Raw genomic sequence first — 288,358 nt, 5'->3', positions numbered from 1 at the left:
TTTAAAAATGAAAAAATAAAAATAAATACTCAGGGCTTGGTTTGTGGTTCAGCAGTAGAGCGCTCGTCTAGCACATGCAAGGCACCGGGTTCAATCCTCAGCACCACATAAAAAATAAATAAATAAAATAAAGGTATTGTGTCCAACTGCAACTAAAAATTTAAAAAAAAAAACACTAATACTCAATTCTACCTTAAATCTTGTCAGTTCTCAATTCTCTTATTTCCAATATCCCATATATAAATAAGTTCATACTTTGTTGCACTTTATACAGAGCTCTGATACCACATTTATCATGCTTTATCATAATTACTTAAATGCAATTCCCACCAGATTCTCATGAGACAAAGCTGTCATTAATTCTTCAATTCATCTTTACAATTAATTGTATCTTGAGTGCTATCACAATACACATAACAGGTATTCAATGTTTTGGGAAAGGAGAAAAGGAGGTGGGGAGAAGGAAAGGAAGAGAAAGAGTAATCTAATGATACAAATAAGCCAAAAATTAGCAGGTAACTAGTAGAAAACATCCATGGATATAAGGAAAAGAAGTTAAATCACTGAAAATCAACATTCAGATAATTCAGAATTTTTACATTAATATGAATTTAATAATAGAGATAATGACCACTAGCACTCTACAAATAAGCTTATAAAGCAAGAAGCTTCATAAGTGTTTTCATACACTGTGTGTAGAAGCACAGAAGTGATTAAAAAAAGGGAGGGGCCAAGAATGTGAAGAGAAAAAGAAGAGAACTGCTCCATAACCCAGCTAGGTATCTTCTGAGAAGTGACAAATACTTCAAAATTACTTCCTCTGTGGTCAATGTTGTTAATACAGGCAGATGTTTATCAATAAGGGGAAAAAAGAAAAATATTGAATATTCTCAACAGAAAGTCTTTGTCATATTTCCACTCTGTTGATGTGATTCTAAAATGTTCCAACATACAGTGATAAATTCATTTGTTCAGTATTTGCATCACATATCCAAATATTTGATAAACATTATTTTAACATTAAAAATCACTATTTATATTGCACACTATTCAGGCTGGAGTTAGAAGAAAAGATTATTCCATGGAAGCTGAGGAAGATTTTTTTTTAGCAGAAACAGAGAATCTGTTTGTTCTCCACAATCACCAAGGACTTTTCTCACTCTCAATGAACTTAAAGATATTCCTCATATTCTCTAATGCCAACTCCTAGGCTGCATAGAAGTTTGAGAAATAAAAATTTAACCCATCATAAAAATAAATGATTTGGGCTCTTTAAATGAAAAGTATATTAAAGAATTCTAAAGGTTCTATAAAATTTGTATCTATCACACCAAGGAAATGCTCCCAGCATGATGACTTTCTCTTTCATAATACCAAATCAAAGTTTTAAGAGCACCCACATTGAGCTCAGTTTCATCCCAGAAAATAGATTTCTCCATTGACTTAAGAAAAGAGACTAAACACTTAGCATCTGAAAAACTTCAGAAGGAAAACCATCCTGAAAGAGAACTCTGACCCTAAAGCATAGGTCCATGTCAAACAGAAGATAGGAAAATTCTCCTATTTTATTAATATATTGGCTTGACAACTCACATCAACTCAAAGGCATTTCATCTACAGGAGCAACTGTTTGAAAGTAAAATGCATTAAATCTTGGTTCATGAGACCTATAAGAATTTTTTGAACTCTTAGTGGTTTGCACTTAATGCTTTATTTTAAAATCAGATTTAATCATTTCATATAACCAGTAGTTCTTCAGGAAGATGGATTTCATTTTACCTGTACATCTATTATCCCTGGTCAGAAATGCAATGAATTGTGATGCCATTTGAAGCACTAATACAGCACTCTACAATCCAATTAGTAAGTGACTCTGAAAACACAATTTTCCAAAATGACTATAGTGCTCCCACTTCCTACTCTTAAATATCTAAGACACTAATTGAATGTCCATACTATTTTATTTATAGATCTTTCTCAAATAATCTCATAATAAAACTACCAGTTTTCAATTCCTACTTCCACAAAAGCTCTTTGTTGGCTCTTTTTTAAAGACTTTAACAGAGCTGTAGTCTTTAAAAAAATCAATTTGATCAATAAAATAAAAAGCATTTTCTATGATACTCAGAAATCTCTATAGTATAAATGTATTAATAATAGTAGCAGAGACAAAACTTAAAAATAACTGTAACTCAAAGTAAATGTTTGTGTATAAGAATTATGTGCTCAAGGTATAGATTTACCTTGTGAATTATCTGGAAAAAATGTATGTGTAGGTTGTGTATATATGTACACCCACACAGTCAGACAGTTTTCATCAACAGTTTTCATAGCCTTCTGGGAAGTATGTTTGGGAATATAAAGCCAATCATATAAATCACTACAGCGAAACCTAGAGTAGAGAAGAAGTTCATCATAGCATCAGTATTGGAAAGGTGGCTCGCAAATCTAGGAATTCAGGAACTGGAAAGAGTTTTTGAGGACATGAGGTACAGCATGGAACTTCTTTCACAGAAGATCTGACAGATGGTGACATGGACACTGTTTAAAGTTTTCCAATGATAGGAAACCCATTCCTTACTTTCTCCAAGAAGCTCATTTCATTGGACACTAGTGACAGAATGTTTCTCCTCAAATTGAATGAAAATTATCTCCTTTATAAATCTTCCTGCAGATTCTGTCTAGTTGTGTTCTTCTTACAGAAATGTCTAGTCCTTCTTTAGCAGAGCTTAGTCTTCCAGTAATTTTTTTTAAAAATGAATATGTCTCCTTGGTCATATTTGCTAAAAGATACTCATCTTTTCTACATCCTCAATACCATCAGCTTTCCTTCTATCATTTAAAGTTTCACTAACCCTTCACCAATCTGGTACTCAGGTGAAATTTAGTTTGTCAATATATCTACTGAAAAAGAGAAACTCATATTCTAAAATTATTATCAATATTTACTAACTAGGAAGCAGATTGTGATAAAGGATCAAACTCAATAACCTTTTGCTTCTTAGAGAGCATGTCTTGATGTGCACTATGGAAATGGACAGAAGAATAAAAAATATAGATCCATGCTATCCAAAGACAATGATAAGAAAAATGGGGGGAAGGCTGTAAAACAGTCTCATCAGTCCATTCATTCTGAAAGAAGTTAATGGCTCTATATGCTAACCCATAAACTAAATTATCTGAAATAATAATAATGCTAATGTAATATGACCCAAATTTTCTAAATTTGCAAAAAGTCTAGTTATATAAAGAGTATTCCACATCGATGTTCATAGCAGCACAATTCACAATACCTAGACTATGGAACCAACCCAGATGCCCTTCAATAGATGAATGGATAAAAAAAAATGTGGCATTTATACACAATGGAGTATTACGCAGCACTAAAAAGGACAAAATCATGGAATTTGCAGGGAAATGGATGGCACCAGAGCAGATTATGCTAAGTGAAGCTAGCCAATCCCTAAAACACAAATGCCAAATGTCTTCTTTGATATAATGAGAGCAACTAAGAACAGAGCAGGGAGGAAGAGCAGGAGGAAAAGATTAACATTAAACAGAGACATGAGGTGGGAGGGAAAGGTAGAGAAAAGGGAAATTGCATGGAAATGGAAGGAGACCCTCATTGTTATACATACATATAAGAGGTTATGAGGGGAATGGGGAAAAAAACAAGGAGGGAAATGAATTACAGTAGATGGGGTAGAGAGAGAAGATGGGAGGGGAGGGGAGGGGGGATAGTAGAGGATAGGAAAGGTAGTAGAATACAACAGTTACTAATATGGCATTATGTAAAAATGTGGATGTGTAACCGATGTGATTCTGCAATCTGTATTTGGGGTAAAAATGGGAGTTCATAACCCACTTGAATCTAATGTATGAAATATGGTATGTCAAGAGTTTTGTAATGTTTTGAACAACCAATAAAAAAAATAATCAAATTGCAAAATAAATAAATAAAATAAGTTATTTTTAATCTCATATAAAGAATCAAATGAAATAAAAAATATACTACAATTAAGACTTTAGTTTCCCTGGAGATTATAGCAATGAGACATTTTAAGCATTCTGGGAATGAAACATTTGATACAATTAAGGAAATCATATTGAAAAAATTAGTCAGTAAAACAGAGATAATATGGGACTAAGGAATGGCTTATTAATAACTCATTCAATTCTGAGTATAATAAATATAGCTAATACAACTTCAATTCACTGGTGACTGAGCTCAAAAAGCTAAAATGCTGCCACTCAATCTGCTTCAAGAATCCAGATCTAATCAGTACAATCACTAGCCTGTTATGTTTTCTGAATCACAGAATTATTTTAAGCTGAAAGAAATATAGATTGGGGTAGGGGAGAGCTAGTAAGTGGTAGATCCAGAACTCAAGATCAAAATCCAGAAATTTGTCTATTATACTTGAACAACTCAACAAATATTTAAAAACAGCTCTCAAACCCACCTTCCCACTTCTAACCAATCTTCTTTTCAAATGACTTATCAACAATTCTTAAAGTAGGGAGGATTCCAGAAAAAATTCCAACATAAGTGACCTTTGAAACTGCAAACATGATCTTTTGTGTCTGAAGGGCCAGCTTAGGCTGCCTTAAGGATGCAGGAAGGTTGGCTGCCCCAACAAGACTAAAATTCCTGAACTGCTGGACCACTCCTCAATCCTGAGTTATTCTAAATAAGGTAAAGCAAGAGGGACCTGAAACACAGACTTTGAGAAAAGCCAAACATTGAGTGACTGTAGGAGAAGATCAGAAGGAAGACTATGACTATGCCTATGTCCACATCAGAAGTACCAAGGACAAACCTCTGGCTTAGGGTCCTTCTCCAAGAGCTCTCTCCACTCTGCCTCAGCCAACCAGATGGGTCTTTTCTGTGACGAACTAATCTCTGAGCAATAAGAGATAGATCCTCTCAGACAAACTACACCACAGAGAGCTCTCCCTGAGTTAATAGTTACTAGACCAAAGTAAATAGGTAAATAGCCTTGGTAAATATTAATGTAGCAAGAAGCTATATGAAGAGAATCAAAAGGGCAACTGCTAGAAGAAAACAGTCCCAACACTCTAACATGTTGGTCCAAGAACTGACTTCCTTAACAAGACTCCTAAAGCATAAGAAATAAAATCAAAAATCACTAAGTGAGATGACATCAAATTAAAAAGCTTCTTCACAGTAAAGGAAACAATTAAGATCATAAAGAGAGAGCCTACAGAATGGGAGAAAATCTTTGCCACCTGCTTCTCAGATAGGGCATTAATACCCAGATATACAAAGAACTCAAAAAACTTAACACCAAAAAAGAAAGAAAGAAAGAAAAATCCAATTAATAAATGGCCAAAGGAACTAAACAGACACTTCTCAAAAGAAGAAATTCAAATGGTCAACAAATACATGAAAAATGTTAAACATCTCTAGCAAGTAGAGAAGTGCACATTAAAACTACATTGAGAACTGGGACTGGGGCTCAGTGGTAGAGCACTTGCCTGGCACATATGACACAGGGTTCAATCCTCAGCACCACATAAAATAAATAAATAAAATAAAGGTACTGTGTCCATCTATAACTAAAAATATATTTTTTAAAAAAAACTACATTGAGGGTGGCTGGGATTGTGGCTCAGCGGTAGAATGCTCGCCTAGCAAATGCAAGGCCCTGGGTTTGATCCTCAGCACCACATATAAATAAATAAAACAAAGATATTGTGTCCAACTACAACTAAAAAAAAACTACATTGAGATTTCATCACACTCCAGTCAGAATGGCAATTATCAAGAATACAAATAACAATAAATATTAGCAACAATGTAGGGAAAATAGTATACTCATACAGTGCTGGTGGGATCCCAAATTGGTAACTACTATGGAAAGCGGTATGGAGATTCCTCAGAAAATTGGAATGGAGCCACCATTTGACTCAGCTATCCCACTCCTTGGTTTATACCCAAAGGATTTAAAATCAGCTTACTGATGTGTCCAATGCATTCTACTGTCATATGTAACTAAATAGAACAAATAATAATAATAATAAAGTTGAACCCACACACAAAAAAAGAATACAAGTAATATCAAATGTAGGGAAGGATGTGAGGGAAAAGGATCTATCTCCTGTTGCTCAGAGATTAGGTAGTCACAGAAAAGACCTGTCTGGTTGGCTGAGGCAGAGTGGAGAGAGCTGTCGGAGAAGGACCCTGAGCCAGAGGTTTGTCCTTGGTACTTCTGATGTGGACATAGTCATAATCTCCCTTCTGATACAAATTACTGGAACCACTCTGGAAAGAAGTATGAAAATTCCTCAAAAAACTAAGAAAAAAAAAGCTAGGAAAGGAACCACCATATGACCTAGCTATCCTCCTCTCCTCAATACATATCCAAAGGATGTACAATCAACATACTATAGTGATGCAGCCACATCAATGTTCATAACAGTACAATTCACAACAGTCAAGTTATGGAGCCAACCTAGGTGTCCTTCCCAAGGATGAAGGGAAAATGTGAGATACACACACACACACACACACACACACCCAGTGGAATATTACTCAGCCATAAATAAAAATGATTTTATGGTATTTGCCAGTAAATGGATGGAACTGGAAAGTATCATGCTAAGTGAAATAAGCCAGTCCCCAAAAGCCAAAGGTTAAAAGTTTTCTATGGAAGCTAATCCAATATAAGGGGATGTGGGATTAAAATATGATAATAGAGGAAATATCAGTGGAGTAGACAAAAGGGAATAAAGGGAGGGATGGAAGGATGGAAGGACACGATAGGGAAAGACAGTAGAATGAATCTGACCTAACTTTCCTAGGTACATACATGAATATACCACAGTGAATCTCACCATCATGTATATCCATAAGACACTAATTTATTTTTTAAAAAGCTATAATTAATTGCAGGCTGGAGCTGTAGCTCAGGTAGAGCACCCATCTCGCACATATAAGGCACTGGGTTCTATCCTCAGCACCACATAAAAATAAATAAAGATATTGTGCCCATCTACAACTAAAAAATATTTTTTAAAAAAAGCTATAATAGCAGAAATATCAGTAGAGGGAAAGGAATTGGGAGGTAAGAGGGGAGGGAAAGGGAAGTATTGGGGACTGAATTAGAACAAATTATATTCCATGCTTTTATAATTGTGTCAAAATAAATACTATTGTCATAAATATCTAAAAAGAACCAATGAAATAAAAACAACCAAAAAAAAAGGAAGGAAGGAAGAAAGAAAGATATACATACAAAAAGAAAAAGAAAAACATTTTCCAAAAATCTCAGCCTGTTAAGAGATGAACTCCCTAGAGCAGATGGAAGAACCTCTATGTTAGATTTGTTAACAGCAAACAAACTTGAGAGAATGCAAGTAATATAAGAACCCAAGCCTCAGACACGCAGCCTTTGGTAAATGGTAAATGGATTCTCTCCCAGTAAGCTGTCACTGCACATGAGCATTCTACCATAATAATGACAAAGTAACAGAGTAGAACTTTCAATTACCAGCATCTCAACCTTGCACACTGAGCCATTTTCTATAAGGCTTTTTTCTATGATCCTTGAATTAATATGTGAGTCCAAATGACCAGTTTTTTCAAATAACTATCAGATTATGTTAAAAATGCTGGATCACAAGCAAATATTTTATATATACAATGTAAAAGGGAAGATACAATATTATTGAACTTTGCTGGCACATCATAGGCACCCAATTAATATTTGTTGAATAATTGCTTATAAAAGTTAACATTATTAAATTCAGATTTAAAAGTAAGACAAATGGTAACAATATTTTCAAATGAATTTCATCAATAGAAAAATTGTTTTTCTTACTTAATTCCTTATATACTACCACATTTGGACTGATATTCAGACTGACAAGGTCAATGGTTATTAAGAAAGATAATTATATGTAGTCCATAATATGTAAAAAGGATATTTTAATTATTAAAGTCACTGCCTTTCACCTTATAAACCTTTCTTAAATAAAACAAATTCAGGTCAATAAAACTACAGAATGTTATGATTAGTTTCTTATGAACTCTACAATTCACTTTAGTTAATAAACTAAGAATAGATATATTAATGTAGTTTAACAATAAGTTGCCCATTCTTCACATTCTAGAGCCCTAAAACAAGTCTAAGCACAACACAATCTGCCCCACTGGAGTTCAGAAGGAAGAAAAACACATTCTAAAGCATATCAATTTATCAATGCCAAAAAGGCAGAGATTAATTTTACATCCTGTAAAATTTTAAGCCTCTACTAAAAAACAGAGAAATTATTTCTCAGTATCTAGCAACTATGAGTGTTTGAAATACTACATAGGATCACTGGATGGATAAGAATAGTTAGAAAATGTCTCCAGAGATCACAGTTTCTCTCTCAGAAGTCACATCTCAAAGTCTTTTAAGGATGAGATTCTACAAGTTCACACTGCATGGCAGACACTGTCAGAAAAAAACCTTCCTCAATCTCCCTTAAAGCAGCATAAGCTCTTTTCTTCTAGCTTCAAGGAGACACAAAGATGACTTGAGTATGACCCTTTGTATCATAACTTTTTAAGTTTTTTTTTTAATCAGAAGTCACACTACTGAATTATCTTCTACCTACTATCATTACTTCTTGATTTGCTGATGTCACAAAACAATTTTAAAGAAAATATAGGTAGTTATCTGGTCTTTGCATGGAAAAGACATCTAAGTATAAAAACAGTAAATCACAAAGAAAAATATTATGTAGACAATATTAAATTGTTTTAATTTCTATAAATCAAAACTATATTAGGAGCTAGGGGTATGGCTCAATATCAGAGTGTGGTATAAGACCAGATTCAATGAATTAAATGAAAGGACAATTGTGGGGGAAATATCCCATCTGATAAGGGTTAATATATTTACTATATCAAACCACAAACCAGTATGTGTCTAAGACAGTGCTCCCAGCATTCCCCTCTTCCTCCATATAAGAATGTGCAGTGAATGGGTTGGAGCAAATGATATCATATGCATATATGAATATGTCACAAGGAATCCCAGTATTATGTATAATTATAATGCATTAATAAAAATGTTTTTAAAAGAATATGAAATGTCCCTATAGAAAAGAGGTTATAGCTTCTCATTCCCAGCTTTGAGCCTCTCGTCATTGGCCTTAGCCCTTTTCCTCCTACCTGGATGTCCTCTTTCTTCCAAGCCCTGTTTGACTAAAGGTTCAGATAAACAGGAAGTCAGCCTAGTCTAGATTTCAGGTTTTCCCCAAGACCCAGCCTCTGAAACACTGTTTTGTACCTCACTCAGTAGCCTGCAGGCAAGTAACAACTTGCCCCTAGCTCCAGGGATACCTTATCCAACTAATTATAGCCAAAGCCCAGCATACTGATTTCTTGCCTGGACTGGAGAAGACAAAAAGCAAATGAATAACTAATAAGAAAAAAACAGAAAGGATGGTGAATAGGTACTAGGTACAGTTGAATAGGAGGAATAACTTCTAATGTTCTATAGCACAGTAGGATAATTATTTTGACAAGTTAATTTAGACGTTTCAAAATTATTAGTAGAAAGGATTTTGAATGTCCCTGACACAAAGAAATGGTATATGTCTGAGTGATAGATATATCAGTTACCTGAACTGATTACTACACATTGTATACATGTATTGAAATGTCAAAATGTACCACATAAATATGTACATTACTATGAGTCAATAAAAATATTTTTGAAAAACTGAGACTCCAATAGAGAGAGTCTGTACATGCACAGAAAAGCTAATAATAAGGGTTATTCGATGTAAAAATATAATAATAACAGCAGATATGAGTTAAAAGAAGGAGGTGTCATGTTTACTTGTAAAAGTAACAAAAATGTTTTAAAAAATGTTAATTAGGCACGGTTTAACTGATGGTAGGATATAAACTGTATCTCTTTGAAGAGCAGTATAGCAATATTTTAAGAGCATTAACATTCCTGTCCCTTGGTTCTGTGCTTTCATTTTGAGAAACTAATCTTAAGTAATCAAGAGTGTAATGAAAACATTTAAGTATAAAAATATTCATCACTACATTTGGTCTTCAAGTATAAATATTCAACAATAAGTAAATAGCATATAAATTATGTTTCATCCATAGTGTGAATTATTATGGAACTAATAAAAATGACACAAGAGCTGGCCCTTACATAGTACTGACCAGGGACCATTCATTGTCCTAAAGAGTTCACATGTATTAACTCATTTGCTCCTTAAAACAAGATAACATGGTGGCACATGCCTGTTACCCCAGCTAATTGGGAGGTTGAGGCAGGAAGATCATAAGTTCAAGGTCAGTTTGGGCAACTTAGCAAGACCCTGTCTCAAATTAAAATACAAAAGAGTTGGGGATGTACCTTAGTGGTAAAGTGCCCTCCGGTTTCCCCAGTGGGGGAGGAGGGTATCTAAAGGTGATTGGCTCAAAGTTACAATGAGACAGACTTTCACATCCTTAGCTGAACATCCAAAAAGCTATGAAAACAGTGTTTTCATAAATTTGTGGCAAGTTAAATTGCTGGCAAATCTTGATCTGAATTGTTGTGAAACTATCATCTTTATTGCATTTAGAGTGAATTCAATTTACTTAAGAAAAGTTAATGTGTTTCATGACATGCAGGGTGTTATATAACAGACCCCATTAGAAGTGATACAGTTATCTTATACCATGTTATCTTTCTGTAAACTGAAAAATTATCTAGGCCCCCAAATTTCAGATAAGGAATTCTGTTGAAGCTGGAATTCAGGTCTAAGTGATCTGTCTGCCTCTGGAGGCTGTGCTCCTAATCACTGTGTGATATTTTCAGAGGCTGTTCAATGACATGGGAAAATGCTTTTAATTCAAACACTTAACTACATACAATGTGTCAGACACATGGACAAATTTTAAATTGCAATTGTGATGAATGGTACAAAGGAGAGATAAGTGGTGTCAGAAGAGCCTATATTAAGATCCTATATTAAGGAAGCTAGACAAAATAGTCAGAGGCAATTTCCTGAGCAAACATTTGACTTGATCAATGAAGGATGCACAAGAGTTAACTAAAGAGAAGAGGGCAGAACAAATCCAGGAGGGAGAAGACCATATGCAAAAACTCTGTAATAGGAGGGAAAATAGTGACAAATGACTGAAAAAGAGCCAATGTAGAATAATCGCTTGTCACAGTTTGCTTGAGGGATAGTCCCAGGTTAAGCCTTTTGTTCCAGTATAAATAATAGCACTCTTTTTCTCTTAAAAATATCTTGTTCTGGATCATAAAATATAGAGTCACCCAACTTTTAGGTGACTAATTAAGAGTTGTGCCTTTATCCTAAGGATAATGAGAAGCCATGATGGATTTTAAGCTGGGGGGTGGGGGAGCAAAGTTGTATAGCATAATAGAAGTTTAATTTTTAAAACATTACTCCTGCTACACTGTAAAGAAGAGATGGGAATATTTAAAAGACAGGTGAATGCCTTCAGGAAAGTTGGGCTGCTACTATAGGAAACAGAGCAAGAGATAATGGTGGCTTGGTCTAAGGTGATAAAGGAAGAGACAGAAATGAGCAGTTGGATTTGATATTGTGTGCAGACAAAATATCACAAACTGATTATTATTTGGATACAGAAGGAGGAGTGGTTGGTACTAAGGATGAGGCCATGATTTCTGGCTTACAAACTAGTAAACCAGATTCATTGAGATAAGAACACGGACACTTACATGGGCTAAAATGTGTGTGTGTGTGTGTGAGAGAGAGAGAGAGAGAGAGAGAGAGAGAGAGAGAGAGAGAGAGAGAGAGGTCCCAATTTGAAGGCACGGACCTGGAGAACAAGAAAGGAAAGCTTAGATTCAAAACCTGTTGATGTTTCCTTTCATTCACAGAAACTTTGCCCTATGCATGGCCTTCCAGGATTCTGGTTGGATACTGAAATCGTTAAGTGGTCAGAAAGAATAGGAGGTAGGTCCTGCTTAGCTGGTGATGGGGGACCAGGAGCATCTGACCACCATAAACATGCAAATATCCCCTACGATTAACTGTGCTTTACATTTACCATAGTTCACAAAATAGTTTCTCATATAATGTCATTTAAGCCTAACTTTTGTGAGAAATTATAATCTGCATTTAGGAAACTGAGGCAAATGCCTGAATTACCTCTCCACCGAACCATCTTATCTCCTATGCGCATCCACTGTGTGCAGGAACTATATAAAGTGCTATAAGAAATAGCTACCATATAATGTGGTCCTACTAGGTGCCAGGCTCTAGGAGATTAAAGAGAAAAAGGGAAAGAAAAGCCACTTCAGAACTTCTAAGGATGTGTTACTTTTCCCACACACTTACCCTATATTAAGTTCGCTTTTAAACTTTCAAAGAGGTTCACGTCCCAAGGTGGGGTGGAGGTGAAAAGGTGTAGATGAACCGGGGCAGTCAGGGACCACCCCAAACACAGGACCCGAGTAAAATGGGGTTCCAACCGCTAGGCCCCAGGAGACACTAAGGGGTCCGTGGGCCCGGGTCCGGTTCCTCCGCAGCTGGGACCGCCAGTGGATCGGCAGCCGGAGGCCCAGAGGCCCGTTTGCCCCGCGCGTTGCCATAGCAACGGCCGGGCCGGCCACCGCCCGGGACGCACGCTCCCTCCCTTGGGGCCGGCCCTGAGTGGCGACCCAAGTGGCCACTCACCCTGGCCGCTGGCGGGCTGGGACCCGACAGGCGCGCACCCTTCGCGCCGGTTGTCGCCGAGCCCGGAGTTCCGCACCTGCAGAAACTTAACTTTTCTGCCAGCGGAGAAGCCGCAGTGAGGTGGACGCGGGCCGCGCGGGGAGAAAGCGCGGCGGCCGCAGCGAAACCCCTCTCCCCGCTGCCGGGCTGGCGAAGAGGCCCCGTCCGCACACCGGCGACCACGTGCTCGGGTGCAGTCAGAGGCATCCCGCAGGCAGATCCCCTTAGGGGGCCGATGTAAGAAAAAGCAGCCACAAGTTACATAAAACGAAAGCTTTATAACAGTGATATCACAGTGGTGAGGTGGTGTCCTGGCTAATATTCTCATTCAGGGCAGAGGCCTGGGTGTCCAGGCCATTGGAGCTGGGGCTGTAAGCCATGCACTGCGGCGGGTGCGGAGCTGACCTAAAAAAGAAAACGTTCTCACTGCCGGGTGGTGGGGGTTGGGGTTTTTGTTCCCACAAAAGGGCTGAAAGGCTCCTCACAGATCAAATGCCAAATCCCAGGAACAGGTTTTAGCCACAAACGTCTGTGGGACCGTCTAAATGCATGACATCTACAATAGAGACTAGAAATATGGGCTCCAGCTGTATGCTAATATATCCATGGACCTGAACTGGGAATGGCTTCTGTGGATCTGGGTTTTGCCCTCTAGCAGCTGCGGGGAAGAAATTCGGCTCTCTTTATACTAACCTAATTATTTGAAGCAATTGTTCTCTAAAATTAATTTGATAACCAATAACTGGGTACATCAGATTCATTTTATTGCTTAGAGGTAGGTATACATTTGTCAACTAATTCATCTGTCCTTGTTGAGAGCCACAGCCGAAGGGGCCCCAGCAAACTTCCAACAGCCGGCTGATGTTTGGCTCACAGGGGCCCCAGCAACATCTAGCTGATTGGCTCCTTTGCGGTGATGCTCATTGGGCTGTTTCCCTGCCCTTTCAGACCACGAGCTGCTCATTGGGGGACTTTTTTGGCTCCGCCCACATGACCCAGCCAATCGGCCTCAAGAGCAGGAGGATTGTGGGAGGTGGAAAAAAGCTTGTGTGGGAGAGAGAGGCTTGTGGAAAGCCGGTGGTGGCAGTTGAGGCTCTGAGGGTTTTTCCTGAGAGGCTGTTTTGTTTGGCGTGTGGTTCTAAAAATAAAGTTAGTTTCTTTTGACAAGTGGCTCCTGATTGTGTCCTCTTCACCACAAGTTCAAAATGGACATGATTAGTAATTGATAACTTCAGCTTTGAAATTTTTTTGAGAAATAAATAATGTCCACCAGGTCCTATACTGTAGAACGTTGGAATCTTGGCCAGACATTGTTCAGAAAAAGTAAAGAACTATTGTCTAACAGGGGTCTGGAAAAGTCTGCAAGAATTTTCTCCCTGTCCCCCAAGGATTGAATGGCAGTATCCAAGCAGGAGTGTTCCGTACCACGATGTCAAAAGGACGATAAACATTGCCCCCAGCTCACTGACCTGTGAAGTGTATGGGTCTGCCTTTAATAAGCTATGAGGCCCTTTACATTTTCCAAGAAATAACTTTGAAGTGTTTATTTACTAATTCCTGTTTTTTCCTAACAAAAATCTGATTGAAAGAGTCTAGAGTTCTGGAGAATTGTTTGAAAGACAGCTCCATCCTCTATATAATCTATGAGTCATTAATTCCCAAACTTCATTACATATCAGAGATATCCAAGGAGTTCCTTTTATTTTATTTTATTTTGTGTTTAAATACAAATTCACATGTTACACTTCCAGAAATTCCGATTAAATAGATCACATTAAATTACTTTATAAGGGAATTCAGGTGAATTTAAAACAAAGCTAGACTGGGAACCACTGTACTAGGTTTTATCCTCGTTTAAGCTAGACTATCCAAAAGCCGTGTGTTTGTATCACTTTGTCTTCACCCTTGCAATATTGCCTCTGCCTTATTCCATTTGTTCATATTAAGAAATGCTTTGGAAAACAAAAACAAAAGCAAAACTACTCATGATACCTCTGCATTTACTAGAGGGATTATTTCAATAGTGATATTTATTTATTATAACACTAGCAGAATCCTGCCAGATTGTCTACCCCTTGTTTTTCAAACTTTTGGGACTATTATCCACCAAGAGAAATATATTTTACATTATTATCCACAATATACAAACCTATGACTTAATTACTGAAATAGGTTTATAAAACTTTACCCAAACCACATGTACTCTGATATTTTTAATCTCTTTTTATTGCTGGTTTCTATCCATTGAATGGCTTCTTGACTACCAGATGAGTTGCAAGGTGTATCTTAAAAGCAGTGATATAGAGAGATCTATTCTAGAAAGTAGCCCTGTACTCTCAGACAAGGTAATCAGTCCAACTAACTACAGATGATTACTCCAATAGTAGATACCTGACTCAGGCAAGCCAATAACATCTCTCTCTCCAGTATTTGAATTAGAGTAGATTTCAGTCCTTTCTCTACATAGCTAACATAAAACCAGGAGCTATCCACAAACATACTTTCCTCACATATGGCCTGGAGAAATGCAGAAAACCAGGCTGCAGGGAAAATGGGAGAACAGGAATTTCATTCATATATATATACACACACACACACACACACACACATACACACACACACACACGAGAGAGAGAGAGAGAGAGAGAGAGAAGAGAAGAGTTCTGACAGTTTTCCATCTTTGTCATAGTATTTTCTGAAATAAGCTGCATTCCTTCCTTTGAATTCCATGGAATATTTCCAGATCTTTATGACAAAGTGCACTCTTTTGCTTACCTTAAAATAGGTGAATTTCTGTTATTGCAACCAAAATGATTCTAATGGTATTAGTTTTATATGGCTATCATAACAAAATTCCCAAAATTTAGTACCTTAACACAGATTTAGTATCTTGCAATTCCACCAAGTTTATTGTGATAATCAGGAGCAGAAAGCAAAGCTGAAAGATTTGAAAAATTTGCAGTTTGGAGAGAAAAGTGTGAGTAAAATTAGGCATAAGGAAGTTGTGGTAGTTAAAGAGATTATAGCACTAAGAAATCACTAAGTACTTTACCTGAAAACAATAGAAAGGATGGCTTCAGGATGTCTCAGGAATTGGCAAGAATACACCTATCTCATGCTCAAGGGTGTAAAAGAAAAAAATCCTTTCAGAAGAGACTGTGGGAGCACTCTACAGGGGCGCCTAGGAAGTTGTTTCACTATGCTTAGTCACCCAGACATTGAGAGGCTGCTATAACCATGGTCCCTACAGGTTTGGCTACTGCTTGAGATAGTGGCAGATGTTGGCATCAACCACATGATATTGTTTCTGCAAGAAGGCAGGATGCTGGAATTAGGGCGTCATGAGGCTTCCACTGAGATTTCAAAGGAAACCCTGGGAGGTCAGGGAAGGTGTAATAGGATTGGAGTCCCTGTGGGCAACCTCTGAGAGGGCAATGTGTGGAGATGTGAGAAGATAGCTGAAGCTGCTGTGGAGACCCCAGAGACTAAGAGATGCCAGTAACATGGAACATCTGCAAAGGAAAGTTGCAAGAATTAATCAGAAACTAGCCAAGAGACAGGCCACTGAGCTGCAACCAGCAAGGCCACAGTGGTGAAGTTACAAAAGCCATTGGAGAAAACATCATAATGCCATGTGCCATAGATGCTGACCTATTTGCTCAGCTGGATTTTGGTCTTTCTTTGGTCCCATTCCTTCTTCCTGTGCCCCTATTTCTTCCCTGTGGAATGAAAATGTTCACTCTGTTCCATTACATATAAGATTATATGTATGTATGTATGTATGTATGTATGTTTGTGTGCATTGCATACAAACACACACATATATATAATATATATATATACACATTATATATATATATATATATATATATATATATATATATATGTGTGTGTGTGTGTGTGTGTGTGTGTGTGTGTGTATAAAAACTTGCTCCTGATTTTTACAGGGCTTATGCTAAGAGTTTGCCTTGAGTATCAGAGGAGACTTTGGACTTGTGCTTCTGGGAAATCTTGGAACTATTAAAACTATGGGGACTCTTGGAAATTGACTAAATGTATTTTGCACTGTGAAATGTACATGAGCTTTTGGGGGTCAAGGCAAAATGTTATGGTTTAGATATTAGGTGTCTCCCAAAAGCTCATGTGTGCAACAATGCAAGTAAGTTTAGAAGTGAAATAATTAGATTAAGAGTCTTTTTTTCAATTATTTATCACGCATTTATTTATTTTGAAATTACTGAAATCATCCCTTTAGTTCTAGTTCTGTATACAGATATTTGCCAATTTGCCATCACCAGGTAGTTACCAAATAAACACCAAGAATTCCCTATCTTCTCAGGTCATATATTTCTTTTTAATATCTTGTAATTTAAAAGTTTTGGTTCTAAAACTTATATTTCTACAAATGCTTTCATTAATTAAATACCTGACTGTTACTTTGAAAAAATGAGTGAAATGATTTTATAGATCATATTTATTAACAAATCAGAGTAAACTGAATTCTTATATTTCTAAATCAATTAATGCATCTTCTGAATGAGACTGTCCTGATAGGAACTAATTAGGTGATAACTATAGGCAAGTAGGGTGTGGCTGAAGGAGGTGGGTCACAGGGAGTGTGCCATTGGGGTATTCTCTTTCTTTCTCTTTCTCTCCCCCTTCCCATCTCCCACCTCCTCCTATCTCTATCTCTATCTCTATCTCTCTCCTTCTTGGTGGCTATGTCCTGAACCACTTTCCTCCACCACACTCTTCTGCCATGATTTGAGCACACAGCTATGAAGTCAGCTATCTATGGACTGAGACCTCTGACACGATGAAACCCATATAAAATTTTACTCTTCTTTAAAAAAAAAATCAAACACTGGCCTCACTAAGCTAAATCAGTGTGAACAAGGATACATTCCTCTTTTGATGTTCTCAAAGATAATCAGTTTCTTTGCCTTTTGCAGTTTCCAGAGGCTACTGGCACTCTTTGGTTTATGGCCCTCTTCCTCTATCTTCAAAGCTAGCAACATTATGATAAATGGAAACAAAAATGTGGTATATATATACACAATGGAATACTATTCAGCATAAAAAGAGAATAAAATCATGTCATTTGCAGGTAAATGGATGGTGTTGGAGAATATAATGCTAAGTGAACGTAGCCAATCCCCCCAAAAAAAAAACAAATGCCAAATGTTTCATAATGGGGTTGGGGGGTGGGGAGCATAGGTGTATTAGAGGAACTCTAGATAGCACAAAGGGGAGGAAGAAGAAGGGAGGGGACATCAGAGTAGGAAAGACGGTGGAATAAGATGGATATCATTACCCTAAGTACATGTATGAAAACACAAATGGTGTGACTCTACTTTGTATACAACCAGAGATATGGAAAATTGTGTTCTATATATGTAATATGAATTGTGATGCATTCTGCTGTCATACATAATAAATTAGAATTTTTAAAAAGATGCAAAAAAAAAGCTGCAATATTACATCTCTCTGACCATGCTTCTGAAGTCACGTCTCCCTTTAATTCTAGCTGGTAAAAGGTTCTAGGCTTTAAAGGACCCACCCAAAAAATGCAAGATAACCTCCCCATCTCAAGGTTCTTAACTGAATCATATCTGTAAAGTGCTTTTTGCATATAAAGTAACATATTCACAGATTTCAGGAATTGGAATTAGAATGTCTGAAAGGAGAGAGGTCTACATCACTAATACATCATTCTGTACCCTTATAAGAAGGTCTATACTAGAGACTTATTTTAACTCTAAGTGTCAGGAAAAAAAACAATCCTCTATTCCTTTGAGAAATTGACATGCCTTTTCCCTGTGAAGAAAGAAAACCATAAGATTGATCACATTTCCCTTTTCATATTGGCTTCCTGGATGACAAGACTCAAATTTACAGCTCAACTTTAATAATCTGTGGCTTGTACATCTACATTACAATATTTTCCTGTTCTCTCTCCCCATTTCCCCCCTATTTCTAATTTTATCTTTTTGTATTTTTTATTGTTTTGACAATTATCTTAAGTTGCTTCAAATATTTTATACTTACTGATTCCTCTGCCTATGAGGCTTTGCCCTCAGAGCTCCACAAGGCTGTACTTTCTTGTCATTCAGACTCATCTCACCAGCCACTTCTTCAGAGAAGCCTTCCCAGATCTCCTCTAAAATATTGCCTAGTCTATTGCCCTCATCTATCATATTACCCTGTTTTGTTGTCTTAGACATTTAACACTAAAACAATCTTGTTTATTTTCTTTCTTTCCTCACCAGAAGTTAACCAGCAAGATATTAGGAACCTGGCCTCTTTGTTTATTATTTGTTTTCAGTGCTAGGAAAGTGCCTGGAAGCTATTAGATATTTATCTAAAAAATGTGGCATTAGTAAATGAAAGTATTAATGGAAGAGGAAAGAGAGGGAAGGAGGGAGATTTTGTAGAATATGGTAAGATATAGATGAACAGATAAATAGGTATATTGATAGACTGACAAATAGACAAATATTCATTTTCAGTGTGTAAATGTCACTAACATTTATAGAGAAGAACCAGAAAAACTCACAAGGAAGTAAAACATACTCAACTCCCTAAAATATATATGTAGAGATCCTGAGTTTTCTTTGGGAACCCTTTATGTAATTCTTTAGAAAAAAAATTCCAAGAATTCAAGTGGCTCAAAGCAGCTACATTAAATATTATGGCTAGTTACCATAGTTCAAGTCATCAATTCTCAGTGACATAATGGATTGCAACACCAAGACCATTAACAGGAAAAACTCTAGACACTGCCAAGGAACTCAGTCTATTCCAAGGGCCATTACCACATTACAATCTGCTCTCATTCTATTCCTGTAATTATTAATGTTACCACTGGCAACAAGTTTTATACGCTATTTACTTAAACACTCTATAGTAACGTAATTTGTATAAATAAAATATCAAATTACTTGACATTTAGGAAGAGAAGTCAGAATTGAAGTTTGTCAATATAGCAAAACATTGAAGCAGTTCATTCCCAGGGTTTGTTGACCCTGTTGATTTAAATACCAGAATTTGAGAGGGGAGGAGGAATTCATTTTTCTCGAGTCAAGAAGCAGTTGCACAAAATGAAATTAAACCCCTATCTCTCACCATGCACAAAACTCAACTCAAAGTGGATAAGGACCTAGGAATCAAACTAGAAACCCTGCATCTAATAGAACAAAAAGTAGGCCCTAATCTCCATCATGTCAGATTAGGCTCCAACTTCCTTAATAAGACTCCTATAGTGTAAGAATTAAAATCAAGAATCAATAAATGGGATGGATTCAAAATAAAAAGTTTCTTCTCAGCAAAAGAAACAATTGGTGAGGTGAACATAGAGCCTATGTTTTGGAAGCAAATTTTTACCCCTCACACATCAGATAGAGCACTAATCTCTAGGGTATAACAAGAACTCAAAAAGCAAAACACCAAAAAAACAAATAACCCAATCAATAAGTGGGCCAAGGATCTGAACAGATACTTCTCAGGAGATAATACAATCAATCAACAAATATATGAAAAAATGTTCATCATCTCTAGCAATTAGAGAAATACAAATCAAAACTACTCTAAGATTTCATCGCACTCAAGTCAGAATGGCAGCTATTAAGAATACAAACAACAATAAATGTTGGCAAGGATGTGGGGAAAAGGGCGCACTCCTACATTGCTGGTGGGACTGCAAAATGGTGCAGCCAATATGGAAAACAGTATGGAGATTGCTTGGAAAACTGGGAATGGAACCACGTTTTGACCCAGCTATACCACTCCTGGGTCTATACCTGAAGGACTTAAAAACAGCATACTACAGGGACACAGCCACATCAATGTCTATAGCAGCACAATTCACAATAGCTAAACTGTGGAACCAACCTAGATGCCCTTCAATAGATGAATGGATAAAAAAAATATGGCATGTATATACAATGGAATATTATTCAGCAACAAAAGAGAATAAAATTATGACATTTGCAGGTAAATGGATGGAGTTAGAGAAGATAATGCTAAGTGAAGTTAGCCAATCCCAAAAAGCCAAATGCCAAATGTTTTCTTTGATATAGGGAGGCTGATTCATTGTGGGATATGGAGAGGGAGCATGGAAGGAATAGACGAACTCTACATAGGGCAGAGGGAAATGGGAAGGGGCATGGGGTTATTAATGATGGTAGAATGTGATGATCATTATTATTCAAAGTACATATATGAAGACACGTATTGGTGTGAATATACTTTGTATACAACCAGAGATATGAAAAATTGTGCTCTATATGTGTAATAAGAATTGTAATGCATTCCGCTGTCATATATAAATAAAAAAACAAAACAAAAGATGGGATGATCTCTCTGTTTCACTTACAAGGTGACTGAAGGGACCTAGAGTCTGAGTTTAGACCCTCATCATTTCCCCTCCTCCCTCCAGGACTGCTGAAACTGGTTTCTTTCCCTGTGAAGAGGGTGGGTGAGCTCTGGCCCAGCCAGGTTGGAGGATTAAAGGAATGAAGTCCTTTTTACTCCCGTGCAAAGAATGTAAGCAGGGGGAAGCCACCAGAAGCCATCCCAGGAAGAAATGCAGGGTCACACCTGGGACAATGTTACTACTCCTTGCCACCTGACATAAATTTTGTTCATTTAATGCAAAGTAAAACATTGGAAAATTAGGACTCCTGAGGATTCAGAGGTATTCAGCATCCCAGATAGAGAAGATGGGTTGTGTCACTTCAGGAAACTGTAGATAAAGAGAAAGGATAACAAAGCCTTCCCTATTCCCATACTGCTGAGGATTTTGCCACACTCAGCCCTGCTAAATCCTCTCAGATTCCAGGTGTCTGTTCCAGAATGGCTGGGGAAACCCAGCTTGAGCCTGACTGCTTCCAATCAGAAGCCCCACTGCCTCTCTATATTCCCCTATGTAGGCTTCAGGAGCATGTTTCAGCTGCCAACAACAGCAGCCCCACCCACCCCAGTCTAGGCTTCATCCCCAAAAGCCTGAAGCCAAATACAGTCCTTTTTAACCAGAAATTACTAAACCAAAAAGGACAACAGAAGACACACATAGTAAGGCAATATACTGGCTCTGAATTGTTATGCAACAGAAAGAAGAGTGGACCGAGGAAATACCTAGAACTAACGTACTTTAAATCTTTTTTTTTCTTTTTCAAATTTTATTTGGACATAATTTTAAACTTACAGAAAGGTTGCAAAAAAATAGTAAAAAGAATACCTATACATTCTTTATCCTGAGTCACCTACTAACATTTTATAGTATTTGTTTTATTTATAGCTATGCATATATATATATATATATATATGTGTGTGTGTGTGTGTGTGTGTGTGTGTGTGTGTATACTTTTAAATAAGAAATACTTATCTCTAGAGTTCTTTTTCTTCACCTGTATCATTTGAGGGTGAGCACATACTATGGACTTTTACTACTAAATACTACAGTATATAGTCCCTAAAATTAAGGATATTATATTACATAATCAAAGTACAGTTAACATTGACAATGTAATCTACCTTCTATATCCCAGTTCTGCTATTATCCCAATAATGTTCTTTATAGCATTTTCCTCCCTCCATGATAGGACCCAGTCTAGTGTCAAGTAATACACTTAGTTGTCATTCTCTTCAGCTTCCTTTCAACTCATAACATTTTCACAGCTTCTGTCTTTAAAAACAGGGATATTTTTAAAGAATACAGTCCCCTATTCCTTGCCTTTATTTAATATAACATTTTCTCATTTTGTGTTTGTCTGATGTTTCTCTGTGGTTAGAATCAGGTTATTCACTCTTGTCTGCAAGTGCTGTATAGGTGACATCATACCTTCTCAGGGACATACATAGTATATCTATCTGTTGATTACTAGGGATGTTATTTTGGTCACATAAAGTTTTATTTGATTTTTCCACTGAATAGTCTTTCCTCTCTCATAACTAATGAGCAGTCAATGGAGAGCCAATTTAAGACAATGCTAATACCCTGCTGTTCATCAAAATTTTCCACTAGAGTTAGATCTTGCCAAGCTTTCCAGATTTGCCCTTGGAGCTAAAGGAGTGTCACTGGTACTATATGGGGCTGGCAGCACACTGCAACAGAGGGAACAAAGGGACCTTTTCATTCCTGCCACTTTGTGGTGCCCCAGAGCTATTTTAGCTTCACACATTTTGAAAAAAAAAATGAGCCTATAGAGATCTGAGTCTCAAGGCCTGAGTTCTAGTTCTGACACTACCACCAACTCATGAGGAACCTTTCTCAAGACTTTAGAGTATTGATCCCCAGCACAGAAAAGAAAAAAAAAGACTAGAATACCCAATAAAATAGGTGGACTGGATAACAAAGACCTGAATTACACATTCATTCAACAAATATTTTATTCCAGGCATGGTGCTGCTCACATGTAATCCCAGAAACTCAAGAGGCTAAGCCAGGGGGACTGCAAGTTTGAAGCCAGCCTCAGCAACTTAGCAAGACCCTGTCTCAAAAAAAAAAAAAATTAAAGGGGAAGCTGGTGATGTAGCTCAGTGGTAGAACACCCCTAGATTCAATCCCTTGTACCACAAAATAAAAAGAAAGAAATGAGAAACTATAGGCCCTGTTCTAGAATCCAGGCAAGATTACATCCTGTTAGGGTTGACCCAAACAATGAATAATAAAACAAGTAAAAGAAAAGGATAAATCCATATAGCAGTAACTACTATGATGTCAACAACACAAGGTTGTGAGAAAGTATATTTGGAATCCACTTGAGATTGTAGAAAAGCTCTCTAAGGAGACAGTTTGAGCAAAAAAAAAAAAAAAGTGGGGGGGAGGAGGGTATTAAGGAACCAACCTCAACCTTGAAAAGTTTTGGGGGCAGAGCCTTCTGAGCAGAGCAAAGGGACTCAAGGATGATTAGGTGTTTGGTATTTTCTACTTTCATATCTGAGGTTCTTTCAGGGAGTTAGGACAGGCACAAGAGATTTCCAGCTATCCCAAAAGCAAAGCAAGAAAAAAAAGGGGGTTCGGAGGAGATGTTTGTTCTCTGGCATAACAAGGAGGGATTCTAGAGGGAATAACAAATGAACCGACTTTTAAAAGGTGAACTAAAATTTTGAAAGTTAGATGACAGAACAGAGAAAGACATTCCATACAAGAAAGGGGAGGCCCTGAACATTGGCACATGCCTGTAATCCCAGTAACTCAGGAGGGTAACACAGGAGTATTAGAAGTTTGAGGCCAACTTCAGTAACTTAGTAACCTTGCCTCAAATTAAAAATTAAAAAAAGACTGGGGATGTATCTCAGTAGTAAAAAGTACCTCTGGGTTCAATCCCCAGTACCAAAAAAAAAAAAAAAAGTGGAATGAGAAAAATGGGAGAAATAGGAGTAGACAGGCATGGCAATTCTGAAATCCCACTGGGAAAATATTTTGAGGGCTTCCTGATCTGGAATAGGAATTATTCATTATTCTCTGATTCTGGACCCTGTGAGTAGCTCTGCTTAGCTCTTGGTTTAGCATCCCAGCTAATATGGAGACTGAGGAACAAGTCTCTTTGGGGAATGAGCTTCTCCCTCAACCCAATCTATCAAAGATGATTGGAAGTACCCAAGCCATTGAAGTCTTAAACTGTTACTGTTCCTGTTAGTCTAGGCTCATAGTTCCTCTGGAAACAAAATACTCTTTGAAAAACTCACTGTGTTTCTCTTTGAATGCAGGCAGCAATATTTGCCAAAAGCTATACCACATTCATTTTGGAAAACTAGTTCTCATGACCATGCCTCTTTCCTCTTTCTCCTTTCCTATCAGCTTTGATGGGAAGACCACCTCCTTAGAATCCTTTCCCTAAATCTTATCCAGCTAAAAGGTTTTACTAGGCACTATACTTTTTTTTCCTAAACATTTTTTTAGTTATAGAGGGACACAATATATTTATTTATTTATTCGTTTTTTTTTTTTAATTTTTTATTGTTGGCTGTTCAAAACATTACATAGTTCTTGATATATCATATTTCACACTTTGATTCAAGTGGGTTATGAGCTCCCATTTTTACCCCATATACAGATTGCAGAATTACATCAGTTACACATCCATTGATTTACATACTGCCATACTAGTGTCTGTTGTGTTCTGCTGCCTTTCCTATCCTCTACTACCCCCCCTCCCCTCCCCTCCCCTCCCCTCCCCTCTTCTCTCTCTGCCCCCTCTACTGACATTCATTTGTCCCCCTTGTATTATTTTTCCCTTTCCCCTCACTTCCTCTTGTATGTACTTTTGTATAACTCTGAGGGTCTCCTTCCATTTCCATGCAATTTCCCTTCTCTCTCCCTTTCCCTCCCACCTCTCATCCCTGTTTAATATTAATCTTCTTCTCATGCTCTTCGACCCTACTCTGTTCTTAGTTACTCTCCTTATATCAAAGAAGACATTTGGCATTTGTTTTTTAGGGATTGGCTAGCTTCACTTAGCATAATCTGCTCTAATGCCATCCATTTCCCTGTAAATTCTATGATTTTGTCATTTTTTAATGCAGAGTAATACTCCATTGTGTATAAATGCCACATTTTTTTATCCATTCATCTATTGAAGGGCATCTAGGTTGGTTCCACAGTCTTGCTATTGTGAATTGTGCTGCTATGAACATCGATGTAGCAGTGTCCCTGTAGCATGCTCTTTTTAGGTCTTTAGGGAATAGACCGAGAAGGGGAATAGCTGGGTCAAATGGTGGCTCCATTCCCAGCTTTCCAAGAAATCTCCATACTGCTTTCCAAATTGGCTGCACCAATTTGCAGTCCCACCAGCAATGTACAAGTGTACCCTTTTCCCCACATCCTCGCCAGCACTTGTTGTTGTTTGACTTCATAATGGCTGCCAATCTAACTGGAGTGAGATGGTATCTTAGGGTGGTTTTGATTTGCATTTCTCTGACTGCTAGAGATGGTGAGCATTTTTTCATGTACTTGTTGATTGATTGTATGTCCTCCTCTGAGAAGTGTCTGTTCAGGTCCTTGGCCCATTTGTTGATTGGGTTGTTTGTTCTCTTATTGTCTAATTTTTTGAGTTCTTTGTATACTCTGGATATTAGGGCTCTATCTGAAGTGTGAGGAGTAAAGATTTGTTCCCAGGATGTAGGCTCTCTATTTACCTCTCTTATTGTTTCTTTTGCTGAGAAAAAACTTTTTAGTTTGAGTAAGTCCCATTTGTTGATTCTAGTTATTAACTTTTGTGCTATGGGTGTCCTATTGAGGAATTTGGAGCCCGACCCCACAGTATGTAGATCATAGCCAACTTTTTCTTCTATCAGACGGCGTGTCTCTGATTTGATATCAAGCTCCTTGATCCATTTTGAATTAACTTTTGTGCATGGCGAGAGAAAGGGATTCAGTTTCATTTTGTTGCATATGGATTTCCAGTTTTCCCAGCACCATTTGTTGAAGATGCTATCCTTCCTCCATTGCATGCTTTTAGCCCCTTTATCAAATATAAGGTAGTTGTAGTTTTGTGGATTGGTTTCTGTGTCCTCTATTCTCTACCATTGGTCCACCCGCCTGTTTTGGTACCAGTACCATGCTGTTTTTGTTACTATTGCTCTGTAGTATAGTTTGAAGTCTGGTATCGCTATACCGCCTGATTCACACTTCCTGCTTAGAGTTGTTTTTGCTATTCTGGGTCGTTTATCTTTTCCATATGAATTTCATGATTGCTTTCTCTATTTCTACAAGAAATGCCGTTGGGATTTTGATTGGCATTGCATTAAACCTATAGAGAACTTTTGGTAATATCGCCATTTTGATGATGTTAGTTCTGCCTATCCATGAACAGGGTATATTTTTCCATCTTCTAAGATCTTCTTCTATTTCTCTCTTTAGGGTTCTATAGTTTTCATTGTATAAGTCTTTCACCTCTTTTGTTAGGTTGATTCCCAAGTATTTTATTTTTTTTTGAAGATATTGTGAATGGAGTGGTTGTCCTCATTTCCATTTCAGAGGATTTGTCGCTGATATACAGGAATGCCTTTGATTTATGCGTGTTGATTTTATATCCTGCCACTTTGCTGAATTCATTTATTAGCTCTAATAGTTTCTTTGTAGACCCTTTTGGGTCTGCTAGGTATAGAATCATGTCATCTGCAAATAGTGATAATTTAAGTTCATCTTTTCCTATTTTGATGCCTTTAATTTCTTTCATCTGTCTAATTGCTCTGGCCAGTGTTTCGAGAACTATGTTGAACAGAAGTGGTGAGAGAGGGCATCCCTGTCTTGTTCCAGATTTTAGAGGGAATGCCTTCAATTTTTCTCCATTCAGAATGATGCTAGCCTGAGGCTTCGCATAGATTGCTTTTGCAATATTGAGGTATGCTCCTGTTATCCCTAGTTTTTCTAGAGTTTTGAACATAAAGGGATGCTGTACTTTGTCGAATGCTTTTCCCGCATCTATCGAGATGATCATATGGTTCTTATTTTTAAGTCTATTGATGTGGTGAATAACATTTATTGATTTCCGTATATTGAACCAGCCTTGCATCCCAGGGATGAATCCTACTTGATCATGGTGCACAATTTTTTTGATATGTTTTTGTATCTGATTCGCCAGAATTTTATTGAGGATTTTTGCATCTAGGTTCATTAGAGATATTGGTCTGTAGTTTTCTTTCTTTGAAGTGTCTTTGTCTGGTTTAGGTATCAGAGTGATGTTGGCCTCGTAGAATGAATTTGGAAGTTCTCCCTCTTTTTCTATTTCCCGAAGTAGCTTGAAAAGTATTGGTATTAGTTCCTCTTTAAAGGTTTTGTAAAACTCTGCTGTATACCCATCTGGTCCTGGGCTTTTCTTAGTTGGTAGTCTTTTGATGGTTTCTTCTATTTCCTCAATTGATATTGGTCTGTTTAGGTTGTCTATATCCTCCTGACTCAATCTGGGCAGATCATATGACTTAAGAAATTTATCGATGCCTTCACTATCTTCTAATTTATTGGAGTATAAGGATTCAAAATAATTTTTGATTATCTTCTGTATATCTGAAGTGTCTGTTGTGATATTGCCTTTTTCATCCCGTATGCTAGTAATTTGAGTTCTGTCTCTTCTTCTCTTTGCTAGCATGGCTAAGGGTCTGTCAATTTTGTTTATTTTTTCAAAGAACCAACTTTTAGTTTTGTCAATTTTTTCAATTGTTTCTTTTGTTTCGATTTCATTAATTTCAGCTCTGATTTTAATTATTTCTTGCCTTCTACTTCTTTTGCTGTTGTTTTGCTCTTCTTTTTCTAGGATTTTGAGATGAAGTATGAGATCATTTATTTGTTGGTTTTTTCTTTTTTTAAGGAATGAACTCCAAGCAATGAATTTTCCTCTTAGAACTGCTTTCAATGTGTCCCATAGATTCTGATATGTTGTGTCAGTGTTTTCATTAATGTCTAAGAATTTTTTAATTTCCTCCTTGATGTCTTCTATAACCCATTGATCATTCAGTAACCTATTGTTCATTCTCCAAGTGATGTATTCTTTTTCCTTCCTTCTTTTATCGTTGATTTTCAGTTCCATTCCATTATGATCAGATAGGATGCATGGTATTATCTCTACTCCTTTGTATTGTCTAAGAGTTTCCCTGTGACATAATATATGATCTATTTTTGAGAAGGATCCATGTGCTGCTGAGAAAAAAGTGTAACTGCTTGATGTTGGGTGGTATATTCTATATATGTCAATTAAGTCTAGGTTATTAATTGTGTTATTGAGTTCTATAGTTTCCTTATTCAACTTTTGTTTGGAAGATCTGTCCAGTGGCGAGAGAGGTGTGTTGAAGTCTCCCATGATTATTGTATGGTGGTCTATTAGACTCTTGAACTTGAGAAGAGCTTGTTTGATGAACATAGCTGCACCATTGTTTGGGGCATATATATTTATGATTGTTATGTCTTGTTGGTGTATGGTTCCCTTAAGCAGTATGTAGTGTCCCTCTTTATCCCTTTTGATTAACTTTGGCTTGAAATCTATTTTATTTGATATGAGTATGGACACTCCTGCTTGTTTCCGAAGTCCATATGAGTGATATGATTTTTCCCAACCTTTCACCTTCAGCCTATGTATGTCTTTTCCTATCAAATGCGTCTCCTGTAGGCAGCATATTGTTGGGTCTTGTTTTGTGATCCATTCTACTAGCCTGTGTCTCTTGATTGGTGAGTTTAAGCCATTAACATTTAGGGTTATTATTGAGATATGGGTTGTTCTTCCAACCATATTAGTTTATTTATGTTACTAAACATGGTTTGTTTTCCTCTTTGATTATTTTTCCCCCCTTTACTGTCCTACCTCTCACTGTTGGTTTTCATTGTTATTTTCCATTTCCTCTTCCTGTAATGTTTTGCCAAGGATGTTTAGAAGAGATGGTTTTCTAGCTGTAAATTCTTTTAACTTTTGTTTATCGTGGAAGGTTTTAATTTCATCCTCCATCTTGAAGCTTAATTTCGCTGGAAACACAATTCTTGGTTGGAACCCATTTTCTTTCAGTGTTTGAAATATGTTATTCCAGGATCTTCTAGCTTTCAGAGTCTGTGTTGAAAGATCAGCTGTTATCCTGATTGGCTTACCCCTAAATGTGATCTGCTTCCTTTCCCTTGTAGCTTTTAAAATTCTCTCCTTATTCTGTATGTTGGGCATCTTCATTATAATGTGTCTAGGTGTGGGTCTCTTATGATTTTGCACATTCGGCGCCCTGTAGGCTTCTAGGATTTGGGATTCTGTCTCATTCTTCAAGTCTAGGAAGTTTTCTCGTATTATTTCATTGAATAGATTGCTCATTCCTTTGGTTTGAAACTCTGTCCCTTCCTGTATCCCAATGACTCTTAAATTTGGTCTCTTGATGTTATCCCATATTTCTTGGATATTCTGCTCATGGTTTCTTAACATTCTTGCTGAGCTGTCTATGTTCTTTTCAAGTTGAAATACTTTATCTTCATTGTCTGATGTTCTATCTTCTAAGTGTTCTACTCTGCTGGTAGTATTCTCAATTGAGTTTTTAAGTTGGTTTATTGCTTCCTGCATTTCTAGGATTTCTGTTTGTTTGTTTTTTATAACCTCTATCTCCCTGTATAGTTGATCTTTTGCTTCTTGGATTTGTTTATGTAATTCATTGTTGAAGTGATCTTTCATTGTCTGATTTTGCTGTCTGATGTCTTCCTTGAGACTCCAGATCATCTGAAGCATGTATATCCTGAATTCTTTATCTGACATTCCATCTGCTGCAGCTATTACCTCTTCTAATGTTGAGTTGACCTGCATTGCTTGTGGTCCTTTCTTTCCTTGTCTCTTCATACTGTTCGCGTTCCTTTCTACTTGGTGAAACTGTTGTGCTATTGAATTTTCCCCCTATATATTTATATTGGTCTTGTATAGTTGCAAAGTCTCCCTCGCAGGCGCGGGCGGCGGCTCTGCCCCTCCTCCAATTGGGGCAATGTGCCTACCACGCCGACAGGCCACTGGGCCTGCTCTGCCGGTCGGTAGCAGGTCCACCTACCTTGCAGGCGCGGGCGGCGGCTCTGTCCCTCTGTGGGCCGCTAGGCTTGTTCTGTCGGTGGTCGCAGTTCTGCCTACTTTGCAGGTGCAGGCAGCGGCACTGCCCCTCTGCAGGCCTCTGGGACTGTTCTGCCAGTGGGTCGCAGGTCTGCCTACCTTGCAGGTGCGGGGGGCGGGGCGGCTCTACCCTTCCTCAGGCCACTGGGCCTGTTCTGTCTGTCGGTTGCAGGACTGGCCTGTTCTGTTCAGGCACGGGGGGAGGGGGCGGCTCTGCCTCTCAGCAGGCCGCTGCTCCTCTTCTGCCGGTGGGTCGCAGGCCCACCTACCTTGCAGGAGTGATTGGAAGCTCTGTCCCGCCGTGGGCCACTGGGCCTTTTCTGTTGGTGGTCACAGTTCCGCCTACCTGGCAGGCGCGGGGGGTGGGGGGCGGCTCTGCCCCTCAGCAGGCCACTGGGCCTGCTCTGTGGGTGGTCACAGTTCTGTCTACCTTGCCGGTGCAGGGGGAGGGGGCGGCTCTGCCTCTCAGCAGGCCGCTGCTCCTCTTCTGCTGGTGGGTCGCAGGCCCGCCTACCTTGCAGGAGTGATTGGAAGCTCTGTCCCGCCGCGGGCCACTGGGCCTTTTCTGTTGGTGGTCACAGTTCCGCCTACCTGGCAGGCGCGGGGGGTGGGGGGCGGCTCTGCCTCTCAGCAGGCCGGTGCTCCTCTTCTTCCGGTGGGTTGCAGGCCCACCTACCTTGCAGGAGTGATTGGAAACTCTGTCCCGCCGCGGGCCACTGGGCCTTTTCTGTCAGTGGTCACAGTTCCGCCTACCTGGCAGGCGTGGGGGGTGGGGGGCGGCTCTGCCCCTCAGCAGGCCGCTGGGCCTGCTCTGTGGGTGGTCACAGTTCCCTCTACCTTGCCGGCGCAGGGGGAGGGGGCGGCTCTGCCTCTCAGCAGGCCGCTGCTCCTCTTCTGCCCTATTTATTCGTTTTTATGTGGTGTTGAGGATCAAACCCAAGTGCTCTACCACTGAGCCACAACTCCAGCCCAGCACTATATTCTGAATTTTACATTTTCCCTGATGTACTTTAATCCATTCAAGGTAAACAATGAATATTATGCCCATACTTTTAATTCAATCCTAGTCTCAAGGCTGAATTTTATAGGACCCTCAATATTCAAAGGCTTTCTCAGTTTTCTCTCTTGTGTCTTCTCTGAGTCAAAAACCGTTACCTCTTCAAAATCCTAAGTGCTGGGTGTGGTGGTGCATGCCTGTAATCCCAGCAGCTCGGGAGGCTGAGGCAGGAAGATTGCATTCAAAGCCAGCCTCAGCAATTTAGCAAGGTGTTAAACAACTCAGTGAGACCCTGTCTCTAATAAAATACAAAATAGGGCTGGGGATGTGGCTCAGTGGTAGAGTGGCCCTGAGTTCAATCCCCGGTACACAAAAGAAAAAAAATCCCTAAATCCTTTAATTTTGGGTTATTCTGTTTTCTTTCACTCCTGCTTAAAAGCAGGGCAATTGTTTCTGAACTAATGTCTTGAAATACCTTAATAAATATCAACCAAAATATGTTATTAGTGTTCTGTTTTCTTTCTTCTTCTTCCCCAGCATTGAAATTCATTGTTTATGATCCACTTCCCAAGTTATCACAGAACATAGTTTCACCAAATATTTTTCTACTGCATAACATGAACCACTATCTTTCTAGTCACCAATACCAATCTTTTTACTACAAACACACCTAAGCCAATACCTTGGATATTAGATTTTGTTGTTTGCTTTTTTCCCAGAGTAAACCAAAGTTTTTTGTTGATGTTGGTGGTAGGGTTTTCTTCTTTCTTTCTTTCTTTTATACTATGGGCTAGTTGATGCTATAGTAATTAATAATCCACACTCCTTATTAGATTAACTCAACCCAAGTTCTCACTAATTCAAAATCTGCTACAGATACATCAATATTCCAAATAATATTTCCCATTTATCAGCACAGTACACAAGGATTTCTTAAGCCTTAGGCACCTTTGTATCAATACATGCTCTCAGAATCACCTCAACAGGGAGAAATAAAATGAAAAATCAGAGAACAAAACACTGGTTCTTATGGCTAGGGCTGTAGCTCAGTGGCAGAGTGCCTGCCTAGCATGTGTGAGGCACTGGGTTTGATCCTTAGCACCATATAAAAATACACAAATAAAATAAAGGCATTCTGTTTATTAAAAAAAATACTGGCTCTTAAATTTTCCAACCTAGACATGACCTACATTACACTTCTACTTGCATTTCAGTGATCAAATTAAGTTTCATAACATTCCTAAAATAAAGGGTATGAGGTAGAGCAATCTATCCATTCTCTTAGAAGGGGAAGAGCACTAGAAATATTGGAAGGAAGAGTTACTATATGCCCCTCTTCTACTTGTAGGATCTTCTCTTCATCTTTGGTGTTCTGCAGTTTCAATACACTATGCCTGTTTCTTTTTCTTTTTTATTTTTACCTAAGTTAGTATTTTTTTCTTTATCTTATATCTATACACTCATATCATTCATCACTTATAGATAATTCTCAACCATTACCTCTTCAAATGTTCCTCTTCTTGATTCGCCATTCTGTCTAAATCAATGTTAAAAGGTAATCTGTTCACCCTCCATATCTCTTAACCTCTCTTTATATTTTCCGTTCCTTATCAAGACTCTCACATGCAGTTTGTTATTCCTTATGACTCTCACTTATATTGGTTTATTTGTATGTGTAATTTTTGTTGAGAATTCATATTTTATTGAAATTAGTATGTGTGAAACCTAAGAGTTGTAATACTTTCTGCCTGAAAGGACTTGCATTCATCTCTACCAAGAACATCAATTCTGAGATGATTATTTGCCTTCAGGGTTGTGACTTAATGCAGCAATCTCAGGTTCATCATGATTGAAGTTATGTGACCAGTAGCATAACCAACTTCCTGTCTAGAGGAATGGGCAGAGGAAAAGGACCTGGAAGATAATCCATTTCACATAAAATGTCCTACAATAAAATACATCACTGCTTCTCACAATCAATTAGCTAGAACTTATGCAAAAGACAATATCTAGTTGTAGAGGAGGCTGGGAAAGGTGAGGGTAGGGGTTATTGCTAAAATTAGCAGTCTCTGCTACAACAGGAAACTGTCTCCAGGGACTGGTTACAAGCTCTTTTTTACCACAAGGCCTTTTTTTTTACAAGCTCTTTTTTCCGTGCAAGGCCTTCAGGAGTCATGTCTGTAGGATAGAGTCCTCCCTACTTCATAGCTCCAGGGCCCATAAGGAGGTTCTTCCCAGAGACTAGGCCTTCTTCCTCTAGGAGGCCCTACAACACACATCAAAGATGAGAATGCATCCACAGCCTGTAGTGAGTGTAGTTCTTATTGCAAATTTTTGAAATGTTTATAATTTTGCTTTTTAAATTATTTGGTAAGGAGTGGTTCATTTAATTTATGTTGGGCTAAGGTTTCTTAAAAATGAATGGATTTAAAATAATGCTGCAAGTTATAGATATTTAATTAACATTTTTATGCATGTTTTACCTTTTTTGGGGGGGGCAGATATTAGGGATTGAACTCAGGGCCACTCGACCACTGAGTCACATCCGCAGTACTACTTTGTATTTTATTTAGAGACAGGGTCTCAGTTGCTTAGCACCTCGATTTTGCTGAGGCTTTTGCTCTAGATCCTCCTGCTTCAAATTCCTGAGCCACTGGGATTACAGGCGTATACCACTGTGCCCAGCTGTTTTACCATTTTTAATTGTAATGTTTTTCAGTACTTATTTTTGTAGGCCCTTGAAAGCTCCCATTCCCTGGATTCTATGCCTAAACTGCCTAGTGGATAGGATAATCCACAGGCCAGGTATGAAGGATCATGCTGCAGACCAACCTGCAGGTAGAACTCTCTGGGGAATGGATTCAGCTAGCAGCTTGCTATGGAATCTGGGGACTGAGGAGTAGACAGATTCTGGGGTCCTGGGGATGCAGAGAATGACTAGTATTAATAAATTTAATAACGATAAAACATAGCAGAAAGTTGAGTACTGGGGCCAACCTGGGAATAGGTGGGGAGGGTCTTATCTCAAGATTTAAAACTGATGATCATCCTTTAAATACAAACTTCCTTGGCTTGTCTGATACCACATCTGGCTGCTGAGATGGGGAGCATGAGAGGAATATGTTAAGGGGACCTGAAGATGGCTAGTGTATTGGGGGACACTGAGACATCTAAGTGGGGGTACCCAATGAACTATATAGTACCATGTGTGGATCTGGAGTGCAGAAGAGTGAGTCCATGACTTTCATCAGGTTCTTCAAGACAACTAAACATTGTCATGTTTAATTGTAAGTAATAGAAACCAATTCCAACTTATATAGTGAATTTATTAAAAGGTAGTTCATTGAATCACTAGGAGGACTGGAGGATTAAGATCAGCGCTACTACGCAGCCAGGAACAATTCTTGAAATCATGTGCAGAATTGGTCTGCTGAAAGAAATATCACTGCCATCAGACACCAGGTGCTTCAACTTGTGCTGCCGCACCTGCTGACATGGAAACCCCACCTCCCCACAACCATGACTGCCACCAGAGAGAAGTCTCTGTGCTTTGTGTTGAGTTGTTTTAAATCACTACCACTAGACCTGTACCCTGGCTTCAAGGCATACTGGGAAATCAAGGTTCTAGTATATTTAACTTCTGTAGTAAGGAGTAAGCTATGCATCCAAGACTCCTGAGGTAGGGAATTCATTAAATATAGAAAAGGGGTTCAGATTTCATGCAGTCCTAACAAATATTCCTTATATTCATTACAAATTGACACTCCACTCTCTGAAAATCATTAGAAATCTCTAGTGCAGAGTGAGCAGACAGGATAGCAAGGGATACGAAACATCACCATACAAAGGATCTTCTTGAAGTATTCAGCACCTGGGCATGGTACGCATTCCTAAGATGTCATTTCCCTAACTCCACCCCAGACTTGTTGCCTGCATTTTGAGGAACAGGCTGTATTCATTCAATAAGAAGCAGAGAGCTTCATTCTTCCCTCAGAGAAAGGCTTCCCCCCGTTTCTTAATGATGTTGGGAGTCAGGATCAAAAAGGCCATGCAGCAGGTTCCACAAGCTTTACTGAAAAACACTCTGGGACACAATTGCTGGTAAAGAAAAGTGCTATTTTTATTTGTTATTGAATGTGTAGGTCCTTTTAAAATGTTACACTTCCCCTTACAGTATTTCTCCCTCATGCCCCTAGCCATTCTGGCTCCAATGGCCACTTCTACCAAAGGCCTAGAAGGAACTCATCCTAGATACCCAAGAAGAGTACAGCTTAAGGAATGGGCATATGGCTCAAGAAGCAGCACCAACTAATGAGGACTTTCCTCAAAGCAGCTCAATTTGGCCTGTGAATCCTTTTCCCTGCCCTGGTCAGGACTCCCCTAGCTATGTCCCAACCCCAGAGTCCCTCTGTCCCTGTGTGGCCTGAATAGTCACTGAGATCACTGTTCTGAGTCACTTCCACCCCAACTTTATAGATAAGATCACACAGTCTATAATTGGCAAAGCCAAAATTGAGATGTTCCAATGCTCAGATCAGATTTCTGCTTCACTTCCTTACCTCTAAGAAAGCAATCAAAATCTGCTTCTAGCTCCAGGAATATCTGGAGCAACAGGTGGTGATGGTCAACAACAGGGAAGAAAGATATAGCTAGAGGGCATCACACTGACTCCAGCTAAGCTCAGGCAAGTGATGAACTCCAGTACTTCCCCATTTCTCTCCATCAGAATGTTACCAGCAGCAGACACCCACACCTGCCAGAATTTTGCTCCTAGTTACAGAACTGAACCTCACATGGAAACCTATTTCACTGATCTTGGTATTGACTGTGGCAGTTTCTCATTGGTATCAACTGCCCACCAGCCTGGTGATACAGTTTAGCCAGTTTGGATGTTGCAAAATCCAATCCATACTCTTAGGCTGATTGAGAAGGGGCCTCTTAGCAAACACAGCTAAAATCTATTTCCGAGCTGTAATGGGAGAGACAGAGGGAAAGACTCACAGATGCTGCCCTCCTGGCAGGAGCTCATAAGCATGCTTAGCATGATGAGAGCAGAGTCCAGGAGAAGGTAGAGACTCAAAGAAAACAGACAGCTGTGATTCTTCCTGCCTAACTATCTCCTGAAGAGGAGAAACTGCAGACAGCCATAAATATATCTCCCTGCCTAGATTTCAAGGAAGACTCAGCCTGTGTGGTTGGGAAGAATAAGGATAATCTATAGACTAGGGGTATCATAAAAGCCAAGTGAAGGGGGTGTTTCACAGAGGAGTGGTGGATGGGGTGAAATGCTGTGGAGAGTTCAAGGCAGTTGAGGACTAAAATGTGTTTATTTGATTTGGCAACTAGATGGTCACTGGGACATTTATGAAAAACTGTAGCGGGCTAAAGAGAAACAAAAGGATCAACAAAAGACTTGGCTTTTTTTTTTTTGTACTGGGGATTGAACCCAGGGGTACTTACCACTGAGATACATCCCCAGCCTCTTTTGTTTTTTTATTTTGAGACAGGGTCTTATGAAGTTTCTAAGTCTGGCCTTAAACTTGAATCATCTTGAATTGCTGGGATTAAAGGAGTAAAATAAATAAATAAATATATATATATATATATATATATATATATATATATATATATATACACACACACACACAGACACACATACACATACATATATCATATATATTTTTAAACAAAATTATCTTTCCAAGTTGCTGAGATTATAGGAGTACCAAATAAAAAAATTATGTGTGTGTGTATGTCTGTGTGTATTTTTTAAACAAGCTTAGCTAATAAGGGAAGAGTGCAAAGGACAACAAATCCTAAACATTTTTATTAATCGTGTGAGAACTTTGGTTGCTTGCAGAGTACTTGGAGGTAACCAAAGGAGAGGGAGACAGAAGACCCCAGGAAGTGGGAGCAGCAGTGAGGGAGCAAAGCCTTGAAGGCATATAATAGGATTTTTTAAATAGAAAACTAGGAGGAAGAGGGAAGGAAATGAGGAGAGGTACCAACAGAGGTCAATAGAAGGGAGAGAGAAAAGTGGACAAGGAAGTTCTTGCTTTGATCTCACTTCTGTGAAGCAGACACTGAGGTCAGTAATTTTGCTGAGAGCTAACACAAAGGGCATGGATAGGAAAGAAGAGTAATGACAAGTTAATGAATTTCCAATAAATACTGGGCCTGTCAATTATGAGTGTGTCACATTTAGCAGCCAGGAAAAAGGAGAAGAAAATAGGCTGATGCAGAAAATGGAGGAGGGTTGATAGGTCCAGCAAAAGTTGGAGGGGATGGGAAAATTTAGGATGCTGATAAAAATATCAGCGTATGATGAGCCCTGGATTCAGGCTGAAGAGAGGAAGAAATCCCAGAGAAGGCTAAAAGTCTGGGAGAAGAGAGAAAGCTGAGGTCATGAAATCAACTAAAGGAGCAGGAAATTTCAGCAGCAAGATCAGGGGAGTAAGAGAAGAGGAATCACAATCTAGAAGGAGCAAAGGCTTATATAGGAGTTCAATAGGTAAACTCATGGAGTGAGAGAGGGAGTAGAGCAAAGCCCAAAAGGAGCCTCGATCTTAGGAGCCAGGCAAAGACAGGAAACCAGAATCCATCTAATTGATGACAGGGCTGACATGGAACAGAGCCTAAGAAGGGTCTGGTGGCTGCCCTCCACAAGGGGGTACCTGAGGCAGGCAGGGTGTGTAGGCAACAATTTCGAATTCAGAAAGGGGGGCTAGGGTTGTGGCTCAGTGGTAGAATGCATGCCTTGCATGTGTGAGGCACTGGGTTCAATTCCCATCACCACATATAAATAAATGAATAAAAAAAAGGTCTATGAACAACTAAAAAAAATTTTTTAAAAGAATTCAAAATGGGTCAATCTACCCATGTTCTACAGAAGAATGCTTTACAAATTCATTTTGCACCAATTTTTGCACTAAAATCTCCTTTGTATAAACTAAAACCAGTCTACTATTCCACTTCTTGGCAAAGCCAAGAACCAATTTCTCTTCTAGGATTCCAAGGTGTACCATGAGAACCCAGAACTAACTATATTTGCAATGCCCAGCTTTGTCAAGGGTCAAAGAGCTTGACTGAATTCAAAATGGGGCCATTATGGGAATAAGTCAATGTAGGATCAGCATGTTAGAAAAAAGCCTCTGAAGGCAGTTTCTTGGTGAGTAGGATTTTTTTTTTTTAATTTATAAAAAGTCATGTTCTGGGGCTGGAGTTGTATCTCAGTGGTAGAGCACTTGCTTCACAATTGTGAGGTACTAGGTTTGATCCTAGCACCACATAAAAACAAATAAAGACATTGAGTCCATATACAAAAAATAATTTTTTTAAAAGTCATGTTCTGCCAGGTGCAGTGGCACACATCTGTAATTCCAGTAGCTCGGGAGACTGAGGCAGGAGGACCACAAATTCAAAGCCAGCCTCAGCAACTTAACAAGGCCCTAAAGCAACTTAGTGAGACCCTGTCTCTATAAATAAAACATATTTTTAAAAATTGCTGGGGATGAGGCTTCATGGATAAGCGCCCTGGGTTCAATCCCTGGTACAAAAAATAAAAATAAAAAATAAGACAAAACTATGACTCAGAAAGTTGGTACTGCAAGGAAAATCCAGGGATAGGATAATGCCAGGGGTAACCACTGTAGGGAAGGTATGATGGACCAGGGCCTCACACCATTTCGGAAAAGAACAGCCTACTTCTCACCCATTCCTGCTCAGGACCTAATGGGAACCTCTTAGCATGCAGGGTCTCTATGGAAAGAAATATGACACTCTCCACTACATTACTAAGATCTCCTGACCTAGCAACTGATCCTTGATAGGCCACATCCAAGCTGGGAGCTTTATTGATAGAAGGGAAAGTGAGTTTTTAACCAAACATTTATGCTTCAAGTTTGTGGTCTCCAACTGATCCTGGGGAGTGATCTCAATCAGGTTTAAGCCTGTCACATCTCTCACTGGCTTTCCAATGCCCAAATATCATGAAGTTCTCTCAGGAGCAGTGGGGAATGTGGGTCACATGAAGGTAAGGTGGACAAGGACAGGAATTAGTAAGGCAAATATAGAAGGGACCTTGCCAAGCCAGCTAAATAGAGAAAAAGATTCAAAAATTGAGAGGGAAATTGCCAGAGCCCAAAGCAGAAAGCCATGTCGCCCCCTAAATCAAGACCTAAATTCAAAGATCGCCTGCCTACTAGTGTACTAAAGACTTGGTTGACACAAACTAGGAAGCAGGATTATGGCAGCCCACCTACTTAGGAGAGAATGGCATACTCTGCTGAAAGAATGGCAAGTCAATGGGAAAAGGTGCCGTGAAGTGAAAACAATATCTCAGCCTGGGTGGAGAAGTAAATGAGTAGTACGTACCATCAATTCACAAAGAGAGAAGAAATGTTTCTGATTTTTTTTTTAAATGCTTATTATCAAAGTCCTACAAACAAGAATTTCCTTAAACAGCATCTGTTAGTAAAAACAGAGCCACAACTTGAACCTCCCCTGAAAGCAGCCATACAATTATAGGGCCAGAGAGAGCTGCCTCAGGGCCAGGCCAACAATATCAACCAAGTTCCTACTTGGGAGGAAGCCTGATCCACAGTTTTATGCAACTTCCTCATGAACACCCTATATGAACCATGAAGATCCATTTGAGACACAGCCTGGAGCTCCTGTTCACATGGTGTCCAGAATGCTTCCTTCAGCATTCTAGGAGAACTAAGGTCCTGAAGTTGTTTTAGGGTCACCAAAGGACCCTGGCTTCTCACCTCTCAAATTTCTTCTCCTCCACCCTTGACAGAACTTCCTCCAGGAATTCCTGGGTCTATCTCCTGATGGTCCCATGGCCTTTTCCAACTTTCAACATAAAAGGATATGGTGGAGTGTTTTTCTGGGCTATGGACAGTCTGGAGGCAAGCTAGTTAGGAGACTCACTTCTGATCTTTGGCTCTGTGAATATGGAGAGGTGGGGAACTAGGAGAGGCCAGGAGGAGAGAACAGGAAGAGAGCCCTGGCAGAGTAAGCTGAGTGTGGTCATTCTCCTTGCCCAGGGAACTCTGTATCTGAAGCAAACAGCAGCTGCCTCACAGCTTTCTGATGCAGAACTCAAGACCCAGATGTCTGAATGGAGATGATAAAGGAGTAGCTACTGACAAGCACGATGATCACTTCTAGGAAGTCAGGTTCTGACACCAAGGAAGTGCTATTAGCACAAAGTAAGCAGCACAAAGGGCAGACTCCAAAGTTGGCATCTTGATGCAAGTGAAATCTGAGCCAGATCTAAGATATCTTTGCACAGCCACCCAGCTCAGGCAAGAATGCCATACCATCCAGAGCATCTTCACAGCAGCCACCTAAGTCAACTTCAGGAAAAGGGGTATGAAAAACAAATACCCTGAAAACCGTTAGAACCTACATAGGCACCAATTGAGATCTGTGGCCTCTAGATGCCTCCTTGTTCTGCCTATGACAGGCGCCTCTGTCCTGACAGGACAAGCAATGGTAAACAGTGACAATCTTTGGCTATGCTGGGCCAGGGATCATAGACCTGCCATGTGTCCAAACTTCTTCCCTTCTTTTACCTACTTTCTGAGCCAGGAGGAGATAATATACTCTGCTCCTGAGCCCTGGACACTGAAAGGTGAGGAAGGTCTGCTTTCCTCAGTGGAGAGAATCACCAAGGAATTTAGGTCCTTCTGAGCCTGATCAGGCATGGTCTTGTCAAGGTGACCCATACATCTGATTACTCCAGAAACAAGGAACACCTCTCCCTCTTTCCTCTTTATTACTGAATCTTCTCTGTAGTGGATGTGCTATGGCTCCCAAATAAATGCTGTAGATGCAAATGACAAGGAAGAGCACTACACAGCTCAACAAGACTCATCTCACATCCACATTCTGAAGAGTAAGCTGAAGGATGGGGAGGAATAGTCAAAAGGACAGGACACCAGCCACCAGAGTGCTCGGTCTCTTCCAGCTCTCACACCTGTGAGATGCTGTTGGCCAGGCGGAACGACATTCTCTTTGCTTTTTCATTCTCCTGAGAGAAAAAATAAATATATTTGGAATTAGAATAGCCATATGTAGGATTTACTAACATGAAAAGGCCACATGTTAAGACTCATATTCTCTAGAGTCAAAGTGTCTATCCTAGGAATGCAACAGCAAAACTTATTGAAGCCGCTATACCTAATATGCTAAGTATCATAAATAACCAGGGATGGTTAGTCAGCTCCTGGCACACTGCGTAAACATTACATTTCTGAGGAATTTAATAGCAATGACTTGAAATTTCAGGCCCACACAGGTGGGACCAGAGACGTTCTCTCTGCTGTAAGCAAAACCTCTCCTTCCTTCTACACACTAAGAGGCTGAAAAAGATCCCTGCTTTTCTCCCTCAAACCCAAAGTAAAGATCAGGCACTGAGACTAGATTCTTCTCTTCTTATTGTCATCACAGTGTAGTATAACCAGCATTGAGCTTGGAGTCAAGATAGCTCGTTGCTCCCCCAGTTCTGCTGCTAATTTTCTGGGTAACACTGGGTAGGCACATGCATCTCTCTAAACATCAAGCCTCACTAGTAACTGGAGTTAATGAGCCCCACACTGCCCTGCCTCCCTTATTTTATAAGGGGTTTGAAGTGAGGGTTCATTTTCACCACTATCTCTTGTGCTACCCAAGCAGCTTCACTTTAGCTTGCTCTATACCTGTTGTTCAGCTACCCCTTGCCTGCCCAATCACCCACCCACGTACATGCCTGCCAGCTGGCAGTAAAGCTTTACCATATGTCTTCGCCGCCTCTTGGGTTGGATGCCTTCCTGAACACAGGGGGGCCACGGGAAGCCCTGAGGGGTAGAACATCCACTCTCACTAGACACCTCCTCGGAGTCTGAGTCTTGCTGCCTTGGCTGGGCAAACTGTTTCTCTGGGTAGATCTCCTTCAACCATCCCTCAAAGAATACTTCCAGGCAGCGGCCAGCCTCTGCAACCTCTGAGTCAGGCTGATGGGGAAAAGAGCAGTGGTGGTTGGCCTGTTTCTACCAGCCCAACTCTTCCAGGCCCCTCCCTCAAGAGCAATACAGAGAGCATAAAGCCTATCTGGCCTATTCTGGGATCGCATCCTGGGTTGTCTGGAACTGAGCATTTTCTCCTAAGACTCAGGATAACCAATTTGGTACAACTCTTAAAGTAGAAGCGACATTAACAGGTACCCACAAGTGGCCAGTTACTAACACCTCTCTATCTTCCTCCTGAGTCCATGCTGAGGGTTGAGTGTGGGATAGAGCTTTAAAACTCACCACAGTAGACCTCAGGACTCCTCTTAGGTCTTCCTGGCAGCTCCAAACCAAACCTGATCCCCATACCCCAACCCTCACTTCAGCCATTATAAACTTTGGTCACTGGGTAATAGAAAAGATGAAAAATGGAAAAGACATACATAATTAAATTTAGCACAGTTCCAGAACATGAGGCGCACGTCTGATACCACCTCCTCTGGGGTGGTATAATGAGCTGGGTCCTTCTTTTGAAGCTTCCTCCGGATGATTGACAGGTCCATGGGCCTCTTGATAATCTGATAATAATGTCGCGCCTTGGGAAGGAGAGAAGAGGAAAAGAAGGAAAGAAAGAAGAGAAAAGAATAGGTACAGATAAGAGAAGAGGCAGAGAATGAGTTGGAATATAAGTGAAAGAATAGAAGAAAGATGAGAAACAGCAGGAATAAAATTATGGAGAAGATAAAAAAAAGAAATAGGAGGAATGTATCACTTGCCAAGTCAAGTCTGATGCAGCAGCAGTTGTGGCAAGCTGGAGAGTAAAGACTGGACTGGCCATGGCCCCCAGGGTCCCCGGGACCATCCACAAATTAATACTGTCACTATTCCAATGGTTGAATCCTGAGCCTCCTGGGAACACCACCATGATCCTGCCCCATGGTTGAATCCTGAGCCCCCTGGGTACACCATCATGATCCTGCCCCATGGCCTAGGCCCTCTGAGCAGAAATGACAGTAGCAAGCAGAAACAGTAAGGTTTTCCTTACCAAGGGGCTGACAGGTTCATGGAAGGGCAGACTGAGGCTATTGCAGCACAAGGACAATACCAGCTTCTCACATTTCTGCAGAAATCATAATTGGCAACAGTGTCACTTTGTTCTGGCCCATTTCAAAAATCAAATCAAACATGAGAAAACTAACAACTCTCTGGCTTTGTACCACAGGTTTCCAATCATAATACTAAGGCACAGTTCAGACTCCCAAGCCAGAGGAAAGCTTTCAGGAGAATGAAAACCACACAAATTCCCATTGGCCAAGTTATCATCAGCCACAGTCCAAAAGAAAGGTACCCAGAAGCAGGTCTCACCCTTCTGAAAGACCTCAGCCCCTTTTAGGCACAGAGTGCTTTTCCAAGCAGAAAACCTTGTTTCTAGAGACCTTTCCCTACCTTCTGGTCGCATGTGCTCAGGCCAGGAAGTACCCGCACTCCAGGCTGGCTATAGCGAGCATTCTCACAGTCATATTCCATCTCGGGCTGCGTCAAGCTGCAACACAAGGTACACACCCACTCTCCCCTGCATAGATAGGTGAGGCCATGTTAAGCTTCAGCAAATTGCCCAGAGCACCCTTCCCTCTCCCTCTCCTTCAAGACAAGCATCGAGGCAACAGTGTGGGAAACTGAGTCTGTAGCTCTTCACTTGAGGCAATGGCTTCCTAGCAATGAGCTTGAAAGAAATTCAGTAACTCAGGATTTAGTGAATCCAGAAAAAATATTTAGGAAGAAGGCAGGGAAGAAGTACAGAGACAAGTCTTTGCATAGGAAGAAGCTGAGAACAGAGGCAGAAGGAAAGTCAACCAAATTTCCAACATCTACCTGTCTGAGTGCAGAAGGCACATATAGGGCCCACTAACTCACAGACCTGCATTTCATGTAGGCCCAGAAGAGGGGAGTAGGCCCATCCTGGGAAGTTCTGTGGGACTGACCTAGAATAATAATATAATAATAGAAGATAACCCTGGTAGCCAGGCAATGGCACTGGATTGGTATGACTCACCCTGGGAAGCTGAGCAAGGCTGGCACGTGGCAGGAAAGGTGAAACACTTTGGGGCAGCGGTCACAGCACAGCAACTCTCCACCATTGAGACACACAGCACAGAAGTCCTCATTCTCTATCGGGACTGGGGGACCCTTCTTGGCTCCAGGAATTCGAGAAATGAGTCTGTGTTCTTCAGGATTTGTACTTTCCACCTCTGGTGGCTGCTGCCCAGCCAGGGAAGTGACAGTGACCTTTCTTCCCCCCAGACCTGGGGCCTGGATGGCATCAGGCAGGCTGTCCTGGCTAACCTTGGGGAAAAAGTGAGTCTGAGTAGTCAGAGAACAGTACTAACAAGATGTGGAGGGACACAGTGGGAGGGACTGACAAGCCCTGAGCACTTAATATAAGAATCATTTCTTCCAGAACTGCAAGCTAGCCAAGTCCCACAAGTGCTGGGACAGCTTACTCCTTCTATGAACCTCAGAGACCCCTTACAGCAGAGGACAAAGTCTAGCCAAGCTACACCCTCACTCAGAGACTCAGGAGAGGCCCCAGAGCCAGAATTCTAGCTGCAGCAGAGAGAAAGGAGAGACTCCTGGACTGGGCCAAGGTTTAAGGTCAAAACATAGTAAAGTGGTACCTTAATGGACATGCTGGAGGACTCAGTGCCACATTCAATAACCAGCAAGAAGCTCCCATCCTGATCATTTTTCTGAGGCTTCAGCTTGAATACAGGCATCTCTCCCGAGGAAGCAGCACAGATCTTGAGTCGCTCCAGTCGCACATAGGGAATCTTGGGCTCAGTGTTGAAAGCTCTGTGGCAAAAGAGATATCCTGGGTATCAGCAAGAGCCTCCTCTGATCCCAACCTCTAAGTCAGGCTCATCTGTGATCCCACAACTGAGTAACTACTCAAGATCTCCTCAGTCCAACCCCCTGAGGTTCACATCTTGCCAGCTCTGCCTGGCCAGACCCTGTCAGACACTGGGAAGCCCTTTGTGTAGTCCCTGTCAAAGAAGGAAGCTCCACGAAGAGCAAGGACTACACACAGAGTGCATGCCTCCTGGGGCAGGAGCCAGGACACCCTCCCACAATCATCCCAGACATCCAACGATACACACCCCACTTGAGGGCCTGGGGGTCAAAGAAGACAGAAGCAGGAAAGTTTCTGCTTCTAGTGAAGTCAGGAAGGATGCTTACTTCTTGTACAGGACATAAAGTTGTTTGGAGTTGGAGGCGGGGGTTGACCAAGAGTCTGTTACCTGATGCTCTGATTCTCTTTTTTATCCAGCTCTAAGGGTCTTTGTTCAAAATTCTGATATTCTAAAGCAAAAGACAAATAAATACCTGTGATGATATACTCTGTCACCTGCACCTTCCACTCATATCTGTTATTCACATGTCTGGCCACACACATCACATAATTGTTCCTCTACACTGTAATGATTCATAATGGTGGCAATCCCACCATGGATATCCTTCCTGGAGGCCACCTTCTTTCAAGGATGAGCACAGATAATGCTCAGAGGCTGCCCACAGGTGAGTGTTGGGTCAGGCACTGAGGGGCCAGCTTCTCACCTTTGAAATGAGCTCACAAACCACTTGTTTCCAGTACTCTGGTAACACTTGCTCTGAGAAGTCATTCTGTTCTTCCTTTTCAGTCAAGGGCTGGGATTCCAGAACTGCCTGAGAATCCAGCTCACACTCTGTGAGCTAGAGGCTTCAGGGAGCCCTCTCCTGTATAGCACAGTCTTTATGGATGGACAGGGAGCAGTGGAGGCAAATAGAGGGAACTAGCACTTGTTGAAAGCATCCAGTGAGCACTGGGCACTGTCCTAGGCACTTTACATGGGCAAGCAGGATCCATAAGAATAAATCCAACTACATAAAATGCAGGGTTACATTATTGGGTATAATAAGAGCCAATAATTTTTTGGTTGGCCTTTCAATGTGAGAAAAAAGGGGAAAATATTTCTTTCATTTTCTGTGATTAAATCTATACAAAATAGACTGATCATTACAAATTAAGCATACATTGTACTTTGAACTAAGAAAGTCCCAAGTTATCAATGGTACTGAATTCCAGACTTTCTTACCAGCAGAAATAAACAAATCACCTTCCACAGAAGAAACAAATCTTAGCCTAGCCCAGTTTGAGAAGAGCCAATCTCCAATGTTCCAAAATCTCTTTTCTATGTGGAACAACACAAATTCACAGTATGTCTGGATACAAGGAAAATTCTTGCTACTACAGAGTAAGTTGTCAAGTTAGTTCTCTGCAGTTATTTGTCCCAGTAGCCTATGAAGTCAGTATGATTAGTTCCATTTACAGAGAAAGAAATCAGTTCTGGGATATTAGGTATATCACTCAAAATCAAATAAAAAACACAGTGCTGGTATTCTAACTTAGGTATGTCCAACTCTAAAGTCAGATGTGCTTTTTTACCTATAATATTTTTCCCAGACTAGCCACCTTGAGGTGAGTTCTTCCAGTCTCCCTCTACATGCAACCCAGACCCCAGGACTTTTTGCAGGGGGAATGTTACAAGAAAGCTGGCCACATGGATCAGTCTGACCACAGTGAGGAAAGCAGAACAGAGGAACTTGCTTCTGGAGAGGTACATTTAGCCTCAGAGAGAAGCAGCACTCCTCAAGCTTAGAGCCTATCTGCTGCCCTGTACTTCACCTAAACGTGCTTAGTCCATCTGCACAAGTCTATGGTCAACATGAAGGCAGGCTTCTTACTTGAGTCTCACCTTGTGGGTTCCGGTACTGCTGTAGAGCTTTAGATGTGTTGATCACCGGTGCCAGGGGAGGTCTTTTCACAGAGAGATTAATTGGCTCCTCTAATTCTGAGGTAATAGCCAAGTCTTTGGGCACATCCAGCCCAGGGGCCATGGGGCCTTGTCCCACTGAGTCAGTAAAATGAGAGGAATCCTCACTTTCCATCTTCCAAAAAAGAAAAGACAAAAAGAATCAAAGAATTTTTGCCATCAGTGGTCCCAGAGCTATTAAGCTAAAGCCAGGATAAGACCTTCAGTGGCCAAGTTTTTACTCAGTGACAAGCAGAAGAGGTTAACTGACATTTCCCTATGACTTACCTTACATAGGGCATTTCTCAGGGAGGGGTCAACTCCATCCTTGGGGCATAGGCTCTCTACAGCTCGGCCAGGGTCAGGACTGGAAGTGGATCCAGTTTCCAGCTGCATGTCAGAAACCAGGGGCATGCTCTTCAAAGGACAAGTCACTAGACTTGGCACAGCTTGGGTGTGAGCAGACAGTAGGCTGGGCCTGGCCTGAGAATGGTCACTTGCTAGACTTGTGATGGCTGGGGAGGTCTCATTCATCATGTTAGGCATGGACTGGAATGTGCCATGCACAAGGCTTGGTATGACCTGTAGATGACTGGCTGTCGGGCTGGGCATGGTATGATTTTGAACACTCGTCAGGCTGGACACAGCTTGTGGGGGGCCACTCAGCAGACTGGGTATCGCCTGAGGAGGGCCAGGTGTCAGGCTTCTCACACTCTGAACCTGTGGTTCTAGGGTCCTTGCCAGCTTGGTAGATGACAACTCCATCTCCAAAGTGTTGGAAAAGCCCATGATGCTCACCGAGGTGGAGTTCTATAGGAACAGAGACAAAGGGTAGTCAGGCTGTTAGCTGAGAATGGCAGGAGGGAGAGGGGAGATCCAGCCCACAAGAGCTCCCATGCTCAGATTCCTCTCTGGCCTCTAAGCCTAAGAGAGATGGGGAACTTGGGCAGCACATGAATTTCTATTCAAATCCTTGACACCAAGGAAGTTCTTAGGCTATGACACAGAGAGGGAGGCACAGGCTGAGGACACTGGTATTGGGTGGAGGTAGGGAACAGACAGTGAAAAAGAGAAAGCCTACCATTTGACCTAAGGTAGACACATACACACACACACACACACACACACAATCAATCAATCAATCAATTAACCACCTCTCCCACCTTCACTTCTGTGCTTAAGCAAAGAGTCAGTCAGCAAGACTGCCCTCTAATTTCACATTCCCCTCTTACTATACCACTGGTGATTTCTTTTCCTTTCAAGGTGTTCTAAAGTTTAGTTTCTGGCATAAAAGTGATGGGAGGTTAAGACGGCTCAAATTCTGATCTGCCTCAGAACTTCTTTTTTGAGAGGATGCCAATGCTGAGGGAGTCCCAATCAGCCTGGAGAACATGGGTAAACTCCAGGGCCTCTTCTATGCTTTTTCAAATCAACTCCAAGTACCACCAGCATTTGATAAAAGCTTTAACTAAGATATCTGAAGGTCTTTTCTAGCCCTAATATACCTGCCAAAGACATTCCAAGTCAAAGAAAGGGAACTTGTGAGCAACTAACTTAAGATGATCCTAGACATTTTTGCCATCAGCAATCCCAGAGCCATTAAGCTAAGGCCTTCAGTAGCCAATCTTTTGCCCAGTGAAAAGCAGAGGAAGTTGACTGACATTCCCCCAAGTTGAGGGAATGTAAATCACTGAATGAAGCAATAATGTTCCAGCTCCAAAAGTTCTTTTCTTATATAAAACTACTGAATGACCCAAGGAGAAGAGAACTAAAGGGTTGATGAAAAGAAATAAAAAATATATAGACTGCTGCATTTGAATCTATTTAGCTTTTCTGATTAAATAAACATTTGATGCAGGAGAGAGACTAGTCTAAATCTAACCTTCATGAATTTATAAGTTCTGTTTTTTTAATGCTAAATAAATAGCAATTTAACTATTTAAAATATTAAAGGGAAAACAAGGAATAAGCATCTCTAAGCTTCTAAAATCAGCTTTCCAAGTCTGTCATTCTTTTCCCCATATATGAAAAATTCAAATTTCCTTAGGAAAATAAACACTTTGAATACATTCTCAAGTTTCAATATAAATTCAATAAAACCACTTCATAGTGAAGAAAGACTGTCCTCATCTCAGTGAATGTCACTCCTAGTCACCCAGCTCTGCAAGTCAGATCCCAGGTGGGAGGTATCAATGGTGTACCCCTCCTCCCTCACCCAAGCTAAAAGCAGGCCCATCAGTTCTGCCTTAAATATCTCTCAGATATACTTACTAATTCCTCTCTCTACTCATGGTTCACTAGCCTCACCTACTTTCATAGCTCCCTAGACAACAGGCATGGCCTCGTCAGTAAAGAAATACTTTAAAACATGCATATGATCATCATTCCTTTTCATAAAACCCTGCAGTGCATTCTACTCTTCTTAGAATGAATATAAAAATGCTTAACAGTTTCCCAAGGGTCTATGTTCTGACATTCTCCTTTACAGTCACAGCCCATACTACAACCCACTCCCCATTCTCTGAGCTCCAGACGTTATCTTCAGACATTATCTTCAATTCCTGTATCATTCAAGCACCCCCAGCCCTCACCCACTCTAGAAAGACTGCTTCCTTTGTGAATATTCTCCCACCCCTGTACCCTGTTCCACAATCATGTAGAACTCAGCTCAGTTGCCAGTATTGCAACAAAGCCTTCTTTCATTCTCAAGTCCAGACCAGGCCACTCTACACACCTTTTATGTTCTCATAATGCCTTGTCCTTGTACTTTTAGTCTTATATCCCAATTTGTGATAGCATTTAATTAATTTGATTCCCATTGCCAAACAGTGAACTCTATTAGGGCATGAATTTTGTCTATTTTGTATTTCTAAAGCCAAGAGCAGTGCCTGAATGAAAAAATGAATTAATGTGCTACACCTAAAATTTCATAGCACTACATGACTGTTTATTCTAAATCTTAACCAAATGAACAGCAGCTTTATTCTACTAACAACTGAGTCTGAGTTTCCCTTAAATAATTACTTTTTTGTATTGCTAAAATTTATAGCAAATATTATATGCAAGGCAATTTGCTAAGTGTTTTACATATATTATCTCATTTTATCCTCACAAAAATCATTTAAGAGTTGTTGTGAAGGTTAAAGAAATAACCCATTTAAACATTTAGAACAAATGAGAAAGCCATTAGTTTCTAGCTTCAGCTCCTTAAGCTGGGATTGTGCCTAGTTTCCCAATTTGGTTTATGCATTCTAGCACACTGTAGATACTCAATAAACACCAGCTGTTTCTACCATTTCTCCTGTTATTGTTATTATTTTTTGTTGTAGCCTTAGTTTTACATGAGAAAATTCGAGTCAGAAAGGCAACTTAGGGTTTTTTATGTTTTTATAAAACATAATTTTGTAATTTTCATTTATTTGTGAAATAGGGTATATTAAAATAAAATTGAACTTGGGCATGGTGGCACCTGCCTGTAATCCAAATGGCTTGGGAGGTGAGGCAGGAGGATCACAAGTTCAAAGCCAGTCTCAGCAAATTCGTGAGGCCCTAAGAAACTTAGCAAGATGCTGTCTCAAAATAAAATATAACAAAAGGTTTGGTGATGTGGCTCAATGTTTAAGTGTGCCTGGGTTCAATCCCCAGTACCAAAAACATAAAATAAAATAAAGTTGATTTTTATATTAATCTCATCCAGAGATCTTGCTAAACTCACTCTGGAATTTTATTTTGGATTTTCTGTGTGCATAAATAAGGTAATCTATGAAGAGTGAATTTTAATTTTCTTTCTTACTTTACTCCTCGTGGATGAATACAAGTAGTGATGTCATCCTACTTGCATTTCTGATTGCAGAGGATCCTTTCAATATTTCACCAAGTATACTAAGTTTTCATAGCTTTAGAATCCAGACCTCTGGTACCAAAGCCACACTCTTAATTTTGGCCTTGCTCTCTCTACCCATCTCTGGGCTGACTCCCCTTCACTCTCTCTCTCTCACTTTTCTATTCTTCAATTTCTTTATCCTTCCCTATCCTCCTTGCCCTCTCTCGTGGCCTTTCCTTTAATTTTCTGTTTTTCTTTCTTATTATCATCTCTTTCTGTTTTCTCCCTGCCCCTGTCCTTTATTTAACAGCATTAGTAAAATTTATACTTCTGATTCTTGATTCTGAATTTCAAAAGCAGATGAGTTAAATATCTTTTCTCTCTCCAAAGAAAATTTTGCTTTTTATATGTTCCTTGATAATTCAATAATCTTATATAAAAGGGCTTCAATTTGTTCTACAATGTAAGTCCCAAGGGAAAAAAATGATTAGAGAGGTAAGAGGAATGCACAAACCAAATTGGGAAACTAGGTACAAAGCCCAGCTTTAGCTTAAGGGGCTAAAGCTAGAAACCAATGGCTTCCTCAATATACCCAGGACTGCATCCCTTGGTGTCCTCTAGTTGTCCTGGCTACACACTATGATAGCTTTCTAACAACTTACATATCCTCATCTGTAGACACAAATACCCAGTGTTATTGCATTCCCTTTTGTATATACAACAGTCCAATCCTTTGAACTGGATTTTTTTTACCTTTTCCCCTCTTGACATGTATTTATAATGCAGTTCTGGCATTCATTTCATCTACCATGCTGGACATTGAGAATTAAATTGATAGCTCTCAATGAGATCCTTGCTGCTAAGCATTAAGAATATAAAAATCCATTGAGACCATCCAACTAATAATGGTAGGATGCTGTATGTCACAGATATGCACACAAGATAAAATCCCCAAGGGCAAAATTTGCCAGAGAAAAGATAGAGATCACATTTGTTGGATATCAACCTCCTATGCTAATTGCTTATAAGATGTGAGTTAATCAAAGGATAGGGCAGAGGAAGACATGTAGACTGAGCCATGAAAGAATTCTAAAGTGAACTTGCTGGATCTGCTCCCATAATACCCAGAAGACAGTATGCAGTAGGTTATGTGTCCTAAGATACCACAGACTAGAGTGGTCTCTTTCATCTTCATGTCTTTAGCCAAATTCAAGGAGGCCAATACTATAAGGAAGTAAGCTAAAGCTCTGGTAACAAGAACCTGGGGGAACTTCCATCAAAGAAGAAACCCAGGGAAAGTGCTTTGAGGAAACCAGTCCCAACCCCATTTCTATAGGCTACACAAACACAATAGCACTTCTGGAACCTATATATGCTGTGTACTAGTTATTTTGATACTTCATCTGACTCTCTGGAAGGAAGAGCTACAAAATATTAAATCAAAAATTACTTATTTCATGTACAGGAAGAAAAGAGTAGAGTTGAAAGCCTCCATGCTACTCTGCTATTGGTGCTACAAGATGAGTGCAGGCAAGGGGAGGGCCAACTTTCAAGGCAAGGAATGAGCCTGAGTCTCTAGGGCCAGGAAGGAAAGAAAGGGCTTCTCGAGAGCATACTAGGGCTAGAGAAGGGATTGGGAAAGTGGCTGTATTGCCTCACATACAGAAGCCACCCATCTGCCAGTGGAGATGATAGTGTCAACTATCTTCAGCACCCAGAATTGTACAGAGGACAAATGAGAGAAGGCAAAAGTGCATTTCCCACCATAAAGTCTTATAGGGTCCATCACTTACTCTTCTAGGCTGTCAACTACATAACTGACACCTTGAATTAATCATATATAAAACAGATTTCATGGATGAAAATATGCATAGTGAGGAAGTGAAAATAAACTATTTCCTAGTTCAGAAATAAAAAGGCAAAATGCCAAAAACATGTATCAGCTCAGGTCATCTTTGGCACATGAAAGGAGATGATCCTGGGCCTAAAGAACTTCCCCTTATCTCCCTCAACTAGCATATCCTCACTTGTTTCTAATTTTCTCTCACTCTCCCAAACTGTATGTTCCTATCCCTGTCTTCTTCCTCTTCTTGTCTCTTGTCATTCTCTGCCTCCTTGTCTCCATCTGCTGCCTCTCTGACTTGTCTGAAATGCCATGCCTGGAGTAAATTTAACCTTTCTTTACCATCTGACTTGGCTCCCCTCCTGACCCGAGACCTCCCTGAGCTGTCTGGCTTTCAATATCTCTTCTATCAGTCGCCTGGAGCCCTTCATCTATCTAACCTGTCTTCTGCTTGATCTGTTATCTGCAGCCATCTCTCTCTGCACCCTCACCAGCTGGATCTCTTTCTGGAGCTCAATGTGTTGACATTATTGTTCTAATGCTTGCCACATGGTATTGTCAAAATTAAGAGAAAGCATTGTTTTCTCATTTAAACAGTTGGAAGGGAAACTGAGACACAAGAGTGATTTCTCAGATTTCCCAAGCCTCATACAGGCCCAAGACTACAAATCCAGCCCCAGCCTGAAAATCCACTGGCTGGTCTTAATTTGGGGCCAATAGCTAGAATGCCAGTACCCTAGTAAGAAGTGATTACAAAGTCAATAAACGGACACTTAGTTCACATGCCCTGAGTTTAATATTAGTTTTAGGTTCTTACAGTTAGATAATATTACTATAGAGAAGTAATGCAGTTAGAGTAGCATTCCACATAAATTAATTTTCCAGATATCTGAAACACACTTTTTTTCAATAACAAAATGCAATTGGCTTAGACTTTATTTTGAATGGGAGTACGTTTAAAACACTTTACACACTACCCTGTCTTATTAAACAGAGTAAATGGAGCCTAGTAAGTCAAGAATTTTTGGTGAGCCACTAATTAGTCCAGAGATGCTCTCAGGAACTACTAAGAATGGAGAGTTTAGTTTGCCCTTTCAATGAATGACCTCACACAGTGGCACTTTTCCAGGCCATGCATCTTGCCTTCTCCCTGTTGTGAGCTGCCATTATAGAAGTCCTTATTCCTGCTTCTAATCTGCTTACTATTTTAATATAGGAAAAGTATAAATTTCAGAAAAAAAGCATATCTAAGCTTGCTAGATAAAAAATGCTGATGGATAACTGAGTGTGGTTATGATTTCATACAGAAAATAATGTGTGGGATTTGTGACATCTGCTTTTGTTTGCCTGCTTATATCCTTTATAAGGGTTTTCCCTCCAGTGGTTAAAATCACCAAAGACTACTTGGGAATTTTGTCTTGGAAATACACTAAAAGCTTTCATTCTGCCTGAGGAAACAGAAAAGAAAACAAGGACAGAAGTAAACAGATTTGTGAATTAAACTCTTGAAATATTTGAGGGCTTCAACATCTTCAAATTAGGCAGATTGGTTTAATAGCAGTATATTTTGAAGTAGCTGAATAAGACAAGTGAAGAATAGATTAACTTTTCCAGTAATTGGTTTTACATGTTGATTTTTATAGTAAAGTTGTTGCTCTTGTTGACAGTAAATGATTTTCCATCTCAAATGAAAAGCTCTTGTACTACCGAAGGCTATTCCTATGAAAGTAAATATGCTGATATATGCAAACTGACCAAAATCAATTGGATAAAGGTTCATGGGCAATAAAAAAGTGCCCTGTGCCCTGATGACCTGGGGATATCACAAAAGTAAAGAGGAGCCGGGTACAGTGATGCATTGTGTTTGTAATCCCAGCAACTCAGGAGGCAGGGGATTGTACATTTGAAGACAGCCTGGGCAACTTAGCAAGACCTTGTCTCAAAATAAAATTTTAAAAAGGCTGAGGATGTAGCTCAGTGGTAGATCTCCTCCTGGATTCAATCCTTAGTGTCAAAAAAAAAAAAAAAAGAAAGAAAGAAAAGAAAAGGAAAAAACCATTATCACAGATTCTGAGGGGAGAAGTAAGGCAAAAAGAATAAGGAGGGTCCAATAAGTCTGAAGTGAAAGAGATGAGTGAAAGACTTGGAGGCTCAGAAGAATTGGTCAGAGGTTTACTCAGGTCACTGGAAGAAATTTACAGCCTACCAGCAAAGGCCTGTTTTCTCATGGGCCAGGAGACCTAGGCAAAGATCTTGGATTTGGTTTGTGACCGAAATCAAGATAGAATTAAGAACACAAGCTTCTTAAAGGGTGTTAAATTCAGAAATCCAGACCTGGGGAGTGTTTGCCTTGTCTCCTGAGTAGGACAGAGTAGAACTGACCAGGATATAGGAAATGTCCTAAGAGTGCTTCACTAGGCCTTGGGAATATTCTATCTACTGTGAGGGTCAGGCTATGAAGAAAAGATCATTGCTGAGGTTGAGTACCCATTATCTGATCTATTGCTGTGTATTTGGAGACTAAAGATGCTTCATATTTCCTCATATATGCCAGGGTTTTGAATATGAGTTTAAATGAGTCATTTCCCATCTCCAGGCATTAATCTCCTCCTCCAAAGGTTGATATAAATCTCAGCTATTATAAAGAGATAAATTAAGAGTTCAGGCATCAAAGTACTTTGATAATGGCATAAATGCTATCAACCTGAGTCATCATCCTTTGTTCTTCTGCATCACTCTTAATCTGGGTCATAGGAATTCTTACTGCTTCTCTATCATTTACTGGAAGTGTATATTATATCTCAGACTCTTTTTAAGCCATAGGCAGCATCCTGCTGGCCTTAAAGTCCTTTGTGGTAGATCTGCACTATATTATGAGCAGCAGCAAAGAAGTCTTTCTTGCAGATGATCTGGAACTCAGAGCTTTCGTGATGCTTAATGTTTTGACTCCCTCAGACAGCATTAAGGAAAGGATTGTGTGTATTCTTCAGCAGTTGACTAGTCCAGAAGTACAAAAAGAAGCCACCAAAATGTCTTCCAGTTTTTCTTGGAATGTAAGGGGTTTTCTGTTGCAGAGTTGTGACCATGATATTTCTTCAGAGTAGCTAAACAAAGATTGGGACTTTTAGACAACAGCTAGTACCAGATAAATGTCCAAATTCACTTTAAAATATCCTGTTGGATGCAAAGAAGTTGGTAGGATAAATGACTTCTAAGAGGGCAGAGCTTAGGCCTCTAGAAAACCCATTCAAGAACTTTCACAGTCTTCAACCACAATCTGTCTTCACCATGAACTCTTTTAGCACCAACTCCAACATCCTTGTGCACAGATGCTCTGTTCTGTCACCCTTATGGTCAGCATGGAACACAGAAAGATGCTTGGTGCCACAGGTTTCTTGAGTCTTTTATCTTTAGATAGACTTCTGACTTCCCTGGCACTAATCGGCCAGTATAGGCTAAGAAGTGGCTAGAGGCCAAAATATCTTTACCAGATAAATTAAGCACTATCAAATGAGACTGGGTCCTAAGACTTCTCCAGCAAGGCCCCACACTATTTCAAAGATTATAAAGATGGGAAAATCCAGAGGTGAGAGGCCAAATGGAGTTCTATATTTCCCACTGTAGCATACAAAGAGAGGCAATTTAACCTAATCATTAAGCATAGGGTTGAGTCAGGAACTGTGCTCTGATCCTAACATTACCCATGGTCAGCTGTATAACTCAGGTGGGTCACTTAACCTTTCTGTATCTCAGTTTCCACATCTTTCAAAGAGAATAAGAAAGGGCTTCCTCATAGTATTACTAGGATAAACAAAATAAAATGGAATGATCCATGTAAAAACCTATGGAAAAGGTAGAAAAATACTATACAATGTATAAATCATTCAATGATAAGGGTACTCAAAATGTTTGGTATCCTCAAGCCTCAAACCCTCTAACTCATCCAACCCCATCTACAAGGCAATGAATTTCCTCAAAAAGAAAGCCCTTTTTCTTATTGCAGGAGCTTTGTTGTAACCAGTACCCCTCTCTCTCAACTCATGAGCCAAAATGACAACCTTGAGGGTCCTTTTTCTGGGAGTCCAAGCCATGAAGAGGCTTATAAAACATCTGAAAAATGCCAAGTCATCTGCCCCTCCAAACTTCTGCATAAGCCTTCATTCATAAAGCCAGGAGCAATCCAAAATGAGAAAGAGTTCCTAGGATCTTCACAAACCCCACTGCCACCCTTCAGTCACACAGGAAAGCAGCTTCCTCTTGGTGCTCACAGAATCCTGTAGGCCAATCACAGAGGCAACACAGTTTCCATGCTGTGTACAGGAACAGAACTGACCCTTGTCAAAGAAGCAGCAGCATTTTCTGCATGGCTTTCAGCAATAGCAAGCCCTAGGCTTTCTGATGAACTACTGACACCTAGAACAGCTCCCGTCAGGTCATTTTCTACTGCATCTTTCAAAGGACAATATTGATAATTCAAAACTTAACTTATTTGTCCTCTCAAATATATTCTTTTTCCCTTGCTCCCATCTCAATGGGCCAAGACAAACCCAAGTGTTGAGCCAAGGGTCTTTTTCTGTCTGCTTTCCTATTGTCAATCAGGCACCCAATCCAAAACTCATGATCAGATAGCTCTCGAAATCCTTGCTTCTTCTTCATTCCCACAGCTACTGATTTCATCCAACTTCCTTACCACTACTAAAGTGGACTTTCAAATTGAATTCAAGCCATGCCCCTCCTTACTAGAAATCCTTCAGTCACTACTACCCTAGCCCCAAGACTGAATCACAACTCCAAGCATAATTGACAAGCCCTCCAACCTCTCTGGTTCCAGTTAATCTTACTTCACAGTGCATCTCCTGACCCTATCAAGTCAGATTATCTGAAGCCCTAAGTGTCCCAGGTTTTTTCTCCCTTTTGGGCCTTCCAAGTTGCCATTCCCTTTAACTGATGCAGTCTGTCTTTACACTCTTCACTAGCCAAACTACTTCTTCAAATGTCAGCTTAAAAATATGTCTTCTGAGAAGTGTTCTGTGAACACCCCCTCTCCCAGAGTTCGTTGCTCCATGGGGTACACCTTAATGACTACCACAGTACTTCATTATAATTTATTGTTTTTTTCTTATTTATCTCTCCCACTAGACTGTAAACTACAGTACAGAACTACCTTATCCACCAAAGTGTGCTGGAAAAATATTTGAAACACAGTAGGAGATTTGTGGAGTGTTTTTTTTTTTTTTTTTTTTTTGTGTGTGTGTGTATGTGTGTGTGTTATTTTTAACATTAAATTTATAAATAAATGGATGGATGGATGGCCCAAATTTATAAGATTAAATATTTAAGAACTACAAAGAGCCTATTTACAGCATCCCTTGAGCTTCTAGGCCAAGTAATTTTCAAAGGCAAGATACAGTCAAAAGACCACTAATATCAGAGGCTTTCCCAGACTTCAAGAGTCACCAGAAATTTCCAAGTTAACATTTCATTTTTACCATTCCTTCCTTTTCTAAACTCTTCTCTCAAGAATTATGGAGATTTACTGATCCAAGACATATATGGTGGTGGTGCAGCTGGAGAAACTTAGTGAGAAGCAGTATAATAAGCAACTAGCAGAAATTGGACTACAGTCAGAGGGATGTTGTAAGGCTGAAGAAACAAGCTAGGAGGGTATAGATAGCTGACAGAGTTTCAAGTCCAGGTCTAGATGGATGCGCCAGGAAGACTGAGGACACTAGATCTGAGAAAGAAATAGGATAAGTGGAACAGGGACAAGGGACACAAGAAGGGGTGAATGGAGCATATGTCTCAGTACTGAGGTCTAATCTAGAAGAAGGTAAAGGGTAGGGGTGAAGGGCATAGGAAGAATAGACAGATGAGGAGCTGTGGGGATCTGGATTATTGCAAGGGTAAATGAACACTGCTAGCAAGCTGGTAGGCAAGTAAACAGGAAGTCCTCTGATTATTCATCTTCAAGAGATCTCAGTATCCCTAGGTGCTCAGCTACCTCTGCAGGACACCTCTGCAGACAACTTACCCAACAAATTCAACTGATTCAAATTCTAAGGCAATAAACTTTGGGTTGTGGAGGCTACATAAAATACTTTCCCCATTTTCATTATAGGATGGAAAAAGTTCAGGCTCTGGATTACAACAGATCTTATCTTAACTAAACCTCAGCACTTTCCTCTATGGCTATAGAGCTCTGGACTTCAGTTTCCTTAGCTACACAATGGTGATGCCCAACTGATAAAATTGTTGGGAAGGTTAAGTGACATAATGCTTGAGAGGGACCATATATATAGTTCTAAGCACAGAGTAAGCAATCAATAAATTGGCTCTCTTTCCCTTTCCCCTAAATGAAGCCCAGTAGGCCCCATTTTAAGCATGTATGTGGGAGTGGAAATGGAGGTGAAGAAGGACTTATGTTGCTGATTCATTAGGACAGAAGGCATGAATCAGGACTGTGTAGCATCCAGGGATGGAATAGGGACACTCCTCCCCCCAACCCATCATCCTCATCCAGGTGCCTGGGGTCTTGGCTGGCAGTAGGTCTCATGTCAGGGGAAGCAGTCTCCATTAGTACCTTTCTCACCACATTTGGAGAGGAGTGCTGGTTGGTGTTGTCCATAGAGGGGACACTATGAGAAGTTTCCTCCCCAGATGTCTGAGGCAAGGAAGCAGCAACATTCTTCTCAAGAGGGAGAGCTGGCTTTGGGCCCTCAGATGCTGGAGGCTCATCTGTAACCTAGAAGAGGGAATAACAACTTCGGTGGGTTTCACTGCAGAGAGTAGCAGCAACAGCAAGATCCAGTACCCTTCCTGCTACTACCTACACATGGTGTACTGCTTAAAATTAAAAAAAAAAATACTGTCATCTAAACTTTTCCTAAAACTACATCCTAATGTGATAGTCTTATAATAGAATCAAAAACAAGAATTCTGAGCTAACTCTGTCAGCAATTTAACAGTTATAATACAGGTTTGCGTTGTTTGTTTTATGGTGCTAGGGATCTAACCCAGGACCTCATGCATGCAAGGCGAGTGCTCTACCACTTAGCTGCGTCCCTAGCCCCATAACACAGTTTTGACTTACATTTAGCTACAGTCCTCAATAAACCCTGGGCCCTTTTCTGGCATCACAATAATTATTCCATATCCCCTCTCAAAGGATTGAAGTCGCTGGAGATGTCATTTAAAGCATTATCTGAAGTTGTCAATGTTGGAGCATAATTGTGAGACCTCACATTTTGAAATAAAGTAAAAATCAAAAAAATCTTTGATGATGTAAGTGTAGTTATAGGTTTAAAGGAGACACTACCACAGCAAAAGTGAGAAGGCGTAGTGACAAGGGGCTGTAGCAGGAGATAAAACAAAACAGGAGCTAAGAATGAAGATATGGAATGCAGCAAAGATTCCAGAAGTACAAACTATGCCTCTTCGATTATTTATATTTTAGCTGAGAAATTAGAGGAGCAGCATTCAATTTCCCCCTAAGGAAGGAACAAGGCCTCTTATGTGGCATTATAGAAAAGTCAGAAGACCTGGCTCCAAGTTTTATCTCTACTTCTAAAAATTGTATAATCTCTAGGCAAACTGCTTGCCCTCTCTAACCCCTACTTCTGCATGGTGATGCCTACTGAACAATGGTGTTAATGGATAAATGATATGGTTATAGAAAACCATATGCATAGCTCAGTAGATGTGAATAAAGTTTAAGTAATGTCTGTATAGTGTTAGAAAGTGCCAACCACTAGGATCTAATGAATACCTCACTCCATCCCTCAAGCCCAGATCTATGTTGGGATTAAGTACTATGTTCTCTGGAGCTTCTCTGAGGTAGGAGCTTGAATCTAAGGTAGTTGTGAAATGTGAGGTCTGAGCTTAAGGCCACCCTAAGATGATGAAACTGTTTCCTGTGCCACCCTATGACCGGAGAGGCTGAGTTTTCTGAAGAGTCCTTGGATGAGGCAGCTCACCTGCAGGGTGTCCTCCTGGCTCTGGGACTGGACAGGTGCTGGCTGCCTCACAATGTAGTTGATCTGCCCCACAATGGTTTGTTGTAGATGCTGAGGAGATTTGGTCTGACTCAGCTGCAGGCTGGGCTGCTGAGCCTGGAGGAGCAGCTCCAAGTCCTTCTGCATCTCCTCCAGCTCAAACTTATGGTGCATTATGTCCACATTCTGGGAACAGGCAGGCCCAGGAGGATTCTCATGTTGACCCGAAGCCAGATGCTGGGATGGAGGTAGAGGTAAGGGTGGCTGCTGCAGGGGTGGAGGTGGTGGAGGTGGAGGAGGTGGCAGCTGCTGCTGTGGCTGCTGCTGAAAGTGGCTAAGCTTCAGCTTCTGGTGGTGGCCAAACTGGACTTGAATGGAGGGAGTCTGTAAGGTGGACTGAGCATGGGTTCCTTGCTGAATGTCCTGTGGTGGGACTATGCACACGGGCTGGGAAGTCAGCTGCTGCTGCCCAGGCCGCTGGGTTGTGCTTTCCTGTTCTACAGGGGGCTGGGTTTCCAGCCATGGCTGTAGCAGTTTGGGGGGATGACTGCTACAGGCCAGCTCCTTCTCCCTGGTCAGCAGGGTAGAGCACTGCAGTGACCCCAACTGTTGGGGTATCATCTCAGAGGGCTGTCTAAAACTCTGGGTTGTGTGTATGCTGGGTGGAGGGATCTGGCCTTTGAGGGAGGGTGAGATGGGGGAGCAGTGGGAGCAGCACACAGATGAAGAACACAAAGCCGGAGGCTGGAACTTGTGTGAAGAGTGGCTGAGAGCCTCTTGCTGAGCCACTGGGGGTTGGTGGCTTTGATAAAAGGAAGATGGCCCCTGCAAACCTCCATAAGCAGGAGTATCTGTCCGGGAGAGCTGTCCACCTTCAGTAGTTATGCAGCCTGGAAATTCAGAACAGAGAGTTTTTCAAAATGTAATATGCAGTTGTTCCCCCCCCACTTGCTACTTCCTGCCCCTAAGCCTAAAGGACATTATTCAACAAACTTGTACCAAGTATAAAGATTAATAAGTTCAACTTCTGATTTCCAAAACTCAGTCTAGAATGCTGCCAGTAATAGCACCTGCAAGAACCTGCTTTAGCAGGCAGTTAAATTTAAGAATTAGCTGTTTTTACCAGATTATCAGTTCTGACTCTGTTCTTATCTTACTAAGGAAACCATGGGCTCCTTCAAATAGCACCCACTCGTTTTCTAACACATCAGCCCTATGGAAAGTCTGACTAAAAGAATCAACATTGGGTGTAGGAAGGGAATATGCTAAAAAGTAGCAAAGGTAAGACAGGCATCTCTCGGATAAGTCTCCAGATACAAGTCTGAGGAACTGTGTGTTGGGCAAGTAAGATGGAAGAGCATAGGGAAGCTCCCATACCAGGTCATGCCAGATACCAGCACTGCCCTCTGGAATCTCTGGGCCCCTAGTGCATGAATGGATTATATTATTGATCTTGTTTAGATGAAATTTACTTAGGGGAAGACAGCTTCTAAAGGGCATGGGGTGAGTTTGATCCATCTTTGGTCCTTTAGTGCCTAACCCAGAACAGGTGCCCACCAAAGGTATGCTGAATTAAATCAAAGGGAAGAGGGAAGTCAAAAATAAATCTAAATACCACTTATCATTGTGCCAAGTTCAAAAAACTTTCAGTGAGATTAATGGCATCAAATGAAGGCAGCAGTTGGTCATTATTTTAACAAGCTCATTAGGCTGTCAACATAGGCATGACTTCTATAATGTTATTACAAAGTCCTATACTGCCTCTGTCATTTAGCTGCCCCATCCTCCCCCGCCATACACACACACACACACACACACACACACACACACACACAAAGAAAAAGTTTGCAAAGTGACTTCATGACCACTGGCAATCTCAGGATTTTTCCTGGGTATATCCTGACCTATCAGTAAGTTAAGATTTCCTATATTTATTCTTAGCAATTTGTTGAAAGCCCACGGAGTAGTTCCTAGCTTACCAAGGGAAGCCAGCTGCTTGGTCCAGAAGTTAGGCTCCCAGGTGAATCTGATACTCCAAGGGGAACCAGGATCTGTATTACAATTTGTCTCAAGCAATCGCTGCATCTGAAACACAATCTGACAACAGCACTAAAGGTCATTTATATGGGCAACTTGTGCCTGAATGAAACCCCCCTCCCTTGTTCTTTTGATAGGCTGAAGAGCTCAAAAGTCATGCCTCTTCAGCCTCAGGTCATTCCCCATATTCTCATTCCCTTTCACCTTAGTACCTTCTCATTCTCCCATCTGATCCTCTCCCTTTTGTCAAGGTTTCTGGGATCCCAACATTTATATCTCCTCCAAGACCCAAGTGATTTGTAATTCCCCCTCAGGACAACAGTTGCCCTGGACAGCTCCATTCATTCTACTGCCTCAATATAAGAGACTATACAGGGCAGACATTCTCTGAGCTCCCCATTGCTGTCCTTCTACCAACATGCTTCCACCCTAGTCAGTTGCCCTCCTCCTCTGTAATTACTCTCATCTATTTTCCATCACTAACTCTTATCTCCAGGACTCTGGCAAGTATCCAACTTACTCTGATATCATCTAGTTAACTACCTCTTACTTATTTGAAAAATATTTTAATGTCAGTCACCTTTACCCCATTTTTCAGCTCAGTCACCATATCTAGACCCTCTTTGGCATTTAGAACCATTCTACCTACAAGACCTTATACTCCAACAATCTACTCCCAGATTATAACTAGTTCTTACTCTTTCAGAGCATTTGCTTCAACTTTACTGGACTCTCTAAGCAGGCTCCACCAGTCCAGAGGGTCTTCCCAGCTTCCCATCATTTTACAGTATCATCAGTGCCCTAATTCTCTCCCCCAATCACCAATTCCTAAACTTAGGTCAATCTAGATATCCCAAAGCCATGTTATGCAGGGCTACATATGAGAGCATTAATTTCACCCTCAACCCTTTTTCTTATCACTTCTTGTCTCCTTTCTCTCCCACTTTTCTCAGTGACTAAATCTTCCGTGCCACTCACCCAATGCCTAACCCTCTTATTATCATTTTCAACTTTGCAGAGGAAGAGACCATTAAAAAAAACTCCCCTGAAATGGATCAAATTATGTTATATGCATGTATGAAGATGCCACAGTGAAACCCACTATTTTGTGTAATTATTATGTACCAATAAAACATTTTAACTCTCCCCCTGAAAAAAACTCCCCAAATGTGTATTTCCACACTGAGCTATATTATACTGTTCCTTTTCTGTTCTCCCATCTCAGAGGGAGTGTCCTTGAGTTTGAGTTCAACTGGTTCACTCTAGGATCCTACCTTGTCCTGCCTTGTCTGTATGCTTACTCCATCACACATCTCTCCTCCTTGTCAACCTATTCTCCCCTATAAATGTATGCATATGTTTGGAAAGGAAATTTTTCTCCCAACTCACCTCTTTCTCAAGCTACTTATTTCCCTTCTATCTCTACTTTCCCATGTTCCATCATTAGTCTCCTCATACTGGCTTCCTACTCTTCAATTTTGCTAGAACTTCTTTCAAAAGATCACCAGGAACTTTCTGATTGACAGATCTCATGTGTCTCTTCACTATTTATGCTGTTTCATTCAGTGTTGTTCTATTTCATGGACAACACTGACCATTTAAATTTGAAACTGTCAATTTCTGTGTACCACACTCTCCTATTTCTCCTCCAATTTCTGATAATTTCTTATCATTACTTTTCAGTCACCCTCTTTCTCTTACTACACAGAAAATGATGGTATTCCCTGGATTCCAGACTTGCCTTTCTCTTCTTTCTCCACACACTCTCCTAATGGTGATACCACCAATATCCCAGTGACTTCCTCATCTCAATCTCCAACCCTGACTTTTCTCTGATTTCCACACTCATCTACCAAAACACCTTTTTGATGTTGCCTTTTAGAAGCTTTACAGGCCCCTTAGACAACATATCCAAATATAAACTTCTCTCAAACTTCTTCCTCTTTCTCCTGGGTATCACCATCCTCCCAAGGCTAACACTTCAACTCCTCCTTTACTCTTAGCCTCCCATTCAGACCTCAATAACTTTCTGTGACATATTTGCACCACTGCTCATGTCCAGGACAATTTCTAAATCCATGACCTAAGACAAAGAACTACAGACTTTCCTAGCTAAGTTAACTAGAGGAAGGTGGAAATATTTTAGCACAAAAGCAGTGACTGAATTTCAAGGATAGATAGAGCTGCTTTTTCCATTCTGTTAAAAGAAAAGGCACTTCCCAGGGAAGCCTTATTACCCCTATGACAGAGAGGATGATATGATCAGCTTCAAGGACATGCTAAGGGATGGGAGGTTCCTCTTACCAGCTCTTTGCTGAAAAGGAAAGGAACGCTGGTTTTGCTGCAGACAGCCCAATTGATGAAATTCTGCACATGCTCAAACTGACGGTTGAGAACCACAATGCTCTGTAATTGCTGTTCCAGCTTCCGCTTTCTCTCATTAGTAATGCCCTTGGTGCAGAGAGAGAAGACACAGTCTCTGATCTTGTTCTTAGGCCTGCTTGGGAACTCTAATGGTCTGTGTGTATTAGTGTAAGCACTGATGGAGTCAGATGAGATTGTACCCCTGAGAGAAGAACAGCAGGACAAAGTGCTGCCATGGGCTACTGACAGGTAGAGGAAGGGAGAGATGGTGGCAAATATGCAATGGATAAAGAATGAGGAAATAAATGAATGTCTACATCTCTTGGGAATAACCCACTGAAGAAGATGGGCTGCTTTGTGACACTTCTAAATCTATAACCTTGAACAGTCAAGGATGGCAGCTGCCTAAGAGAGTTTGAACTGAAAGTCTGAACTGATCTCATAGCACTTAATGAGCCATCTTCCCAAAATTAGACTAGAAATTTTAATACACAAGTAATAGAGACCTATGGAAACTGCATATCTGAATTCTAGCCCCAGATGTTTTGGGCCCTGGGACTAGTTTCATATATGCCTGGTCTCTGATCCAGGAGAGCATAGAACTCATCCATCTGATCCATCTGTCTACATATACCTCCAACTCCTCTATGAGTCCATTGGCCTGTTTGTTTAGCTCATTCATCAGGACCATCTTGGCCATTTTGATCTGGTTTTCCACCTTCCTGTGCTGATGCTTCACTTCAAAAATCCTGTAAGCACAATGGGATGAAACAGAGTGAGCCCTTCCCTCATGGCCCATAAGGGTCAAGAGACAAGGAAGCTAAAAGTCAACAATTTAGAAGCTGCCTACAGAGATCAGGGCCCAGCAGGCACCAAATAAAGAAAAAAAACTTCCTCCACCCGCTCCCAACCCTTTGTAAAAGCCCAGTCCACTTGATCTCAGTGAGCCAGTGGCCCAAAAGTTAACTTTTGGGGTTGAAGATATAGCTCAGTGATAAAGTGCTTTTCTGGCATGTATGAGGCCTTGGGTTCAAATCCCAGCACCCTCACACACACACACACACCCCATATGTCACATCACCAAAAGTTAACTTGTTTTTTCTAGGCAAAACCTCAAGTCTAAGTCTACATACACATATATCCAGAAGCTCAACAGTTGGCATAGCACTAGACACAGGATGGAGAGAGTGAATATGGGCATGTCATACAATTTGGTGTCTAAAAAAGGATGATGCTCCAAGAAACAATGTCATGAGGTAAAAAGAACATAGGTGTTCTTCAATAGATGAATGGATAAAGAAAATGTGGTATATATACTAAATGGAATATTACTCAGCTTTAAAGAAGATAGAAATCATGGCATTAGTCATTAAATGGATGGAGTTGGAGAATATCATGCTAAGTGAAATAATCCAATCCCCAAAACCGAAGGCCAAATGTTTTCTCTAATATGTGGATATTAATTCACAATAAGGCAGGGGGCACTAGAGAAGAACAGTATTACCTTAGATTAGGTAGAGGGAAGTGAAGGGATGGGGATGGGATAGAATGTGGGGATAGGAAAGATAGTAGAATGAAACAGACATTATTACTTTATGTATATATGTGACTGCACGACCAATATGATTCTACAACATGTATACTCAGAAAAAATGAAAAATTATATCCCATCTATGTATGATATATCAAAGTGCATAAATGCTTTCTACTATCATGTATAACGAAAACAAATCAAAAAATTTATTAAAAAAAAGAACTTGGGTAGAGATGGAAAGTAGACCAGTCATTTCTGAGGACTGGCAGGGGTGAGAAAAGGAGAAGAACAAGATTAATAATGTATATGGGGTTTCTTTCTAAGGCGACAAAAATGTTCTAAAAGTAGATAATAATTACATACAATTGCACAATTCGGTGAAATACCAAAAACTAATTAATTATGCCTTTTTAAATGTTAATTTTATGGTATATAAATTATATTTCAGTAAAGCTATTTTAAAAAGTAAGGACAGAGGCTTTGAAGTCACCACAGACCTAGCTTCCAAATCCAGTTCAGTCACTAATTAGTTGTATGATCTCAGGTAAATCACCTAACCTCTCTGAACCTCAGTCTCTTCATCAATAAAAAGGAGATAATTCCTGACTGAAAGAATTTCTAGAATAAAAAAAAATAATTAATATATGATGCCCAACCCAGTCTCCCATGTGATTAGCTTTCAGTTCTTACTAATTTTCCTATAAAATCATTTCCAGTGATTTCATTTTAAAAAAAAAAGTGTGTCACATTAGATTGGAAAGAGAGAAAGGATGGGAGAGGAGGGGAGGAATAGGGAGGATAGGAAGGGCAGCAGAATAGAATAGACAATATGATTGATGTATGTACATTCCATGTATGTATTATATATCAAAATGCATTCTACTGTCATGTATGACTAAAAAAGTAAATAAAAACAAAAAAAATAACAATGATTTTATGTCATTGTAGATTTTTAAAATATATTTGCTTTTAGTTGTTGATAGACCTTTATTTTATTTATTTATATGCAGTGCTGAGAACTGAACCTAGTGCCTCACACATGCCAGGCAAATGTGCTACCGCTGAACCACAGCCACAGCCCTCTTTTGTAGATTTTTATGGAAAACAAACTGCCACTGACTTGTTATAACCTCAAAAATAAATAGCAGAACTCTTCTCCAGTATCTACTGTGTAACTATTCTCAAGCAGGCACTTCTGGCTAGTTTCATGAGGCAAATATTTTGGCCCAGACTCACTCTGATCATCATGAGCCTCAGTTAACCAAGTGATGACCCAAAGACCCTCACCAGCCTTGAAGCCTCTAAGGCCAGGATGCCTGCCTTCTAGGACATGCCCACATCTCTTTAACCACATGTCTTTTCCATGGACACCACATCTAATTGCCTAGTGCCAGGACCTAGAATGTGAGGGAGCAGAGCATTTCTAGCACTGGCAAGGGACTAGCCTGTGCTACCTGTCCTCAATTTGCTTTGCAGATGTCTGTAGACTGGATTTCTTATGTGCCACCTGTGCAGTCACACTTTCCAGAAGCATCCTCTGGTTTTGTAGAACTTCTTCAACATGTCTGCATCTAGGGGAGGAGACAAGGAAAAAGCTGAGGAGGATTGGCTGCTATTCTGACCATGCTAATCAAGCAGGAGTCCCTATATTGTATAGTTTCAGCCAGGCCCATTGAGGCCATGATTATATCTTGAGACAAATGCACTGCAGGCTCTTGGCCCATTAAACTTTCTCAAGAGAAGCCATAACAGGAGCAGAGAAACACTTCAGCTCAAGGACTGCAGGTTGGCTTGGGCAGCAAGAGGATTTTGATGCTCTGGGAGCTATAGTCCTCACAAGTAAGGAGTTCAGAGTCCTCCCAAGCCCATTTCAGGCAACCCGCAAGCCTCACCTATGTTCTTTGTGTTCCACCATCAGGCAGCTATGGCATGTGAGCACATCACAGGTCTCGCAGAATAGCTTGAGCACTTCATGTGTGTGTAGAGGACAGTACAAAGCAAAGTCCCCAGAATCACCATTCACTCCTGCCACAGAAGATAGAGAAAGTGGGCTTCTCCTCCTCTGGTAGACTTCTCAGTTAAGTTCACTGAGCAGCCTTCAGCCCTCAGCCCTCAACAAATACCACAGAGACTCAGAGCTTGGGAGAGGTGGTAAAAACAGGATATGCTTCTTTCCAGGATGGGCAAGAAGAAAAAGGAGGAATTTAGGCTTAGCCTAGGAGGATCTAGGCTCAGCTGTCCAGAAATAACACACCACCAAGCCCTAGCATCCTGCCACCTGCCAGAAGCTGAGGAAGGTGCTTACTAATGCTGTATGTGGATCTCCTGCAGAATAATAAACCCTCTAAAATTAACCTAAACTTCTTCATTAATTAGAATTGTTATCATGGGATTGAAACCAGCTTCTTAGCCTGGCCAACAGCTCCCTTTCCTAAGAGTTTGACAACTGTAGAACCCCTTTCCCCATAATTCAAGGGCCTTAATAAAAGCCTTTCAAGACTGTCTTTTATAACAGACGGTGTTGGATGGACAAAGACAAGCCATGATCCATACTAAGTTAATAAGTCACTAAATAGAAGTGAGGCATAATTGCTCTAAACAGAGGTAGAAGGTAAAACTCAGCTAGCTCCCATGATAATTCAAGATTATGCTCTCTTTGGGGCTGGGTTGTAGCTCAGTAGTAGAGCGCTTGCATGGCACATGTGAGGCACTGGGTTCAATCTCAGCACCACGTAAAAAAAACATAAATAAAGGTATTGTGTCCATCTACAACTAAAAAATTAAAATTTAAAAAAAAAAAGATTATGCTCTCTGCACCATCTCACCCACACCTACCCACCCGACCCCAGCAGGGAGAAGCTGGAATGAGTCATCCCCTTAGACTGTAAAAGAGACTTCCTCCCTTTGAGAAAGGCTCTGGAAGCACACTTACTTTCTCCCTTAGCTGGGAAATAATATCAGAAAACAATTCTCCAGGGATTCTGAGGTTTACTACTGCCTCAGGGTGTGAGAGCCAGGTGGGAGAGGCAGGAGTGGTACCTGAAGATCCCTTCTGGGCCCTGGGAAAGATCGAGCCCCCAGGGGCAGGGCCATGCCGGTGTTCCTCTGTGCAGGAGCTGCACAGCCAGCGATTGCAGTAGGTACAGAGGATGTGTGCTGCCCTCTTCTCCTTGCACTCAGAGCAATTCTGAAAGTAGAGAATGTAGAATTACTAGCCATATCTGCATTGCTCTACAAGTATCAAATGTTCCAGAGACTGGGGTTTTGCAGGGTTGTTCTTCTACTATTTGGGGTACAGTCTACTGTAGAGTCACCTGGCAGTGCTAGTGAGAGAAAGCACCCTTTGTAACAAAACAGTGGATGCTCTAGGTGCTGTTCACACAAGTTCTGTGCCAAGGCTAAAGATACTCAGATGAATAAGCCAAGGATCTACCCTGAAGGCATATACAATCTAGGCAGGGTGGTGCCCATTAAATGGGTAATGCTGTGATAAAAAGATGTGACAGGTGCTAAGGAAGCAAAAGGGGGGTTTCCAGGAACTTGACCTAGAAGTGGTCAGGAAAGTTTCATCAAGAGGTAATGTTTGAGTTGGATAATGAATGACAAGCAGGTTCACCAGGCAGACAGGGAGGAAAAAAATATAATAGAGGGAAAGCACAATGGGGTGTGGTAGTACATGCCTATAATCCCAGCACTCAGGAGGCTGAGGAGAAGGGATCTCTTTAGTCCAACCATTTGTGACCAGCCTGGGCAACACAGCAAGATCCTGTCTCAAAAAAAAAAAAAAAAAAACTAAAAATAAGACTTGCGCTTCAGCGCATGCTTGTGAGCCCAATGACTTGGGAGGCTGTAGGAGGATCACAAGATTGAGGCCATCCTTGGCAATTTAGCAAAGCCCTCAGTAACTTAGCAAGACTGACCCTGTCTCAGTCTGACCCTGTAGCTCAGTGGTAAAGTGCCCCAGGATTCAGTCCCCAGGACAAAAAAAAAAAAAGCAAGGAAAAGTAGAACATTTAACCTGCCTTCTGAGGGGAGAAAGCCCCAGATTTGGTAGTACACAGAAAGATGACCATATACACCCAAGATAAACCAAGTATAGAAAAACTTTCAAAGCTGTGTTTCCACTCCTGGGGTCTGTCTGGCCTGAGAGTACCTAGTCTTTTCCTTCATTTGGTAGCAAATACTTTGCTAGGGCTGATGTAAAACATCAGAAAAAGAGAAGATTTGGGGAAACTTGACCTGTCTATGCTGAATCATACAGGCCATCAAACTGAAATGAAGTCTCAAAGTTTTATAATTATACTATAAATTCCTTAGAAATTGAATGCATGCGTCTATGGGTCTATATCCTTAGCACATAGCATAGGGCCTGATACATAATAGATGTTCAATAAGAATCAGATACAGGAACAGGTAAAAAAAACTATTGAATGAATAAATGTAATAGTAAAGATACCCCAGTGGAAAGAGGAACAGAAGGAGTACCAGTCAGTAAGTGATGTGAAATTTAGAAATAAGGAGAAAAGTGATAGTTGTTAAACACAGGCAAAATTAATGGGCCCATTAAATCCAGGCTAGTGTGTAACTTTCAACTTGAGGGAAAAATGGAAATAAAAGCCCTGTACTTATGTTTTTCAGTAAGAGCTATAAGAAAGAGGAAAACACCTAGATAAATTAAGCAATACTTAATGTACTTTAAAATACATTCACCTTCCACTAAAAGCATTCACACACACACACCTATGTGTGCCACATACACACACCTATAATTTTCACTTGATAAAAAAATTCCTGCTTTGCTTCTCCAGGCTCAAAATCTTTTATTTCATTTTAGATAATAGATGGATGATTGGACGGATGGATGGATGATTAGGAAAATCAATGGAGGAGGAACTATCAGAGTAATGGGTGAAAGACTTATGAAAAGACACCTCACAAATCTGAAAAGGATCACCTTTTGACTTACCCTGGCCATTTTGGGGTGCCCAGTAGGAAAGCACTGTAGAAAAAAATGTTCAGTTACATCCCTGGTAAGATACACTCGCTTACATCCAGGACAGGAGATGAGCTCTAGGGGGAAAAGAATGACAACAGAGTCAGGGCAACATAAAAGATTATATACAAGGCCTAGGCAGAGACTTTCAGATATGCAGCATCAAGATATGTGGAAATAACCACGTAGGCCAAAATGAGCTGCATGTGATGACACAGTCTGCTGTTATAGTGTAGGTATTTTGAACATGATCATCCCACCAGAGGCCTTCCCTTCAGACCGTCTGGTCTCCTCACATTCCTATTTTTACCTGTTCCTACCTTTCTCCCCTCATGTAGTAGAATGAACCTGCTACTACAAACCCAACCCTACTCTGCTTCTGATAATCAGGTACCTTCCTGCAGCTCTCTTCCTCGTTCCACATCCCAAATCCCAGCCGTATGCATGTATATGTGTGTGCGTGTGTGTGTGTGTGTGTGTGTGTTTTAATTCCTGAATGATCAGCTTGACTTTTTCCTCCCCAGAAAAATGCAACAGTCTCTAACATATTCTTCCACAAAGTGCACTTCTGAACTATATAAGTGGCATAAGACTGACACCCCGGAAGCTACTGTGATTCCTCAGGCTCATCCCAAAAGTAGTCAGCCAACTAGAAACAAAGAAATGAGCTACTCAATTAGGGCAAGATACCTGTGTCCAGGCATGAGAAGGACCCAGAAAGGGGTTGGCTATAGAAATAATTGCAGCAGTGCTACCAATATTCTCTGTCTTATCTCATTAACATAGAAATGGATGATACAACAGCAGTTGCTCCAGATTTGCAGTTGGACAAATGTAAATCCAAATACCAGATTTACCATCCAATGACCTTGGGCAAATCACCTAATCTCACTTAACTCCCCTGTGCTTGTTCATCATATATAAAATGGGAAGGAAAATAAGCATTGCTATGAGAATTAAATTAGATGATACTTAAGAAAACACATAATCCAACTGGGCACAGTGGCACACACCTGTTATCTCACAGACTAGGAGGCTGAGAGGCAGAAGGAAGTTCAAAGCCAGACTCAGTAACTTAGCAAGACCCTGTCTCAAACTAAAATTAAAAGGGCTGGGGGTGTAGCTCAGTGGTAAAGTACCCCTAGGTACAATCCCTAATACCACAAAAACAAAAAAGAAAATTAAAGAAAAAAACCACATAGTCCTCCATGGATGTTACCTCTGAATTCAAAAGATTCCTCATATTCCATTCATAGCGGAGCAATAGCCTCAAATACCAACTGGGCTTAGATTCTCTTCCTGGCGATGAAATCCAGAATGAGTAGCAGATTTAAAAAGTTGCCACCAATTCTTCCCCTCCTTGCATCTATTTCCCTAATAAAAAAAGTAGTTCTTTCCATCCTTTAAATCTAGGCTGGTCCTGTGACTTGTTTTGACCAATGAATTGCAACAAAAGCAACAATGACCAAGTTCCGAGTTTAGGGGCTTTATGTGGTTCTGCTCTTGCTCTTAGAACTAACTCTAAGACTGCCATGTGAAAAATTTAAATTGGGGCTCAGATTGTTAGAAGATGGCCTTATTTGTTAGAGAGAGGCCTTAGTTGTCTCATACATCCCCCTGAGGCCATTCTATACCAGCTAGCCCCAAGAAACCTACAGGTTGAAACTCTGACACAAGAATGAGTAGAGTCAAGATTAGCCAAGTCCAGCCTACCCCAGAACAACCACCCAGAGAATCTAAGCCCAGATTGTCAACCTGTAGAATCATAAACTGAATTAAGTTCAGTTGCTTTAACCATTAAGTTTTGGGGTGCCTTATTGTACAGCAAAAGCTAATTTCTATAATCTGGAAAAATCAAAATCCACAAAATCATTTAAATTATAGTTCAACATTGTTTCCCCCCTGCAAAAGAAAAACTCCCCTAGTCTTTGCAGAGTCATGAATATTAATTACAGAATTGCATCTGGAATCTCCTGGGCATTTTCCCACCGGTCAAGAACTGTGGCCAGAGGTAGAGAAGGATGTTCTTTACAGGAGACATCATCCAGGCAATCAGGTAGCTTCTAGAGGAAGCCTCCTTATCTACCTGTCAGTCAGAAATGCTGCTCTAATTGTCAAAAATGATTTCCCCAAAACTTCTAATTCCCTGGTACCAGCTGCCCAAGCATTCATCACAGTAACATGGCCTCATTAACAGAATGAAGCCAAGCACAGTGGCACACACCTGTACTCCCAGGAACTAGGAAGGCTGAACCAGGAGGATAGCAAGTTCCAGGCCAGCCTCTTCGATTTAGTGAGACCCTATCTCAGGTTAAAAAATAAAAAAGCTAGGATGTAGCTCAACAACAGAGTGCCCCTGGATTCAACCAAACCCAGTACCAGGGGTGGGAGGGGATGAAAACAGAGAAAGAAATGAATCAATCAAACAAGGCCTTACCACACATCCTCTTGTGATGGCCTTAAAGCCAAAATACTCAGTCTGTCATTCAAGAACCTTTTTCAAATTGGGCTTATCTCCCTCTAGTATCATCTCTAGCTTCATCTTCCAAGAATACTGTTTTTGCCACACCAAATATTTCTGCCATCTCCTGAACAGAACAAATCTTTGTGTGGCTGTGAAAATGTTGTATCCTCTCCCTGAAATACTTTCTTGTTCCTCTTCTATACAGATAAACTTCTATCCATCCTTTCAAACCTGTTCAAATATCCCACTTTCAAGAAGCAGAATTTATTTCCCCCAGAATGAGTTAATTAGTTCCTCTTCTGGGTTCTCATAGCACCTTGGACATCCCATAACAAGTATCACACTGCATTTTAACTACCTGTTCATATTCTACATACAAAACTAATCCACAATTACCATTAAAGTATAGTTTACCTAATCCTTTGCCCACTATAGCTAGGCTTCTGACATATTCATCTGGGCAAGGTGAGAATGGACAGCCAGCCAATTAGTAACCTGGCTAACATCCTTGTACGATACTCTGAGGACAGGCTTGGGGCTGAGGGGAGGCCTGGATTTAAGAGACCATCCTTCTGAAGGGGTATGCTGCAGAGAGCAGAGATGGAGAATCATTGTACCAAACATGTACTTATAATATTCGTTGTTAATTCAGTTATTGATACATATTTAAATCATACCATACATAAAATATTATTTGTAATAGTTCTTATTTCTATTTGAATTATCAATCAACAGGCTTGAGCTTTTATTTCACACACAGGAACATCAATCCTGAGAGCCAGATCCCAAGGCCATCTGATTGTCCCAGAGAAATGGGGCTTCTGCTTCCAAAATGAGGAAGTTTTATAGGCACCAGAGATCCTCGTGGGACCTAGGGACATGGGAGAATAGTTGTGAAAGCCAAGGTTGTTCAGGCCATCAGTCATTAAAATGAAAACTTCTGGTCCCAAGGAGGTGTGGGGCAAATTTTCATCTGTTTTCCATAACTTTCTGTGCCAGGCACTTTACATATGTTATCTCATTTAACCATCAGACCATCTTTGGGAAATAGGCATTGTCTCCATTTTACAACTGGAGGTTCCAAGAAGTTATCACCTTTCAAATATCATACAAGGCCAGGCGTGGTGGCACATGCCTATAATCCCAGCAGCTTGGGAGGTTGAGGCAGGAGGATTACGAGTTCAAAGCAGCCTCAGCAAAAGCAAGGCATTAAGCAACTCAGTGATACCCTGTCTCTAAATAAAATACAAAAAAGGACTTGGGATGTGGCTCAGTGATGGAGTACCTCTGAGTTCAATCCACGGTACTCCAAAAAAAAAAAAAGATCCTACAGGTAAGGGCAGAACTGATTGGAACCCAAGTCCATCTGTCTCTAAAAACCATGCCCTTTCCACTATGTTTTCTCCTTTACAACTAAATTGTACATAAATAAGATAATTTAATTAACTAGGCAAATGATTTAAATAAAATGTTCCATAATAATATTCCAATTATAGGAACTGTGGCTGTGGCTCAGTGGGGTTGACTAGGGATATACTCAATGTTAGAGTTCAGAGCACTTGCCTAATATGTAAAAGGCCTCAGATCCGATCCCCAGTGCCACTCAGGTGTGCATGCACACACACACACACATACACACACACACACACACCACAAATCCCATGCCAATTAAATAAGAATTTCAGGAGGTGGTCTAGTCATCAGCATTTTTTTAATGCTCCAGGTGATTATAATTTATTACCAAGTTTGGGGACCAGCACCTTAGAATTCTCTCTTTTCCTGGTAGCTCTGTCCCCCATATCATGAAGATGAAAAAGGCAGAAAGTTCAGAAAAACTATGAATGTAGCTGTGATGGATTTCCCCTTTGGCAGAGAAAAGGGCAGATTCCCAATAGACAGAAGGATGTCCTGATACCCAGATACCCTGGGGATTGGTACTAAATTGGAAGATACATTTTGTCTCCCTTGATTTAAACCTTAACTAAAAGGCCCAGGCTTAGGGTGTGGCCTGAGGTTTGGCAATATGACAGGGGCCTAGAGAATGTGCTGAGCCTAGGATTTAGTGAAGCAGCCAGGAAGGAAGGCCTACTCTGGTTATTCTACCCTTCACACATGAATGGCAGGGCCAAAGCAACCTGGGCACCAGAGGATTAGAGTGAGAGAAAAATCCCAAAGAGGCCTCAGAAAGCTAGTATTATGTGAGCTTATGCTACCAGGTAAGCACAAACATGCCAGATGCAGAAGCCTGAGTCCAATGTTAAGGGTTGAGAAGCCTTTCATTCCTCAGATCTTGTCCATGGATCCAGGCAACTTTGTAGCTGGGGCCTACAATCTGACATTGACAGAGTAGTGGGATATTCTAGAGCAGCCTGACGCTCCTATCCTAGTACCCACATGTAGAATCAAAGCTGGACAGACCTTCACTGTTCATCTAGCCTATCCCCTACCACATGAAGGGTGACATAGATGCCCGAGACAGGCAGGGACTTAGCTAAAACTCACATAGCCCTTGTAAAACAGGGGGTACCCTGAACCACTGAACAGTCCTTGATTCCCTCTATAGCCACAGGTAAGACACTCTACCTCACTGTGCCTCTACCAAGCACTAGGCAAGGTGAAAAAACACTCTGGTTGCATGCTCTCACAGGTTGGTCATTCTCACTAACCACTCATGCCCTCCCACTCCAGACAGCCCCAGAAGGCATCAGGTAAGGGCCCTACCACAACGCCTGAAGTCGACCTCTAACCCATAATTCAGAGAGTATCACCTTCAAGAAACATGCTGCACCCACTCTTCAGATGCTCAGTCTCTGCTAGAAAGACAGACTTCAATTCAAGACACTCCTAAGATGATTGCCAAATTTGCCCCTGGCTGCCTGCAGGCTTACCTGTCGCCCTGCTGCCCTGTGATTAGAGCAACACCTTGGAGAGAAGTCAGAGGAGAGAAGTCAGAGGAGCGACAGGTAAGACCACCACAGGTCCCAGAGGATGGTGCTTGCCAGGAGCCCAGGAGCACCCCCCCTGCATGCTGCAGCCAGCAAGGCTACAAGGCCTAAGCCTCAGGGAGCTGGGTTGTGGGTGGGGTAGGGGGAGCAGCCTGGAGCTTCTCCTCCTTGCTTTGATGCACAGCCAGGGCTGCATTTCTCTAGCTCACCTGAGATGCTCCTGCAAGAGAGAGCTTGGTTGACTCCTCCTGTTCCTGTTTATCTCGAAGCCTCTGCAGCAATTTTCCCAAACTGAACAGCAAGAGGGAGACCTCAAAGAGGCGACTCTCTTCCTAGCTGCATCTCCTTCCTAATCCTCTGGGTGCCTTGGAATAGAAGCTCAGAAGGAAGAAAACGAGATTTTCAACTTTCAGGAACTAGCTCTGTCGCCCTCTGCACAGCTCGGAAGGCCATCACTCTCAGCCTTTTAGGACTCGATCCAAAAATCCTTCAGCCCTCCATGTTCCCCAAAATGACAGTGCTCATGTGTGGCTGGAACCTGCCCCGATCCGGCAGCTCATTTAAATAGAGCTCATCACAACAACAGTGTTGGTGGAGAAGTGAGTAGCTGCAGGGCCCTGGGGACCCCCTGTTTATACGTAGGAAGAATGATGCAATCTGGGTATCAAAATAGCAATCCAGAATGGAATAACAGGCTCACGCAGCAGCGGTGCCTGCACAGCCAGAGCTCAAGTTGACACACTCTGACAGCCCCATACTGCTGCAGCACGCAGATGCCAGGCACACACTCTCACTGCATCATTTTAAAAAACAGCAGGAGCCCGAGAGATCCCTCCATGCCCCCAGCACTGAAGGAGGGTGTCGGGGGGGGCCTACGTCAGACATTAAAATCTCTCTCCTACACACTCACCTGGCTCCTGCCACTTCACCTGAAGTCCTTATCCTGTGACGTCACAGTCAGTTGCTATAGTGACCAAAGGTCCGTCACAAGCAGAGGATTAGGACTTCAGATGGAGAAGACACATATTTTTGATGCACAATGGTCCTGGAAGGTGTGTTCCTTGGCAGCTAAATCTACTCCCCAGAGAGATAAAGTCACACATAAGCAGGAAGGAAAAACAGGGTCGAGTTGGAGGAAAGACATTAGGATGTAGCAAGACTTCAAGTACTGGATAATTACAAAATCTGAATGAGGGGGAGCGGCAGGGAATGAACTTGGAGAGACTGGCAGGAGAGTAAGCTCTGAAAGGCTCTGAATGCTAAGCTAAGGAGCCTGTCCTTTATACTAAAAGAAAATGCAAAAAGGTTCTGAACCATGACTGAGCTGGGCTTTACAACTGATTATCATGGTGAACTGGAAGCAGGGAGGTCAGAAAGGAGGCTTGTCCAGTTAAATATTAATGAAATCCTCAATGAGGACAGAAGTGGAACAAAGGGACAGAAGAGCTGGGTTTGATGGCACATGCCTATAATCCCAGCAGCCTGGGAGGCTAAGACAGGAGGATTGTGAGTTCAAAGCCAGTCTCAGCAATTTAAGGAGGCCCTAAGCAACTCAGTGAGACCCTGTCTTAAAATAAAATATAAAAAGAACTCAGGATGTGGCTCAGTGGTTAAGTGCCCCTAGGTTCAATCCCTGGTATCGGGGTGGGAGTGGGAGAGAGACAAAGAGAACTGGTAGGACATGACCAAAATTGGATGTTGCGGGTAGCAGTGGTATGTTGAGTCAAGTGGATAGGCTGTCACAAACAGAGACAGGTGGAAGAGGAAGAGGGCAATTGCCAAATCCCATCTTATCCTTCCATATTTTTCTTTCTTTCTTTTTTTTTTTTTTGCCCTGGGATAGACTTTAAAAAAAAAAAAATAGGTGTAGATGGACACAACACAATGCCTTTATTTTTATGTGGTGCTGAAGATCGAACCCAGGTCCCGCCCGTGCTAGGCAAGCGCTCTACCACTGAGTCACAATTCCAGCCCCTCTTTCCATATTTTTCTATCCATGCCTGGTTATTCCTATTTGATGACACCCATAGGTTCAAACTCACCCAATTTCCCCAGTGCCTAAAACAGGTCAGAAAACTACAGCCTGCCTGTTTTTGCAAATAAATAACATGGTTATGGAACCATTTATTGGAACATAATCATGCCTATTTCATTTCTGTTGTTAATGGCTGCTTTTGTGCTACAATGGCAGAATTAAGTAGTTGTGACAGACTTATGTCTAGCAAAGACATAAACATTTACTATTTACTCTTTTATACAAAAAGCTTACCCACATCTACCCTAAAGCAACAGCTTCTTAAGTTGTTCTAACCTCACCCTTTGGGATTCAATTATGATTTGGGGGTTCCTGTTTGTTCCCAAGGCCACTCTTATTCCTGTGAGCTCTAGTTCTGATAACTGATTCACATTTGAGCTGGACCTTTAAATTTGGGTAGGATGTTACTAAAAAGGAAAGGGAATTCAGAAAGAGGGAACATTATAAACAGATTATAAATGCCAAAATGTACGTCCTCTTTAGGAGAATATTAGTAAGGCTAAGACATGTTGAGAAATGGTAGGAAATGAGGCTGTAAAATTAATTTGAGTCCCTGTTGGGAAGAGAATTGAAGGCACTAAGTTTCTATTCTGAACTGAAAGAAACTGGTAGGCTTTAGGTAGCTAAAATGTAGGCCCAGAGTCAGAGGGAATGATCAGGGTTGAAGCTACAGAATTTGGGAACATAACTCAGAATGGCAATAGGTACAATGAGATCAGAAAAAAAAATATCACTATAGGAAGGAATACAGAATAAGCTGAGGTCAACCAGGAATATCCAGGAGACTGAGCAGCAACAGATCTGAATGAAGTCATAAGCTGAACATGAAAGTCAGGTGACTAGATGAGGCTGGAGATGAACATATGGTTCACAGCCTTCAGAACCCATAGTCCTAGGAACCATTTAGCTGAGACAGGCTTTTCATGCCAAGAAAATATCCACAGTGGAATGTTGAAGATACAGGTGAGAGTGGGGGCTCATCTCATTTGATAGTACCTCTGCCTCTTTTGACCCTAAATCTCAAAGAGTCAGTCCAAAATTTGATATACTGATAAACTCCATGCAAAGCCAATGAATGACCCCATTTCCAGCTGGGCCTGGGAAGAGAGACAACGGGGGAAGAATCTAGAGCAGCATTACTCTAGGTCTGCAGTTTTTTCGTTTTTTTTTTTAATATTTATTTTTTAGTTTTTTTCGGCGGACACAACATCTTTGTTTGTATGTGGTGCTGAGGACCGAACCGGGCCGCACACATGCCAGGCGAGCGTGCCACCGCTCGAGCCACATCTCCAGCCCCATCTAGGTCTGCAGTTTTTACAGCCTACAAGCCCAAGCAAACCCTGGACTGCCAGGCAAGGGAGTTAGACTTTTTTCCTGGCTCTGCACATGAACAATTATGTGAACTTCAGCAGGATCTTGGCCTTTTCTGGGTTCCAATGCCCCATCTGTAAAGTGAGCATTGGAGACGAACTGAAAGGGCTTTTCCTATTCTCAGGCCTCTACAGCACTCACTCAAGCCCCCTTGAATGAGAGAGTTCCAGTGACAAAAAGTTCCTCCAGGACCCCCTCCATCAATCATAGGAACCTTGTTTTTGTGACACTGAGGATTTAACTAAGGGTCACTTTACCACTGAGCTACATACCCAGTCTTTAAAAAAAAATTAATTTTTACACTCAAATAAGAGTCTTACTTATTTGTTCAGGCTAGCCTTTAACTTACGATTCTCCTGTCATAGCCTCCCAAGTTGCTAGAGTTAAGGCAAGTGCCACCATGCCTAGCAATCAGAGAACCTTGCACTCCCTTCCCTCAGCAAATCTGTTCCAAGCATAGGTTCCTAGTCAGTACTAGCACGGCAAGCACATCCCCCCAAACACAGCCTGCCTCCTTCCCAGTACCAGGGGAATTGTTCTCACAGTAACAGGTACTGTTCAGAGGTGCCAGTGCTACTCCCAAGACCCTAGAGAGCCAATTAATGTGAGGAAGCTGTTCATGAACTAAAAAGCCACCCCAATGATAGGGCTCTGCAGCTCCAGCTTCTGCACCTGCCACACACCCATTCAGAACAGCTCAGCAGCCTACCCTCTTCCTAGGAGACTTGGGTCCCTGCCTGCACCAGACTCCAGAAGGTTGGACATGCTGTTCAGCACCTTGAATAAACAAACAGCAGTCACCTGCCTCCCAGGCTCCTGTGGTTGAGATCTTAGCCCCTGCCTCCCATTCTCACCAAAGACCATTAGAACTCCTCCAGCTGAGCTGCTCATTAAGATAAGAGTCATTTCCCTCTCTGACTTTGAGGTTGTAGCATCTTGCATCATTTCCCTTTCTTTGGATCTTCCCCAAACCTCCAAGGCCTGCCCACCAAGGGACAGTGATTGCTCTCCCTTTTAGTATTAGCAGTGTATGAGAAATATGCTGTCACCCTTAACTAGCTTCAGGAAGCATGGAACTGTGGTAGTTATTTGATATTTTTAGAGTTAATCAAATCCAAGCCTGAAAAGCAGAGAGGGTCTGGAATTGTCCAGTCAATTCTTGCTAGAGTTCAGATGAGCTCTAGAACTGTGACATTTGGACCATTATTCTTCCCACATCTTGATTAGATCCCCCACTTTGAAAATGAGAAAAGCAAAATTTTAAATAGGTAGATTCTGAAATTCAGATTTGAGAATCAAGGTCTCTCAGCCACACAATTTGTTATTTAGTTGTTTTTGTGTGTGTGTATGTGCGGGGGGGAAGGGGGTTGAACCCAGAGACCCACTACCACTGAGCTATCCCGGTCCTTTTTTTTTTTTTTTTTTTTTTTTTGTATTTTGAGACAGGGTCTGATTAAGTTGCCTAGGGCCTCACTAAATTGCTGAGGCTGGCCTTGAACTTGCAATCCTCCTGCCTCAGCTTCCTGAGTCACTAGGATTACGGGCATGCCCACAATAACCAGCATTATTTAGTTGCTTTAAAGAGGAAAAAAATGATGATCCTTTTACTCACACAGGGAAGAAAATACCCAATTAATTGCCACCTACCCCCAAACAACAAATACAACCATAGGAACCCTGAGAATCTTGAAGATGAGCCAGCACAAGGTAAATATTTCAGGGATGCTGACTCCCTTCAGAGCTTGCTACAATTATTTAAAGTACCACTTTTGGTATTCAGTTGTTAACTGTCTGGGTAGAATTTGACCTGGGGACCATTTTCAATTAGGCTTAAAAGGAAATACAGATGCTTCTTAACGGCAATTGGGGTGCCATGTGTTTAGTCCTTCAGAAAATATTTAATGAGCAACTGATATCCACCAGTCCTGAGGCATGGAGAACCTCTCAGAGTTATTACTCCTTTGTTAAAACTTTAAATAATCTGTTTATCTATCTTTATTAGAATATGAGCTCCTGTCTTTTTATTTCTGTACTTTAAATGCCATAGAGCCTGACACAGAGCAGACAATAAATACCTGTGCAGGAGACAACACAACAAACCAACAAATACCACAATGCACAAACTACTAATAATTCCAAGAAATAAAGAGGAATCTTATTCCACTGTTCACCTATAAAGGCAAATATGGAAGGTAACAATGGCCTAACTAGACCATAAGACATAATGAAAACAGTCACATACACCATAAACTGCTTCTCTGGTTCCAAATCAAGCATGTTTATACCTAACACAATTTTTGTGTATTTGTTTGTGTCCATATCACAGTTTTACAAGTTCTAAATAACAACATTTCTGACATTTCTTAGACTCTTACTATATACTAGATTATTACAGAATGCTTCATTTATGTGTATCTTCTCATTTAATCTTATAACATTCCTTTGAACTAGTTACTATTATTATCAACCTTATTTTACAGGAAAATAACAATAATAATGATAATAAAAACCTAGAGAACTAACAAATGCAGTAAGTTGCCCAAGTTATACAACTATTAAGTGGCAGGCAGATTAGTACTGACACTCAAATGCTTGACACCAAAGTGTATACTTTTAAATCCATTTTTTTTTCACTCCTAAGGATTGAAATTAGAACTTTTTGTTTTGTATTTTGAGACAGGGTCTTACTTAGGGCCTCATAAGTTGCTGAGGTTGGCCTCAAACTTGCAATCCTCCTGCCTCAGTCTTGCAAGTCACTAGGATAACAGGAGTGTGCTATCATGCCTGGCGGAGCTTATGCTTTTATTCTCCACTGCACATAGAATAACTTGGTGACAAACACTATGATTCTAATAATCACCATTCATATGAATTTAATCTTCTAACATTAGAGTTGAAGTCTCAAGACACACACTATTAGTCCACATTAAAAATATTAATTGAATTGCTTATCTAGCATGCACAAGGCCCTGAGTTCAACCCTTAGCACCATAAAACAAACAAACAAAATCTTAAGTGAGATCAAAGTTCTAAGAGCTAAAACTATAATAAAACTCTCAGAAGAAAACTTCATGACTTTGCATTTGGCAATTATTTCTTAGATATGAGACCAAAAGCACAGGCAACAAAACAAAAAATAGGTAAATCAAGACTTCATCAAAATTAAGCACTTGGGGCTGAGAATGTAGCTCATGGTAATACTTGCCTAGCATGTGTGAGGCCCTGGATTTGATCATAGCACCACAAAATAAAAAGTAAATAAATAAAAACTTTAGTGCATCAACAGAATAAAAAGCAACTCACTGAATGGGAGAAAATACTTGTAAGTCATATATCTAATAAGGGATTGATACTCAGAATACATAATAAACTTATACAATTCAACAACAACAAAGACCCCATTAAAAAATGGGCAAGGCCAGGTGCAGTGGTGCCCACCTATAATCCCGGTGCTTCGGGAGACTGAGGCAGGAAAATCACAAGTTTGGGGCCAGCTTCAGCAACTTAGCAAGACCCTGTCTCAAAATAACAAATAAAAAGGGCTGGGGATATAGCTCAGTGGCTGAGTGCCCTGGGTTCAATCCCCAGTACCATAAATAAATAAATGCAAAACTGAAACTTATACCCATTAAACAATCACTCTCCATTTCCACCACCCCCTAGCAACCACCATTCTACTTTCTATTTCTATGAATTTGACTAGTCTAAGACCTAATGTAACTAAAATCACATAGTACTTGTTCTTTTGTGACCGGTTTATTTCATTTAGTATAATGCCTTCAAGGTTCATCTGTGTAACAGAATGCATCAGAAATTCCTTCCTTATTAAGACTAATTACTATTTCATTATATGGATATACAGCATTTTGTTTATCCATTCTGTTAGTAGATACCTGGGGTGCTTCCACCTTGTGGATATTGCAAATGCTGCTATGAGCATGGGTATACAAATATCTCTTCAAGTTCCTATTCTAAATCCTTTTGGTTGTATAACCAGAAGTGGAATTGCTGGATCATATGGTAATTCTATTTTTAATTTTCTGAGGAACTACCATATTATTTTTCACAGTAGCTATACTAATTTCTATTCCAACAGTACAGGATTCCAATTTCTCTGTATCTTTGCCAAAACTTGGTATTATCTAGGTCTTTTTTGGTTTGTTTGTTTAATAGACATCCTAATGAGCATGTGGTGGTACCTTACTGAGTTTTTTATTTGGATTTCCCTAATGGCTTTTTTAGGTGTTGATGAACCTTTATTTTATTCATTTATTTATATGCAGTGCTGAGAATCAAACCTAGTGCCTCACACATGCTAGGCAAGTGCTCTACCACTGAGCCACAACCCCAGACCAGATTTCCCTAATGATTAGTGATATTGAACATTTTTTTTCATTTACTTATTGGCCATTTATATATCTTCTTTGAAAAATTGTCTATTTAAGGTCTTTGCCTATTTTTTAATCAGATTTTTTTTATTGTTAAGCTTTAGGAGTTCTTTATATATATGCTGGATATTCACCCAACAGTGTAAGCACTGCTAAAGCATATTTAAGATTCACTATATTTATAAATTTACTGTATTTCCAAGAGTTAAGTAAGTAGGAATGCCTGTTTTCCAGATAATTGAAGTACTTAAAAAGAAAGAAAACACATTTAATTTACAAAGTAAATATAACAAAGTTTATAAATAAGTTTAAATATTAATTATAGTTCCTTTAAAAGTAATTGTTAAAATTTATTCCACTTTTAAGTAGAATGTGGTTTGTAACTTAAAATTAAAAACTTGACAAAGAATGAAGTTTAAATTATGTTTAAAAATCATATATTAGGGGCTGGGGTTGTGGCTCAGTGGTAGAGCGCTTGCCTAGCATGCCTGAGGCACTGGGTTCGATCCTCAGCACCACATACAAATAAATAAAATAAAGGTCCATCAACAACTAAAAAATATTTTTTAAAAAATCATATATTAATTTACTTTTGTTTTTTGGTATTGGGAATTGAACCTAGGGGCACTTTACAACTGAGCTACATCCATAGTCCTTTTTTCAATTTTTTCTTTGAGACAGGTCTTGCTAAATTGCTGAGACTGGCCTCAAACTTGCAATCCTCCCACCTCAGCCTCTTGAGTTTCTGGGATTATAGGCATGCTGCATGTTAAATTTAAAAATCAAAATAGACCACATTTTTTCTGTGTTCCAAACTTTCAGCAGGCTCAAAGAGGTTAGGTTGCTTGCCCACAGGTTCAGAGGGCTCAAGATTCAGCTTTAAAGCTCACTCTTAATAGCAATGCCTCAAAGAAAGCTAGCTTTGTGCTACAAATCACTTTGGAAATACTGCAGAGAATTAAACAAATGGAAACTATCAAATATGATGTTTCTAAATGTTTCCATTTATTTGACTTTCTCACTGTACAATTTCATTCAGCAGACACTGTTCCTGTACTAAGTGCCCTGTGCTAAAATACTAAAATGAAAGGACCTGCTTCCAGTCTCCAAGGACTTCAGAGTTCTCAATTCAGATTGTTTCCTAGGAAACCACACATGCAGCAGTAAGACACAGGCTTCACCAGGCTGGGCAGCAACTTAAATATTGAATGGTTCACTAGTCAGTGTGATTCTGTTCAAAATCTGTTCCTGACTAACACTAGACGCCCAGCTGTTCTTCTTCTATGGTGGCAGTTTAGTGAGCCAGGATACATCCTCTCCATCTAGGGAGTCAGTCAAACCTTGGCTATCTATGGGAAGTAACTGCTCCTGGGTTAAAAGCTTCACAAGCTTCTTAGCCTACCACCAATTTAAGGAAACCCCACAGATGAAAAGTTCCCAGTTTACAAAACAGATATATTAGGCATCAGAGGATTTGCTTTGTCTCACAGATTCCCCAAAGAGTTGCTTTCAGCAGTGAGTGTCCCTTGGGCATTTAAATTCTGATTTTGTCTAAAGAAACCTGTTCTCTAGAAGGAAGTGAACTTGTGGTGCTTTTGTACTTACCATCTGGGACAGTCCCATAAGCCCTGGCAATATGCCCTAACTCCTGCATCAAGCCCTGGAAGCAGTCCTTACAGAACAAATGTTGGCATGGTAGAAACCAAGAGCCTTCATCTTGCAGGTCCTGTCGGCACAATGAGCACATCTGTGCTACAGCTTCCATGTGTCCATCCCGGGAGCAGAGTTTCTGGTCAGCTAGTGGCTGCCTCTTGAAGTTCATGAACGTGTCCATGCCCTTTCTGGTGCCTCTGCCTGGGACTGAGGCTTTTCCATTGACATCCTCAGGTGTGAAGCAGTGTGTACAGCGAGCAAGCTCCACTCCCTGTAAGTAAAGCAAAAAGCAGACTGATTTACCACATTTGGGAAGGAGATGTTCCTCAACAGGTCAGAAAAGCCTCAGACCTCAGAAGTCCAGGTCATGCACCTTCCCAGAGATGAAGGCTTGTGCCTCAGCCTCAACCCTGTACTTGGGTTTAGAGAATACAGCATCTTTGCCATGGGGAAAAAAAAAAAAAAAAAAAAAAGCCTAGAGGTGTTTACAAGAATAGATCTTTCTGACAAGGTATGTTTGCCTTCAAGTGTCCCAGATCTATTTCTTATTGGTGGACAAGTTTGATCCAATTTTTAACTTTAGAAAAGGGTATGAGATTTATTAAGTGCCAAGTTTACACCAGGTGCTTTCTAGACTATTTCAATCCTCATAACTACCTTTGGAAATAGGGATTATTATTTTTCACAAATTAAATAAAACCATTAGGTAAAGGTTGAGGAAACTGGGGCCTAGAGAGGTGAGGTAATACACAGAGACAAATTTCAAATCCAGTCTGATTCCAAATGTCACACTGTGACCTACTGAAACATTCTCAAGCTGAGATCCACATAGCAGTTCATCAGTGCTCTCCAACAACTTTTTAAAATTAGATAATAGAGCTTTTTTAAAGTGTAAACATTCTGGATCATCTACGTATCCACCATGATACAATTTTCAGAGCAGTGTTGAGTTTATGATCTAGTTCACACTAGGCAATATTGATGATGAGAAAAGAAAGAGGCATGCAATATGCCACATGAAGTCTAAACGACATCATCACACACAATGATGAATGTTGTACAGTATTTGGAATAGAGAAAGTGGGGAAATTAAGCCATCATTGTAATATATATTTGCTGAACTTATCCACAACAGTAAGTGCCACATTTAAGTTGTAGTGGATTGTAGTGGCAATTTTAGCAAAATATCATCTGCATATGAAATTAATAGTTAATTTGATTGCTTTGGTTTTTAAATTTTTAGTAACTATAAATTGTATTTGGTATTATAATTGCATAAGAACTGAAACCAAAAGGAAGTTGTGTCTACTTTTACATTTATATTTATTTAAGACACAAAACATAACCACTTAATTCAATCTGGTATTCTGTAATTATGCAAGTTAAAAAAAAAAAATTTATTTCAGCCCAAAGTTTTTGGGAACCAAACCCATTAAAGAGGAAGGGTGCTGGGACTGTGAGGGGCTAGGATGTCTGGAGTCAGAAAGATGCTACTACATAAAGTAATAGATTATCACCTACAATTCCTTCTGAGGCTCCAGGAACAGTTACTTCCCATAGAGTAGCCACAGAAGCAGCCCGAGTAGAAGTAAGGGTGGTCTTTACTAGGAGGTTTAAGCATGGCTAAAGTTTATTTCATTAGAGCATTGGTTCTCAAATATTTTGGTCTTGGAACCCCTCTTACAGTTTTTAATTACTGAAGACCCCAAAGAGGTTTTGTTTATGTGGGTTATATCTATTTCTGTTTACCACATCAGAAATTAAAACTGAGAAATTTATAAGATATTAATTCATTTGAAACAATTAATCTGGGCTGGGAGTATAGTTCATACGCAGCATGTATGTACAAGGCCCTGGATTCAATCCCTACCATCAAAAAAAATTAAGAGTAAATTAGTTATTTTTATAAGTAAAACTTTTAACAATATCCAGGTGCAATGGCACATGCCTATAATTCTAGTGACTGGGGAGGCTGACACAAGAAAATCACAAGTTCAAAGTCAGTCTCAGTAACTTAACCAATACCCAGTCTCAGAACAGAACAATAAAAATGGTTGTGGATGTAGCTCAGTGGTAGAGTACCCCTGGGTTCAATCCCCAGTACTCCCAACCCACCAAAAAAAATAATAAAAAATCTTTAAAAATTTAATGAATAACATACTTTTTAGGAAAAATAACTATTTGTTTTTTTTTTCTTTCGTGGTGCTGGGGATTGAATCAAGGGCCTTTTGAATGCAAGGTAAGCACTCTACCAACTGAGTTATATCTCCAGTCTTATTTCTTAAAATAAATTTAATGAGAAGAGTGACATTGTTTTTTTCATTTTTGCAAAACTTTTAAAGTCTGATGTAATACAAGACAGCTGAAATCCTATATGGATTGCTTTTACAATCTGTTATACATTGTTTTGTTTACGGAACAGAAAGAAAACCCAGTCTTACACAGAAAACATTTAGAAAAATGTATAGAAGTATTTTAATAGTCTTTTCAGATTTTTTTATATTCTTTGGTACTACACAAAAAATTAGCAAGTAATAGTTTCTTACATATTAATTATAACATGGAAGCTGAAACTACCTCAATGAACTTTACTTACTGTTAAATTAAAATTCACTGAACTATCTTATACTTTTACCCAAGCATAATTTTATATCTTATACTGCTCTTTTACCCAAGCATAATTTTATAACATCAAGAAGTAGTCACTTGGAAACATTGTTTCACTAATATTCTAAATACTAACACATTTTTTAACACAATAGCAAAAAAAATCACATTCTTTAATATCACTTCTTTTTTTTATCACTTCTAATTTCATTGGAAAATTCTTTCAGAATTAATGAGTCAAGCTCATAGAGGCAGCTAAGACTTACCAGTATTCTAATTTTTGTTGGAAGCTTAAATTTTATCACTGTCAAAATAAACTGTTTATTTTTGAGAAAATATCTGCCAAATTCCCAAGCCTGAATAACCACAGTTTGTTAGTTGTTCTTTCATGTAAAATTTCTGTTCCATGGTTGAGGAGGGGGAAGTTAGTTTAGTAAAAGTACAATACAAGTCAAAGCAAAAGTACAGTACTTTGAGATATAACAGAACTACTTTTTTCATACTTTTAATTTCTTCAAATAGAATATTAAAAAGACATGTAATCAAGAATTGAGATTTAATAAAATTTTTACTTCTACATCATGGACATTCTTGAATTAAACTAGTTTATTTTTATTTTTTTATTTTTAAGGGTTGGTGTTTCAAACTCCCAGGCCCCAGTGATTCTCTTGAAGAGTTGGTTCTATACGTACATGCCACCACACTTAGCTTAAACTAGCTTTTCTTCTTTTTTTTCTTCTTAACTGCAAATGCCTAGTGAAGAATACACAGATTGGGCTGGGGATGTGGCTCAAGTGGTAGCGCGCTCTACTGGCATGCGTGCAGCCAGGGTTCGATCCTCAGCACCACATACAAACAAAGATGTTGTGTCCACCGAAAACTGAAAAACTAAATAAATATTTTAAAAAATTCTCTCTCTCTCTCTCTCTCTCTCTCTCTCTTTAAAAAAAAAAAAAAGAATACACAGATAAAATAACTTATACTAGTTTAATGCCCAAAGCACCAGAAGTTTTTTACATAATTGTTTTGGCACCATCAATGCAATATTAACCTAGTGGAAAGATCAAAAAACATCTTATTATGAAAAAATTTTGACCTCAGGGACCCCCTCAGGTTCTATAGACCACATTTTGAGAACTGCTGCATTAGATCTCACATGATAATCCTGGGAATTCATAAAAGTGGCATGGCTTTCCACCATCAGTGAGCACTATATGGGGTAAGAATATAAAGAAAAAGGGATTTCATTTTTGTTTTAGAATAGCAATTGAAGTAACTCTATGAGGGTAAAGAATTAAAGGCACATCCAAGACATGAGTCTCTGATCTGAGGACAAAGGGAGAGGTCAAATAATCCCTTTCTCACCTACACCCTTCTTCTGGCTGCTTTTTACCATAATTTAGCTCTTTTTCCCTATCATGGGCAAGTGGATGGGATATAGTTTGGAAGACTATACTTAATACCAGGGAGCAACTCAAATGCCCACAGGAGCCAGGCAATCTATTTGAGTGAAGTCCCCACCTAAAAAAAATTGGGTCCAGTATTGCCAAATCTTTGTTTTTCAAAATACCAGAAATCTAAATTTTTATTTGAATTTTAAAATTTTGGCAAATGTGTTTGTCAGGTTTTCATCACTATATCAAATACCTAAGATAACCAACTTATAAAGAGAAAAGGTTTATTTTGGCTCACAGTTTTAAAGATTCCAGTTCATGATCAGATAGACCCACTGGTTTTAGGTCAGTGGTAGGGGTGGTGCCAGATGGCACTGGTGGAGAACAAGCTTACCTTGTGGCCAAGGAAAGAAAGAGAAAGAGGAGGAAGAAGAGAAGAGGGGATTAGAGTCTCACAATCCCCTCCAAAGGCACACCCACAAAGGCCCAAAGACCTCCCAGGAGGCCCCACATTTTAAAGGCTCTAACCCCTCCTAATAGTACCATGATGGGAAAAGCCAATACCACATTAATCTTTGCAGGGTCATTTAAGATCCAAACTATAGCAGCAACTAACTAAATTTTAAAACATACCATAAGTCAAACAACATACCAGCAGCATCCACCTTATAACCTCTGCTTTAAGTCATGGAGTAACCTGGACTAAATGAAACATCAACTGCTAGTATGGAAAGAATGGAATCCTTAGTATGGAACTGATAGAATGGAAGGAATGGGTTCCGTTCCTTCCAGGGGTAATATTAACATCTGGATATGAGGAAAGGGAAATATCTACTGAATTTCTTTAACTATGAATGACGGAACAAATCTTCCCACATCACATTGCAGGTAAGAATTTCAAAGAATATTTGCTTGGGTGGTACAGAACAAATTATCTTCAAAATTTAGTATTAATTTTAGGGAGAAAATGTGAAGGAGAAACACTAGGTAATGAAAGAGCATCCACTCTTTGCTAGACTGTGTTGTACATGAGACACTATTTGTTTGCTTGTTTACTGTTTTTTTTAGACACAGTCCTAGGGTCCTTTGTCTTTCTTGTTCATCATTGTATCTGCCCCCTATTGTCTGGCACCTATGCTAGAATGTAATACGCACTCAATAAACATGTGTAAAATGAATGAGTGAACGACTCATTATTTTTTCATTGTTAAGACAAAAAAACTGGGCTGGGGCTGTGGCTCAGTGGTAGAGCACTTGCCTAGCATGTGTGAGGCACTGGGTTCGATTCTCAGCACTGCATATAAATAAATGAATAAAATAAAGGTTCATCGGCATCTAAAAAATTTTTTTAAAAAGATAAGAAAACTGAGATTCAAGGAGACTATGCAAGTTTGTTCAATATAATTAAAAAATAGAATTAGGAAATGAACCCAAACTTGTTTGTTCTTTCCACTTATTTAATCCCCAGAAATTAAATTAACTATTTAAGCTAGTCTTTTTTGTATTATTGAATAAACTGCTCTCAAAGATCATAGAATTTCTTTCTTCATGTTTTGGTCACAAGTTTAAAGGCAAGGTTTTCCATCCCAGCTTCCAACAAAGCTTTTAGGAAAATAATTGTTATCTAGTACAATGAGTTAAAAAAAAAAATCTATCCACCACAAGAAATACTATTAGAAACCCTTAAGCCCCAAATTAGATTATTTTTACTTTGTGCTGAAGAAAACTTCACCTGTGATCTTATGAATTTCACCCTAAATGCCATACATGAGAAACTACTGAAAAAAAAGCAAACAAAAGTTCCTAAGCCTAGAAAGGTTGAAACGGGATTGGTAACTGTACAATACTGCTGGTACATAAACTGATACAATCCATTTGGACAAAAATAGCAACATAAAATGGACAATAAAAAAAGGTCCATACCCTATAATCCAGCAATCTCACTCCTGGGAATTTATTCTAGAGAAGTTATTTGACATAAAAAACTATATATACACAAGTGTTCATTGCATCCTTATCTCTAACAGCAAAGAATACAATAAGAACAAAAAAATGGAAACAAGAAAATGACTTTGTAAATTACAGTATATGCTGAAGGTAAATTACTCTTCAGCTGTAAAAAAATAATTCTGAAGAATGGGTAGTATTACAGAAAAATATTATGGAATTAAATGAAAAGCAGAATACAAAAGGATTAATACACATGACCATCACCTTTGCAGATTGCTATGTCTCAATGTAAGCAAGAGCTGAAAGGTGATATTCAGAAATGAAAACAGCATTGTGCAATGGTATGACTTGAAGTATTTGTATTATTATTTCTTTTTTCAGGAAAATTTTTAATGTTGTACTGTTTTTTTCTATTACATATATATTTTTAAATTCTTTCTGAAATAAATTTAGTATTCTGGGGTTTTCTCTAATTCTGATTTAGAAAATAATAGAAAGTCTGGCTTTCCCCATCTTGAATTAATAGTACTCTACTTTTAAAAAGAAAACAACATAAGAACATAAATGTTCAAGTCTAAAGATGGAGATCAACAAGATGGGGTGGGAAGCATCCAAGCAAGGTATTGTTGCAGTCTGAAGGACTGATGATGAAATCAGGAACCCTGAGAAAAAGAAAAGGGAGAAGGATCATCAGGCCCTCCTTAGGATGTAATGTGTTCCCAAGGTCACTTAAGAGAGTTCAGAGATAGAAAAAGGTCAGCACCACATTTACCTGCCTTACCAGGCTACAGCCTGGCATTATCTCTCTTCCACTCATTTCACAGGTATTTTCTGAGGCCCTGACTTGCTGAGGGAGCTCAAATACCTGATATGTCACAAGGCCATGCTCTCCTTCAGAGAAGATGTCACAGAAGATACCTCTCAGGGCTCATGTCCAAGGTCATGTCCCATGTGTCTGGTAAAGAGGATGGGTCATCTAATGCCTAATATCCCAGCTGCTATTCACTTTTGCAGATATACAACTGAACTTTGTTCTCTCAGAGCTATCAGACTTAGGGAAACTGACCCATACTGAACAAAACACCACATGAGCCATGTTTTAAGTCACACTATTCAGCCAGGTGGCTTATAGAACAGGATGTAGCTCTTCTATAGCCAAGGAACTTAGCAAACTACTTAGAAACAGTGTCCTAGCATCCAGAACCCTACCTCTACCCTTTGCACAGTCTTGATCCTTGCTCTAGGCCCCACTTATAATATACCTGAAGGTTAATTTCCATTCCCACTGCTCTGCCCAGCTTACCTTCATTGACAGATCATCTTCCCAAAGGTAGTTTCTGGGTAGCTCAATTCATATCCTTGAGTAGGATATGAATTATAGGCCAGTTTCCATGTCAAATAGAAGATGATCTCCTTTTAGATCTTACCCTCCTACTCCCAAGACTCCTCTTTCTGCTGGTCACAGGCAGTATATGATTAAGTTTGAAGGAGTGATGAATACCATAATGCTGTGAGGTCAGAGAGGGAGTGGTCATTGAGGTAAAAGCAGACCCAGGCTCTGTATCTTACCAGCTGTATACTCTCCGGCAAGTAACTCAGTTCTGTGCATTTTTTTCATGCATAAAATGAGACTGGTAGAGCTGAATTCTCAGGCAGATGCATTTGTGAATTGCAAGGTGCTTTGAAAATGTTGGGTCTATTATTGTGGACTAGAGTGGGGAAGAAGTAGAATGTAGGATGGCCCTTAAAGATTGAGGAAGATTCAGGCTATGCAGTCAGGAAGAGAAAGGACATCCCAGGCATGAGTAAAGGCAAAATGGAGACAGAAGTAAAGTATGCCTGCAATAGATAGCTTGTTGAGGTGAGAATCAGAGGTAAGGTTGGAAAGGTAGGTAGGCTGTATTCTATTGCTATTAGGGAATCACTGAAATCTTTGATCATATAAAAGAATGACAGTTATGTTTTGTGAGTACTAAGCTGATAGAAGATGTGAAGGATAGAGAGTTTGGCTGAGGGATAGAATGCAGGTAATGTGATCACAGAGTGGTTTGAAGACTCCAAATAAGAAGATGAGGAGCTGGGCTGGGGTTGTGGCTCAGCAATAAAGCACTTGCCTACCATGTGCGAGGCACTGGGTTCGATCCTCAGCACCACATAAAAATAAATAAAATAAAGGTATTGTGTCCATCTACAACTAAAAAAATAAAAAAGAAGAAGGATGAGGAGCTGAATGAAGACAGTGACTCTAGGGCTGAAGGAGGAAGTACATTTGAGAGATATAGAATTAAAAGGATGGTAATAGTGTATAAGAGCAAATAAGGGCTTGGGAACAATTTTTCAGGCCTGATCTCGATGGACAATGATGTCTCTCACAAGATAAAGAAATAAAGAAGCAGAGGTGGGCTTGTGGCTCAGCAGTAGAGTGCTCACCTAGCACTTGCGAAGTGCTGGGTTCGATCCTCAGCAATGGAATATTACTCAGCAATAAAAGAGAATAAAATTATGGTATTTGCAGGTAAATGGGTGGAGTTAGAGAAGATAATGCTAAGTGAAGTTAGCCAATCCCAAAAAAACAAATGCCATATGTTTTCTTTGCTATAAGGAGGATGATTCATAGTAGGATAGGGAGGGGGAGAATGGGAGAAATAGATGAACTCTAGATAGGGCAGAGGGGTTGGAGGGGAAGGGAGGGGGCATGGGGTTATTAATGATGGCGGAATGTGATGATTATTATTCAAAGTACAGGTATGAAGATACAAATTGGTGTGAATGTACTATGTATACAACCAGAGATATGAAAAATTGTGCTGTATATGTGTAATAAGAATTCTAGGGCTGGGGATGTGGCTCAAGCAGTAGTGCGCTCGCCTGGCATGCGCGGGGTGCTGGGTTCGATCCTCAGCACCATATACAAATAAAATAAAGATGTTGTGTCCACCAAAAACTAAATAATAATAATAATAATAAAAGAATTGTAATGTATCCCACTATCATATATAAATAAAAAATAAAAAATTTAAACCACATAAAAATAAATAAAATAAAGGCATTGTGTCCAACTACAACTAAAAAAATATTAAAGAAAGAAAGAAAGAAGCACTAGTGAGCAAGGAAGAGTGAGTTCTTTGGATATGTTTATCTGTAGAATCCAAGGGATGCTAACCAGTAATTAAGTGAATGTATAGGTGTAGAGCACAGCAACAGAAATGTGAATTGAAGTCACATGAGGTGACCAAGTACTGTGAAAAGGTAAGTTGGAAAAGGACAGAAGGCTGAGGAATCTCGGCATTTAAATGGTGGACAATTAAGCCCAGCATAGTGGTGCAAAATGCCTGTAACACCAGTGATTCGGAAGCTGAGGCAGAAGCATTGCAAATTTGAAGCTACCTCAGCAATTTACCAAGGCCCTAAGCAACTTAGTGTAACCCTGTTTCAAAAAAAGAAAAAGAGGGGCTGGAGTTGTAGATCAGTGGTAGAGCGCTTGACCAGCAAGCACTGTGTGAGGCGCTGGGTTCAATCCTCAGCACTACATAAAAAAATAAACGAAGGTTAAATTAATATATATATATTATAATTATATAAGAGCTATGTACTAAATTGTGTGGCAGTACAGTTGAGCAAGTGAGCAGCTATGGTAACTGGTAGAAGTTTCACAAAGGAAATGCTTGCATAGGATGCAGGCTGAAAGGGGGTTATCTGGTTCGGAAGAGGAAGGAGTCGGGGGCATCCCAACCAGGTTCCAGAGAAAATTCAAATGTGGTGTTTAGAAAAAGCATTTACAATGTCTGGATCCCCAAAGCATAGTGGTTGTTTAAACTTGAGGTGACATCGGTGACGACAGCAGAAGGGCAAAGTAAGTGGGGCAAGCGGCCACTCAGAAGGATGGCCGGCAGGTCCCTGAGGCGGTAAACGCTCTGCAGAAGCAACTCCCAAGAGCTGCGAACAGGTGAGCACGCCTCAGGGTCCTCGCTGCGGCCTGAGCAGAACGTTAAGAGCAGGGGAGGGGCTCAAGGCTGGGGCTTTTGGCCAGGCACCGAGAGATAAAGAGGTCCTCCCTGTCAGCCTAGGCGGTACCCGGGCCAGGGCGCCAGGAAATGGCCTGGCACACCTTGATCGCATAGGTAAAGCTCCCCAAGCCCTAGATTCCTCAACAATTTTCAGCATCCGAGCCAGATGCAACCGGCTGCACCAAGAAGAGTTCCCCGCTACAGACCACGAGCACTTCACCGTGAGCAAAACTATCCGCAGAAAGAGGATGCTACCGGCGGGAGTCTGAAACCCGCAGACCAATGAGGTCCCGCCCGAGGCCCGCCTCCTTGCCGGAAGTGAGGCAATTGGTCCCGCCCCCTACTTTCGATACCTCGCGAGAGTTCGCTGAGGCCTTCCTTTTTCGTCTTAGCCGCCGACATGGTAGGTGTTTCTTTTATGGCCTCCGCTTTCTTGCAGCCAGAGACGCGGAGCTCTACCCACTTTGCCTCCCAGCCACATAACCCGGTTTTCCAGATTGCGCGTGGCAGGCCGCAGGGCAGGATGGCTGTCGCGGATCCGAGGCGGGGATCCTGGTGCAGCGTGCTAGGCCCAGGGTTCGGATCTTTGAGACACGAGGGCCGGAGTGCCCTGGCGCCGCCCTTATGAAACCGTCGGGCCAGCCAGTAACCTCATCCTTGCCGAATGCTCCAGAACTCAGGCCCTTGTTCCCAGTTCTGCAGGCTTGTCTCAAGCTGGCAAGCATTATTCCCAACCCTTCTTATTTAAAGGCTTGATCAATAAGCTCCTTTTCCCACGCAGCCATCCAGACTGAGGAAGACCCGGAAACTTCGGGGACACGTGAGCCATGGCCACGGCCGCATCGGTAAGTTTCTCCTGCTCGGCTTAGAAACTAACGTAGCGTAGAAGTAAGACTTTTGCGGTTGAGTAGGGATTGAATTGAACAGATGTTCACTTTTTTCTCCACCTATTTAAGGATCTTCTGGTATTCCAGTTTTAGAGAATGTTTGTAGATTGGAAACAGCGTAAGCGGCGCAGAAGTGGGGAAGTTCTCCGCTTGGCTAAGCGGGATTGAGGGGTTGGAAAAGGTTATGTGAATCCTGTAGCTTTGTATTCCTGCAGGCAAGCACCGGAAGCACCCAGGAGGCCGGGGTAATGCTGGTGGCATGCATCACCACAGGATTAACTTCGACAAATAGTGAGTGTTTCTTGACATTGTTTTACACAGTATATAAAGACAGCCTGGAACATCGGTGGAAGCTGGCCTCTTACTGGCTTTGCCGAGTTAGCTTTTGATGATGTGAACTGAGAAACCATCATCGAGGCTAGAGTCACGCTTGGGTATTGGCTGTTGCCTTAGTGTGCTACAGTCCTCGAAAAATAACTGCTGACCTTATTCACTGGCTGTGGGCTTCATGGCACAGCTAGTCACCAGGTTAGTGACATGCACCAATAACTATTCACTTGTATCCATCGTTTAGGGAATGATGTATTTGACTATCTCTAGGGGACCTCTATTAGAAAAGTGTAGATTTTTCTATAGAGTACTATCAAATGTAGCTTTTTAATGAAGATGGTTGCCATTTCTTTCCCAGTCACCCAGGTTACTTTGGGAAAGTTGGTATGAGGCATTACCACTTAAAGAGGAACCAGAGTTTCTGCCCAACTGTCAACCTTGATAAATTGTGGACATTGGTCAGTGAACAGACAAGAGTAAATGCTGCCAAAAATAAGACGGGAGCTGCTCCCATAATTGATGTAGTCCGATCGGTGAGTAAATTAGATATTAATTATAAAGTCCCTTTGTCCTTACAAAATTCTGAGTTATGATACACTTAAATGTCTCCTATACCTCTCTGATTACCTGCTAGAAAATACAACCTTTTGATAGAATTTGTCATGACCAGAATGGAATTATTCCCCACTCTTCTGTCTTGGGTGCATTTTTGCTCTCAGAAGTAAACATTCAGAGAATGCATATCTATCACATGTCTTGCTTATATTTCTGGGAAAACCTTTGGAGAGTAATGGTTCCTCTCAAATTAATTTCGATTAATTTTTGCTTGAATGTCTTCCTGATTTGTACTGCCATTGCCCTGCTTCTCATAGTCTTATATCTTTGGGGTTTCAGAACCTTCTGTTAGTCTTTAACTTCCATGAACATGGAAGTAATCTTTAAGGAGGCCCAAACCCTAGGGAGATGTTCAGGTAACTTTAAATTCTTTTTTCCAGCCTATTTAATGCTTTTTGAGCAATTTTGGTAGTCAGGACTTTGAGCATTGCTGGGAAAATATCTTTTCCTTTTTACTTAATAGGGATAATCAAACATAACCTGGAGGTCTGTGCTTTGCCGAGACTAGAGTCACATCCCGACACAGAACTTGTCCTGGTGTGCTACAGTTCTCGGAGAGAATTTGCTGGTCTTGATTCACTGGGGGGGACAATTAATGTCCCCATTAGTGCCCAGATCAGAAACATAGTCTACCTGGGACTTAAAAGTTAATGTTGGCTTCTCTCCATGTGCCCCAAGAAATTGGTACATGGCATGATGTGTTATAAATCTCTTTCTCTTCTAGGGTTACTACAAAGTTTTGGGGAAGGGAAAGCTCCCAAAGCTGCCTGTCATCGTGAAGGCCAAATTCTTCAGCAGAAGAGCTGAGGAGAAGATTAAGGGTGTTGGGGGTGCCTGTGTTCTGGTGGCTTAAAGCCACCAAGAGCTCTGGAGGTTCATTAAATGCTATCAAACACTTTTCCTTTGTGGTCTAAGTAGGTTTTTTGGCACCTCTACTTAAAACAAATCTCTACATACAACAACCTGTAAGTCTCATGTTAGGAACCTACTTTATAGGTCTTAGACACATGGAGGGGAATAGGCTTTCTAAAGTGAAAGAACTGTTGATGATTGAAATATGTTAAAAGGCCCACTGGTATTATACAGTGAATTTTACAGCAAGTGAGAGTGTATCCTTCACTTTTGTATGGGGCATGATCTTAACAAGACTTTGATCAGTCACGCTAAACAGTGACAGTGTTAAGATGAGGGAGCACTTTGGCTTACTTCCTGAGTATAAGACCCCCTACCCCAAACTGGCTCTCTCATCTTGGACCAAACCATTCTAGTTACAACCAGAATATTCTGAATCAGAATCTTTAATCTGGATATATCAAAATGCATTGGATTCAGCAAAGCAACTGTAAAGGGTCTTTATGTTCAAAAAATAATCATGAAATTGTTAATTTTTTTAGTCTGAAGTATGGAGAAGACTGAAAAATCCTGAGGGCCAGAAACCAGATATGTGTTTTTTTTAGGGCTGGTATTTTGCTGTTGTAAAACCCATGACCAATATTTGTTTGCATCCTCATGGGTGTCAGGATAAATTATGATATGTTAACAGCTTTATGGCTTTTCCTGAAATTTTGAACTTTTTTGGACCCAGAATGAAGCTTGCATCTAGGATCCTGAGCAAAGAAGTTTATTACATAAATAATACTGTATGATGTTTTTTGTTAATAGAAGTGACTCTCTTAGCCATATGGAGAACCATGATTTTCTCTGAGACAATGTTATAGAGAATATTGGAGATCAAATACAAAGAACAGGAGAGAAACTTTATTGGATAAGAATAGGAGACAATTGTAAGAGGTCAGGAACGTTTTTTCAGTGGACACTCTTAAAACTGGATTGTCTGGGTTTGCATCTTAATGTTCTGATGGGAAAATATCTTTCCTTTTTACTCAGTAGGGATAATCAAACATAACGTGGAGGTCTGTGCTTTGCCAAGACTAGAGTCACATCCCGACGCAGAACTTGTCCTGGTGTGCTACAGTACAATTTGCTGGTCTTGGTTCACTGGGGGGGACAATTAATGTCCCCATTAGTGCCCAGATCAGAAACATAGTCTACCTGGGACTTAAAAGTTAATGTTGGCTTCTCTCCATGTGCTCTGCATTATGGTCTTTTTGAGGGCTTCTAACATGGAACCTGAGATCAAGGAACTGCACCATTATAATTAGGAAAATGATTTCTACCCAAGAACTGCATGACTTTTTTGAAGCTCAACCTAATTCCTCATCTTTAAATTTCAGTTAAAATTGCCTCCTGTGCACTTTGTATAAATAAAATGGAAAGCTTACATTTACCTTTTGTATTTGTTAGCTTAAGTGTAAACTTTTTTTTTTTTTAAAGAGAATTTTTAATATTTTTATTTTTTTAGTTTTCGGCGGACACAGCATCTTCATTTGTATGTGGTGCTGAGGATTGAACCCGGGCCGCACGCATGCCAGGCAAGCACGCTACCGCTTGAGCCACATCCCCAGCCCCTTAAGTGTAAACTATTAAGGGGGCAGATGAAGGAATTAGTTACTGTGCATGTTGTTTTGTCACATGGGAAAATAAGTGGTCCAAGCAGAGGGAATAGCAAGATGATGAGTTATGAAACCAATTTGGAAAGGTTGGGCAGATGGGATGTGCATGGTGCAACATGGGCCAGGAGAAGAAAGGACTGGCCAGGATGTACTTCAGGGCCTGAGGAAACTTAAAGGCAGCAACAAAATGGGGAGGAGGGTGTATAGGTAAAATTTCAGAAGACATAGTAGGATTTGGTTACTGAATTGGATGTTGATCAGGCATGAAAGGGTGGGGTATTGGAGGAAGGTGAATAAAGAAGTCACAGTACTCCTCCCCAGGCCAATCTCATATCCTGGCTTAGAGGACAGCTGCTGAGGTACCTTGGGCAGATGCCTTTTTTGTGTGTGTGTGGGGGGGGGGGTGGTGCTGCTGCTGGAGATTGAACCCAGGGCCTTGTGCATGTGAACAAGCACTCTACCAACGGAGCTATATCCCCAGCCCTTTTGGCATTAATCTTAGATGGCTAGGTGACAAAAGCCAAACATCCTATTCTCTAAATGTGATGACTTGAATCGCCTTTATGGATCTAGACAATGTTTTGATGGATATTTCAGTTTAAAGGGAAAGGTCCTACTGCTTAGAAACTGTCACTTAAAGGAACACAAAATTGGTGAGACCAGGGGCTGGGGTTGTAGCTCAGTTGGTAGAGCCTTTGCCTTGCATGCCTGAGGTACTGGGTTCAATCCTCATCACCACAAATGAAGTAAAGGTATTTTGTCTGCCTACAACTAAAAATACTTTTTTAAAAAAGGGTGGGGCTGGGGTTGTGGCTCAGCGGTACAGCATTCGCCTCTCACATGTGAGACTCTGAGTTCCATCCTCAGCAGCACATAAAAATAAAATATATTGTGCCCATGTATAACTAAAAAAAAAAATTTTTTTTTAATTGTGAGAACAGTTGGTTCTGTGTCCTACTTGGGACCAGACTAAGAAGTAGCTTGGAGTCCCAATACACCCGAATTGTAGTGCTTTCTTGAGCCTACAACCACTGGTATTTTTTTCATGAGACTGCCCAAGTACTGACTGGCCTATCCCATGGGCATAAAGGTTCATTAGCACTATATTCAGGGCTGACTAGTACTGGGGTTGGAAAGGTCCTCCCAGATGTGGGAAGCAGGGCTTTATCAGTGATAATCTCTGACTTGATGGCTTGAAACTTGTTCACATCCCTCTTAAAATATGAAAACTATGACTAGGATGGTAAGTTGACAAACCAATCATTAATAAACTTGGATTACAAAGGATGTGATTTCTAGCCCAATACGTATTTCTTGGAATAGATTTTCATCCAAATCCCAATTGCAGTTGTAATTTAGTACTTAACAGAAAATGCCACACAATTTGCAAATGCAGTTAATCAAAATCACCAGATGTATGCTTTTAGTTCAAGTAAATATTCCCGTTATTAGCCTATGATCAGACAGCCTCTGGGACTGAAACAAGTTGAAAGCAGTTACATTGAAGGCAAAATGACCGGCATCTGAACTAAAAGGCTTATTTGGGCCTTCTGTGGTTGGAGCCTTTTGCCGCTGTTTTCTCCCACCCGCACCGCCAGACAGTAATGCCCTCGCGCTACTGCCCCAGAGCTCAGAAGCGGCTCCCTTCGGGCCCCGCCCCCCCCCCCAACCACTTCCTGTGTGAAAATCTAATTCTGGGGACCGTGTCGGACCAGACCGGAAACACAGCTAGTCACTTCCGATAGAGGGTGGAGCCAACCTGCTTTGCTGGAACACTGGTTTTTCCTGGGCAAGGCGGGAAGATTTAACTCATCGGAGTTCCCTTCAGGGCACTTACGAACAGAAGGTGTGGTATTTTTGTGCAGTTTTCAAAAAGGGACTTTACAAACCCCAAGAGTGTTTCAGTTGCCTTAAAAGATGATTGTTACATCTTTTAAGCTAAAAAAGAAAACGCTCGTCTGGAAATGTTCTATAAGAACATAAAAGGAATTTCCTTTACTGAGCTTTGGAAAGCAAGGGAGGAAGATGGTGTTTTGGTAGTCGCTTTTAAACCAAATGCATATTTCATGTTAAAAATGACATAAATGAACAAAAAATAATTTAGAAAGCTTACAGAAATTAATGAAAAGTTTTTTCTCCAGTTTTCAGGGCGTCTTTTACGATCTCCACAGGCAAATGAATTTAAGAATTTTTAGAATGCATATCACTACATCTGGTTGTAGAAACTATAATTTTGTGTACCACTCCGAGGTAAAAATATAGGTTAAGTTGTATATTTTATTGCTGGCTTTATTTTATATACCAATTTTTATTGTATTTTCACTCCCACTTTAAATTGTTTTAAGTACCATTTATATATTCCTGTAAGTTACTTGTACAAGACAAGTAATACACATGTGATATAAAGAGGGTTTTAAAACAAAAATTTAACTGAGGGACCTGGGGGTGTAACTTAGTGGTAGAGTGCCTAGTACTGTGAGGTCCTAGGTTCAATCTCCAGCACCACCAAAGGGCGGTGGGGGGGAGGTGTGTGCTGTGAATGTAATTAGGCTTATTTTGGGGAATGCTCTAATTCCAGACTATCCAGTGTGAATCACAACACTCCTTCAGAACACTTTTTGGTTTTTGTCATAATCATATGGGGGAAGCTACCAGGGATGCTAAATGTTCTGCAATATGTGGGTTGGTCCTTCACAACAAACATACAACTTAGAATTTAAATTCCATTTACAGGTTAGGAAGGTCTCCCCAAGGCTAGGGATGTGGCTCAAGTAGTAGCACGCTTGCCTGGCATACATGAGGCACTGGGCTCGATCCTTAGCACCACAAAGAAATAAAATAAGGATATTGTGTCCACCTAAAAGCTAAAAAATAAATATTTTAAAAAAAAGGTCTCCCCACCCAGAGATTTTATATACTTTCCAGTTTTCTAGGATTCCAGGGTAATCTTGTACATTACAAAGTGCAGGCATGGAGATTGAAGCAAGAGGATTATAAATTTGAGGCCAGCCTCAGCAACTTAGCAAGGCCCTAAGCAATTTAACAAGACGCTGTCTTTTGAAATAAAAAGTCTGGGTAGCTCAATAATAAAATCACCCCTGGGTTAAATCCTCAGTACTCACACACAAAAAAATATTGATTTCAGAAAACTCCTTTGAGCAAAATCAGATATGATTGCTAATACAGCATACTTGCCTACATAATATGCAACTCATATTCACAGTGATTCTATGTATAGGTTTAGATATGTAACTTCATTGTATCTTCTAGTACAGGTGTGCCCAAGCATTTACATATTTATTTTAAAACAAATTACTTTCTTTTTATTTCTCTTCTTATAGTTAAAAAAGTTGTGTTGTCTATGGATTTCATTTCAGGACAATGAAGAGGTGAGTTACAGTACTTGCTATTTGGAAGAAAAAAATTGGATCTATAGGGTTGAGTCCTTGGTTTAGGGGTCTAGAGATTGTATGAAAGCAGAACTTGGAAAGAGGACTTGAACACTTTTTGTGAACTCCAAACTAGACCAACTGTATTCAAACCCTTCCCCATAAAGCTGTGCCTTGGCCATAGTGATGACTCTAGCAAGCCACTGTATGCCAATGTCCATTTTCTAAGTTAGGATAAGAGCTTCAGCCACAGGAGGAAGGAGACATGCCCTTCTGGCATTCACCCAGGGTTGATAGACTATTTTTAAGATGTTTCAAACTTTACAAAAAACAATAATAATTTGCACCTCTGTCTTGTCACCTGATCACATGTCTGAAGGTACTTTAGGGTCACATAAAAAGGGGTTGGAGGTGGTTATGCTGGCACAAGTCTGTAATCCCAGTGGTTCTGAAGGCTGAGGCAGGAAGATCAAGAATTCAAAGCCAGCCTCAGCAAAAGCATGGCACTTAGTAACTCAGTGAGACCCTGTCTCTAAATAAAATACAAAATAGGGCTGGGGATGTGGCTCACTCTGGTTGAGTCCTGTGAGTTCATTCCTCAGTACCAAAAAAAAAAAAAAAAAAAAAAGACAGGGTTAGGGAGAAAGAGCAAGAACACCTTTGGGGAACCAGATATTTATTTTTATTAAGGAATCATCCTCTGTCATGAAGCCCAGGCTGAGTTAACAGTGATGAGTACTGGGGTTTGCTACACACTACTATGAATTTTCTAGTTAGTCCTTTTTTTTTTTTTTTTCCCCTTATGCTGGGGATTGAACCCAGGGCCTTGTGTATTCAAGGCAAGCACTCTGCCAACTGAGCTCCTCCCCCAGCCTGTAGTTAATCCCTCTTATTTCTCATCCTCAACTGAAAACCCAGATTTATGAGGCCTCAATCCCTCCCTTTCTATTCCTGGCAAATGCCAAGGCCAATTTTGTAGGAAGCTTTTTCCAGAGAAGGTGATTTTGTCTCCTCAGAAGACAAACACTTAACTTGGCTTTATGATTCCCATTCTAGGGACAGGCTGGGACCTGTGTAGGTGTCAGTGGAGATGAGGGAAGAAAACTCCTGTTTAAATAGGCTATGGTGGAAGGTTACAAAACCTTCACAGTTCAATCCTACCAGACCCAAACCCAGAATCAGTGAAGAGAGTTCCATAAATGCCTCATCTTGGGCATTTTCAAGGTCTCTACTTTCTATTTTCAAGGTCTTGGTGGGTAGAGAGCCTGAGTCACCATTTTCCCCCACCCTGCTTCTTTCCTTCCTCTTCATGGAATATACTAGGACTTTCTGGATGCAAAAGAGGGTTCCGAAGGAAAAACTATTCACAGAATGACATGGAAGCATCACAGGCAATGGGTCAAGGGTATGAGCCACCCCAGGGTTGGCAATGGTTGTCAGGATACCCAATGGTGTCTTAAGGGCTTCAGAATGAATACCAAAATGTTAAGATTCACCTAATGATAGAGGCAGAGGGCAAGAAGTATTATTTCCATCACTGGAAACACTCTATTTGAGTCTGAAAAGTAGGCTACTGGAGAGGGAAGCCGAAGGAGAACAATGTAAGACCTGTCATACAACCAGGCCAAGAGAACTCTATATCAGGGGTGGTCAGTGACCCATAATAAAACTAACCCCTTATCAAGTGCTCAGCTTCCTGCATGATGGTATTTCATCCCTGATTGACCTGTCTCAGCCCATTCCCAGAAGAGACAACTCCAGATAATAAAGCCAAGGAACACATGGGCTCTTGGGCCCAAATGACTGTACATTGTTTATTGAGAACACCTGTAGATGGTGGGAAGGAGGGATGCCCTGTACCGCATCATGGCCACCACTGACTGGGAGCCAGGCCCAGAGAGCACAGGCAGAGCTGGGGGCTGGGCTTCCCACGACTCACTGACCATCTCTGGGGGGAGGAGGAACAAGAGAGAACCAGGCCCAAGAGCCTGATGCCATGTTGCAAATGGAAAATGAATGGCCTTTGCCTTTCAAAAACAGAGGCTTAGGGGAGGGGGACTACTAGAAAAAAATATAAAACTCTAAGATTCAAAAAAAAAAAAAAAAAGTCCTCCTGTACATCATAACAAGATAGCACTCGTTCTCCAGAGCCCAAGACTGGCAGCAGGGGCCCCAGGCAGGCAGGCAGGCCAAAAGCCTCCAGGGAAGATCAGTGGTTTGGCTGAGACAGTCAGCTGCACATAATTGGCCAGTCACCAGCACCCAGCAAAACTCCATCCATGCTCAGACAGGGCAGGAAAGCACCCGGCCACTTGGGAATATACAAATATTTATCAGATTCTCTTTGCTTGTTACAAAAACAGTTAAAAGAAAGCTTACAGCAGATTATTTACAAACAGTATCCTGGGATATGGTGAAGGCACAGGTGGGCTGGCTTGGAGGTGGGTCTGTGGGAGCAGAGCAGACGCAGTAGCCCAGAAAGTCCCAGGCTGGGCCCTCTCCCTAGGCTCCAGGTTCTGCAAGGCATTGGACTCTGCTACTGGAAAAGGGGTTTAATTCTTTTTATGAAGAAACTTCATTTTGTTGCCTGTGGGCCAGAGAGGGCAATAGTAAGAATATTAAATGATATTTCTTCCAACCTCATTCCCACTCCTTGCAACCCTACCCTTACCAGTAAGAAACAATTAGAAAAACTACAGTACAGCTATGATAGCTCTCATCAGTGTAGTGAAAACATTCCAAAATAAGGGCACCAAGTATTAATCACTGTGTGGCTTTGGGAAAGCCACTTCACCTGCCTGGCCTCAATTTCCCTTTAAACTGAGAGATGCTATTATTCTGTGATCTAGCTGGCTGAGCTTCTTGATGTGGTGGAGATTTACTGGAAGGGCAAAGCTCATTGGTCCTAACAATCCTCATATTCATACAGGAAGTCAAGCATCCTAAAAGACTTAGGTGATAATCCTTGGTTTCTCTTTGTTCTAAAGTTTGGTAAGTCTTGGGCTAAATGCCCTTGGAGTAATGGCTGGGAACCTTCTCTTCATTCCCCAAGATATTTCTTCCTGCTCTCTATGGCACTACATAAATACCTGTTGTCACTAATTTAGAGTGTTTGGGGATGCAGATGCTCTCCCTCCTTGATGAATATCTATATCATTTATCTACTTACCCAAACCTCGGAGAAACTTATTCATTCCACTTTGCTCAGTATCAGGGAGCTCCTCTAAGTACTGTTCTACTCGCTGCTCAAAGAGACCTGGTTAAGAGAAGAAATAGGAACATGGAAAAGAACAGTCCTGGAAGTCTGTATGATGAACCATGGGTCAGATATGCCAAAAGACAAGTAAAGCATCTGGGATTATAATTCATAAGAACATTTTATCAGAATTCAGACTGGCTCATCTAAAGTATTATAAGTAGCATCTCATAGATGTTCTCTACTGACAGCAAGAAAACCCTCCATAGCCTGCCTGGGGTGCACATTATGGTGAAGATCCTGTTCTACATTTCAGAGCAGCCCACAGTGGAAATCTCTAGCTTCTTACAATTCTACCATGTTGTTCCCAACAGTTTTGTTAAACTAAATAGGTAGTATCAGTGGACAGAAGAAATAATATCCCTTGAGGTTAGATATGAAGTCTTGAGGTTAAAAAAAAATGCTAGAGAGATGCTAAAATAACTAGAGACAGATAACCATCTAGCCTTGAATGGGGACTCCCAACAACCTAACACAGCTAGTCTAATTATCTCTAAAGAAATTCCTAACCCCTGGGTCTTCAGAAGTTTCCAAATTTCTTAACCTGGTTCTTTTCTCTGAACAAGATAGCTATCTGAGCAATCAGTGTCAGGATGCTCCTAGGTGGAGCATTTGTAATCCCACTATCTAGCCACATGGCTCCCATCTGTGCACAGCCTTGTGAAAAGCATTTACTGGGACAGGGAAAGAAGAGAACCCCTTGAAAATTTCTATCAGAAGAAAAAAAGTCCAACCCTAGCTGACATCCAAGAGCTTCCATCACAGTAGCTAGTTATTCAGCTTTGCTGGCAAAAATAGTTTAGAGAAGAAGGCCCATAACCCCCATCCCAAGCTCCTCTGGCCTTACCCTTTGCCCGACATTTCCTTAGCTCCCTGTCTTGGATGAAGCCAGCAAACATTTGAGACTCCATAAAAACTTCGAGAAACCGGCGGATGCTTTTGGAGGCTACAGACTTGCGGAAGGCCTCACGCTGAAAGGCCCTCTCCCCTTTCTCACTCTGGGTCAGAAAGAGGGAGTAGTGCCCAATAGTTTCCACAAAGAACCGGATAAACACCTCTGACACAAGCCCATTGAGGGTATTACATTCTGGAAGGGAAAAAACAAATCTTGAGGTTCAGGCTGAGAGCTATAGGGCCTCCCAATCTCTGGTTGGTGTAGTCTCCCTCTCCCCAACAAAACTTCCAGCCAGCGCCACTTATCTGTTCTTTTTTTTTTTTTTTAAATTTATTTATTTTTCTATCTATTTATTTACTTATTTTATGTGGTTCTGAGGATCAAGCCCAGTGCCTCACACATGCTAGGCAAGCACTCTACCACTGAGCCACAACCCCAGCCCCCACTTATCTGTTCTTGAAACTCTCTAGTGCTCACAGGCTGTAAACTACCCCTGAGCTCTTTGAGGTCATAAATTGTACTTCAGCAAATGCTTGCAAATGAATGAAAGTAGAAATCAGAGATTACAGCATCACTTTCCCCACATCCCTCACTTTAAGTGATTTTCCTGGCTTCCCATGAAGAGGAAGTTCCTTCCATCTCCTGCAGTGGCTTATGGCAAGCTGAAGAGGAGGACCAATTAGTTTCCTATCAGCCAAAAGAGACTCTGTTGTTGCCATGTCTTTGGATTTTCCTTCCAAAACCTCCTGGAGTAGAAAAGGTACTAGAGTGAGACCAAGGTCCTACACTTGGAGCCTTATTAGCCAGAAAGGTCTGGTACAGACCAGAGCCAGATCTGCCAGGGAAGCCTTCTCACCATCATCGGAGTCACTGTCTGAGTCCTGGGAGATGAGTTCATTCTTCCGCTCTAGAGCCTGCTCCAGAGCTGCTTGTAACTTCCTAGGTAACAACGTGTCTTCATCATCCATCTGCAGGAGAAGGAAGACACAGAGATAATAATCACAGCTGAGATTGATGAATATTTACTGTATGTTAAGTTTGTACAAAAACTTAAATATAAAATTCCATTTAATTCTCCCAATAACTCCAATACTATATTATCAGCCTCATTTTATGATGAGAAACTAAAGCACAGAAATGTTAGAAACATGCCCAGGTTACAAAGATTAAAAAATATCAGAAAAAGGGCCAGGGATGTGGCTCAGTGGTGAAGTGCTTGCCTAGCATGTGAAAGGTCCTGGGTTAAATCCCCAGTACTAAAAAAAAAAAAAAAGACAAGCAATTTAATTGCCAGGTGCAGTGGTGCACACCTATAATCCCAGTGCCTCAGGAGGCTGAAGCAGGAGAATCACAAGTTCAAAACTAGCCTTAGCAACTTAGGCTCTAAGCAATTTAGTGAGACCCTGTCTCCAAAAAGAAAGAAAGAAAGAAAAAAGGCTGGGGATGTGGCTCAGTGCTTAAGCACCTAAGCATCCCTGGGCTCAATCCGTAAAAGAAAAAAAAATGACAGAGCTCATCATGGCCAAAATCAATGTTTCTCCATCTCTTCAGGTGTAAAGTACAGTGAGCTCAAGAAAGGGCGACTGGCCCAACCTTTATATGAGGCTGGGCTGTCATTCCTGTCTACATTCTGGTTCAGTGTCCATATATTGATATCTTGCATGTGGGAATCCTCAGCTCTATCAGTGGAATGTAATAATAGACTGTCCAATCCCAGAGGAGACACACTGAGGTATGTTCCTTATAGAAAGCCAGTAGGATTACCATGAATAATAAAGGCTTTCTACAGTTATCAACAATGATTGCAAACTTGAAATTACAAAGCAAACTCTAGTGATCTGTGTAATCCCCAGCAACATTTTAAGGCAGGTATTATCACCATCTCTGCTTTGCAGATGAGAGCACTGGCTCAGAGAAGTTCAGAGGCCTGTCCAAGACCATGTGGCTCAAAGGTGGCAGAGCCCAGAGGTCAAGTCTTCAGACTCCCAGGCCCTGTTGTTCACACTTCCATACTGCCTTCCAGAAGCTAATGATGCCAACCAGAAAGGCTTGCTGAGGTCAAGATCAACTTCTCCAGGCCCTGTCTACTGTGAGTATAGAGCCTGGAGCTCAGCAGACAGACTGTGAAAGTTGAGTTGCATGATGGTGCAGGATGCTTCGGAGCCTGAGTCTGACAAGCACCCAGCCAAGGGTAGGCACTGTCTGCATTACATTGCTCTTACCTGTCGGATGAACCGGTCAGATCCCAGATTCACCATCAGTGCCTGAGAAAAGGAGTCATTAGTGGCAGTGGTTCAGGGAATAAGTCCTGCAATGCCCTCTGCCAAGCCTCCAGACCCCCCCCCCGCACCCCCAAATATTCCCAGGGTCAGATGTCAGGAATAGTTCCAGCAGGGATAAACCTCCAGGCAAGAGAGGACAAGAACTTGGATAGAGAAGCCTAGAGGCCACAAGTTCCTAGTAGTCTTTCTCCCTTCCCCCTCTGTTCTCCTAGGGCTTTGTTCCTTCCCCCCACAACCCTTCCCCCCAACTGGTTCCCTAGGTAGCCCACCTCCTCCACAGGCAGCTCCTTCAGTTTGGGGAGGGAGCTGGAGAGCAGGCCAACCAGGAAGGGGGTGGGACAGCAGACGATGTCAATCATGGAGGCCGGGAGGACAGGAATGAAGGTGTGCTGCCAGGAGAAGGGGTAGAGCAAGGCCACCACCGCATGGGAACAGCTGGACAGGGTACTAATGGACAGACAGACAGAACACCTGAGCCCAGGCCCAGCACTTTAGGAAAAGGGTAATTAGAGCCTGCTGGGAGCTCAGGACACATTTTGATGTTAAACCTCCCAGTGTAACAAAAATGCTAATGGGATTCAGGGGTCTGAGTCAGCCCCTAAAAGTGGAGAAGCCGTGCCTACCCATTACTAAGGGCTTCAAGGACACTGGTGCTACTCTTTTTGGGGACTCTCTCTTGCATACATGTACACACACACAAAGGGCCACCCAGGTGCACAAGTAGGCCTGAGCTGGTGGATTTATCAGCTCAAGACGGGGAGTACAAAGGGTAACATGGGCAAGAGTTCATCACAAATTAATAGTCTGTAAGACCCAGAAGGTCTTGCAGAGGTCATCATACCAGTTCCACATTTCAAAGCTGGGGCCAGAGATATCAGGGTCAGTTTGATCATAAGTGGAAGAACTGGGACACAACCTGTTTTGCTATTTCCAAGCCCAACACTACTACTGCTCTGCCCTCTTGCTTTCCACTCCTCCCGATGACAATCATCTGACTGAGGAGGGCGTGCAGAGAAATCAGAAGGTAAGGTTCGTACCATTCTTGGCAGGCTAAAGGTACCCATTCCCCTCTTTCCTCTCAGGTCCCTATAAGGTCATCCCTCTCCTGCCCTGGAGGGGGCTCCACACCCACAGGGATACTAGTCAAGCTGAATAACCAATGAGAGACAGAAGTGGGACTGGGTGCACAGAAGTGGGACTGTGCACAAGTAGGTACACAGTCCCCACAAGTGCTGAGGACTGGTGTGGGGATCCAGTAAAGACAGAAAAAACACTGGCCTCAAGGGCCCCCATCACTTAGTAGGAAAGTCAAAGATCATCCCTTAAAAGCAAGATCCCCATCTCATTAAAAAAACAAAACAACAACAAGGGAAAAAAAAAACCTCCCTCTTAGGGCCCATATGACAGATGAGGACACAGGGTCCTATAGTCCGGCTCATTTTCAAACATGATACTACCTCTGCATCACTGACCCCACCTATCAGACATAAAAGCCCTGGCTACCTGAGCAGCTGTGGTAGGACTCTCACTCTTTACTTTTAACTACCACCAGAGAGGGAACCTGGATCCCATCTATGAAAAAAACAAACCCCCTTTTCTAGAAGGACCTCTATATATTCACAAATGCTTGTCAGCCAGGGCCTTGCATGGCTGTCCTGCCCCCCTCTGGACACCTAAAATACTACTTGGTCTATAGACAGAGACACATGTCCTGGCTTGATAGCCTCTACCCTAGAGAAAGCATGAGAGTCATCTGGAAAGACCTGGAAAAGGGCAATCAGGGGCTGAGGTTGTAGCTCAGTGGTAAAGCACTCACCTAGCACATAAAAGGTTCCTCAGCACCACATAAAAATAAATTAAATAAATAAAGATATTGTGTCCATCTACAACTGAAAATAAAAGGCGGGGGGGGGGGGGGGGGGCGGCTATCAGCCTCAGAGGACACACTGATCCCCACAATCCCCTCCAAGGAGCCAAAAGCTTGGAGGCAAAAGGTTTCATAAAACCTCTAGGGCCAATTAATGCAAAACCATCTTCGCACAAATATATCAGAACAATTCCAGAGTGATAAAGGACTTGTGGAAAACCTAAAATGTGGACATGAGCTGCATTAGCTGGCTAGACCTACCACAGTTCAGCCTCCATATTCCATCATATCACAGGGCTGCCCACCCTTCCCCAGTCTAATCAGGTAGACCAAAATGAGGAGAACAAACATCTTTTCTAAGACCCAGGACAGGCAGAACTTGAAATGTTGACTGGACCAAGAACAGTACCCTGGAGTATTTTCCTTCTGGAATGGGCTCAGAGGCAGCTGCAACTACCGGAAACAATAGCTGTATTCAACAACCCTATGGGAGCTGAGCTATGGTGGGGGTGGCAGAGAGGAGGCTCAGCCCCAAGTGGGGGCAAAACCTTCAGGAAAGGAAACCTCAAAGTCCAGGCTCTGTTAGGGCCACTACAGTCTGGCCAGGCCCAAGCACCATAGCTGGGTAGCCAGGGGCCTTGTGACTGACAATGAACATGCCCCAGAAAGAAGAGGCAGGGGTCTCCAGGCGTTGCTATACCCAGCTGATTCCAGCTGCTAGGATGGGTCCCTCCACAAAGACCTGACAGGCCATGAAACACCTAGACCATGGAATACAGAAGCACTGAGGCTGACAGATCATGTGAAGGGCACTGTCCTAGACCCTGGCTATTTCTGAGTCAGCAGCTCTAGCTTTCTTCCTTTATTTTCCTGGGATGAGGACCTGGGTTCCTGCCCCCATTCCCTCTGAAAGCAACTAGAAAACCATTTCTCCTGTTCTTCTCAGTTACCCCCTCATAAATACAGAAGGAAATATCCCAGGGATTTGGGACTTAATGGGGGACAAGCCAGGAAGAGAATTTTTCTTCACTACCTTCATCTCAGCACCTGATACATGATATGGCATATTGCAGGTAGCTTACTGTCTAAATGACTGAATGAATTCTACCACTTTAGAGAAACCAGTGCTTGTGATAAGAGTCTGACAAAAAGAACACACAGCATCGCCAACACTGTATCCTCTTCCTGCCTGCCCCCCCCCACACACACACTTTTTTTTAAAGCTCAGCTACTATGAAGGTTTCTGTCTTCTTCCTTCCTTGAATACTTCATGTTCAGTGACTATCCACTTCTGCCACCCCTCCCATGGTCTCAATCAGACCTCTACCTCTAAAATCACAAATGACAACACTGTGGACCAAGACTTATGATCCACCAGTTATTTCCTTACTTCTCCTAAACCAGCTCCCCCTAGCTCCCTGGTACCTCCAGTCCCTGGACATCTTTGCCCCAGTCTGGTTGGCCAACCTTCTGCAATCATCCTCAATGCACTCACCTCATCCTTCTCCCCCAAGACTCAGCCCTGGGCCATTCCATTCCACTGCCTGTTCCAGGTACACCTCAATCAGCTCCTCACTGACTAGCTCAACACTCTTCATACAACAGCTCTTTCTAGAGTTCACCACCCTCCTCAGCCTATCTCCCACAAAGGTGCCCCTTGTTTCCCACCAGAGGGAATGTGGCCATCAGTCAGAAATCTCCATTTCTTACTCTTTTCCATATAAATATATCTGCAGCTGTGCATTTGTAGCTGCTGCAAAGAAGTGTCTTTCTTCTTCCTCAGGCCAAGTACTCCACTGGGTTCTGAATCATGCCATCTTTTGTGATCTCCAACGCTGCTGCTTCAACCATCCTCTCTTCCCAGGTTTGCAAACTTTTCTCTATTTGGATTTTAACACACACACACACCCCACACACCAATACTACAGTATGGCACACAACTAGGACTGGTAATCTCTTGAATTAATTAGTGGGTTGCCTCCTCCCTCTTCTTCCATGCCCTGCTGGGCCCTACCTGAGCTTATCTGCTACAAAAATGACCCGGCGCTCCAGCAGCAATGAGGCAAAGATTCGGATAAGCTGGCGCACACTGAGGCAGGTAAAAAGGCACTCAAAGTCCACATGCTCCAGCCGGGAGTCCATGGGCCGCCGCAGCTCTAACACCTGTGGGAGAACAAGAAAGAAGTGGGTGGAAGCAGGCTGGTTGGGGGGCACATGGCAGCTGTTGCCTTTCTCATCCTGTCCTTCCCAGGGTCCCAAAGCCCCCACCACTAAGCAATAAGGCCTGGTCTCCCCTCCCCTAAGGCTATAGCTCTGCTCACATAGTATTCAAACACCAGCCTGCAGGCAAGAGAGTTAACTGTGAAAGTGGGGAGGCTCCAGAGATGGAACTAAGGGACACATACAGGATTTTAGGAAAGGGAGAGTTGACTGCTTTTACGGATAAAAAGAATGAGGACTCATCTGCACAGTCTTCCCCATCCTTTGCTCCTCTCCCCAAGCAAAGGTCTTGGCCCACATGCTAATCAGACACCACTATTCATCATTGCTCTTCAGGCCATAAGAAGAGCAACATCTCCACATCCCAGGATTCTGGTCTCAGCTATCTGTGGAAAGGCAATGCTGCTGTCCTTGTTGCCATTTCCCCTCCCTTTCCTGCTACAGCTTCCTTCCAGAGGCCATTCTGGCCTTTATCTCTATTATCCTAAGACTCATGCCAGGGACAAGGAAAACACAAGGGTTAGCTAGTCTAAAAACCTTGCCAGGAAGCAGGATTATCTTTATCAGGGCTGGGCCAGGCCTAGCTGTCCTCCCTGCAAACTCTGTTTGTTCCAAGGTCAGTGCCACAGCTCTGGGGGGACTTCTCTGGGGGCAGTCATGGGCGTAAGGGGTAGCAAATGACCCCAGCTATGACAGTGGGATCAGCTACTAATACTGAGGCTGTGCCAAAGCAGCTGTGGCTGGGGTCTACCTAGTCTCATTCTTTGTTCTTCAGTGTCTGTGGGCAACAGGCTTCCTGAGAACTGGGGTGAAAAATTCAAATACCCTCTTATAGCCCTATGATATCAGCACTAACTCTTCTTTCTCCCCACCCTCTCTGGGTTAGGGATCAAACCCAGGGCCAAAAGTATGCTAGGCAGGCATGCTACCACTGCACCAGATATCCCCAGCAAGAGATAACTCTTTTTAAAGGGTATTTACCCCACGCCACCTCATTTGTTCCTTGAGGTCTAAGCAAATGAAAGAATTCTAACTCCTAGCTCAGTATTCATTCCTCTGAGCCCTAGAAAAGCAGCAAAATGGACACAAGTGGTTGCAATAATTGGTTTACATTGTTTCTTCTGCCAGATGGTGAATTCCCTGAAGGCCCAGTGACTAGTATGATGCTAGGGACACCCTAAGTGCTCAGTCAACATGGGCGGAAGGAATGCTCTACACCATGATTTTGCCAAAAGCCTCTATATCTTCTCCAGTCCCTGTCCCTCCATATCTTCTCCAGTCCCTGACCCCAGAAGTCCCTTCTGAGAGCCTCGTATGTAGCTCAACAAGCTCTGCTCTCCAGCACCCACCCACTCTCTCACTGTCCCAGAGTATCCAGGCCCTCCAGAAATCACCCAGAATGCTTATATGCCCTCTTTTCATTCATCCCTGCCCTCAAGGAGATCTTGAGATTACAATCCAGTGGAGCTGAGTGAACCTGAACAATCAATCACAGTCCTGAGGCTGGTGTTAGCATAGGGGAAAAGTTGCAGGGCATATAGGAAAGGCCCAAGGCCTGGGCTGGGGGAGAGATAGTGAAGCATCTCAGAGCAAAGGCTGTTTGACTTAGACTCTGCAGAGAAAAGAAGGTGAGCTTCTTCTGAGCAAAATCAAGCAGCGTTCAGGAACCCTAAGTAATCCAAGTCAGAGAGATGAGAACAAGTCCCATGAGGCAGCTAGGCCAGATCCTGAAGAACTGCCAGGTACAACATTGGGCTATCAGGGAAGGGACAGCTGTCCTACCCCCAGACCACTCATCAGGCCTAAAGTCCCTCTAATGGGAGGGCAGAGAAAAAGAAGCCATGAGAAAGACTGTCAGTGGGTATTTATCACTGCCCAACAAACCTATGTTTTTAATTGGTCCCTCTCCCACTCTCTGCAACAACTAACAACTCCTAGAATCCAACACCCACCTCTTACTCTCAAGAGGAGGACTGTCCTTTCTATTTTGAGAAAACAGGTAACATCAGATGAGAATCTAAAATTACAAATAACAGTCCTATCTTCCTCCCCTAATAAAAGTCATTTCCCCGGAAGAGTTAACCACTTGTGTCTTCTCAGTGTCGGTCTCATTGTCCCTGCTCTCTCCTATATCTTCCTCTAGCATCCAAGCAATCCTCCAGCATCTAAACAGTTGTCTTTAACAGATTCCCCTGGCTCCTCATTTCCTGTCACCTCCTGTCCCCCATTCCCTATTATCTCTTCACAGCCAACCACCTCAAAAAGTTGTCTATACACGCCAGGCACAGTGGCACATGCCTATAATCTCAACGGCTTCGAAGACTGAGGCAGGAAGATCACAAGTTCAAAGCCAGCCTCAGCAAAGCCCTAAGCAACTTAGCAAGACCCTGTCTCTAAATAAAATATATACAGGATTGGGGATATGGCTTAGTGGTTAAACACCCCCTGGATTCATTCCCTAGTACCAAAAAAAAAAAGAAAGAAAGAAAAACTCACTCTACCCAGGCTTCTGGACCCCCACCCCCTTCTGAAATTCACTCCTGTCAGGCATTTTGCCATGCCTCATCCTGACCCCTGGTGGTATCAGACTCACCTGATCATTCCTCACTGGAGGACCTAGTCCTAGGATCTTTTCTCTGCCCTATCTATTACTCAGGCTTAAAAGTTTCCATTAACATTTATTCCCTATTTCCAATCAAACACTGGGTAATTGCTTCTAATTCTAACATATATTTCAAATCCATCTACTTTTCATTTATAGTCACTTTTCCAGTTCCACTCCTGGATCCAGGTTACTACCGTCTCTTGCCTATACTACCGCAGCAGTATCCTAGCTGGTCTCCCTATGTTGTCATCTGTACAGCAGAATGGCCTTTCAAAAACCTATAGATCTTATCAAATCCTCTTTTAGATAAAATCCAAAACCCTTAACTTGGCTGTTTTACACCCTAGCAAGAACACTAATTGGGTCTTTGCCTGCCTATCCACTCTCTACCCCATCCTTTCAACCATCCTTTGCCTTTTTTCAGTTCCTTAACTGACACATGTTCTTTCCTAGCTCCTGGCTTTGTATATGCTATTTCCACTACCTAGAATAATCTCCCATCCATGCCCTTTCTCTTTCAGTCTCCCTCTTTCCACTTCATTTAGCCACCTTCTATTCACTGCTAGATCCCGTATAAAATGTCACTTTCTAGGGGAGTAATTTCTCTGGGTCTCTAATCTACAGCAAACTCTTTGTTAAATACTCTCATAGGATCATATATTTTCATTTGTCTCTTAACATATTTAGAAATCATCTATTTATATGTAGAAGTATATATTTAACTAGGATCTCCCATTAGACTAGAAACTCCTGGAAAACAGCCCTGTCTCTCTAACTAAATGGCCCAATGTCTGGTATAATACCTAATTGTGACAGAGCACACATTCAGTAAATATTTACTAAATAGAAAAGAAAAGGGAAGGTGGAGCACAACAGGTCAGAGAATGACCCTAGAAGGAGTAGAGAGTTGGGCAACATTTACAGTCACTTTTCCAGTCCCTAGTGATTAAGTGCATGAATGTGGTGAGCGAGGAGGGTGTCATGTTCTGCATCTTCCAGAGATTGTAACCTCAGCTGCAGGACCTACTTAGTGCCAGCCCAGAGCCAGAGAGAGGAGCAGCAGAAATCTTTACCTCATTGCCAGCGCCTGGCAGAAATGTCTTCACTTTGATGGTCTTCCCTGGGGCTGGAAAGGGCGATTCCATGAGACTTCTCATGAAGGGATAGACCAATGCAGCCGAGATCCCACGCCGGCGTTCCACCTCATCTAGGACCTGTGCCCACCACCAGCAGCACAAAGTGAAAGGATGTCAAGATCTGCCCTTCCCACCTCAGGTAGAGAGCCAGGTTTGGGAATAAGGAGGGAGTCAGAGAGCTCACTTGTACTTGGTCTTGCATTCTGTCTCCCCTCCCCATCCCACACAGGTGGTTTTCTCATCTAAGCTGGCTGCAGATGGTCCTATGGGAGCTGTCAGCTGGGGGAAGGGGAGCAAGCCAGAGCCTCTTACCTTGGAAAACAAGCCGAAGCAGCCAAGGCGGCTGATGACACAGTACACCTCTGGCAACCGAGGCCCTTTCCCACTTGGCTGGCCAGGACAAGGAGGGGAGAGAGAGAGAGAGAGACAGAGAGAATGTATGAATACCATAGCTCACTGCTTTCCTTGAGAATAGAAGACTAAGTACTGCCCTTCAATGGAGGAAGAATGCATGCCTCTTGTACACTCAACCAGGTCCCCCCCAAAAAGGATGCTTTTCTTTGGAGGTTGATGTTAGCCTTTGCTGGGTCTTCTAGCCCAAGAAGCCAGGCTCCTGCCAAACTCTACAAGGCTCCATGTTTCCTTCCAGGACACTGACAACGGCTGGCAAAGGACAAAGCAGTTTGGCAAAGGCTGCAGGATAATTTGTGGATTTATATTCCTAAGCCTAGATGACAGTGGGAAGGACTTGTGTATGTTCTTTGGAGCAAGCCACATAGCCTTATGGCCTCCAATAAGGGACTTTCTGAAAAATATTCCTTCTGTCACTGCTCTTTTCTCTTTTTCTTGATCCACCCCTGTTCTAGGAAGGCAAACTGAAAACAGATGAGGATGGAATTATTATTTATTAAATGTTATTATCCCCATCTTACAGATAAAGCAACTGAGTTCAAAAATATTAAACTGCTGCCTAAGATCATGCATCTAGAAGCTGTGGAGCTGGGAGTCTGTTTTGGCCTCTGTTTTTATTGTCTAACCTCCAAAGCATGCTACTTTCTGACACGAAGGAAGGGAAACGGACACAAAGACACAGGATATATTCTATGAAGTGAAGATCAAAAAGAAGGCAGAATTTAAAAGGTGGGTGGTTGGAGAAGGAGATAAGCACTTTTGAGCGCCCTAGGCCTGGAGCCCCCTCAAGTAGAGGGGGTGAGTTCACTAGAGTCCATTCAGTCCACTGGAACTGGCAGGACCCTGTTGCTGCCTCCAGACTCAGAGGCCTGGAGTGCCTGGCAAGGGAGGGAGCAGAGCAGCAGGTGCTGGCCCCTCATGCAGGCTGCTAAGCAAATGCAGATGGGGCTATTTCAGTCTCCAAACCTGCTGGCCACACGTCACAGATCTAAAGAGAAGGCAGAATCTGTTTTTGTCCATATTAGGTCTGAAACTCACTCCTCTCTCTTTCCTTCTCCCCCGCCTCCCCTAAAGCCCCAAGTGATTAAATCAAGTATGTGGGATTTGGGTTAGAATCGTTGTGTCCAATCTGTAGGAATGCCGAGTTAGTGCCAGCCCCCTTGGCAGGGACCCAGTGCAGGCCCTCTCTGAGCACGCCAGGACAAACATGCTCTTCCCTGGGGGCAGCAGGCCCACTGCAGAGCAACAGTTCTGCTCCATCGATTCTCCAGCAAAGGCAGTCTTCAAAATGCTCCTCTCCAAGCCCAGGGGATCCAGGGACACGCTGGCCTCTTCCTGGCTCGACTACCTGGCATCTGGACTATTCTATATCCCCTCAACTCCACTCAATGGACATTCAATATGCCTTCTCCTCAAACTATCTTTTGGAGGAGATCCGAGGGTACCAGATTGGTAATAAAGGACCTGGATCAATTCTGGCTCTGTCCTTCACTGGCCATGTGTCCTTGGGCAAGTCATTTCACCTCAGGGTCTCAACTTCCTAATTTATAGATCAGGGAAAATAATATCCCTTGGACTATTATAAGGGCTAGAAAAGCGCAACCAAACAAATCAAAAAACCCGAGACATACTTAAAGTGTCTATCTTAGAACATGATAGGTCCTAAGCAGGTTTATTCCCTTGGCTCTTTCCTTCAATGTTCAAAGTTTGGCTTCCCCTACTAGACCAGCTAAAGTTCCTTGAGATTAGGAACTCATCAGCATGTGGCCTGACCCCCGGTGGGTACGTGAGAAGTGCTTCTAAATGAATGGCCAGAATCCTCCTATCAAGCTTCTCCCACTAAGACCTGGATACCCCAGAATATTATCAACAACCCAGTGACTTCTGGGGAGAGTTCAATAGGAACTAGATCCTGGGCCCAGCCCTCCCTCTAGTACTCTACGTCAATCTATTTCCCAGGACTGATAGGAAGGGAATTGGGAAAACTCTTCTCTTAGAAAAATGGCTTTTGTTTTTAAAACTCAGAATCTTTTCCTAACATTCAAGGTATCTCTCCCAGTATCCCAGAGAAGGAACTTAGAGCTTTGTCTCTGCTCAGATTGTAGCTTTACCAGACAGGACTACTCCCTTTATTATGCTGACCAGTTATGGGGGTGAGGAAAGTTGTCCTCTACCCAATTTGATACGTATACACACACTGCTGGAGTGATATGATCTCAACCAGAGGTAGCAATCAGAGCCCATAATCCCAAAGAAAATGAATGAAAAGAAAAAGTATAGAAAAGCTAAAAAGATGACAAACCAGAAAAAGGTGATCCACTCTCTGCCCTGATTTCAATATTCACATTATGAGATCTAACTGGACAGGCTACTCTGAGCCCTGCTATCCCAGAGGTGCCTCATCTGTGAAAGTGTGTGTGTCGGAGGGTCACCCAGGAGCAGACTGAAGGATTTCATACAAGCTAAAGTATGTAGACGTAGACGGGCACAGAAACATACACATACCCTGGCCCATTCCCTGCTAGCCAGCCCCAGAGGTGTGAATAGCCCTACTCACCAGTAAGCGCCTGCAGTAGCCAAAGCGTCTGCTGCCATCTTCCCCAGTCAGCATAAAAGAAAAGGTCTCACTGGGAACAGGAAAGAGGGAGAGATCTGGCATTAGAGAAATTATGACACCACCTAGGAAAGAATCCCCAAGAATAAGAACTGTCATCTCAGGGATTAGATGAAGGTTGAAATTAATGTAGGAGAGTAGGCTGAGACTAGGACAGGCCCCACTTAACTGTCCAGGGCTATGTGGGGAAAGGAGAGTCTGTCTCCAGCCATTCCAGGATGGGCCTCACCTGCTATATTCTGACACAGGAATCCAGTCCTTGGCATCTGGGAAACAAAACTGGGGAATGGCTTTAAGCCTTTCCTCTGCCTCCCGCATCTGCTTAGTGGGTCGGTCCAGCTGCAGGAAAAGAAGAAAAAGGGGAGAAGACACCAAGAGATGACAAGGAATCTGGGGGTAGGGGCAGAGGGCAGCTGAGAAGCATCTCCTTCTCAGACAGCTCTAGAGGCCACCCTACCAACTAACCAGCTTTTTGGCAACACTTGTCCTGATCCTAATTCTTACAGAGGTCTGAGTGTGAAGTGAAACATCATTCATTCATTCATTCAATCAGTCAGTCAACAAATGCCAACAGAGTGCCTTGCATGTGGCATCTAATAGCGTGCCCATATGCTGGGACTATGGATGGAAAAAAGTGGACAAGGTCCCTGACCCTGTGCATTCTGGTGCATGTACCACAAAGGAAACAAGCAGAGTAATATGTGAAAGAGAAATGGGCAGGAAGAAGGGCCACATCAGGGCATCTGTAAAGACCTTGGAAGAAGGGCCACTTGAGCAGAGTCCATAGCCATATGAAGAGCTGGAGAAAGACAGGCAGAGGTAAGGGCAGAGAAAAAGGGCTTTCTCTTCTCAAAGGAACAAATGAGACCAGGCTGGCTGATGATGAGTAGAGGAGAAGTGGTAAGAGATAAGGTAGGTGGAGAGGTGGGGAGAACTAGTAGTGGGCCCATTTTCTTTTTGGGGTGATAAGACACTCTAAAATTGTAAAGTTCTATGAATATATTAAAGAACACTAAACTAATATGTGGAAACTAAAGCATAATTAAAGGAAAGAAGACAGTGGGGGGAGGGGTCTGATATTATAAAGATATGGAGAAGGATCAGTGGAGTAGAAGTAAGAGGGAGGAAGGAAGTGACAGGGAAAGAAATATGGAACAAATCTAACAGATTCAAGTTATATACACACATGAACACATATCCTATAAGTAAAAAGTATCAACCAAAGTTAAACAAATAAACTGTGAAAGGAAGATCAGCAGAATGGAGGAGAGAGAAAAGGGGGCGGGCTTAGGAGGGGGAACAGGGATTGAAATCAAGTTCCATGTATGTATGTCAAAAGGAACCCAGATACTATGTATAAATATGATGCTCTAAATTAAAAAACAAAAACAAAGAAAGAACACTGAATTGAAAACTATAGAGTGGTTGGGGGAGAAGGGCAGGTGGGAAGAGTAGCTGGGGGCATTTCTCAGCCCTCATCCTCTGAATAAGCACTGGCCCAAACCCACCCCAAAGCCCTGTCTTCCCTCCTGGATATGAGGAGGCAGGCACAGGGCTGTGGTGACTGATGGAGCACTACAACAGAAACATGCTCTCTTCTTCCCAGATGGGCCAGGACAGGAGACAGCAGGCAGGGAGGTAGGGCAGACAAGGGGAGACAGCCTCACCTTGGGAAACTGGTAGGAGACTTCAGGGAGGTAGGTGTTTCGGGATGGCTTCTTCTTGAGGGATACTACCACAAAGTATTCAAAGAGCTCCCGCTCCTGCCACTCAAGCAGCTCCAGCTCCAAGGTCCGATAGCTGGGTGCACGCTTCAGCATCGACTGGATGTGGACCAGACGCTGTGTGTGGGCTGGGAGCAGGTCACACATCAGGGAAAAAGCAGGCTGGCCACTCACAGACCTCCCATCAGCTCCTCTACTCCTGACTCTGGCTCCATCTGTGGATCACCTCTAAGTGCATCAGCCTTGTCTGACATCCTCCCTTAGCTAAGTGAGATGTGGCAGGAACAAGGCATCGACATCCGCACAAAGACTCTGCCTTACCACAGGAAGCCACCAGCCTGGATCTTCCTGGAACCTCTGAAGACTGATCTGGGGTCAATTGGACTACCAAGGTTAGGCAAGCCCTGAGACATATCATTGGCACCTACCCTTTGGTCCTTCTTAGTACAGAAGGCATGGACCAGAATGTCTGAACATCCACAAGGGTCTCATCCTTTGTTACTTGGGCTGCCCCTAAGTCCAAAGTCCACATGACAACTTGCCTGGGAAACCCATGGAGGAAGGGCAGAAGGAGCAAGTTTCCATGTACTTTAATTATTCTGGGAGGTCTAGGCAGGGTTTTCCAGTAGAGAAAGCACAAAGTTGTAGCAGTCTCCTCTCTAGAGACTGAGGAGATGAGTGGTCTCAGGGCCTCCAGAGGACCAGTTTCCTCAGTCTCTGGTACAATTCTTGCAACCAGAAGAGGTACTTGTAATCTGAACCCATCTCTGACACTAGATTTACATTTACCAAGCAAATGTAGTGCCCAATTCCCATGAATAATGGCTTAGGAAAGTATGCTTAGAGCCATAAGAACTAAATTTGGCAAAGGGAGATCAACTTTTTGTATTAACATTGCAGGGCTGAACTATAAGAGTGGACTTCCCTACAACTTCCTGCTCTAGTGGCCTAGCAGCTTGCCTACCTGTTGCCTTTTCCACACCAATTTTGTTAGGGACATTAGAACCACCCTTGCAGAGGAAGGGAAGACTAACTGCTGTTGCAGCCAGAGGTGGGAAGTGATGTCATGCCTTACCTTTGAACCTGTCGTCAGAGTCGCTCTCACTCTCACTATTCTCATCTGGAAAATTAACAGCAGGAGTGCAAGTTTGCTGAGCCACTGCCTCACAGCAAGTTTCTGGTGCCCCCAACCCCACAATTTTTTCTATGATGGATAAATCTGTATCTAGTCTGGGCTGCTGTGGGCCCAGGGGCAGGCATCTGTGGGCAGGAGTTCAGTGACCTGGGGCCAGGGTCCCTCAGACTTCAGTTCATTGGTGCTATTCTATATACAAACACCTAACTAGCCTGGTCTCAGGGAAGCTAAAGGCCCAACTTAGAGGATGAGCCAGCAGAGAGGCCTACAGGCTTGGAACATAAGGGCCCTGCCTCTAGCAGGCCAAGATTTGAAATGGAAAACAGACCATAGTGTTCAGTAAGTCTGGTCTTTCCTTTTGCTATGAGCAGATTCCCACACCCACCTGCCTACACAGAGCCTCAAGCCTGGAGGAACCCATCCCAGGGCTGACTTCCGTCTCTGGCTCTCCTTCTCTAGACATTTCCTGGCAGGACTACCCTCCCTGGAGGCCAAAGGACCCCACAACTGGCCTGCAGAAAGGCAAACTAAAGGAAGCCCACATTTCTCCCCATCCCTAATGTCCAAGGGCCCCAGATAGTTGAACCAGCTCAGACACCAAGGCCTACCTCTCAGTGATGCTGTCTCAAGGCTGGACATAGACAGCTTTTTTAACCTCTTCTTTCCCCTCTTGGCATTGTAGATGGAGTTAATTCTTTGGACAAGCTGGATGAGAAAATCAGAGAAGGTAAGGTAACCCTGACACCAGCTGCCCTAACTTCCAAGAATGGATTAAGAGCCCATCCTTTCCCTTACTGGTGCAAGCTTTCTACACCCAACCCACTTGGCCCAGCAATGGTCTTCCTACTGAAATGATCTCAAGTGGGAACTCACCAGCCATGCCTGGTAGCTCTCCATCTACTCTGTCCCCTAGGAGTGGTCTTCTTCCCCAAGACAAGGACACTAAACTTAGCTCCCCAGAGGAAGGAACTGTGATCAAACTAGACAGGATGGGAGCTCCTGGGTCCCAAGAGTCATTGAACCAACTGAGACAAAGAGCTCCTCAGATGCAAAAACAGGAACAAGGATTCTAGCCTTTCCCCTCTGGAGCATAACCTGGGGCCCTGACAGGAAGAAGTTAAATTCCCAATATACCCAAGCATTGTTTGCAGGCTAAAAATACCATTTGGCTAAATCCTGCTGCTGTGGGCTGGGGACTTAGGACTAACTGCCATGTGTGCAAATCACTGCTGAAAACTCTACAATTTCTAGTGTTATAAAAAGGAAGGCCCGTGTTTGAATTCTTAGGTCCCTGAAAGCCTGGAACTGTTTTGGTGTGCACAGAGACCCACATCACACTCACTAATGGGGAGCTAGCTTTTTCTTCTGATATCTGAGCACCAAGAAGCAGTTAATGCATCCTTATTGAAAAGAAAAGGAAATTAATAAGGTGAAAAAGGGCAGTGCAAGGACCCATAATTTACTTAAAAGGAAATGAGAAAGCAGCCCAGATTAAGGAAGGAAGGCAGCCTCCCTGCCTAGACCCATGCCTCCTCTCTCCCCATTGGGGGATACCTTGGGAATGCGGCGAGCCCTGCGGCTGGAGAGCAGCTCACTTGTGGTGCTGAGGCTGTCCTCGTTGAGGCTGGAGGGTGAAGATGGCAGGCTCAACTGAGCCAGCAGCAGCATGTCGTCATGGCTATGCCTCTTGGGTAATCGTGGCAGCCGGTGGCTCTTCCTTTCTGACCAGTTCCCACTGCGCAGGGACTGGCTACTGGGTTTCAGGGAGAGCTGACATGGGGAAAAGGATGTGGGAGAGAGACTTGTCACAAATACCTTGGCCAGGTCATCTGTTGGAACCTGGGCACTGAGGCCCTGGGCTGGCATCTATGGCTCCCTGAAACCCATCCTAGAATTTCCATCTACCACAGCTTACGCTTTTAAGACTTCATTGCCAACTGGCTAGTTCAGGAATAGATTAGATACTTAACTTGACCAAAGGAAGCCTTACTTCTTTGCCAGAAATTAAAAAAAAAAAAAAAAAAGCAGAGGCTAAGAAAACTGCACTTTCACCTGAGTGGAAAGAGAAGGCACATCAGGAATTCTCTGGGTACTTTATGAGCATTGGGACAAAGATTACTGAGTCTGAATAATGGAGCCAGTCCCCAAAGTTTATCCTAACAGAGACCATAAACTACATGCCAGCTTGCTCTGCTGGATGATCCTGGCAGCCTGGCAATGCTCCCTTCTTCCAGGGACAGCAGAAGGGCTCTGGGCTCTATACTCAATGGACTACCTCACCACAAATATACCCTTCCAGTATGGGGTATCTTATTGGCAGTGGATATTACACACTGCTGGGAAGGCAGGCACCCCCTGAAGACTCCCATAGTTGTCTCGATCTGGAGTTGCCTCTCCTCACTCTTCAGTAAATCCTCCTTCCTCCACAGCTCACAATCTCCTCTTCCCACCCAATCAGTCTGGCACTACACATTAAATAATAGCCTATTTGAACAGAGCACATTAGTAGGGTACATCTTTTATTAAAAATAATCATATGACTCCAAAGCCAGTAGAAACCATTTATATATTCTCTGGTCAATATTATAAAATATTCAGGTCTCTCCATTTGCACAGAATAAGTTACTGAACAGGTCAGAGAATTCCTCTCCCTCTCCTGAATCTCCTGTTTCCTGTCCAACAAGACCAAAATGAGTTTATGTCTAAGGACCTCCTTTGATTTTTTTACCTTTCCTCTCATTCTGCCCTCCTTCAGTCCATTCTTCAAGATTCATTCTTACTTCCTCCAATAGAGATGACTCTAGTGAATATCAGGTTCTCCAAATCTGGTTTGGGGCCTATACCTGGCCCCCACATGCCAGCACTGAGATCATTTCTGAGTTGCAGAATACCAGAACTCCAATCAGGGCCCTTCTTCCTGTTTCCCACAGAAGGGGAGGAGAAGTACTAAGACAGGAGATCTCAGGGGTTCCTGGCTTAGTTTTGCAGCTCAGAGGTCAGGCAGTAAGAGAAAGAAGGTAGGAGAGGATTCCCCTAAGAGGATAATTCAATTTTCCACAGGGATTTCAATATGGCAGAAGTCCCTGAGTGCTGAGCTCTTTCCTGAGGTAGTCTTCTCTGCCAAGTGAGGGAGAAAGTCTGAGTGAGAGCTAGGCTTACACCTTAAGAGAACAGGCCTTCAATGTGGCTCTCACAACTGTCTCTACAGGCTCATGTTAGGGCTGCATTACCTGCATGGGTGGGCTGTTGTACTTCCTGTCCTGAGGACTCCACATCCTGTGCAGAGAGTCCAAGGAGTTCTCAGACAGTTGCTGAGATTTTCTTCCGGCTCTTCGGCTCTTTAAGTCCACATCCTCATATGGATTCTCCTTGGGCAGCTCTCCTGCAGAGGAAGAAAAGTTAAAGAAGGGGGAGAAGGGAAGAAGGAAACACACAGAGTTACACACACAAATAAACAAGTAGAATTCCTGTGAACCAAAGAGAATGGCTTCTGCCTGGTCCCTTTGGCTCATGAGTCACACAGCTGCCTGTCTGCAGTGGGAAGGCTACAAACAGATCCTGGCTTCAAGTCCAGAAGCTGAGCACCCGCACCCCCACCTCCAGTTCAGCTCAGCTCAGCCTTGTCCGGCCTCTGCTTTATAAATTCAGGGATTGCACAAGACTGGCTCAGCTACTCCTGCCTGTGCCCAGCAAGAGGACAAAATCAGCATCAGGAGTCTGTCCCTGGCTTCATTCTCTCTCTGTTGGTAAACCCCCATCCCACCCCTGACCCAGGGATATGCACCCCTTGTAGGAAAGGCTTTCAGAAATCACACAACTGCAACTCTTGGTGGGTCTCCATGGAACCCAGTTTTGGGGGTGGTCATGCAGGAACTCAAAGAACCTAGTCTAGGGAACAGGGCTTTGCTAGGCTTCCCTCTTACTTATTACACTGTTCAACAATTCTTTTAGGGGAAGGATATTGTCTGAGGCAACCCCAGAACCAGAACAATGATTATCAAGTAGTAAGTGCTCAGTAATTATTTGTTCAATGGATCTCTCTGATCACGGGTCAGTCTATTTCCTCTACTGCAGATCTCAGCAAAAAGAACTATCATCACTCCCTTCTTGGCACAAAATTTCCTGCTGTGACACAGGGAGGTGTGAAGGCTTGGAAGGACTCTGGGCCAGAGAGTGGGGGTGGGAGAGTTTCTGCTTCTCAGAACCAGTTTCTAAAACCCTGGCAATAGCACCATATTGACACTACTAGAAAATTTCAAAAAAGTCCAAAACATAGTCCCTGCTTTTGAAGAGCATAAGATGTTGAGACATTCTTTGTCATAGCTAGAACCTCCTGCCCCTTCCAACACATGCCTAAAATTTTCTAGAATACAATAATACCATGAGTCAGGTTAGACATGGCTTAATTCCAGCAATAGAATCATAGTAGGGACAACCCTCATTCCCTTTGCCCTTGTCTTTCTGTATCTTCTCCCCAGTCCCAGCAGCACTGTTTGGGACTTGGGACCTAGCATTGTTTGGGTACCAGTGACAAGAATAGGCTTTGCTGAGGTTAGGACATCTGGTGAAGCTGGGCTCACTTCAACATCAGCAGCAGGATTTAGCCTGGGTGACTACTGAGTCCTATGCTGTCCTGTGACTTACAACCCAGAGCAGCTCAGACTGCACTCCTCTGGTAGCAAGCAGAAAAACTATAAGACTGGAAACAGACAGACCATAAGAGAAAAACCAACCCCTATATTCTTAGAAAGTCCTCAAAAAGATGAGGTTCCTTCAAATTGTGGCATACTTATTAACATCATGAAAAACCACAGTGAATTCAGGAAGTACTTTACAGAGGTGGAGGTGTGAAGTGAAAATTGCAGTCACAACTAATGAGACTACAGTGGGAACAACACAAATCTCTATAAACTTATGAGCCAAGGATGGGTCAAGAAAAGATTCAGAACTGGATTAAGTGATTCCCAATACCAAGCAGGGTCCCCAGCAATGGAGCAAATCTTTTCCTGTAACGCTCATGCTTTTGAAATGACTTGTCTCCATTCCAGAGCCCTGACTAAGCAAAGCCAGCCCATTAGCTCTGCTTCAAGAAGCCAAATATCAAACCAGGCATCCCCCGCATGATTTCTTCAGCCCACTCCACTGTGGGGATGCTTTAGGAGGAGTCAGGGTGGACTTTCTACTTCTTGGACCCTCTCCAACATATATCCTATAAAGGTGAGGTGGTAAAGGGGATTAAGAATAGAATTCCAGAACACATTCTTCCCAATTCCATAAAACAGAACCAGAGCATCAGTGTCCAGATCAGGGCAGATTTATTCCAAGTTTATCAAATCCAAATTGCCTTGGATACATGACCAGTCAGAATCCTTATCATCATTTCAACCCATCGGAAGACCTGTCTCAGTCTGTTTTGATCAGAGTTTCTCTAAGCTAATGACATTTTGGGTGGCTAGGCTGACCTGTCCATTCGTAGGAAGTTTAGTTGCCACAACCCTGGCCTCTATCAATTAGCTGACATTAGTATCCCTCAGATGTAACAACCAAAAATACTGACACTGCCAAATGACACCTGTGGGCAGACAGGTAAATGGATAGATGGAAGGAAGAGAGGAAGGGGAGAGATGGATGAAATTGCCCCCCACTGACAACCATTGCTTCAGAAAGATATTTCTAAACTTCCTAATACCTTCTGAGCACCATGCCATGAGTCCCAAGACTAACCCTCTTTTCCTTCATCTTTCCCCTCCTTTTCTTCTCCCTCCCCTTCCTTTTCTTCCAGAGTAAGAGCTTTGAAATGTGATAAAAAATCTAAAGTTCTAAGAACAAGATGTAGGACGCTGAGGCCCTGAAGTAATGTACTATTTATGCATATCTGTGATATTTTTAGGGAAGATAGTTGGAAATATCAGGTTCTCCACACTACTACTGTCTCTAGAAACTTGATTACAGGAAGGTCTAAAATGTCCACTCCTCCTACCCAGCCCTAATGCCAGTCTCTTTCTTTTCTAATGTAACCTATGCCCTTATCACTTCTCCAGGAAATGAATGCTGACCCCAGACCAAGCCCTTCCTCCCCAGCCTCAGTTAGGTTCCTTAGCAGCCCTAGTCCATCTGTGACCCCCAACTTTACAGATTATCCCTGACTACGTAACAGATTCTCTGTCATCTCTCCAGACAGGAAGGATGCCCCAGGGATGCGGGTGTGCAAAGAATAAGCAGACCCTGAGTACCAGAGCCACTAAACTGAATTTGCTGAGACCAAGTAAACATCAAAGCAAAGAGTGGGAGATGGCAATCAGAAAGTCCTACAGGGAAACAACTACAGGATGGCTGGAGAAGCCAGAGCTGAGTGGAGAAGCATGGGATGATTTAGCAGGCATGGACAGGAAACAGGAAACGTGACAGACAGCAAGACTTCTACCTGGGTTCTTGCCCACATGGCCTATAAAGGACAGTTCATACTGAGCTTGGAGAGGGATAAAGAGGTAGGCTGTCTTCTCTGGAGGCCTGGCCCTTATCAAGCTCAGCTGGGGAGGCCAGAGGTCTCAAACTTTCCCAGCTTTGCTAATGAAATAGGCGACAAGGGCATGACCAACAATTTCTGTTTTGCACTCTTCTAAAAGGGGCTTGTTACAGCCCAATCTTAGTACATTGATCCTCTTGAAGGAAGAACCAACCCAACCCCACCAGGCCCTGTCCCTACTCCCACTCCTCCCCATAGCTCCTTGGGTTATTAAACACACATGCAACACCCACCCCCTCCCCCTATCCCCCAACTGGAAGAACCAGTTAGGGGGTGTGTATATGTACAGAATCTGAGAATTTCTCCAAACTCCAAGCTTCCTGGACCATACCCATTGTTAGGGCCTTGGTCTGCAGCTTCCTTCCCCAACCTTCCTCTTTTTCCAAGTGGCTGTTTCTCCTGGGTCTCCACCTCTCCCCCTCCTTCTAACAGTAGAGAAAGGATGAGGCCAGGTGCCCAACTCCCTGGGGCCAGCTTGTACCCACCCTCCAAGCCTTGACACCAATTCCCAACAGCCCCAGCACCTTTCCCTGGGCTGCACCTCTTGGCTGCTTTGCTTCCTGCTGCAACCTCCATCCTGGTAGGTGCCCTCTGTTCCTTACTGTTGCCCAGCCTGGAGGTGAATGAGAGAAGAAGGCAGAGAGAGTGTAGGCTCAAAAGGCTTTGCAGTACAGGCTGACTGGCCCTGTCCCCAGCTTGCATCCCACTAAAGTTCCTGGAAATTCTCCCTCAGCCCTAGCTAGCTGATGGGAGTGGGAATCTCTGCAGGAATGCAGCCCAGGCTCCTTGGTCGGGCGCCGAGGCCACTCCACATAACTCCCTAACAAGCTGCTTCCTTGGGTGAATTCTTCAGTGTCAGGCTCAGAATGCAAATGATTTTAAGGCTTTGCAGAACAGCAGCATCTTACAAGGGCAGATATCAAATTAGATGGGCAAGAATTAAACAGCCCCAGGAAGCAGCACGGCAGCAACTTTCTTTTTGAATCTTTCTATTATAAGTTAGCAGGCAAAACCTCAGCCTGTGCAGATATCCTACCCCATTTCCCCAGGCATAATGCCTGGTGTGGGTTCAAGGCCAGTGGATTCCCCAAGGCCCTTCATTCAAGTTCACTGCACACAGTGAAGACTCTGGGCCAACAAGTCCTCAACCTCCTAACAGACTAGGGAACTACAGTCCAATCATCTGTACCCAAGATGGAGATTTAGCATGGGTTCTTTCTGCCTTCCTTTCAGCATGAGCATCACATGCCTGAAACAAAGCTCTGCTTGTTCCTGTGGGTTTGTCCCTGTGGACAAGCGACACACAAGAGCTGAATAATCCAGCCAGAGTCAGAAACAACCTTAAATCCACAAAGTATAGTCTGGTGGGACAATCCAGAGGGCTCCCAGAAAGTCAGAGCCACTGGTCAAACTGGGGTTAAAAAGTGAAATCTGACATTCAGAGTTCAGCAACAAGAGACCCCCTGAATCCTTTAGGGGGGCCCCAAATTCTTTGAGCTCTCTCCAGGGAGGGAAAAAAGGATAAATCAATCAGTATCTAATTAGGAAGAGAATATTCTCCCTTGTATTTCCCTCTATCCTCCCTGGTGAGGTTCTAGAAAATTCAGACTGGGCTGCTGTGGGGGAAAAATATGTTCTAACTGCAGACTCTCAAGACCACTTCCACCCCAACCCACAAAACCTAAACACCAAAAACAGGTGCCTGGATCACTTTCCTGTCCTATTTCCTGCAGCCTCCCCCTTTCAGTTTTCTCCTGTTCTCTACACAATGCTCCAGCGATCCAGAAGCTAGGTGAGCAGTTAAGGAAGATCCCCCAACCCCAACTTTACCCTGTATATTCCTTACCCCTTGCTCTACCTCATTCATTCAAGAAGCAACCAGCTGCTCCTATGTTTTCTTGCCACCACATGGAACATCCCAACACAGAAGGAAGTCTCTCTGAGTGAAGAGAAGAGTCCCAGACACTTGTCTCCTCTCTGTGCTCCTTTTAACTAGACCTAAAGCAGCCCAGGAAACAGTTCTGTTGTCTAGTGCCTCCAAAACTTTTTCCTAGACCCTCCCCCTAAATAACCATAAGCAGAGTCCTGGATCATAAACTCTGGACAGGGAAAAACAGTTGAAGCTGTCTATCTCCTTCTCTTATTTCCATTCAGTTGCTAAAGAACATATCCCCACCTGGATAATGTTCTTGGGCAGCAATATAAGGGTTCCAATTCTTGTCAGAAAACAGTGAGGACTACAGTATTCTAGGGCTGGGTATGCAGGGGGGATAACAGAAAACTCCAGCCTCTCTGACCACTGCAGCAACAGCCAAAGTAGATGTTCTCAAGAGCCCTGGGCAGCAGTGATATTACAATTTGAGTGTAAACTCAAAAGGCTTTGCAGTACAGGCTGACTGTCCCTGTCCCTAGCTTGCATTCCACTGAAGTCCCCAGAAGCTTTCCCTCAGCCCCAGGGCAAAGATGAACTAGAGCTAGGGGCAAGGGCTGTATGAAGTAGAGTTGGGATTGGAACATCTTCCTTAACAGATCATCTCATTTCTGAATCTTTGGCTCTGATCCCCATAGCCCTACCTCAGCTCTGGGTGATCATGGGTACAAAGCTGTCATTTCCCCAAAAGAAAGGGAAAAGTCCTCCCTCCCAAAACTGTTCGGTTGTTTTAGGGCTCTCACTCCTACAGTCTTCCTACTATGGTCCAGTACTGCATGGCTACATACTATATGCATCATTCCTGGATAATCTGGGTTGGAGCATGGCTGCTAATCTCCCCAGAAATGCTAGTCCAGCAAGATGTAAGGAGAAAACTATGAAAGTGATGGCTCCGATCAAATGACCAACTAAATGGTCATCTCTTCACAAGATTCCCATATTCTGAAAATTTGGAGGGTTCACTCTTTCTCTAATGTGTAAATTCTAAAGACTATGCTCTCCAGTTTCCAAACCAAAGACATGGTGGTGCATGCCTGTAATCCCAGTGACTCCAAGGCTGAGGCAAGAGGATTGTAAGTTCAAGGCCAGTCTCAGCATCTTAGCAAGACCCTCAACAATTAGTGAGACCCTATCTTGAAAAAAAAATGTTTAAAAAAGGACTGGGGATGGAGTTCAGTGGTAAAAGTGTCCCTGACTTCCATCCCTAGTCAAAAAGAAAAAGAAAAAAAGGTTCTGAGGGCAGAAGCAAGCAAGCACACAGCATACCACTTACCTCCCCTTCACTGACCTACACTAAGACACACACTTTATTTAAGCAGAATCAAAGCCCCCCACTGAAGAGGATGAGATCAGAATTAAAATGAATGCCAAAAATGAACTCAACTCAGCCTAGACCATCTATTTTTTGTTGACCTTTGCACTCAAGTTTGCCAACACCATGTTCTTCCACTTGTTGGAAACAATTTTCCATGGAGTATTGCATTTCTGCCCTTCTTCTGAGCAAAGGACAGTTCTGGACTATATTTTCCAGATGTTTATACAGCAAACAGCCTTGGAAAATGGAGATATTTTTCTCTCTTCTGAGGAGAGGGAGATTTATTTCCTGATCGGGAATGATAATGTTTCCTTGTAGGCAAAGGTTAGCAGGTTTGCTGGTAGCCCCTGAGAAGACTAGGTTTTACCAAGACTAGGCTCTCGGGTTTTTCAGCTGGGACACAGTATGGAGCTTCTACGTGGGCCTCCGCCATACTGCCGCATAGGACTTGTGAGCAAGGGGGCCCGGGGGAACATTAAGCTCATGCTGCCTGCTGTGTCATAAATAATAAAGTACTTTATCTATAACCTAAAAGTCTGATGTCTTCTAAAAGCATCTATGAATCTAGGGCTATGAAATTTGTTAGCTTATACTAAAAACAATGTCTGTGCCCCCTGAAAATGCATATGGTGAAACCTAATCCCTAATTAGCACTGGTAAGTGGGGTCTTTAGGAGGTAATTAGATCAAGAGGACAGAAACTTCATGAATGGGATTTGTGACCTTATAAAAGGGACGCCAGAGAACTCCCCTGCCCCTTCAGTCACATGGGAGATGACAGATGTCTTTGAATCAGGAAGCAGGCCCTCACCAGACACTGAATCTGCCAGTGTCTTATTCTTAGCTCATTTAATTCTAACAAAAACCTTAAAAAGTATTATTACTGTTACTATTTTTATGGTGGTTCATATCACATCATGATCACTTTATAAGAGAAAAACAGAGCCCTCACAACAGTTAAGTGATTTGCTTAAGGACACACAGCTAAGAAGAGTGCCTGTTGGGCTCTCATGTCTCAAAAGTAAAAGAAAGGAATGATTCATTTTTCCCTTCATGTGATCCCAAAGGCCTTTTGGATTTCAGTTCACTTTAGGGTTAGGCTTTAGTCACTCAGATGCTCTATCTTTCTAAGGTACTTCCTCTGATGCCCATTTCAAGGAGGCATTCTCCAAGATAAGAACACATCTGCGCACAGGCTAACCTGTGAGGATCTCCTGTTTCCTATTCTTTTGCATACCCCAGAGATGGCCCAGCCCACCACATCTGCCACTGCTTACCCACAATATCTTCATAGGCATTCTCTTCTAAAGTGCTTTTGGATCCAAACTTGGGTTGGCTCTCAGTACCATTCTCAGTGGGAGAAGAGGGGTATAGGGACTGGAGACTGGATGCATCCTCAAACTCAAAGGATTTTCTGTGAATAATAAGAGCAAAAGTCATTCCCACTGAGCCAGATCTCTGCTGCCTCATTGGGAAATGGCCACAGACAACAAAAACTAGAGGTCCTCCTCAGAAAACCAGCTACCGAAAAAAAGCATTAAGGTGGATCCAAACTTTCCATGCAAATGAGAATGTATGGTGTAAAGGGTCCCAGTGCGGGTGCCTGCAATATGCCTCATCCCTAGTAACACCAACATCAGGTAATGGTTACCACAGCTTAAAAGCATGATATGCATCACACAGAGGTAGGAGAGGCCCCTCTGAGGACCACTGATGATACAGGATATTTGGGATGAGGTCAGAGGAATGTAGCTCGGAGCACCACGGAAGTCTAGAGGATAGACGACAGCTCATTAGCAGGGAGGCCTCTAGACACTACTCACATTTGTTTGTTGGTGTCAAGTACTGCATCAAATGCACCTTTATACATATTATCTCATTAAACTTCATAATTGTTCTGACAGGTACTGTGCCATTTTACAAATAAGGAGATTGGAGTGACTGGTTGGCATGGGCTGGTTTGTTGAAATAGCAAGGACTAAACCCTCAAAACAAATCAAATGCCTCTGAGGTAGAGCTAGGAGGACAATCTACAAACTTCTCTCCAGGTAGCTGCTTGTTCCTTTCCACCCCTAGGTTATTGTCCCTCTACTGTGGAATTTCAACCACAGCTTATCAGTCCCTAAGATGCCCTGAGCCCACAGCACTCCTTACGCCTCTCCCCTCATCTAAGTTGGGACCCCAGATGTATCCTGTCCCTCTTCAAGGCAAGTCCCAAGCGGGCTCCTGAGGAGGAATCCCTCCCATGAACACCTCCCTCTTCCAATGACATCCTTTTCTCTCTTGTTTACCAAACAACTACTAAGAATCCTAGGAAGCAAATCAATGACTGAAAATGTCCTAAAGACCACATTGTGTTGTTGGCTGGCCTGGCCCCTCTTCCACACTCAACACAATAGAACCTTCTACGCTGGCACTCTCTTCCTTTGCCCCTATGACGCACTGCCTCCCAGTTTTCAGCTACCTCTCTGGCAGTTATTTTTCAGGCTCTTGTGAAGGATACTCTTTCACTTGCCTTTTAAATGCCAGGATCTGTCAGAATTCTGTCTTCAGGACTCTTTCCCCACCCCCATCTGCACTTACTAGGGGTAAATATCCATGGACCAACACCCTATCTAACATTCATACCAAATTTCTGTGTCTGGCTCAGAAATTCTTGACTAGTTAAATATCCAACAGCTGAGTGTAGTGGTTCCCAAATGTTGATGTAAGACCAAGTATCTGCTGGCACATACAGCAGAAAATCATCAATCTTAGGCAAGCAGTTCTCTCGAGTCCGTGAATGAGACACAAATCATGTTCTGTCAAGTTATCTTTGAGAATCTGCCAGAAAGGTACTATATTGAAGACCCTCACATATTGTCTCTCATTAAGACAAATATAGTCAGTGCTTCTTGATTTTTTTAAACAGATTTCTTTTTATTTTATCAAATATCAGCAGACCTGCATTTTTAAAAAATGAAAAAGTAGGGGGGCTGGGGATATAGCTCAGTTGGTAAAGTGCTTGCCTTGGCCCTGGGTTCAATCCCCAGCACCACCAATAAATAAATAAATAAATAAAAATTTAAAAATGATTAAAAAGTATATAAGAATCACACCTGGCTAAGAGTACAAACTTACCAGTTCATTCTCCTCAGAGGAATATGTTCACCTTGTGGTAAGACAAACAGAACAGCTTACACTTTTAAAACTGTTTCTCTTTTTTCCAAGAGCAAAGATTTCATTTGCTAAATTCTTATATAAAGTAACTCTACCATATAAAGTGTGTGTGATATTTATGTATATATTACATATAAATGAACTCTCCCCCATTCCCTCTTGTTACCTAGTTAACTGCTTCTAAATTTAGGTTAGCAATTCTGTCTCTGAGGGGCTTCCCCTCACTCCCCAGTTTAAGTTACCTGCCTCTGGGTATTTGCAGAGTCCTGTGCTGACACGGGTCATGGAACACCTCACAGTGTCTACAATTTATCTGTGCACTAGTCCATGAAGTCTGTGAATGGAAGAACCATGTTATTTGCTTCTGTGTATCTTTGACCAGCACAAGGCTTGGTGCACCGAAAGCTCTGGATGGGTGTTTGTAGAAATGGATGAATAAGGACAAAGCAAACAATCCTGGCAGGCTGGTAAAGAATTAAAGAGCAACTGAGTATTCTGGGGTGGGCCAAAACATGGGATTAACCTTAGCCATGGGGTGTTCTGGCTCAGGGGTCTGAACCTTTGTGATTCATCCTCTATACACATGGCAGGAAAATTTAACATGAGATGGGATATGGTGGATTAAGCCCAAGTATGGGAACAGACTGAAGAATCCCCAGAAATGAAACAAACCTGAATGTCCATCTGTCTTTGAGCTAATTGAGAAAGGCAGTGAGGGGGAGGAGAAAAACTCTTCCAAAGGAAGCTGGCTCCCAACCTTCAGAGAACAGATGCCTGTCAATTTTAACCAACTCCAGCAGCTCCAGCTCCCAAGTCACTGTGGGCCCTGGTAGTCCAGGGTCAGAAAGGCTGACTGGGAAACCAATAAGAAGCTAAGAATAGGTAGTTCTTGGACTTAGCCAAGAAGAAGGTGAAATGTTTTGGTTTTTTTTTTCACTCCTTTTTCCATCAGTTTCATCTTTCCCTCCTCCATCGGTCTTCCCTTTCAAGATCTAAGAATCCTCTCTTGAAACAGGCCCAGAGTTTCCATATGGCTAGGAGGCCCTCAGGAGAGAAGAATCATGTTAAATTTGCTAACACTACTGTGTGAATCATAGAATGCAATATTCAGATAATTCTTCACTAGAAAAGTTTCCAGTGCTGGCACTTCAGGTAATAGTGAGGCTGAGACCCTACCAGTCTCCTCAAGGGACCACCTGCTTGACCTAAGAATATGATGGCTCTGATCTTCCCATGAAAGATTAAGGAGTTTCAGTTGGGCTCAGGAAACAGCCCAGCTCTACCCTAAAGGCCAAACCCAGCCAACATCTGCAATACATAGAAATGGGAAGAAGTGTCTTCATCCTCCCACGCCCATGCACATATCCTATGAGAAAAGAGAAACAATCTCATTTTTCACTACAACCACCACCAAACTAATGGTTATTCAGTGCTTCAGAGTCTAGGAAGCACTCCACACTACAATCTGCTTTTGCATCCTTCATTTAAAAGAAAGCCACTATGTCCCACTATAAGACACAAGGAAGGGCATGTTACCTGCTCTGGGACTTGCGATGACTACGCATGTCCTTCTTGGGTCTCCGGGTGACTGGTGGGGCTGGGGTGGAGGGCAAGGGGGGTGGAGCAGCAGGTGTGGGCGAAGGAGGTAGACCATTGCTTGGCTTACTCTTGGGGTTCTTGTCAGCCTCATATTCAAAGGTGCGCTTGGGTTTGGGGACAGGGTTCACAGCGGGATCAGGGGAGCTCTTTGATGGCAGCAGCTGGGAGTTAGGATTATTTCCAGGGGTCCCTGGCTTCAAGGAACCACTGCCTTCCCTCTCCAGGGGCAGGCCCGCCTCCCCCCCAACTCCAGGCACTCCTGCTGCCCAGGTGCCAGAGCTCACACTCGCGCTCCCTGTTGGTTCCTCCAAGGTGTCCAAGGTTCCTGTCTTCCTTCTCCCACGATCTACACTGTAGCAGCTGCTGGGGAGCTGGGGGAGCCCCCGGCCTGGCTGCTCCTTCAGGGCCTGTTCAATTTTCTGGATCCGGCTCAGCACTGCTGAGCTTTCTTTCTTGCTGCCATGCCCCTTGAGGAAGGCACTGGGCTCACTCCGGCCTGGCCGCTTCTCCAGCCGGTATAAAGAGTCCCGGACAGGGAGTGTCTCTGCCTCTTCCTCGGTCTCAGGGTAGGAACACTCAGAAAAGGTCCTGCTCATCCTCCGGAGGCCCTTGAAATCAAAGGTCTTTTCTGAGCTGCAGGGGGATGGCACCACGCTGGGGCAGCCCTCACTGACTACCCACTCACCCCCAGAGGCCTCCCGTTTCTCTCCACAGAGGCTCATCCTGGGCGAAGTCTCTCGGCGACCTTCCCATGCTGAAATCTTCTCCCGGATGCCCAGGCTGTGGGCACGGGTGCCAGTGCGGGTCAGCAAGACACTCCGTGAGCCAAGTGCTGGCCCTAGGAATGGGGTGCTCTGGGCAAGGGGGAGGCAAGCAGCTACTCCCTCTACATCCTGGGCTGCACACTGGACATTCTCCTTCTGGTTCTCTCTTTTGCACACTGAAGGGCTTCTGTCCAAATAATTGGAGCTAGTGGCCTTGATAGGACAGATGGGTGGAGAAGTATCTGGGGAAGGATCTTGAGGATCTCGGGGTAAAGAATCACAGCGGTGCCAGTCCTTGAGAAGCACTCGGGAGCTGGAATGAGTAGGGTACCTGCAGGCTGAGGTTTCACTATCACTGAGGGGATAGATGGGACTCCTTGGTGGGGACAGAACTGGAGGTGGAGAGACTGACTGAGACCTAGAAGCAAAAAAAGGTAAAAAAAAAAAAAAAAAACCATTAGTGAGTAGGTTAAAAACCAGAGGCATCATGTTTTATTCTTAGAGAACCCAGCATCTCTTTCCTGTAGAACTCTCAAAGTCAAAAGCACTCTGTTCAAGCAATGCACCTTCAAGGATGTCCTCAAGGAGAGAAACAGCTCCTAAGCCACATCAAGCCAAACTCAATGGGCCTCTTTGCCCAACTTGCCCCCAGAGACCCCACATAATGTGAGGAGCAGAAGCCTGTTCTATGACAGTCTAGAAATCCCAAGAATCTGTATCTGCCAACAAGAGGTCAGTGAGATCAGTGATACACTATTAAATGGCTAACAAATTTCTACAGTATAAATATTCCTACTATTCCTCAGCTACTATTGTGATACCATTAAATATAGAGTGAGAGGGCAGCATGTAGAGTGATCAACTCCTGTGAGCTGGTACAAGGCAGCTTCAGCACACACTATTTCCTGAAGTAACCCAAATACATACTTTGATCTTTCCCTGAACTATTAATCCCCTCTCTCCTACACCTATGCTACTGAACACAAAATCCTACTTCCTCACTTGGGTCCTAACAGGAACTAGGATTCCCCAAGGCCAGAACAAAGTTAAAAAAAAAATCCTCAAGAAAGAGTCCTCTCTGCCCTCTCCATCAGGAGACCAATGGAGAAGGGACATAACTCCTTAGATAGCTCCATCCTACAAAAGTGGCATCACATCCAACAAGCCTCAGCTATCTTCCAGCTCCAAATCCATATATAGACCTTAGCAAATACTAAAAACAGTTCTCAATGGTTTTACACATATTAACTTATTTAATCTTCATGTAAGTTTTATAAGGTTATTATTATGTGTTACTACATTAACTTCATAGTACAAATCAAAGACACTAAGATATGTTAAATATCTCATCCAAGGTCACTCAGTTCGTAAGGGAAGACAGGACATAACCTTACACTACATTATGCTGCCTCTCTATAATGAATAAGCAGTAGCCTCTAACATCTTTTTTTTAGCACAAAATATTGAAACCAGAGACACTTAACCACTGAGCCACATTCCCAGCCCATTTTATTTTTTATTTTGAGACAGGGTCTTGCTAAATTGCTGAGGCTGGCCCCCAACTTGTGATCTTCCTGCCTCAATCTCCCAAGTCGCTGGGATGACAGATATGAACCAAGTAGCCTCTGTCATCTTTGTGAACCACTGGGCCTTCAAATATGGCTCAACAGAAACCCCTAGCACTGGGCACACCCCAGGCTAGAATGCAGCATTTTTAAGTATCAGGGAACACTTTTGTCTTCCCTGCTAGATTATTTCTTCTAGGTCAAGGGACACATAGTCAGTATGTAGAAAGTGCTTAGCGAATGAACAAAAAAAGGCAAAGATAAAGGTAAATGAGCTTATTGAAGAGAACCATGAGCAAACTTCTACACGCATCTTTCTGTCTACTATAGAAATCACTGTCAAATTAAGGAACTCTTTCTGAATAGGTTTTGTTCAAAGATAGCAGAATTTGGCCAACACTGCACCTTGTAAAGACCTACCTGATCATAACACCATGGCTTTCAAAGCTGGACTCCAGAATGCCATGCTATCCACAAGACGGCAGCCAGCTGCCCCTGAGCCAAGCTGCTGTCACCGCTTGTTCATGTACAGAAAACTGGAGCTCGGGTGAGTTAGGCACTGGCCAAGAATTCCCTCTTGGGTCATAGCCTCTGGCTGCCCCCGATCAACAGGAAACCTCAACATGCTTAAGTTGTTTTTAAAAGGGCAAGTCAAACAAGAGCTATCCTACATGTATATGGGCACAGATGAGAGAAATTCGGAGCCCAGCCAAGCCAATGACCAAAGAGACTGTCCAGTGAGGATGTGTAAATGCAGCAAGCCTCAGCCCCCGCTAGGGTAAGCTGGAGCAGGACAGTACACCAGGCTCCGGCCTTAGGAGATCTGACACAAACCTTAGGTCTCATTTATTTTATGGAACCACAGATGTAAAAGATGCAGGATTTGGCAAACACTGCACCTTGCAAAGACCTACCTGATCATGACACCATGGCTTTCAAAGCTGGACTCCAGAGTGCCATGCCATCCAAAAGACAGCAGCCAGCTGCCCCTGAGCCAAGCTGCTGTCACTGCTTGCTCATGTACATCCATCAGTCCTAGCCAGGTGCAGTGGTACATGCCTATAATCCCAGTGACTTGTGAGGCTAAAGCAAGAGGATCATGAGTTCAAAGCCAGCTTAAGCAACTCAACAAGGCGCTAAGCAACTTTGTGAGACCCTGCCTCAAAATTTAATTTTTTTTTTTTAATGAGGATAGGGCTGTGGATGTGGCTCAGTGGTTAAGTGCCTCTGGATTCAATCCCTAGTACAAAAAAAATTCTTCAGTCCATCCTCCTAAGCAAATGAGTGAAATGAGTGGTTACATTCCAAAAAAGGACTTGACTTTAGTTATTCTCATTTGGAGGTGAGATAAATTGTGTCCATCAGTCTCTGTTCCCAGGTTAGGGAAGAGTTCAGAAGAACCTGTCACCTAAAGCAGGGATGCTTAAAAGAGACAGGTGTCAGGATGCTGGTTCTTTGTGACAATGAGTTTACAGAGCATATAGCACATGTTGGAATGAATGAGAGATTGCTCATTCTTGGGCTTCAGTTTCATTCTCTCTAGTTGTTTCTTAGTCCTCAACTTGATATTGGAAATGAATGTAAGATAATTCTCCCCTTGCTGGGCAAGAGGAAATAGTGGCCAGCAGAATGGCAGTGCCTAGATCCAGGCAGTGTCAAGAAGCCAACCATCTGAGCAAACACTACTTTTATGTCTGGTCTCCACTCCACTACTGACAGAAAATCTAGCTTCCTTTCTTCAGAGCTCTAGGGACAGCTCCTTGATAACCTTCACTGAACATGGGAACAAAGGAAGATACCTATTACCCAGACCACAGTGTCAGCTGCACCAGCCTTGAGATGCACCTTGGCTCCTCACCCATCTGATCAATCTATATTGTGCACCAAGCACATTCTAGGTACCATTCTTGGCATTAAGGATCAGCAAAGAGTAAAAATATAAAGTCTCTTTTTCTATAGTTTACATTTTGGTAGACAAACACAGCATTGCTTCATTTTAGAGTGATTAGTCAGTAAGCAAAGCAATTATGTCAGTTATGAGGCCAATAAAGAATAAAGGAGAGCTGGGTGTGGTGGTGTATGCCTATAATTCTAGCTACTCTGGAGGCTGAGACAGGAAAATTACAAGCTTAAGGACAGCAGGGGCAACACAGAGAGACCTTGTGAAAGAAGGAAAAAATAAAAGAGAAAGAGAGGGAGGGGGAGATAGGGAAAGAAAGAAAAGGAAGGGAGAGAAGAAAGAGAGAGAGAGAGAAGGATAGGATGAGATTCATAGTGGGGATGAGTTTCTGCTTTATATAGGAAGATTATGGAAGGCCCTTTGCCAGGGTAACATGTAAACATAACCGAAAGGAAGGAAGCAATGTGTTCAAGACAGAAAGAGCATACAGGTTGAGACAATGGCATACTTACTGTATTCCAAGGGCAACAAGGAGGCCAGTGTGAAATAAGAGAAGAGCAGTGGGCTGGAGATTAGTCAGAGACACCAAGGCCTCTCATGGAAGACACCAGGGGCCACTGATAAGACTTGGGCTTGTACTTAAAAGTAGAAGGAAGCTCCTAAAGGGATGTGGAAAGGAGTGATGTGACCTGACTTCACATCAGAGAATGATGTGTAGAGGTGTGAGGATGGAGGCTAATTGGAAGGCTACTGCAACAATCTAGACAAGGTCATTATGATGGCTCAGATTACAATGGTAGCAGTAGAGAGGGATCTATTTTGAGAGCTTGGTCAACAGGATTCTCTGATGAGCTAGATGAAGGGAGTGAGGGATGAAGTCAAGGATGACACAAGATTTTGGGCCTGAGCACTGGGTAAAATGGAATTCATATTATTCAATTCAATTTGGGAGTGATTAGTAATATACAGATATTTATTTTAGATTATCTGACCAGAGAAGGTCATCTAAGGTATAAACATCGCCAAAGAAGTCCAAGGACTGAATCCTGGGATTTCTTTCCAGTGTTTGAGGTCAGGATGAGGAGGAAATTAGCAAAGAAGGGCATTTGGTGAGGAAAGAGAAAAACCATGAAGAGTGATATCCTGAGAACTTCAAGAAATAGGGAGGGATTAACTGAGTCACATCTGCCAACAGTCAAGTGAGAGAAAGTATGAGAAATGGTCATTTGATTTGCCAACATGGCAGTCACTGTGATCTTGATAAGAGAGGACATGGGAGATGTAGGAAGGAAAGCCTAACTGGAAGGAATTCAAGAAAATGGAAGGACAAGAAGTAGAAGAGGGAACAGAAATAGAAGTGGAGGAGAGTTCAGACAATTCAGTTTTCCTAAGAAAGGGAACAAGAAAATGAGATGGTAGTTGGAATGTGGAAGCATTTGGGTTAGGAGATATTACAGCATTTTTGAATGATATGCAATAAGACAGAACCACTGTCAGTGCAGCACACAGAGGATACAAGTACAGGAGTAATGGTCGGGGGGCAGGGGGTAGGTAGGAACCCAATGCTCACCTAAAAGGATTTGCCTTGACTGTATAGCATTCTCTTTGCCATCCACTTGACCCAGCTATCATCTCACATGGTCTCATTCCTGGGCTGTTCTGTGCTTCCTTGGCCCCTAGCTTTACTGATGTTATGTACTATCAACTCATTCCTTAGAGAGAAAAGGTCAGGGCTTTTCTTCCCTCTTCCAAACATCTGGATCCAAACACCTCCCCCAACACACTAACCTTTTTGATGACCAAATCCTATCAGTTCTGCTTCTTGACATCTTTCAGATCTGTCCCCTCCTCACCAACTCCATTACCATTACTACTTCCTTGGTTCAGAGCTTATCTTTCACCAGAACTATTAAAACAGTCTCTTAAATTCCCTCTTTCCCTTCAGTACAGCACCTGTTCTGGTCTATCCTCTCATCTTCTGACATCTTTCTAAAATGTAAAGCTGATTATGTTTGAAACTCCCCACTATCTGCAGAATAAAGTGAAAGTTCACTGGCATGCCTGACAAGGCATGAGCTGTTCCCTACCTTCATCATCTCACACTGTTTCTCTCCACACGGATCCTGTATCCCACCCTCAGACACATCAAACTCCTAGCTTTTTCCCACCCTACCCCCTCACCCAGGTGGAGGTGGCCAATTTTAGATATTTCCACTATGCCTGGAAAAAATATCTATTATGGTATGTATAACACTTTATATGTCATACTGTTTACTCCTGTTTTTTCCCCCACTACTGGGAATTGAACCCAGGGCTTGTGCAAGCTAGGCAAGTGCTCTACCACTGAGCTACATACTCAGCCCTTCACCTGTTTTCCTAACTAGACTATGAGTAAAACTACATGAAGGTAGTGACAATAGATCTTGTTAATCTTGATATAATCTGCACTTTGCACTGAACCTAAAATTGAGTAGACATTAATGTTTGTGTCAAATTAACGAATTTTTAAAAAGTTAAAATGTACATTGCCTTTATGTCTTCCCATGGCACTGTCTATAGGCTTCCCTACCTGTCGTATTTTTTTTTTTTTCTTTTTGTACAGAAAGGTACACATTAGTGAAGCCTAGTACAGCTCTCAGTCCTCTCTTATAAGGCAAAAACTGTATATCAGACCAAGAGTCTAGACATCTGGGTCCTAACAGTTCCTCAATTTCTAGATGTGTTTCTGGGCAAGTCACCTACATCCTCTAAGCCTCAAATTCTTTATAAAACAGGAAAAACACTTACTTCTGAATATCCTTGAGATACTAATTGTGTAACTAAGATGATGTCCATGTATAAAAGTGAAGACTATAAATAATCCATAATGACAAAAGAAAAGTAAATACGAAGCAGTCAACAGACAGCCAGACTTGGCTCTTGTCATCTCTCTCTGTTTTACAATCCCAGTTTGCCCCTTGGGAAGGCAGCCACTGTACAACTGGGTGCCTGGTGCACCACAGCCGTCAGCAGCAGCTAGTTCTGCTGTTCAGCATGGGTAGGGATGCCAACAACCACAATGTACAACCGTCCAAAACTAACATTTTCAGGGCATAGGGAAGAAGATAAACATTCAAGAAAGTGGGATGGGGGTGCAGGAAATTTAAAAGAGAACAATAAACATACACAGAGAGCATATTTATGACAAGTAGTAGGATAAAAAGGGTATGAAGTAAGGTATGGAAGAGAACAAATTTAAAGAGTAAACAATGTGTGTGCATATTGGCTTACACATAGAAATTGAGAGTTAACATGCAAAATACTCAATCTGACACTGTTTCTCATGAACATGACCCAGTTCTTGGGTCAGTGGGTGCCCTCTCAAGCAACATAACAGGAAGCATTTATGCTAAAGGATGTCCTACAGATCAAGGGGTTTTGAGGAGAGAAGGCTGTGTGTAGCCCTTGATGATAAGGCAGTTTTGAACTTGGCATGCTCAGAGTTGCTTTTTTTCTTTTTGGTCCTAGGGATACTACAAGTATTAGTCCCAGGAAGGGACCAAGTTGGAGCCACTTGGGGAAAAGTTCTACGAATCCGAGCAATAACCTCAGAGGCCCCATGATGTGGTAAGCCTGTCTGCAGGAGCCTGGCTTGTCCCTACTAAACAGGTATCTAGCCTGCTTCAAACAAAACTGCTTCAGAGTTGACCATTTACCATTCAAGGTCTGCTCAACTAAGGTGCACCCTGTTGGATCAGCAGGCACCAGCAATCTCTCATCACTTAGTGATTACCACAGCTCTAGGGATGACATTCTCACTGTGCTACCCTGAGGCCATACTTTGAGCACAGAGGAGGAGGAAAAGAAGGAAGGCAGCTTGAGTCCTATCGACAAGACCTGGATTTTGTTCCCTGGCTACAGAAGGGATTCTCCCAGTAACTCTAGTGCTAACATCTCACTTCAGAGCAGTTCTGATAAAAAGCCAAAGGACAGGGTGTCACTTGCAACTTGTCCTTCCTCTTCCCAAAGCAATCTCTTCTCAAATGGCTAGGAAGCCCTAAGAGAATTCAGAGCAGCCTCAGCCTCAAGTGGGGCTATATCCAGACCAACAGACGCAGAGACTTGCAAGCTTTATCACAGCTTGTTAGGATAGGCAAAAAAGTATCTGGGGGTTGGAGCATAAATTAAGTTGCCTTTTCATCTCCAGAAAGCACATCTAAGGATCTTCCAAAGCCACCTATACCTGTCTCCCAGCTGATTTCTAAGGAAACCCAAAGAGAAGTGGTGAGCTCTTTTATGGAGTAGGAATCACAAAAACTCTATGTAGTAGCTGCCATGAACATGTAGAAGCCCCCTCTGAGGCTATAGGTGCCTGAGAGCAAAATCCCAAAAAGCCCTAATTCAGTACAAACTGGGCTGCTATACAAAGCAGAGCGGGCATTATGCAGAGCCAAGAGGGACAGAAATCCAGTTCTAGGAAACCATGCCAAAGGCACTTGTAGTTGTTTTAAAAACATGGTCACCAAATTCTTTGGTGTGTTTCCTGTCAAAATGACCTCTCCTCGTGAATCTGGGTTCTATAACTCCTTGTGCAATAGAATACAGAAATGATATTGTACCACTTTTCAGAACCAGGCATCAAGAAACTAGCAACTTGTAATACCTGATCCCCATGCTACAAGCAAGGTCAGGCCACGTGGAGAAGGTATGTGTTAGCATTCTGGCTGAAAGACTCAGTGGAAGTCCCAGCTAACATCCAGGATCAACCTTCAGATGTGTGAGTTAAAACATTGCCAGGGGATACCAGTCCCTGGCCATGGAATCACTAAACCTTGCGGTCTTTTTAGCAAGGTCCCAGATGTCTTGAAGCAAGGACAAGCCATCTCAGTAGTCCTCTGTCTGAATTCCTAAGTCCTGGAGTCTGGGAGCAAAATAAAATGGCTATTTTATACCATTAAATCTGGAAGTGATTTTTGGCAATAACTGAAACAGAATTTGGTATTTTTAAGTGGGATGCTACTGAAGCAAATTTTTAAAAATATTGACTCCTTGTCTCTGGGACTGTCAGTAGGAGCTTAAGGCCAAGTAAGAAAATGTCATTTAAAAGCTGAAGAAAATAGTACCTTTATTGTGTTTAAAAGTTTGGTGATTCTCTCACCTATTATTCATGGAATACAGGAAATATAATAATAAATTTGATGAACTAGCTAAGAAAATTTGCAGGCAAAATACTAAGGTGCCATCTGACTTCTAGCTGCCAATAATACATGAGAAAAGAGATAAGCTAAGAAAGAAATTGCGCTGGGTCAGAAAAGAAAACTGTTTCCAGTCTCTCTAGACAGGAAAAAATTCTCAAATTAAGAAATGGCTTCCAGGTTGTGGTGATAGTTTTATTGTGTGTGTGTGTGTGTGTGTGTGTGTGTGTGTAAAACAGAGGGGGGGGGACTCAAACCGTACATTTTACATTATTTTTTTATACATTATCCTTCAATATACCTGTAAAAATAAAATTAATTAATTTATTTATTTATTTATCTAAAAAATATGTTTATTTATTTATTTTTATGTGGTGCTGAGGTTTGAACCCAGTGTCTTACATGTGCAGGGCAAGCACTCTACTACTGAGCTACAGCCCCAGCCCCTAAAAATAAAATTTAAATGAGGCTGAAAAATCCTTGTAAAGACCTCAAAAATTATTTTAACATACTGCCTCCTAGAACAGAAAAAAGGTCTTCAAGGTATCTTAAGAGCCAGTCTTGGCAGATCCTCTATGTAAACAATTAGACTTCTAAGAATCGTAAGAACCCAAATTGGAGAGAGCTTTATCCTTTGTAAGGATTATTTTTGTCAATTATAATGGATTGTTAAAAAAAAACAACTTATGAAGTTTTTAAAGAAGTATATCAATTTGGACTGAAAAAAAGAGAGTACAAAAAGAAAGGAAAACTATGAACTCTTGACATATTATGGGCATGAAGAAGGTGGAGAAAAGTATTCACCTGTAAGAATGAGCTTCTTTTATGGAAAAGGAAGGATAACTCAGAGGGCAGACCCAAAAATATAGAGGGTGGAAGCAGGGACAAGGTAAATGACTCTAAGGCAGTAGAATAAGACTAACCAAGAAATGCGCCCCAATGAATATAAAAATTTCAACAGACTGGTGACTTTTTCTTTTTTTAAAGAAACATCTACAGTGGTTATCCTAGGCCTGTCCCATCAGTGTATTTTGAGGGACAGGTATATATTCTCTTTGTAGATCTTCACAGTGAGAGAACAGTACTCAAGGAGCTGTATACAATGAAAGGAACTGCACACCAAGAGCCTCATCTATGCCTGGATCTGATTTTGATGGCAAGATCCTCAACTTCAATGCCATTAAGAGGATGAGATCTACATTTTAGGGAAAAGATTGAATATACTTTGTATCTGGAATTGTAACTGGAGGACAACTATAGTAGATTGTATTTTCCTAAGACAGCAATCACAATGTACTCCCATCCCATATATATCCTTCTTACAATAAGATGTTTAATACTATTTTCATCAGGTGGTGAGAACTACCTTCCCTTCCTTTGAACTTACCTCTTTATTATGCCATACAATAGAAGAGAGACTATGTGATTTCTGAGGCTAATTTATAAAATGACATGTATAAAATGACATGTCATATTATAAAATGACATGTTCTCTTCAGATGCTTACTCTTAGAATCCAAACCCCATTCCATAAAAGCATGGAACCAAGTGTAATGGCCACATGCAGGTATTCCCAAATTGAGGTCCCAGGCAACAACCAGCATTGTACAAGCATTCAGATGATCCTAGCCCCTACTGAATCACCACCAATCTTTAAGACACCCTAAATGATGCTGCAAGGAAGACAAACTTTCCTGGATGATCCCTATGCAAATTGTAATTTGTGAGCAAAATAAAGATCATCATTAAATTTGGGGCCATGTATTACAAAGCAACAGATAAGCAGACCAGTATTAAAGGCATCATGATTGAATTCTAGAAAGCATCTCAGGTAAGTGGGGGGGCTGAGGTCACAGATCCTCCTGAGGGGTGGTCTGCCGTGACCAGGACAGGAGAGAGGGTCTACAATGTTTTGTGGGGCAGTACTGGGGATTGAACTCAGAGGTGCTTTACCATTAAGCCACATACCAAGTCATTTTATCTGTTTGTTGTTGTTGTTTGTTTGTTCAAGATGGGGGGAGGGGGAGCCTGGGGTTGTGGCTCAGCAGTAGAGCACTCACCTTGCATGTATGAGGTCCTGGGTTCGATCCACAGTACCATATAAAAAATAAATAAATAAAATAAAGGTATTGTGTCCAACTACCACTAAATATATATAAAAGACAGGGTCTCAATAAGTTACTCAAGGCCTCATTAAGTTGCTGAGGCTGGCAATACTCCTGCATCAGCCTGCCAGATCACTAGGATTACAGGTGTGCGCCACTGTGCCCAGTGCTATCTTTTACCCACACCTACTATTTTCATAATTTTTTTCTTTACTGCAAGCCCTTACTCTATTATAGTTTGGATCTGGAATGTCCCTCAAAGGTTCATGTATCAAAGGCTTGATCCCAGACACAGCCATGTTCAGAGGTGGGCTTTGGGAAGTGATTGGATTATTAGAGTGTTGAACTCATCGATGGAATAACCCATTAGTGCATAACTGATGGCATTATTTGGGAGGACAGAAACTTGAAGAGGCAGGGCCTAATTGGAAGAAGTAGGTCACCAGGGCCCTGGAAGGGTATAGCACATCCTCAGCCCCTTCCTTGCTCTCTGCTTCCTGGCTGCCATGAGAGCAGCAGCTTTTATCTGCCACACCCTTCTGCTACGATGTTCTGATTACCTAAAGCCCAAATCAATGGAGTCAGTGACCATGGACTGAAATCTGGAAACATGAGCCAAAATATGTCTTTTTAATTTAAGCCGTTTATGTCAGGGATTCTGGTCACAGTAACAAAAGCTGACACATACACTTTTCCTGAAATCTAAAGCACAGGGTCCAAATCTGTGCCCACTTTGACAGTGGAACCTCAAGGCATGTCCAAATTTCACCATATCACTAAAAGAGTCCTCTCTTTTACTGCACAGACTTCTGCAGATGTGAATTAACATTATAGTTCTACTACTGTTTACCTGTGTGGGATTTACCATCTTCTCATGTAACATAAGAAACTAGGCCAGATGAATTCCAAGCTCCTTCCCAACTCTAACATTCCAAAAGAGTACGTGCTGAGCACCAAAGAGCTCTGATTGAGGAAAGAAAATAAGACTCATACGGATATCCACCCTTTGGGGTACACTATGATTAGTGCCATTTGGAGGCTTCAAAACAAGGTTTCTAAGAGTAAATGTAGAGAGGAGCTACTGTTTCTTAACCAATCCTAGCTGACTGGTTAAGAAAATCCCTGGAAAAAAGATGCAGAAATATAAAGTTTTCTTTGGTGAATGACTAAGGGTAGAAAGAAAGACCAGGGCCAAACCAAACCAAGAAGCCTTGCCAAACAGGCAAGGTTGACCTTATCATGGATGGCAATAATTTTTGAGCAGGGAGATGACAGTAATGTTTATAGGAATGTGAATGTGGTGGTACAATAAAAAATTAGAAGGATCAAGATAGGAAAGCTTGGTTATTCCTCTCATTAACATTGTATCCTTCCTCTTCTCTGTGCCTCAGTTTCCCCATATATAAATCAGGTGGGTTAAACTGAATGACTTCTCTTACAGTTTGGATCCGGAATATCCCCAAAAGGCTCAAGTGTTGAAGGTTGCTGCTCCCAATGCACCAATGTTCAGCAGTGGTGCTTTTGGGAAGTGATTGGTTTATGAGGCTCTAACCTCATCAAAGGATTAATCCACTGATGGATTCATAATTGAATGAACTGTTGGAAAGTGGTGGAAAGTATAGGAGGTAGGACCTAGCTGGAGGAAGCAGGTCACCTGGAAGGGTGTATCTCTTCCACAGACCCTTCCTTACTCACTCACTCTGCTTCCCTGCTGCCATGAGATGAGCAGCTTGCTCCACCATACGTGCCCTTCTGCCATGATATGCTGCCTTACCACAAGCACAGAAAAAAAAGGAGCCAGATGACCACAGCCTGAAACCTATAAAACCATAAGCCAAAATAAATCTTTCCCCTCTAAATTGATTTTCTCAGGTATTTTGTCACAGTGACAGAAAGATGACTAATAATGCAAGCTCTGAGAACTCTTCTCAACTCTACCCTTTTAAGATCTATAGAGTGGATGGAAATAGAGTCCAAAGCTAAGAAAACCCACGAGGGAAGTACTCAAGGACCCCAATAGCACAGCAGTCTATGCTTTATAAAATGTTGCCCTCCCAGCTACTTAGTCAACTGACTGATAAGCAGGTGGCACCTTCTATATGCTAAGCATTGTTCCAGGCTCTGAAAACACAAAAAGAAGCCAAAATCCTTGCCCTTAAGAATTCCACATTCTTACAGATATCCAGGTTTTGTGTACCTAAAACCAGAAGCAAGTTCTCAAACATGAGACTGACATCCTATATTTCCAAGTCACAATGACTCAGTACTAGAATTTCATAGTAAAAAAGTTGTGGAAGAAATCTGCAGACACAGAAAGTCTTCTGAGAAGAGCCCCTTCTGCCTGCCAGGTCTTACTACACAAGTGAAATTCCTTAGTCAAGTTCCCCAATAAAAACAATTGAATTGGGCTGGGGTTGTGGCTCAGGGTAGAGGGCTTGCCTGGCATGTGTGAGGCACTAGGTTCAACTCTCAGCACCACATATAAACAAATTAATAAAAAAAAAAGTCCATCAATAATTAAAACTATATATACATAAATAATAAACAGTTGAATTACCTCTGAATATGACATTTCCTTGTCTGCAAGTGGCCAACTGGTTCTGGTCCTACTCCAGGTCAGCAGCACCAACACAATAAAGCCTGACCTCTGAAATTCAGAGGTTTGAGAATCCCACCCCCACCCCCAAGAGCTGGGTGCCAAATTGTGTGAGTTGGAGTCAGAAGAGCCTATGGGGAGGCGTATCTGGCAGGAAAGGGTGAAGCAGTGCATCCATTCAGCCAATGAGAAAAAAGAAACCTGTTCCAGGAGCCGAAGACACAGCAAAGAACAAAACTTAGATGGTCAAATGAAAAACCTCAGATCTCCTCTTCCTATAGATCCCTGCCAAATCAAAACTAAGCTGCAAAGGAAAAAAAAAAAAAGGAGATAAAGTAGTAAAATACCTATAAAAACCTAGGAAATGGAATCCATGATCTTTAACACAGACTGGTGCAACAGTATATAAGGTGCACTCTTATGCAAATTAAGGATGAAGCACAGCAAATATGTATCTGGACAGTTCACAGGGTCCCATATGCCCATCTCCACCAGTTTCTCGTGCCCCAGAACTCCTCCCTTCCCCAAAGCTAGAAATAAATGTTTCTTAGAATCAGTGGGTTACACTGCCTTCATGTGGATGATGTGAAGGCCTCCAAAGTGGCCAGAGTGTCAAAGACCAAGCCTTTCAAGCCCCTGCCTTCACCAAACAAACTTCTGACTATACCAAAGTATTTATTCTTCCTTAGATTCCTGGGCTGGCAATGATAAAAGGATCCCAGGTCACTGCCAAACATCTATTGAAAGATCAGACTAAGAAATTCAGGTGCCATGATCATGGATCTAAGTTGTAAATGCCTTAGAGAGAGAATGGGTCAGCCCTCTATGTTCCTGTGTCCAGCACAGTGACTGGCACCTAGGAGAATCCTCAGAGTTCACTCACAATGACTTCTTAAGTGAACTAGTGATTTCCTGCTTTATCCAACTGGGGGTTAAGACAACCAAAGAAACCACAAGATCACAATGTCTAACTAACCTCTACAGCCCAGGGGTTGCCTCTGAGAGAAGGGCATAGCTAGCCACAGAGGCCTGTGACTCCGTGCCAAAAGCCAGGTTCCCAGAAAAGGAGGGAGGCAGAGATGGGAAATGTGGCAGGAAGGAAATGAAGACTTAGAAGGGAGGCTGGAAAGATGCTTTTTTAAGGCCCATCTGAAACTCAGATATTTACAAACACCACCCAGCATGTTTTGATAACAAGCAGGCTGAGAAGCTAAAGGAAGAGCAATTTCTAAAAACGTTTAAAAACATGTAGGCGTATATTCCAAATAGAAACTGGGGATGCTGTCATCAGTCTTCATTCTGCTTTGAAACTTAACATAAATACTGCATATCACCTCCCACCCATACCAACCCATGCATGGTAGAAATTAGATGAAAAAAGGATTAGAGGAGTTGAGTGTTGCTGGGTATGGTCATCTCAAGTATAGTTCTAAATGCACTATTAAATATGCCATTTCTTTAAAATTAAGAATAATTCTATAGAATCTCATATTTATTTCACTCCCATGATAGTCTGACATTTTTTTAAAATGGGGAAAAACCAGACATGGTGGTGCATGCCTGTAACTCCAGCCTCTTAGGAGGCTGATAAGTTCAAGACCAGCATGGGCAACTTAGCGAGACTTTGTCTCAAAACAAAATCTAAAGAAAGGGTTGAGAACATAGCTCAGTGATAGAATACCCAGTATCCCAACCCTGCACCAAAAAATGGGAACTTTAATTCCAGTCTCCACCTGCCAACTCGATCATGATAAGACTAAAGAGCAAGACAAGCCACCAGGCTGGTGACAGCATAGCAAAGTGGTTCCCACAACAGGCAGTAAGAGGCAGACTTTGAGATCTAGACTTAGTTCTGCCTTGGCCAAATGTTCTGGGAAAAGTTCAGTTCGGACACAAGTTCTTACTAGTCTTGCTGTGGATATAAAACTTGTTTGGTCAAGTTCCATGTTCTTACATAACTAGCAAGGCAGTCCTGCCAATCCCTGTGTGTTTGACACAGTGTATCAGACTATTTCTACTAGTATGGTACAGGGAACATGTATGGTACAGGGAACCCCTGCCTCATTTCCGCCAGCCATTCTCCAGCGGGTACATCCTGTGTCCTTTCTACCAACAATATCTTGATGCCAGCTCTGAATGAATCAAACATCCACCACTGCCTCTGGCCAGACCTGAGGGAGCCCCACCCCATTGGGCCTCAGCCTAGCACTGTACAGCTCAGACATCCAGGAAGGATCTAATCCTATCCCAACCCACAGCTAGACAGTCTTATAGATATCCAGCCTAGTGGCTGAGGACCCAACAGTCAAACTTGCCCACTGAGACTCATCAGAAGAGGCTGGAAAAGTATGGAGGGAGAGAGAGAGAGAGAGAGAGAGAGAGAGAGAGAGAGAGAGAGAGAGAGAAGGCAGGCAGACAAGCCTGAAGGCTAGTCTAAGACATTAGCATTCAGCCTTGCCCATGAACTGAGAAACCCTAGTGAGAGCACTGTATGTCTATCTGCCAGTCTGGAAGCTTTTATCTCATCACGGGGAGATTTAGCCACTATGCTAAGCACCAAGATATATTATCTCATTTAATCTTCATAGCAACTCTGTGAGATAATTTTATATATGAGATAACTTGTATTTTAGGAGGCACAGGGAAATGTTCTGAGATCTATTTGGCAAGTAGTTAGAGCTTGAATTTGAGCCCAATTCTATAGGACTCCAAAATCTGTGGTTTTTCTATAGTCCTACATTCCCATTTTTAAAAAGAGGACAAAACCAGAAGTGGATTATAACTTACTTTCAGTAAAATTTCCCACACTATCTTCTTTACAGCCCAACCTAAATTCTTATAGTCTAGACTTCTACTTGGAACTTGTGCTAAGATGCTTAACTGCCTACCAACCTCTACCCCAATGGGGTCAGTCTTCCCTATGGCAGTGTAACCCCAAGCTGTCTCTACCTTGGGAAGAGATTATATAAGCTACTTCTTGCTGGCCCCATCCCTGGAGTACTAGGGGCCTCCAACAGAACAAAACAAAGCTTGTTTTAGGGTTATTGTTTGTTATTTCTATGGAGATGAATAGAATTAGAAAAATAATGCATTTATCAAAGAAGAATTCTGCCTAATGGTCAGCATGAGCTGAGTCCAGACAAGTCACCTGGACGACTGTCAGACTCATAATGATAATCATTAATATTTTGGCAAAGATCCCACCAGGACCCAGGCTATTCGGCTATCCTTTGATGCCATCTCCTAGCCATGCTCCCCCACTCACCTGCTCAGAGTCTCCCGAGGAGCCTTAGTGCCTCCGGCTCCATGGGTGATGCTGGAATTCTTGTTGGCAGTCATGGTCATTTCGGCTCTCTGCAAACCCAGAGCCCTGCAAAGAAGACAAGTCCTGTAAGCCAAGTTTCCACAGCAGCCAGAAGTACCTCAAACCTCTTCCAGATGACCTCCAAAAGGGTTTCTGTGGCAGGAGGTAGAAACCACTTTGCCACATATGTTTAACTCCACATGTTATAGCTTAAAAGCCTCAAGAAATACCCCGCGTGGGGTTGGAAAGAATCTGTGAGCTAACAGATAACCTATTACCTCACAGAAAATGATTTGAGAAAAAAAAACCTTCCATCTCCTCTAATTCCCACCTCTCCTCATTACTTAAGTTAGGTTTCCCAATTTTTTATCATTCCATACAGCACTTATGATTTCTGCCATATTTGTACACCTCCTGACGTACTATTTTTTCAATATTTTTTGTGTGAATAAGCTTGAAACTGGCTTTCTTATCTTAAAATATTTTAACCTTGTTCTAAACAATAAACCATTCATTCAACAAATATTTCTTGAACAACTATGTCAAAGGCAAATGCAATCCAGCAAAGAATAAAACAAAGCCCCTGACCTCCTGGATGTTACATCCTAGTGGAGAGAATCAGATAATGAGTATGTGTCCTGTGTGTGATGATTAAGTGTGTGTTTGTGTATATATGTTAGTTGATAAGTGGTATTTAAAAAATGAAGCAAGGGAGAGGCAAAGAGAATAAAGAGGATGTGGTATTTTAAATAGGATGTTTGGAGAAGACCATTTGGATGAAGTGACATTTAAGCAAACATAAAACAGTGAGCTAGAAAGGCTAATCATATTTTTTCTAATTCTTGTTAAATGAAATTAATATGCATTAAGATATTAATATTTACAAAATAAAAAATGTTTATTCACATACCATATAGTCAGCTAATCCATCACCAATGGTAAAAGCTCCATTCTACAGAGAACACAATTTTATGACAAACAATGAACAGGAAAAAAAGATAAAAATTTAATATTATATTCAGATTGGAGAAGAAGGAGTAAAATTATCTCCATTTACAGATGGCATGATTTTGTAGGTAGAAAATCCTAAAAATTCCATGAAAAAAAAACAAACTTTAAACTAGTAAGTGCTACAGTTTGTATCTTAAATGTCCCTCAAAGGTCCATGTGTTCTAATTCTGGTCCCTAGACTGGCACTACTGGGAGGTGGTAAAACCTTTAGGAGTTGGCCTAGTGGAAGAAAGATAAATGGGAAGTGGATAAATCCATGAAGTGATATTGGAACTCCAGGCCCTTCCTGTCTTTCTCTTTGCTTCCCAGACACCATGAGGTGAACAGGCCTTCTCCACTTCATGTTCCCAGCATGATGTTCTGTGCTGCCACAGACCCAAAACAACAGGGCCAAGCAACCCTGGACTGAATCCTCTGAAATGGTGAGTCAAAGTAACCCTTTCCTCCTTATAAGTTGTTTACCTCAGGCATTTTGCCATAGTAATGCAAAGCTGACCAACACAATAAGTTCAAAATAGCTTGTAGGATAAAAAAAAAATGTATTAAAAGATCAATGTTATTTCTATACACTAGCAACAATTTGAAAATGAAATTAAGAAAATAATTCAAAAAAGAAAAAAGAATTCCATTAACAACAAGCAAAAAGAATAAAACCCTTAGGAAAAAAATTAACAAAAGACTTAAGTACTATGTAAGCTATAAAATATCATTGAAAGAAAGTAAAGACATAGAAAAACAGAAAGATATCATGGATCAGAAAACTTAATATTGTTGAGATGGCAATACTCCCCAGACTGATCTGTGGGTTCAACAGAAGATCCATCAAAATCCCAGCTGACTTCTTTAAAGAAATTGACAACATGATCCTAAAATTTCGTGGAAATGCAAGGGACCCAGAGCAGCCAAAACAAATGAATAAAAACACCTGAAAAAGAATAAAGGTGGGCTGGGCGCAGCTTGCATCTAATCCCAGCTGCTCGGAAGGCTGAGACAGGAGGATTTCGAGTTCAAAGACAACCTCAGCAAAAGCGAGGCACTAAGCAATTCAGTAAAACCCTGTCTCTAAATAAAATAGAAAATAGGGCTGGGGATGTCATTCAGTGGTCAAGTGCCCCTGAGGTCAATCCCCAATACAAAAAATAAATAAATAAATAAATAAAGGTGGAATGCTCAGACTTGCCAATTTCACAATATATTACAAAGCTACAGTGATTGTCAAGACAGTATGATACTGACACAGGAATAGAGATTGAGAATGCATGAAAAAACAGGTTTATGGTCAACTGATTTGCAATGAAGATTCCAAGACAATTAAGTGAAGAAAGAAGAGTCTTTACAATAAATGGTGCTGGGAAAATTGGGTATCTGTTTACAAAAAAATAAAATAGTACCCCTGCATCATACCATATATAATTATTAAGTAAAAATGAACCATAAACCTAAACATAGAAGCAAAAAGTACAAAAACAAAGCTTTTAAGAATTCATACAAACTAATGTAACTCCACATCATGTACAACCCAAAAATGGGAAATTATACTCCATATATACATGATATGTCAAAATACCTTCTACTGTCATGTATAACTAAAAAGAACAAATAAAATTTTAAATCAATGTCACAATTATTAAATGGTTTCCATTAAGACCAACTTAAAATAAAAAGAAAAGACACAAGAAAATCTCATAGCTGGGCATGGTGCCATTCTTAGAAGTGACCTAGGAATTCAGGTATCCTGGGAAGGCATGCTGGTCTCCTAGGCCATAATGCTCCGCCCAGTACTCTAACAGCAGCTCTAGGCTCTCATCTATGCCTTCATCTTGGTTCCTTGGCTAGTCAGGCTAAGGAGAGAAGATTCTCTGAAGCAGAGGAAATGCCCACTGGGAACACAGCAGAGAGGCAAGGGGTATATGAGACTGTTTCACAAATCTAAAGCTCCTTCAATGGCAAAGTCCAGACAGAAACTGCATATTTGGAAAATGAAATTGTCCAATTAGCATCTACAACCAATCACCAGTCCCTCAAAATCTCAGCTCTGAAAAATTACAGACAACATCTGAATAACTAAAATCCAGAGAAAGGAACACAGTAAGTGTTTCCCAGGTACTTGAGGTGCAGTGGAAATAATACCTGTCAGAGTCAAATAACTGCATCTAGCCATGCCTCTGTCAACTGCTAGCTATGTGACCCTGCACAAATATGGCCTGAAGACTCACTTTTTCACTTTAACTGTAATAACATGACCTACTTCTCTTGACTGCTATGTTGGGCACACAGAAGCTTAATAAATGGTTTTTCTTCCAGATCACGCTTCTCTGGGTATTTAGGAGACAACCACTCCATTCCCAAGCCTGAGTCATTTTTTATACTTCCTGATATTGCAATTCAATTTACCCTATGCCAGGAACTGGGCAAGGCGCTAGAACATTCTCTGCCTTACAGGATCCAACTGTGAAGGGAGAAAACTCAAGTAAACAGTAGACATCAAGATCTGGGGTTGTGTATCAGTATAGAGCACTCATCTACCATGCGTGAGGCACTGATTTGATCCTCAGCACTACATAAAAATAAAGATATTGTGTCCACCTATAACTAAAAAATAATTTTTTTAAAAAAGTAGACATTAAGAAGATCTCATGGAGAGCTAGGACTGTAGCTCAATGGCAGAGCACTTGCCTAGAATGTATGAGGCACTGCATTCGATCCTTAGCAACACATACAAATAAACAAATAAAATGAAGGCATTCTGTTCATCTACAACTACAATTTTTTTTTAAAAAAAAGAAGGTCTCATGGAGAAGTCAATTAAGCCATAACCTATTTGTTTTTCACAATAAGAAAATCTAAAGAAAAGCTAAGGTACATTTATTATGAGACATGCTGCTAGATTCCTTTTATAATTATAGTAGTTAATATTATAAGCCTTCACAGGTATTGAAACATCTAATCCTTTTGAAAGCCCTGTGTAGTAGGAACTATTACTACTTATACTTTACTAAGGAAATGAACATACAGAGCAAGGACCTAGCTTGCCCAAGTCATACAGCTAGAAAGTGGAAAGGCAGGGAGGGCTCTGAGCTCAATCCAACCCTACCACCCCATCTACAGATGCGCTCCCAAAGGTCCAGGAAGGGATGTATTGGAGTTCAGTTTCTGAATAAAGCTGTTTCTCAAGGTTGCCCACCATCTAAGAATAAACCTTCCTATCCTAGAGCAAAAGAACTGTTTCCTCTTGTTTAGGAAAAGTCCATTTGGTGCCTTTCAGCAAGCATAATTGTGGATGTGACAACATGCCTTGAGGAACCCCCTAAGAGTGAAGAGGAAGAGACACAAGCATGTGGAGGGAAGCTTTCCATTCTCCTGGGGTTAAAGTTGCTACTGAAAGCAAACAAATACCGCCAAGCACTCTTATTTACTAGTCCAGGTGAGAAGTTAGAGACTTGAAAAGGAGGCCTCTAAACTACATGAGAGAATTTCTGCTGACATCTATGTGACTTTAACTTCCCAAGCAATCTGCTCACATAGATATAGTTATAGCTTAAGAAGCAACTGGAAGGGCTGGGAAAAAAAGTGGCAAGAGGGACTAATCTTTTGTGTGTGCTCTGAGAACACAAATACAGCCAAGGCAATGCAACCAGCACCTTAACAGTACAGTCTACCACATAGCGCGCAGCTGCGTCTGACTACTCTTGGGGGTTAACCTGTGCTCATCCTGTCCAGTAAACACCTACTCAGACTTTCTTACCAACTCCTTCCTGCACCTTTCTCATCCACAGGTCCTGGCCAAGGAGATAAGGGAACAACCAGCAGCTACCCAAAGAGGGGCTTGCTTTTTCATTTCTTCCTCCAGGAGTCTAAGCAACCAATATAAGTGCTCATATCCTAAGAGGCCTAACAAAGGCAGCTAATGAGGATGACCCTTTTCTTCATGACTCTCCATCCTCATGCTCAGCACTCGGCTATCTTCTGGATCCTCACATCAGACCCTATTCTTCCTGATAAAGGAAAAGCCCTGCTAAATTCCATGTGGAAAAGCCCCCCCCCCCGACCCTGCTCCCCTGAGGAATCCTACGAATGAAGAGGAGAGAAGCTTCCCATTCTCCTGGGGTTAAAGTTGCTACTGAGGGAGGTAAATACAATCCTTCCCTGCCTTCTCCCCTCACCAACCACCTGCCTGATTCCCGTGAGGATAGAAGGGCTTCTAGAAACAGACCAAGAAAAGAACTTTAGATACAGGCATGGCCCTTTTCTATCTTCCTGGGCCTGCCTCGTTCATTCTCCTTCTGCCGTAATTCCCTTCCCCTACACACCTACACACAACCCAGGAAAGGTCACCATTAGAATGATTATTTGGCTCTGCTCTGCCTAAAAATGACAGATTACAAAGGAAAGGGGCATGGTAGATGAGTGCTCTATACTGATACACAACCCCAGGATAATGGGGTAGAGGGCTGGAGGGAAGGGGACGCAGGGATAAGGTTCCTCAAGTCAATCCCATTCCTTCCAAAATGCCAGACCCCTTTTTTTCCTTCACTACTTCTATATACCTGGTACCTTGGATCCCTTCCATTTCAGCCTTGGGGTCTGAGAATCTACATCCAGAAAGACCTTCAAGTAGAAATAAGAAGTGAATAATGAACCTAGTCAGGTGGAAAGGAACCAGGGCTTGTTTTGCTGGGAGGTCAGAAGGATTGCCGGGTATTTTTACAAATCCCTGGGAGGCTGAAATCTCCCTCAATCAGCCATAGAAGTTTATTTTGCTGTTGTTAAATAACAATCAGAAAAAAAATCAAGGCTTCTTTCCTCCTACACACTATTTCCCAATCCTCTCTCTCATAGAAAGCCTTTCCTTTAAATTTGGATTTTCAACCTCAACCAGTTTTCAAACCACTCTTCCAGCCAGATGGTCCTTCTCCACTTTAGCACAGATTTTGTAGAGGCTTGTAGTTGGGTTTAAACACTTCCTGAAAGCCTGAATTGGAGTGAGGGCTTGTTAGGCAACTCTAAAGAAAATCTGGTAGCTTCCAACATAGTTTCAAAAACCAAGACAACTGTTTCTGCCAGTCTGGACACTGCCTCCCAGCAAGCAGTTTAACCTGGCTCTGCACGGTCGGTGGAGCTGACCAATGTCTTGTCACCATTTAAAAAATATAAGCAGAATGGAGGACTGTCCCACAAACAACCTGCTTCTGGGGGACCTAACCACCCCCTTCTTTCACTTATTAAAAAAAAAAAAAAAAAAAACATGGTGGGTGCAATATTATGAAGACCATGCAGAGGCCACAGTACTAAACCATATCAGTGCCTGTCCTTGGCCGGCCCTGTCAGACTACAGTAGCTGCCGTTTCCTGAATATGCCAGAAATGTTTATGCCTCCAAGCTTTTGTTCAGTCAATCCCTCCCTCCTATCTTGAATGTCCTCTAGGCCCATTCTTTCTTTAATAGCCAGTTCAAATGTCAATTTCTTTCTGAAGACTTTCCTGTCCCTAAGTCCTGACCTCATTCTCACCCTTCCCATGCTCTCTGATCTAGTTGAACACAACCCAACTGATGGCAAGAAACTTCCCTGCTCTGGAAAAGCACACCACCTACAAGCTGAACTTTCTCAGAGGAGGACTAGAAAATAATAAGAGCTAAAGGAACTGGGCTAATCTCCATGCCTCTGTTTCCCCATCTGTGGCATAAGGACAATGCCTCACCTCTACAATTAGAGCATAAAGACCAATGAGAAGTCATCTATTAAAAAATAGAAGTTATTTGGAATCCAGAGAGAACACAATGGAAGCCTCAGGTCAAACTTTCTACCTTTACCCACACTCAACTTTCATACCTCCTCACTCATCCTCATTCTTAGATAACTTTGTTCCTACTAGATTGAGAAAATAGAAATGATCAGAACAGACTTACAATAAGTGACCACCACCCATCACACTTACCCACCAGCAGCATCAGTGCGGATGGTCACTCCTCGGCTCACAACCCTCAAAAATATAGTTTCCATTCACTCAAAGTGAAAGCCAAAATCTTTACAATGACTTACAAGGCCTTTAATCATCATAAACTTGATTTCATTCTCTACTCTGGCCACACTAACTCCTTATTATATCATTACACACACCAGGCACATTCCTACACCAGGGCCTTCATTCCTATTGTAACTGGAACACATTCCCCCAGAGCGCCTGCTTCCTCACCTCCTTCAAGTCTCTGGATAGATACAACTCAGCCACTCTCCCCTCTTTTTCATTTTATTTTTATCTACAGCATTTATCATCATTCAACATACTACTTTTCTTTTCTACTTTTATGTATACGTAAGCTCCATGATACTAAGAATTTTTGTCTGTTCGTGATATATCCTCACTGCCAAAAACAGTCCGTACCACACAACAGGCCCTGACTTGTCCACCACCTCATAGTGGCCCTCCGTAGGGTGAGCCACTTTGAGCTCTACTGCCCATCTTCTGTCCCTACCATCCTTCCCAGAGAAGGGTCTGACCTACCTGTAGCAACCATACCCACTCAGAAAATTCAAAAGGGGGCCAACACCCTTTGAGCACCCAAAAGGTAAGTAGGGGATGGTTTCAGCTTATGAACTCAACTAAAATTGCTCTCTGAAAAGATGGCTGCAATGACTTTCTCATTATAGAATGTAAAGGTCATCTCTCTGGGCTTCCTTTCCTGATGTCTACTGTTTTGGACACTATTGATCAGCACTCCCAGGATCACAGTATTGTAGTTTACTCTCAGTCTGGACCATACCCTTGGTGTGGAAGATCTTTACACTCAACAAAAGGGGGAATAAGTTAAGAAAGACTGGGAAATACTGTAGGAAAAGCATAGAAAGATAAACAGGTATGGGCATGAAAAGCTTTCATTTGCTTACTTCAATCTTTTTTTGAGGGTGTCTTTCTAGCTGAGCCACCATGCTACTATTGTACACTCTGGTCCTTAGCCTTAGCAGGTCCCCATCATGCCTGAGATAAACAAGTAAAAATTCTGGTACAATGTATCAAGAGTTGTGATAGAAGTGCTACAAAGAGCTCTGGGAGCAAGGAAAAAGACTCCTGATCAGGTGGATAGAATGTATATAGGGAGGGCTGCTGGAGAAGACAGAAAGTAACACTGGGCTGAGTCTTTCAAGTCTTTCAGGATTTGTAGGAGATAAAGAAGGCATAAAAACATTGTAAGTGGAAGCAAAACCACAAGCAAAAGCCAAAGAGACCTTGGGGCAAGCAGAGATTTCTTAAATAGAACACAAAAAGTGATAACCATAATGAAAAACACTGATAAAGTAAACTACATTAAATAAGAACTCTGTTCATTCTTTTTAATGCCATTTAGAAAGAAAAAGAAATCTAAAGGCTGTAGCTCAGTGGGAGAGCGCTTGCCTGGCATGTGTAAGGCACTGGGTTCAATCTTTAGCACCACATAAAAATAAACAAATTAAATACATTCTGTCCATCTAGAACTACAAAAAAAAAATTTTTTTAAATCTACAGAGTGAAAGAGGATATTCCCACTGTCTATCCAGGATATACAAATAACTCCTACAAATCAATAAGAAAAACATACCCAAAAGACTGAAACAGATATTCCACTAGAGAAGATATCCAAATGTCTAAGAAAGATATAAAAGAATATCCAACTTCATTAGTTTTCAAGAAAATGCAAATCAAAACCACAGTATGACACCATTAACATACTCACAACGGATAAAATGAAAAATATAGAAAATACCTATTGGTAGTACAGATGTGAAACAATTGGAACTCTCAAACATTTACAGTGGAAGTATAAATTAATACTACCACTTTGGAAGAATGTTGCTTACCCCATGACCCAGCAATTCCTCTCTTAGGTATATTCCTAACAGAATATGTGTACCAAAGGCAAGTACAATAATATACATAGCAGCACCATTTGTAATTGCAATGAAACTAAACACTATGCAAATGTCCATCATCAGAAGAATGGAAAGTAAATTATGTATATTTTCACAATGAAATACTACAGAGCAATGAGAATGAACAATCTATAGATACATATAACACATGAATAAATCTCTGGAATATTATGTTGAATAAAAAGACACCAAGAAAATATACTGTATTTAAGCAGGAAGTGTGAATCAAGCGGTATAGCGATACCAGACTTCAAACTATACTACAGAGCAATAGTAACAAAAACAGCATGGTACTGGTACCAAAACAGGCGGGTGGACCAATGGTACAGAATAGAGGACACAGAAACCAATCCACAAAACTACAACTATCTTATATTTGATAAAGGGGCTAAAAGCATGCAATGGAGGAAGGATAGCATCTTCAACAAATGGTGCTGGGAAAACTGGAAATCCATATGCAACAAAATGAAACTGAATCCCTTTCTCTCGCCATGCACAAAAGTTAATTCAAAATGGATCAAGGAGCTTGATATCAAATCAGAGACAAGCCGTCTGATAGAAGAAAAAGTTGGCTACGATCTACATACGGTGGGGTCGGGCTCCAAATTCCTCAATAGGACACCCATAGCACAAAAGTTAATAACTAGAATCAACAAATGGGACTTACTCAAACTAAAAAGTTTTTTCTCAGCAAAAGAAACAATAAGAGAGGTAAATAGGGAGCCTACATCCTGGGAACAAATCTTTACTCCTCACACTTCAGATACAGCCCTAATATCCAGAGTATACAAAGAACTCAAAAAATTAGACAATAAGATAACAAACAACCCAATCAACAAATGGGCCAAGGACCTGAACAGACACTTCTCAGAGGAGGACATACAATCAATCAACAAGTACATGAAAAAATGCTCACCATCTCTAGCAGTCAGAGAAATGCAAATCAAAACCACCCTAAGATACCATCTCACTCCAGTAAGATTGGCAGCCATTATGAAGTCAAACAACAACAAGTGCTGGCGAGGATGTGGGGAAAAGGGTACACTTGTGCATTGCTGGTGGGACTGCAAATTGGTGCAGCCAATTTGGAAAGCAGTATGGAGATTTCTTGGAAAGCTGGGAATGGAACCACCATTTGACCCAGCTATTCCCCTTCTCGGTCTATTCCCTAAAGACCTAAAAAGAGCATGCTACAGGGACACTGCTACATCGATGTTCATAGCAGCACAATTCACAATAGCAAGACTGTGGAACCAACCTAGATGCCCTTCAGTAGACGAATGGATTAAAAAAATGTGGCATTTATACACAATGGAGTATTACTCTGCATTAAAAAATGACAAAATCATAGAATTTGCAGGGAAATGGATGGCATTAGAGCAGATTATGCTAAGTGAAGCTAGCCAATCCCTAAAAAACAAATGCCAAATGTCTTCTTTGATATAAGGAGAGTAACTAAGAACAGAGTAGGGACGAAGAGCATGAGAAGAAGATTAACATTAAACTGGGATGAGAGGTGGGAGGGAAAGAGAGAGAGAAGGGAAATTGCATGGAAATGGAAGGAGACCCTCAGGGTTATACAAAATTACATACAAGAGGAAGTGAGGGTAAAGGGGAAAATAATACAAGGGGGAGAAATGAATGACAGTAGAGGGGGTAGAGAGAGAAGAGGGGAGAGGAGGGGAGGGGAGGGGAGGGGAGGGGGGATAGTAGAGGATAGGAAAGGCAGCAGAATACAACAGACACTAGTATGGCAATGTGTAAATCAATGGATGTGTAACTGATGTGATTCTGTAATCTGTATACGGGGTAAAAATGGGAGTTCATAACCCACTTGAATCAAAGTGTGAAATATGATATATCAAGAACTATGTAATGTTTTGAACAACCAACAATAAAAAATTTAAAAAAAAAGAAAATATACTGCATGATTTTATTTATAGAAAATACAAAAACAGTAAAATAACATATTTATGCCATTAGAAGTCAGGATAATGTGTACCCATAAAGGGAATAATAGACAGGAGGGTTATTCTGGGATACTGTTAATATTCTGTTTCTTGCCCGGTTGTTGATTACATAGGTTTATTTGTAAAAATGTGTTAAGCTGCATGTAAACATACTTTCATGTTTATATAACATACTTCAATAAAGTTTTAACATAGCACACAGGATGCAGAGCTCAGCAGATTTGGAAAGGTTAGATCCAGAGAACAAGATTATCAAGAAATAATAGAAAGTCACATTCAAACTGCAAGTCTAAGCTAGAGTACTAGTGTTCAATTTCCCTCTGGGGTAAAGCCCTTTGTTATTCAATTAAGGTAGCAGAGGAAAGTGCATTTACAACTCTTTAAGAGATAGCTGTCATTATCTCTGTTTTATGGATGAAGAAACTGAGGCTCAGAGACAGTAAGTAATTTTCCCAGAGTCTACAGAGGTTGGCACTAGGCTCTATAACTAACACCAAGCACATTAGTCCTTTGGTGGCTCTCCTATCTTTGGCAGGAAACCAACCTCCATCCCAAGTATCCCCCTATAGTCCAGCTCTGTCTGGATAAAGAGTTATAAAAGGGCACTGGCAGAAGATCCAATGCCTGGCCCCAAAATTCTTGGTGTTCAACCTCATTTTTCTTTAAGTCATCTAGTTCAGAGGGTTCTGACATAACACAAAAGAAATAAATAAAAGATGCTCATCATCATTCTTCCCCATCTAGAGACAGAGCAGCTCACAAAAGAAAATCCTGGGTCAAAGGCCTTCCCCTAATAGTGCAGTCCCTCTGGAACTGAGAGAGGAGGTAAGGGAAGTCTGTCCAACCATATGTCCAACTCCTTTAAATGTCGTGATGGTAACAGAATTTGCCTCATATCCCCCCCTTCAAATAGAACAAGTGCTTCTTGGCAATTGCAGGTCTGTTGTTCTCAGGTTGTGTGATAAGGTGCCCCAGAGCACTGTGGTGAACTCACTGCAAGATATTTCAAATTTTTGAGGGAAATAGAGCAAATATTGAACATTTGTCAGACAACCCACAAGTTCAGTTTCAACATCATATTTCACTATGTTCTTTTTGATGATGTCATTTCTTGTGAACCTGGGTTTTCAACAGTTGCTGTGAAAAACACCAAGGACCACGTGAAAAGCAATGTAGAACAGGAAATGAGGATGGCAGTACTCCATGTGAGACATTGTGCATCATCCATTATGTCCCACAGGCAAGTAATTATGGTTATTTAAGAATGAAATAAAAATATTCTTCCTTTCAATTTATGTGTGTATTTTTTTTCAGGTGGTTACTCCATTTGTTAGGGTACACACATGAAAATACCACTAAGATTGAGAAAGTTTGGAAGTCTCTGTGCAGATGTTTGTAAGTCTCCGTGGAGTTCCCAGGACAGGTCTAAACCTGCCCCAGGAGCCAGCAACACTCAGGCCTTGGGCAGTGTACTCCAAGAACAGCCCTGCAGCCTGAAAAAGAAGTGGCGGCACAGCAGCTATCCCTCCATGCAGGGGTCATTCACATCTGTCAAATTCATGCCAGGCCCCTCTCAACTCCCTCCCTGAAAAGCTCTATTCAGCATCAACCTCATGAATAAAAGCCAAAGCCAGCCCAGAAGCCAGGAGGCCAGTAGGGGACTTCCACACATACTCAGACTTGGGCAATGTCCACACACCAAACCATTAATCCACAGGGAGGTGGAGTGATGGGAACCCAGAGGGCTTCCACTGGCACTCATGTACGGAAAGGCCAACTCAGCTTTCTGGGTGAAGATTTGCATGAAAATAACTTCTTTGTTCCAATGTGGTTTCTTGCCAGCTACACTCCCTCCTTCCATTCTTCCTTGAAGTCATAATCCTCCCTTGGTGACATCACAGCTTTTGATACAACAGCCAACTGTTGTGATGTCACTGAACTCAACTTTTGTTATTTAAGAGGGGGCACTGGGATGGAGAATGTGACAAAAGACAAGAATAGAATACAGTTATAGAACTGGAATTTTCTTTTTTCATGCTAATTTCCGTGGTAATAAAGGGCAATGACTCAAAAAAGGAAAGGCAGGCCACTGGCAGCAAGACTGTGTGCAGACCTGCCTAAAACTAGTGGGTGTTAGGTCAGGGTGCGGGGTGGGCTGAGAGGAGACAAAAGAAAGAAGATTTCCATACCAGATTTGGCCAAAAATAAAGATGTTTTGGGCCTGGCCAAACCTGGGGCCTTGGCTTTCCATCGTCCACTGCCTGGGCACAGAGAAAGAAGATAAAAACCGAAAAACAGGGGCAACATTTCTTTGACAGTAATAAGATTTTATTATATGCCACTTTAAGTTCTGGAATAACTTAGAACACCCCCTGGAAATGAGTATTTGGGATACTGTATTGTGTTCTGGGCTCCACACTGGCAGAGGGACAGACCTTACTAATTTGAAATGCATCCTTCAGATAGTGTCCAGGATGGAGAAGATACTCAAGATACTCAAGAGACCTGTCACAGGAGAAATGACTAAAGAACTGAGAATGTTTAACCTGAGAAGAGAAGGCTGGGGCGGGGGGCCGGATAATTGCCTTGAGAATTCTGAAAGGCGTTCAAATGAAAAAGGGATTAAATATGTATTCCTATGATCCCCCAAAGACACCTTAGACAATGAAAGGACAAAATAAGGATGAACTTTTTATTCTTAAGTTCTGAATACAGACTATACTTCTTTTCAATTTCTTATTTCTCAATTACACACTACTTTTAAGGGTAAGCCCTTAAGGATAAGGACTGCCTTGTCCATTGTTATTAAAGAACTTAAAGTGGCATATAATAAAAGATTATTACTGTGTGTCAAAGAAATGAACAAATGAAGCAATGACAATGGTCTATAAAAACTGTTGGTATTTACAGGGACTCACTGGCTCTATACGGTTGTGGGTTTTTGTGGTTTTTTTTTGTTGTTGTTGTTGTTTTGTTTTGTTTTGAGATAGGATTTCACTATCTCACTACCAGCCCAGGCTGGTCTGGAATTCATAGTCTCAAGGTATCCTCCTGTCTCAGCCTCTTGAGTGCTAGGACTAAGGGTGAGTGGTGCCACAACACCCTACTGCATGTTATCCACTCGATTACATGTTTGCAATACAACAGTAGAAAAACAGATAAGGTTAGCCAACCTCCTATCCTTTGTAGACTGGCCCACATGATACCCAACATCCCTTCCAATATTGCAATTTATTCATTCTTATATGTGACTAAAAAAATTAAAACTAAGAAGAAAGAGTACCTCCAAGGGCCATAGACAAACCCACCACCACCACTACTCATAAGCCTGGAGATCTGGATAAAGCATGGCTTCCTTCTCAGCTGAGAGAGGCCTCACACAGAGGCAGCACTAATGGGGCGTGTATCAAGGGCCACACCTCACCACCAAACAGAATAGTTTCCACATGAACCTGGGCCATTCCAACCCAACAATAAATAAGTATAGTCCGGTTAGATGATAGTAGATATTATTAGTCTACCTCACTTCTCTCAAAGAACTTAAAATTTCCCCAACCTGCTAGAGATCATAAGAATGACAACTTAAGGACTATGGAGCCATTTTTGGCCCAGGTTATACTGGGGTTAAAGGCCCAGTTCCAGTTACTGAGGGCATGAGACTATCTAACTGAAATAAGACATTATTTAACAAATAATGCCAGAGGTTATCCTCTTCAAAGTAGTCCTTACAGGCCTACACATTTATTCAAATACATTCTCAAAACATTTCTGAAATTCTTGTTTGGAAACTGCCCTCATCTGAATTTACCCTGAAGAAAAATTTGCATCCTTCATGAGTGCTAAGTCCTTCAGAGCCAAATAACAAAAACAGGTGCATATTACAGAATAACATCTTAGGGCAGAACATGCAGTAACCATCAAGCATACATTGCAGAGCCTTGATATCAAAAAGAACGCATATCAAAAAGTCCCATATCTCTACACTTTGAGCATTACAGTGGTTATTCATTTTGAAACCAAGAGATATTTAAGTATCTAATAAGTCCCAAGCATTGCCACAGAAAATTTATACACCCCTAAGTTCCTGTCTACCCTTTAAGAGAATTCATAAGCTCCCCAAGATTCATTTTAAGAAACCCTGTCCCAGACAGGCCTGGTGGCATACACCTATAATCCCAGTGACTCAGAAAGCTAAGACAAGAGAACTGCAATTCCAAAGCCAGCCGCAGCAACTTAGCAAGTCACTATGCAACTTAGCAAGTCACTATGCAACTTAGCAAGATCCTGTGGTTAAGCACCCCTGGGTTCAAACCCTGGTGGAAGGAAGGAAGGGAGGGAGGGAGGGAGGGAGGAAGGAAGGAAGGAAGGAAGGAAGGAAGAGAATTCCTGTCCTAACCCATTTTGCCTTTCCCACAAATGTATAGGTATTGTGAATGGAGGCTCATAGCTCAGCAGATATGCCACTGCGAGGCACTAAAAGACATTCACTCACTGTAGGTATCCTGATTTCCTGGGCACTATATTTCAAACTTGGGTGTCAACAATTTATAAACTACTATATGTCATGGCTCACAAGGAGTGTTTGAAATAGTTAAATCCAAAAATAGTAAACTTGCAAATGCCAAGAATTCCAAACAAATGCGGTATTTTCTAAAGTGATTTTTACAACTGCTTCTAGAGACAACTACCACAGAAAAGTGAGATCTACCTGCAGGAAACCAGACTCACTCAGCTGTGGAACTGAGGTAAACACTGTAGGATATGGTCACAGCTAGTATTTCCCAAAGTCCCCCATCTCCCTGGGGAATCCTGGAGAATGGGGCTCCTACCCTTTTCTGAGCCAGACAGCATGCTCACCAAGCTGCTTCCAACATACTAAAAGCCACCCAAGTCACAGCTGACTCATGTCATTGCTTTCTGTAATGAGGTATGATATGTATCTAAGCCCTTGTGTATTTTCATATTTGTAGCCTACAATTAGACATTTTTGAGGGATGTAGCTAACTAGTGGTTCTGTTCAGTGACCTATAATTATTCACACAGGCATCATGGTCAATCCAGACAACAATCAAGCCTGGAAGTGCTATGGTTCAAACTTCATGGAGGAGGCTACTTGGCTCTAGGAAGATCCAGAGAATACTGTTAGCTGTATGCTGAGGAAGGACCGCACTATCCCACCTTGGCTGCCCACAGAGGCACTCCCCGCTTGGTCCCCTTCATCCTGCCCTCCTCTCTTCCACTGCCTGGCTCAGCAAAGCTCACTCCCCAAGTTCAAGTATGGGCACAATTAGTTGTCCAGTGCCCGCTGTGGATCACTTTGTTGGACACAATCTCTATTATCAAGGTAACAGCAATGTAAAGCAATTAAACTCCACACACATTTTCCACCTAAGAAAAACTGAGCACATAAAACAGTCCACAGAAGCATGCAGCCAGTCATAGGCAGGAGGCCCTCCTCTGAGACAGCCTTTCTATCACCAGTTGCAATGGCCCCACTGTTCCCAAGGGCCTCACAGAGTCACTGTCCCACCATGCAAATGCCCACTACTGTATTTCCCCACGAATTCCCTGGCTGGGAGGGAAAGGCTGTTTTAGCACAAAAGACATTTCACATACACATTTGATTCCAATAAAAACTGGTTTCTTGTTTGTTTTTTTTTTTAATAGCAGCTCAAATCCCCAACTAAATATAATCAAATACATTGCCACTAACTAGCCTAACGAGTTTGAAGTACAGTTGTAACCCATACCTTACAGAAGCACACATATTAAGATTGAGTCTAATACCTAACCTCAATTACTTTGCAAGTTTTCCTTCTTCCCCAGTGCTGGCTCTAAGTACTTTTCAAAACACACTCTCCCATGTTAGCTCATTTGAGTCTACCAGCAAGTTCAGGCAGTTAAATGCAATAAGGATTTTCTCCTTTTCAAAAAGGAGGCAGCTGGGACTCAGGGTCATGAAGGCTGTGTAATTTGCCCCAAGATCACTTTACTAATAAATGCAGAACCAGGTCTAAGAACTGCTCTGTAGCTATAACCTCAATTTCTTCATATGTCAAATATTAATAATAGCTACCTCACAGGGTTACTGTAAGGACAAATCAGTTAATATACATAAAATGTCTGAAATGGTTTCTGCTTCATAGTGTTGTTGTTGTTGTTGTTATCATTATTACTAAGTATTATCACCACCACCACCTAGAACAGCCAATTCTCCAAATCTAAAGCTTTTTTTCCCTTTATCCTGCTGCAGCTTTACAAAGATTGTTCAAGAACAGCTTCACCTAATCTTGAGTAAGTCTGGCCCATGTCCTATAATTTATCTATGAACATAGAACTCACTAGGCTCTCTATTTTGCCACTCCACAAATTTCTCTATACCTGCGTACACACAGAGAAATACACCTACCATCTTTTCAGCAAGTCTTTTTCTAGTCTCAGGACCTCTGATGTCACTTACACTATGTTAGCCACCATTCTGTGGCTTGCCCTGCTGCTTATAGCCAACTCTTCCTTCAATTACCATTTCATAGGTATTTTATCGTTGCCAAGCCTCCTTGTACTAGGTACAGGGCAAAACAATCTCTGTCCTCTATCATGTATCAAATGAGAAGTGCCGGAACTAAAGGTGTAGTGAAAGTTCAAAGGTACCAGAAAATAACTCTGATGGCAGGACAAAAAAATCTCAAAGAAGGTAATGCTGAAATGAGTTTTATAGTCACTGAAGTTCTTTCTACAAACAAGGGGAGAGCAAACATTTCAATCCAAGAGAAAAGTATATACATAATGATGCAAGACATCATACAGAGTATGATAATCGCACATCGCCACCAAGTAGGGGCTGTATGTTCATTGTTGTGACATAAAAGGAATACACATTTCCCTGGTTTCTTCTCCCAAAAAGCTTCAAAACACCTTGGAATTTTCTCATTAATATTCTTGAGTGGTAGCTGAGAGGGCAGTGCCTGTTTTGTTATTCATAATAAGCTCTTTTCAACCATACATGAGTTTATGCTAATGAGATGACTCTTGGTGAGCCCTTGATGGTTAGAAAGATTGAGACATGAGTAGAGGGCCAAAATTTTAGCCTCATCTTCCAACCTTTGGTAAGAGGAGAGAGCTGGAGATTGAATTGATCACAGATGGCCAATGACATATATTAAAGAAACCTTCTAAAAAAAACTCCTCCAATGTTTTTAGAGAGCTTCAGGGTGGCAAACACAGTGAGGTGCTGGGAAGACGGCACACTTGGAGAGAACATGGAAGCTCTTGGTGCACACAAGTATATCCCAAAACCTTGCCCTATGTATGTCTTTAATTGAGCTATAGATAATAAAGTGGTAAGCATAAGTAAACTCTTTTTCTGAAGTTTTTTGTTTTGGTATCAGGGATTGAACCCAAGAGTGCTTGACCACTGAGCCATATCCCCAGCCCTTTTTTTATTCTGAGACAGGGTCTTTCTAATTTGCTTAAAATCTCACTAAGTTGCTGAGGCTGGCCCTGAACTTTCGATCTTCTTACTTCAGCCTCCTGAGTCACTGGGATTACAGGCATGTGCCACTGCACCTAGCTCTTTTTCCTGAATTCTGTGAGCTATTCTGGCAAACCCCAAGAGGGGATTGTAGGAAACACCCCCAACTATATTCATAGCTAACAGGTCAGAAATATGGGTAGACTGGACTTGTGATTGAAGGCAGTCTTGTGGGACTAAGTCCTTAAACTGTGGGGTTTGTGCTAACTCCAAGTAGTTAAGTGTCAAATTGAATTAAATTATAGGATATCCAGTTGGCATCCAGAGAGTTGGAGAATTGGCTGTTGTGGGGAAAAGCCCATACATTTGGAGTCGGGAGTGTTGTGATCACAGGAGGAGAAATACAGTGGGAGAAAGAAAGAACCAGATGAAATGAGGCTAGAAAAACAGGGATAGTCCTTGAATGTCGAGACAAGAAAACTTCTGGCTTCCTCAGCTTTTTAACAACCATAGACAGGAGCCTCAATGGCATCTCCCACCTTTTTGAGCCCATATTGCCTTGGGGGTGACTGGCTGCTGGGATAGCAAACATCAAGTCTGCCTTCCATTCTAAGCGTCAATCTGATTCCCTAGGTATGCTTACAGTGTACCAACTTTAAATGCAAAAATCCTTTAACAACTGTTTTCTCTCTCCTCTCTCTTCCCCCTTCTTCTAAAGAAGAGCTATTTTATCCCTATTCTCATTTCTGCCCCACTCTGAGCCCTACGTTTCAGTGCCAATGCTTTTACACAAATCCAGCTTCACATCTTGAGTGAAATATAATTTCATAGGAATGTAATTCTGGAATGATCTCATTGAAAAAGCACATCCAGCAAAGGCCATGAGCAAATTTCGAGCCAGCCCATTCACACTCAGAGCCAAGAAGATTGCAGACCCCTTTCCCTTAAATGGAGAATGTGCCTGGGACCCAAAGCAAAGCAAAGCAGCTGCCCGTGGTTATTACCCTATCCACAGCCTGCCTAAAGACAGAGGCTTGGGTTCAAAACAGCACCAACCACCTTGAAGCACCATAGCACCATTCAAGGACAGATTCAAGACAGCATTCAGCAAACAAGCCTCATGACATAGATGTTCCTTCTGTCCCCCTGGTTCTAGGCCATCAAACACCAGCTAAAAACATGAACGCTCCCGTGTAAGAGTCACCTCAGATAACAGAGTGTGCCCAAGTTAGGTTGCGAAAGACTCTTCTCACAGTTACCTGTCTTCCCTAACTCTCTAAAATTCCTACTGCTAAGAGTCAGAAAGTAGGGTATTTGACTTTGAAACTCCATGGCAAAGTGGATCTAGCTCAGTCCAGCAGAGCTGACTGAGAAACTGGGAAAGAAATAAAAACTGAGCAACTGGGAAAGAAATAATACACTCTGATGGATTCTCAAAAAACCCTAGCTGAAAACTCGCCAAGCTGGAAAAAATGTTCTCATTTCAAATCTGTTCCCCACCCCCAATGAATCCTCATAAAATGGACCAGAAAAGGGGGGAAATTTAATGTCTTATAGGATCTATGGGAACTCTCTGTACTATCTTTGCAATTTTTCTGAAAATCTAAAAATATTCTAAAAGTTTATTGAAAATAATTGCTTGTTAAATTTTTTTTCTTCTATTAAGAATAATGGGGAAAGAATGATCTTTGAGTATGGAATTTGAAGTTTAAAACAGCCTCTAGTAGCTATTAAGCTCGGGATGAGTTACCTAATCTTTCTAAGCTTTAGTTTCCTCATCTGTAAAATGGTGATGACAGTTCCAACAACGAAGTGTTTTTGTATAGATTAAATAAGATACTATACTGCATAGAAAGAACTTCCTATTACTAAGTGTTTTCTTTCTGGACAGCAGCAATTTTCAGTTCAGTTAGCTTTTACCTTGGGTTCTTGACAGCTTCAGGTGGAGGCCTCACCTTGCTTCCCACTGCTAACTGCCTTTATGATTTATAGTCTCTTTCACGTATAGCATGACCTTGAAGCCCAAAGCAGAGCAATCACCAAAAGGCTAAACAAAGGAAGTCTCACAGCAAGTTCCAACTGGTGGAAGCACACCTTTGTTGACAGAAACATGTTCTTCTTCCTGATTTCCCTTCCTCTGTTAGCATCCAACATTACTACCACTAGATGAATTATTTCCCAAAGGTTCGGCACGGGTCAATCTGAAGGATATCCCAAAGTTAAGAGAGCTGGAGTTCTGGCAGGATTAGCCGGGGGCAGGAGTGAGAAGGGGAAGTAAGCTCTCAACGCTGCCACAAAAGGTTCTTCACCCCTGGAAGCACCACTAAGCCCAGCAGTACTCCATACCTCTGCCCACACCCGGCTCTCCCTACCCTGGCCCCACATGAAGCCAGACTAATAAATTAAAAATCTACCAAGTCAATGGGCATAGCAAGGTCCCCAAAGCCAAGAAATAAGTCCCCAGTAAAGTTGCCCTGGTGGAGCCAGAGTCTTGAATCTCAGCCACCCTGATTTTCACTCCATGATGGTGGTATTCTCTTCTTCCCTGAGCAGGCCAAGGTGAATGGACGTCTAAGAACCTCATCCTCATCTTATAAGTCAATGGGCAAGAGGCCAAGGAAAGAATCAGATTTTAAAAGTATGTCTCTGGTGTCATGCTATCTCCATGAAAAATCACTCACAAGGATGTCAGTACTTTAAAAACTCATCGGAAACAAGGAGAAGCCAATCTCACCCAGAAAATTTAGTGTCCAAATAAGGGAGCAGTCAGTACTAAAACAGTTAGCGTGTTCCAACTGTGAAAAGCCTGTGAGTGAAGCAGTTCCCAGGCTTAGGATTCCACTGACAGATTGTAACCCCTCCAAGCACTAATGAGCACATTCTAGTGGCTAATTTCTCTGACCTTCCAGATGGCTGGTTTGGGGACACACCCCATCTGAGGCCCAAGGACATTAGTTTCTGGTGGGGGAATAAGCAAAACCTCAGCAGCCCCAACCATGCCAGATAACAGCCCCAGCAAATTCAAGGACAAGTTTTAGGAAGAAGATGTCCTTGGAGCCATTTCTTATTTAATCAAATAAAAGCCAAATATAGCCAAATATGAAGAAACTAATTATGTTGTCTTACAATTTTTCTCTAGCATCTCACCTCATACTTAGTTTACTGCAATAGTCTCTGGTTATATAGAAAGCATTTTGTTGAGTGCCAGCTCACAGGAGGCACTTAAATAAAATGTTAAGTATTACCATTATATTACTATTTCTACTTTATTCTTCTATCTCCAGTCCTCTTGCTCATAAACAACTAAGTAAGCATCCTGGAATATCAATATCATCATGGCATTCTGGGCTTCTAACTGCCCATCACCAGACCCAGATTCCTCCAGTTTCAACAAAACTCCCTTCCCTCTTTTCTGTTTCTGGCCATCTTCTGGTCTACCACCTTACCCCATTCCCTTCCCCACAGATTTACACAGACAAACATACATCACAAATGCACTTCCCCACAGGATACCTCCTGCTCCAAACGTGCATTTCTGCCTTATGTTACTGTGCCCAAAACACTGCCAGCCTGAAGTGTCTCCTACTTCCTCTCTGCTTGCCCAAATTCCATTCATGCCCCAGAGCCCAATCCAAGGTCTCTCTTCGCTCAGGCTAGGAAAACATTTGATTCACAATGATCAAGCACCTCTTCTGTGACAGGTGCTAAGCCAGTCAAGAGGACACAGTAAGGAAAACAGCAAAGTCCTATACACTGCTGACTGGTGGGAGGGGCTTCAACATGAATTTGCCTGCTCACCTGAATCATACAGGCAGGAAAGTCGATAATCAGACCTCACAGGCAGCTTACTATGATACTTGCAGGGACTAAGGTTGAGGACAGGGCATGAAATCCAGTTGGATGAGGTCATCTTGTGTCATCTTCTGCCTTTCCAAGAAGCCACCAGGCCCTGGTGGTTTAGAATATATGGTATTACAAAAACCACCATTCTCTCTGATAAAGCATGCACCCTGCCCTGCTTTGGAATCTTATCAGCTTCAGAGCTAGGCTGGGGCCAGTATCATTCAGTAATAGCCCAAGCAACCATCCCTCCTTAGGACCAGGCATAGGGCTTCACACCCTTGTCCTAAGACAGGGAACAGAGACAGAATGACCAATGTTCTCTCTGGGGGTTCCCAGCCTTCGTGCCACTGTGACTACAGAGATGATGGGGGTCATATCACATGGGAGACAACCCCCTAAGGCCTCTACAGGATAATGTGCAGTTCTTGTATCCTAATAGTAACCCCACCCTTCTCTCTCCTAGCAAGAAAGCTTCCCAGAACATGAGTCAGACTGCTATCAATTTGGTGATGATTTTGCGTACTTTCTAAACATAAAAATAGATAAACATTCACTTGTACACTGGTCCTTTAACTCCATTAGTAATGTCATGTGATATGTGCCTCACATCTAGTCCCAAGCCACCAGTCAGAGCAGCTGCTGTCATCTGACATTGTGCCCACTGACAGCCAAGAGGGCTGCCAGATAAAAATGACACCTTAAGATAGGTTTGTCAGCCTAAACCCAAAGGACAGACTTAATCCATTTTCCCTACCTATGGGAGACAAATGTTGCTACATCAATGCCTGGACAAAAAAGGCCCACACATTTTCATATCTTAACCTCACGCTGAAATAGTCTTATGCTTTTGAAAGACTGAAACTATTATTGACTTGTGCTGATAGGCAAGACATCCCTTAGGCCTGTCACACATGGTCCAAGAAAGCAGTGAAATGCCAAAGAGAGCACAGTCAAGAACTACTTCAATACCTACACCCTCAGATAATCATCCCGTGTGTCAGAAACTCTGGACCAAGTACTCAAAACTATGCATGAATTTTATTCTAAAATTCATACAGATTCAGTTACTGTCTTTCCCCAGAATCACAGACCCAGAAAAACCTCTCGACATATAACCACAGATTCCTGTTTGTCCTAGAGAAGAGGGAAGGAGGAACGTCTAACGTACCTCTACTTAAAATTCCAGCAACAGAGACTCCTAGTCTTCCTCATCACCCATCCTCATGGCAATCTGTCTATACTTAAGCCCCTAAATAAGCACTAAGTGTTCAGCTTTCTACTACTAAAACCCACCTTGAGAGAGGCTGAATCAGTCTCACTCCACACTAAGGAAGCGCGTATCTTCCTAGAGTTTACCCAAAATAACAAGCTCATGGTTAGGGGTAAAGACCTAATTGGTTTTTTTCTTTGTTGTGGGGCAGAGGGTCCTGCAGATTGAACTCAGGGTGCTTTACCACTGAGCTACTTCCTCAGCCCCTTTTATTTATTTATTTTATTTTATTTTTTTGAGACAGGATCTTGCTAAGTTGCTTAGGGCCTTGCAATCCTCCTGCCTCAGCCTCCTGAGTCTGGGACTACAGGCCTAAGCCACAATGCCTTAGGTGGCTTTTATAAGTCAGGTCAGCTCGTAAGGCCACAGCTGCTGCTGATCCACATACACCACATGCAAGCACTTTCAGAGATCAGTAAGTAAAGCCTTAAAGAAAGAGCAGGGCAGAGGAAAGAAGTTGCCATCAGCCCTCAGATCACTAGTGTCTACCTCAGAGGAGTGTCAGTCTGCGTAAAGATCTGCATCCAACTATAACAAGTCTCTGAAGCCTGAAGCATTTAGACCTCTCCTACTTAACTGCCTTCAAAGGGTCCTCCCACATAGCTTGCACTATTGGTCAATCCGTCACCAACCTACGACACCCTAAGCACCTTCTCAGACCCAGCTACTCATTTTCAGTCCCTATCCACTCCAGTTCCTCCCCCTGCTCCTGACAACTCAAATTTTCAGTCTGCACATATGTGTCTATGTGCCTGTGTGTCTGTGTTTTATTTATACTAACCATCTCTGTTGTTAGCAACAGGAACAAAGTACTTTAAAGCAGAAAAGGCAAGTCTGCCAACTGGCTTGCTGTTCCTGGTCCTGCTTCCAGCTAAGGAAAGAGGCTGGTGAAGGATCTTTCCAGCCTCAATCGACCATGTGTGCTGAGAGCTCCTATGTCCTAGGGGGCCAGGCGGTATGGTGCCAATAAGTCACTGTTGAGCAGGACCCCAGCAATCACACCCCGCTCTTCTTCCATGTATGTAGTTCATGCCCTGACACCTCATTCTCTCACCTGCATGGACCCTGGCTACTGTAGAAGGCAGAGCTTCAAGTGGCCAGAATTCAGGAAACCAACTCTCCTCCTTTGGACATTGGGAGACTGAAAGATGAACAAGCACTGCCTCTCCAGACAAATTCTGGAGAACCAACCAAGGCTATTTTACTTTCATGTAATTTCCCATCTTCAGTTTATTTGCTGCAGATCATCCCAAGTTCCAACATTTGGCTCTTAATAACACCAACAGGAATTATTTAATCACTACTTTACTTTCATCAGAGAGTCAAAAACTGAGGTGATTCTTGTATTCAAGAAGCTCACAGGTTAAGGCAGGGAAACAAGACACAATAGCAAACAATCCAAGTGGGGGATACTGACTAAAAGCACCCTATAACCCAAGTGGGGGTGCCAGGGATAGAACAGCTCAGGGTAGGATTTCTGTAGGAAAGGGAAGTAAGCCTGGCCTTAAAGCACAACAGTAGACAAACAAAATGAGACAGAAGGCTATTTGAGGTGAAGAGTTTGTGACTCAAGGTTCAAAGGCAGGAAGAAGGGCAAATATTATTCCTGTAGTGTTTTTCTCATATCCCACTAAGCCTCAAGCCCAGGAAGTAAGTGGGAAAGAAACGGGTCTCTCTTTTTGGGGTATTGAGGATTGAACCCAGGGGTGCTTAATCAATGAGCCACATTCCCAGGCCTTTTTAATATTTTAGAGATGGGATCTTGCTGAGTTGCTAAGTGCCTCACTAAGTTGCTGAGGCTAGCTCTGAATTCATGATCCTCCTGCCTAAACTGGTCTCTCTTGATGAAAATAAACCCTCACCCTCAGAGTCACCATGTTCTGCAGCCCCTCTGCACCTACCTCTACCAAAAGCATGCTCAGTGTTTCCTTTTGTTGTACTACTCTGAAATCCTCTTCCCTACAGTGTATAGAATGTAGCCAGCATAACCCCCTAAACCCCAAACCCCCAAAATATCCTGATGGAGTTCTTGGTACTCAAGAACTCAGGCTCTCTCAGCCGCAATGTGGACCAGAGCCTGACCATGAGGTCAAGCCATGAGGGTGGTTGTCTACTCACCAGAACAGAAGAAGGGTCTCAGAACAATATCAGTTCCTGCTAAGCCAGGGTAATAGTCTTTCCTCCTCCCATTCACACAATCACATGGACATTCAACTAATACATACCAAACAGCAAGCAAATAGACATCAATGTCCTTAGAGCTCTTTGGGCATCAAAATGCACTGGACATGGGTCCATCCTTGGAAGCTTACATTGCTATATCCCTGGGTGGATACAGAGACTTATAAATCTAATAAATGCCATGAAGACTATTTGAAGTGCCATTAGAGATGAATTAAGTGGTCTTAGAGATATGCCATTAGAGAGAAGAAATGCTGTGGACTTGGGTAGAGAGAGATTATTTTCAAATAAAAGATTGAGAAGGCTTCAGGGAGAGTATGGTCCTTGCACTGGACCTAGAAGATCAAAAAGTACTAGAATAAAGGGCCATTCCTGGGGAGATGGAATTATATGAGCAAAGGCTCAGGGGCAGAAAAGTAGAAGACATATGAAGAACAACAAGATGCTCGAACTGTTGGAAGCTTAGCTGAAAACAGATCAAGAAGAAAGACAGAAATGTCAGATCTAATGGCCTTCAAAATCAAATTAAGGATCTTAGCTTTTCTCTCTAGGGAATCACAGAAATTTTCTGAGAAAGGAATGATGGGCTAGGGACTGCACTTAAGCAGTATTCAAGTCTACAGGCTTCAACAGAATAATCTGATCATGATTAGGAAGAAAAAGGGAGAGAAAAAAGTGAGGTAATCAACAAGTACATGACAGAAATTCTCCTCTTTTGAGGTTCAAGCTAAACAGAAAAATAAGTCAACAGTTCGCAGAATAGGTAAGCAGCTATCCATGCAGGAAGGGAGTTGTAGAACCAGCTGTTGGGAGGGTCAAAGAAGGAATGGAAGGTATACATGAACAGGGGATGGGAGGGAAGGGAATTCCAGTGGATACTGAAAGTGGAACTGTTTCAAGCGATGAAGCCAAAGGTATGACCATGCTGCAGGTACCTTAAGAGTAATGAAAATGAAGTCCTTAGAGCTAAAAAAAAAAAAAAAAATCTAGGGGATTGAGAGTCCAGAGCATTTAAGGATTCGATTCTTAGTGTGAATCCCCACGTCCTAATTATGCCAAAAAGGGGACACACAAAGAAAGTTGAAAGCAATGAATGCGAAGTGAAAAGGTCGGTAAAAGCAGCAAGAATGAGGAAAGGTGATATAAGTGAAGGGAAGGACTAACTTCTCATGGGAAAGGTTGTCAGGCAGGACTTGGGAACCATGTCAGGGAGCACAGAGTGGGAGTCAAGGGAGGAGAAGAAGTGGCTTCGTTGGAGAAAATCACAAGACAAGTGAGTCACAGGGAAAAGCCAGCTCTCAAATATAATAAAGAGGCAGGACTGCTCAAGAAAAAAGGTAAAAAACAATTGGCAATACCACTTTTTGTTTATTACACTGGACAAGATGATAAAGATACTGTCAGATTTACTGCAGACCAATACAATTTTTTCTGGAGGACAATACAGAAATACAAACACACAGTCATGTGTCACTTAATGACAGGGATACGTTTTGAGAAATGCATTGTTGGGTGATTTTGTCATTGTCATGTCAACATCATAGAATGTACTGACACAAACTAAGATGGCTACCTATCATTAGCCAGTATAATCTTTTTTAAAATTTTTTTTATTTTTTAGGTGTAGATAGACACAACACAATGCCTTTATTTTTATGTGGTGCTGAGGATCGAACCCGGGTCCCGCCCGTGCTAGGCGAGCGCTCTACCACTGAGCCACAATCCCAACCCTAGCCAGTATAATCTTATGGGACCACCATCATATACATAGTTCCTTATTAACTGAAATATTGTTTTACAGCTCATGACTGTGTATATCAAAAGCTCTAAAAAATACATGCTTACAATGGCATCCTATACCAAGTTAAAACACAAACCATAGACAAAAAAAAAAGAATCTTACATCCTACTATATAGCAATTCCATTTCTAGGTAGCTAGCATACATAAGCTCTTGCACAGTCCTAATACATCCAGGGATGCTCATTATAACAATCTGTAATACACAAAAGTTAGAACACCTTTTTTTTTTTTTTTTTTTTTTAGTACTGTGAATTGAACCCAGGGGCCTCTACCTCTGAGTTCCATCCCATGCCCTTAGTTATCTACATTTGATTAAAAAAAAAATCATTAAGCTCAGCACAGTGGTTCATGCCTATAATCCCAGCTAACTGGTAGGCTGAAGTAGGAGTATCACATATTCAAAGCCATCCAAGACAACTTATCAAGATCCTATCCAAAAATAAAAAGGGCTGGGGATATAGCTCTGTTGTTGAGTGTCCCTAGGTTCAATCCCCAGTACCAAAAAAAAAAAAAATCAATGTTACATACCATTTGAACCAGTTAATCCCATTTTCAGAAACATTTAGAAATAACTATCCTGAAGTTACACAAGTAGGCACAGCTATATTTATATAAAGACATTTACTTCTCAGCCTTTAATAACAAAATAACAGAAATAACCCAAAAGACTATCATCAGGAGATCAGTTAAATAAATAATCATTCATTCATATAATGGAATTACATGCAGCAATCAACATTATAAAGTAGCTCTATATATTCTCTTTGTGGAATATATTCAAGAAAAAGTGTTAGTCAAAGAAATTAGGGGGTGGGAGAGCTAGGGATATGGCTCAGTAGTTAAGTGCCTATGGGTTCCACCCCTGGAACCAAAAAAAAAAGTAGGCTACAACACATAAGTGCAAAATGATGCCATATTTGGAAAAAAATATATAAACAACATATATGAAAGAAATGCAAAAGAAAAATATATACCAAAAAAATTAACAAATTATGTGATTTTTACCTTCTTCTTAATATTTGTGTTATTGTCCCTATATTCTTCGATGAACGTGTATTTGTTTTATTATTAAAAAAATCAATAAAGTTCAAAAAGAAAAAGTAAAGAAAAGGAAATAGGACAAACTGTTCTGCCAATAGCCGATGTGTTTTACCTGGAATCGTGAAAAATATTAGAGGAAAAAGAAAAATGCTGTAGACAGAATTGTAACAAAACCTCTACAAAAATGAGAGTTGGGAGGAAGAGCAAGGCTTAAAGATTTCATCTAGGTTAAGAATTTTCAGTAACAAGAATGAAGAAGGTAGGAGGTTGACTGGAAGAGCTGCTCATGACTGAACAGCAAGGTACAAGACAGAGAAAATGGCACAGTTCCCAAAAATTTTATATTAATTAACTCTCCACTTCACAGACTCTGAACCTGACGTGGAGCTCAGCTCTTTCTGGAGTAGTGGAAAGAAAGCTGTTTGTAAATACCCCATAAAGCCTAAGACTGAGCCATCTGTGACAAGGAGGGTGACTCAGAAAACAAAAGCAAAGGCCTCAAAGTGGCCTGGGTCAAATCTGCACAGTGAGCAACTCTATTTCTCTACAATTAATGATAAAGACTAGAGAAGCTCAAGGAACACAGTGAAGAAGGCTGATGAGCCAGATGGTAACCACAAGCCAGGCTAGCATTTAGGCAAATGTGACACACCTAAAAACCTAAACTTAGGAAGTACTAGCTGTGGGGCGTCTGAGAACTAGGACAGATGGTATCTGCATGTATGTCCTCCTTCTATGTATAGTACCCCCTAACACAAGCCCACAGAGGGTAGACTAGCTGTTAAGAAACCACAGGAAGGTCAATCACCCGAGATGCCTCCAATGTCCACTGAAATAAAGCCAACCTTCTACTTTCAAGACTGTGCATCTTGTCCAGGGAGCCAGCTGCCTATATTCCTATACTCAGCTTTATCCCCAAGTTCCAAAACCTGAATATGCCCTATGACAATGAAAAATCAGCTGCAGCTTTTTCTTACATTAAAAACTGATATAGATCATGGAAGTTTTTTCCAGTTTCCTGGAATCACTGCTGCAAAGAGGAAACAAAACAAGAAAAAACAAAAAAGACATTCAAATTCTTCTGTGGCTCAAATCCCCCCTTCATGCTATCTAAAAAGGATGACATAGAAAAGAAGTACCTGGTACGCTGAGAGGTAGTCACCTGCCTGCCTTGTTTTATAGCCTCTGGAATAATCACCCTTTCCCATTTAGGGCCTCTCCCTGGTCATTATAATCTCATGATTTATTTCTGATGTGGGTTTTGTTGAGCAAATACCCCAGGCTTGGGCTGGATTATTTTCAGATCCAAAAGAGTTACAAAGATAAAGGAAAGGGCAATCTCTGCCTACCTTCTATGATCCAAGAGATGGCAGAAAAGAGGAGACACATACAAAGGGCTTGTTCACCTGTTCTCTTATCACTGAGCCAACCTCCTGCTGGTAAATGGAGGAAAAGCCCAATACCTGGTACTTGAGAGGGAATCAAATATTAGGTCAATCCCCTTCTCTCCCAGAGCTATAATAAGGGTGAAATAAAAAGTTATATGGCTCTAACTTGCTGGTAGAAAATAAATTCTTTTGTTACCCAAAGTCTACAAATCTGCCTTTAGTTGGAAATACAGAGTAGAGAGCATAGCATATAGAACTCAGGGCCTTGAATTACCACCAAACTCTTAAGAAATTCCAGCAGAAAGAGAAGATATTTAAAGATGACCATCTAAGGCGGGGGTGGGGGGTGGGAGTGGGATATATATCTGTGTCCCCTGGGTATTTTAAACTTCATTTTTCTATCAGATCACCAAAGAGCCACATAGATGCCATTAGCCCAGCTTCTTACACAATAGTTTTCACCAAGATGCAATTTTATGTAATACATTTGCATTTTATCAGCAATCTCTATAAGACTCTATAGGAAATCAACACTGCGTAAGCATTCATTGTAAAAATGGTAAGAAAATGGCTGTGGTTGTAAAAACAAGAAAACAAAATGTACATTTTTGTTAATAAAAAGAATATCTAATATTGTCGTTCAACATCACCTTAGATATCCAAATAAATTTCACTAAAATATAAAACTTGGAAAAAAAAAAATCTTTACCCGCCTTGAGAGACTGACTCCACAGACTGTAAGGAAGTCAGGGTGGAAAGTCTTTCACAGAATCCACAATGATGAACAAAACCCAGACATTTGCGTGCTCTTCTTTTCCTTGATGCCCGTTACCTGTTACTCTGTTATTAACAGGATTAGGGCCTCCCTTTACCAGTCATCTACTGTGTGCCAAGCATTGTTCCCATGTGTTAATTATGTTGATTCATTTAATACTCTGAAACAATCCTATGAGGTCAATGTTTCTAATTCTATTTTACCAAAATAAGAAACCAAAGCCCAAAGTTGTATAGCTAGTAAAAGGAGAAGCCAGAATTCAAAATTCCCCTTCCTTCTACAATCCTATGAAATGTACAGGGGGTGTTGTTTTTATTATGTCTTCTGTAGCTAGCCACATCAATTCCTCTTCTGGAAAGACAGAATATAAATCTGAAGAAATACTGTATGTGAAAATATTCTATATGTTTTAAGGTAGTATTCGTAAATAAATCGCAACCTTGTCCTTCAGGAAAAGATGGATAAACCACTACACACATGTGCATGTGGGCAAAGCCAGCAGGCAATGAACTCCAAACAGCTAAATAGAAAAACTTTTCTCTCATATCAAAATTCATAAAGTGACATGGATCAGTTGCTCCTCTAAACAGAGGTGTTTGGCAAGTGAGAATCATCCTGCCTGGACTCAGGCTCCTTCGCATTACCATCAAGGAGATCTGGTATCTGGCAGGTGGGCCTTCCTTTTTCCCAGCTCCCTTTTCATTGCTTCTCCTTCAGTGATGACCATCCTCAAAGCATTCTTCTAAGAAATATTATCTTTGAGAAGAGGAATTCCATTTCAGGTTTTTATGTCTAGTTCATCCACAAATCTAAGACTTTAAATCTAAGTTCTCTAAAACTCTGAAACCTACTACATGTTTCTTTCCTATAAGCTTGAAAGCTACTATCTAGGAGATACATTTCTTCCCTGGTACTTTAGACACAAAGCTGGGTTCAGAAAAAGGCTCCGGTCCAGGACTTCACTGGTTTTCCAGAAATTTAGTAGACAGAGGTCATCAGCAGCAAGAAAATGCTGAAAGTTACTTTATCCAGAGGGACAAGCACTCCCTTTACAGACCCCCGCCGCATCCAAACCCTGTAAGCAAAGTGTAAAGAACATAACAGAAATTCTGGCAAAGATTGGCTAGTAACACAAACCCCAATCAAAAACACATCAGGGCCACTACACAAAGCAATTCCTCAGAGATAAAGCAGTGAGCAGGGGCTCCCTGGCCAACCTCCCTAACGCTGGCAATACTTAAGTGCCTGAGTGTATTTCCTCTAAAGGTCTCCTGCTTCAACTCCCACTCACATACCACAACTCTTCGCCTTCTCCCTACTGACCCTCTTCCCTTTTAGTTTTGCCCCATCCCAATGAGTGGACAGCAATGTCATAGAGCACAACAGATTTGTCAGCTATGCAAAATCCTATTTTGTGTTTTTCTCACTTTGTCTTCTCTTGCCACTGAACAGGTTTCTAACCTTCGACAGTGCCCCAGCTTGGCTTTTAGGCAGCTACACCATCCTTTCAAACTCCCAAAAGAATCACACACCATCTGTCCTAAAATACAGGCTCTCTGACAGCTTGCTCTTCATACCGGTAACTTCAATACCTATAACCATTTAGAAACCCTGGTCTCACGACTGACTCCCTGACTTCAATTTTACTTCCACTTTAGTCATGTACAAATCTTGGACCTTATCATTTCAGACTATAGATCTCTAAAATCCTTCCATGTGGCCACTATTTTCCTTCCTGCCTATCTCTGGACCTTCTTAATACCCAGCAGTTGCTCTTTTACCTTAGCCAGATCTCTGCTGTCCTCAGTCCTTCCCCTTTTTCCTCAGCTTATATCAGCCATCTCCTGGCCTTTCCTTTCTGTCCATCCAGGCTAGAATCCATCGCCTCTCCCTCTTTCCTTCTACTCTATGAACCTAAAAAGCCCTGACTCTGAATCAGTCCAATCACTGATTTTCTGTTCCTTTGTCATTGCAACTAAAAATTGCTGACCAGAAATCAACATGTCTAAACACATCTGAATGGTCTCTTAGAGATATTCTAAAGTATTTATGGATGAAATTGTACAATGCCTGGAATTTGCTTCAAAAAAGCCGGTGAAGAAGGTGGAGTAGTAGACAAAAACAGAAATAAAACAAACTAGTACATATGTTGATAATAGTAGAAGCCAAATGGTGAATAAAAGGGTGTTTATCATCTCCTTTTTCTGCTGTTAAGTATGTTTGACATTTTCCATAATAAAAAGCTTAAAAAATAAAAGCACTTAAGTGAAAGATTAATGGGAATGTGCCAAAAGTCACCCATAGGTTGCCTGCTAGTCACAAAATGAAAACTATAATTTTACAATGAGAAATTTGGCTGGATTACTTTAACCAGTAACCACATTTAGCATCAACAATAGAGAGAAGGGGCTGGAGTTGTCGCTCAGCAGTCGAGTGCTTGCAGAATATATGTGAGGCACTGGGTTTTATCCTCAGCACCACATAAAAAAATAAATAAACTGGAGGTATTGTGTCCATCTAGAACTAAAAACATAATTAAAAAAATAGAGAGCCAGAAATCATGTGCCTGTGACCCACTGCATCATCTATAAAGAGTTTTTTTCTGAAAATGTTTAACCTCAATCCAATCAAGCCTCTCCATCTAATTTACAGTTTATAGAAAACATGAGGGGCGGTGGGGGTGGGGGAACAACCTAACCTGAACAACACCCAAAGAATGATCAGACAAATCCATAAAGTGAAAAGTGAATTTATGTTAAAAAATAAAAAGGAATGTCCAAAACTAAGCTCATCACTTCCCACTCCACCCCTAAAAAAACACTCCCCCCTCCTCCAGTTTTTCCACAAAGTCACCCAAGTTTCTACAAGTCATCCCTGCCTTTTCGTTCTCCTTCTGCTCTAGTTCAATCTATCACCAAGTACTGCAAATTCTCTTCTCGATGACTTAGTCTCGCCTTCAGTCCCTGCCACTCTTTAACTCAGACTTGACCATCAACAAGACTTGACTTGCTGCAACAATCTTCTAAAAATCATCTCTTTGCTCCAGTTTTACTTTCTTCACTCTACTCCTACCCTTTTTTCTTTGCATCTTTCTAAAAATGCATATTTAACCACATCAGTGTTAAAAATTTTTTTAGCAGCTCCACTGCCCCAGCAGGTTTCCCAAAATGTGAGGAACTACCTGGCACTCAACATATGACATGGTACATCACACACAGCATTAAGTGGCAGGAACCACAACACAATAAGTCATTCACTTTCCAATTCTCCAAACCTTTTCATTAGGTTAAGGAGAAAGTCTCTACTTGCTGCCATCTTTATCTTCTGAACACTTGATAATCTCTTAATGAGAGGGGACTTTCACTGGCAGCAGTTTTTGCTAAAATTTTTAAACTATTTTTTGTTTTCATTGTATTTACTATAAGGTAAATATAAAGGTTACCTTCTATAATACTAATTCTTCACTTTAAGAAAGTGAGATAATGTTTCCTTTTAAAATAAATTAAGCTGGAAAAGTGAGGGGATTTAATTATTACGTAAACAATACTTCAGGTATTATTAAGAACCTTTGGTAATATTTTGAAGATGATAAACAATGAATTAAATCTAAAAAAAACCAATGTCCTATAGCTTAAAATTAAAATTTCTTTCTCTGTATGGTTATGGTAATTTCAAAACAAGTCATCAAAATGATATTCCTCTCTCCTTGAACTAGGCAGGCCTTTGTCACTACCTCAAGGAACACAATGTGGTCTATGTCAGGATGCGTGTAACTTCCAACACTAGGGGAAATAAAAGCCATGCAACCTCTGCCTGTGTCTCTAGGGGCATTTGCTCTCAGGTTGTGAGCCACCTCATAATAACTCGAGTAGCCCTAATGCTGTTAAGCAAGGGACCATGTGGAGCAATAACTACTGGGGTGGGCGGTGGTGAGAGAAAGAAAACTGTGAGAGAAAAGAAAGAGCAAGCAAGTGAACTGAGGACCCCCAGAGGCTCCAACATTCCCAGTTCACTTGCCACACATGGAGGTCTGCAAGCATTCAGATAACTGCAGCCCCAACCTAACCAACTAAAACTACATGACAGGACCCCAAGCAAGCCACCCAGAACCAAGAGATAATAGTAAAACAATTGCCAATATGTTTGGGGGTAGGGTTTGGTAGGCAGGACACTGGTAGATCCAGCCTGTCAAGAGCTCCCCTTGACTCTCATCTTGACTCTCCTCACTCTGCCCTGACTGTTCAGAAGTTCCCTGCCCCACCATGACTGAATCAACCCTTTCCTCCCAGAGCTGTGTCTGCAGTGGCCCAGATCCCACTGCAGTAAACTGGTCTTTGATATGCCTCGTCCACCAAACAATAATGTCCGGTGATGGACTGTATGTCACCATGCAGCTGTCCCTGAAGGGGCCTAATGAATGTGGATCTGAATCCTTTCTCCTTCTGCTTCCTTACTTCACCCATTTCCTTAATATTTCTGTCTAAGCTCCTGACTAAAGGAGCAGAAATACTGCCAGCTCAGTTCTATTCTCCTCAAGTCTCTCAAATTCTGTCAGTTTCAGAATTCTATTTATACTCTGATTCTAAGGATTTCTCTTCTGGGTTCATAACCCTCAGGAAGGGCAACCCTAGGCTAACCCAGCACTAAAAGTTGCCTTTTAAAATACAGTCAGGCCACAGCCAGGCGCAGTGGTGGCACATCTGTAATCCCAGAGACTTGAGAGGCTGGGGCATGAAAGGAAGACTGCAAGTTCAAGGCCAACCTGGGCAACTTAGGGAGACTCTGTCTCAAAAATTAAAAAAAAAAAAAAATTTAAAAAAGTTAGGGACATAGCACAGTGGTAAGCACCCTAGGTTCAATCCTCAGTACTCCCTACCCCAAATAATAATAACATAAAACAAAATATAGTTAAGTGGAACCCGATTAATTTAATGTTATAAAGTCTTCAATAAACAGTATTATTCTTTCTTTTCTCACTTCAAAAATCTGAAACTGACCAAATTATGCTATTACATGTATGAATATACCACAGTGAATTTCACCTTTATGTGTATTTATAAAGCATCGATTTAAAAAATAATAATAAATAATATAAGGAGAACTGTAGACTAGAAGAAGGCAAACTGGGGGAGGGAGGAAAAGAAGAAGTACTAGGAACTGAAATGGAGCAAATCATAATCCATGCATTTATGATTATGTCAAAATGAATCCCACTATTATGTATGACTATTTAAAATCTGCCTTGATCTATCCTCTAAGCAGCTACATTTCTTGCTCTTCCCCTCTTATAGTCACACCTTTTCAGGGTCTTACTACTCCTTGGGACTTTGACCCACTGACAATTCTGTCACTATGTCCCTGATGTTCACCTATGTTCCCACTTAAGCCAGGATGAGTTCATCAAACCAGGAATGATTTGAGAGGATGTGTCACAATATCTAGGCCTAGTGTTAACACGACTCAATACAGGATTTACTTCACTGTGAAGCTGTTCCTAGGGAACTGATACAATGATTCCCCAACATTAAGAAAAGTATCACAAAAAATTCAACTCAAAAGCCATGAAGGGGGTAAAAAAACACCATAAAGGAAAATATCATTCTTTTGCCTATATAAAAATTTAAAACATGTGAAATGCAAAGAATTGGCATAAACAAACTCAGAAAAAAAATTTAACTGGGGGGGAAACATCAGTAACATATATGCCAGAGTCCTAATGTAATATGTATGTAAAATTTCTTACAAATCTACAAAATAATAATAACAATAATAACCAGGGGCTTGGAATGTAGCTCAGTAGCATAAAACTTGCTTAGCATGTATGAGGCCCTGAGTTCAATCCCCAGCACCACCACCACCAACCCCCCCCAAAAAAAACAGAAAAATGAACAACATATTTGAGAGAAAAAAAAATTGCAAAAGAACAGAAACAAGTGCCAATAAGAATTAAAACAGACAAAATTTCACTAATAATTCAAGAAATCCTAAATAAAGTAACAATAAGAAATGTTTTTTCACCTATCAGATTGGCAAAGCTTAAAAATATTTAGCTGGGCACAGTGGCACACACCTATAATCCTAGCAGCTCAGGAGGCAGAAAGCCAGCCTCAGCAAATTATGAGGCCCTAATCAACTTAGTGAGACCCTGTCTCAAAATATTTTTTTTCAAAAGGGCTGGGGATGTGGCTCATTGGTTAAGCTCTTTGGGGTTCAATCCCTGGTACCAAAAAGAAAAATTTTAAATACTCACGTTGGCAAGGGTGTGGCAGAAACAACACCTTTATATACTGCTGATGAGAATTAAGTTGATGCAACTTCTTTGGCAAACAGTTTGGCAATATTTATTAACATTTTAAATGAGCATACCCTTTGATCATCAAATCTTCCCTTCTAGGAATTTTGCCTAAGGAAATGCAAGTACTAGAACACATGGCAAAAACAGCTGTGTGCTGCTGTTCGTTGCAGCTCTTTTATAATGGGAAAAACTGGAAACAACTCAAATGTCCATCATTAGGGGTTTGTTTAAATAAATTATGATACATCCATCTGAAGAAACACAATGTGCTGTTCAAAGTAATGTACTAACATGGAAAAATACCCTCGGTGAATTGAAAAATACCCTTGGTAAAAATTTTCAGAGTAGAGCATGATCTTTCTTTCCTGTATTAATACAAACCTTGCCACTTCAACCATTAAGTGTACAATTCTGCGACATTAATTACACTGACAGTGTCATGCAGCCTTCACCAATGTTTCAAAAACCTTTTCATCATCCCCAAAACTGCGTCCGTTAAGCAATAATTCCCTATTCTCCCCTCTCCAAGCTCCAAGTAACAGAGAACTTTCTTTCTCTATAAATTTGCCATTTCTTGATATTTTATTTCAGTTAGGCACAATGTTTTCAAGGTTCATTCATGTTGCATATCAAAATTTTATCCAAATAATATTCCATTATTTGTATGTATACATCACATTTTGGTTTTTTACACATCTAGAAGTAGAACAGTTGGGTTGTTTTCACTTTTTGGCTACTATGAATAATGCTATAGTGAAGACCGGCATTCAGATATTTGAGTCTCTGTTTTCAATTCTTTGGGGTGTGTAGCTAGGAGCAGAATCACTGAATCATAGGGCAATTTTAGATCATAGGGTAATTTTTAAAGCGGTGGCCAAACTATTTTCCATAAAGCTGTACCTCTGACGTTTCTACCCCTAAAGTGTCTGAGGGTTCTAACTTCTCTATATCCTCACCAATGTTTATTATTATTTTCCATTTTTTATTAGAGTATGATATTTTTGTAAAAATTAATATATCTAAATGTATCATTAAAAAAATATAACAGTAATTCTATTTCTGGAGCATGGGTTTTCTAGAAGAGGCACATTTTCTACCTTCTGTATTTTCTCATGGGTTGCTTTAATTACTTAAAAAAAAAAAAAAGTGTTAGGAAAAAAACTTAGCCTGAGACAACTTCATGTTTCAGCTTGCTGAGCTGAGACACACTGTAGTGCTTGTGTTACTACACAGCAGAGCCCTAATCAGCACAAGTGGAAAGCCCTGAGTCCTAGCCCTCACTCTGCCATCATGAGTCCTTAGGTTTCTGAGGCCCCTGGGACTAGTTCCAAGTTCCCAACTAGTGTGCCAAGAATGGGTTACAATTGTGTGGATGTATGGACTCCTCCAATCCTGGGGGAGCACTGGGGATAGGAACCCCAGGCTGGTTGTGCTGGTTGTCTCAGACTAGCAGCAGCTGCCTCCTTTATCCCGGTGTGTCTAACAATGTTTAGACGAGGCAACACTGGGTCAGGCAACCTTTAACACTCCTTCCTACATGGCAACAGAATTCTATAATTACACTGGATAATGAGGGAAGCTAAAGAAAAGAAGAGCCAAGGGGAAAACCTGAGAGTCGCTCACCACAAAGAGAAGAATGATGATCCTCCCCGCAAAGGGAGAAGCAAGACCAGGAAAAGATTAAATAGCTGAGAATGCCAAGGAAGTGAGGGCAGCTTATATTACTAACCCAAGGGTCTCACCTGAAGCTGCAGCCACTGAAGTAGAAGGCAAAGGGCAGTGCCTGGAGCCATGCTGCTCAGAGAGAAACATCCCAAGGTCGCCTGCTTGGGCAGCAACAAGTAGAAAACTTGACCTCTGTGGGAAGAGGCACTGAGGCCTAGGTAAGTGAAATCCTCTCTTCCAGGTGTTCTCAGCCTTTCAACAGCCAACTGTGGACTTTGCCCTTGAAATTCAACTCCTGCGCTAAAGAGATAATCTCCCAGGCATGTCCTGTGTAAACTTGGCTAATCAAAAGAACACAACTGAAATGTTGGGCTTGCTTTCAGTTCTTCAAACAGCCTTGCCAACCAGGAGGCTATGCTCAAGGACGGGGGACAAGAGGGGGGCACTTTTCATGGCACAAATGTCACCTATCCTAATGGTATAAAGTGCCCCACAATGGGTATATTTCCAAAAATGTGAAAAGCAGCTGTTCAGAAATACACATCTGGTAACCTCGCCTGGAAGTGATGGGAAGAGTCACTGTGAGTAAGGGCACAGACCTTTACCAGGCTTTGTGGCTGTTAAAGGGCAAGCCACCCAACAACTGCTGAAGCGTAGACTCAACAGACATGAAATTCTAGGTTAGTAGAAGAACGCCAATTAACATCTGGCTCTCAACCTCCTTTTGCCTCTTAGCTGACAAGTCTCTTAAAGAGTGGTTCTCAAAGTGAGGTTCCTAACCAACAGTAGCAGCATCAATTACAAATTTTCTTACTTTCATTTTCCTTCTCTTTTTGGGGGGATAGAGGGGCAGATTAGAGCCTCTCTATATTGGCAAAGCTAGCCTCAAACACTCGATCTTCCTGCCTCAGCCTCTCAAGTTGCTGGGATTAGGCAATTAGGCTGAGGATGTGGCTCAGTGGTTAAGCTCTACGGGGTTCAATCCCTGTGCCACAGACCACTGCATTTTCCAAATTTGTTAAAAACGCAAATTCTCAGGCTCCACTTCAGACTTATTAAATCAAAAACTAGCTCTCCAGGTTTGGTGCATATTCAAGTCTGAAAACCACTGTTCTAAGCCTCCAGGGAATTCTGCAATCTGGAGTTCAGACCCCCACCCAATTTCCCTATCTTCCATTCCAAATGAAATTTGAGAGAATAAATATCACCTCTGTAGTGAAACCTAAAGAGATAAACTAGATTCCTTCCACTTCAGAGGTCTTACAGTCCTCCACATGATCTTACAGCTTCTTTTCTACAAACCAAAACCTAATGTGTTCCTTTCCTACTTTCAGAAGAGTAGTGTTTCCTTAAGTCCTGGATGATTCAGGCCCTTTTAAGTTTTGACCTCAGCCCATCTTTTCAGTCTCATCCCCTAACTAAAATCTCTATGTCCCTGCTCATGGTAAATCTGCTCAGTAAGTCAGTGTTAAAAAATAATCTGGGGGCTGGGCTGTAGCTCAGTGGCAGAGCGCTTGTCTAGCATGTGTGAAGCACTTTGACCCTTAGTACCATATAAAAATAAATAAAATAATGTCTACAAGCAACTAAAACTTTAAATAATAATAATAATAATAATAATAATAATCTGAAAAACACCCTCTCAAGGAATCTTCTAGCCACAGATCTTTTCCTTCAGAAGCAAAGTAGTTAAAAAAAAAAAAAAAAAAAGAGAGATGGGGAGACAGGAAAGTAGAATTCAATTGCCAAATAAATTCCTCTCTGGGTCAAAAACCTATGCTACATCTGAAATTCAATCTCACCCTGCTCTGCTCTTCACAAACGATTCCATCTCAGCAGCCTCACAGATCTCTTGAACACCAAGGAATAAGAATGTATAAATAAATGCCCTGCACATTTTCATTTCAGAAACATGGACCCTGATTTACAGGATTAGTCCCTTTAGAAAAAGAAGTATCTACTATAGAAACTAGTCAGTGTTCAATTTCCATGAAGTCAAAGTTGTGGCCTGATAAATTTCTTTCCTCAAATATTTCCAACAAAGTTGGGAGACTCTAGAAAAGATCTATAAACTAGAAAATCAGGATTTATTTACAAATGCCAGTTTATTGACAAATTACTTTTCTCCAAAACCAAATTCTATCTTCCTTTTTTTAAATACTTTTTTAGTTGTATATGAACCCAATGCCTTTACTTTTTTTTAACGTGGTGCTGAGGATCAAACCCAGTGCTTCACATGTGCTAGGCAAGCGCTCTACCACCAAGCTACAACTCCAGCCCCAAATTCTATCTTCTTAGTATAAAAATATTCCATGTTCTTACTATGTAAAATAGGAGAAATCTAACTACTTGTAGAATTATTAATGTGAAGACCATCTTGCTTCCTGCCCAGATTAAGGGAGGTAATTCAGGTACTGGTTTCCAAGTTTTGCCCCGCACATACACACTCTCTTGCTTTTGATATGGACTGGCATTCTCAGTATTTTAACCAGAAACTCCCTTCAGAGAAACTGGAAAATAACTCATCCAATTCTACATTCCAAAGCTACTGTAGCTTCCAGTGAACAGAAAGGAAGATATGAAAATAAATAAATAATTCAGGGGAAAAAAATCAATAAATGTTTAGATAACTAAGAGGAGCTGCATTTGCTATCTCAGAGTTTGGACACAGAGAAAGCACATGCTTTGGAATCACACAGATTTAGTTTTTTAAGTAAGTTAGTGGCTCAGAGTTCCTATAGATATTAGGATATCAACAAATTCACCCATAGATTGTCATGAGAGTTCACTAAACAACACAAATAAAAATACCTAGTATGACATGATTCCTAGAATTAGTATTCTCCTAATGATATACCAGAAACCTAAAATCTTCAGAAAACTATATAACATACATTGCTCAATCCCACAAATTAGCAGAATATGTTCAATCAAATTGTTAGCTGATGGCCACATGGCTATCCCTATTCTAATTAGCTTGGATCCCCCTAGTCTTTCTCTTAACTCTTCTCAATCAGTTCAGTATTCCTCTTAGCTAGCCATTCCTCTTAAATTTCCACATTTTATCCCCTAGTTGTGCCACAGACCTAGAATATGTACCTCTCTCTGTCACAATGGCCAAAAGGCTCTGTCTGAACCAGGCTCTGCTTACATCTCACACCCTACCTCCACCTGCTCTCTCTGTTTACCAATGAGGACTTCCTATTCACATGTCAAGTCTTTCCTACCTCAGGGGCTTTGCCTTGGCTGTTTCCTTCTTAGAAAGGTACCTTCTCCAAATCTACACATTCATGCATTCTTACCCTTGAGCGTGCACTCAAACATCATATTCATAGAAAGACTTTCTCTAACCTCTCAAGTCCCTGTTACTCTCTTACATCACCATTAGTCCCTCACATCACTATCTTTATCTCAACTATTGATTTGTAGACTGAAAGGGTTTCCCCACTATACATTAAGCTCCATGACAAGGGCTTTTCTATCTTAGTTATCTCTACATCCCTACTATATAGAAATAAAGTCAGAACAGAATGGATACTAAAATATTAATTGAATGAATAAGTAAATTCAGTTTTCTGAAACAAGAGAGGCAGAGGTGGCTCCCCCTCTTCCTTCTCTAACTACTGGTAACAGTGGAAAATGGGATCCCAAGGAAAAACTGTAAATTAGAAAGAGAAAAGGCAGAAGGTAAACCCTTAGGGAACAGCAACAAATAAAGTCATCCTAGACAACCCCACCCCTACCCCCGACAAAACATCAACTGCTATCAGGGGAGGCTCACAGGTGCTACAGTCTCAAGGGTTTTTTGCTTTAAACTTCTTCAAGTGAGGGCATGGAGACATCTGACTTTGGGATTTTCAGGGGAAAACAAGCCTGGATAGCATAGCTTTTGAAACCCACCTGGATTTACCAAACAGTTGTGAGTTATGAGACTGGGAGGTGAGAAGGCTTCTTTAATTCCATTTAATGAGATTTACATAGAACAAAAATTTCCAGTTGTTTTCTTTTTAACGTGATCCTTGCCACTTCCCCTTGGGTACTTACTCAGAAGTGAGTTAACAAAACCCACAGCCCTTCTTACAACCAGGATTCTCACAGCTGGCTCTCCCAGCAAACTTGGGCTGTAACCCAACCCTGAGCAGCAGTGATGACTCATACCCAGAGAGGCCCATTATGCCCAGTCCATTCTGCCAGAAACCAAAGGGTGAGAGAATGGGGGAGTGGGGTGTGGAGGGACATAAGGAACTTCTGTACTTTGTTTCCTTACTAGAATCCAAAGCCTTTATTCTCTAAATACAGAAGCTGTGTTAATCAAGCCAAGGAATGCAAACCAAGGTCACTGCCATTGCCAAGATCATCTCCACTGTCCTAAGTATTTTACTGTCACACTCATGTATCCCACTTTTTTATAGATACAGGGTCAGCCACATTAATTTCCTTTCTCTATTTGCATTTCTTTTTGCCAAGTGACGAAGTATATAGACACATGTGTCTTTGTCCCCACATCTTTGAAAATGAGTATACAGTCCCATGTGCAGTTTCTAGTCTTTTGTCATCTTTTAATTATTGCATCAGAACATATGGTAGGTCATAAATTACGAATAAACTAACAGGATAGAGACTCTGGTATAACTCTATGCCAAGGAAACTTACTTCTAGTAAAAAATAGGAGGTATAATGTTGGTGGCTATGAGTATCATGAAGGCTGAGCTTCTTCTGATTATATAGGAAGCTACTATGGAATCTGAGCCAGTCTATGGAAGTCCACAGAAGTAAAACTACAAAAGAAACAAAAAAATCTTAACCTAATCTGCAGAGTCTTCTAAAGCAAAAAGAGCCTTAAATTTTAAACAGCCTCTCACTCAAAGAGAAACTCTGTGAAGCACCTACTCCAAGGAACTCCCATTCGGCCTTAGGCCTGCCAGGGTTCAGCAGGCCCATAAATTGGCACTGTTGATATGACCTTTCCAGGCTATATGTCAACAAGAGATAACAACAAAGCTGAGAGCTTTGGTAGTACTCAAAGGAGATTTGAGGGACTTAAAACACTGCTAAATTTGGCAGCAAAAGTTTCTGTTCCTTGCAGTTGGAAAAGAAAATCTGTTAATAATAATTACACTTGTAGATAAGAAGCTAGTCACTCTCTTTAGAAATAGATTAGAGTTGGGCACAGTGGTACATGCCTGTAATCCCAGCTACTTGGGAGGCTGAGGCAGGAGGATTGCAAGTTCAAGGTCAGCCTGGACAATTTAATGAGACCCTGTCTCAAAATAAAATAAAAAGGACTGGGGATATAGTTCAGTGGTAGAGTGCCATGAGTTTAATCCCCACTACTACAAAAAAGTAAAATAAAATAAAGAAATAGATTAGAACCCCCTTATCCTGATCCCCCATCCTCAGAAGTGTCAGAGTATCATCACTGGGCAACTACCACCTAGGGCTAGTATAAAATATAAGATGTTTCTTGGAGAGATAAAGTGCCAGGAGCCTGTCCAGATGTTGCTTACTGTCTTAGTCACAACTACTTGCCACTCTTCAATACCTAGACCTAAGTTACTGAGGCTAGTCTTAAACTCGTGAGACTCTTGCTTCAGCCTCCAAATCACTGGGATTACAGGCATGTACCACCATGCCCAGTTAATACCTTCAACTTTCTAGAAGAAGAAACAAAGATAGATAGAGAAGCTAAGTTATTTACCCCAAGGTCACACAGCAAGTCAGAGATAGAGCCAGAACTAAAATTCAGATCTATTGACTAACTGCTGTACGTCAGTGGAGAAAGTTCTAAGACGTAAAAATCACTAACAGCAGCAGCTATTAACATTTATTGAGAGCATATTTGGGTCCAGAACTAAGCTGAGTGATTTACATGAATTAAAAGTCATTTTACCCTTACATCAACCCTTCAAGATAAGTAAGATTATTACTCCCAATTTACAGATGAAGATATTGAGGCTTAAGAGTTTTAACTTGACAGAAGTCTACAAAAGTAAGAAAAGCTAGACTATGAGACTATGAACTGCCAGAGCTGGCTGGAGAGCCTGTGCTCTACACTGGGTCTTGAAGGATACATGGGTAGTATTCCCAGAAGCAGAGGTGAGCCAGGTGCTGCAGGAGGAGGATGGCAAGTTCAAAGCCAGCTTCAGCAACTTAGGCCCTAAGCAATTAGCAAGACCCTGTCTCTAAATAAAAATACAAAAGAGGGCTGGGGATGTGGCTCAGTGGTTAAGCACCGCTGGGTTCAATCCCAGGTACTAAAAACAAAAAAAAGAAGAAGCAACAGCAGAGATGAGGAAGCCTACTAGGGAAAAGTGTGTGTCCAGAGCACTGAAAGCACTTGAAAGCAGTGTACAGGGCCTCCGACACAAGGTTAAGGAGAATCTCAGGGGCCCTGCCTGGGCTGGCCAGCAGGCAAGAAGCAGTTCTGGAAGGGTCTCCCCTGCCTGTGGAGGGGAGTATCTTAGAGGAAGATGAAGTTGCACCTGTGAAGCAAGGTTGAGAAGAACTACTGCAGAGACCCTCCTGGAATCTTCACAGAAAGAGGGACAAAATACAAAGTATACCTGACTTCTATAAAGAACAATCTGGCTTGTTCTTCATATAGTAATCCCACACTGGACTCAAAGACATCAGCCCTCTTGCTTTCAAAAGGCCGTCCATTCTAAGTTGAAAATCATGAAAGCATTGAGAATTTACCATGCTCCAGGCCATGAGCTATTTACATGTACCATTTCATTTAATCCTCACAACCTAAATACTATTAAATAAATACTAAATAATATTACACCCATTTTACAGATGCCTTAGAGAAAACTGAGGCACAAAGAGATTAAATACATTGCCAAGGTCACAGAGATAGGTCAGATCCCTGAACTCCAGCTCTTGATCACTGCACAGCACATAGCACATACAAACACTCGTGGTAAGTATAAATGGTTCCACCAGAGCTGCCAAAAGATAGCACTACACACTTACTGAGTACTGAGTAGTCGCTGATTATTTTGAACAAACATAATGGGTTAATTCACTTAAAATTATCTATAAAACTTAACTGTCAGAACTTCATAAGGTAGCCTGTGTTCTGAAATAGTAAGCACATCAAAATTCAGTCCTTCTCAGCTAGAGTTCTAAAAACTAGCTGACTTTAGAGGTTTTCCACACCGAAATTTTCCCTTTGCTATCCTCCCTCCCACACATCCTATCCTTTGACAATCTCAGAAAAACTCCAATGCAGGCCTAGAACCCTAGAACCCTCACCCTCATATGTCCAGTCCTTTCATTGGCTCTCTTCCACTATTCAAACAGAGCTTTAAATTACAGTCTAAGAGTGGGACCCCTCCTCCTTTTTCCCAGCCTTCGAGAATGAGATGGTCATTAACTCTACCATCAAACCCCAGACTTCAGCAGGTCTATGTTTCTCCTCCCTTAATCACACTGACAGAGGCTCACATTGAAGGGGTTGGTCAGTGGGGAAGAAATCAAGACATCTGGGTGTAATATATGTGGGAGGAAGTCCCACATTTGATATCTTTATGGATACTTCCCAGCTCTTGACCCAGTTACTGTATTTACTGACTTAATGGGTAAAGAGTCCAAGAGGGCATATGTGGGCACCAGAGATGAGACTCTGAGCCCAACAGCAAGTGAACATAGCTGTCAACCTCAATGCGAGCCACTCCACCCTCCCAGCACTTGGGAAGACCTGCACAACCCTGTCTCCTGGGGTCCCCTGGGGGCAGGCCAGTGATCTACTACACCATGAAAGCCTCCCAGGACAGCCCTTCCATCTATCACCACCTGCTGCCCCTGAGAACTACCTTCTCTCACACCCAGCGCCTCTCTCCTATTTCTTTCTAGTAGTCTTCCTCCAGCTCCAGATTATATCTCCCACGACCCTCAGTTTATCTCATTTTCTTCTGGTTCAAACAGTCCCCCAACCACTTGTGCTGATTCCTATAAATCAATCTCCAGTTCACATACAAACCCCCTCAGTAATGACAAGGTCACACAGAAGAATCTGAATCTAAGAAACTGAAATGGTTTCATGACATATCCTTAGAAACAAGCCTGCTTTGGTTAAGGCAGCTTCTTACCCTAATTGCATATAATTCACCCTTTTATAGGGACAGTGAAATCAGATGAGAAAAGCATTGTGATAGTTTCAGCAGCTCCCCCAACAACACTATATTCACTATATTAGAGCCAAAGAAAATAAGAGAAGGGATCTTTGGAGAAATTCTCTAATAAGGTCATCTAGACACCCTTCTCTCCCCTCAAAACACACCTACACATGAGTTTTCTAGGACCTATGGCTAGAAAAAGAGACCCCAGATTTTTTTCTATCAGCACAATATTATGTGGCCTGTTCCCCTAAGATAGAAGCACCCAGTATTTTCCCCATCCACCGAGTCAGAGACTCATGGTCCCTACCCTCTAGCACAAAAGAGACACACACAGAATCTCGCCCCCCACCCCACCCCTAGAAGAAGGCACACACTAATGCAAGTTTTCCCACAGGCTTTAAAGAGAAATCTCTGCAGACTATGCCAGATGGTATCCTGCCCCCAACCCCTTTTCATGCCCTCCTGGCCCCTTCTCCACTTTCCATGGTCTCTCTAACTCAAAGAACTCAATTATCTGTCTGTAGATTCCCCTCCCCCTTCCCAATCCTCCAGAATGGAACACAGACACACAGAAAGGAACAGATAGGACTCCGAAGGGCTGCTGCCTGCCCTCCTCCAGGCTCAGATATGTGGTGCCACTGCTTGGCTGGCTCAGCAGACTCTCTTGGGCCCAATGTTGGAAATCAAGAGTCACCAGGGCAGTGACAGCTAACAGCTATATGAGAAGCGACAGGAAGGAAAATGTACTCTTCAGTCACTCATTCCCATTGCCCTACAGGGACTCAGACCCTCCCAGCTCCTCCAGGCACCAGGCCACCTCACCCAAAGTAATTCTTAGAATCAGAGGCAGTGGAGAGTGGGGCACAGCATCTCTTAGTTCTAGGCCAAAAGTGCAAATGATACTTGGATTTGGGGGTGCCTTCCCGAAATTGTTCATTCCAGGGACAGAAGTAGAGCCAGCAGAACTGAGGATGCCCTTAGTCTGTGCTCCAAGATATTTCAAAGATTCAACTTCCTTGGGTGACTGATTATTCTAATTTTAGAGAGAGGGAACCCAAGGGGAAAGAACATAGGCAGGGAGCTGTGGAGGAGAGAGGGAGTGAGAACAGGAATGTTACTTTTTAATCCTTAAGGAACATAGAGGGATCCAATTTGTGACTCAGCTCTGGGAAGTTGGACTGATGAGGAGTGGGGAACAAATGCAGGCCAACCCAAGCTGTGGACAATTTCTTCTTCAGAACTTAAGAAGCTATTGTAATGTGACTCACCTGGAAAGAAAGCTCTGTGCGTTTAAAAAAAAAAAAAAAGCCCATTCTTGATTCTTCTCAGGCTTCTTCCCAGACACCATTCCAGGGCATGATTGGCAGGTTTTCCCTGTCCCTCAGTAAAGGGTTAAGGGTGCAGGCGGGTGCCTTCTATGCTATACGCCCTGTAGGTTCATGGAGGACAGGTCCGGTGTGCCCTTCCCTGGAGTCTCCCCTCCTCTGCTATTCCATTCTTTGGCACAGTCCCACAACATATCAAGTATCTGCCCTTGGAGTTCCCACTTCCTTGTTTTTCTTTTTGGTTTCCCCCTAGATATAGCCTTACAAGTTCCTGAAAGAGCTGCCCAGCTCCTAAGAAGGCTTTCAGAGTAATAAAACTTCTACCAGATAGAAGCCTTCCTTTCAAACCCAGAACAGAGGAGAAAGGTCCTCTGCCCACTCAAGATAAGTTTTTCCAGCAGAACCTAGCAGGACAAAGAAGCAAGACCTGGCACACAGTGGCCTCTCCTCTAACTACCAAAGTGCATGACACCATAACTGCAGGGAGCTGTGGCATATTGGAAAAGCAAAGGGTCACTTGGAATCCCTCTCCTCTGTACTAAAACACACAAGCTAAGTGGTCTCCGGAAAGCTTCATTGTGGAAGGGTCATTTATGAGGTCCAAAGTCTATAAGGAAGGAATATCACGTACGTTAAACTTCCCAACCTAAAGAAACCACTATTTGTTTTCTTACAAAGCTGGAAGATTTTTAAGGTTTTTCTCATTTTGATTTACAAATGCAGAAGAGTAGAAGATACTTTATAAATGGTAGAACCATAACAGAGAGGTAAAATGAATTTCCAGAAGACGGGGACCACTCCTCAAGCTTTAATTCACAATGTAGGACTTTACTTGTTTAAAACAAGTTACTTTCAAGGTAACTATCCCATTTGCTCCTCCCAAAAGTCCTGTGGTTATTATCATTATTTCTGTCTCACAGTTAATAATCTGAAGCTTGCATTAGTTAAGATGCTTGCCCACAGTGACCAAACTAGCAAGCAACAGAACCTGGCCATGGAATCAGCTCCTCTAACTCCAAATTCGTTTTTCCTCTCTGTTACATCAAAAGAAAGAGCACCAGCTCCTTGAAACCTGCTGCTAGTCCTCTTCACAAATGCAAGGATGGTAAAACTGGAGCAGCCCTAACTATACCTCCATGAGTCGAGAAGACCTGAGATTCTAGACTTACATTGTGCCTGAAGAAACCACTGGAATCAGAGACCTCCTCCCCACATCACCCATTTTGCATCTCATCTAATACTGCTAAGCCACATCCTCCAGCAAAACAGTTTCAATCAAGCAGAGAAGTACAGTAAGAGAAGGAATTTCTAAAGAAGTGGCCCATCTGAGGTCCAGGGCCATTGAGTTCACCCTTGTGGACCCTCAGGCCAAAACACTGATGCATACATGTACACATTCGGGGAGCGAGAATCACAGACATGGCCAGGGCTTGCATTGGCAAGCTGACCCGAAGTTAATCAGAAGGCCCCCTCATTGTTCTCCAGAATACAAAAGACATTCTGTTCAGAAAGTTCAAGAAGAAAAACTGGAGAGCCAGGACAGCAGCTGTTCCCTTGTCCCACTGAGAAACCAAAAGCATCCACGAAGTTTCCTGAGGCCAAGGAGTAAGTTTAAGATAGAACATGGCTATGGTGGAAGGACATCTCTTGATGGGTCTCTCCTTCACGGAGTAACCGCAGCATTCATGCTCCTAACAATATTACTGACCACCTAACTACCTCATCATCTTCCTGAGCTCACCACACACCACTCTTCCAGGTCAGAACAGTTTTACCAATTTGCAGGGCAATCAAAGTAGAAGGAGTACACAACTTGGACATTGTGTGCCCTGAGATTTGATTACAATATTAGTTAAAGGAATCTGAGAGCTCATGCTGCAACATCTGGATAAAATACCTCTCTGGAAGTCCCCCAACTCCAGGGTAGCCCTCTCCTCACAACTCAGGAAAGCCTGTGACTCAATCTCATTAACAATCAAGGTAGAGAGAGAGCAAGGTCAGATATAAGGAATGACAATATCTCCATCCCAATGACTGTTCCAGAGGGACCTGGAACTCACTGCAGCCTCCTCACTGAGTTTAAATCAGTCTTTTCTGTTGTTGCTACAGGTCAGACCTAGTTAGTACCAAGGGACAAAACAGACGGTTTCCACTAGAATGAACCAAAGCCACTCAAAAGACACTGGAATCTCCATGTAAAAACTGCAAACAGTGCTGGAGTAGTGAGAATTAATTTTTTCTATATAAAAGAATCTTCCTGTAAAAATATCCTGTGGCTTTGTGCTAAATAAAAGAGTGGAGCCTAAACACCTCAGATTCAGCAAAAGTGAGATCAGCTAGATTTGCAAAGTCAAGAAAATTGGCTGTTTCCCTCCTGCTCAAGCTAATAGAATCCAACTGTTGGAGCATGACATCATTCCAGAGCCCCAAACCCTGAGCAGAGAGTACAGACACTCGCCTGCCTCCCAGAAAACAGCCAAAGACCAGAGCCAGGAAAAGAGGAGAGCAATCGGAGCCCGAGCTGCCCTTACCTGAAAGTCCTGGTACTTTCCTGCCCACTCCATTCTCAGCAGAGTCCGGCTCACACCCTTGTGGGTTAGGGAGCTCAGGGCCCCAAATCCACTGCCTTAAACTCCAATACCTGCTGTGAGCTTTCCACAGCTTCTTCCTCTGACCTTTAGTGGCGCTTCTTCCAGCCAAGTGAGCAGAGCGCGGCTAGCCGGCCAGGCGGGTTGTCATGGAGACCCTGTCCTCTGGTCTGGCGGCGCGCACGGCACGGCACGCTCTCACTCTGCCGCCAGCGAGCACGCGCGCACACGCATTCTCTCTTCTCCCTCTCTCTCTGTCTCTCTCTCTCTCTCACACACACACACTCAGTTCTGGGAGACTTTCATGAAGCAGCGCTGCCTTCTGATCAGCTCAGCTTTTACACGCATTCCACTCCTCCTACCTCCCTTCCGGTCAAGCGGGGCTCTTCACTGTTCCTGGGAACTTGTTTGAACAGCTCAGAGAGAAGGGAGAACACAGCCAGTGGACCGGTTTTCCTCTCCTCCAGTGTCACAGTTTTTGTAACTTGGAAGAATCCCCGCCAGCGGGGAGGGAGTTAGCTGGAGCGCTTGGAGGGGAAGCAAGCCCTTCCTGTGGGTTGTGGAGCTTGGGGAGGAGGGACCCTGATGCACTGCCTTGACTTGTTTGTGTACTTGGGATTTTCCCGGTCGCTGGGGCGGAAATGCACTCACATCTCAGGAGCTCGCCTGGACTGGCCTCTCTGCTTACCTTGCTGCCCGTCCAGGTCGTGGAGATGGCTTTAACCAGTACAGGGACCCATGGTACTAGTGCAGGTGCCTAAGCAGTCTCTCATCTTCCTGCAATGGAGAGGAAACACTAGGTCAGGATAAGGAGTCCTGGGCATGTCCAGAGTCACAGCCAGGGCAACAAACATGATACAAACACAGCCTTCTCTCTCTGCCCTGCACAGTACCTGCAGCTGAAGTCTAGGCTACCTGTGGGCTGCTATCCAAAAGCTAGCTCAATGCCTGGGACACAGCAAAACGTCTAAGTTTAGTGGCACATGTGCACACTCCTGGTGTAAAACCCTTTTACATTTATTATTTTGTTTGATCCTCAAAATCTTTTGAAATGCACTGGACAACTAAGTGTATGACCATTTTATAGATGGGAAAACTGAGGTTCAGAGAAATCAGATGTTCAATCCACAGTCCACAGCTAGTTAGGCAAAGAACTAACAGTAGAGACCAGTCAAGCGCCCCAGCCCTAGTCCAGTATACTTTCCATCAAAGTACACTGCCACCAGATCTTGAAAACTAGCTAGTTTTCTGATAACCAGTTATGTGTTCCCAGAAGAGGGGGGAGAATCTTTCCAAGTCCTAGTGAGGTAGGCTTAACTACCAACCTTTTAGCCTAAAGAATTTATGATAGGATCCATGAGATGTAGAACATTCTGATGCACAGATTGGAGGGAAAATATCCTGTCCTATGGCTACACATTACTTTACACTTTTCCAAAATACTCTCATAAATCTCAGTTCATTTGTATTTACTCAACATGATAGGCCTGAAAGTTAGGATTAATACTATTATACTGATTCAACAAATTTTTAATATATCTAAAACAAAAATAAAATTACATGCCCCATGTCACAGAACCAGGAAATAATAGATCTAAAAACAGTACCCATTGGCTGGGGTAGTGGCTCAACAGTAGAGAGCTCGCCTAGCACATGCAAGGCACTGGGTTGAATCTGTAGCACCATATAAAAATAAATAAATAAATAAAGGTATTGTGTCCAACTACTACTAAAAAAATACTTTCAAAAAAAAGTGCCCAAAGCTTTCAGCTATCTAGCATTTGTTAAGCAGAGCAGGGGTCAGAAGACACTGGCAGTGCCTGACTCCACCACTAATCAGCCACCTGCTACTGGGCAAGACACCTGACCTCCCAGTTTCCACCTATATGTCCTATCAACTAGGCAACTAACAGGGCAGGGATGGGCATCAAGAAACATGCTGTACCTCAAAGCACCCTCCTTAAGTCATTGATCTCAGCAGCTCCTCATCAAAAACAAGCAAAAACCACTGGTGGTATTCCCTTAGATGAGGACACTGAGGCTCAACGAGGACATTTTCCTATGCTTGTTATGCTTTCTGAAACAATGTTAACGATGGAATGTTAATATCAAAATCCCTTGCAGAATCCTTCTGGGGAATTGAACCCAGGACCTCACATATGCTAGGTAAGTGCTCGTCTCCTGAGCTATATTCAGCCCTCCTTGTGATTTTGATTAATCTCCAGTATACTGCAAAATCCTCAAATCAATATCTGGATTGACTTGAGTTTAAAATGTAAAGAAATTAAGGAAGGAGAATTGCCATAAAATCCAACAGGAAATGACAGGCTGGCACAGATCCAAAATGGCGGGGGGGGGGGGGTACTATTGCTTTAGTGAGACATTCAGAGTTTCAAAGGAGGTGTACCCAATTAACTCACTATAAATACCCATCTTAGCCTGGTACACTGGCGCATGCCTATGATCCCAGTAATTCAGCAGACTGGGGCAGGAGGACTACAGGTTCAAGATCAGCCTCAGCACTTAGCGAGACCATGTCTCAAAGTAAAAAATAAAAAGGGCTGAGGCTGGGCTGGGGTTGTGGCTCAGTGCTGGCATGCTCACCTAGCACACATGAGGCACTGAGTTCGATCCTCAGCACCACATAAAAAAATGAAATAAAGATTGTGTGTCCACCTACAACTAAAAAATATTTTTTTAAAAAAAGTGCTGAGGCTATAGCTCAGAGGTAGACACCCTTGGGTTCAATCCCCAGGACTGCAAAAATAAAAAATAAAATAACCAATACCCAAGTCCAGCTTAGAAACCTCTCATGGGCCCTTGGGTCCCAAGTCTACAAAGGAAGACAAAATGTAAGGACAAGTGTAACATCATTAAATCTTCAAATTGTTCCCTCTTCCCATGCCCAACAAGCATCCCTCTGATCCAGAAAACACACATTGCACTAGCCCAGTCTCCATACTGAAAACCAAAAGGTGATCCTACCCATTTCTACAATAAGATAAAATTCACATTATAAAGTTAGACTAACTATCATTTATTGAGCTCCTACCATATGTCAGGCATTCTTTTAAGTAGGGGTCAGGAGTCAATCCTGAGTACTAAAAATGATAAAAGTAATCCAAACTCAAAAAGTCCTCAAAACCAGACACACAACGCAGGCCATACTCCCCCTAGTGGCATGCTGGATTTATAGAGGTTCCTAAGGGCCTTGTCCTGGAAAGTGACAAAGGGCCCCAAGACAGGGCCCTAGAACTAAAATCCTTGTTTAGGTGCATTATCATCTATGAGCTCCTTGAGCTGGCAGATCCAGAGGCCAGTTGCTTCTCTCTGCTGCTCTGCAAGGCTGAATTCAGATCAATCCTGCTTGACCCTTCCTGAAGGATAAGAATTTTACAGGCTTATGCTGTCTTCTATCTGTTAAGAGATCCACATGCACACTGGAGCCTCTCCCCACACCCAACCTATTTACCAGTTCCAAATAATTCTACTTCCAAAATATATCTATTATCTGTCCATTTTTCTCCACAACCATTGCTACCCGTCTCTCCCCTTATTACTACAAAAACCTTCTAATGGTCCCAGCTTCCACTCCTACCCTCTCTGAGAATATAGAAAAAAATAAACTCAGTTTCTTTCATTCTCTCACTCCACAATTAACACAAAAGAGTTCCGTGACATCCATGTAGGGGTTTTCTCCCCATACATCAAGCAAGTTGTCAGTTTTGCAGTGGATACCCACTAGATGTCCTCTAGTTCAGTTCTGGCACTATCAACCGACAGCATCGGAACCCACAGGTTGAGGGCTCAGTCTCCAAGACTGCCTCCCCCCATTTCATATACCAAATGAAAGCCCCAGTTTGTTTTATCTGTGCTTCTGACCAACCACCTATAAATCTGAAGTTGGATTCAATTAATTTGCTAGAGTGGCTCACAGAAATCCAGGAAACATATGTTTACTGGTTTCTTATAAAAGATATTAAAAAGGATACATATGAACACCAGATGAAGAGATCAATAGGGCAATGTATGGGGATAGGGACACAGAGCTTCCACACTCTGTAGGCTGCCAACCTTCGGAAACTTCCCAGTGTGTGGCTCTTTCAAAGCTCTCCAATCTAGTCCTTTTGTATAGCTTCATTACACAGGCACAATTAATTATATCACTGACTTCTGGTGACCAATTTATTAACTTTACCCCCTCTCCCTCCCCAGAGGTTGGAGAGGGAGACTAAAAAGTACCAGCCCTCTAATCACATGGTCGGTTCCTCTGACAACCAGCATCCATCCTGAGGCTATCCAGAAACCCCCAGCTATCAGTCAACTCAATAGCATACAAAAAAAGACAGTTACCACTTTAGAGAATCCAAGGATTTTAGGAGTCATATGCCAGGAAACAGGAGGAAGATCAAGTATATATTTCACAATATCACATTCTCACAAATCCTTTCTCCACAGAGTTATCTGAATCACCTTTTTACACAAATCATGTCACTTCCTGCTTAACACCCTTCAGTGGTTTCCCACTAAGGATAAATCTAAGTTCTTACCAAGACCTACAAGGCCTAGCATGATTCTCCTTTTGCCACCTCTCAGATAACTTCCTGCCCTTCCCCCTCAATACACTAGCCACAAAGAATGTCTTTTAGTTCTCTAAAGGTAACAGATTTTTTTTTCCAGGTTTTGCATTGCCTGAGACACTCAACAGTCCCACAATTTTTGCCTGAATAACTCTTACTCTCTTTGTCTCAACTTGACTCTCTCATCTTGACTTCCATGATTCTCCAGTCTAAATGAGGTTCCTTGTATTTATCCTTCAAAGTACTCACCATGATTTGTAATCACGCATTTGTGTAATTATTTGCTTAATGTCAGTCTTCCCCCATGAGTTCCTTGGGTGCAGGAACCTGGATTATTTTGCTAATCACCACAGTCTCTACCGTTAGTATAGGGTCCAGCTCACAGTAAACACTCAATAAATTCTGCTGAATGAATGCAAAAATATCATTTCTTCCTGTTCTACCAGAAGGAGAAACTCAGAACAGCTATTTTATGACACTCATTGTAGCTTTTCATAGACTTACAAACTATAATTACATCTCTTTTCCTCATGTGCCTTGCCTGTGGGCTCAACCAAAAATTCCTGTAAAGTCTCCCTGTGGTTTGTTTCCCAGAACTTTCCCTGTAAGGTCACTCTCCTGGGGACACAATCCAGGGTTTTACAGCTTCTCCCACTACTAGAGTGCCCACTCACAGTCCCTCTACCACCACTGTGTTATTGCCAAACCAAGCGGGCTACAGGAATGACCCAGCTCCCACGATGGCAGGGTTCTCTGGGGTCAGTTCCACTTGGAGACAAAACACTGTTTCTTACCTCTACTGTACATAGAAAAAAATTGTTCTAGGCTGGCAAAAATTACATTTTTACTAAAAATAATTCTCATGTTTTATAATTAGAGATGGATATAAAATGAGTTTGAAAAAAGGTTCCATTACTGGGCTGGGGATGTGGCTCAAGCGGTAGCGCGCTCGCCTGGCATGCGTGCGGCCCGGGTTCGATCCTCAGCACCACATACAAAGATGTTGTGTCCGCCAAAAACTAAAAAAAATAAATAAATATTAAAATTCTCATTCATTCTCTCTCTCTCTCTCTCTCTCTCTCTCTCTCTCTCTCTCTCCCTTTTTAAAAAAAAGGGGGGGTTCCATTACTAAAAAACAAAATGCTGAAAACTACTGTATGGGGGGAAAGTAACAAAGGTCTAAACATCAGCAACTATAGTGTGATTAAGTCCAGCCTCTCTTGAACTACATCACCTCCAATATCTAAAATCCTGTTTGGTTTCATTTCCTACCCACACCTCCCCTGCTGCCATCCCCCATTATAGGTACAACCATGGCACACCACAGCACATTGCCTGGTGCTCCAAAAACTGCCTGTATCTCCCTCCCTCCACTGTTCATACTGTTACCTTCAGCTGGTGCCTCTCCTTCCCCCATTAACAAAATTGAACTCACTTCCAGAAGCAACACAGTTAGCACCTCCTCTGTAAACTATTTCTTGGTCTCGTGGAGGAATCTGTTTGACTCTTCTGCTAGCCCAGATACCTCTATTATAGTGTGTGTAGCACTTTATCACTGCTACTTGCACACCTGTCCCCCACACACCCGAGCCTCTCCAGATGTGTGTGTGTATTTTAGTATTTCACTTACTATGGCAGTCAACATGCATGAAATGAATGAATCGTTGAAAAGACTCCCCAGGCAGAAACAGCTGTTCTCTCCATAGGACAAGGGAATTTTAGTGGATGGGCTTACATTGTAAAAAGAGAATATGTACATATACACATATATGTTATCATACACATAATACATCTATTCTATGTGTATGATTGATTAATCAGAGTCCAGGTTAGATCACTTGAATTTATAGTATTTTCTTGTCTTTTTAAAAACAACTAAAATTTTGAATCTAAAAACACAGGAACAGAGTAAATCTTTTAAAGTCACTCCTTACTTTGGGATAAAAAGAACTGTGGTTTTAATATTGCTAGTTGGAGCCTAAAAGATCTGAATGGTCTAACTTTTGGTTTTGTTTGTTATGAGAAATTGAACCCACAGATGTTTTACCACTGAGCCACATCCCCAATTCTTTTTATTTTTTTATTTTGAGACAGGGTCTCACTAAGTTGCCTTGAACTTATGATCCTCCTGCCTCAGCCTCTGGAGTCACTGAGATTACAGATATGTGCCAACACACCCAGCTAAAATTATCTAATTTCAGATGCTCTGGAGATCCCAGAACCCAAGGCCTACCAAATTTGGTCCAGCAGCATCTCCATTGAGGACCAGATTGTTCTACCCAATTTCACAGGGAACCAGACAGGTGTCCCCACCACCACCACCAATTCTACCTTAGACTCTGGTAACCACTTACAGAAAAGCCCTTAAGGACTTCACATTTTCCATTTTTCTACCTGTGAGTGGCAATGTGCTAAGGAGAACAAAATTTTAAATCTAGTTGGCAGACTAGAGCCCAGTTCTAGCTTACAGCCTTCTGATGTGGTGAGAGTCTGAACAATTCCCTATCTCCCTGAGGGCCTCTGCTTTTCCCTTCACAAATCAGAGGATTGTACTCTCTTTCAAGGGTTCTTCTAGCTTCAATGTTCTATTGCAGTCACCAGTCCTACTGCCTTCTGAGTAAGTTCAAGCAGCAGAAAGACTTCTCACTTTCAGGGAGTATAGAGTCTATATCTAACCCTTTTAGCAAAGCCCCTGGTGTGGGGGCTCTGGAGTCATCTGCCTGGAATAAGAGAGAAGACCATCACCAATAAAAGGCAATCTTTCCTGAAGGAAAAGGTAGGAGAGTCAGGCTGCCTGCCTACATAAGGCTGCAGAGAAATTAAAGGCACCAAACACAGAATGGGGAAACAAGGAAATAGCCTGGGATATGTGTGGAAGAGGACTGAGGCTCTATGGGATTCTCTCCAGTTATCAGTCTCAAAGTCACCTGGCAGTATCTAACTAAGTTCTCTTAAAAGACAATCTGTCTACTGCAAATCAAGCAATGTCTACTAGAGCGTTGAGATCAACAAAATAAATGACTCCCTCCAAGTAACAATTCCAGTCTCCTTTGCCCAGAAGGAGTTGTATCTGGTAGAACACCAGTGTGCTGGACAATGCTACATATAACTTGCTGTATAGCCTTCCTAGGAAAATAGAAAAATATCCATTATGCCTGGCATTTTATGATAGGAAATTTTCGCAGGTCCTTAGTCCTGCCCTAAACCTCCTGCCAGGCACCTACCCCCACTTCACCCCACCCTCAGGCCCAGAACTACAGAAGTATAGAATTCAACCTAGATTGCCCCATGGCCAATGGTGAAGCAATTAGGAAAGCTGAGCCTACTCTCCTCAAGTCTGCCAGTCTGCCAGTCTTCTAGCCCCAGTCAACTCTACTAAGTTCACAACCCTCAATATGAAGCTCATGGTTCAGATCCCCAGGACACAGGTGCTCAGAGGCTTGATCCAGTCTCTTGGAATATCTATCACAAGGCTTACAGATGATGTTCGTAATTTCCTGAGAGCTCTCATATCCACAAGCTCCTTACCAATGTCCCTTAATAAGTCACAGCAATTTGGGGGATTGTACCCAGGGACACCCCACTACCACACTATACCCTTAACCTTTTTATTTTTTATTTTGATACAGGATCTCACTAAGTTGGTCTCAGCCTCACTGAGTTGCTGAGGCTGGCCTCAAACTTGCGATCATCCTGACTCAACCTTCCAAGTTGCCAGGTTTACAAGCATGCACCATATACCCAGCCAATTCCAGCATTCTAACACTGTACACATAAACAGTCTTTGAAGCCCAACAAGATTAGACCACAAAGGCAATATCCCAGACCCCCTACTGACAGCACCATTTTGTTCTTTTAAAATGGGCTTTACAAGCTGACCTGGTCTAGAACTGTGAGCTCAACCAAAATCCTAACCTGTTGTGACTGAGCTTCAGGGAGAAGCAGGGTATAAAGTGAAGGCAAGGGAAGAGGTAGGAGGAAAAGAGGACTCAGACTGCTTTCCCATGATCTAATCAAGAAATGTCTTGAGCCCAGAAAGAAGTACCACTAGGCATAAGACCTGGGCAATGTTGTAAAGTGTCACCTCCTCTGTGCAATTTCCCTGAATTTCCTGGCTACACTGGATTCTTATCCCCACCCCAGTGCTCCTGGAACCAGCAGTTTGCCACTCCAGTGTCAACTGCACCCTGCTGCCTCATGACTTAATACACCAAGGTTTTCCTGACAGCCTGAAGTATTCTACAGAGCAAGAAACTTGTCTTAACTCTGAGTTCTAGTTTAAAAAGTGGATCCTCTTTCCAGAGACCTGCCTCCTTGGTCTCAAACTGAGGAAAACATTCTAATTGGGGTTTGGGAGAAGATTTAAAATTGTCATTCAGTTGCAGAATAGTGTCTACAAAAAGTGACAAGGACTTGGAGAAGCACTGATCACTGGAAATTATATAATACATACTTTTTTTTTCTTTTGGTGGCAGTAGATCTTATTATGATAGTACTTTTCATTGATAATTTAGATAAGACATGCTTTATCAAATATGCATGTGACAAATTAATTAGGAGGGACAATTAATATAGTAGGGATAATCAAGCAAAAGTCTTCCACAAACTGGAAACATAAATTAAATATAACAAGATGAATCCTTTGAAAGAGAAACTAAGAAAACTATCTCATTTACAATAGCCTCAAAAAAAAAAAAATACTTGGGAATCAACAAAAGAGGTGAAAGACCTCTATAATAAAAACTACAGAACACTAAAGAAAGAAATTAAAGAAGACCTTAGAAGATGGAAAGATCTCCCTTGTTCTTAGATAGGCAGAATTAATATTGTCAAAATGACCATACCAAAAGCACTATAAGATTTAATGCAATTCCAATCAAAATCCAAATGACATTCCTCATAGAAATAGAAAAAGCAATCATGAAATTCATCTGGAAAAATAAGAGACACAGAATAGCCAAAGCAATCCTTAGCAACTGCACTGAAAAGCATCCCAATACCAGACCTTAAACTTTACTACAGAGCAATAGTAACAAAAATGGCACAGTATTGGCACCAAAATAGACCTGTAGACCAATGGTACTGAATAGAGCACACAGAGACAAACCCACATAAATACAGTTATTTCATACTAACAAAGGTACCAAAAAAGATAACCTCTTTTCTACAATATATGTTTTTGGTGCTGGGAAAACTGGAAATCCATATGTAACAAAATGAAATTAAACCCCTATCTCTCATCATGTACAAAATTCAACTCAAAGTGGATCAAGGACCTAGGAATTAGACTAGATACTCTGTACCTAATAGAAGAAAAAGTAGGCCCAAATCTTCATCATGTCAGATTAGGCCCCTAATTCCTTAACAAGACTCCTAAAGCACAAGAAATAAAGTCAAGAATCAATAAATGGGATAGTTTCAAACTGAAAAGCTTCTTCTCAGCAAAAGAAACAATCAGTGAGGTGAATAGAGAGCCTACAGAATGGGAGCAAATTTTTACTACACGCACTTCAGATAGAGCACTAATCTCCAGGATGTATAAAGAACTCAAAAAAAAAAAAAAAAAAAAAAAAAACTTAATACTAAGAAAACAAATAACCCAATCAATAAATGGGCTAAGGAACTGAATAAACATTTCTCGAAGAAGATATACAATCAATCAACAAATATATGAAAAATGTTCAACATCTCTAGCAATTAGAGAAATGCAAATCAAAACTACTCTAAGATATCATCTCACTCAAGTCAGAATGGCAGTTATTAGGAATATAAGCAACAGTACGTGTTAGCAAGGATGTGGGAGAAAAGGCACACTCTTACACTGCCAGTGGGACTGCAAATTGGTGAGCCAATCTGGAAAACAATATGGAGATTCCTTAGAAAACTTGGAATGGAACCACCATTTGACCCAGCTATCCCACTCCTCAGTTTATACCCAAAGGACTTAAAAACAGCATACTACAGTGACGCAGCCACATCAATGTTTATAGCAGCACAATTCACAATACTAAATTGTGGAACCAACAATTTAGAGATCCTTCAATAGATGAATGGATAAAGAAACTGTGGTATATATACACATTAGAAAACTCAGCCTTAAAAGAGAATAAAATCATGGCATTTGCAGGTAAATGGATGGAATTGGAGAATATCATGCTAAGTAAAGTAAGCCAATCCCAAAAAAACAAAGGCCAGATATTTTCTCTGATAAGTGGATGCTGATCCATAATGAGGGTGGGGGGAGCATGGGAGGAATGAAGGAACTTTTGGATACACAAAGGGGAGGGAGGAGAAGTGGAGGTAGGAAAGATGGTGGAACGAGATGGACATCATTACCCTAGGTATATGTATGAAGACACGAATGCTGTGACTCTACTTTGTGTACAACCAGAGAAATAAAAAGTTGTGCTCCATTTGTGTACTATGAACTGAAATGCATTCTGCTGTCATGTGTAACAAATTATAACAAATAAATTAATTAATTTAAAAATCATTTATGTATTTACTGTGGTGCTACAGATCAAACCCAGGGTTCTCAGCATGCTAAGCACTGTTCTACCAGTGAGTTGCAATCCTAGCCCACATGATAAAATTTTTCTTTTATTTTATTTTGGTGGTGCCAGGGATCAAACCCAGAGCCACATTCATGCTAGGCAAGCACTCTACCACAGAGCCACATCCCTGACCCGCAAGGTGAATTTTTTTTTTTTTTAAAGAGAGAGACAAAGAGAAAATTTTTTAATATTTATTTTTTAGTTTTCGGTGGACACAACATCTTTATTTCATTTTTATGTGGTGCTGAGGATCAAACCCAGCGCCCCGTGCATGCCAGGTGAGCGCGCTACTGCTTAAGCCACATCCCCAGGCCCTCAAGGTGAATTTTTTAATGGGCAAATAATAATTGTGTGCTTAAGATTAGGGGAAAAACTGTATGACAACAGAACAAAGATGGTATAAGTGAAAAAGACCTGAGGAAATGTTCAATATGAGTCAACTAGGGAGTCAATGTGATATTGAATTTAAATGGCTGAAATACAGAGCCCAGATAAAATGAGGTCCATGTTCTAGTTAGAACAAAATGTTTCTAGGAGACTCACACTAAACTTACAGATCCAGGGGTAAATGGAGTCTTGAATAACATTTCAGGCAAGTAGACTAAAAGAAAAAAAGTGGAAATCCAAGAGCGTGGAGCCCCTTAAACTGAGCAATAACATAGCATGTCTAGTTCTTAAGGCCGTTAAGTCTTCCTGCAGAACAGAAAGGTAAAAAACCACCACTTTTGTCCCTGTGTAGTCATCTCTGGGGAAACTTGTGACTAAGCAACATGAAGGACACCCACAGAGGCCAGGCACAATGGCACATACCTGTTAATCCCAGCAGGTAAATTGCAGGTTCAAGGCCAGCCAAGTGAGATCCTATCTCAAAAAATAAAAATGGGAAAAAGGATCTTGGGGATGTAGCTCAGTGGTAGAGCAATTTGCCTAGCATATGTGAGGCCATGAGTTCAATCCCCAATGTGGAAAAAAAAAAAATGCTCACAGAAAAAAGGGACAGCTGAGCTCTATCCCTCCTGCTAACATCAAAACCTCCCAACTGGGACTCTGACCTTTAAAGTTTTAGCACAAACACTAAGCAGCTCAGGAATCCAAACAATTTGTACCCACCATTTCCCCCAACTACAGTTTACTATGATCAGAATTACCAAGTTTTATTTTTAACTGTCAAAGTAGAATAAGTTTGAAGGGATCTTTAGATAACCTTCTATACTAAGCTGTCACCCAACAGCCGTTTATGAGCAGGGATGTGAATTTGAATGCTGTGTCTGAAACATTAGATGGTAGGAATGCAGCCCTCCAGCTTCTTCAGGCACTGCTGGGATGTGAACAAACCAGCCTATAACAGGAAACTCCGATGCTCTTCTACTGATTTAGGAAGAGAAAAAAGCAGTAGTCCCTCAAAAGCCAGCTCTATCCTAGACATGAAAGATGGCTCAGGTTTACAGTAAATATTATATATGTAATTTTTCTTTCTTTTTTGAGGTGCTAGAATCGAACCCAAGGCCTCTCACATGATAGGCAAGCACTCCACTGCTGAGTTATTTCCCCATCCTGAGTGTTACACTAAATGAATTTCAAAATCCTATGGAAAATGCCATTAAAAAAAAAAAAATCCCACTTTCCCCTAAGGTTAGAAGCATAAAAGTTTCTAATCTATGCAATGATTAGCTCCTTTTTTAACAATGCAGGAACTGGGTATAGATCTAGTTTGCCTTTTGTGTAAAAAGAGGTGCTTATAAATGCTTGTTCACTTAAGAGATCAACACAGAGAAACTTAAACAATAGAGGAAAAACCTGAGACTCCAAGATGCAAGGAAGGGAAAATGAGTGAGATGATGAGAGGAAAGCCAGAGGAGTGTAGAGGAAGAAGAGAGAGTAATTTAAGATCCTGAAGGATAGAAACAGAAGGAAGCTTGTTTGGAAGTCTGAGAATAGCGAATTTGGGAGGATTCCTGAGCATTAATTACTCCCAGGGACATCAAAGAACATAGTTCAGAACCACTTAGTGTTTTGAAGAAAAGAAATAATTCAGAATATCCTTTATTCCCTCAACATATGGGGTTCCTAGAAAAGAACACAGGGTCAAGGACTATTGTCCCCAGCACAGCAAAGTGGCAAAAGACTTCCCTCACCCAAGGCTGTGGGACTCCACAGGCAGACAGAGTGACACTGGCTTGCCTCAACCAGAGCAGAGGAGGAAATCAACCCAAAGTGTTGAAAGACTAGCCACTCATCAACAATGAAGATAACACCCCCCATCAGTAATGCATGACACACCTCTTCTAAGGAACAGGCCACAGGAGCTGAGAAGGGGAAACATTCTCAGGGAAAATTCAGCAAAGTAAGGCTTGACTCTGTATACTAACAAGAATCAATTACCAGGTTACTACTGCTTGAATGAAATCATCTGTTCCCTTTCAGATTCTAGGGTTCTCCAAACACAGCTGAAGTACAGCCACTGGCAATACAGAGGGTCAGAGACCAAGGGAGAAATGCAAGTGTTGTCAGAAGCAAAGATGGAGACTTGCGGTTGGGATTTGGAGATTAAAAGGGGGTTCTGTTTTGTTGTCATTTTAATAAACAAGACTATCTCATCATGTTTCCAAATAGTGAACCACCTATTTTTCAAACCTATTTCTGTTTTACCCAGGATGGCTGAGAAGAGAGACAGCTCAACTACTCCTGACCTCACCTGCTGCTCTGAGAGACAGGAGAGAATAGATCTTTAAGATAACAACTCACAAGCCAACAAATTTCCTCTACCACCCAGGTAGTCCATTTCCCCCTTTAAGTCCCAAATACACCAGACTAAGAGTGAAGAAGGGGAGACTTGATGGGTTACAGCAATGTTATTTGGAGGAGAGAAAGAGGGAAAGTGAGAAACGGGTCCCCAATGGCTATGTACTTGGGATAGATATCAAGGACAAGGTCATTCAGACTAAACTAAGGGCACTATGAATGTATCCCCTTGAGAAGCTTTAAGAAGGGAACTGCTCCTACCATCATAGCTGGGCCAGAAACTAAAGCAAGGAAAAGGCCAGACACTGACAACTAGGAGAAGCACACAGAACCTCACTTGAGCCCAATGGCTTTTACCTCCTCACCTAGAAGTATACAGAAACAGCCACATACCTTCAACAACACAATTCAGCAGTTATAGCTGCACATTAGACATCTAGGAGCCCAGATCCCAGGCAAAGCACAGAGGTATTCCTCAGGACATGGCACTTCTCTCATTTGTCTTCAAGGGATCTAGTGCAGCTGCCTCTGTGAGGTAGCTGAGGGTCAGAACACAGAGAGGCACCCTCCTCAAAATGCTTTCAAGAACACCGAAGTTGTCTATTTTTCCTTCTTCACCCACAACCCTTCTTCCTCTCTTGCTGTATGGCACCATGGCATGGAAATAAAGGAGGAGGCTCAAGAGCTCTTTTAATAGACAACAAGAACTTGGAGGGTACCTGGCTATAGAGGTGAGGAAGATTCCAAAACAACTCCGAGATTCTGCTTGGACCACTGTGTGCTAGTCACAGACAAAACAATATTCCAAAGTGCTCTGCAATAGTCGTGTCTGCATTTAACCAAGAGGGGAAGTTGCTGCATCACAGGAAGTTATTTAGACAGACAAGAGTGGAGGACATCAGTATGGAAAAACATTGTGGGAGAAAAAAATGAAGGAAGGAGACAGGGGAAGGGAGGAGAGGGAGGGAGGAAGTGAAGTGAGGGGGAGGGACTGAGGGAGGGAGAGAAGGAGAAAGAGAAGGAGAGAATGCACATTTATATTTTAAGGGGAGGTGGGAAGAGGAAGCAGATAGAAAAGCCAAGCCTTAACTGCAGATATTGGATCCTTGGCTGCTGATTATCACTGGCCATACCTACAGCAGTAAGCTATGTCCACCTCTGCAGTTAGTTTCTATGGTCAGCACATAGTGAAAACCATATGGAATCAAATTACTCTTGAAATTTCCTTAGAATGGCACCAATGGGTCCAGCCACTGTTTCTCAGGAAACTCAACTCAATATTTTTCATATACATGAATTTTGTGCACTTAAGAATCTCAGAACGAGAATTGTGGGCTGTGTCTCAGTGGCAGAGTGCTCGCCCGGCACCTGTAAGGCACTGGGTTCAATCTTCAGCACCACATAAAAATAAAATAAAGGTATTGTCACGAATGGTGTGAAAATACTTTGTGTACAGTGATTTGAAAAACTGTGCTCTATATGTATAATATGAAATGAAATACATTCTGCCATCATGTATAATAAATTAAAATAAATAAATAATTTTTAAAAACAAAGGTAGGGCTGGGGATGTGGCTCAAGTGGTAGCGCGCTCGCCTGGCATGCGTGCGGTGCTGGGTTCGATCCTCAGCACCACATAAAAAAATAAAAATGTTGTGTCCACCGAAAAACTAAAAACTAAATATTAAAAAATTCTCTCTCTCTCTCTCTCAAAAACAAAATTAAAAAAAAAAAAAGGTATTGTGTCCACTTGCAACTAAAAAAAAAATACATATTAGGAAAAAAAAAAATCTCAGAACAAGAAGAACCCAAGGATTCCATCTTCCTGATCTGGGTTCTCATAATAGTTCTTAGGAGCAGAATCACTGATGGGCTCTGAACACTTCTGAGTAAGTTTTGTTTGGCTTGGAGAGACAAGGAGTCAGTGTCAAATGGATGGATTTTCTTCTGACCCCACACTCTTTCCTCCAGGCTATTCGTGTCTTAAAACTTCCCTATTAGAGGGAAGGTCTACAGTGGAGTTTTTGCTCTACTACTAAAGTTAAGAATAGTCCCTTACCCTTTCTTGGCTCCAATCTCCCCACCTATAGAATGAAGCTAGATTGCATAAGCTCTAAGAGTCCAGACAACTGTGAGATACTAATGAAATGAAATGAAAGCTTTAAAAAGTGTAAACCACTTCTCAAACACATATCTCTATTGGAACTCTCACAGGTCAGAAATTAATATCCTGGGGCTGGGGATGTGGCTCAAGCGGTAGCGCCTGGCATGTGTGCAGCCTGGGTTCAATCCTCAGCACCACATACAAACAAAGATGTTGTGTCCGCCGAAAACTAAAAACTAAATATTAAAGTTCTCTCTCTCTCTCTCTCTCTCTCTCAAAAACAAAAAAAAAAAAAAGAAATTAATATCCTGTGTTTAGGTCCTGCCTATTCCACTTTGAAATATTCTCCAGGATTCACATCCTTCCTCTGTATTCCTATTGCCAACCTCCCATCCCCTTAAGCAGGTTTTCCTACTACCAGTTTTAATCCTCTCTGAAATCACCCTGCTTCTACAAGAGAGATTTCCACAAAATTCCACTTCCACTGCATCACTTCTCATCTCCTAAGCACCAAAGCAGAACTTATAGAGTTCAAACTTCTGGCTTTGCTCTGCCAGACCAACAACTTCAAGACCGTTTATCACAAGTGACCTGGAGTGCCAAATTCTATTTACTTGCTGTCCTCAGAACATATCCTACCCCTCCTTTGCCTATAAAGTTGATTAAACTCACAGAGACCAGAAAAAATCCTGCCTATTCCAAGGAAATATTCCTGGGATTTTAATACATAGTTTTCTCATTTCTGAACTATAATTGTGGTTAGAAACCAACATAAGATCTTCGATATTCTCTAATTGTCTAATTTATATTCCCAATAGAGTATAAATTTCCTCAGATCAGAAAACATATTTGTATCACAATGCTGGTTAAGCTGAAAATTTCAGTTTCAAGTGCTTGTTGACTGTCTGATGGCTAGAGAAAGCAAGATCTTGAATTTCTCTCCAGCCTTTGACAATTCTGGGAGTGCAAGAGGGAAGAGGGAAGGGGTGGAATCAATACCCTCCCAACCCCAAAGTACTTTCTCATCCTTTCCTCACTGATTTCACCCACTCTAGTTAGAGTGGAAATGGACCCCTTCGCAGGCTCATATCAACCTCTACAGATGAGTTTGAGCTCGCTTGCAGCAGCAAGCAGACTTTAGTGCCACTTTTTTTTTTTTTTTTTTTTTTTTTTTTTTTTTGCAATGCAAGAGAACAAACACAAGGCTTTGTTCATGCATGCTAGGCAAGTGCTCTACAACTGAGCTACATCTCAGCACTTTAGCTCCATTCTTAAGTTCTAATCAGCCTGTGTGATGGCAATGGCTGCTTACAATGCCTGATGGTGATGGGAAGAGAGAGACTGAGAGGAAGAAGAGCCAAGACTAGTAGTAATTTTAAGATCTAGGCCCTTGAGGTAGTTTGCTTCAAATTAAGCCCCATCTGTTCCTGAGCCCTAAAGAAGCAGGGCACGTGTGAGAAGAGCTATATATCCTGCCAGGGAACAGACACCTCCACAGGTCAAGCCAGCAAGGACTAGCAGCCGCAAAGAAACTTCTCAACATTGAGGCAGCCAACAAATTTGGAGGTGGGACTCTGGCTGGCCAGTCCACTCAGACCCAGTGCCTCCACCCCATAATGCCCTAAACCAGGACCTGCCTGATAGGCAAGAAGCCAGGTATACTGTAGGTATAGATGGGAAGGGCAGGTGTGGGGCCAGGCCTATTCCCCAGGAGGGTATTTTGGGCCATCATGCCCCAGGTATTCAGCATTGCAGGTACAACCAAGAATGCCCAAACCCACCTCCTGGGTATTTCTGGCTTCCAGCCACTCTGGAACACAACTCTGTAAAAATCCCCAGCTTTCCTGCTCTCCACACCCAGCCTTCTCCATCCTCTCTCCAGATTTACTACTCTTTCCTGTTCAATAGAAGGGCTCAGCCCTGACCTCTACTTATAACCACCCTCACACACCCTTGGGTTGGGCACCCAACCTCAGGCTCATATTCTATCCAGCATGTTCATGTTTTAATGCTCTCTTGGGCCCCTTTTTATTTTAAGGGAGCTGATGCTGCTGCCGTCTGAAAGATTGTAAGGCAAGTAAAGATGGCACCTGCCTTCAAAGGAAGGGTTCAACTTACAGAAAACTATTCACAGCTCCAAGAAGTCAGACTAGGGAGACCCCAGATATACAGCAGCCAGGAGACAGAGCCTCGCATGTGAGCTCTTCATTGATAAAAGGCATTTACTATACTCATCTCCAGTGCCCAAGGAAGATCACAGGGAACTGGGCATCAATTTTTCTCCTCACCCTCCTTTCTCCTACAGTGGCAAGAAGACAGAGATTGCAAAAATGGCAAAAGTTTTTAAAAGAATCAATACCACACCACACCCCATGAAAAGCTAGCTCCTAGTTCCAGAACTGTAAAAAAAAAGCAGGTTCACCTTCAAACTCCTGGTCACCTTCAGAAGCCAGTCTCCGTTGAACTGCTCTAGCATTCTGCATCACAGAGGCATGAAGAAACTGCACCTTACACAGCCCCTGAGGCAGCCAGTCGGGCAGAAAGGAATGCAGACAGCTTCCCAGAAGTGCCCGGCTGAGAAAGAAACCAAGTGCTTACCCACAGTTTCCTGGGCCCAGAAGGGGAGGCACTGGGCTTTCAGAACAAGGACTCTGGCAGCTGGGAAACTGTGAAAACCCCAAAAAAGAAAATACTGTGGTAGGAAGTCACCAGGAGAATAAGCCTGAGGCGGTACTCCACAGCTTCAAGTGAGCAGTGCCCACACCTGAATGTAAGCAAGGGTCTTAGAGAAATGCTAAGCTATCAGTCACAGAGAAGCCTAAGCAACCTGGGGATTGGGGTGACCGATCCTCCTAGTATAACCTGCTTTCCATGCAACAGGCTTCATTTTTTAACATATCCTCAGGGAAGAGAGTGGAACCAGAGAGGAAGCCCAACATCTGACAGGAAAGCAAAGCTGGAGAACAGATGGACTTTGCTGGCTCCAGGTCTCCCTGCTCTAGTCTCTCTGTCATGCTTCAAAGTCATAAAGTGTTTTCCAGCCCTCTGTCAGCTGTGGCTTCCCAACAAGCCCCACCACAGTTCCCAGAAGCCTGTAAGCAGGCAAGGCTAACACAGAGATCTTCCTTGCAGACACACTTTCTCCAGAATTTGTCACCCAAAGTATGGCCTTGTGAGGCTCTGTTCTAGGACAAGTAGAGGGGACAGAGCAGAACACAGAAAGGAAGTCACTAGAAATGCTTTTCTCTTATATATGGAGAGTCTTCATTAAGGCATTAAAAGAAAATAATATTAAAATAAGTTTAATTTAAAAATTATTTAAATCATAGATTGTTTTCTTTCCAAGAAAAAAAGTAACTCCCACCACAGAATCCATAAGACCCAGACAACGCTTTCCCTTTCTCACTTCATCCAACACTGAGTTTGCAAACCTTAATCAGCTTGTTAGCACCAACACAAAATGTACACATATTCTATTCAAGGGGGCTGAGGCAGGAGAATCACAAGTTCAAGGTCAGCCCAGCAACGAACTGAAACTTTGTCTCAAAATAAAATTTTTAACAAGGGCTGGGGATATAGCTTAGTGGTAGAGTGCTTGCCTAGCATGTAAAGGCCCTAGGTTCAATTCCCAGTACAGAAGGGGGAGCGGGGAGTGCACAGAGACAAACATGTCTGTCTATTCCTCAAAGCTTTGTTCCCACAGCCAGGGTTGCAAGACCCCTTCCAAGTTCAGGTCCCAGTGGGAACAGCAGGAGGCAGAAAGTTAGAAAGTTAGGCAGAAAGTTAGGCTTTTCCCAGGCAGAAGCCTTGGCTGCAGATAGGATTGGGGGTGGTGCCAGACACCCTCATATGCAGGAAGGAGGCTAAGCACCTGGAATCTCCCCTTCCTCCACTGCACCAGTAAACCAGCTGATGTCATGTCTCTGGTAGCCACATGTCTGTCTCCCAGCCCCTGGGATTTTGCCTATTCTCACCTCGAATTGTACAACTGGGGTCCGTAGCTGGTTTCTTCAGTTTTTTACAGGCCTGTAGTGCCAATGCAGTGAAAGTGAAAGGTTTGCTACTTATAAGAATCATGAGTATCATCCTGTCCTGTGGCCACAGATTCTATTCCCAAACCCAACCCAAAATGTGTGCTGCTTTTTCCAAAGAGACAAGACCAAAGATAAACTCAAAAGGAACATCCCAGGGCTTCACAGAAAGAACAAAGATAAAATCGGCTATGGCTATACTTCTCTGGAACAATATGACACACACTAACCCCCAGGCATGAACATCTGAATAAACTTTCCCACCCTCACAGTAAATGTTCAGTCACCTGGAACCTAGGACAATTTGGAATTGCATTCAAAAAGCCATTCCATTTTCCTGAATTGTTCATTCCGCAAGGAGATGCTTCAGATTGCATATAGGGCACTGGGTCATCTTTAATTTGCATAAACTAGCAGCATATGTATCCTACAGACAAGACCAAAGATAATCTCAAAAGGAACATCCCTGGGCAATACAGAAAGAACAAAGATAAAATCGGTTATGGCTATACTTCTCTGGAACAATATGACACACACTATTTATACACAGCTCCAGACCAGAAGATTTCCACTTAAGACCTGCTGCAGCAAAATAAGAATCTAATATTTCCTAGTCAAAAATGAGAGGGGATAATTCTATTAACTCCACTAAACAACATGTTTAAAGAATTGATCTTTCCATAATTAGCTTATGTTTTCAGAGCAGAGGAAATCTTGTCAATCTTTAAGCTAGAGTACTAACTGAAATGACACATAGTTGAGAATAAAAGAAAAAGAGCTCTGGGAAGTCAAGCATGACACACTGGAACCTCTACCTTAGAGGCAGGTGCAGAAAAAAAGACCAAGCTTTCCTGAACTGGCTCTGGGCAGCCTTTTCTTCCTTTATTTAAGAGGTACAGAGTCAGCCCTTCCATGGCAACATTACCAGTATAGGCCAGAAGGTAAGCAGACTGCTGTAATGGAACATTCCTCGATCCATCAATCACTTTTATAAAGTGAAGACTTTTTTCAAAAAAAAAAAAACATTAGACATGATAGTGAATGCCCAGATAAGCCCATCCCTTAAGAACATGGCTGAAATGTGGTTTATATATAATAAAGATACAAAATAACATCTCTGCAAATGTAAGCAATAAAATAAAAGAAAAATAAAATTAAATAATGCTTATATACCTCAAATCGCAGCCCTGGAAGGAAGACAGGTTAATTAAAAGATGGATATTTGGTGGGATTTGATAAGGTATTCTAAGGGCAACACTGAGGGCACTGATTCTTATGAGGTTTTATCTCATAATCAAAGAGGAATAAGTTAAGAAGAATGTTTATTAGATATAACTAAGCAAAACACATAGTAAAGAAAAAGAAAGATAAAAAATTAAAGAGGATGTGAATAGTATCTGAAAAACAACCATCTGAATTACCCATGCCTGGTGAGAGACGCAGAGGCCAGCAGGTACATGAGGACCCAGAACAGAAGTGGAAGGGAGGACATATTCAGCATTAGAGTCAGTTATCACTTGAGTCATCTGCTTAAAACAACTTGGTTTAAGACCAAATGGGATGGGGATGAGCAAAATGCCAGACACAGGCTCACACTCTTATCAAACCCAAAATCAAAACATTATTTCAACCAGATGTTGTTGGCATTCACAAAAAACACATCTACAGAGCCTACAGGCAACACTCACTGTTCTCTTGGGGCTAGTTGGATGGCAGTGCCAATCTTTATGAAGAAAACAAACTATTCCAAGGTTCTATGTCACGTAGTCCTAACAGTCTCAATAAAGCAGAAAGCTCCCTCAATGGTGATGCAGAGTCAGGATAGAGTGAGGACCATGGAATACCAAAAAATATAGGATGGGCCCTATGGTGAATGTCACTGGGACTTAGATTTTTTTTTTTTTAAGTGACTGTAAAATAGCAGATAGCAGAGAAGGCCTACTTGGAAGAAGAGTCAACTAAATAACTCTCCCCAGAACTACTCTACCAAGTTCCCTAGTTTTCTCTAGCAAGTTTCAGCAGCCTGACACAGCAGTAGTAAGCACACATCCTCAACATTAACCTCTCAGAGACAGGTATCTCTGTGTACCCATTTAGGAAAGTTTCCGCTGATTTTTATCCCAAAAAGAACCACAGGGTAGCAAAAACACTTAAGAGACTTCCTTGTCCAACTCATTTGCAATGGAGAAAGCCAAAGCAAATCTTTAAGTGGAAAGAAAGTATACACTAGGTAAGATCTGATTAAACCCCAGACTAATTTCAGAAGGGAACAGGAATAATGAAAAAGTGTAGCTCTGCTTATCTGAGTAGCACATGTTGGGAAAAAAAAGTTATGGTTTATATAGGCAGAAGTTAAACCATTTTGTTTCTATTTCAAAGACCCCTAGATGTTTTTAAAAGGCATCTCTCAGGGTTTTTGTTTTGTTTTTTGATCTACTTTTATTTCCTAGTTCTTGAAGATAGGATCCCCCAAATAGTCTCTCTTTCCTTGCTGGAACCAAATCATACCTTCTCCAGGGCATAAGAATTGGAACAAAGCCACACACAGAAGGAATGATCAAGAATTGTAGAAGCTGGACATGTTAGCAAACATTTAAGGTATCTGGAAGCTACAACTTCCAAGGCCCAATCTCCACATGATGGGGAAATCAAAGCCAGGTGAAGATCTGGGCTGAGTTTCAAATATTCCTGGGTTTGTGAAGGACGTGGGAGGTGGGCGGTGGGAGGTGGGAGGAAGAATTCTAGAACTGAACCCACAGAAGGACAAGCCTCCCACATCCCAAGTGACAGCAAGTAGGCTGGACCCAGAGAAAATCCAGGGGTGGGCAAAGCAGTTATCTAAAGTGAGCCTCTTCAAAGAATTTCCATCATTCTATCACATTTTATATTTTTCTTTATGTAAATTTTTTTAAATTTATTCTAATAAGTTATACATGACAGTAGAATACACTTATGCACTTTCATATACATAAATAGAGTATAATTTCTCATTTTTTCTGATGGACATGTTGTATAGTCATGTTTGTCATGCAGTCATATATGTACATATGGTAATAATGCCTGATTCATTCTACTATGCTTCCTACTCCCAGACTCCAGCCCTCCCTTCATTCCCCTCTATCTAACCTAAAGCAACTCTATTCTTCCCTAGCCACACTCTATTATTGCAAATTAGCATCTGCATGTCAGAGAAAACATTTGGTCTTTTGTTTTTTGGGAAAGGCTTATTTCACTTAGCATGATATTCTCCAGCTCTGACCATTTACTGGCAAATGCCAAAATTTCATTCTTCTTTAAGGCTAAGTAATATTTCATCATACACACACACACACACACACACACATATTCTACTTTTATTTTTTTAAAAAGTAGAATATATATATTCTACTTTAATTTCCTTTTATGTATATATAATATATAAAAGAACTCAAATGAGTTAAAAAACCACATTTTTTAATCCATCTGTTGAAGGGCACCTAGGTCAGTTCCATAGTTCAGCTATTGTGAGTTGAGCTGCTGTAAACATTGATGTGGCTACTTCACTGTAGTATGCTGATTTTAAGTCCTTTGGGTATATACCAAGGAGTGGGATAACTGGGTCAAATGGTAGTTCCATTCCAACTTTTCTGAGGAATCTCCAACCTCTTTCCAAAATGGTTGCACCAATTTGCAGTCCCACCAGAATGTATGAGTGTACCTCTTCCCCCAACATCTTCACCAACATTTATTGTTGTTTGTATTATTGATAACTGCCATTCTGACTGAGATGAGATGAAATCTTACAGTAGTTTTGATTTGCATTTCTCTAATTGCTAAAGATGTTAAACATTCTTTCATATATTTATTGACCAATCATATTTCTTCTTCTGTGAAGTGTCTGTTCAGTTCCTTACCCCATTTATTAACTGGGTTATTTGTTTTTTTAATTAAAGTCTTTTGAGTTCTTTATATATCCTGGAGATTAATCCTCTGAGGTGCATGTGATACAGATTTTCTCCCATTCTGTAGACTCCTTCTTCACATTATTGATTGTTTCCTTTGCTGAGAAGAAACATTTTCTATTTTTCAAAGTAACTACATATATTAATTCATCTTCATGGGTCATTTGAGTTCTCTTCTGGTTCTGAGCCACACTCATGGTAAGTTTTTGTCTTTAGCCTACTGCTTCCCTTATTCCCCAGGCTTGCTTTTTTCTGTTCCATCCCACACCCATAAGGGTGTGTGTGTGTGTGTGTGTGTGTGTGTTTTACCAGGGATTTGAGCCCAGAGACTTGTGCATACTATGCAAGTGCTCTAGCATTGATCTACATTCTCAACCCTTTTTATTTTGAGACAAGATCTCACTAAGTTGCCCAGGCGGGCCTCAAACTTGAGATCCTTCTGTCCAGTTTTCTATACAGGTGAGATAACAAGCTTGCACCACTGTACCCAGTTTGGAGTCTTGTCTTCTTTATCACAAAATAAGGTCCCTTTTTTATTAATTAATTAATTTATTTTGATTAGGTATATATGACAGCAGAATGCATTCTGAATGAAATAAGGTCCCTTCTGACAAAAGGAAATTAAAACATAGAAATGTGCCTTGCACAAGATCACACCACAAATTAGTAGCACAGCAGGGATTAGAATCCAATTCTTCAAACTCCAGTCTAGCACTCTTCCCAACTGACCACAACACCTCCATTACTGAGAAACATCTGCCCCAGAGCAGCAAGAGCAAGAAGCAAAACAGTTTATCTGGATGTCTTTTTTAAGCAAAACAACTCAGTCAGAATGTTTGGCAGAGACTAACTAAATATTTCCTCTGTGACCTTCACCAGAGGGGAGGACTGTGGGAGAGGGGCAGGCACAGTACACAGGGAAGAGAAGACCACTGCACAGGCTAGTAGATGGGTGACAAAAAAGGAAAATTGCAATCTTAAACTGAGGACAAGCTGGACAAAGAAGTCAGGGTTTTTATTTATTTTTTTTTTTAATTTTTTATTGTTGGCTGTTCAAAACATTACATAGTTCTTGATATATCATATTTCACACTTTGATTCAAGCGGGTTATGAACTCCCATTTTTACCCCATATACAGATTGCAGAATCACATCAGTTACACATCCATTGATTTACATATTGCCATACTAGTGTCTGTTGTGTTTTGCTGCCTTTCCTATCCTCTACTATCCCCCCTCCCCTCCCCTCCCCTCCCCTCTTCTCTCTCTGCCCCCTCTACTGACATTCATTTGTCCCCCTTGTATTATTTTTCCCTTTACCCTCACTTCCTCTTGTATGTACTTTTGTATAACTCTGAGGGTCTCCTTCCATTTCCATGCAATTTCCCTTCTCTCTCCCTTTCCCTCCCACCTCTCATCCCTGTTTAATGTTAATCTTCTTCTCATGCTCTTCGTCCCTACTCTGTTCTTAGTTACTCTCCTTATATCAAAGAAGACATTTGGCATTTGTTTTTTAGGGATTGGCTAGCTTCACTTAGCATAATCTGCTCTAATGCCATCCATTTCCCTGTAAATTCTATGATTTTGTCATTTTTTAATGCAGAGTAATACTCCATTGTGTATAAATGCCACATTTTTTTATCCATTCGTCTATTGAAGGGCATCTAGGTTGGTTCCACAGTCTTGCTATTGTGAATTGTGCTGCTATGAACATCGATGTAGCAGTGTCCCTGTAGCATGCTCTTTTTAGGTCTTTAGGGAATAGACCGAGAAGGGGAATAGCTGGGTCAAATGGTGGCTCCATTCCCAGCTTTCCAAGAAATCTCCATACTGCTTTCCAAATTGGCTGCACCAATTTGCAGTCCCACCAGCAATGTACAAGTGTACCCTTTTCCCCACATCCTCGCCAGCACTTGTTGTTGTTGAAGTCAGGGTTTTTAAAAAATGCTGGATGAGATTTAAAAATAGGAGTCTGACCTAAAACACAATAAGTAAAATCAAGAATCAATCAATGGGATTTTATCAAACTAAAAAGCTTCTTCATAGCAAAGGAAACAATCAAGAACATGAAAAGAGAGCCTACAGAATGTCAGAAAATCTTCGCCACTTGCCCCTCAGGTACAGCATTAATCTCCAGGGTATATAAATAACTCAAAAAACTTAACACTGAAACAACAAATAATCCAATAAAATAAATGGGTAAAGGAACTGAACAGACACTTCATAGAGGAAGAAATATGAAAAGTCCTCAAATATATGAAAAAATTTTCAACATCACTAGCAATTAGAGAAATGCAAATTAAAACAACACTAAGATTTCATATTATTCCAGTCAGAATGGCAATTATCAAGAATACAAACAACAATAAATGTTGGCAAGAATGTAGAGAAAAAGACACACTCATACATTCTGGTAGGACTACAAATTGATGCAACCACTCTGGAAAGCAGTTGGAGATTCCTCAGAAAACTTGGAATGGAACCATCATTTGACCCAATTATCCCACTCCTCAGCATAACCCAAACAACTTAATGAGACCCTGTCTCAAAATAAAATAGAAAAAGGGATGGGGATGTGACTCAGTGGTTGAGCACCTCTGAGTTTAAAAAAAAAAAAAAAGATCAAGAAAAGGAACTTTCAAAGGGGGTAAAAATGGACATAATCAAAGTAGAAGGGAGACCATTAGGGGGAGGGAGGAGGTATTAGGAGTAAAACTGACCAAATTATGTGATCAGCATGTATGAATATGCCTCAATAAATTCCACCATTCTTTATAACTAATATATACCAATTGTTAAAAAAAAAAAAAAAAAAGAAAAGAGGGATACACAAAAGAACAAAGAGATCTGAGGGGGACTTCTACCAATGCCAACAGGAGCCAAGAATTTCCCCTTACCCTGTGAGCCAGACTTACCTTTATTAGGTGGCACACCTAATGAAGTTGGCCTCAGAGAGGAAGTGGCTGTGTCCATGCTCTCTGTGAGCAGACTGACATTGGGAACAATATGAGGTGACCCCATTGGCAAATTAAGCTACTGGTAATCACTTCCACCTGTCCTCTCATGTGCTTTATGTACAGACAGGGGGGATGAGGAAGAAAGAACTTGGAGTTCTTAACCTTAAAGGTATATCTATATTTCACCAAAGGAGACAGAACAGAGGGACCCTTGCGTCAACACCAGCTCCACAAGCACCAACAAATGGTCCAGACCCTAGACTGAGAAGATTATTCCTTCCCTTAGGGGAGAGTGCTGACAACTACAGCAGTGATAGGCAAATAAGAAAGTGTCTAACAGTCCCAGAACCCAGTAGAAAGAAATCTTAAGAAGCAGATAAATTGCTTCCTGATTATGAACTCATCCATTCACTGGGCAAAGTCTATGAGGCAAGGAGTTCTTTTTTTTTTTTTTTTTTTTTAAAGACTCTTCCCCAGCTGGAAAAATTGAGAAAGCAGACAAAAGGAAGAACTGACCTCCATGACAGCAGGGAAATCCCCCACCCAAGGCCTCATTTGTAATCAAGGGCAAAAGGACCAAACAAAGGTAAACAGGCCAGGGAAGCTAATGTGCCCTTCTCCAAAGAGGCCAAAACACACACTTCCCCCAACAGAATCCTTGGAAATACAGAAGGTGGATGTTCCCTTGGACAAAAGAGGTACGCTAGGAGAGTTAGGGAATTCCCCAAAGGTTTTTAGGCTCTTTTTCTATTCCCAAGCACTCATAACCTTCACTCAAACTCCAGGGCACTGAGACCAAATAGAAGGTGGAGCTAAGATTTTGCTGTCTGGAAGAAAATGCAGTTTGCCAAATGTCCACACAAAATAGTCTCAGAAGAAAATAAGCAGGCGGATCAGCAGGACCATAGCCACATCTGAGCACCTAGGCTAGAGTCCTGCAGGCTCCCCACACCCTTTCTTAGTCCAATGCAATAAACAGCTGCCTGGAGAAAACAATGGGCCTTTGTCTGTGCCTTCTGTAGATTACCTTGCAGTACAAACAGGATAATTCTTTGACAAGAGCAATGGTTCTAAATGTGGTCCAGGGCATGATGAAAATTCTTGCCATCCACAGTATCCCCCTCAAATTCCTACCTGTTCCATATTAAGCAGCAAGGGTCCTAAGCAGCCCCAATCCCCACCCCACATATGAATCAAGAAAGGTCCTTGCAGCCTCTTTCTGGAACCTGCACCACTCCCTCTTGCTTTCTTCCTGGCCTGGCCACAGGTCTGAAAGCCTAAGAACTGTTCTTACTCTCCTTTTCCACATTTACCAGAATATGCCACAGAATGTTAAGACTGCACTATTAACATATCTGTCAAAATAGACTCCTAACAAAAACTGATTAAAAAAAAAAAAAAAGCATAAAACATTCCTGGCAGTCAAGCTTCCCTTGAAGTGCAAAACCAAATAAAAACTCAACTGACAAATCAAAAAATCTTTGCTGGAATTTTACTTAATTCAAAATATTTTAAATCTTACCTAATATTGTCATAGATGAGTATAAGGCCCTTTCTTGGCTGTCTTATAATCTTATTTTGTTTTGTTTTTAATTTATTATTTTTGATTTGCAAATGTCCTCTCTTATATGATGTGAAGAGGATTCTAGAGTTATTGTTTGTTTTTAGCTCTTGGGAAAAATTTAAGAGTTGGAAATTTTATACTGGTCCCAATTTAAGAAACAAACAAAAACAGTGTTTCATAAAATCCAACATCCCTATTGTGCTCCACACTCGGGCCTTTTCCCTCACTTGCATAACTGATGATGGGTGAATTCAGGACCCATTTCTTCCAAACTACCACCAAGGCCTAGATGCCGTGGCACAAAATTCCCTCCCCAAGAAACAAGAATAGTCTGAAGAATTCCTGATGTCTTCCCCCTTGACTCATACCCTTGAACAGCATTATTCCTCTCCCCAATGGTACAAGAGAAAGAGTGCTATTCTTCAAAAGAGTGAGCTGGATACCACAAGTTCCCTAATTCAACCCAGAATATCTTTCCTTCTCCATGATTTCAGTAAGAAAAGGCACCACAAAGCAGTGGGAAGAGCTTTGGAATCAAATGAACCAGGGTTTTTGAATTCTGGATCTTGGGCAAGTCATTTTGATCTCTCTGGGGTATGATTTCCTCCTTAGACAATTAATGAGACTCATGAAAGTAAAGTATCCAGTTGTGAATGGCACACAGTAGGTCCCCTATGTTGACTCAGTATTTCTTGACAGCATTTTCCCTGTCCTCCCACAAAAGTCAGACCTTTCAGACATTTTTAAAATCAGAAATGACACAAAATATACTTTCCCACAAAAGACCAAAGTGGTGTGGGCAATTTCTTACTTACTTTGCCTCCCAGTCACGTTACCATGCTGCTCTCAATTCCTTTCTTGGCTCTTATAAGAAAGACTAAGGGCATCCATTCAAGGGTACAAATTTCTCATTTCTTCCTCTCTAGAGCCTGGAAGAATGAATTATTAGGTGGCTTAGGGTTCTCTAAGGGCAAGGCTTTCAGTGTCATCCCGGAAAATATGAAAATGTGGAAAAGAGCTCATCTGACCGCCTCGTGTTTCTGTGTGGTATAGAATCAACCCTTTGATGGTTTCCTTCTGGAGTTTGTTCAATCTGCTCAATGCAAACAAAGCATCAAGTCTCTATCACTATGCTGAACAAATGCTCCAAATGGGCAAAAACATGATGTGGGATGGTGCTGTGAAGTCAGACTGTGTGCAGAACTGAAAAAAATTGAAAGCAAAGGAATTCAGCATACCAAACGGCCAAGAAGAGTGGCTGTATGTGCTACCTCTCCTGGGACCACAGAGAATTTGTAAAGTGGAATTCCTTCAAATTAAAAAGTGATTAGAAAATACATATGTTAAGTTTGATTTAGTTTTTAGTACTTTGTAAAAGCTTCTCATGTAAATAAACTCACAAATTGAGACAAATATTCTTTACTGGCCCAAGGATTCCAAATTTAGGTTCCAAAATTGTACTCACCCTTTCAGATGACAAGCTGAGGGCCCCAATCAACCACACAGTCAGTGGAAAGAACCCCTGCCCTGTAGCACTAATCTCAGCCTACACATAACTAATAAGGTATAAAACTTGCAAAGAAATACTCTCTCTCGGCCCCATTTACCTCCCCTTGCTGAATATAAAAGAGTTTCTACATTTGTAAGAATGTCCAGATGATTATTAATATAGAATAACAACCCCTGGGAAGGAAGTATCCTTCATGGATCACTGCCTCCACAGACCTCCAGCCAGTCACCTCCCCTTTCTGGGCCACATAAAGATACTAGCTGACTGGCCGGAAATCACCATTCTGCTCATGCCACACCTGCCATATCCCCAAAGTTTTCATGTTCTTTTTTACACCTCTAGGCCTTTGGCAGGTACTGTTCCCTCTTCCCACCTCAATTTTGCTTATTCAACTTCAACAGTCAATCAAGGTTCAGTTCTTACAGCACCTCTTCTTGTGGCTTTGTCTGATCTTGGGACTTCCTTCATCTCTTTAACTTTTTTTGCTTTGCTTTAGTCAAGCACCTTTATCATACTCCATTGAAAATGTTTACCATATTTGCCTAAAAGAATTTTATAGAACACCATTATGTTCCATATATATACATATATATATAATGTTTTATGTATATATATAAAACATTTAAATCTTTGCATCATAAACAGTAGTAGAGATGTACTTCCTGGCATATTACAAGTATTGGCATTTGGGGCTGGTGGTGTAGCTGACTACTACAACACATGCTTAACATGCACAAGACCCTGGGTTCAAACCCCAGCAGCCCCCCTCCAAAAAAAAAAGATTGCCATTTTATAAATGATATTTTAAAATAAAACTACTACATTACTATCTTTTTAAATTTTTTTTTAGTTGTAGGTGGACACAATACCTTTATTTTTATTTATTTATTTTTATGTGGTGCTAAAGATTGAACCCAGTTTCTCACCCAGGCTAGGCAAGTACTTTACCACTGAGCCACAACCCTAGCCCCTATATTACTGTCTTAAAAGATCCATAGTGTTTTAAAATCTATCTCCATCCATTTATAAAACATAAATTTGAGTGACCTGAAATCCTGGAGGCTTGAGGCGGTAGGATCACAAGTTCAAGTCCAGCCTCAGCAATTTAACAAGTACCCTGTCTCAAAATAAAAAATAAAAAGGATGGGCTGGGGTTGTAGTACACTGGGAGAGTGCTTGCCTAGCATGTGTGAGGCACTGGGTTCCATACTCAGTACCACATAAAATAAATAAATAAATAAAATAAACATCTATCAACAACTAAAAAATATATATTTAAAAAAATAAGTAAATAAAAGTATTTTTAAAGTCTTCATTTAAATAAATAAATAGGGCTGGGGATATACAGTTCAGTGGTATAGTACCCCTGGGTTCAAACCCTAATACCACAAAATAATAGAATAAAAATATAAAACATAAATTTTATACCATTCCTTTTTCTCCTTGAATTCTTAATTCCTTTTTACTTCCTCTTCAGAATTGTATTCTTTTATGCTTCAAAACCTATTATTTATCAGCCCATGAAACTTCCCTGCAATATATCTATTATAAAAAAAAAGCCCTGGATTAGATCCGCAACAACACCCTCCCAAAAAAATTTCAGGACGCTTTTAGGCAAGAGAATAGCAAGTTTGAGGCCAGAATGGGCAGCTTGGTGAGACTCTATCCCAAAATACAATATAATAAAATGGGCAGGGATGTAGCTCAGGCAAATGCACTGCCTCACATATCCTGGATTTGATTCCCAGTACCACAAAAAAAAATTGAAATTAAAAAAAAAAAAAAGTGATTGGGAGAAGGAACTCGCTGGGTTACAACTGTATCCTCAGACAGATCAACTCTTAGAAAGAGAACACAGGAAGTCAAGGATCTAGAAATTTTCTCCAGTTTAAAGACCACTAGCATTTCTGCCTCTCTAATCAAAATGGCAGCAGTATCAAAATTAAAAATTAATACTGTTGTTTATTCACAGATAATTACGGTTACATTTTAACAGAAAGAGATTGCAGACAACTTAAGTGGGCTTCAATAAAGGTCTGATTAAATAAGTGATGAAGCATCCAAAAACAACAAAAAAACTGTGGTTTCCCTTAAGAACTAAATCCAGTACCTCTAAAATCACAGTCTACACCTATATGTCTAGCGTTGGCTCCTACTGTCCCTTCCACACGGTACATCATTCCCCATACATCATTCCCCACTGTACAGGATGGTTTCTAGATACCAGCCCAGGAGACTGTAGCCCACAGAGAAACATAAACGAGAAAGTGTCAGAGGACACAGAATAATAAGGCCCAAAGGACACTGCTGAGGTTTGCTGTAAACTTCATGGAATTGCAACTGGGAAGCCTAGATCTGGAGAAGAGGAAGATGGATAGATTCTAAGCTAAGATGGCAAGTAGCAAGGACCCAGGCTGAACATAGTATGAGGGAATCCAGGGCTTGAGAAGAAGCTGGTAAGGTTGGTGAGGCTGAGAGGGAGATCTCTCTACAAAGTGCTGGCCCAGAAGTCATAGCAGAAGGAAGTGCAATCTGAACCAAAGCAGCACCCAGATGCTGGGCAAAGCACTGCTGCCTGAGAAGGCTCAGTCGTCACTGTTGGAAGGGAGGGCAGAACCTACAGACAGGAACAAATGAACCTAGTTTTAGGAAATATTTCCTGCCTTGGGCCTCAGGATATACTTCCCAGTTAAATGTCACCTCTTCCTTTCCTCTTCACCAAATCAAATCCAGCTAGCCCTCCATATGTTGTGCTCCTTGTCCTCCACCTAACCCCTTTGGCTCACAGTCAGTTCTTCCACCTCTAAACCCTCATCATTCTGTTTTTATCACATGCACATCATAAGACTTCTGATGTGCCTTGTGAATCCACTTTTTTTTTTTGGTACTCACCTTCATCTTTTTCCGGTTGGTATTTCATGCCTCTCTGAGGACAGGGTCTTTGACTTTCAGGTCTTTCCATCCCACAGAATCAGCCTCAATGAACTTGCTGTGCAGGACACCTACTAGTCCACAGTTCTAGTGGACACACTGATACCTGCCACTTCTCCCAAGTGTCTGACTCTTTTACATAATCAAGAGTTGACCATACACGTTTGAGCTCTTCTTGGGTCCTTCATAGTCTTTAGCTTAAGCTTCACTCCTGCTAAGCACTCTGAAACTTCACAAAATCACTCAGGTGCTGCTCTACCTGGGTTCTACAGTACCATTCAGCCAGCTGTCTGGAAAAAAGCCCAGATAGGGAGTCTCTCATGTACAAACCATGTTCTAGAAGAAAGCATTCCTCCACCAGGACAGGCCCTTTCCTCAGGCTAATCTTAATAAGAATAAAATGGAAATTCAAGGTTTCATCTCCCTTATACAAAATTATTTCCCCAAATGGAGGGAGGCAGGATTTATAATTGGGTGATCATTAATGAAACTCACCATCACAAAATAAAAAATGCCTCAGTAACTTAATTCTTTATAGTGAACCTGAACACAAATCTCAGTAAATACAGTATGAACAAAATAGACTAAAACTATGAAAGGAGGATCAAACAGTAAAATCAAAAGAATGAATAAATAAATGCAAAAAGATATACCAGCTAAAGAAAAAAAAAATTATGGTAGAAGAATAAAGCTAATCCCTGTAATGGACTGCCTTCCTCACAATAAACACTCAGTAAATATTTGTTACAGGATGGCTGATACTCATTCTCAAGAAAAATGAAACAGTCTAGCCTAATAAAAAGAAATAGAAGAAACATTAGATCCATAAAAAAACTCAATGAGTAGATGAGTGTAATAAAGGTAGAAGCAATACTACAACAACAACAACAAAAAAAAAAAACAGAAAAAGTCACATAATAAAGATTATTATTACCTTGTTTTGCAATACTGGGAATTGAACCCAGGGCCTCATGCATGCTAAGCAGGCAGTTCCACCACTGAGCTACATCCCCATCCCTTTTTTTATTTTGAGATAGAGTCTTGCAAAATTGCCCAGTCTGGCCTCAAACTTGCCATCCTCCTGCCTTAACCCCCCAAGTAGCTGGAATTATAGGCATGCGCCACCACGTCTGGTAAAAAATATATTTTTAATGAAAGAAATAGATTAAAAGACTGCATAAGATGACAGCCATGAAAAGGAATGCAGTTCAGAGAACCACCCTGCAAATAATAGAAGTCTTTGAACAAATGGTCTCAAATCTATAATTAAAAGTTTAATAGAAGCAAACTCTAGAAGGATGGAAGTTTGGTCTAAATATAAAAGATCTAAAGAATCCTGAACAAAATCAACAACAGGGACTACCGCTATGACATTCTCATATATACTAAGTACAAGAAAAAAGCCTGCATGTAAAGAGGTCCTAAATCCAAACTTCTTCCAGTTTGGCAGAGGATACTATTAAAGCCCAGATATGCACATAAAAGTCTCAGAGAAAGTATTTTTACTTCAAATTATTTAACAAAGTGTACAGACTCCTCAGGCAAATGAAAAAGAACTGTCTCTTAGAGCTTTGATCTTTAGAATTTTGACTTTCCCATCACATACCTCTCTCCAAAATATATGTAAAATAACAACTTTAAAGGAGACTTAAATGTTTGTTTTAAAAATAAGTCCAAATAATCAAAATCAACAAATTCTCATTAAAAAGATAAACAAAATGTTAAGCAGGAAAGAGTAGTCATCAAAAATAGATTTTAAAATACAAAAAAAAAAAAGAAGCATCAGAGAAGGTAGAAGCTGTCAGCACATGAAAATAAATTAACAAGTTATTTAAACATTGTAATTAACATTCATAGAAGAGACATATCAACCAAATGCAGAGTGTGAGTATTATATGAATCCTAATTCAAATATGCAATTTAAATAAAAGTCTCTGCTGAGACACATCATGATGGTTGAATAGAGGATATTAAGTCAGGAGCATGCTCACACTGGTGGAAGTGCACACAGGTAAAAGATTTTCTGAAGGGCAGTTAGCATAAGCACATCAAGAACTCTAAAGATGTCTTTCTCTTTCATCTATCCCATTTTACTTTTAGAAATTTATCTCCCCAAAATAATTGAGGAATTACATTAAAATAAAGGAATAAGGATGTTCATCATAGTGTTTCTAGACAAGAGCTCATTCAGTGAGCTATCCCCTGCCATTACAGTTTCTATAAGCAGTTTAAATAAGAAGCAGGGGGAACCCTATGTATAAAATAACAAGAGATTGAAGGAGATAAATATTTAGCATTTTGTGAATGTATATTTGTTTTACAGTGTTCGTATATATTTTGACATATATGTAAACCATGATTATCTCTACATACTGGGATTGTGTTGATTTTGGGGGGAGGGGGTCTTAATTTTCTAATTTTTCCAGAAAGCACATGAACTACTTGTATAAAATTCAACTAACCAATTAGGGAGATATACTCCATCATTCATGAGCTCATGAAAGCAATGAGTAAAGGAGAAAAGATGTGTAAACAAGCAACTAATTATAATGATCTTGCCAAGAGCTGGGGATGTGGCTCAAGCGGTAGCGCGCTTGCCTGGCATGCGTGCGGCCCGGGTTCGATCCTCAGCACCACATACAAACAAAGATGTTGTGTCCGCTGAAAACTAAAAAATAAATATTAAAAAAATTTAAAAAAAAATAAAAAATAATGATCTTGCCTCCAGAATGCAGAGGATGGCTTACTTTTGCCTGGAGATGAGTTTTAAGGAAGAATTTACCAAGGAATGAAGTCAGAAAGGGCAAGAGAAGTCAGGCATAGTGGCACACGCCTGTAATCCCAGTGACTCAGGAGGCTGAGGGAAGGAGGATCACAAGTTCCAGGCCAGCCTCAGCAACTTAGTGAGACACTGACTCAAAATTAAAAAAAAAAAAAAATTTTTTTTTTAAAGAGCTGGGAATGTAGCTCAGTAATAAAGCACCCCCAGGGTTCAATCCTCAATACCAAAAAAGAAAGAAAGAAGGAAGGAATAAAGGAAGAAAGACAGGCAGGCACTCAAGGGCTGGGTTTGTGACTCGGCGGTAGAGCGCTCACATAGTATATGCAAGGCCCTGGGTTTGATCCTCAGCACCACATAAAAATAAATAAATAAAATGAATGTACTGTGTCCAACTACAACTGGAAAAAAAAGGCAGACAAGAGAATATGAAATGGAAAAAATGGAGGGAAAAAGAGCCTGTTACATTGATTAAGTACACACAATTTTGGAATTTTGGCCTGGTGGGAAAGGCAGGGCAGGCATAAAGGACATGATGTAAAAGCCAGGCAAAAGACCTCTAAATGTCACATCAAAGGATAGAGTTATACGGTAAAAGAAGGATCAATACAGAGATTTTGTGATTATATATATGAAGACCAAGAAAAGGTAAAACAAATGGTTAACAGAAGCGTGGTGATGGGTAAGAATCAGCATTCTACCATTCTACTATCTGGGAGTAGGCACAATACAACCTTCTGGGGTGCTAGAAATGTTCTATATTTTGATCTGGTGAAAGTTACAGGAAAGTACAAAAATATTGAAATCCATTAGGTTACCCACTTATGCTCTTGCACACTTTTTGCTATTCCTTAATTTTTTTAAAAAAAGTGCTTTTAAGACTGGGGTTGTACTCATTAGTGGAATGCTCGCCTCGCATGTGGAAGGCACCAGGTTTGATCCTCAGCACCACTTAAAAATAAAATAAAGGTATTGTGTCCAACTACAACTGAAAAAATATTTTTTAAAAAAAATGCTTTTAGCAAAGAAGTATTTGACATGAGTGCCAGAAATATTGAAAGATTACTCAATGTTGATTATATTAATTATTATGTGTGTTGAATAAAAGACTATAAGCAATGTGCCCATGATGTAATGCGAACTGCAAAACTTTGATAAATTGCAGAACTTGACAGATTTAAGTTAGTGATATAAGACTCTACACCCAGGATATATACGACCAGACCTCACCCAGTTATCAGCTGCAAGCACAGCTGAATAAGGACTTAAAAACCCAGACTTCTGGGGGCAATGGGACTAACAGGACCAGGACAGAGAGACCAAGGCCTCCATCGCTGTTGTCCTCCCTGCACCAGACTCCTCCGGCCTGGATCGAGTTCCAGTAACCCAAACTTAAGACATGTCACAGGTGAATGTCTGGGACCCTTGGGTGTACACTCATTAGGATGTGTGTATCTGAAGTGTGATAAGCATCAATAAAATAGGTTTGACTGGGGCTGGGGTTGTGGCTCAGCAGTAGAGCGCTCGCCTAGTACATGCAAGCCCAGGGTTCGATCCTCAGCACCACATAAAAATAAATAAATGAGATAAAGATACTGTGTCCCACTAAAAATAAAAATAAAAAACACAGTAAAAGAAGAATCAACACAGAGATTTTGTGATTCATATATATGAAGATCAAGAAAAGGTAAAACAGTGCTGGGGATGTGGCTCAGCGGTAGCACGCTCACCTGGCATGCGTGCGGCCCGGGTTCAATCCTCAGCACCACATACAAACAAAGATGTTGTGTCCACCGAAAACTAAAAAAATAAATAAATAAATAAATAAATATTAAAATTCTCTCTCTCTCTTTCTCTCTCTCAAAAAAAAAAAAAAAGAAAGAAAGAAAAGGTAAAACAGATGGTTAACAGAAGAGTTGTGATGAATAAGAATTAGCATTCTACCATTCTACTATCTGGGAGTAGGCACAATACAACCTTCTGGGGTGCTAGAAATGTTCTATATTTTGATCTGAGTGAAAGTTACAGGAAAGTACAAAAATATTGAAATCCATTAGGCTACACACTTATGCTCTTGCACACTTTTTGCTAAAAAAATAGGTTTGACTGAATCTAACTGCACCTCAAACTGAGTCAATAATAACCACTCATGCATGAAGTACTGGCTTCTATCCTTAGCACCACATAGATGCAAAATAAAGTTATTGTTTCTACCTAAAACTAAAAAAATAAACACTTAAAAAATAAAAAAATAACCACTCGTGACAGTATTACTGTCAAGATGTATCTTAGAAAGCTCACTCTTTAGAACAGCCTGGGAAACAAGAACATCCAGAGGCAGGCATTCTGAGACATTAAAGCTGCCTTCCAGCAAAAAATGGCCAAGGCTTTAGTTGGACTGGAGGCAGCAAGACAATAAGAAGGAATTTAATTCATGACTTGTCTGGGAAGTAGAAGTGGTAAGACTTTGAATACTGATTGCCAAGACACCAAGAAAAATCAGTGATGACTCTGATATCATTAAAGGAGTCAGTAAAAACAGGAGAAAGAAAAGCCACTTTACAGAGATAAAACCGTGGGAAGTCTAAGGTACTTGTAGGTCATCCAGTTGTCTAATCACACTAGCTATATAAAGATCATCTTTTAAGCACTTTATATAGATCACTTCATTTAGCTTCACAACTTTATGAGGCAGGTGTTATTGTTATCTCATTTTATAGATGAGGAAACTGAGTCACAGGGAGGTTAAGAAACTTTCTAGGATAACATACAATAAGTGGTTAATAAAAGGATTTTTCCAGATGTCTCAAGAGTCCATATTTATTCTTAAGGTGACCACTGAGATATAGGTGGTAATATCTCTGCTATAAAGGAAATAGCCAAAGCCCTGGGTATGGCTGAGATCCCATAGGAAAAGAGTAGATAAAAGTAAAGATGAAAACATGGGCTGGGGTTGTGGCTCAGTGGTAGAGCACTCACCTAGCACATGTGAGGCCCTGGCCCACGTAAAAATAAATAAAGAAAGATATTGTGTCCAACTAAAAAATAAATAAATTAATAAAAAGTTAAAAAAAAAAAGATGAAAACATGCTTCTCCAAGTTGTTGCAAGGGTTAATGAGATGACATTTATAAAACCCTAAACACTTGCCAGGCATAGTGGTGCATGTGGGAAGCCATCCTCGCACGTGATTTGAGTTACCTCCCTGGCTGGGCAAGAGGCGCTTAGACACATCCCTTGTGTCCAGAGCTTTCCCCACCCTTCTCAGGTCTGAGAGCTTGTCCCTGTGGAGGCAAGTCTGGCCACTACCCCAAAGACCCAATCATCGCACCTGACCTTGGGACACTGCCCCCCTCAATCTTCATTGGATGTGATTTTCCCCAGAATTTTTTGTTCCCCAATAAAAGTCGACTCCCTGGTATGTTCTCTCTCTCTTCCTAGACTCTTCAGTAAACCTCGCTACCATAATAGGTAGCTAGAGGCTGGAGCTAGGAGAAGACGTCCTCGAGCTGGTTTAAAGGTAATTAGAGCCTGTCTCTTTAATTCAAAACTCCCTAAGGATTTCTCACGTACTAAACCTTCATTTATGAAGCCTGTGCTGGCCGCAGGCTAAAGGCGCACCTATAATCCCAGAGATTTGGGAGACTGAGGCAGAAGGATTGCAAGTTCAAGGTCAGCCTCGGCAACTTAGTGAGCTTCTATCTCAAAATGAAAAATAAAAAGGGCTGGGGATATATAGCTCAGTGGTAGACCACCCCTGGGTTCAATCCCCGTTTTCCACCCCCCACCCCCCCAAAAACCTCAACACTCAATTAAAAGTATCCAGTAAGGATAATTCTTCAACAAGATATTATGGTACAAAAAGGTCTAGGTTAGGTAGATTAAAAGAAGCCTACGGACATAACCAGATATAGTACATGATCACAGGTGTAATACTGGTACAGAAAAAAACAATAAGGGTCAATGGTCCTTTGGTCTCAGTGACATGACCCTCCAAATTCAAGTGTTCAAATCTATCCCCAAAGATGGAGGTATTAAGGAGTGAGAACTTGCTGGGAGAGGTGGCACACATGTCTACAATCCCAACAGCTCAAGAGGCTGAGACAGGAGGATTGCGAGTTCAAAGCCAGCCTCAGCAAAAGCGAGGTGCTAAAACAACTGATTGCCAAGACACTAGGTGCTAAAACAACTGATTGCCAAGACAGGGTCTCAGTGACACCCTGTCTCTAAATAAAAATAGTGCTGGGGATGTGGTTCAGTGGTCGAATGTCCCTGAGTAGTTTAATCCCCATACCATCCCCCAACAAAAACATGGGAATCTTGGGAGGTGATGAGAGGAGTACCCTTATAAGAGGCAGGAGGGAACCTGTTTGTTCCTTCTGCATGTGAAGACACAGAGAGATGCCTTCTACAAAGAGGCCCTTGCAAGACACTAAATCTGCTGGCACCTTGATCTTGAACTTCCCAGCCTCCAGAAGTTTGCACAATAAATTTCTGTTTAAGTTATTTTGTTATAGTAACCCAAACAGAATAAGAGATGAGTAAACCTAAATATAGTCTGAATATTAATTAAAATTAAAATGTATTGAATTAGAAAACAGAGGTAATTAAAAATAAGATTGAATGTCTATATAGTATTAATCTTACTTTGAATACAAATATGTACATTTGTATGCCTAGAGAAAGACCTACAAAAGAGTGCACCAAGACATAAATAATGATAACTAGACATTGGGAAAGCGAAACTTTTTACTTATTTTTAGACTGCATTACAATGCACATGTAATTTTTTTTAATATTTATTTTTCAGTTTTTGGTGGACCCAACATCTTTATTCTATTTTTATGTGGTGCTGAGGATCGAACCCAGCATCCCGCGCATGCCAGGCAAGCGCATTACCGCTTGAGCCATATCTCCAGCTCCCACATGTAATTTTTAAAGAACCAATTTAAAGTTGAAGTTGAAGGTAAAGATAATTTTCTGTTTTGTGGTTGTCTCTGAAAGGAGCACACAGACCCAAAGTAGAAGAAGCAACCTCAGACACACTGTATGAGCTGGCTCCAGACGCCATGCAAGGGAGGGGAAACAATCTCACTCCAGTTGGCAATCCAGAAGTTCAAAGAAACATTCCTCTTCTATATTCATTTTTCCTCTCTTTGTTCTGAGCAACTGTCCCTCCAAATGATGGGAACATTTGGCATAACTTCCTCCCTCTTGTTTGTATCATTCATTCTAAGAAAACGAGATACATTCTTCTACCAGCAACTCCAAAGGGAGCCAACCAAGCAGACAGAAGTGAAGAAGAGCCCAAGAAATACTAAGCAATGCAATGCCTGCATCCATGCTCCAGGCAAAAGCAACTTTCATAAGGAAAGGTCACACAGAGAAGGCTTTTCTTCAAATTACACAGGCAGCAGTGATTCTTCTGGAAAGATTTCTAACTTCAAGATTTCATCAGGATTCTAGGTACGATGGTGCATGCCTGTAATCCCAGCAGATCAGAAGGCTGAGGCAGGATAATCACAGTTCAAAGCTAACCTCAGCAAAAGCAAGGCACTAAGTAACTCAGTGAGACCCTATCTTTAAATAAATTCAATCCCTGATACCCAAAAAAAATTCATCAGGAAAGTACTACCCTAATGGAGCTTCCCAAACATAATGCAAAGGAGCTAAATTTCATGTCTCTTACATTTGGGGCAGGGCAGAGGAAGGTGCTGGGGATGACATTCAGGACCTCAGCTATATCCTCAGCCATTACATCTCTTAAATTTAAAGATGCAGATTCGGGAGCAGGAATAAGCAGGGAAGAGGAAGGTCCAGTGTACACAGAAAAAGGTAAGGGATTCCATTATTACTGACTGTACTCTCCTCTTGGCCAGAAATCCTAGAAAATTGGAAATCTGACAGATCTACTAGGTAAATTCTAGTCAATCAGTTAAGCACCCTCATCAATTCTCATTCATCCTAAAAAATACCTCAGCATCCAGCATACTACCTATTAGCCAGTAAACATTCAATAAGAGAATGCAAACATAAACGAGCAGTCTGAAGTAACTATGAGCTTATGGATCAAGCTATATATCCTTTGGGACTAAAAGAACTTACCATGAAATAGAATTAAATGTTAGTGTTCTATTAGTAACATTTCAAGGAATATATCAAAAGAGTGATGGTCCAGTACTCAGCATAGTATCTGGTGGTTAGCAGGTGTTGTTCAATAAATATTTGTTGATTGTTCCAGGATATTTTCTGCAACCCAAACTTTCAGATCCATTATGTTATTTAAAGGTCTGGGTTCTCCCTTAAGAGATGGAAAAGGATTTCTGAGGATGGGGAAAAACAGCTTTCACAGGGTCATACCCTGTGCCATTCACTGGTCTGGTAAGGACAATATCAATCTATTCTCATCAGCTCTGGTTAAAACTTCTGCAGCCTAGACTTTAGCACATCTGTCCAAAACATTTGTGGGCCCAGGAGGCAGGTTATACTAAACACCAGTTTGAGGCTAGAGTCCACTGATGCCTGACTCCCCAGCCACAATACAGCTCCTCCAACAAGAGAGGTTCAGGCCCCTTTGGAAGCTGCTCACATTCACCTACCACTGCTCCTCTCCCGGTCCATCACTATTTTTTTTCACACTAGTATAATGATGCTTCTATCCCCTGTCCTAACATGGATCATTTTAGTATCATTTGGGATCATTTTAGTGTCATTTGGATACTAAAATATCATTTATAGGCATACACAGAATTAAGGCAAAATACTGGACTTCCTGCTTCTTATCTTCAAACTCTTTAGAGAAAAGTTGAATTGGTACATCTTACCTGAGAATTATATGCCATCTTCTCCAAAACCACCACAGATTTTCAAACAAAAACAAAACAAACTGAAATGCTACTACATTTCAGTAGTAATATTTGGATTATTACAAGGGTCTCCTAACTGCTGTTAGTCTGCAGCTTCTTCCCCAGTTCCAATCCACTTTGTGCACCACTAATTGCATGTCACCTTCACTGGAAAGAAAACAACGTTTTGGGCTGGGGATGTGGCTCAAGCGGTAGCGCGCTCGCCTGGCATGTGCGGGGTGCTAGGTTCGATCCTCAGCACCACATAAAAATAAAATAAAGATATTGTGTCCACTGAAAACTAAAAAATAAATATTAAGAAAGATTCTCTCTCTCTCTCTCTTTAAAAAAAAGAAAAGAAAACAACGTTTAAAGCATTTTCATTAGCCATCCTCTCTTTCCAAATTTAAAGTCTTCAAGATGACGTTTGTGATCCTCTAGGATTGAATTCACCTCATATAGCCTACTCTGTCTCACAGGGATCTTTCATAAACCTGAGGATTCAATTAGGATGACCTAAAATTTCCATCCCACAAAAGCCAATATCTCTTCTGCCTCTGGGCCTTTGCTCATGCTGCTCCCAGGAGACCCCACCCCACCCACAAAGTGTCCCCTTCAACTCTGAAGGCAGCACTGCATGGAGAAAAGGGAACTGAAACACCTGGATTCCAGACATGGCTATGGTGCAAACTAGCTGTGTGCCTTTGGACAAGTTGTTTGCCTCTCTGAGCTCAGTTTCCCCTTCCATAAATAGAAAGGTTGAAAAGTCTTTTTAAAATATATATTCCTGATTCTTACATGCCCAACAAAATCCAATGTTCCCTTCAAAGTGTACAAGTCTTCCAAGGATTTTCTCTGAGCACTCCAGACCACACTATTCTCTGTCCTAAGGACTCAATGTATGGTACTGAGACACAGTGTCTTCATTCAACCAAGATTTTCTGAGCGTTTTCTTGGCTAGATATCATGGCAAAGCCTTGGAAATAAATACAAAGCCAATTAAGACTCAGACTTGTATCTATCGACTGCATATTCCTTTCTTCACTACTTTGTTATCCAAGTGAATTCATGTTAAAGTGTAAATGTGCCATTTATTTATTTAACAACTGTTTAGAGAAAATCTTCCATGTACTATTGTACAAAGTAAAGATGTCAGTGAACAAATGAACCAAGTACCCACCTCATGGAATTTATTTGAGAAAGCAAACAGGAAAAAACACAAATATGTAATATAATTTTCAAAACAAAAACAAAGCAGGATCAAAGAGTGACTCAGGGCAATTTTACATAGGATGGTCAGAGCAAGCCTCCTTGAGGTTGTGCATTTGAGCCCACACGTGAATGAACTGGGGATACAAACTAGCAGCATTCAGGAAAAAAAAAAAAACATTCCAGGTGAGGGACAAAGGACCTGAGACAGGAGAACAGAAGGAAGGTGGAAAATATGTGGAGGGCTGGGGCTTAGTTTACAAAGGACTTAATAGAAATCTAGATTTGAAGTGTGATGATCCCAGATGAGGCTTAAATAATGCTCTGGAACGTAAATGGACAGGAGGAGTAGAAGAGCTAGGACCAGTGAGAAGGCTATACAGAATCAGTCAGGGCTCTACATCCAGGATACCACAGCAAAGCCTCACATCCTGCCTCTCCAGAGCATGAATAGGTGATCTCTCAGTAGGCACAGTGGCACACACCTGTAATCCCAGAGACTTGGGAAGCTGAGGCAGGAGGATCTCAGCCTCAGCAACTTAGCAAGATCCTAAGCAACTCAGTGAGACTCTGAATCAAAATTAAAAAAAAAAAAAAAAAAAAAATGGGCTAGGGATACGGTTCAGTGATTGAGCACCTCTGGGTTCAATCCCCAGTACCAAAAAAGAAGAAAATTCACTACTTCTCTGTGCCCAGTTTCTACACCTTTAAGTGAGAATGACAAAAGTGCCTACATTATGATGCTATCTGGAAGGTTAAATTAGTGCATGTAAAACCTTTACCACAGAGAGTAAGTAGACCATGAATTTAACATTTTAAAGCCATGCGACGACCTACGAAAAGGGGGCTGAAGACTGAGCCCTGGGCACTCTAATACATTCAAACACCTCCACTGTGCCCAAGACTGGCCATCAATCAGCCTCAAGTCCTAACCCTTGTCTGGGTCCCTACTCCCCTCTTTGTAACTCACCATTTTAGTGCTTGGTAATAATACTTTATATGGTTCCTTAGAAACAAATCCATGTTCTGAGATTCAGGTAGATTCAGTGGTAGATTCTTGTATATCTACCACTATGCCTGGCAAAGAGTTAAGTAAGACACATACTCGGGTATTTGCAAACATTCATTAATGGATAATGTCATATAAATTTCAAATAAATCAAGATAATACACAACTTTTTAAGAAAAAAAAATCATCCTCCTCTTCATGAAATGATGGCATTGTATCTCAGCACCATCCTACCATCTAATATCAGTCCCATCTTAGCAGAGACAGTCACAGTAACCAAATCAGTTACACCATGTGCCATGCCACTTTTCCACTGACTTCCCAATCCTCATGCTCTCTATATAAACTCTTCTGTCTCTTTGTTTCCTGACAATTTGTCTAGGTGTAAAAACTTCCCATCCTGGAAACACATCACACGTGCTCCCAGCCCAGCTCCTCATGGCCCTACAAGAATCTTAAGGCGAAAGCCAAAAATATTCCCCAAAAAAACCACACACACCAAAACTTAGGAGGAAAAGAGGAAAAGAAAATGGGAATAACCCAAATACACATCCAGAGAATCATCCAGCAGGGCTCTTCCCCACCAATGTACAGGAGTCATGGTACCTTAAGCTAGCTACCAAGAGTATTTATAAAACAACCTTAAGTGATAAGAATTTCCCACAGAACAAAGGTCTAAGTTAGTAAGGAGGAAAAAGGTTTTCACTTTTTCAATTTATTATCAATTTCCACAGAACTGACTGCCCTTCCATTTTTCTTCCCTGTCTCACCCTCCCACCCACACCCCCAACCCTGGTGATAAACCACAGAAAATAATGCTGACCCACTAGGACAGAAAAGGGAACTGAAACACCTGGATTCCAGGTATGGCTATGGTGCAAACTAGTTGTGTGCCTTTAGACAAGTCTTTTGCCTCTCTGAGCTCAGTTTCCCCTTCCATAAACAGAAAGGTTGAAAAGTCTTTTTAAAATATATATTCCTGATTCTTACATGCCCAACAAAATCCAATGTTTCCTTCAAAGTTCTTTCTAGCTCAGTGCTTTCTCCATAGAGGCACAAGGAAGAATCAGTATATGCAGTTCTTTTTTATTATTATTATTTTCAGTTATAGATAAACACAATCCCTTTATTTTATTTATTTATTTTTATGTGGTGCTGAGGATCGAACCCAGTGCCTCACACGTGTTAGGTCTACCACTGAGCCACAGCCCCAGCACCGCCCCACCCCCCGCCCCACCGCAGGACCAGTTCTTGATGAGACTTCAACCAAGTCAGAGCCTCATATCCTGAGATCCACCCCTAACCCTCCAGGGACTGGTAACAGTGACAACCACATGGGAACTACATAGGCGATTTAAATGTAAACAGAGCTGAGAATGTAATACTGCTCCCAAATTGAATTTCTTGCACAAATCTAAACCTGGAATAGACAAAGATGTTATTTTTATCAACTAATTCTCTTTTTTAACTAATTTTGATCCTGAGCTAATTATGCAAGTTTTAAAAATGGTTCACCTGAAACAAGATATAAGGTGGCCTCTGCCCATCTCCCATGACTCTTGCAGCAATTTCTATACAAACACTGTGGTCCTAAAATACTACTCAAAACACCGATGTAGGTCTGGAGTTGTGGCTCAGTGGTAGAGCACTTGCCTAGCATGTGTGATGCACTGGGTTCGATTCTCAGCACCACATAAAAATAAATAAATAAATAAATAAAGGTCCATCAACAACTAATAAAATATTTTTTAAAAACCACACAGATGTAGGGGGAAAACTGCAAAACAGAACACTTACAACTGATCTTCACACTGAGAATTTAAATGAATGTTTTGATCTTAAGTCCTGCTTTTCCATGCTTTTTCCATACTAACCCTAACCCTCTGGTGTCCACTAAGAAGCAAAAAACTTTGATTTTCCTCCCATATAAGTACACAATTTTTTGTTGATTTGTTTTGCATATTAGGGATTAAACCCAGCACCTCACACATGCTAGGCAAGTATTTTACCACTGAGCTACACCTCTAGCCCCCCATCCCCCCTCCTTTTTTGGAGGGACTGGAGCCAGGGGGTCACTGAGCTACATCCCCAATCCTTTTTGTTTTTCTTTTGAAATAGGGTCTTGCTAAATTGCTGAGGCTGTCCTCAAACTTGCTATTCTCCTTCTAAGCCTCCTATACCTATACATAGCTAGGATGTATAGTGTTTGCCATCCAAGTACACAATTTTTGAAAGACCTTCCATTCCCCTTAGACTTGGTCCCAGTATACAGAAGCCTTTGGATTTAAGCACTGAGAATCCATTCCAGACTCAACAGAAAAGAACAGACTCAGGAAAAGCTTTTCCAGGTACTTTTTCCTACCAACCACTGAGGAGCACCCCCTAATGCAAGGGGATATCATGCTAACTAGAGTTCCCAGAAACATTAAATATACTCTAATGTGACTAATAGAAAAATAACTGACTAGGCCCTGTTTACTCACTAGAAAATACATCTATTTAAGTTGAACCCCTTTATCACAGCACCAGGGCAGACACCAAAGTGATGTAAAACAGCCCCTTGCCAATAGCAGCATTTGAATTGGGAGTTACCCAACCCCCATATTAAAAAGTAATTTCCCACCTCATTTCTTAACTTCACCTACTCACTGATTTATCAAACCCCTAATATTATGTTCACTGAGGAAAAGTAATAAGAGGATAAACAGATGCTCATAAGCACTAGCTCAGTGCTTTCTCCATAGAGGCACAAGGAAGAAACAGTATAGTGCTTCCCAGCAGGTCAGTCTTCTCTGACAAAACCTCTCAGGACACCAACCCTCATTAGAAACTGTCTCTATGCAGCTCTAATTAGCCTCTCCCAAAAGGAAAAATAGGGAGAAGGGGGGAAATTCACAAAAATCTATACTCAAACTTGCCCTAGCTAAATTAATATCCAAGACCCTAATTTCACATCAGAAAAAGTCAAAAAGCTAGCCAGGCACGATGGCACATGCCTGTAATTCCAGCAACTTGGGAAGCTGAGACAGGAGGATCACAAGTTCAAGACCAGCCTCAGCAAATTAGTGAGGCCCTAAGCAACTCAGGGAGACCTTGTCTCAAAATTTTAAAAAAAAAGGGGCTGGGGTCAGATGCGGTGGCACATGTCTATAATCCCAGTGGCTCCAGAGGCTGACACAGGAGGAGCAAAAGTTCAAAGCCAGCCTCAGCAAAAGCAAGGCACCAAGCAACTCAGTGAAACCCTGTCTCCAAATAAAATACAAAATAGGGCTGGGGATGTGGGTCAGTGGTCGAGTGCCTCTGAGTTCAATCCTCAGTAAACCCCCTCAAAAAAGCTGGTGGTAAAGCACCAGTATCGCACCCCCTGCCCCACAAAAAAAGACAAAAAGTCACCAAAATTGATCCTTGCCCACTCAAAGTAATTTCCAGAACACTAACAGGGATATACTTCCAGCATATTCTAATCACTATGGTCCTTTATCACAAGAGGCCCAGAAAAGCAGGTTTACCTCTTATGCCATTAACAAAGGGTTAAGCAGATTGTTTCTATCATATTTGAGTGGGGATCCTAAATTCCAGTTTAAACAAATGATTCCCACACTTCTAGAAAGGCCTTAATTGGGATAGTCTGTTACTTTCAGTGCAATCTTGCAAAGGCTGGATGCTTGTTAAGCCCTTAAAGGACTTGGGTAGAATTCTTTTGATGATAATTTTTTTAAAAGATCATCTCCAGAGTTTATATATGTCCCACGATTACTTATGCTGGTGGTGGGAGAAGAACATTTTATTCCAAAAGGCTCCTTCCAAACTGAAAGCTCTAATTGCCAACATATCTGATATTGACTTCCTGTATAAAACAAAACACAAAGCAACAAGTATACGATGTAATCATAGGTCTAAAAAGCAAGGCTTACAAAGAAAAACAGAGAAGGCTCAGCTAGTTTAGCCCAGAAGGGATGGGTAGAGATGAGACAATCTGTACATTTCCTAGCTGCCACTGGGGTCCAGGAAAGACATGTTCACTGTGAACATCTATGCACAAGAAGAGGAATAAGAAAGCAGTAAAGGTGGGCTGGGGCTGTAGCTTAGTGGCCTACCATGCATGAGACACTGGATTCTATCCTCAGCACCACATAAAAATAAAAAACAAATGAAATAAAGGCATTCTGTCCATCTACAATTTTTTTAAGCAGTAAAAGTAAGAAACAATAAAAGAAAACAGGCCACCTACAAGGAGATGAACTGTGATCATATATCTAGAAACCTTAGATAGCATTGCCTAGGGAGGTTGTGAAATTGCTTGAAGGAGCTCAAATCTCTTGAGAAAGATTTAAGGATATATGGATATGAAGTAGGTTAAAATAGTAAAAAGTTCTACACTAGGAGATTATATCGAAGTAACAAAGGGATATTCTAGTCCTATTTTCTAAGATTTTAATTGTTTTAAAAAACCTAAATGACTTCTGTAATAAATTATAAAAATGACAAAGGCTTACCACATAAAAACATTAACTGTGTAAGCAATGCATCAAAAATGCAACCAAATAGGGCTGCAGTTGTGGCTCAGTGGTAGAATGCTTGTGTAGCACGTATGAGGCACTGGGTTCAACCCTCAGCACTACATAAAAATAAATAAAGGTATTGTGTTCATCTAGAACTAAAAATATTTTTTTAAATGCAACCGAACATTTCTGACATTTAAAAAACAGCATTGACAAAGATTCTTTCTGTGACACACACACCCCCCCCACCCCTCCAATCTCAAAACGAAGCTTGAGAGCATTCTCACATGAACTTTGACCAAAAGCTCATCAACCAAGTGCTGCCACTCTCTGGAGGAAACCCTAGACAGTTTTCCTTTCTGATCTACAATCAGCAAACAGAGGCTACAGATGAAACAAAATGACTTTTAGGGGATATGAGATACAAAATGGCAGAAGAAACCCAGGGGCTAATTCTGGCATGAATTCCAATGTCCAGTCCTAAGGGATTACCATGGTCTAGAAGTATAAAAGAAATACTCAGGTAGGAGATCCCTCAGACATTAAATTCCAGAACCCTCTAAATAAATGGCTTTTGAACTTCAAAATCCCTACACTAAGAGAGGTCAGGTTCTTCACAGGTCCAGGACCGAAACTGAATCATGCCCTTAAGAGTTGCTGGTGACCATTTCAAAACCCCATTCAACAGGCAGTCCTCCAGGGGTAGGGACTCCTGATAGTAAAAACAGTTCTCCTGAAGGAGAACTAAAATCACACCTTGGTTTTGCATTTTTGCAAAAAAAAAAAGAACTTTGACATTAGTTAAAATAAACTTTTCTGGTTGACAAATTTTAGTTTTCTGCCTGTCAGCTACACTTTTCTGTGCAACCTCCTGTTACCTGACATTCCTCTTCAGAGCACAAACAAGAGGAAAAGGACTAGAGGTTGCACAAGGAACAGCAAGAAATCCAGATTGTATTCAAAGTGGCAGACAATTCTAATAAAATGGTTCCACCCATAGCTGCCCTTCCTGTGCCCATTATCTGCAGAGAATCAAAGGTCTGAGCTATAAATTTGGGTATTCAACAGTTCTGTAAGCTCCCCAGCCACATACATAAAGGACAAAAGTCACTGGTAAGAAATGTGGAGAGGCAGAGAGAGCTTTGCACATCTCTAAATCCTGGCATTCATATTCCTTCTAAATTCCCACACAGTAATTCTTCAAACGCCTCCTACTATTACCCCATTAAAAAAAAAAAAAAAAAAGTGGGCTGGGGGATGTGGCTCAAGCGGTAACGCGGTCGCCTGGCATGCGTGGGGCGCTGGGTTCGATCCTCAGCACCACATAAAATAAAATAAAGATGTTGTATCCACCGAAAAACTGAAAAATAAACATTAAAAATTTCTTTCCCTCTCTCTCTCTCTCTCTCTCTCTCTCTCTCTCTCTGTCTTCTCTCTCTCTCTCAAAAAAAAAAAAGTAAAATAAATGCACATTTTCTCTTAATTGGCCTCAATAAGAAAGAAAAGGTAATCTCAAATCATTTTTATTTTGCCAAGTTTTAAAATTCAGCATTTTTAAGAAACAAGAGAATGTTATATGTGTGTTGGTGGGAATGCATCTCAAATAAAATGTTTAGGCAAAAAAAGGCTCTTAAATTATAGCATTGATCTACCTCACAGGGTAGTTGTTAAAAATAATAATAATAATAATAAATAAATAACTTTTACCAAAGCATTGTGAAACATGTGGAGAGCATAAAGGGCAAGCCACCAGTCATGTTGTTCCACATACACATTCCTTTTCAATGTTTGCCGGCTAAGATGCAGCGCTGTGGTCACTGCAACTAGTTCTTACCCAGTGAACCACACTACTTACTGCAGGGTACTGTAAATGAGGCAGAAACTGAAACACTCAAACATCTTGGCTATACTCCCTTTTATAACTTCCCAATTAAGAACTAGGACTTGCATGTGATTGTGAAGTGCATATCACATTCCTGTATACAGATGTCACATTAATCTTCTAAAAACACTGCTTTGCTCATCACTCATTTTCTCAAAAATCTTTAAAAGCTAACCGATGTCCATGGGATAGAGTTCCAACCCCTGAGCCAGAATTCAAGCTGACCACAGTAGGCTTCAGCTGGACCTCCCACTGCTCACTAGAAAGGCAGCTGTAGAAGCACAAGCGTTTAGGCAACCAGGCACAGGAATTCCAGCTCTGCCACTTACTACAGGTCATCTTAAGAAGGCTACTTATCTTTCTGATATTCTTTCTTTAAAACAAAAACTCCCTCATCTTTAAAACATGAGGAACAATACCTGCTTCACTGCAGTAAAGGATGAAAGAGAATGGCATATGGCACAGAATCAATACCCTGTTATTTATCCCTAGTTCTCATCCAAACAGCCAACTCTCTGCTCTGTTGAAACTCTCCCCAGCAACTCTTCACCAGTTTCACCACCACACTTCCAAGCCCAGTTGAAAGCTCCTTTCTTCTTTGAAGCCGCCCTGCCTCATCATCATTTTCTCCTTGAATTTCTATCATTCTAATATTCTAAACCAATCAACCAGAAATTCTCTTATATGTCAGTCTTCCTTCCCTAACAGGTCCACAAACTCAAAAGCAAGGATTTTACTAATTTTTAAGTCCATCACAATCTAAGTGTTGGGGGAAAAAATATTTTGAAGATAAAAACTGCCTTGGAGTTGTCTACCAAAAATGGGTGCCCTTCTGGTCCAATTAGGGGACAACACTTCCCATACACATCTGAATTTCTTTCAATATCTTGGGGGAGTTTTTTCAAAGATAATATTTACTGGGTAAATAAAAAGGAAAGCTAAACCTGTGTGAGTCACCTGGTAAGTCTCTGCCAGCCCAGCAGAATCCAGGAAGCCTTTGCTTCACTTCATATGTCCAAAAGGCTCTTGAAGTCTTGCTTGGTTTTTCCTTAATTCAGCATGGGAGACAGACTATGGTAATTCAGTCTCTATCTTTGATTAGCTTTCTAGAACCTAGACAATTTCTGATCCTTTATAAACCCCTATTTTAGGGCAGGAAGATTGATGAAGGGATTACCTTTTGAAAACTATCACTTATAAAATATAAAACAAAGCAATAATGCAGTTTGTTGGATTTTATCATTGTGGCCCTATCCTAAAATGGTCTGTTGAAGTGTGTGCACATAACAGGTAGCTCAAAACTGTCTTGGAGATGGGATGATAACCTCTTCATTACTAAGACCCTGCTGTCCAACAGCAGAAATACCTGAATGGGGGTGGGGGGGGTGTTCAAGAGTCAAGCTGAGTAAGCATCACAGGCTTACTCATTGAAGAAGTTATTTTATTCATACTTAATTATAAACTACATTCATACAAAAATCTCAGGAAAATGTAATAATTCCTCTTCAGAAACACTTGAAAACATCCAGTCTCTTGAACTCTATTCAGTTACTATATTATTGGTCAAGGCAGCATAAACACTGGCTAAAATGTGTTCCTTCAGTCCTGGGTCACTGTTTTAAAAAACAACTTTAATACTTTGTGCACATTAGAACAAGGGCAAAAATGAAAAGTACTCATCCGCAAATAAACACAGTTTAAATGGTTGAAGGGACAGAGTGAAAAGTTAATGTTCCTTTGTTTGAGTTCAGTGCAGAGTCTGTGTGTGTGTTCTCTTAAGAGTCTGCACATGAGCACAAAACGACTCCAGGTAAGAGCAGCTTGGGTGCGTAGAGGGAATACGATTGAAGGCTGAGCCCACTCCCAGACTGCCCGCCGCTCGTCCTCCGTTGGGCTCCCAGCAGCTTCGCACTGCCCCACATCCTCGCCGCGAGGTTCCCCACCCCCCACCGCGCGGCCCCAGCCTGGCGGAAGATGGCTGGCCACGACCACCCGGAGGGCAGTCCCCACCACCCCCTGGGAGCCACCCACGGCTGCTCCACTCTGCGCCTTCCACTGCCCCCATGCAAATACTCACGGAGTTGGAACCTACCGGGACAAGGAATCAGGAATAGCGGGAAAAGGGCTAGGAGTGCAGGGGTGGGGCAGGGCGCGGCGGAACCAGAGCCTGCGCCCCCTCGGAGGGCCACCCACCCCCGAGCAAAGGCACCAGGGCTAGAAGGCGACCTCTGGGTGGAGGGCCAGAGGCACTCACCTCTGCACTCCCCAGCCAGGCCGCGCGCTCAGCACAGCGCTGGGCTCCTGGAGAACCGCGCGCGGCCGGGAGGAGGAGCCGCTCCCGCAGAGAGGGCGGGCGGCGGGCAAGCATCCGCGCCCTGGGCTGCGGCCCGGCTGCAGCCGGAGAGGGGAGGGGGCGTGGAGATGTGTGCCTCCACCCAAGACAGAGAGGGTGGGCTGCTGGAGCCTGGCGGAGGGGTGTGCTCCTAGGCACTGGGGGGAGCGAGGAAGCCGCGCAGAGACTGCGCGAGGGAAGGTGGGAGATAGGGGTGGGGAGGGGGCGGGGGAGGCCAGGATGGGAAGTTGGCCCTCAAACTGAACAGCCCTCACCTCCGCACCATCCGACCAAGAATTGTCTGGGTCTGGAGCAAAGCACAAGCGTCTAAAACTTTATGTCATTTTCTCATACACACGTGACCCCCCTGCAGTCCAGATGGTTTCAATCACTGGAGGAAAAAAGCGGCTCTTCTGGTATGCAAGAAAAGCCGGAGCTGGGAGAGTCTGGGAAAATGCTGCCTGTCTTCATACAAACTGATGAGTTCTTTCCGTTCTCCCAGATCTCGGCCTCGGGAAGCCCTACAAAACCAAATGGCAAGAAGTTACCTTAGGTACTGCAGCAGTAGCGAACTCAAAAAGCATTAAGGTTCCTAGATTCCTGGTCTGAGCCAAAAGCTCAAAGGGCATTTTCAGAATTTAAAATGTTCCATGGGCTTATAAAACCAAAAACTTGAAAACGGTGTCATTTAATAATAAAGCAATGAAATACTAGCAATGAGAATATGTGCCTTATTAGTGGAATTCTGAAGGAAAATGTTAACCCATTATGACAATCTGCTTGAAAAACAATAAATCACTGAAAAATCCAAACCCGTATATAATTGGTGAGATGTAACCCAGTTTCTCCTCCTATATAGTGATATCTATAAATAAACCTTGGTACTGAAATGTACAAATCTGCAGAGCAATAATGAAAATTGACTTTCAAAGTTTAGAATTTCAAAATTTACAATTTTACATGGACCAAGAACCAAAAGCAAAGCTATGGCACATGCCTATAGTCCTAGCTGCTTGGTTGGCTGAGACAGGAGGATCACAAGTTCAAAGTCAGCCTCAGCAATTTTGTGAAGTTCTAAGCAACTCAGGGAGATCCTGTCTTTAAATAAAATAAAATTTAAAAAAGAAAAGCAAAGCTGTTTCAAAACCCAAACCAATCCAATTGTCACATATCCTAAAGAGCTATTTACTCAGCTGCAGACAAGCATCAAAAACAATAAGGAGTTTAAGGTTCAGCCTGCAAATAACTTAACCTATTCATGATCAAACACAAATAGTGGCAAGAACCACTATTTGATTTCATAAAGTCTATTGTGTCTTTACCAAAAAAAATAAAAAATAAAGGATATTATACATGAATTACTAGTATTAACTCTTTGGCTACCTAACATTGATGCCAGAGGATATGTTTGGCCTGTTATATGCAGTGTGACTCAGTTGTCTATGTGTGGAAAATAAACTGATTCTTGGTAAACTGAATTGGTTCTAAATTAAGAAATCCCATGATTTCAGCTATTGTTGAAGCACACTGGAAAACGCAGGAGACAATCTGAAACTAGGCGAGTCAGAACAGGTTTTATTCCAACTCAAAATTTAACACTTTCTACTGTAGTTCACCCACATTCTTGAACCCCTTAGGAAAACTGGGTCATATTTAGATAGATTTAACTCTCCAACCTTCTACAATCACAAATTATGGTGGTTATAATCCCAACACAGAAGGAAAGAATTCATGGATGTGAAAGCAAGCCACAGATCTTAACAGAGCTCCAGGTAAATTCCACCTGCAGCTTACAAAGCCCTTTACAAAGCTTTTGTTTTGTTTTGTTTTGTTTTGTTTTGTTTTGTTTTGTTTTGTTTATGGGGATTGAAGGGAGGCATACATAGCATGCTAAGCACAAGCTCTACACTGAACTAGTTTCTTAAGTTTCCATTTCTAAAACCATTAAAACTTCTGTTAAAGTCCTGTTTTTCTTGTGACATCTGTAAAGAAAGACTATTCAACAGAAAGCATCAAGATTTTTCACTATTCAGACCCAGAAGAGTAATTATTTTCATCTCTGAAAGCTATTGCTACTTCCTCTTCTGTGTGATGAAATAATGTAAGAAGGCAATAATGAGATACAAATAATTAGTTTTGTCTGCCAATTCTATTTGCAAATTATGCATGGGACTTTTTTCATTCCTAAAAAAACCTTTATTAAATCTACTCTTGATGTTAATTTTCTAAATAATAATCTAAATATAGTCTTTTGTAAATATAGTCTTGTGTCTAAGACCCCACTTTATGAACATTAGTTAATGTTAATACTAGCCAAATATTTATTAGAGACACTGACATCTAAAATATTTTAATGCCATTTTGAGTGACATTAACTTAGTAATTTGCATTAACCTAATGTTCACATCATTTAATCAACAAGGCCAACTATGTGTGTATACAATGCTAAGGAAGATTGTAAATTCTTTAAGGACACAATCCTGTTCTATCTTGCTAATAATTACATGCTATATTTCCAGCATAATGCCCAGCATGAAATAAATGCACAATAAATACCTTGTCTGAAAAAAAATTAAAGATAAATAAGCCAAGTACAGAGGCACATTCTCTCCTGAGAATGGTTTCTCAGGAGGCTAATAGAATTGCTTGAGCCTAGGAGTTCCAGGCCAGCCTGGGCAACATAGGAAGAATCTGTCTCAAAAATGAAAAAAAAAAAAAAAAAGTAGTTAGAAAAATAAATAAAAACATTCCCCATTTAAGTTACAATCCTGTAGAAACATGTAACTTGTAAACAACAGAATGAAAAAAATAATAGCTATAGGGAAGATACTAGCAACAAAAAAGCAAGAGAGATAATTAGCATTAGCCAGCTGTGGACTTTAATCACAATATATATGCAGAAATATACACAGACTATTGAAAATATGAAGCACTTGGAGGAGGAATTTAGTATATTTAATGCCTAATTTAGGAACTTCAGAGATACACTTTCCCATGTCCCCATTATTCAGTACCCGCAATACAAAGCCAAGACAAGATTTGAGCATAAACATCCTGACTCTAATTTGGATAGCATGAATACTGTTCCTTTCATCCTCTCTCCTCCACCCCCAAGCCATTTCCTCTGTACTGTCTTCTGTCAGTCTAATGAAAGTTTCCTAAGCTTTAAAAGCAGTAGCTTTGGTTCTCTTTGTATAGAGAAGTACAATGCACCCTGATTACATGGTAATATTCCATACAGATGCCTGGCAACACATCTAGCTAAGGGTCTGTTTAATATTTAACTTTGAGGGACTTAAAATTATTATATACCAAAATAGAACTCGACATCACAGAGATGGGCTTTACTTCCTTTTGCTATTTTAAATACCGCACTTAAGCATAGCGAGTTGTTTGGGTTTTCAGGATCATGGATTTTGCTTTGGCATGGTTTTTTGTTTGTTTTTTTCTTTTGAGGGCTAGAGGGGTTGATTTTCTAGCAAGACTTTAAGGTTTGAAGCTTTAGTACTCACAAAACAATTATTTCCTCCTAGGTATTCTGCCTGTATTATTATTATATATAGTTATTAAAGGGGGCAACGGGAGATTATTTATGCCTCATGATCTAAACCTCAAGGTTTCTCTAAGGCAGGCACTGGGAGAGGTGGTTGGCCTAGATGACCTTTAAGTTTTCTAGGCCATATGTTTCCAAACATCCTTTCCTTTTTTATTTTTTAAAATAAAAACATTGTTTTATTGAAACAGATAAATGTAAATGCTAAAGATTGAATCATCCCAAAACATTTTTTGAAAAATAATTACTGATCACTAATTTATAACCTCAACAAACACTAATTTTTTAAAAATTTTTTTTTATAGTAGATGGACACAATTCCTTTATTTCATTTTTATTTGGTGCTTAAGCCACTTAATTTTTTAAATTGCAAGGACTGGTGCTGAGGATCGAACCCAATGCCTCACACGTGCTAGGCAAGTACTCTACCAACTGAGCTATATCCCCAGCCCTCAACAAACACTTTTAACCTAATTCTGCTTTTCAATCTCCCCTGATTAGAGTAGAACTTCATTTCTAAAGCAGCCCATATTCATTCTTGAGGCTTTATCATAAGCTTTAAGACTTTGAGCCAGTTTAGGCATCAAATGCCTCTGATCTGTAATCTCCATGAGCCCAGCACAATCAGAAATACCTGTCAAAGGCATAGTGCAAAGGGATGGCCTTGTCATCCCTTTGGTTTTTGTACTTTCTTCTTTTCCAAGCTCCTCAAAAGGCAAATAGGGCTTACATTCACTCAGATGCAACTAAAGCAACAGTATGAATCCCCATGACTAGTTTTTATAACCAATAAAGAAAGCATAACGGCATGTACAAAATCACTAGTTCCTAAATCAGAATTAAAGAAGTTGTCAGAAACACAGATTCTTGGGTCCACTCAGAGACCTACTAAATTAGAACCTCCAGTGTTAAGAAATGCTCGACTAAATTCTAAGATCTTTAATTTGTTGGTTCTACATGGGGTGATTTTCCTTACAGGAAAGCCCCACCACCACCACACACTCCCACAGGCCTTCCAAAAGGAATCAAGCAGATATTATGTGAATTGAAATGTAATGCACTTTTTCACAATAAATAACTTACTTGGGCAAACTATCTTTATGGTCTACCTCTAAGACAAAAAAAAAAAAACATAAACTAATTTTTAAACTTAATTCCTACCAAATAAAGTCTAAGTGAAGTTAGACTAAGATTTGAATGGATCATTAGATCACTAAGAAATCAGTAATATTTTTATAGAATATAATAGCAATAACAGATCACTGAAACTATCAATTACATTTCTACTTTTTGTAATCCATAATAATTTACTAGATGTAGACTGATCATTATGTAATCCCAGCTATTCAGGAGGCTGAGGAGGAGGATTATAAATTCAAGATAGCCTGCACAACTTAGTGAGATCCTGCCTCAAAATAAAAAAATTAAAAAGACAGGGTTGGGCTGGAGTCATGGGTCAGAAGTAGAATACTTGCCTAGCATGCGTGAGGCACTGGGTTCAATCCTCAGAACCACATACAAATAAAAAATAAAGATATTTTGTCCACCTACAACTAAAAAATATTTTTAAAAAAAGACAGGGCTGGGGGTGCAGGTCAGTAACAGAGCACTTATGAAGCCCTGGGTTTAATTCCTAGTACCACTAAAAAAATTTTTTTTAAAAACTTGACTAAATGCATATCTAATTAAAAGCCACTTAATTTTTTAAATTGCAAGGACTAGGAAACCCAGGACTCAAAATTTTATATATAAATTTTGACATTGTGACTTAAAATTTTTCATATACTATATGGGGATGATAAATACCTGATTATAAACTTCAAAAACCATATTTAAAATAAATATAGAGAAAAATAATTCCTTCCTCTCACGCTTGCCTTCCAAGCAATCTTGAGGCAATCACTGCAATTTCTTGAGTATTCATCCACAGTTTATATATTTAGAATTCATTTGGGGGAAGAAAGGACCACAGCTTTTAACAGAGTCCCAAAGAAGTTCATAATTTCAAACCAGTTAAAATCCTTAGCCTTAGCCTTGCTCTAGAACTTAGAGGATTTGTACTCTACCCAATCTATTGGTAGGATTAAGAGAATTGCAACCTGGAGTTTGCTTTTTAGTGTTACTATGTTCAATTCCAAACAACAAAATCACATCAGCAAATAATGTTGGTTAACATGCAGATGTGGTTATATAATACCACATCTGTTTGTAAATAACTTCCTGATTTTTATTTCTGTCTTATTTTTATCCCTTCAAAGAATAGTTCTTTCTGTTACTGTATTGACTGACAATGAAAATCTGTAGAAAAGTTCTAGTATATACACAAATACAACAGATATTTTTCTCTTCCAACCTGAAAATTTTCTGTTGAGAAAGGTAAGATATTACTTAGATTTGTATTAAATTGAGTAAAAAATTAACTTAATACTCCTTAACTACATTAATTAATCAATTAACATAATTTACATGGTTATTAATAAGAATGTTAAGAGAAGAACCATAACCTTTAAGATATATGTTCATCTTATCTAGTACATCTCATTTGGAGTTCAGTGATTATTCTTTTTATTTTATTTTATTGTAGTTTTAGATGGACAGCATGCCTTTATTTTATTTGCTTATTTTTGTATGCAGTGCTAAGGATTGAACCCAGTGCCTCACCCATACTAGGCAAGCGCTCTGCCACTCAGCCCCAGCCCCAGCCCCAGCCCTCAGTGATTATTCTTAAGGGTTATTCAGATTTTAATATAAAATTAAAAATAAGTTTCTTAGGGCTGGGGATGTGGCTCAAGCGGTAGCGCGCTCGCCTGGCATGCATGCGGCCCGGGTTCGATCCTCAGCACCACATACAAACAAAGATGTTATGTCCGCCGAAAACTGAAAAATAAATATTAAAAACTTTTTAAAAAGTTAAAAAAAAAGTTTCTTAAATTATGTATGGCATAGCTAAACTGTCTTACTTAACTCCTTTTCATAGTAGAATTTATTTTCTTGCCTGGATCCCATGAATGCCTTTCAATCTCCCTTTCCAAATTATACAAAAAACATAGTAGATAAAATCAAAGCTCTCTTTCTGTAATCATCTCTCAAAAAAGTTCAGTCAAACCTGAGTCTGTTTATTTGTTTTTGTTCTATAATGCTTGTGATTGTATTCTAAATACTGGACTATTTATTAGTAATTTAAAAGAAAGCGTCAGGGCAACTTGACTGATGATACTGGGTAGATGAGGGACAATGTCAGGAGAGAGCAGCCTCAGAAAGGCTCCCTAAACTTGGACCATTTTTGTCTGTCTTGCTGAGTGGTCTTTTCTCTTAGGAGCTAAAGGTAATTTTTTTTTTTTTTCTTTTTACTGGATTGAACAAGGGGCACTTTACCACTTAGCTACATCCCCAGTTTTTGTTTGTTTTTCATTTTGAGACAGTCTCACTGAATTGTTGAGTTTGTGATCCTCCTGCCCGGAACCACCAGAGTCACTGGGATTACAGCCATGAACCATCACTACAAGCATGAAGATAATTCTTGATTGGAAGAATTTAAAGTCTAAAAATGTACTAACTTGAAAGACTAGTTATCAACATTTGTTCCAATATTATCAGTCTATCTCCAGATTAAAAAATATTTTACACTTACCCCTGAATTCACTGACTCTACCCAACAAACAACCAAGAAATCAGAATTGTAAAAATGTAGTATCTTCTTGTTATTCTTCATATTACTGGCAAAAAAAAACTACACTACCCTCTCTCAAAACACCATGGTTGTATTTATAGCCATTCATTACTTTATTTATTCATTCAATAAAAATTTATTAAATATCTCCAAAAAGTGGTTCTGAAAAATAAAAAATAAATAAACTGTATAAGCAAATTAAAATCTAACAAGGAAGATATGTATATAAACTAGTCAGAATAAAATAAATGACATAAAACATTAAAGAAGAAGAAATGTGAGAATTTGCTGAAGTAACAGAGATTCTTAATAGAATTAAGGGAAAAGGGGTTAGAACAGAACTTTAAATGAGTTAGAATTTTTATCTTAGTAAGTAGAAAATAAGGGGAGATAATTCAAAACCAAAGGAATTGCCTAAGCAGTGAAAGTGACAAACTAGAAGAACAGCTACTTTGACTGGTCCTCATTTGACTAAAGTAACAGGTTGAAAAGGTAGACTAGATGGAAAACAGTTTGATGGTTTCTCAAAAATGTAAACACAGAACTACCATATGACCCAGCAATTCTACTACCAGGTACATACTAAAAAGAATTGAAAACAGGTTGTTCAAACAAATATTTGTATAAAACTTTCTTACACAATAGCAAAAAAAAAAAAAGAAAGAAAAAGAAAAAGAAAAACCCCAAATGTAAATGTCTATCAATGGATTAATGGATAAACAAAACATGGTATATTTACACAATGAACTCTTTTTTTTTTTTTTTTTTTGAGAGAGAGAGAGAGAGAGATTTTTTTTATATATTTATTTTTTAGATTTTTTCAGTGGACACATCTTTATTTTATTTTTATGTGGTGCTGAGGATCGAACCCAGAGCCCCACGCATGACAGGCGAGCACGCTACTGCTTGAGCCACATCCCCAGCCCCCACAATAAAATCTTATTGGCAATAAAATAATAGTCTATAGATAAACACTATAATGTGGAAGAACCTTGAAAACCTAACCTAAATGAAAGAAGACAGGCGCAAAAAGTTTTATACTATGTGATTCCATTCATTTAAACTATCCAAAATAGATAAATCTAGAGAGACAAAAAGCAAATTAGTGACTGACAGGGATTCATGGGAGAGAGAAGTCAGAAAAACTACTTAACCCGCACCTTCATCTATTTTATATTGCTATAACAGCATACCTGAGGCTAGGAAATTTATAAAGAAATTTATTTATCATAGTTCTGGAAACTGGGAACTCTTAATATCAAGGTAATATTAGACATCTAATATCTGCTGAAGGCCTTTGTGCAGTGTCATCCCACAAGAGAGTATGAGAGTACAACTGAGCAAGCAAGTAGGGGCCAAGCTCACTTTACAACATTCAAAATCCTCTCTATTACTATTTGAAATATTCACTTCACTGTTCTTACAGAAAATTTGTCACTTTCCCAGCTCAACTTACAGAAGGCACTGTCTTTTCCCCAATGTATAGACTATATACTTGTTACTTTTATAAAAAATTAGTTGGCTGTGGTTTGGGGTTATAGCTCAGGAAGAGAGTACTTAATCCCCAGTACTGCAAAAAAGGCAAAAAAAAAAAAATCAATTGGCTACAAATAAGTAGATTTACTTCTGTGTTCTCTATTCTATTTGATTGGTCTACACATTTGTTTTTATGCCAGTGCTATGCTGTTTTGGGTACTATAGATTTGTGGTATGTTTTATAATTAAGTATTGTAATGACCTCTAAATTTGTTCTTTTGGTTCAGAACTGTTTTGGCTATTTATTGTGGTTCCTTATAAATTTTGTGATTATTTTTTTCTAGTTCTGTGAAGAATGTCATTGGTATTTTGATAAGAAGTATATTGAATCTGTAGACTGCTTTGGATAGTATGGACATTTAAAAAAATATTGGGCACAATATCTTTATTTTATTTATTTTTATGTGGTGCTGAGGATCGAACCAAGGGCCTCACACATGCTAGGCAAGTGCTCTACCTCTGAGCCACAACCCCAGCCCTGGACATTTTTTTTTATTTGTTCTTTTTAGATATACATGACAGTAGAGTGTATTTTAACATACTATACATATATGCAGTATAACTTATTCTAATTAGGATCCCATTCTTGTGGTTGTACATGATGTGGAATTATACTGGTCACATACTCATATATGAACATAGAAAATTTATGTCTGATTCATTTCTACCATCTTTCCTATTCCATCCTCCCTCCCTTCCCTTCATTCCCCTTTGAGTATAGACATCTTTAAGAATATGAATTCTTCCAATCCATAAATATGGAATGTCTTTCTATGTGTGTGTGTGTGTGTGTGTGTGTGTGTGTCTTCTTCAATTTCTTTTATGGTGTTTGAAATTTTCATTATAGAGATCATTCACTTTGTTGGTTAAATTAATTCACAGGTATTTTAATTTCTTTTGTAGCTATTGTGAGTCGGATTGCTTTCTTGATTTCCTTCTCAGAAATTTTGTTATTGGTTCATTAAAAAGCCACTAGTTTTTGTATGTTGACTTTATCCCGTGTGATCTTACCGAGTTAGTTTATTAGCTCTAACAGTATTTTAGTGGTATCTTAAGTTTTCCTATATACATAAAATAATGTTGTAAATAGAGATATTTTGCCCTCCCTCCTCTTTTCTTATTTGGATGCCCTTTTTGGTTCCTTCTCTTGTCTTATTGCTGTAGCTAAGACTTCCATACTACATCGAACAATAGTGGTAAAAGTGAACACACCCTAGCTGAGAGTAGTGATGCACACCTGTAATTCCCATGACTTGGAAGTGTAAAGGCCAGACTGCGCAACTTAGTGAGACCCTGTCTCAAAATTTAAAAACTAAAATAAAAGGGCTGGGGATATAACTCAGGGTAGAGTGCTCCCTAGGCTCAAAACCGAGTTTAACCAAAAAAAAAAAAAAAATCCTTGTCTTGTTCCTGATCTTAGAGGAGACAATTACGGTTTTTCTTCATTCAGTGTAATGTAGGATATGATCTAGGATATGGATATGTCATATGTAGCTTTTTGAGATACATTTCTCCTATACCTAATTGTTTTAGAGGTGTTACCATGAAGGGATGTTGAATTTTTTAAAAAAATATTTTTAGTTGTAGATTGACACAGTACCTTTTTTTATTATTTTAATATTTATTTATTTTTTTTAGTTCTTGGTGGACACAACATCTTTGTTTGTATGTGGTGCTGAGGATCGAACCCGGGCCGCACGCATGCCAGGCGAGCGTGCTACTGCTTGAGCCACATCCCCAGCCCGACACAGTACCTTTATTTAATTTAAATAAGTGGTACTGAGGATTGAACCCAGTGCCTCATATATGCTAGGCAAGCACTCTACCACTAAGCCACAACCCCAGCCCCCCAAGGATGTTGAATTTATCAAACACTTTTAAGGAGACTGACATGATGTGCACTTGAGGAAAATAACTCTGGTACATTGTATAGAGAGTACTTTCAACTGTTACACATTAAAAAATATTCAAGGAAAATCGTACTTTGTTCTAATTCCTTTTCACATTCCATAAACAATAAAATATTCATTCTCTGGGAGAAAAAAAAATCATCTGAAATGCTTTTCAAAATGCAATGTTCTAGTCCAAGATATCTCCAAAGATCCTGAGTCAGAATCACTAGAGTTGGGATCTAGGCACATATAAATGAAAAAAAAAATTATATGGGAAATTCTAGACTAAAGATTAGAGGCAAAGAGGAAATGCTAAGTTCAGAGATTGCCAAATTCACATAAATAGAACAATAAAATAAGGTACTGGGGGTATAGCTCAGTTGGTAGAGTGTTTGTCTCGCAAGCCCAAGGCCCTGGATTCAATCCCTAGCACCAAAAAATAAAAAAATTATTCTTCTTACAAATAAAATGATAAATGCTTAGGGAGTTTCTGTTAACTCAGTAAATTATGAAAAGGTACTCACCTTAACATTTATTGTCAACAGTTATGACTGAAAACTTAAACATCAGTAAAATGGGGGTAGCAGTTCTACTGCTAGGTGATACGTACCCCAATATTTCTTTTATACTAGAAAACATGATTGATACCAGAGACAGTGGACAGAGCCATCCTGTTTCCTATATCACATCTAATTTTCACTTTTTCTTTTTTTTTCAATCCAGTAGAATAACTGGCATTCCATACTGTCTTAGTTCCATCTTTTTTCATCAGTCAACTTTCAATTAATCAAGATTTAACAGCCAAGATACTTAAAGGTTCAAAAAGCCAAGTTACAAATATATTGGAAACTTAGTTGCTTGAGGAGGAAGGGTGTATGTGTGGTTTTTACTATCAATGTTATTTACTATATATAATTACTAAGAGCTTCTTATTTCCAGCATAGACACTCCCAATATTGTGAGAGCAATAATCCTTTGATAACAACCATTCAATTTGTGTGGCAAAAGCCCATCTTCATCTCAACAGAAAGTGATCTCTAATAAATAGTAGTACTCAAGCTGACTGACAGAAAAAGTACCTTCATCACTTCTGAAATCTTGCCGTAAGGTATAAGAGAAACTAACAGGCTTCACTGCAAACCTCCTCCATACACCTCAACAGTCCTTTTTTCTAACTTCATTTTTTAAATTTATTTTTTATAATTGAGGTTTGAATCCAGTGCCTCACATGTGCTAGGCAAGCATTCTTCCACTGGGCCACAACCCCAGCCCTCAACAATCCTTTAATTCTTAGAGATTTGGGTTCTTTTCTTGTTCCCCACAGGCGATGTTCCAAGCCTCTCTACTCTAAAAGTTTCTAACTACTTGCTGCCTGGGGGCAGTTGAACTTAAGGTCGCTTGTGTGAATTTCCAGGGACTCCAAATAAAACACAGACACACACTTTACCTTTAAACAAGCTTCAGGAAGGCTTCTCCGCTCTTGGCCTCAGGCTCCCCAAATGGAAGAGCAAAAGAAAGTCAAGAGAGGCTGGGGGAGGTGGGGGGTGGGGAGGGGGAGAGAGAGAGAGAGAGAGAGTGCTCAAAAGTGGGCTTTTACTGGGGGGACCCTTGTTCTTAGAAAGTTCCATCCAAAAAAGGCCAGAAGGGGCAGGGTTATAAGGGACACATGAGTGTAATTCAACCCAAGGGGCATCACCTTCATCTGAAGACACGCCCTCAACTTCCTGAACCAGGACAATGCCCAGATCACTAGGAAATGTAGTGATGGTCAAAGCTTCTCACTTCAGGATGGAAGGCGCTAGTCATTCAGAGTGGCTCCCCACAACTACTCACTGTTGGAACATAACCCTGCCTTTGCCACTAAGAAAAGAGAGGTGTAGTAAAATCCTTCAACTCTCCTCTACCTGCCAGAATGTATCTTTACATGCCTACTCCTTTTGAAGAATTATCTCTATTTGTTGATTCTCCTGTTTCTGGCATTTCATATCTTCCTCTTTCTTGTTCTACCCCCTTATTTTGTGAGCACCTCCTCCTATGGTCTTCTGAGAAAGGATGTATAGGAGGTAATTCTTTTTGTTCCTTTGAAAGGCAGAAAATTATTTCAATCTATTGTCCCACTGTATTGATAGTTGGGTTGGGTAAAAAAGTATAAGTAAATAAAAAAATGTCAAGATTTTAGAAGGCATTGCTCTACTGGTCACAGACTCATATACTTTCTAATATTGCAGCTGGGGAATATATTCCTCAGTAATTATTATTATTATATATACATATATAAAATTTTACATACAATTTTTTTGTCTTAGGAAGTTTTATAGGCTCTGAAATTTCATGATGATGAGCCTTGGCATGGGTACTTTTTCAAACACTGTCCTAATGCACTTGGTGGGCCCTTTTAATCTGGAGGCTTATAACCTTTAGAGACAGATAGGTAGATAGATATGACTTACTTGATTGATCTATCCACCTCACTGTCTTTTTATTCTACTTTATGGGAAATTTTGTAAATTTTACTTCTGGGTTGGGGTTGAGGCCCTGGGTTTGATCCTCAGCACCACATAAAAATAAAGATATTGTGTCCAACTGCAACTAAAAAATAAATATTTTTTTAAAAAATTTTACTTCTAATTTTTCAACTCTCTACTCTATTTTTTATTTCAACTATTTGAAAATTTCTGGCTCCTGTTTCTTTTTTCTATAACATCTTGAGCTTTTTGCTTGACCTTCTTTAGGCTCCTAGTCACTATCAACTCCTTCTCCTATTTCTTTCTTTCTTTTTTTTTTTTTGGGGGGGGGGTGGTGGTACTGGAGATTGAACTTGAGGACTCAAGGGCATTCTACCCCTGAACAACACCCCTAACTCCCAAATCCTCCTTTCTTTTTTTAATCTTTTATAGCGAGACAGGGTCTAAGTTGTCCAGACTGGCCTCCAATTTGTGATACTCCTGCCTTGGCCTCCCAGGAAGCTGGGATTATAGGTATGTGCCACCACATTTGGCTCACCTCCATCTTTTAAGGAAAAGCTAGTTTATGGTCTGTGGTAGGTTCCTTCTCCTATTTTTATGACCCCTCTTTTTCAGTGTCTCTGTCATTACTACCTCTTTTTCTGCAAAACCTTTAAGTGGAAGATTTTTTTCTTGGTGCTTTTCTACATACAGTCTCTCCCTAGTCATCTTATCTGCTTACATGGTTTTAAATAAATATACTGATATTACCAAACTATTATAATCTACTGTTGGTAGCTCCACTTTTCTCTTTTAAGTTCTAGACCTGAACTTCTGATTACTTTCTCTGATTTCTTTCTGATCCTCAGCAGAATAGATTCTTCCCTCTCTTGGCACCCAAGGTTCAGTTTAAACCCTATAACACTTGTTCACAAGAATTGTTTACCATGACCCAATCTGTAGACTGCTTATTGTGAGCCTCTTGAAGACATGGAATAGTCATCTGTTAGCCTGAGCTTCATCCTCAACATCTAGCAAATGACTGTTAACTCCATAATAGGTGTTGAATTATAGTAACTTTAAATGAATTTACAGTATAAATATTTGACAGTGTAATTTCTAACTAAGTATAAAATGTAACCAGAACCCTAAGTCAGTAGTACATAAGTTTCAAAATTCATCTGTGGTTATTTTAATCTTAAAAGAGTATGATTTTTAAACCAAACTTTCCCAATCTTATCCGAAGCACATTCTTCATAGTCTTTTGCATATGTGTAAACTCAGAATTTGAAAAGCTAATTCAGTTTTAAATCATCTCCTCATCCAAACAGGTACCTGAACAGTTTCCACAGAATACAGAACACATTTTTTTGTTGTTTGGGATAAGCATAAAACAAAAAAAAAATGACCAAAAAAAAAAATCTCTTTAGAATGTATCACCCATATGTGGGTAACCAACTGGCATGCCAACTCTGTGATAATTTTTTCCAGAAATATTAAGTGATCAAAGAGTAGGGAAAAGAAAGATATCCCTGTGTTCTACCACAGTACTGCTCCTAAGGGCCCTATAAGGTTGAATCAAGAATTCTCGTTTATATGCAGGGATTAGGTGTTTCGGGTTTTTGTTTACTTTAGTTTTGGTTCGATTTTCTTTTCTAAACTAAGCCTTAATGCCATATCTTACATTTTTTTTCTTTTTCCTGTTGAAGTGATGCTATGTTAAGATATAAGCACAAACATCTCTTAAGTGTTTTAAATCCATCCAATTGTTTGAGAAGGCATACGTGCTGGGCCACTGCAGCCAAAACATTAGAGCTAGGAATTTTGATGAAGATAATAATTGCTTACAGACCAGCCTGTTTTAACTTGCTCAACAAAGAACAATCTTATACCATATTTTCATCACAGGCTTTTTTACTGTATAATCACTACTATAATGAGCACTTCAAAAAGGGAGATTATCTGAAGGTTAAGTTGTACGGAAGTTGTCAATTAGATTCCATCATCTTCAAAATTTCACTTACTCAAACTTTATATTAATAAAAAATTTTGGCTGACTTAAGCTTTGTTCTAACAAACCATTTGTTTAGTGTATGTAGCATCAGTCTAAGAATGAAGATACCTGGTTCTTCTCCAGTGCTGACTGGAATGTTTCTGTATCCTTGGGTAGGTCAAGAATTACCTCATACCTTAGTTAACCTCTAGAACAATCCTGAGTTCCATCTCACAACTGAAAGCCATATTCAGGCTCTGTGCCTAGGCTGGGAAAGTCTCCCTCACTCCTTCTCTCATTCAGTTGCTTTCATTATTTGTAGAGCTTCTAATTCAATATTCAACCAATATTTACTAAGGGCTTCCTCCATGACAGGCACTGCAGGGAGGGTGGGGATGAGCTCATTTCCTAAGAGGACACTGGTTTACTAACTTACAGAAAAGACTGTCTCAGTCAATCTGCTGGTTTCATCCTGACTCTGGATTTCCTGTTCTTTGTTCCTCTAGAATATGTAGCTGGAAGTCCTAAAAATTGTTAGATTCACAGGACTGAGTTAAAGCAATCACTCAGTGATTGGAATTATAGGGCCAGGCAATCTAGAAGTCAACATGATTTTGAGACAGAGATAAAGTCCTGAAACAGACCAAAGTCACCTATTCATAAGGCCAAGATAACCCTTTTTTTGTGTGGTACTAGTGGTGACCTTGGGTTTGCTGAATCTTTTGCCTTTTTAACTATAGTCTCGAAGGCAGAACTCTCAAGGCCTCATTCAGCAAGATATTGACCTCTGACCCTTAAAGCAGGGAGCCATTCATGTTGTAAGCCTTCAGTATCCACGTGTGAAAGACACAATATCTTCCAACTAAGTCTGAAACCTCATGAAGAGTGGGATGGTGGGTGAGAAGTGAGATAGCTATATTGTACAGAGATTCTAAAGGGTCAGATTCTAATGGTAGACCTAAAATGTGAGAGTCTAAATTGTGGACATTTACTCACTCAACTCTACCTACCTATCTCAATGGTATTTGTGTGACAATCTCCTCTACTTTTTGTCTCTAACCTGTTGCTTCCCAGTTCCTTGTCATTCAGAGGTCACTTGGCTCTGATCCAAAGCCTTGTTCTGATCCTGGGTCATTGATATGCTCCTAATCTGAAACCCTTAACTGGCTCCAGAAGCCCTGGCCGATGCCTGATCATAGACTAAGTTCATTCTCTTGCCACCTATTTCCATGCCGTTCATTTCCGTCTTGTTAGAGCTCTGGTCCTGTTTCCCCTGACACTGCTGCCTACAGTTCTAAGGCTGGCCAGAATCATGGAATCTTTTTTAGATCATTCTGGAAGGACAAAAGAATTAAGAAATTATTTGTTTATTTAACAATATTACACAAAGAATATATAAATTTGCTCACAACTAATTGTAGTATATGCATCAATTTAAATTTTTACATATGTCAAGTTTCCCATCATTTTTTAAAAATAATATCTTTATTTATTTTTATGTGGTGCTGAGGATCGAACCCAGTGCCTCACACATGCGAGGCAAGTGCTCTACCACTGAGCTACAGCCCCAGCCCCTCTCATCTTTAAATTAGTATATTTTCCACAAGATACATTTATACTTATTAAAATAACATGCGATCTGGGATTAACATAAAGCTATAATACACTTTTGCATTCCTAACTGTATAATGGAATTAAAAGCATCTAGAAACAAATTGGTTCCATAAAAGGAGTGAAAATTTTGAGTGATTTATTTTACAAATATAGTATCAACACCCCTTCACAAAATATTTCAGAAATGTTATATAAAAGAAAATATTATAAGTGAATTAAGTAGAAGATACTCTTCTGAAGAAACCCAATGGTGGGTTCTTCCTCCTGGTGAAACAGGATTTTGGAATTGTGGACAACTATCCCATAATTACCAGGTTATGTATCTTCAGATATAGCTGCAGTGAGTTTCCTGAAAGACCTGAACAGCCTTATGAGAAAGGAATATTCTTCTGAATACATTTTATTGGACTATCTCACTTTAAGACTCTAACTTTTCTACTAGCAAATTACTAAAACAAAGCATTTTCCTTTTAAAGACAAGCATTTTCATTGTTCTAACATAAAGAGTAGTTTGGGAGTGTTACATAAATGTATTTCTACAATTTGAAAGAGTTAAAGGAGATCCCTCATCTCAATTCCTGGGAGATGCTGTTATCCTGGAAAGGGTAAACAGAAGAAAATAGTTTCCTGAAGTTGTGCCAGGGCTGCATGTCAACTGCCTGGCAGGAAATGCTTTTGGAGGACCTAGATAAACAGACTATCATCTTTTTTAGGAAAACATTCTCTTCAGCTTCTTACAAAACAAATGTACTGAATTTAACCAGCATCATAAACACACTAAGCAGAACAGGGATCTGAGAATGTTTAAAGGTTGGTACCTGTAGGATCTGTGACAATTAAATGGTCTGCACCTACTTTAAATTCACATGAACCTAACTACTCAACAAGCTAGTATCAATGTTGCTTACTGAAATTTTGTAGTAAACCATTCTACTAATTTTCATCATGATTTTAGTGAAACTTTATCTTATGAGAAATTCTCATTTAGCAACAGCTCTTAAATGCTTTAACATTATAGAATGGTAATTCTTTCTTACATTTATATAACAGTAAATTTTTCAAAATATTTTATAGCCATTATCTTAATTTTCCCCTACAATCTCATTGCATAAGGGCCAGGATTGACACTTAGGCATAATAAATAATTTGTTTGTAGTCAAAGATTGTTAGGTCTAGAACCAATTAGTACCAAACATTTTCTAGAAAATTTCCCTTTGTCTCCACTTTGTATCAGAAAATAGATCTGAAAATCACACTACCATCTTTACTAAATTAATCCTCTACCTCATCTCATTTTAAATGTCTTTAACTGTGAAAGGCAGATGGCAATCTAAGTGCCTAGTGAGAAGGCCTCCTACCAACCAAAGAAATCTGTCCCACATAAAGTCTACTCAGCCTTTTTGCATCTCCTTTTTATCTCCACCTGCCAACAGTTTTATTCAGCTTGAATCCCAACCCCCCATCTTTTCTTCTTCCTTTCTCACATAGGAAGCAGCCTCTGCTCCACCCAACTTATGCTCAATCTTGCCCAGTCACAATGGGGAACAAACTTCCATGACTCGAGGAACAAAGTGCTATGAAAGATAACATACCTGCCTACCTGATTTGCCTCATCCAATGATCAAGGCACCTCAAATAACAACTGGATCCCATCTCAACATCAGGGTCCCTACCTGGAATCCACAGTTACCAGCCATTACTTTAAATATCCAACCAATGTGCCCTTCCTCCCCAATAGGACATGCTTGCCTTAGTTACTATAGGGGATTGAAAGGAAAAAATAAAGAAACTTTGTGTAAAGATGCTTTTATGCTCTCTTCACAAAATTCAGAAGAAGAGAGAATTCTGGGAAGATGGTGGAACCACCAGAAATCTATTCCCTAGTCAGAAATTGCACAAGCAGAATCTATCTGATGTAATTATTTTGAAACTCTAGGGTCTATTGAGGGCATGCAACTTCCAGGGAAAGGCTTGGACAGTAAATTTCAGTCAATCAGGCTGGGGATGTGGCTCAAGCGGTAGCACGCTCGCCTGGCATGCGTGCGGCCCGGGTTCGATCCTCAGTACCACATACCAACAAAGATGTTGTGTCCGCCGAAAACTAAAAAAAAATAAATAAAATAAATATTAAAAAAAAAAAATTTCAGTCAATCACAACTCTCAGAACAGTAGGAGATATCCATCCCCCATCCCCATGGCAGGTAGCATGTGTTCCTGAAGCAATGTTCATGCAGCTTGCAGGATCCAGTTTGCGCAAAAAGGACTTAATCCTCCAAATATCAGCATCTGTGCTATGACTGCTGACTGCACCTTCTGATCACTGAGGTGCAGACATGAGGCAGTGCTATCATTTGGATCTGGAATATCACTCAAAGGCCCATGTGTTAAAGGCTTGGTCCCCATCTTGGCACTATTGGAAGATGGTAGAAACTTTAAGAGAGGTAGAAGGTCTTCCAGTCATGTGGGTGTGTCTTTAAAGAGGACCATAGACCCAATCTCTTTCTCTCTTTCATGATCTGGTCATGGGGTAAAGAGCTTTGCTCCTCCACACATTCCTTAGCATGATGTGCTACCTTGCCAGAGGCCCCAAAGCAACAGGGCCAACCTACCATGGACTGAAATCTTCAAAACTGTGAGCCAAAATAAACTTTTCCTCTTTATAAGCTGCTAATCCTAGGTATTTTGTTACAGTAATAAGAAGTTAACACAGGAGGGCAAGAATAAAGTTGCAACATGAAAGTCTTAAAATAAAACATAGGCAAAATTTTAAAAAAAAATTGACAATGATTTCTTGGTTATAATACAAAGGCAAATGTAACCGAAGAAAAAATAGATAAACTGGATTTTAAGAAATTAAAATTTCTGGCATCAAAAGACTATCAGCCTTGGGGCTGGGGATGTGGCTCAAGCGGTAGCGCGCTCGCCTGGCATGCGTGCGGCCCGGGTTGGATCCTCAGCACCACATACAAACAAAGATGTTGTGTCCGCCGAAAACTAAAAAATAAGTATTAAAAAAATTCTCTCTCTATCTCTTTAAAAAAAAAAAAAAAAAAGACTATCAGCCAGGTATGTGGCACATGCCTATATTCCCAGCAACTTGGGAGACTGAGGCAGGAGGATCACAACTTCAAAGTCAAAGTCAGGAGAATCACAGCCTCTGGGACAGGAGTCCCCTGTGTTTCTCCTTTGTAAACAAAGCAATACAACTTCTTTTTCCTTTTCTCAAAACCATGTCCTTATTATTGGATTGGCTTTGGGGATAAGGACCAAGGTTTCAGTAAAAAATTTGGTACCCCAGGTAGGACCCAAAAGCAGCTCCCTCTCCAGCTTTCTTGGGCAGTTCTGGCTCTCCAAGGAACCCCATTTCCCTGTGAGGATGCAAGGTGGTTGGCAAACTTGTTGAAAGCCAACTGCAGAAGAGTTAGGAGATGGGTGAATTTGCCTTGGGTCAAATTGGAGAAACTATTCCTGTGAGTAAAGGTAAGGACTGAGGGACCATCCCAACAGCTGCTGAAGTTCCTTTTGCTTTCGGGGAATCCCACCTTCTCTCTCTGAATGTCACAGAGAGAAAAAAACAATTGAACTCATTAAAGTCACGACACCCTTGGCCATCTGATAAGTCCCCTGGTGTGCACGAGGAGACCCTTGATTCCACACATCTGGTTCGTCTTCATGGGAGTATCTGGACCCACTTCGTGGGGACTTCTGTGGCACCACTGGTGTAGGAGTCATGGTTAAGTGGGACTTGAGAACCTAGGGATATTTATTCCCTATTGGTCTGTTCTAGAGTCTCATCTGTTGGCGCTGGGTTTGGGAATTCCTTTTAGTTGTCTGTTTTTGTTTTATTTGTATCTGTTAATGCTCCTTTTAAGACATGTCTAATACTGCATTGATCATATAGATAGTGTTATTCTGGAATTTGGGACCCCCAAAAGACCACCAGAGACCAAGATCGATGTAAGCAGCAAAAAGGTGTTTATTGTGAGCTAGCTTGGTCCTCCATGCGCACACAGCAACTGGTGACGCTGAGAGGCTCCGAGCCCAGGGTTTGCAGAAGTTTTATACACTCTTTGGGGAAGGCAGGGACTTCACATACATCATAGAATCATAAAACAACTCTAAAACATGATTAGCACATTCACTGGCGGGAACAAGTTGGATAAGGGTGATTGTTAGTACAAGAGGGGGATTCGTTTGAACTGATTGGTTTAAGCCATGAGGGGAGTACGTACTGAGCTACATGGTTTCCCAACATGTTACCACCACCATAAACTACTGGGAGGGTCATCTGGCATTCCAGGTATTTTCCCTGTCTCTTGCTAATTGGTGGTTGCTAGAGGGTTGCACATACCTCACCTAGCCTGACTGAGTCAGGGACACCTGGTGCTGCAGATCTCTCCTGTTATTTGTAGATAAACAACTCAGCAGGGTGGGTATGTGCCTAGGAGTGCTCCTTGGGTCTTTCCAAGGACAAGGGTCACACCCCCTTCCTTGGACAGGCTTTGCTCTGAGGTAGAGGCTGGTTTCTCAATAGTGTCTCAGGAAAGATCTCAGCTGGTCAATTTAAGGTTCTTGTCTGTTGGCCATGGTGTTGGGGCTCTTCCCTTGTTATCTCTGTTTCTTTTTTGTACAGTCTTGCATTTGGAAGTTTACTGGCAAGGTAACTAATAAGTGCTCTCCTTTATACATTGTATCTAACATAGAAGGGCCACACTGTCATTTGTCACTTGTCTTATATCTTTTTGCTTTGACTAAATCTGTTTCTGATCAGTAACACTGTTTCCTAAATGTATAAGAGATTTAAGGCTATCCTTTGATTTTTTGCTAGTACTGCTAACCCATGCAGACCTGCGATTATTGTTATGGACATTATGGGTTCTAAACTGTACTTTAAAAGTTAAACTTAGTTAAATGTTGGGGGTTGGAGTTGGGGCTCAGCGATAGAGTGCTCACCTAGTACATGTGAGAGGCCCTAGGTTTGATCCTCAGCACCATATAAAAATAAATAAATAAAATAAAGGTATTGTGTCCAACTGCAACTAAAAAATAAATATTTAAAAAAATATATTCCATTAAAAAAAAAGTTAAACTTAGTTAAATGTAAAGCTTAGAGGAGAGCACATTATCAATTTGATGTTCTCCAAACTAAAATTATCTGTAGCAATAGTCTCAGGTTTGTATAGAAATAACAAATTTGGGTGGCATTTATTCATGTCATTTGATGTTTTATAGCTGAATACAGTAACGTTGTCAATAAGTTATGCATACATTTTTGTGTTACTCTTCACACTTGAATAGGAATTTAAATGTATTTTTGGAAGGTAGTAAGGACAGCCTGATCTGTCTAAGGGTGACACTGTAAAACATGGAAGCATTTTGCCACAAAAAGAAAGTTACAAGCTCTCTTAGCCTTTGTTTGATTTATGTTTCAGATATAATGTTGTGTTTTGTTATTTGTCAAGAGCCCCACCTTACCTGAGATAAGGCTCTGCCTCCCACCTTACTCCATGTTAGAATGGCTCCAAAATAGATTAGTTTTCAGCTTATTTAAAGTTGTGTTCAATTGTTGTAAATATTACTGTGATCTCAAAATAAACAGAAGATATAATGTATAATTAAGTAAATTTGAAGATTATAAAAATCATTTTTCTTGGGGCTGGGATTGTGGCTCAGCGGTAGAGTGCTTGCTTAGCATGCGCAGGGCCTTGGGTTCGATCCTGAGTACCACATAAAAATAAATGAATGGAATAAAGGTATTGTGTCCAACTAAAAAAAATTAATATTAAAAATAAAAATAAATAAATAAAAATCATTTTTCTTGGTTCCTAGCTATTTCGCAAATTGATCTTTTTTTCTGCTCTGTTAATTTCACTTTGTATTTTCCTTGTAAACTTTATAACTGTTGCCTGTTGGTGTTTTGCAGAAGTTTTGCATCTAACAAAACAACTTGAGTTAATTTGAGATAATAAATCATCACCAATAGGACAGATAGTATATAATGCAGACTTCCAGTACTAACACTAACCCCAATTAAATGAAAGAGATAACTGTAAAAGTATAGATATTGAAGTTATAGCCCGTTACTCCCACTATAAGACTGGCAACACTGGCCTGCTGGGTGTTTAAAACCAAAAACTTGGAGACCAAAGTCAAGGAAGTAAAAGGGCAAAGGACAAAGCAGCCAACATTTTGGCTCTTGCCCTCTAAGGTCAGCCAGGACCTGGAGAAGGATGGGACCCCTCTCTGGGCCCTGCAACTCTGGTGGATTAACTGATCTGCCAATCCAGGAGATCAAGAGGACCCTGCCGAACAGGAAGCCAACCAGTACACATTCTGCAAACAGGAGGGTCACTGGAGATAGAAATGTCCCTGATGTTTCCAAAGGAAACCAAGTATGGCCAGCAAGATTCTGACCCATCCTGCAGATGGCACCACTGGTAGAGGCAAGCAAAAGAAGCCAAGAGGCTGACAACATGTCTCCAAGGGTAATTTCTGAGGAATCTCAGCTGACAAAGAGTAGAAACAAGGTCAGTTTTGACCAACTTGATCTTAAACACGTGGCAGGAGAGTATAACCTAAGCACAGTCCTATGTGGTCATTTAAAAGGAAAAACAATGATTTTTTAAAAATGTAACTTAACATGTGACATAACATGTACACTTATGTCAGCCCCACAAAAAGTAAGTAAAGCTGGAAGCTATAAAGGAAGGGTTCTTTTGTGGGAGTGCCTAATAATAATGATCACAAAGGACTCTAGCATTCCAAGTTGGTCCTGAGTTAGTTTCAGCCTGATCTCATAGAACTTACAAATCTTCCTAACCACTACGTTGATATACTCAATCTGTTTTTCACTGATATGATTGTGAGTTACTGTCTTCATGGTTTTCAGAGACTAGCTGAAATACTAATTGATTTTGTGTTAATTGTTTGCAAAAGAGTAATGCTTTGCTTTCTTGTTTATTGTCTTCGCATGATCCCTGCACTTTGTATACCTTGTCCAATTGTAACAGTGGTCCACTTTATGCTTTGAATATAGCCCCTGCTGCTCTGTCACTGCAACTTATTTTTTAAAAAAACATGTTTCTTTCTCTTCCTCTCTCCCTGCTCCTCCCTAATCTTGCTCCCTCCCTAATCTCAGGGGAAACAACTACCTTTCTTCCCCATTTTGGGCAGATTTATTTGTCCTTGAGTACACACCCACCAAAGGAAGGATAGTAATCCAGACTTTGGGGATGGTACCAAAAGATCTCAGAAATGACTGTCTCCCAAATTAACAAATGAATTACAACTCAAACAGAGAAGATTTCCTGCTGGTGGGCAGAATCACAGCCTCTGGGACAGGAGTCCCCAGTATTTCTCAAAACTTCTTTTTCCTTTCTTTTAATATTTACTTTTTAGTTATAGGTAGACACAATATTTTATTTTTTTATGTGATGCTGAGGATCAAACCCAGGGCCTCATGCAAGCTAGGGGAGCACTCTACTTCTGAGTCACAACCCCAGCCCATTTTTTTCCTTTTTCTAAAAAAAAAAAAAAAAGCCAGCCTCAGCAGCAACATAGAAAGGCCCTAAGCAATTTAGCAGAATAAAAAATGGCTGAGAATGTGGCTTGGTGGTTAAGCACCCCTGGATTCAATCCTTGGTATAAAATAAACAAAGAAAAAAAGAAAAGAAACACTATCATCAGAATAAGAATGTAGACCACAAAATGAAGAAAATATACATATATCATGTATCTGATGAGGAACTGATATTTAAAACATATAGAGAGCTCCTAAAATTCAATAACAGCAACAACAAAGCTCAATTTATTTTTATTTATTTTTTTTTTCAAAGAGAGAGTGAGAGAGATAGAGGTAGGGAGAATTTTTTAATATTTATTTTTTAGTATTTGGCAGACACAACATCTTTGTTTGTATGTGGTGCTGAGGATCGAACCCGGGCCGCACGCATGCCAGGTGAGCGCGCTACCGCTTGAGCCACATCCCAGCCCCGACAAAGCTCAATTTAAAAGTAGGCAAATAACTCAAGTAGACATTTCACACAAGAAGATATACAAGCCAGGTACAGGGGTGCATGCCTAAAATTCCAGTACTCTGGAAGGCTAAGGTTAGCGCAATCTAAATTCAAGGCCAAACTGGGCAATTTAGTGAGACCTTGTATCAAAATGAAAATGGCTAGCAATGTAGCTCAGTGGTAAAGCACCCAAGTCCAATCTTTAGTGCCACCAAAATAAAAAAAAAAAAAAAGGGAAAAAAATATATACAAATAGCCAATAATCACATGAAAATATGCTCAACATTATTAATCATTAGGAAAATGTAAACCAAAGTCACAACCAGCCAGGCACAGTGGCACAAGCCTGTAATCCTAGTGGCTGGGGTGGCTGAGGCAGAAAGATTGTGAGTTCAAAGTCAGCCTCAGCAGTAAGAGAGGTGCTAAGCAACTCAGTGAGACCCTGTCTCTAAATAAAACACAAAATAGGGCTGGGGATGTGGCTCAGTGGTCTAGTGCCCTTGAGTTCAATCCCTGTACCAAAAAAAAAAAAAGCCACAACCAGATAACCACCTCACAATCATTAAACTACTACTATGTAAAAACAAATAATAAAATAGAAAATAAGTATGGGGAAGGATGCAGAGAAATTAGAACCCTTGTAAACTCTTAGTGGAAATGCAGTGTTACATACATTTGTGGAAAACAGTATGGTGTTTCCTCAAAAAGTTAAAATTAGAATTATTATATGGTCCAGAAATTCTGCCTCTGGTTATATACTGAAAAGAATTTAAAGCAGAGTCTTAAAGAGATATTTGCACACATGACACATCAAGATGTATGTAAGGCAGTCCAAAGCAGTGATTAGAGAAGATATTATGCTCGAATTCAAGACCCCAAAAGACCACCAGAGACCCAGATTGATGTAAGCAACAAAGAGGTGTTTATTTCGAACTAGCTCCGTCCTCCGTGTGCACCTAGCAACTGGTGACGCTGAGAGGCCCTGAGCCCAGGGTTTACAGTAGTTTTATACACTCTTTGGGGAAGGCAGGGACTTCACATACATCATAGCATCTCTTAGCAAATCATCACACACCGCGGGAAAATCATAAAACAACTCTAAAACGTGATTAGCGTATCAAATGGCAGGAAAGAATCTGGAAAGAATTATTGGTTAGTTCAAGGGGTTGATGCACTTAAAAATGATTGGTTTAAACCATGAGGGTGTCGCAAGGGGGGTACCTGCCAAGTTGCAGGGCTTCTAGTTTAGATATTGGTCACCACACCTAGGTGGGGGCCTTCTGGAATTTCAGATATTTCAATATCTTGGCCTATCTTAGGTGATCACCATCTGCGGCTTTTCTGGGAACTGTTTCCACAGAGCTTTTCTGTGGTATTTTCCTGACTTTAGGACTTCAGTAGGTCAGGGGTTAAGTTTAGAGCAAAATGAGATCCCAAGTAGAATGAGGTTGCTTAGGTCTTTCAAAGAATGGACAGATGCTCTTTGATTTCCAGTAGAATTGTGTCCTAATAAGCCATCATAAGTTGAAAATATTATAAGTCAAAAATGCATTTAATATAACTAACCTATCAAACATCATATTTAACATAGCCTGCCTTAAACATGCTCAGAACACTTACAGCAGCCTACAATTGGGTAAAATCATCTAATACAAAGCCTAATTTATTGTATAGTGTTGAATTTTTCATGTACACATATCATGTCTACTGAATGGGACCATTTTCATAGCACTGGGGATTATCTGCCCAAATATAGATGTCTATATTAGAAAGGGCAAAAGAGGGCCGGAGGTATAGTGGAGTGGTAGAACACATGCTTAGCATAAGCGAGGCCCTAGGTTCAAAAGATTTTTTTATATACCTTTTATTTCTTTATTTTTATTTTTATGTGTTGCTAAGGATCAAACCCAGGGCCTTGCACATGCTAGGGGAGCATTCTACCACCGAGCCACAATCCCAGCCCTCAAAAGATTTTTTTATTGATACTTTTATTAGACTGACCAAGATAAAAAAAAAAGAGGAGATACAGATTACCACACTCAGATCTTAAAGAAATGAAAAGGAATATGAGGGAATACTATGATTAACTTTTGTCAACACTGAAAAGAATTTAAAGCAGAGGCTTAATTAGACAACTTAAGAGAAATAGAAAAATTCTTAGACACAAAGTATTAAAACTGACTAAAAAAAATAGAAAACATGAGTGGATGTAAAACAAATAAAGAAATTGAATTAGTAATTAAAAATCTTCCCAAAGGGCTGGGGTTGTAGCTTAGCCATAGAGTGCTTGCCTAGCACATGCAAGGCACTGGGTTTGATCCTCAGCACCACATAAAAAATAAACAAACAAAATGAAGGTATTGTGTCCAACTATGACTAAGAAAAAATCTTAAAAAAAAAAATCTTCCCACAAAGAAGTTGAGTATAGTGGTGCACACCTGTAATCCCAGGTATTCAGGAGGACGAAGAGGATTGCAGGTGGGAGACCAGCCTCAGCAATTTAGCAAGACCCTGTCTCTCAAAGTAAAAATTAAGAAGATTGGGGATATAGCTTGGTGGAAAAGTACCCCAGGGGTCAACCTCCAGGGAAAAAATCTTTTCCACAAAGAAAAGCCCAAACCCAGATGGTTTCAATAGAATATGCAGAAATAATATCTTTTTTTTTTTAAACACAAACTCTTGCAGAAAATAGAACATTTCCTAAATCATTCTATGAGGCCAATATTATCTTATGCAAATACAGATAAAGACACAAAGAAGAAAACTAGAGATCAAAATACCTCATGAATGTATACATTAAATTCCTCAATAAAATATTAATAAACCAAATCCAGCAACATATAAGAAGGATTATACATCATGTAGTGGGATTTATCCTGAAAAGAAAGATTTGCTTAATATGTAAACATCAATATAATATACTATAATAAAAGATAAAAAATACATTATCACATCAATAGATACACAAAAAAGTACTTAATAAAATCCAACTATCATTCATAATTAAAAAAAAAAAAAAAACCTAACTCTGAACTAGGAATAGAAGGGAACTTCCTCAATCTACCAAAAGAGATTAAAGAGACTCTACAAAAAAACAAAAAACAAAAAACCTAAAAACAAACAAACCCTAATATCATTCCTTCCCTGTACAATTGGGAAGAAGAAAAGGAT

The 288,358-nt window shown here is 41.1% G+C and overlaps 3 protein-coding genes, 1 long non-coding RNA gene and 3 other non-coding genes across 15 annotated transcripts; 5 read left to right on the top strand and 2 right to left on the bottom strand.

Moving 5' to 3' along the window:
* Nucleotides 1-41,159: 41,159 nt before the first annotated feature.
* Nucleotides 41,160-81,262, bottom strand: Trim66 (tripartite motif containing 66). Of its 2 annotated transcripts, none has more exons than XM_071616403.1 (20): nt 81,241-81,262; nt 71,690-71,793; nt 69,763-69,910; nt 68,616-68,748; nt 68,178-68,294; nt 65,824-65,938; nt 65,130-65,276; nt 62,768-62,885; nt 60,771-61,678; nt 59,378-59,539; nt 47,420-47,941; nt 47,075-47,267; nt 45,581-45,641; nt 44,960-45,134; nt 44,338-44,627; nt 43,731-43,857; nt 43,330-43,404; nt 42,728-42,880; nt 42,072-42,290; nt 41,160-41,329 (listed from the first exon to the last, which is right to left on the bottom strand). In XM_071616403.1, the coding sequence occupies exons 2-20, from the start codon at nt 71,696-71,698 to the stop codon at nt 41,270-41,272; spliced, it is 3,732 nt and encodes a 1,243-aa protein (XP_071472504.1). In that variant the 5' UTR covers nt 71,699-71,793; nt 81,241-81,262; the 3' UTR covers nt 41,160-41,269. The 2 variants fall into 2 exon arrangements, with proteins under 2 accessions (XP_071472504.1, XP_027798131.2); XM_027942330.2 differs by lacking the exon at nt 81,241-81,262 and adding an exon at nt 77,335-77,397.
* On the top strand, nt 60,955-90,059 carry LOC114098203 (uncharacterized). Its single transcript, XR_003583698.3, has 7 exons — nt 60,955-61,042; nt 76,869-77,143; nt 77,330-77,724; nt 82,148-82,238; nt 86,643-86,845; nt 88,795-88,811; nt 89,811-90,059. It is a non-coding gene; the product is annotated as an uncharacterized lncRNA (long non-coding RNA).
* A 7,097-nt stretch (nt 90,060-97,156) lies between these two features.
* Rpl27a (ribosomal protein L27a) lies at nt 97,157-99,260 on the top strand. Its single transcript, XM_027942328.2, has 4 exons — nt 97,157-97,375; nt 97,633-97,708; nt 98,106-98,280; nt 99,087-99,260. The coding sequence occupies exons 2-4, from the start codon at nt 97,677-97,679 to the stop codon at nt 99,213-99,215; spliced, it is 336 nt and encodes a 111-aa protein (XP_027798129.2). The 5' UTR covers nt 97,157-97,375; nt 97,633-97,676; the 3' UTR covers nt 99,216-99,260.
* On the top strand, nt 97,829-97,958 carry LOC114098283 (small nucleolar RNA SNORA3/SNORA45 family). The gene has a single exon (XR_003583717.1). It is a non-coding gene; the product is annotated as a small nucleolar RNA SNORA3/SNORA45 family (small nucleolar RNA).
* On the top strand, nt 98,860-98,990 carry LOC114098282 (small nucleolar RNA SNORA3/SNORA45 family). The gene has a single exon (XR_003583716.1). It is a non-coding gene; the product is annotated as a small nucleolar RNA SNORA3/SNORA45 family (small nucleolar RNA).
* Nucleotides 99,261-100,291: 1,031 nt separating the features above from the next.
* LOC114098284 (small nucleolar RNA SNORA3/SNORA45 family) lies at nt 100,292-100,409 on the top strand. Its single transcript, XR_003583718.2, has one exon. It is a non-coding gene; the product is annotated as a small nucleolar RNA SNORA3/SNORA45 family (small nucleolar RNA).
* A 5,666-nt stretch (nt 100,410-106,075) lies between these two features.
* Nucleotides 106,076-260,773, bottom strand: Dennd2b (DENN domain containing 2B). Of its 8 annotated transcripts, none has more exons than XM_027942317.3 (21): nt 260,746-260,773; nt 207,688-207,776; nt 156,307-156,411; nt 138,875-140,119; nt 135,457-135,593; nt 127,640-127,791; nt 125,964-126,179; nt 125,018-125,114; nt 124,350-124,394; nt 123,218-123,402; nt 121,780-121,889; nt 121,494-121,563; nt 118,838-118,915; nt 118,463-118,603; nt 114,579-114,727; nt 110,967-111,144; nt 110,638-110,679; nt 109,272-109,383; nt 108,368-108,607; nt 107,434-107,520; nt 106,076-106,851 (listed from the first exon to the last, which is right to left on the bottom strand). In XM_027942317.3, the coding sequence occupies exons 3-21, from the start codon at nt 156,384-156,386 to the stop codon at nt 106,817-106,819; spliced, it is 3,399 nt and encodes a 1,132-aa protein (XP_027798118.1). In that variant the 5' UTR covers nt 156,387-156,411; nt 207,688-207,776; nt 260,746-260,773; the 3' UTR covers nt 106,076-106,816. The 8 variants fall into 8 exon arrangements, with proteins under 8 accessions (XP_027798118.1, XP_071472497.1, XP_071472498.1 ...); XM_071616396.1 differs by lacking the exon at nt 260,746-260,773 and adding an exon at nt 260,393-260,448; XM_071616397.1 differs by lacking the exon at nt 260,746-260,773 and adding an exon at nt 260,231-260,428.
* Between the last annotated feature and the right edge of the window lie 27,585 nt (nt 260,774-288,358).

This window comes from Marmota flaviventris, chromosome 9 (assembly GCF_047511675.1).
Source record: "Marmota flaviventris isolate mMarFla1 chromosome 9, mMarFla1.hap1, whole genome shotgun sequence".
Classification (NCBI taxonomy): Eukaryota; Metazoa; Chordata; class Mammalia; order Rodentia; family Sciuridae; genus Marmota; species Marmota flaviventris.
The sequence above is the reverse complement of the archived record's forward strand: the minus strand, read 5'-3'. Positions and strand labels throughout refer to the sequence as shown.

Coding starts and splice junctions, on each gene's coding strand:
- Dennd2b (XM_027942317.3), bottom strand. CDS start 156,386: ATGACCATGACTGCCAACAAGAATTCCAGCATCACCCATGGAGCCGGA. Junction 125,115..125,963: donor GGGCTCGCCGCATTCCCAAG/GTATCCCCCAAT, acceptor TTTCTCATCCAG/CTTGTCCAAAGAATTAACTC. Junction 114,728..118,462: donor TGCCAGGCGCTGGCAATGAG/GTAAAGATTTCT, acceptor GTTCTCCCACAG/GTGTTAGAGCTGCGGCGGCC.
- Rpl27a (XM_027942328.2), top strand. CDS start 97,677: ATGCATCACCACAGGATTAACTTCGACAAATA. Junction 97,709..98,105: donor AGGATTAACTTCGACAAATA/GTGAGTGTTTCT, acceptor TTTCTTTCCCAG/TCACCCAGGTTACTTTGGGA. Junction 98,281..99,086: donor TAATTGATGTAGTCCGATCG/GTGAGTAAATTA, acceptor TTTCTCTTCTAG/GGTTACTACAAAGTTTTGGG.
- Trim66 (XM_071616403.1), bottom strand. Junction 65,277..65,823: donor GACTCATAGAGGAGTTGGAG/GTATATGTAGAC, acceptor CTCTGCACCAAG/GGCATTACTAATGAGAGAAA. Junction 62,886..65,129: donor TCCTTTTCAGCAAAGAGCTG/GTAAGAGGAACC, acceptor TGCTGTTGTCAG/ATTGTGTTTCAGATGCAGCG.